This window comes from Epinephelus lanceolatus, chromosome 2 (assembly GCF_041903045.1).
Source record: "Epinephelus lanceolatus isolate andai-2023 chromosome 2, ASM4190304v1, whole genome shotgun sequence".
NCBI classification, from domain to species: Eukaryota; Metazoa; Chordata; class Actinopteri; order Perciformes; family Serranidae; genus Epinephelus; species Epinephelus lanceolatus.
In genome coordinates, this window is record NC_135735.1 from 12,619,188 (window position 1) to 12,907,545 (window position 288,358).

Sequence of the window (288,358 nt, forward strand, 5' to 3'; positions counted from 1 at the left end):
GTACGGTATAGTGCACCATATTTACTCTCCAACATGTTATATAAGTGTCTGAATTCTGAGTGCGTAAAACTCAACAATGGGAAGAAAAGAGCAACCCATTGCATGCACGCTGACTATTGAGTGTCTATTAAATAGGGAGCAATGAGTGAATAAGGGAGTGACAGCCATGGTCTTGTTATTGAACATTTAGATGGAGAGGAAGAGGAGTCTTGTGTTTGTTTCTTTCCCCTGTGGTTTGATCATCTGGTTATAGCCATGCAAACACCAGCGAAGGTCGTCCACCATTAGGGCTTAATGGATGGGAGGCATGCAGACAACAGCATGCATTAAGCTCAGGAGAAATCATTTTTTTGTGAACATGAGATCGGCCAAGAGCCAAGAATTAATCAACAATGAACAGTAAAGTCAATACAGTAATGCCGGATGCATTTTGCTGAGGAGATGATTTTAAAGCTGAGTTGTGAGGCAGATCTGGTTCCTCAACGACTCTGTGTGTTGAATAAGACATAAAAAAAAGGCAAAATCAGAGGAAGCGGAAAAAATGTTGATTCAAAGACTATTAAAAAAGAGCAAATGTCAAAGTCATGACTTTTGTTACTCAATCTTATAGTTAGGCATTTACCCGATTAATAACATAGCTCATACCGCAGTCATGACGCATTTAGGAAACATATCTCTGAATGTAACCTATGTAAAATGACAGATTTATTGTCAGTATGGAGATAATAAGGTATTTTTCTAACAATTTTCTTTTGTTGTCTTTCCGAATTTCAATTTCGTCAAATATCTATATCTGTTTATATTATTACATTGAACCGTCATGAGAATAAAAACGCGTTTTGTAGGCCTGTGGCAAAGCCGGGTTTGTATTTACTGTCTATCATATAGCAATATGCTAATAGTTAATCCAGAGTAATCATGTTATGTATCTGTTACAGTGCCTGCTCCTAAGAAAACAGAAGCCTGGAAGCGACTGTTTTACATATTCAAGAGACTAAAGCCTGACAAATCACAGTGTTCAGAGATTTAGCCCTCATGACAGCAGAAGTCTTGAAGACTGACTATGATCTGAACTGTCTTCTGTGTGGCTTCATGTGTGTTAAAAAGCTCTGAGAAGCTGCGAAGACACCCTGGTGGGGGGGGCTCTTTGTGGACGGGCATAATACCCTGAACACACAGTCTCGATATTTCACTCTGTGTTTCTTTGGTATTCTCTTTGGAAAATTGATGTTGCCATCATTTTAAATATCCCAGACTCTATTTGTGTTGTTACAGGTACCGTTTCATTCAGCAAGGTCAAAAGGTCACGGAATAAATTGATCACTTATCAGTGGATCTTTAGAAATGGCAGCAAGTGAGAGCCATTTGTGATGGGAAATCCATTTTTAATTGGATTTATGCATCTGCTCTCCTTTGGAGGACTCGAGGAATCATTTTCTCGTTGAGCCAGAAGCCTTTTGTAAAGTCAGATTGGCCTTGGTTGCCGTGCAGATTTACTGATATTTGCACAACACAGACTTCCTTTTTTTATCGCAGTCATTTGTGGAAAAAGGTAATTTATAGAACAGATATTAACATTTACTTTTGCCCTCCCCTCAAGGGCAAACAGGTCTGAGCTTCTTATGAAGAGAGAGCACGTACAGACATTCACATCTCAGATATCTCTCTGTGTTTTACTCACTTGCCTTGAGGGATGAAGGCTTTCAAAAGTTCCTGTGCTTCCCCTCCTCAGATGGGGCCCACCTTGTACCTCTGGACTAACCAAAGGCGACGAGCCATGACACTCTGGAGACGGCACAAAGGCATTCTGCTCCACTTAGCTACTCTACAAAGCCCACTTCCTACATAAATGCATCCTATCAGGCAGTCGTAGGCAAGAGCAGGAAATGTGTTTCATGCAACAGACTGTTTGAGCTATTAAAGGAATAATCTCACATTTTAGAAATCTGTTAATTTGCTTTCTTGCTGAGCGTTAGATGTAGTGGTATAAATCTTCTCATTTAATGACCCAGACACACCAAACCAACATCAAGGGACTAGTGGCGACAAAGGCCGACTGTTGCATCGCCTCATGTTGCCTGTGTCTCTGACAAAAAGTTGCACATGAACATGCGCGAAGACTACAACCAACGACCAACTAGCATTATTAATGGTTTCTGCTTAACACCTCAATGGCTAATATAACAAGTTTGTTTTGATCTCACGCCATCTTGACTTTAGATGTTTGTTTACTTTCCTCACTTCTGTTTCTCTTCTCGTGCTCTGAGCTGAACTGTCAGTCAGAGTGATTTCATTCCCCTGAATGATTCTGATTCAACATAATAATAATAACAATAACACATTTTATTTATAGAGCGCTTTCATGGTACTCAAAGACAATTTACATTAGTTTAAAAAATCATGAAATAGACTACAATAAAATACACGCAACATAATTCAAACACAACATTAAAAACTGGTTTGATCAGATGAGTTTTGATGAGTGATTTGAACTGGAAGAGGTCAGTGCAGTCTCGAATGTGGTTGGGGAGAGACATGCTGAATTGGCTGGAAAAAAAATAGCAGACATTGACCGATGATGGCCAACAGGGTGGTACACACCGCAAAAACTAACACTCACCAATGGCCCTTAAGGCCCTTACACACCAGGCCAATGGTCCATTGGTGAGCATCTGTCGCCCTGGCTTTTTTAGTGTGTCTCGCTCTGTTGGCACTAGTTGGCTCTTGTTGCCTTTTTCCTGCCGATTCAGCATGTTGAATTGGCATGGGAGCTCGTCTGTGGTTGTAATCACTGATCGGCAGTTTGACTCAGCACATGAGAAGAGAAACAGGAGTGAGGAAAGTAAACAAATAACTAAAATCAAGGGAATGAAATCGAAACCACCTTGTCATATTACGTAAGCTTATTTTTTTAGCCACTGAGCTCTTTAGCAGAAACAGTTTGTAATTGTTTGTGTTGTTGTTCACAAGCGCACAGTAAATATTCTTTGTTCTTTCAACATTGGGTTGGGTTGTTAATGTGCTAACTGGCTAACTAGCACCTTGAATCCTTCCTGTCTGTGTTTGGTTTCCCTTTTTGAATGACAAATACAGACTACCAGCACCTGCTGGCATGTTGGTCGTTGGTTGTAGTCTTTGCGCATTTTCATGTGCAACTTTTTGTCAGAGACACAGGCGACATGAGGCGATGCAACAGTCGGCCTTTGTCGCCACTAGTTCATTGATGTTGGTTTGGTGTGTCTGGGCCTTAACTAACGGCAAGATAGCAAAAAAGCACAGTTCCTAAAATGTGAAATTATTCCATTAGTAGGTCAGACGGTCTGTTTACAGTCCTGGGAGGTCTATTGGATAAAACACATTTCCTGCCTGATACGATGTTTCCCAAAACGATTCCTTTAATTTACCTACAGTACCACAGAGTACTGATATTACTTCCTGCTGGCTCGGTGAAAATGACCAGGTACTGTATGTGTGAAGTCCTGAGATGTTGTTAAGGTGATGAGGGATTATTGTGATGATTTCAGTGCATCAAATTCTGCTGCCAAATTGTATTCAATGAGCCACTCCTGACAATATCCCTTTCTAAATATTTCCTTTGTACATCCACCCCAGCTCGACAGGCAGCGCTCCATGACACATTATGAGATGGATGAGCCACAAGCTGTTCCCAGGTTGTATTGTTCCCCAGCCTGCCGCCACCTCTTCTAAAGTGCTCCAAAGCCTAATTCCTCTTCCAGGCCTGTGGGGATGGGGGGATGGGACCCTGCGCCCTCAGTCCAATCAGTCTCTCAGCAAGCACACAAAGGTCCTGCTGCTTCTACAACTGGAAACTTGGCTTGATGGTGAGGAGGGCATAGTGCTGGACTGGAGTCAATTGCATTTAATTTCAATCAGGAGATTCAGCTGGGCATCTTTTTCAGCCCAAATGATGAATAAATACATAACCTTTTTATGTCTAATTTAATTTAAAACCTTGGCTAACTGGATGAAAGTTGGACAGGGACAGGGATTTTAGCTGGAGTTCTTACTGGTGCTCAAAATTAGATGATGCCCGGCTTGATACATTCCTTCATCCACTCTGCCATTTCCACCAGCGTCATTAACAGCAGGGTGGATGGTTTGTGATATGGCAGAAGAAGCCTTAGTGATCAAGCACAGAAACACCATTGAAAGCAAGCTGGCATGATTTACAGCAGAAATCCATAGGTTAAAGAAAACTGGACTTTCATCCAGTTTCTTGAAGACGTTTTACCTCTCATCCAAGAGGCTTCCTCAGTTCAACTGAAGAAGTTCAAGAACTGAGGAAGCCTCTTGGATGAGAGGTAAAATGTCTTCAAGAAACTCAAGCAAGTCCAGTTGCCTACGATATAGCACTTAGCAAAAGTCAATATTGTTTCAACATAAGGTTTCGTCACTTATGTGCTGCATCCTACGCAAAACCAAAAGTCAATGTTTTAATTGTAACATTACGCAATTCACATAGTCGTCATACGCTCTCGAGTCGTCACTCGAGACATTTTTACCTCATGTTTTGTTACGTAACAATCTTATTTTAAGCCAACACATGATCTTTTTTAACCTAACCAAGTAGGTCTGTTACCTAAACCTAACCACAACCGTTTCATAACATTACCCATGTGTTAATGTGTATCAGCTGTGCTCACATAAATACACTAAAGGTTGCCCCGTGTGTCGCTACGAGATACCAAGAAATGTGACAGAACATCGGTATTTGATGACCTGGGAATGAAAACAGGTTGAAAAACAACATTTCCAGTTTTCAACATTTCCGGCACTATTTCTTAGCTCTGAGCAATTTCAAGTTAACCAGCAGAGACTCCAGGAAGTTACGGTGCGTGAACAAAGGATAGTCCAGCACACCATCACATGAATTGTAGTTTTTACACTTTTTGTGTGGATAAAATGAATGACATGTAGCACTTTAATCGGTGAGCTTTAGAGGTGCTGCTAGATGGATTTTGTTATCTTTGGACAGACACAGGCAAGCTGTTTCCCCATTTCCAGTCTTTATGCTAAGCAAGTCTAACTGGCTCCTGGCTGTAGTTTCATATTTAAATACACCAAGCAGTGATTGTTGGTGACTGTTCGTAAACAGTATCATCAGCAAAAGTGAAAGCTAATCCAACATTTCCTGTTTGGAACAAGCTTTGTCTTCATGGCATTTTGCCTCATGACAGTTGCCTTTTTTTGGCACTGTCTTCACGATATTCAAAGCTTCCTCTTGGATACGTGCTGCTTACAGTCCACCACCCGGCCTAACTTCAGCTCTGTGGCCAAGAACGTCCCAGATCTTGCAAAAAAACAACAACCCAAAAACCCTTCCCACTGGACAATAAACCCACTAACGCCAGCATCTGGATTTTGGATCCATCCTAGCAGCACTCACACATTGTTCAAAAAAGAAGTCACTGCCATAACATTCTCACTGGCTTCCATGCTTCTTTCTGTTGTTTGCTAACCTGTTTTCTGGCCCATCCCTGAGTTTGAATCAGACGCACCAGAAAAATAACAAACAGGCGTACTCATCTGCGTTTATTAGCAATGGGAAAGCAGTCTGTCACCTATTTCTAAGGATTGTATCCACATTTAAAAACCAGGACACGCTAATTGTGGTAGAAAAAAGAGGAAAATAAGAAACTCCAGGCAGAGGCAGGGTCTCGGTAGATAAATACATCACCACACACTTCTGGGTCATAAACAATCAAGGAGAAGTATTACTTTTATATGAATTGCAGCCCAGACAAGATGACTGTTTCCATATTGAAATGGATCACCTTCAGCATTTTATTCCACACAAGTACATCACATCTTTTGTGCATGAAAAACCAACAGCACATGATCTTGCGGTTTATCTAAAGAGGCTTAGTAAAAACTGCATGTGCTTAATTGTTCAGCATGACGGCACAGAGCCCGTGTTTATGTGAACTTGGGATGTCTGTTCTCATCCGGAGAAATGCCCCTGATGTGGAAGACAGAGGAAGAGGCCACCCACAGGGCAAGTAGCTGTCATCGTTGATTAACTGGGGGCTGAATTTAGTAAATTCTTAAGCAGCCTCTCTGAAGAGAAACCCACCTTCTATGGACAAACTTCACAAAGGAGACCTCTTACATTCTCTGGGTGGGAGATTACTGGGAGGGCTGGTGCAATTATGTGTTCTCATGCTGAATGGAGTGGAGCAGAGAGTTGTAGCTAATCTGCAACTCAAACAAGAGTAAATCTAAGCTAATCAACAGCGAATTACAATGCCAGGCACAGGCAAAAACATAACAGCTCGGGATGGGTGTGTGTGCTGGTGATTCATGCTATGCTTTTCAAACCGTGGTGAAATACGCCCTCGGGCAAGAAACAGCTTAGTCAAAGAGCCACTCAACACATTTGGAAGGAAATAAACACACAGCAACGCAAGACCAGGTAAAATGTTGAAATACAAAATTACATTACAGCGGCTGAATATCAATCAGAGCCTGTCACAACAGCACTGGAGCCACAGGAAAGACTTCATAATAAAGACGTTCAGAGTCTGTGTGTACTTAAATATAAACACACAAGACCTTAAAGAAGTCTAAATAAATGATTTCAGAGGTCGCAGTCTGAGCGTGTTCCTGCAGAGACTGACGTCTTACTCAAGATTTGGTATCTTGGTAGTGAGGATGCTGGCATGACAAACATGCCTGCCATGGATCTGATAACCCTTTTTAAACACAGGCTTGACTCATGTCTTATGAGTAATTCCTAACTACTATTCATGAGTTAATATCTCATTCAATACTTGAGTGTAGTTTTGTTAAAGTCTGATTGTTTGTGTTTTAACAGCACTGAAGAGTGAGCGCTAAAGTGCTTTTATACTGATGATTCAGTAGTGCAAAATATTTGGAGTAATCCTGCAGGATTTCTGATCTTAATACAGTAATTTAAGTTAATACAACACGTGTGATGTACGATCATGTCGAAGCATCTTTGTGATTAATAAGTGGGATTAATAGCGAAGAGGGCAGAAAGTTGCCACTAATAATATTTACAGAGAAATAAAGTTTTGCCCACAACATGGCAACAAGATTTTCATCATATTAAACCCGTTTCAAGGATTTACAATTTCATTATACAAGACTGCGCAATGAAATGACATTGACCCTTTGCTAAGTCCTGCCCCTGGTTGCAGACTGGCCAATCATAACGTAGCATTCGGCTGACAACAACACAGCTGTGCTCCATTGACTCTAATGCAGTCATTTCAGATTTCCTTCATTTTCAGGCTGGTTTTGTGGATTTGGAGCTAAATGTTGTGCCTGGGGCACGTCGTGTATTAATGATACTCGTTACCCGGAGAGGTTGGAAAAAGATATACATTTCTTCCCTGTTCCAAAATCAAACCCTGAAAAGTGTAGGGTTAGCTAGCTAGCTACTGAAGATATAGCCTACTGAATGTATACATATGCTGCTTTTGCTTTTTAATGATTATAATAGTGAAACAAAGACCGACCCTGCTGTACAGGAACCACAGGGCGAAGCCAAACATTGTTTATCTGCACACACTGTGATGCCACACAGCTGGTTCAATATCAGCAAAGTTTCCCTTTATATTCATTGTCTTGTGTGGCGATCAGCAGTGATGTGGTGGTTCACTTTTACACTGTGATCTGTAGCCTATAGTTCGGCTCTAGCTTCTAACTATCTTTGTCTTGTCAGTGGCAGAGTCTGTCAGTCCAGAGCTGGATTCAAATGACATGTACAAGAGATTCAAAGGAAGAAAACCGTTCACATCCAAAGAACCTAAGACTTTCCTCAGTGTGGGCGTGAGGCTGCAGGTACAGGAGGGTAGATGAAACGCCACCCTAGAAGTCCAGGTGGAATAATAACTCCATGAGTCTGAGGGCTCATTAGACGGTGGTTTAAACTCCTTTGAGGCAGGAATTTACTACTCTGAAAAGTTAGCATGCCAGCAATAATTTTCTCCTCCTGCTAAACAAGAGAATTAGCACAATGCTTAACTTTACACACTACAGGGTATGGAATGTGCACATGCATGTATTTGATTAGTCTAAACAGTGTGTTGCCGGGTGACGTTGGATTACACTGATGAGCCAGGATCAACATTTTTGCTTGACAACCCTGCATTGTTTGTGCTGGAGTCCTCTGCGTCATCCCCCCCCTGCTGCAGCAATGAAATGGTCTCATTGAAATGAATGAGAGGGCTTTGTTTTTTAACGTGGCACTATTGTTGTTTTAAATGTGGCTTGAGGTGTGAAAAGGGTGACGACAGGCCTGCCTCTGGTGAGAAGGAGAGAGGGACAGCGTTTCTCTGGAGCTGAAATATTTTTGTCTCATGAGCAAATTAAAACAAAATTAAGCAAAATCTAGTTTATCTCATGTGCTCCGTGAAACCAGCACGACAGCAGAACATTTTCTAATAGACGCCATGCGTATTTAATAACATACAAGGCTTTTTTCATTTTGACAGATCAAATTTTAATTGGAAAAACGAGAAGCACAAAATGAAACTTAATGATCTGTTTTTTATTTCCTCAAACAATCAAATAGAAACAAAGCTGAATGTAGAAATTTGTCAAAATGTTAATTATATGTGCATGTACTGCATACATTTAATCAGTGTTCCTGATGTGAAATGCAAATGCAACTGATTATAAACAAGGACAGAGCTGATACTGGTAATATGCCAGCGTCGATAACTCCTGATAAAATGTCAGGACAACCCAGTGGAGAGCGAAGCTGTTTTTTGGAAAACATTGTGTGCCATGTTGCCGTGAGATTAGCCTGTTTTTCCTCCTCAGTGTCTCCTCCTAACGTCACTCTGCAGCTGACGGGACCAGCCCCTTCTTGGCACCCTGGTGGTAGTGACTCTCCAGCTTCCCTGTGACAGAAAGGGGGGTGAACGGGAAGGGTGGGAGGGGAGAAAAGAGGAAGGGATGAATCAAAACACCATCAAAGGGACAGTGACCTTTCTAAGAGCTCAAGGCCTGCTGATTAGAGGCAGCCTCGGATAGACAACGGTAGAGAGAGAGAGAGAGAGAGAGAGAGAGAGACAGGAGAGATGAGGTAAAAGGCCAATGAGATCCTTTATTCCACTGCAAAGAGCGATTAGACCACAGCTTTTGTTGGCAGCACAATAAGATGTCTTAAATCTGTTATGTAGATGTACATTCAGTATAACCCAATGCTGACCAAGACCACACATACAAATGATGACATTATATACTGTTAATTAAATACAAGCTCAAATTCGCAGTAGCTGTGACCACATACATGCCGTTGCCATGCCGTTGCCATTTTTGCCAGTTGGCATGAACAGTTAATCGGCTGTCCTTTGGCTCGTGACCAATCTTTCCACAAAATCTTGTGCAAATCCATGAATCCATCTGGAAGTTATGCGCCTTTTTGTGATAAGCCATTCCCATTACTACACCCCATTTTAGCCAACTGGCATGAACACATACACACACACCCACTTGACCTCCATGCCAAATTTCGGCCTCATATGGTTAAAACTGTGGCTGCGGGCGGGAAGAGTTGTGGACTGGCCGACGAAACAACACAGCGAATGATATGTCTGATGGTCGTGGCTGAAAAAACAGAATTACACTGAGCTACAAGTAAATGCACCCTGTAATGTATTTAAGTGTTATATAAACTGTGTACATACGACAACACAACAACACAATTTAGTAGGGCTGCCCCCCAATAGTCCACCAAACGTTACTTGACCAGAAAGGTCATTAGTCAGCAAGATTTCATTGGTCGCTTAGTCGCAGAAAAAACAAACAAATGTGAAACTCTATCAGGAGCTGCACCTTGTTGAAATAAATCAAAACCTATATGACTGGACCATGTGGGAATTAATCTCAAAGGACAGACACAGGAAGTGGCCATGCTCAGCAGTCAGACAGGAGTCAGGTTACAAACCAATCACAGCCGACAGATATCTTTCCCTTCTTCTGTAAATATTCAGTCTGATAAATACGGAAAAGTTGATCATGTTAGTGCAGGGCTACCCAGAGCTTTACATCTGTCCCACAGACGATAGGCCTACACACTTACTAACAGCATCTGGAAGAAGACCAGCTCTGCACTCAGGATATCAGATAAATAGGCTGTATGATGCTTGTTAAGGTTGCCTAGCAACCTCAGACGCAACCTGCCACATGTCTTTTACGACATACAAGATGGTATCATCGGCATAGAAATGGACACTGCAATGTTCAGCTGAAAAATAAATGTTATGAATGTATACAGTAAATATTAGGGGGCCTATAATTGATCCTTGTGGGATACCTTTATCAACCAACTTTTGAAAGCTTCTGCAACAACAGCCTGAACTCCAGTACAAATATGAATTGTACCAGGTGTAAACAGAATGATCAAAACCAAAGGAAAGTGCTATCAGTAGTAACTAATAAACATAATTTCTCAGTGGACTCCCCTGATGCATCCAAGGAATGTTAATGTCTGTGCATGTTTCTTGTTCTGCCAAGAATGTTAACAGTCAAGGATTCTTTCATTAATCTCTTTGTTTTGATTTTGTAGCTGAGCCAGCGAGCAGCACCTGCACAGACTTGCTGATTAGCAGACTGTCATTTCCAAGCGATAAAACAGTAGCCTCCATTGTTGTTAGAATCTCCATGGTTATAATTTATAGCTCACGGATTCTTGCAAAGCTCCAATGAGAATGTTTACAAAGATAAAAACAGCTGAGAATCTTAAAGAGGGATTTTATTAAGTTGCTATTTATATAAATGCTTGTAGCTATGGTGTGTAAACAAAACCCCTGCAGACACTGACCGGACCTGACCTCCTGATATACTGTAACTGACACTTTTCCCACTCAATACAGCGTTTACAATATCAATTGCATCTCAAATTCTTCCATTACAGCTCCTTCTCAGGAACTATGGTCTGCTGCTTTGTCCTTTTCTGTGCAGAACAACCTCAGCTGGGTTTTGATAACCTGCGCTGACCCCATCCTTAACTGCAAGGCAAATAATAACCCTGTGTCTCTCTGCCAAACACAAGCCTCCTGCTTGTCAAACCGCGGCATTAGCTGGCTGTTTTTCCCCATGGCTGAGGCAGGGGGAAAAAATGATACAAGTGTGACAGGCAGGGGTGGTGGTTGTCACTTGCGCTTTCTTTTCATGTTGTCACGTTATGGCTGAACTCTGTGGGTAGTAGCAGCATAAACAAGGTGTTTAGGAGAAGTGCTGTTTGCTCACCATTTCCAAGCCTGTCTGAATGGCTGTCAGTGTTTGTCTGTTCTGCCAGGAGCGAGTGCTGCTTAGGCATGGAAACACCTCTGGAATTTTTTGGGTGATTGCTGCCAAATGGTTATCCAAGATTGCCTTAATGATAAATAAACAGATATGCATCATTCCTGATTCTTTTTGGGTGCTGTGCGAGTGAGAGCTTGAGTGGAAAATTGGCTGAGGCAGTTTTTCTTGTCATGACATTTCTGTTAAATGTGTATGTGGATACATGAATACAAGCTGATGAAACAGGTCAAAGCAAGTACTCATGGAAAACATTTAGCAGTTGCAATGTGTTAGTTACTCATTTAGCCATGTGCAGAACGGCATAATGAAAGATTCTTTAACTTCAACAACACCTTGAGAGACTGAAATAAAAAAGCACCTTGCAAAAAGTAAATTTTCGCTCAACATATATTTTGAAATGAGTTAGCATTTTAGCGCTCCTGGTTCTCCTATGAACAACTCAGAAACTGTAAGGGTGCTTTCAGACCTAGAGTTGTCTTGCTTTGGTCGGAATCAGGGACTAATTTTGTCAATTTTGAAAACGAGGCGCGGCTCCAACTAGAAAACAATGTTTTGATGCATTGGATGTGCTGAATGTGCATATTAAGGCAGCACAGGAGGAGGTGCACATTAATAATCCTCCAGGACTGTAACATGCTCATGTTTAACCCAAACAATGTGTCATGTGACTGCAGTTGGTTCAGATCCAGGTCGGAACACGTTCTCACCATAAACGAACTGCACCAGAGTTCGTTTGTAACCGGACCGAGACCACCTCTTCAAGAAGGTCTCAGTCCGGTTGTTTTGCTGCACACCTGAGTGTGATTGCTGTGTTCACACCTGCACAAACGAACCGCACTTAGGGGGCAAACAAACTTGAGTTCGACTGAACAGAAGCAAACAGGGCAGGTGTGAAAGCACCCTGTATATCTCTAAAGATTACAGTTACGACTGAAAATGGTAACAGAAATAAACAAGTTTCTGTCTAAACGAGTCTCTGCAATTCAAATCAATTGGCAGTTGACTACCCAGAAGTGTCAGCACTATGCAGCAGTGATTCGGTCTATACTAAATAAAATGTTTCAAACATTCATGACAAAAGACAAACTCTTTAATGTATCTACAATGCTTGATTTGACTTTACAACCTCACTCATGCCACTGGCTGGCTGAAGAGGTGCAATAAAATGCACTGATGTCAGTAGCAATGAGTAACTCATACCACCAATTAAATAAAGAAAATGCATGTTTCCTTATTTGACACTTTAATTGCAGATATTATCTGAAGTGCTCTGCTATGGAAACATCCATTTATTCATTTTTGGCCCATCTGGGAGCAGCCCATCAAACTGACAATACAACACTGACATATTATCACTTGATGAAGTTGTTTAACAGTTGCCTATTTACACATCCAGCACATGTGGAGCAACATTAGCATGTATTCAAAGTCATCACCACCTGACAGATGTAAGTCTAGTATTCACTCTTGTTTTTGTTTTCAACTCCTGAGGGAAATATCTGGCTGCTAAACACTCCACTATGTTCACCAGCTAGTCACTAACTGTATCTGTTTGCTATTAAGAGCTGGGCAGGTGGCTTACAGTCGGTTTTTAGAGTCTTTTCACTGAAAACAGCTGACTGCTGTGGCTGAAACTGGGCTACGAGAGCAGGGAAAGAGAACCAAAACAGTTAAGGCCCAAAAAACAAAAACAAATGAAAAACTTTACAAAGCTCCGTGGAGCTGAGGAAAACTGCAGTCAAGTGATTACTGTGTGATAATACTCTATAAACAACTCCTTTGACATGCAACGTAAGATAAGATAAAACTTTATCCTGAGGAAATTTGCAGTGCAGTTACAATATAAAGTGGGAAAAGTGCAAATATAACAAGTCTAAGATAACAATACGGTGCATATTTCTATTTATTTAGAGTACAGATCAGTTTAGATGGGGTTGCATGTACACATGTATGTGCAGTATCAAATCTGAGGTATGGATAGTGTAAAAGTAAAGGAGCGCTCACACCAAGAGTAAAAACTGTAACAATAATTATTAATATATTTTAAAAAAAAAATTGTTTCAACTGAAGTGGGTGGTGGAGTCCACACCAAAACTATAACAACAACAACAACAGTAGAAAACATTAGTGTTGGGATCACTTTTAGGTTGATTTGATAAACGATACAAACATTCACTGCCAATCAGAAGAGATTCGAACCATCAGTCGGAGATCCCTACATACTGTAAGGCGCCTCATCTACTCAGTGAAGATGTCCGTAACGGGTGCAGCCAGCTGCGGACCCAGACCCAGGGTAATTCTGAGAGAGACGGAGGCAGCTGCCTAGCGGAAGAGAGGTTACCGTTATCGTTATTGTTGCAGCTTTTGTTCTTGGTGTAAACGGCCTAATAACCAAGTGCGTCATTAAAACAGAAAAGTAGTCAATATAAAATATAAAAATATATAATAATTCAATTGTTTTGGTTTTTTATGTAGTCCAGCTTTGTTGTCTGTTGTTACCACAGACTGTAAAAATAATAGATGTAGCTACCGTGATGTCACCCATTGGTTTGTGGACTCCTGTTTGAAGCCTCTAGTGCTGCATTTTGACCGTCGCCATCTTGTTTTTGTGGAGCGATAAGTGACAATGTTTGGGCGAGAGGCTGGCACTGTGGAGGAGTGAAGAGTGGATCTGACTGGGAAGCCCAGAACACTATCGTCAGACAGCCGGTCACTTAAAGTGGCCCCCCTTTCAATTTTGCATAACTTTAAGCCTTAATAACATGTAAACTGGTGAGTTATAAAAAAATCACCCTGTAGAGTTGTCATGAATGCAGAAATTAGCTGTAGAGACCAAAACTGTTTTTGTACCAGGCTGTAAACATGTTTACTTCTGCTGTTAAGTTGGGCATTTTAACATGGGAGTCTATGGGGATTGACTCTCTTCTGGAGCCAGCCTCAAGTGGTCATTCAAAGAACTGCAGATTTTGGCACTTCTGTGTTGGCTTCATTTTTAGCTCTGCCGCCTGGTTCTTACCCTTCTGTGTACGTACATTGAGAGCAACAAAAGAACTGGAGTCAAATTTATTGTATCTATAAACATACTTGGCCAAAAAGCTGACTCTGATATCCATCTTTAGAAAGGGTTAGGGTTAATCACTGTAGTTAGTCTGCTTCCTCTGTGTTGGTGTGTGTCTGTATAAAGCCAAAGTAACAGTTAATTGTCTTGTCAGCTCTGTCACCATAGCAACTTAAGAGTATTTAGTGCCAGTTAGAGGACTGAATGTTGGAAATCACTTAGTGTTTTTTTCCAATGCGGGGAAACAGTTTGAAAAGTGTCCTTTAGGCAAATTTCCTGAATTCATTAAAACATATCTTTAAGTGAAACATGGAGAAATAATGAGGTTTTGTGCAGCTGGCCACGAACAACCAAGGACAACAACAACACGATGTATAGAGTACGTGGGCCTCGTTGTCATGTCTGTCAGAGGGATAATTCTGTGGTTGTATGAACGAGTCAGACTCATTATATTCGCCAGGAAAGTCAATCCAGCAATGGTACATATTCCTTGGGTGAAGGCGACTTTTGTTAATGGCTCTGGAGCTGCTGAGCTGTCGCATTTCAGAGTAGGTGCTGCGGAGCCGAGAGAGCTGGAGGGAACGCAAGAATAAGTAGGGGGAGGTGGAGGAGAGTGAAGGAGTGGGTGGAAAAAACAGAGAGACAGCAAAAATGAGACAGAAAGGATGAGGAGAGGGAGAGCGGGAGGGGCGGCGGGAGAAAGGGATACAGATAGGACAGCAGGAGAGGTAGAGAGAGGGAGAAATAGAAAGGCTGGCCCATCGATTGGCTGAGATAATTTCCCATTGATTGCTGCACTGTTTGGAGATTGCTGGAGAAAGGTTTATTGCCCACATGCTGCAGCTGGGGAGGAGGCCATAAAATAAGCACAGGTTGTCTGCAGAGGGCTGGCTCTCCATCATCGCGGCCGTAAAACACACTCCTGAACACACACTCCGCCACACAGACGCTCATACATACAGTCCACTTGGATACTCAGCTTACATACTCACAAATATGACTGCATGCATACTATTCCCATTACACATAATGGGAGAATACAGCTCATCACTGATGGAAAGCGCACTCACATAATCCCTTGAAAAGCCAGGGGCAGTAGTGCAAAGAGTATTTATTAGGCTGAAATAGAGGTCCATTGACATCCTCCCTGACATCAATAACATGCAGGCCCATCAGCTTCCTTGTAGTAATAATCACAAGAATAATTGGGTGGTTGCTGTTTCTCTTTCTACGAGAGTAACTGCCTACGCACTGAAGAATAAAAAGACTGAATTTTGTATTCTGTCTTTTTATTACACGGCGGTCCCACTGCACCTGGATAATAAACCTAGAACAGCTATGCATATACACTTAAACCACATGTTGATGCAGCCTCTGATGACACACTTTGACACGAGGAAATTACTTCATGCCTACAAATGATGACACAGAAAAGAGGGGAAAGTTAAAAGTGGAGCAGCAGCAGCAGCTCTGGGATTGAATGTAACACCTTCTACAGTATCTGCTACATTGATTCCCACTGGGCTCCCACAATAACCAATTCAGAGTCTATCACAAGTATACTGCCTGCAGAGTAAAAAAAGAAGTTGAGAGTGAAAAAGCTTTAACAATCTGAAACTAAATGGCAGGATTTAATGGTTTGAATTCAAAGATGGTGTCGAGGAACAGATGGGGAGGCACTGACTGTATTTCACCAGTGCCTTTTACACATCTGCAGTTTATAGGGAAGCTCATATAAACTGATGAATCTTTAGTTCACAACAAATCCCACAAATCAACCTGAACTAATGATGTGTTTGCCCGTCTTTCTCCACTCTCCATGACCCAGAGTCCACTCCCTCATAACAAACACATCTTTAAAAACTGCTCATAACTGTATAGCTTCGCTTTTAATGATTATTTTTTTGGGTGGTTTATGCCTTTATTGATAGGATAGGTGAAGAGGGCAAGAAACGACTCTTTTCTCATTGCCAGTAGACCAAAGCTGTGTACACACCTCTGCAGATGAGTATGGCCTTCTGTGTGTGTCACATTCATCATCCCAGACAGGCCAGAAAACACGTTAGTAAACAGCAGAAACCAGCATGTAGTAGTTACTTCTTTTTATATATCTCTTACTTATCCAGTCTCTCTTTCAAACTCGATTCAGGCTAATCTAGAGTGATGTTTGAGCGCTGCTTGGGTAGAGATGGGTGGTATTTTTTAGTGGCGTATACTTGCATCTTGCTGCTTAAGGGGCTAAAATTAACACATTCACCTGGGTGTTTCCATCACTGCCAATCGGAGCCAGAGCTGACAAATACCTGTGACTACTGCACAGTCATTTGACCCAGGTGTGAATGCCGATTGAACCATCTCCCATTCCATTTAAAAGCTAGATGTTAGCAGGTGTTAGCATTTTTTTGTGCAGTGGAAAGGGGGCTTAAGTTTAGCTTGTTAGCATGCTCACAATTGATGATTAGAACTAAACACAAAGTTCAGCAGAGGCTGATGTCATTAGTTATGCAGGCGCCAATGTGGTAAAAGTCAGTAGGATTCATCATCTGGGAACCATGAATGACTGTAAGAAATTTTGTACCAATTATTTTAGTGGAGGTCAGCTTATTTCAGTGGTTATGAGAAACTTTGACCTGTTGGTAGTGCTAAAAGCAAAGGTAAGGCAATCACTTAAGTTACTAGGATTTATCTTCCAGACACCACAAATGTTTGTTTGTCTATAGCTCCTTTAACACATACATTGCAAACCTTAAATTATCTCGACATTACCCATATGAGGTGCATGTGAGAACTCAAATGTCTGAATCAGTTGGATCAAACATTAAACAGACTTCACCCCTGCTTGCTGCCTGGTACAAAGTCTGTGTAATGCCCGACTGAGCCTGTGTGAATAGACAGGTATTTGTGTGGAGAAATAACAGCACAGTGGACGTGTTGGTGATGTTGCTATCACGCGAAACTAGAACAAAACAGATATACAAGGGTGAAGAAGAAGAGTCAATTAGATCAGTGGTTCCCAACTGGTCCAGCAATGGGGTCAAGATTTGTCCTTCATCATTAGTTCAAGGTCCAGTGTTTAAAACATTTAGTGTCATACTTGTGTTTGGCCATGTCATTGTCATTGTTTTTTTAAAAACTTGACACATTCGCGAGTCATGTACAGTCCATTCAGAATGGACGCATGACCCACCAGTTAGGAACCCATGATTTAGATGATGACGCCAAGGAAAACGTCAAACTGGAAACTTCTGTCGGTTTGTCCCCAAAGTCAAAATCACCAGCAGACAAATGCAATGAAACGGCAAGAAACTGTTGTTGATGACCCAATTACGAATCGGCTACATGACCGGTGTGTAATCAGTGTCATGTCCTGTCGCCTGCATGCTCTACCCAAGCACTACCCCATGCCGAAACTAGAGTAGTTCCCGTGGGTGAAAACACTTGTGACAGTCTCCTGTTGTGTGCTACATGTGTGAAAGGGAAACTCCGAGCATTGTTTGGAGTTCATATGAGAAAACAGCTCATGTCTAAATTTCATGGCAATCCAAGAAATAGTTGTAAACATATCTCAGTCTGCTGGGTACTGCAGTTATTGGCAGGGTTGCTCAAACAGGAGAAATTAGTGCATACCTTGAGGACTATTTCCACTGTGCATTAATGTACACTAGGCGCACTACAGACTATTTATGGCACTATGTTTGTGAATCTACAGTGTCTATGTTCATTGTAATGAATACAATGTGTGGCTCTGATGTGTTTTTAATAGTTTTGGACAACAATGGAGCTCTGTAGCACAGAGGACTAATCTGTGTGAGGGTTTGGCTACACAGGCTGTACTGGCTGTTAGTGGGATCAACTTATTGTTCAATTTGGCCTTTTCATGGGATTAGTTTGCAATAACAAAAATATCGTCAGTCCGATCCTTTAGAATTTAGTGTACATATGTTAACAAAGCTTGCAGCAGTCAATACAGCTGAAATGTTTCTGAGAAATCACATGTGGCAGTTGTATTTCCCATATTTCAGTCAGCGTGACTGGTCCGATGGTTTTGAAGATGAAGTGAAAGGGCTCTCTGTTCATGATAAATCTAATGGGTTTCTTTTTAAAGGCTTCAGTCTGACTTCAGCTGAGCAACACTGCCCTTCTATCTTCTTTTTCTTATCTGGCCTGAGCTTAGTACACCTCCAGCTGAAGTCATTCTGTACGTGAAACCAAGCCGACAGCCTCGAGCACTGCAGGAAAGTGGATGTGTACAAAACTCTCAGTAGCCAGGGGAGAACAGCGAGAGAGGAGGGGAAAAACTGCCTGAATTCCCATCTTGCTGTTAGTCACACCTAATTTACATTCCCTTCCTGTGCTGCCGAGCTGGTGAATTTACAAGTGGATAGAGAAGGTGCTGTTTGAGACTTGCGTTGGCATGCTGTTTGCAAGGGGTTAGGAAGAAGCATGAACCATGCTTCCCACTGCAGAGAAAACAGTCTCTCTCCATCTCTTGGTCCAAACCTCCCCGCCTGAAGCTGTTTTCACAGACACTGAGGGGCTGTAATGGCTGAGTGATTTCTCCAACCAACAGCACAGCATTGAGCCGGTTTAGTCACGCACATGACAGTTCGTCACAACTCGCTAGAGAACCAGTGTCTGACAAGTCGGGGACAGCAAAGGTGGCGCTGGTTGGTGGGTGGATGTGGAGCAGCGAGGACATGGTGATAGCTGGTTTTTATCAGTGCTCCCAAAGTGCTCCCGTGCAAACTGAAACATAGATTATATCTGCTAACACGTCTTTAGTTTCTCTTGTTTGATAGCTTTTTGTGGTTTGTTCTGCTTTAAATGGTCTCGTATGTGGTCTTAGATTAATATGATTTCTCATATTAATGGTAATGGTAAGAAAAAAGTGCTGGTTACAATATGTGAAATGCACTTTATCTGCTGCATAATAATCCGCCCACACCTCACCACGAGGGTTAACTGATTTAACAGATTTTGTTCCACTTAAAGAACTACGATTAACTGTTGAGTTTGTTGGCAACATTTTAAGAACACTACTCAGCATTCATAAGCTGTGTAAACATTATAATGTCGCTGTTTATTCATGTATTTGTCAACAGCTATAACTCCTACTGTGCAAACCTGTCAGTGTAGGCTGGTGTATAAACAGACAGATGAATACACTTATAAAAATCTAAACATATCTTCACGGGAGAATTTATAACTGATGACAAATGTAAATGAATAAACACTTAAAAATATAATTACATTTGCTCACATCTTTATTGCAGTGTGTCATAAACTATTTAATAAATGTCTGTATGGGGCTTATAAATGCTAAATAGAGGGACTTAAAGTGTTACCAGTTCATTGTTAATGCCTTTACAACAATCTTAAACCCCTTTTACACTGCCTGTTCAAGGTGGGAATGTTGCACTGTTATTCCACCTTGCTGTTCTGTATAGTCACATTTCCACCGCGCAGTACGGTTCGGTTTGGTACGTTGTTTTTCTGTTTCCACTGTGAAAAGTTGTGGATGGTACCAATGGAACCATTACGTACTGTCCCCATTTTCGGTCCCCCCTCTGTTGGGGTACCTAGCACACAGATCTGGTACTAAAAGGTGGAGCTGTGAACACTGCAGTCTGTTGATTGGTCAGTAGAGGACGGTCACTCTGCTCAGGGCTGAGTTGTGTCTGGTTTTGAGGCTCATGTAACCACTGTTCATACTGTGGAGAGTTTTATTAGTAAACTGTAACTATAAAATGAAAGCATGTTTTTGCTGCTGAGTTAAAAAATAACTTAATTCACTGGGCCGACTGCCGGCGACTTTTAAGGTGAAACGTTAACTTGTAATGTTACTCAATGCATGAGATGACGACGTGAATCCATCAACACACCTTAAATTTTACTATGACAACTTTGACAATTACTTTAGTTATAATAAGACTTTTAGTAATGAGTGGATCTTCAAGCGTTAATATATATTAATTTTGACTGGGTTTTGTGATCGGCATTTACTCTAATCCTCACTCGGAGAAAAAAAACGCATTATGGAGTGACATTCCTGAAGACTCCGGCAACACTAAACCCTGAAGGGACAACAGCAACATTTAACAAAGGTAATGTTACAAAATTTGGCTCCATTACAACTCACAAGGTTCACTGACAACTGTCTTATACGAAACACGTTTTCAAAACAAATATAACATGCTAACGCTTTTAGCACAAGCCTATGACATTTTACATTGTATGAATTAGCCTTGCCACGAGCTGAGATTTCCTTCACTCATATGAAGCCAGGATAAATCACACACAGGACCATCGCAGCATGTGGTTACATTTCTAGGGAGGTGCATGTCAGGCTACAGCGTAGGCTCTGGTGTAGGCTACGTGTCTAGGCAGAGTCAATGCTGGAGGTACGGCATTGATTGGATACAGAGGTATAAATCCTGCTTAACTCAAAAAGAACAGTAATCCAAAATGTAATGTAATTGCAAACTGGAGAGACAATGAGGTCTGGGAGCTTCTTAGAACCCAAGCAGAGAATAAGATCAACTGACAGCGACAGCCACAATGTGTGGTTATTGCCATGTTATGCCGTTGTTATTGTTAAGAAAGCTCTGCACAACACGTATGTTATATGTCACACTAGAGGCTGACGCTGTTGTGATACATGTCACATGCCTCCTTTGTCTCCAGGACAGTCAGTACATTTACATGCACGCAGTAGCCGAGCTAAGCTCATAGCTCGGCTGATCAGTCAAGTCGGACTTCTCGTCCTGTGTGAGTATACATGCAGAAGAGAAAATCGAATTTCTGACCAAGTTCGTCTGACTCCGCCTCGCTAAGTGGCGCTGTGTCCTTTTTAATATAGTGCGTATTGAACTAGTTCTGGTTGACCCGAAGAGGAAGCTAACGATGAATGAAGATGGCGGAGCATGAATGTAGTTTTCCCGTACATCCAGAAATACGTCTTCTGCTTCTCGGTCGCCATGGTGTTTGTTTTTTTTTTTTTTTCCCGGGAATTACTGCACTGCTGCTACGTCATCTCCTTCTTCTTCCCGGTGAAAGCCAATGAAAGAAAAAGTGGTGCATGCGCAAAATGTCGAGTCCGACTCGGACTAAGTGGATACATGCAGCAATAGTTCCATTTTCAATTGAATTATCTAGGTGTGTTAGTCAAGCCATGGATAGTCCAATTTCAGTCGGACTAAGCTGTTTACATGCATTCAAAAGTCCAGTTTCAGTTGGAATTAGCCAATAATTCGATTTTCTGAAGCTGCATGTAAACGTAGTGACTGACATGCTATCTAGTGATCCCACACTTGGGCAGTTATTATACCTGCCTTTTTTGGTTCTGTTAAAAAAAAGCAAAGCTTGTGTAATGAAAGGTCTTCGTTGCAGATCAGATTGGCATATTCAGGAATTTGCTCCTTTAAAACAACAAGAAAGTTGAACTTTGAGATATTTCATGTCAGGAAACTGAAGTTGTACATAATTTTCATGAGCCACTGGATTCATAGTTGGGGTGAGGAACTGGTTGACATGGTAAGGAGAGTTGTTAGTGCAGGACTTCAATAACCAGGATACAGAAAAGAAAATGTCTTGTATGTGCAGGTAGTGCCAAGGTTTCTGTATTCCCTGGTGTGTGTTTAGTACCAGCTGTACAACTCTGATTCAAAAACGTGGGGCAGAGGTGAAGGGCAGAGAAAGGTAGAAGTGCTGCTTATCTTTCTCGGCTTTTGTTTGGAGTTTTGATTCTAATTTCAGTCTCTCCTCGCCTGCCTCTTCTCTGAAGGCACAATGGCTCCATCATCACCAGCACAGAGGCACGAGCAGCAATGTGAGGAATTTGGAGGGAAAAAAATAAATGTGCAAAGTGTTTGGCGCTCTGCCCGTTTCCTTCTCCAACACGCACTTGGCTCGCTGCTGCAGAAAGTGAGCGTGACTGTCAGATTGTCAGTTTCTGAAAGTTTCAAAATTGAGTGACGAAGACCACCTCCAGCTGACCAGAGCAGTGTTTCACTGCCTTCAGACTGTGGGAACAGAACTGTTTGACGTATATATGTATTGCCCTTAGAGGTGAGTGAATAAAGCTTATATCTGGAGGGTTAGCAGTTCAAACACCATGACAAAATCTGGGTCAATCCTTAACAAGTTTAGTGTTTAAGGGCTTCTAGTTGGAGGTATAAACTTTAACTGCTCATCGACAGTTAACATAAGACTTTGTGTTCCAGTGAACTCCCAAATGCCTCAGCAAATATGAGCCAAACCAAAATGCAAATTGAGGCAGAGAGAGAAGTGGAGCCTGGACAGAATATTCAGTGTATACATGTTTTGTATATAATGGATGAGTTACTCCACAACAGAGCTGAACAATACACAGATTGTGATTATTTCGTGGGAAAGAGGCCTGTTGGCGGTAATCAATGCAATTGTGTGAGCTTGAACGGAGAGTTAGACAATGGTGTCACACACTATACATATTGATTACATGCTGGGGGCTATGCTGGGCGTAAAAATAAATACATCAGCCCACATTAAACGGGACTGTTGTTCCAAAACGTTTGAGGACTTGGTCGATGATCATTACTTAGCATTGTGTTGACTTATAGCTTAAACATTTTTGTCATACTACGGTCACGTTATGTTTCACAGGCCAATGCTGAATGTTATTCTTCTCTCAGATCTGATGTCACAGCTCCAAGCTGTAGTCACTTGGCTCTAGCACTTGTCTTTCCTTCTGCTCTTATCCGACATTCACACCACAAACATACATGATAAACAACTTCCCAAAAGTCACTTCATTTCCTGTGCAGCTGAACAAGGGAAGCTCAGCTGATGTGTGAACAGTTTCAAGTCTGTCAGCCAAATAACGTTGGACACGACTAAAAAGACTGTCAGCAGCCAATCAGATCCTGGCAACCGCAAACTGCAAGTTCATGTGTCTATTCAGTCCTCTGGAAATAAATATTCCAAAAACAGCTCGGAGCTCAGTTCTGTCAGTTTTAAAAATTAATGCCCATCAAAGTTTTGGTTTTTATGTTCATGGGCTCTTAATAAGATTTCACTGCCTGTTCTGCCCTAAGCTTCCCCGAAACATGACACTAAAGCAATAAAAATACATTATATCTAAAGCATGTAGACAAAATGAAGCTTCGTCTAATGACCACAGTTGCTCACATACTGGATGTGGGTTGTTGGTAAGAATATATAACTATTGTAAAATGAAATGGCACTTTTATTCTTTTGCTAATGAAAAGTTGAGCTCATGAGCAATAAAATGCATCCTTCACTTCAGCTCAGGGGTTTGTCACTAACTGACTTGACCGGGCAGGACCTGTAACTCTGAGTGGCTATTGGCTCATGTTAGTAAACTAACATTAAAGTATTCCTGTGAGTTTGCTCGCTTTATGCCCTTGTTACATTTATTTTAGGAGAGTCGAATCGTCAGTCAGAGATTGCTGAATTTCATGCTACTCTAAACATTATCTTCTCTCTTCTGCTCAGAAGTAGTGACACAGACTCTGGCTTTTGATGGATATCTAGTGTCGGCAAAAAAATGTTGTTGCACATCTCCAATCCACCGTTAGTGGCATTAGCTTGTTTACTATGGGTGCGTTCAGGAATACTTACTCCGAGTGGCAGAGCGTACTCTGGGCACTCTGTCTGGGAGTGTCGAGTGAATGTGTGATTGACTTAACTCTTTGTTAATCAATGTAGAAATAGTACTCTCTGTTTCTTTGAACAGTGTAGAACATCAGATTAGATTTACAAACGCACCCTACATTAGATGAATGCCACTGTCATACTGAACGTCCTGCTGAGCATTGTTCAAACTTAAACTTTTTATGTGAGGGAAAAAACAAAAAGCAAAAAACAAAAAAACGAATCGTCGAATAATCATATTAAACGCCTGAATCTGATTTGACTGACATCATTCAAAGTTGGGTACAGCCCTAGTAAAAATACTTCTACTAATATTTTGTTAAATGTGGTTTTCTGACACAAGGGTAAAGAAAAAGTGTAACAAGGGGCTGGAAGCAGATCAACTCTTTCACCCTTGTTGAGAAATTCTAGATCAGGTCTTGCTCCCCACCCAGCACCACTGCTTGTGGTAGATTTTGCTTTTTCGCTTTTCCAGAGCTTGCTTGTGCATCTAATTAGCGTTAGAAGAGACATTGGAGAGATTCACCCATGCATATCTGAGGTTTCAGGTTTCTTTGCTGGTCCCATGTCAAGTTTGTTCCCCTGTTAATATGCGTTTCCTGTATTAGACAGCAACTGGCTTTCGTATTAGTGATGAACTGAATCTAGCTTGCCCCGCATGAATCTCAGATTTTAGGGAAGTGCACAGACATTGCCCTCTTCAGTAGAGGAATGTGAAAACACCTCTCTAGTAATAAACTTTGCACAGATACCAGTCAGTATAGTCAAGATCAGCCATTTTAGTTGACATTAACTTAAGGAGAACATATATTAGCATATAGGGGGACTTGGTTAGCACTGTTGGCTCACAGCAAGAGGGTTCCTAGTTCAAACCCAGGGTGGGGGAGCCCTTCTGTGCGGAGTTTGCATGTTCTCCTTGTGTCAGCGTGGGGTTTCTCCGGGTACTCCAGCTTCCTCCCACAATCCAAAGACATGCAAGTTATGGTGACTCTAAATTGTCCGTAGAACATGAGTGTGAATGGTTGTCTGTCTCAGTAGCCCCTTTTACATTGCCAGATTTTCCATGAATGTTGGGCCATTTTGCCAGCAAGCTGCGAGCGTTTAGACACACAGAGCCGGACTGGCGAGTTGATCCAAGGTGCCCAATTTTCCGCCTGGTAGGGTAGTCATATTAGCGGAACCCTTTTAGTTTAAACAGACCGAGGTGGCCTTCCGCACCGGGAGGGGCTGTTGATGACTTGTGGGAGGAGCTGTTGATGACGCTGCATGTACGACCCACTGGCGGTGGATAAACAGGAAACAGCTGATAGCAGGAATTAGCGAGCAGCTAGTAGCAAGAGGGAAACACAAACCTGACAGACACTATAAAGATGAGCAACTGGGGAGACAAGGAATTGCACGCCCTCCTTGCCCTTGCAAATGAAGAGGCCATTAACCGTCAGATGACGGGGACGGTGAAGGACGGGCTGACTTACGAGAGAATCGCAGAAGGACTGACCAGCTGCGGCTTCCCTCCCACGTCACTGTTTACATCACACGCTGAGCTACACGATACAAAAAGGCGCATTCTGTATAAACAAAAGTAGGTAGGTGGCATTTTGCCGAACTGCCCGATTTTGGTTTTATACTGCCAATGCTGAAAAAAGACTGATTGGATTTTCCTGCAAATTTGCACAACTCCTAACTAAAAAGGGCTTATGTGTTAGCCCTTCAATAGTCCGGTAACCTGTCCAGGGTGTACCCCGCCTATTGCCCAGTGTTTGCTGGAATAGGCTCCAGCCCCCCTGTGAACCCTAACAGGACAAGCGGTTATGGAAAATGAATGAATGAATTAGGGGGACTTAAAGCATTTACTATTACTCCATAATTGCTGCTTGTGGCCACAGTGGACTCTGTATGTGTTTATATTTTAACCTGTAAGAGTACACAGATGCTCCTTTGGGTAATGTTGCATCAACTTTAAGTTGATTTCAGATTTAAGAGCTGGTAAACCCTCACTTTTCTTCATTTACTGGTACCGGTAACATTTCAACATTTGTTATCACAGCTGATTCCTGAAGATCATGTTATTTGTTTTTCATTAAAGCCACTTTTGGCGGAAAGTAAGGGACACACCAAACAAATTGTCATGAACAAATAATGCAGCAGAAGAGGAGATTTTGAGATTTTTTGCTCACATATCCGTTCCTGTTGAATACAAATAACTGAGCAGATGGATCTTCCTTCTGGAAGCCATGTGTTACATGTCCTACTCTGTCATAGCACCATTGATGCCTGACCCTTTCTTTGAAGAGTGAGGTTAGTTAAACATCACCAGTTTAAAAGAAACACCAGCTCTGGCTTTTCAAGCACAATCACTGGGAATCCTGTAATGACTGAGCCTGAAGGTCCATCAGTTACTGAGAGGTTGCCTGTGTTGATGCTCTCTAACAGAGGGAGCAGGTTTCCCCTGCAGACATGAGTGATTCTAGTAAACAGGACCAGGGACTCAAAGCTTATCAATCACTTCTCTTAGATGCTCTTACAATAACCTGGTGGGTGCTGCAGAACAGTGTGTTACTGAGGGGACTGGAGCTCAGCAGTGCTGATAAAGCATCACAGGAAATACTTCACATATCGTAACACATTTCTCTATTTATCGACATATTCTGCAAATAAAGCTCTGGATTTAACAATAGATTTCAGAGCGATTCCTATTTTTCATCACTTCATGTTGCCCTTGGAGTGAGTTGTATCGAGGTTGTATGTGGTGTGAAACAAAGCACATGTTCTTGTTATTTGTTCCTTTTGAGTAGATTGTATTGTCATGGCCACCGGGTTCTAATTTTCATTCATAACCTCACGGCGAAATAACAGAGAAGTCAGCTGGAGACAACATGAGCGCTGCAGATGAAAATCAAATCAATTCTGTGCACTGTGTCACTTCTTGTTTAAAGTATGAATATATTGTAAGATCATGAGCAGGAGTGCTCTGTGTTTCATGGATCTATTTAGCATTTCCCCGCAGAACTGTGTCTGAGCATTAATGTTTTCCTTCGTCCTCACTGAGATCCCACAGAACATGAGGACTCTGGGATGTTGCTTAAACAAATTCAATTTCTAATTCACTTACTGGATTCAACACAATCCACTATTCTGGCTTTACGCTCTACTAGAGATAGACACAGTTGGGTTAGTGTCATTGTAATACAGACAAAGCTCACGGCACTTCAGATTTAAATGCCTTCAGATACACAGACTTAGGACAGACATTTCTGAAGCTGTATCAAGGCTATATTTTTGTTTTAAATGTGCATTTCTCCATGTATCTGTGGTAAATTTGTGTATGTAAGACCTGAGTATGGTTAAACATTTAATTGTGAGTTTAAACAAGAATGCACCATTGGCTAAGAGTAATCTTTGTAAGTGGCCATGTGTAATAACAAACTCAGAGATGCACTCATCTGAGTGAAGATGAATTTCCATTTCCCTTATATCATTGTACTCCGTCATGCATTATCCATGAGGGCTCAAACTTCATCAGACCACACAGAAGAATTCAGAAGCCGTATTGGACTGTTAAAAAGAGAGTTTTAACCAGCTTGAACATATTAAGAAATCTGACTGAAATCTGTCAAACACACTTTTTCCAGGAAAGTTGCTCTGACGTTAAGAACTCCAGTGGGATAGTTTTACCTTAAATTAAGACCGTACGATCATCAGAACACTTCAAAATCTAACATTTTGCAATCGAAGACAGAACGAATGCAGGTATATGGTTATAAGAGCAGCACGTAAAATGCAAACATACATTTCATATTTAACTTAAAGATTGCCAAAACATGCCAAACTCACATTCATGAGATCACACTACAACTTTGGATTTCACATGACGTCAGAGCATCAAAATATTATCAAATACTGTACAATTTCTTATATGTTTCTGTTCAGTAGACAACGCCTTGTAGCGGCCAAAAGAATTATGACTCTACATCTGTTGGGAGGGAAGGAGGAGTTGGTGTGATGTTGCTGTATGTCGAACTTTGACATGAGAAACTGCTTCTCCTGTTCTACAGACTGTTGACTCTGGTCAATGATTGTTGTCAATTACAGTTAACAAATGTTCCCTTAGTGGTTCCCAAGTGGTCCATCCACGAGCTCCAGATTTTTCCTTGGTCATTAATACATGGTCCACACAGTTTAACACATTCAGCATCATACTAGCATTTGGCCATGTCAGTGAACTCATTGGCCGTCTGTCAAGTAGCTGTCTGTTAGTAACTCACTCTATACACTCTTGACAAGTTCACAAGTCACTTGCGGTCAATTCAGAATGGACCTACGACCCATCAGTTGGGAACCACTGATCTAGACTGTTTTGGTGAGAGTTGCTGAGTGTTGGAGATATCGGCCGTAGAGATGTCTGCCTTCTCTTTAATATAATGGAACTAGATGGTACTTGGCTTGTGGTGCTCAAAGCTCACAAAACACTGGAAAACACCATGTCTATTTCTAGAAATCACGACCCAGTTACTCAGATAATCCACAGACCTTGTTGTGAGCAGTTTCATGTAGGAACTATTTTCTTTCTACCAAATTATACCCACCAATCACTGGGCAGAAGGAAAGGTGCATCTACTGCTAGCTCACTTAGCATCACTGAGCTAGCTAATGTTACAGCTCAGCCAAGGAGGATGCCATTAAAATCTAAACTTTCATGAGCACAAGCCTCTTGTCCATGAGTAGATGCACATTTCCTTCTGAGCAGTGATACAGTTGGCGGGTGTAGTTCAGCAGAGAGAAAATAGTTCCCACGTACAACTGCTCACAACAAGGTCTGTGGATCTTGAGTAAGAGGGTCATGATTTCTGGAAAGAGACATTGCTGCCGAGTTATTTTTTTGAGCACCACACCGAATTCCACTTGAACTATATTGGAAAGAAAGGCAGACATCTCTACAGCTGATATTTCCAACACTTGGAAACTCACACCAAAACAATCTAGATCGATAAATGGCACTACAGGTAAGAGGAAATATATGTATTTTTGATTTGGATGTGAACTGTCCCTTTAATATGGAGGACTGGTTGGAAAATGTGGTTTGTGTTTTTTTAGACCTTAAAGCACAGAGGTACAAACAACTTAAATATCCAGTAAAGATGTTTGCTGATAGCTGCACACTTTGTGAGAAAAAACTCCAATCTTCTCTCTTCTGTATTCTACTCAGCCAGTAAAATCAACTATTGTCAGTCTGCAGTGAAAACGCTGGTGATGAGATAATCTAGTATCCCAATCAGACTTCTCGCCACCCTCGAGGAAGCATTCAAAAGAGTGAAAATGAGGGCAGTCACCCAGAAGATGTTTTATTCCTTCCACATCAGCTTCTGTAATATCTTCTTGTTAGAACAACGTGTTGTCACCAAAGTCACAGATACTCCAAACACTGCGAGAGCTTAGTGACTGTGTGTTGTTTAAACAGCTGTCAAATCTCAGCGTATTAGAAAACAAGGGTTTTCACAAAACAGAATTATAGAAAGAGCTGCTAATTACACCCAGATAACAATGTTAATCCAACAGAGTGAAACCAGGACCAAATACCCGCTCAAAGGCAACTTGATTCAGAGGGAGATGTTTCTGAAATTGGTTTTTGAAATGTGAGCTAGATTTTTCTTTTCATAAAAAGTGCATTACAACTGAAGGGGAAACAATTAGCTGAATAACTGATTGGTGGCGCGACAGAAAATGTATCTCTTCTGATCACTAATTAATTATTAGTCAGGTTTTAGGCTTTTTTCAGCATTTAAAATAAGAATACTTGCAGGATTTGTTACTTTTTTAGTATCAATAACTGAATATATTTAGATTTTGGACTGTTTGTCAGACAAATCAGGCATCCAAACATGTTTACTTAGCTTTGGAAAACCTTACTAGATGTGGTCCATCAAGATCAAATATTTTTTGTAACTATATTTTGACATTTCTCGGGCTGCCCCCAAATAGTCGACCAAAGGTTAGTCGACCAGAGAGGTCATTTGTTGGCAAGAGTTCATTGGTTGCTTAGTTGCAGAAAAACAAACAAACTAAAAAACATGAAACTCTTTTCGGAGCTGCACCTTGTCAAAATAAATCAAAACCTATATGACTGGACCATGTGGGAATTAATCTCAAAGGACAGACACAGGAAGTGGCCACACTCAGCAGTCAGACAGGAGTCAGGTTACAAACCAATCACAGCCGACAGATATCTTTCCCTTCTTCTGTAAATATTCAGTCTGATAAATATGGAAAAGTTGATCATGTTAGTGCAGGGCTACCCAGAGCTTTACATCTGTCCCACGGATGATAGGCCTACACACTTATGAACAGCTTCTGGAAGAACGTAACCTGCCACCACGCTCTTGAAAGTTGGCACAAAAAAGGAACAAGGGTAGCACCCAGCGCCCGACCTGACGTTTTCCAGGTGGTTAAAGACACGGCATTCCAGGGCTGGTACCTGCGGTTATTCCACAGGCTAGTCAATAACATGTCGGGCAGGAAATCCAAAGTGTGGGATCATTTTGAGAAGGTGAAGGACGAACCCAAGGTGATATGTAAACTCATCTTCATTGGTCGACTACAAACGTGATGTATCATCTGAAACATGGAAGTAGCTACATGCCCATTAGCCCACAGCGTCATTAACAGGCGGCTCGCTCAGTGTGTGACGTGCACTTGTAGATAAAATATAGGCCTATATTAATGAAGGTTCATTAGTACGGTTTTGTATTTCTCTGTAATGTAGCACAGTGTTAACAATGTTACTGATACTATTCTTTCTCACACCTTCAACTCAAACCATTGTGTTGCCCTGCCCAAAATATAAAATTTAGTAATTAAATAAATATCGTAAACATGCGGGCGACTAGTCGACTAATGGCCATAAATGACAACTAATGGTGGACTAGGAAAATTCTTGGTCGGGGCAGCCCTATCCTAATTAATTATTAGTCAGGTTTTAGGCTTTTTCAGCATTTTAAACAACAATACTTTTATAGTATCAATAACTGAATATATTTAGATTCTGGATTGTAAATAAGTCATTCAAATACGTTAACTTGGCTTTGGCAAACTTTACTTGATGTGATCCATCAAGATCAAATCTTTTTTAACTATATTTTGACATTTCATATCAAAAATTGTGAATGCAGAAAGCAATCAGCAGATTAGGGATTAATTAAAGTAAAATAAAGTTGCAGCTCTCATTGAAAATAAAACCAACATAATATTATTAGTATTATCATACTAAAGTACCACAGTTTTAACATTAAATACCAGAAAAATTAAGAGCTTCAAACAAATGTTAAAAACAATCCCACTAAGACTACAATTACATGTCCTTTATGCTTAATTATGGACAAACTGGGTGTGATGTGTACAGCGTTAGCGTATCATCCCTGACACTACATTTCCATTTCTCACAATTCCATTTACAATTCACCCTCGAGAGACAAGAAAACCTCTTGTCAGGCTACACACACTCGGGCGCCGAGGGCTTTAAAAAGCTACTTAAATCCTCAGTAGCCACAATGTCAAAGGGACAAAATATAAAGTGTAGCTCACTTTTTTTACAGCCGCGATGGGACTCTGAAAAGGTGAATGCAGCCGTGTTATTAAAAAGGGTCCTTATAAAGCGGCCTTGGCCACTTCTAATTAGAATGTAAATGTAGTGTGGGCTGTGGATGGATCACAGAGGATAGACATTGGCATTTAGATTATGCTGAGACTAGATTACTGATGACACTGTGTGTTGGTGAGATAGCCTTTTTGAGAGCAGCTTGGCAACTGACTAATTGTGTTTCACCACTAGCAATGTAGGCCGTCGCTGTTCTATCGCTGGTAATTAACGCGAGGGAAGGGAGAGGTACATTGTTGCGTGTGCACAATACAAACAATCCTCGATAACGCCAGGGATAAAACACACACACACACGCATGCACATAGGAGTACATGTGCTCAAATGCACACACACTCAGGCAATCTTGCACCTCTTGTACCTTGTACTAGATTGAAAGAATGAAGCGCTTCTTTGCACTAAGCCTAGACTCAGTAGAAATCCTCTCACCTCCATACAATTCCTCATTGGGGGCATATGCCATGAACAGAGCAGCTGAGACCAAACAGAAAAACCAAAGACAGAATGGAGACAGCGGAGAGGGAAGGAGAGGGGGAGAGAAACAGAGAAGAACAGAGAGGGAGGGTGAGTGCAGAAAGAGGGAGAGAGCAGAATGGAATAAATTGAAGCTGATCTGGTGCTCTGCATTCTGAGGAGGCTGGATTTGCATATCTGTGCAGCGGTGCAGAGGGAGAAATGTGTCGGTGCTGACAGCAAGCTGAATATCTTAAACCTCCGCTGACACCCCTGCAGGCACTCTCTCCTCACATACACCGATACATGGTGGAAGGAACACACTCACAAACACACACGCGTGCACACACACACACACACACACATTAGACTTAAGGTCAGGAGATGGGAAGCTTTGTGCATTGCTTTGTTCCTGCATAGTGATGTACAGTAGTGCTTGTTGTTTAACAGTCAGCTCAAGTACAAGACTCACCTCTGAGGAATGGACCCCAGGAGGCCATTCTCTGCTGTCACTCAGAGACAGAACTATTCAGATGGGTATACAATATTTGTATATAAAAATATAGAGCTGTAGATATAGATATAGATGTTTATAATTTTTACCTCGGTGCATGCAGTAGCTCGCTTCATAAATACTGTATAACATTGCTTTTGGACTCAACAGCTACACTCACATTTGCACTTCAAACACTGGGCAATAAGCCATGTGAAAATCAGACTCTGTTCTATTGGTGGGAGGTAAACCTACTAAAACAAATTTAGTTTAGCAAGGCCCACAACTTTTTCTTGTTTTCAGAGAAATAAGTGGAAATAAATGAAACAAAACAACAAGCTTCTGAGGAAAACCACAAAGCTGGTGTAACTCTGAATACTCTGTGTGAATGTGATACCTTAGGAGTGCCTGTGCACCAACATGCACTGGGGATTTTTCCAAATTTAACACTAAAAACAAGCAAACAAACAAGAGACATGATTATTCAAACGTTAAAGTAAACTCTGTTGAAACAGTTTACAATAATGAAGTCACCAGAGTCTTGATGTTCAGAGAATTTCTCGGCTAAAACGAGTGTTTGACATTTTGGGAAATGCGTTTATTTACTCTAGATGGTAGATGAGGTAATCAACACCATTCTCGTGTGTGCCGTGAAGATATCTCTTCAGCCAGCAGCCAGTTAGCTTAGCTTAGAATAAAAACTGTAAATTGGGGGAAACAGCTAGCCTGGCTCTGTCGAAAGGTAACAAAATCTGCCTGTACGCACCTCTTGAGCTCGTTAATTAACATGTTCTATCTTGTTTCTTCTGTACATCAAATGAGAATGATTTTAAAATTGTTTTACTGGAAGTTATGTGCTATTTTGTGATTTTTTGTGACTGTTTCTTCCTTGGCCAGAAGAAGTAATTTTCTAGAGTCTCTGAAGGTTGCCCTGACAACCTTACAACAACGAAACTACAGGAAATTCCTGAGCATAAAGAGAAATAGTTCCAGCAGGCAGCTTCCTGTCAAACTACAAATGATTATTTTCATATCTTAAGGTCTTACAGATATAACGTGTAAGTTAGTGAGTCTAAAGCCAAGGTCAGACCAATGATTTGTGACGAGATGAAGCCGTTCTCGAATGTTGCAGAAAGGTTGCAGCGGTGTGAATCGGCCGGTCTGAGCTCGACTCAAGCCGGCTGATAGTATCAGCTACAACTCAGCTGGTCAAATTGCCAGCGGCTGGTTTTAGAACGTAAAGCACATCACCTGTTTCTATAGCCAATCAGCTTGTAGTGAAGTTCGCTGGTCAAGTAAAAATGACCGCGGACGGCATGTTTGCATGCTGCAGACGGTGCTCGGTCCCCCGCCAAGGCCTCAGTTTCCATCTTCATGGTGTGCTAATGTCGGACGGTGGGTGGCTGCTGCTGCTTGCTGTATGTGCTTATGCCCCGCCCACACACATTCTCACTGACTGATTATTTGGTGCTGTTTTTTTTATATTATTGTGGCGTATTTATTATGAATACAGTCCAACTAATGCATATTTCATTTCTGTTTTCTTGCTGTTTCATCACTACTAAAAATGCAGCTGTAGCCAGTATCTCACTATCATTATCCTCATTCATATTTTAAGAAGCTACAAATTATATTCAGCCACAAAATAAGACTGAAAAGCTGGAAATCAGAACAGAAGTACAGAGAGTTGTTGCATAGACATGATACACCGTCTCATCTAGTTGCATAGGTGTGAACTGGCAGGTTTAGAACATCACAGAATGGCACATTGCAAGTCGCTTGTTTCAACTCGTGTCGTTGCAAATCTTTGGTCCGAACTGGACGCCTATTAGCTGCATATACCAATGTGTATCACGTGATACTATGTTGTTGTAGATGTTTCAGCAGTCACACATGCCAGGAACATATTTCCACTACAATAGACATGTTTTGGGATTATTATGAACATGTATTAAACACTAGCCAAAACAATGTATATTCAAAGCTTTTCCAAAACCATCTGTTAATTCCAAATGATTTCCAGGCTTGGAAAGCTGTTTTTCTAACTTAATAACTTTTCCAGGAATTTCATGACTGTGGAGACCCTGTTTATACTTCATGTAAACATGAGAGTGGTTATTGATCTTCTCATCTAACTCTCTGCAAAAAAGCAAATATACATCTAAATGTCTAAATATTCCTTAAAAAAAAGCAACATTTGGCATTCTGCAATCTGTGGCAACAACATAAGTCATCAGTGGAAATGTTGGCATTCAGAGAGTTTCTCTGTTAGCAGTGTTGAAACACTATGAATCCAACAAAGCCTCATTTATGAATTTCCGATTTCTTTTTTGACTGATTGTGATTTATCGGAGGAACTGCACCATCAAAGAACAACAGCAACAAACAGAGAGAAAACAACACAAGTAGACTCTCATTATTGATTGTGCAGCACTCTCAGAGAAATAACAGATATGATAATGCACCTTGATACATAATTTAGTAAACACTGATACCGGAATAGTCTTATAATATGCGCAAATGTACAGTGCCTGTGTGGTTCAATATGACTGTTGGTTTCTGTGGGTTCCTTTCATCTTATATATGAAATATATATTGTATGTGGATTACATGGCATCTACACAAAGCTAGCATGATGTCTTTGCAGTATGCTTCACGTCTTTCAAATATTTAAGATCCTCAGTGGGGGGTAGAACAAAACCTGTGCCTCACATGTCTTAAACAAGCACGTGACGGGGATGAATTTTTCTTTTTGACAGTCAAATCCAAAGACGTTAGACTTTGCCAGACTATCTTCACGCTGTTTATCATAGAAGCCCAGAGGGGGGTTTAATTTGGCAAGTTGTGTTCTTGCACTGACATCAACAAGCATCGGGGGAACACATTTTATTTGCCTGACATTGTCTAATAGCCACCATCGTTTCTGATTAATCTTACACTGCTCGAGGATTTATCTATCTGTGTGCTCCATGTGGTGCCGTACAGCTCAACGGGGAGAGAGGAGCACAAACACTGCCAGGGTTACTGCTTCCACCCCCACTGCACATAATTCTTACTACTTTGGATAAAAGCCTGCGCCAAATGGTGTGTGTGCATGTGTGTGTAAGTGTGTGTGGGTGAGAGAAGCAGTTCTGACAAAAATAATAACAGCTGTGGCTTTAAAATTGACCAATCTTGTTTGTCGTATTTATTCTAGCAAACGCTCGATCGCCAAGTTTGAACTCATTTTCAGGTTCTTGCTAAGGTTCTTAAGCACCCGTGGTGAACGTTATGACCAGCAAATATCAGAGGAACCTCATGGGTCTGGTTAAGTAGCTCATTTAGCTCAAGGTTAAGTTACCTCAAGGTTATCTTTGGGTCTCTGCAGGCCAGCTGTCTGAAGAGTGAGAGGAGGAAAAATGCTGATGGGCCTGTCAAATGTCACAACAACTCCTGTCTACTGATGGGTGAGAAATACTCAGGGAAGAATGTGAATCTGTGAGAACTAGTGCAAGTATGACAAAGGCTAAGTGTATGTACCTATGTGTGTGCTAGTATGTTGGGGAGGGGGTAGTAAAGGAAGCAGTAATGCAGTGGACAAGCTCCTTGGCATGCCAGAGGCACAATGACATTGATCCAGCAGACCTCCCTCCATCAGTCTCCCTGACAGAGGTAACTGGATTGTTCATAAAAATGGAAATTGAGCCATGTTATTCTCATGCGCGCAGGCAGACAATTGGCACACAGATGAATCCATCCAAAAATAAATGCACCCGGTACATGGGTGTGCACAAATACGGTGCGCAAGCCTGACAAAGACGCTCCTGACTATATATACGATTCATTAAAATTGCGGCAACTTCCAACAATTCGGGGATACCTATAGTGGTTGTTTGAACATAAACGTGCATACACAAACACTTCCTCCACCAGAGCAACCCTCTGTCGTTCAGGCAAAGAAACACTTTAAACAGACGCAGAGCAAATAAACAGAGGCAGCTGGGGGAAGGGGGACACAGGGTGAAGGAAGTAAAGCCCTTTCCTGATTAACAGTTTGCTGTCACGTGCGTTATGATAATACTTAAAGAGGCTAACATTTCAACAGAGCATGGGTGGCTGTGGAGGTGGGTGCGGTTGATAATTACTGCAAATATGCCACAACATGCAATTACCTCTGTTATATGCATTGTTTGTTAGCTTTCCAGCGTTGTGTGTCACACGTTAATTACCCACAACTACTGCAGGCATGTGACAAACGCTCGCTGCACACAGACCGAGTGAGCTGAAGCCCTTTCATCATTATTTCAAATGCTGTGGCAGGCATGGGTTACATGTTCATGTTTATTTTATCACAAAGTTACAGCAGATGATTTCTTTGTTTCTTTGTATAAATCATTAGGACATGAGTGGATTCAATGCTCTGCTTCTATTTTACTGTTTCATCAATGTGGACCAAACTTAGAAATCATCATCTCTAAAAATAGCTTGATACTTAATCAATTTAGCTCACCCACTGTTTGTCTCCATCAGCACTGGAGCAGGCTTAGCTGTGCGGCAGCAGATGCTATTGATTTTTCTTTTTTTGAAGAGTGGGGGTGGGGAGGCACAGAGGAGGTACAGCTAATGATGGAAATTTTCAGAATGACTCCATGCTTTTACAGGGAGCTGCGTTAATGGCGGTTTCAGTGTGACGAGTTGGAAACGGTGTAACCTTCAGAAAGGAAGAGACATTGAGACGGGACTCCAGGCAACATCCGCAGTGATGAGTTGGATATACAAGCAGGTTTATAATTGGAGCTACGTATTCCAATCTTGTCTGTGTCAAACCTGAGCATGACGGGGGCACTGATATTTACTTCGCAGTGCTAATGGGATGCACTGTTTTCTCTGTTTGCTTTAATGTGTAAATATTGATGTAGTTTGTGACAAGAGATGGGAATACAAGAGATTAGCCCAAATTCAGGAGGGCTGCATGTGGTTTGACAAAACACTGTGTTTTCTTGATATATTGTTTTATTCAGTGGAATACTAAGTTTGATACATGTGAAAGAACAGAAGAGAAATTAAAAATGTTTTAACAGCTGCTGATGACACAGACAAAACAAAGACAAAGTGATGTAATTTGATACTTCAGCGCAGCCTCAACAGACGTCAATGCAGCCACAAATGTGTTTTGTATCAGAGGTGTGGCTGCGATCATAAAAATGTCATATGTGTGATTTGGTTAATTTGAATGCCTGCGTAATTAAAATTCAAGTTCATGTCTGCACTGCACTGAAAATTATTAATTAATTTGATAACATGAAAGATTTTTAACCACAGCAGCGATGTGGCTCCAACATTTGTATGACTGACAAGTATTGGACATCTATTGGATGAAGTGGGATGAAATTTGACGCAGACATTCTCGCTGCTATCATGATTGATGCTAATGACATTAGTAAGCCCCTGAGTTCACTTAGCTCCACCATCTGGTCAAAGTTTCCACATATTGCAAAACATTTTTTCATCACAGGACACCTCTAAAACAAGGGGTTACCTCCAGGTCTGTAAAATGAAGTCGATACACAAGTGCCTTAAACCTGCAATCTTGCTAATGGACAGCAGGGGGCGACTCCACTGGTTGCAACATGATGTCAGCTTGTACAAACATCTCACTTGATTTGTTACCTCAGTAAACATTTTCCTCATGAGTTTATGGTCTTAATCGCTAGTTTAAAGTCTTCGTCAACACAGCATGTTCATTTTGTAAATGATGGTTGCATTTAGAGTAAAATAGACAATAAAGCAGGGTATGCTTTAGGCTGTGGCGACTTGTGATTGACAAGTCGCTACCACAGCGGTGTACTTGGGTTCTCAATTAGATCCACACGTCGCTCCTCCATGTGACATGTTCCATTTGCACTAGGATGTCGGAATTTCTGAGTTCCTAGTCGAAAATTTCAACTTGGAAAGTCGGAGGAACATCACCAATCCTGACCTCAAAATCCAAGATGGTTGTTTTGCGCATCAATAGTAGTGAAAGCTGTAGTAATATACTGTTTATTAGCACTTCCGTCTTATCAAAACAGTTGTATACACACTACAGTCCAACTTCTTTCTGTGGATATATTGCTAAAAATGCGTAAAAACACAGTGTAATGCATTGTAATAAGCTAGTATTGCCAACAATAGCTAACCTGGCTGAAACTGGTATTGCTACCATCTTGGTTTTTTGACTTGTTGTACTGGAACACCATCAACTTGGGTGTGACATCATTCCCAATTCCCACTTCAAACTTCGAAGGTGAAGGGAGCGTAGAAATAGCTTTACCCTCTCTGGTCACTTCTGATTCCAAAAACCCAAAATGGTGACAGACTTAATGGCAAACTCTTGGTCTCTGAGCAGTAGTCCAAGAACCAATGGGTGACAGTGGCTACATCCAGGATTGACCAAGTTCTTGTTTTCCCGAGTTGTATTTTGACAGCGTTATCATATGCTAACCAGTAATCTATTTATTAATGCTATTATGGATGGTTACCGCTGAGACTGACAGTACAGCATAAATCCCAGTAAAACCAACAAGTTAAGACTGTAATTACTTTGTGTTTCTTTGCATATACTAGTCTCACTCACCAGACCTTTCTCAAGAAAAGAAAGGTCTGGCTGGGCCAACTCTCACTGTGAGATTGGAGAAAAAAACGCCCCGGCTGCTTGTATTGCTTTCAACCAATCACAATCGTTCTGGGCGGTGCCACAGCAACGGTGCGCTTGCAAAAATATTGCTGGGGGTAAACAGGTTTTGGTGTAACACGGCCACAAAAATATCGCCTACAGGACGCGAACCATGGCAGAAAAATGGCTACATCCCCGCAAGATCAAACACCGCAGAAGTTAGTAAAGGACGTGTTAAAAACGGTTGAAAACTGCTACACAACCGGAGGTGGTAGGGCGGGACTTCAGCGGGTGGCTCGTTCCACCCAATGAGAGGCTGATCTATGCAGCAAACTTCCGCCCACTCAGACTATGCATATACAGACAATACTAGACCCAAGCTACAATACGTCTAGTTTGCACTCAACAATATTTACTGAATTGTGAATCTGCACTATGACTGCAAACCATACCACATGGATTTTGCACACTAATTTGTATTTAACCAGATAAGTGCTGTGTAAAATGGCATCAGCCGTAACAATAGCGTCCCTGTGTGTTTGGCAAACAGCCGACATTTGCTGTAGTTACAGTACACTGGGACCCCCCTTTCTGTCAGTCACTACACAGGCGAGTGAAATAGCATTTTGCATATTTTACACAAAGAAATATTTAAGAACGCAGGACATCATGCTGAAATGATTGCCAACCCAGATCATCTATGAAGGGATCATTTACAAAACATTAAACTCCTCATTACTGTTTTTCTACATTAGTGGATCTGCTTTCTGTTGCAAATAATAAGGCAGCATCACTGTGTTAAAACATTTTCAACAGTCACTGCTGCTTTCCTGTGATTGTGTCTCTCCTACAGGTTAAATGTCACTAATATACAGTTAATACATACAGTGTTGTGAGGCTCACTGAAAAGAGAGAAAGGAGCCATCAGCAGGGTTCTGGCCTACAGATCTGCATGTAAAGTGGGTCAACTATGCTCCTGGAGAGCTTAACAAGCTGCTGGAGGAATAAGGCAGAACACTTGATAATTAGCAAGAGGAGGAAGGCATGTTTGAGGGAGAGGGGGGCTGCAGGAAGTGGTGGAGTACAGATGAGAGAACGTGTGGGTGTGAGGCAGCCGGACTAACAAGATTTAACCAGAGGTGTTTTAAAATCTGACAATTTCAGTTGTGCTCTCTGCACAATATGTTTTCTCCTTTCTCATATTGGTTTATAGGTATTTTTCAAACTGTATTAGTGTGCGAATATTCTATTTCATACTTCCCTGTTAGACTGTATTCATTTTGTTCCTTGCACAAACCCAATGTCCCCTAAGGCATCAATAAAATTTTATGTTCTTGTTCTGTGACGATTCAGTTCCTGCCTCAGTGTCATCTATCCAGAGTTTTAAAACATTCGTCACATTTCTCCGTGGACTCCTCTCCCTCCACTGTAGTCGTGCTTTGTGGTGAATGTGGTATTGTTTCACATTTGTTGTGAAATAATTAGGCCACGAGATGAAGGTGGAAGATTTCTCAGAAGCAAAGGGATTCTAGCTGATTTTGACCTGTTCTAGACAGCACAGCTGTTTGATGTGAGAGCAGTCTGAGCAGCAGAGAAGGAAAAGGGTCTGAGAGGCAATCTTTTTCATGTTTGTGACAGTAATTCTTCTTTTATTCTCTAAACTGAGGTCTCTTCCTTCATCTAAATTGGCTGGTTTCCCTCTCAATTTTTTGGCTCACAGTCAGCAGCAGAGGACATACTTTTGATGTAAAAACAAGATCCAAGATTAAGATGAATGATTATAATTAGAGGTTATTTCAGGTTTGGCTAAGATGCTAGCGGCAAAATTAAACCACAATAAAGTGAAAGCAAACACTAATATTAAAACTGCTGTCATGGGAGTTTTAGTGATAACATGTCCAACCCTACAGCAAAACATCTGTGCAAATACAATGCTTTCTCTTTCTCATTTATAACCCCTTAAAGAAAGAAAATGATACATAAAAATCTAGTTTACAAACATTAACAAACTGTTTTTTTCCCCTGTTGAAAAATCTCATGGTGTTGGGGTGTCTCAGTTCCCAGCCATCAGTAATCTGGCTATTTCCACAGCTGAGGGAGAAAGATGCTGTCCTAACACCACTGTAAGCAGGGGGGCTCAGCTGGAGTTGATATGTGTGTCTCTTGTGTCTTTGTGTGTGTGTGTGTGTGTGTGTGTGTGTGTGTGTGTGTGTGTGTGTACAGTATGTGAGTCCTTTCCTGAAAGCTCAGGTGCTCTCAGGCGAAGTGTGAAGAGGGTTATGTGAGGCAGAAAGAGAGAGAAAGACTGAGATAAAGACTTAAGAGCTCATACAGTGCATAGCTGCAGAGCCAGCTGAAACGAGAGGAAGAACTCACTGTTACTTCCATCTTCACTCATATAAGCTTAAGAGACCACACTGGCTGTGTTTCTGCAGTTCAAGTGTCCCATAATAAGGGCTGAACTGTTAATCAAATACAAACTGACATTGAGATGTCACAAAAAGCAATTTTCAAATTGCAAAAGCTACCTAACCAACCAGAGTTGGAAGCAACTGGCCCCTCTGGGTTCACATGCACACAAGCTGCCCTGAGCTCTATGTGGCATATGTGAATGAGTGTGAATGAAGAAAACAAGTTGTAAAATGCCACGTGTGAGCTTTGATGCACGCAGTACTACTGTGTGAAAATGGCCAGGGTGGGGTTTTATTCATAGACTTTATGGAGATAATAGATGGAGCCATTGTGACATCACCCACTGGTTTGTGGTCTCCTGTCACAAAGCCTCGAGTTCCGCATTGTGGCCATCTTGGATTTTTGGAGCCAGAAGTGACCACATTTGGATGAGAGGGTGGAGTTGGCCCAAATGCCTACATAAGCGAGGTTAGCATGGTGCATTTACAGCAGGCCCCCAGGAGAGCTGTTCAGCTTTGCAGCCAAATTGTCCCAGTGGCCACTCACGGTATTGTAGTAATTCCTTGCGACCCAAAAAACATTTTCCCCGAAAGACCACCATTATAAAAGATGAACGTTTTATATTTGTAAAACTTTCCTCAAGCTGAGAAAAGTCATTTAACAATCTGTGATGTCATCCCAATGTAAAGTCTAAGAACTGAGCAGGAACCTGTCGGCAGGGCCAGCGGGAGAAACACTACTGTGCATATTCAGTGGGCTGCATACTACGGAAGTAAATCCAGAAGCTAGAATATTTTTGGCATGTAAGGCAAGCAACTCCACGTGAATGAATAGGCGCCATCCTGGCATGTGATTTCTACTTACTATGAAAATCTATGCTATAGTTAACTGTGCTAACGCTAATGCTAATTTTCACTAGTGAAAAACAGGCTTAAAACTGTTAAACCAAAGTCTGCTTATTGGAAAAATTTGACTCCTGAGAGGGTTTTTTTTTTCAACCAAACACTGAACAAGATTGTTTTAGTTGATGACAGCATTACAATTAACTTTTGTATCTTGAAAACACTGAAATTGGGTTTACAATATTTTAATCTTACCTAACCAACGCTGTTGCCGTGGTATAATCTTAGCAATGGACAGCACCCACCTCTCACTCAAAACAGTCAAACAGCTGTCATGAAGGGAGAAATTAGTTAGAGACCAAAACCGTTTTATGTACCAGGCCGTAAACATGTTTATTTCTGCTGTTAAGTTGCACATTTTAACATGGGAGTCTATGAGGACTGACTCGCTTGTGGAGCCAGCCTCAAGTGGCCATTTAGGGAACTGCAGTTTTGCATTGGCTTCATTTCTTTTTCATCCCCTGGTTTGAGTGCAATCCACACATTTACATATTACTATAATGTGTGCACTGCGAGTGTGTGGTTGAGTAAGTGAGTGGTGGATTCACTCAGAGCATACAGGTGTTGGAGCAAAGAACAAATTAGCCGTTAAGTTGCCTTGTATTAGTAAATGTACAGTTTGTCCATGAAAGAATGTTGCAGCTCCTCAAGACCCGAGGAAAGTTCCCGTGTCTTGCTTCCCAACTTCTGGGTAAAGTTAACATGTACATTTCTAACAAGGCTTTGAGTTATCTAGTTTGGGTGATTTGTGTTGTTTACAAGGCTTATAATTACACGTTATAAAATTCTACTGTCTTAGAAGGTTTTTACAATTCAATAGCTAAATAAAATTATATTACTCACATCAATTCATGCATCAGTTTATGTAATTTCATCATAATACACAGGCCTGGCCAACATGAAAGAGCAGTGTACATGTTGACTGTATCCAATATTGTGTTAGTTATAATATGGAATAAGTTATTGCTCGTGCGTAGTGGATAATACAGTTGAGAAAGAAGAAAAGAGAAGACAAGGAACTTAAAAAATAATCACATACTAAATTGTATTCACAATACTGGTCTAAAAACAACCCTGATTATTTTCCCATATCGTTCAGCCCTGCACACACTCCATCTTTCCTGTTTCCTGAGAGGCTTCTTTGCCTCCATTATACTCAAGCAATATATGGATTATTGGTTTGCTACTGATACTTGGCTGCAGAATCCAAGAAACCATCCAGCATGTGTGTGTGTTTGTGTGTGTGTATAATGGAGCTGATTGGTTAATGAATCAATCAGTTAATCAACAGAAAATTTGTTGGCAACTATTCTAATAATGGGTTTGTCGCTTGAATAAAATGTCCAAATAATTAATAGGTCCAGGCTTTCCAATTTTACTTTGTGATAGTTTTGTGTTTTGGACTGCTGGTTGGACAAAACAAGACACTGGATGAAGTCCCCTTGGGGCTCTGGGATGTTGTGATGGGTTTATCTTTTCAGTGTTTATTTTTCTAATGTTTTATATACCAGACAATTAATCAAGAAAACAGCCTGCAGATTAATCGATAACAGAAGAGGCTAATTGTTAGTTGGAGCCCCGGTGTGAAAGATTAATTAGAGACCAACAGTTAATGAAAGTTCAAGCACAAATTTTATTGTTTAGTTTGATATATGTGGGGGCAACTGCATGGTCTGTCATCATATTGGAAACATCGATCTAAAGACTGGAACAGACGGCATTCTAGCTTTTAATTTTCTCATTTCTGTGTCTGTTAGCTGAGTGCCCAGCCCCATGGGAAGCTGGCAATCTCACGTGAAAAGCCTTTTTAAGTGGCATGCTACTCAAACATGCCGATTTCACAATTAAATCTGTACTGGGGGAAAAAAAGGACTTAGATTAAAGTGATCCATGGCTGCTATTAAGAGCTCCATGAATGCAGTATAAATGACACAGTCTTTATTATGCTTGAGTTATCACTTGGGGTGTTGTATGTTTTTCTCTTGTTGCTTGGCGTTTTAAAAATTAAGAATATGTTTGACAGCTGGCTAACTCTGTAAGCCTGCTTAATGAACCTGACCTGAGGGTCAGACAGATTTTCTGAGTCTGACCAGCTGTTTTGGACTGGTTATGGTTCGAATCACACCGAGCCAAACTGCCTTTGACCTTTGCACCACTTGTCTAATGTGCTTTTGGCAGTGTTATGGATATCAGTGTGCTGGCATGCTACTGGAGAACACAACAGGCTGAGGAAATATGAATACCACAACAATTAATGGAATCTTTTTAACCTGCTCTTTTGTACACATTCTAAACAAGTCTTGAACATGTAAGATAACATCCAAAAATTAGAATGAAAGCCACATTAGAAATATAAAATGATAAACTGACTAATTTTTTGCACTTAACATTTGCAGGGATGTGCAGAGGAGGAGGCCCCTGATGCCCAAGGTCCAAGGCCAAGACATTGTACAATCCAATTATAGTGAAATTTGAAGTTATTTTACTGTAGTGTTTTTTTTTATTATTAAACAAACAGAAGTTTAAAGTTAAAATATCATCAGTTATCATGTTTGACCTGTCATAAAAACCTCTTCCACATAAGTTGGCTGAAATATAAAAGGAGATACCCCTCATATTACATTCTATCACATTCATAATTTCCCCATATTAGCAATTTTATTTAAAAAATTTGAAGGGAATGTCAGCTCAAACAAAATTATAACATTCATAATTTGCTTAGTCCCCCTCCGATTTCTCAGTTGGAGGAGTGACAAGTATGATATGGTTTGTTGTACGATTACATGTTGCATTCTGTTTTAAAATGGATTGGTATAATTCAACAAGTTATGCTTTAAATTGCGTTGGTGTATGGTGTTTCAAAGTATTGCTCCATGTGCCCAATTTGAACTTGGAGCACCAGCCCCTCTAAAGGTCTCTGCATTTTTGTAACTGGAGGCAAGACACAACTCTCCACCACAGGGCTGTAGGCTACATAGGAGTCTTAAAATGTTGTTTTGTTGTGTTATTGGGAGCCAGAATAGAAGGAGTCATGACTCAAAACTTAAATCTATCACATACCAGCTGCCACTGCCCGTCAACAACAACTAAGACAAGTAGGGTTAAATGTGATAAGACGAAAGGACTGGACGGAGGCGATCATCGCACACTTCATATCAGGTTAGAGAAAAAGTATTTCCTGTTGTAGGGATGAATAACGTTATGTGTATTAAGGGTTATCATGTCCACCTCATCAGAAACTGGGGAGGGATTAAGAAGAATATTGGATTTCTCTGTAACACTAACATTTTAGTGCATTAGCTAACGTTAGCTTGGATAGCAAAACAAACTGGAGGAAACAGTTAAAGTGTGGTCCTCCTTTGTAAGATTGGCATAGTGACCAACCACAAAGCTTCCTGTGACATCATCCATCCACTGAGTGACAGCATGCGGGTCGGCCGGTCTGGTCCCGTTGGTCAATGTTTCCTTTTTTAAGTAACACTCGCGGCCCCAGAGAGTGAGTGACCTGACATGGTGCGGTCGTAAATTCAGTCTGATGCTCTACACTAAAATGAGAGCCCTGTTGGTCGAAGAAACCGGGTGTTATATTGCTATATAAATTAACTCGTAGTTAAGTTAATCACAAAATTCACTCCGCTCAGAGCTCTGCTGCTCCATCTCCTACTCAAAGAGAGTGATGCCCTGGATAACTGAACAGTATATTCCGACAGCACTCCAAATTTACGAACGGTCCAGTTTGTGTCAGAGTGTGCTCACTCCTTCCTGGCAGTCAGAATGAGTATTTCTGAATGCACCACTTGTATCATCTTCCTCCATTGTCTACAACAAGCCAAAAGAACTCGCTAGCTAATGTCTATGGAGAACTGTTGTGCCTCCAGCTAAGTCTTGTGTTACTAACAGTAAAAGGGTCTATAAAGTGTCAGACAACAAATTACAATATCCCAGAGCCCAATGCAAGTCTAAAACCCAAAACACTGGATGGACTATAATATAAGACCAAGAAAACTCACTGATTATCACTTTTGAGAATTTGGACCATCCCTCATTAACTCATCAACTAATTGTTGCCACTGTACATGCAACTGTTTAAGGAAACAGGAAGCATACCTCATGGGGAATCCAGCATTAATTTTCTTGTAATTCTACAAGGTAAATCATGTGAAAAAGGTTGCAACAAATGAAGGAAGTTCTAATAATGTCAAAGCAACAAGCACTAAATTAAGGGCACATACGCTACATCATACACACAACCAACTGAAAAATACTAATATAATTTTCGAAGTAAATAAATGAATCCCCCGCACTGACCTGTTGCGATCCAATTCAGAACAGTTATTAAAATTCATGGATGTGAAACAAGTCGGGTTCATAGGAAAGAAAATTATTTTCTTTGGAGCCTCCTCGAGTCCCTTCACAATTTGCTGCCTTCTACAATTCTTAGAGCTGTTTTTCATCCCTCGCAATAATCTTGAGCATCATCCAAGAGGAATTATGTCTTGGACCATGAAAAAGAAATATTCTCTGCACACGGCGCTGTGCATTCTTTGTCATTTATCTGGCAAACACACATAGTAAAGCATACTCTCGTAATCTACATTTCACATCTGACAGGTTTGTGTGTTGTTTATTCAGACAGTGTGTACGGCACACAAGGGTAACCCCAGCACTTTCATGAACACACCACACCTGGTGCACAAAGCCACAGCCACCATCTCTTCTGAAGGACTCATATTACATCATATTGATCTTTAATGTATTTGTGCACCTTCACATCACTTAAACATATCATTTCATACCATTATTTTAACATGTTTGAAAAAAATATGTCTGACAGCTGAAGATAAACTAACAGAGAGCCTGCCTCACCCCATAAAAGGGAAGTTGAGGATATGCTTCGGACACACCACAGGGAACCTGGAGTCTTCAGTGGTGCACATTGGAGCAAATCTGATGTAGATCAAGCTGAGCGATTCCCAAAAGAGGCTTGAAGGCAAGTATAACCACATGCCAGTTTAAGCAATATGTTTGTTATCTTGTTATTCTTTAACAAAAGGATAAGCACAATCCTTCTCATACACACAATTCACGTACGTACACCCACAATCCACTGGCTACTGCTAAAACAAACATGTAAACTTGTACCCTTTTTCCTTCTGTCTCCCTCCTCCCGTCCATAGATGTTCCAACACAAACAACCCATTCACTCCATCCACTTCACTCCATCTTTCCCTTTAAGCCCTGGACTACAAACAAAGGAAAATAACTAAGTGGGATGAGACAAACTGTTTGGACAGATCAACAAAAAGAAGACTTTTTCTAGCCTGCCAAGAGGGAGCCCCTCTAGGGTGTAGGCCTGCTTCTCCATTATTTGATGAAAATCAATTGTTAAAATCAAAACAGACATTAGAAAGCAACAAAAACAAAACTAGACATTGCTCTGAATGAATTAAAAAATAATAAAACACCAGGGATAGTTTAGCAGCTGAGTGCAATAAGGTCTTCAGAGATGATCTGATACCAGCACTTTTCAATTCCTTTAATTGGACACTTGAGAAATCATCTCTTCCGTTTTAATGGAGAGAAGTGATAATTACCATTTTAACAAAAAGGGGGAAACATTACATGATGTGTAATAAATGAATCAGGACAAATGGTATGCATGCATCAGTTCTATCTTAAGACTTGATTCCTTTATTCTAGGTTACTTGAATAGAGACCTACTTCATAGTGAACACTGTAGAAGGATGCCAAATACAATTTCCTGTTCTTTTCATATTAAGGAATACTAAATTAAATGCTCAATTTTCCAAATGTGAAACTTAGAAAGCTTTTGTGTGTATTATGAACATCTGATTTTGTTAGTAAAATGATCTAGATTTCCTGAAAACTCAATTAAAAAATCACAGCAATAGCTTCTACTGCCAGGATTAAACTAATGTAAAACTAATATTTTGGAAAGGAACCACCAGTCAGAGGTGCTCTTTGTCCCAAATGCTTTTTACTTTTCATATACCGTAGGACTTTTGGCAAAATAGGAAGAAGTGCAGGGATTTATAATCAATAACACACATCAAAAGGTGTGCAGTATGCTGATGATGTAATGTTATATATCTGCAACCAAATATCTGCAAAAGGTAGCACTCAAAGTCAAATTTAACTCTTACTTTACTGTGCCTACCTAGTTTGGATGTATGGATCACAGTGTTGTGTCAATAATTTTATGTGATTATAGCAGGGTCCGACAAAAGTGACAGCCCGGAGCCAGTAAAAGTTTATGTCGGACAAATTGATTAGCCAGTCACTGGCCTGTCCAGCCCATCAATCAGAATCTAGAACATAAACCCATTTTGGAAGATGTCATTATTTTTTAAGACATATAACCAATAAAATGCATCGTGATTTGCTGAAATACACATGGAGAAGATGAAATGCATTATGGGATGTGCTCTGAGCCAGCTGGCCTCTTATTGGGGTACATGAAAAAAATGTTGTGTTTTGTGTATCAACTTACATATAAATAACTAATGAAAACAACCACATCTGAAGGAAACTTTACTGCTGTACATATTATGTATGATAAATGACCATAATTTTGGAAAAAAGAATTTTGGCTGCCAGGCCAATGCAAATATACAAGGGGCTTGTAAAGCTCTGATCTACTGTCCCAGGGGGCCAGTGAGGTAAAAATGTTTCATTGGACACGGAAAGCATTTTTCAAATATTTTGATAATCAAAGTTTGTGTTTGTATGTATTTTTTAGACACTTCCAATGAACACTGAGGTAGCCTTTGTGTTGCTTTAAACCAATTTATCTCAGTTTTAAAAGGTCAGATCTGTGTGGGGTTGTGAAGTCATTTCACATCAGTATTTGAAGGACTGATGGAGTTAAGATAACCAAAAATGTTTGGGAAATAAAGCATGTCACATTGGAAAGAGTTGTGAGACGACATTCTACACCAGTCACAGCTATGGCATTTGTGAACTAAACTCAAGCAGCTTGGCAAAAGCCTCTTTTAAAATGTTATTTTAATACATTCAGAAGGCACGAATGAATATTTTACAATCCAAGAGTTAGTGTGGTGCTTCAGTGATTCATTAAGTGTACTTTTTTCCCCAGTGGTTTGGCTGTAACTAGCAATTTGTAAACTGGTAGTAGGGGCAATACGAGAGGGACTGAAATATTCTACTAAGCTGGCAACATTTTATTGGCACATCATGATTTTAAGTAGGAACAATGGTTCACAGAGAACAGTTAAGCCCATATGTATGCATGTGTTTACCTTTCAAAGAGCTGAAGCGGGCATCAAACCAACTGTAAACAGACTGGTTTGAAATCCTTCCCAGTAAAAGAATATATTTGTAAAACAGTAAAAGAAATACCCCTTGTACTCATCTGAGAGCTGGAATGTGCAGTATATTGCTATTGTTAGATTTTTCTGTGTCTGGCCAGCGAGCATACACACAGCCAGCTCTGTAGAGCGAGCCGCTTACAGTTGCTCAATAATCCATTTACTTGCCTTTGCTATTGGCGTGACTGTAATTTCAATCACATGGGCAGTGGGGAGATAAGTGGGGAGCTGCGTAATGAAAGCTGCCTGATTGTGACACGGGTTGAAATCGAGTAATGGTTCCTAACTTGTTGCATTAAACAAGATTCATTTGGTTATCAATAGTGATGGGAAGAGGTGAGGGCAAGATTGAAGGTGCAGCTCACACTTAACATTTCTTCCTAGAAATGTCAAATGGAAATACAAAGGTCATAAACTCGATTATGAACTGATCAACCCTTGTGCTGTATGACTGTAGTTTTTCTCTCCAATAACTTTGACCAGAGACAAGGTGACAGTGCAGGTTTCTTTTTTATTGGAAATAGGCATATCCGTCTTCTTGAATAAATGATCAGCCAGTTTGATTCTAATTGAGAAATCATGACCAATGTCTATATCTTTGATCTATATTGAACGGTGCATGCACAACAAAGCCCCTTTCCCATTGGACAAAAAAGCCACTAACATCTGGCTTTTGTATTTAATGAAAAATATTATACTTGGCATTAACTCCTGGGTCAAATCACTCTGTAGTAGTCATGAGTACTTACCGACTTCAGCTCCAATTGGCTTTGATTATCAATCGGAGTACAACATCCGAGGACACGCGCTAATTTTCACCCCTTTGCTGGCACGATGCAATGACAGGACGCCAAAAAATACTGTCCATTTCAATCCAAGCAGCACTCAGACATTGTTTAAAATTTAGTTGGCAGAGAGTCTGAAAGAGTGACTCAATGAGATATTAAAAGAAATAACCACCACAACATTTTCCTGGTCTCCATGTTGCTTTTAACTGTTTACTATCCTCTTTTCTGGCCTGTCTTTTGCATCAAACATGACACATCAGAAAACGGTTTTCCCGTGTTTTAAAAAACCTGCATACATGTGCTAATTTTGGTGGAAAAAGGGTGTAACTTTTTAAAATTTCTGGACCACTGGATCCAAACTGTAGAGGAAATTCTGTTGACAGAAAAGGACGATAACTTCTTGTGTTGCAAATGTGACACCTTCAGTTTTAGGTTTTGTATGAATGAACTCATCTCATTTCAAAACTGTGACTACTTTAAAGACAATCCACATTGTTCTAGTTTAGTGATTTCTCTTTTACCCATGAGATCTAGTAACATTTACACAATGACAACAACGTCGACACTCTCAGAGAGAATTGTCCGTATGCCACAGTGAGCTGTATTACCATATCACCATCTTTCCAGGCAGCTTCTTTCCCCTACAAACCATTACTTGCTGCCTCGCCTCATTAGCATTGCAAATAAGACCTAAAGCAAGAACAGTGATGGCAGCAACAGCAGAGGAAATAGGACAGAATTAACAAATTATGTAAGAAGCGTGGAAAGAACGGAAGGAACAGAGTGTAGCAACAAGGAGGTGGGTGATGAGGAGGAGGTGTCAAGTGCATATTACAAATCTGATTATACCTTAAACTTGACATTCTTAGATGACATCCATTTCTATTAATGCCATACATTAACTTCAGGAGATTTCTGCACAGGGTGTTCTCTCTCTGACAGCAAAGCTCCTTTGCTCTCTTTCCCATTGTGAAGGTATATTGTGGGGAGTTTAATCTAGTTGGACCCTAAGACTGACACACAGTTTCTACTTTTTCAACATAATTCCACAGTGTGGAGAAATGGACTCCGGGGGTTTTTCGGACCTAATTGTATTGCTGAGTTTTGCACAGCGGTGACCGGCTCTTTCCTCTCAAACCACAAAAAATGTGATGGCACAACAGTCTCCTTCAGTACATTATTCTATGCTTTCTTTTGATTTTCACATTGGCTAGTCATCCTGTTTAATTTGTCTTCTGATTAAATCAGAACCGCTGAAACAAGTTGTAGGAAGCCTCTGCAAGTAATTGGTTGCTGGCAGACACTCTGTGCTGCAATAAAATGGTTAATCAGCAGTGCTGTGCACTGTAGAGCCGATGTGCTGCTGGTTCTGCCGGCCTGAGTAGAATATAATGTCTATAGCCTACTGTTGTGTGTACAGCCTTTATAGACTGAGCTGAGTAGTGATGAGCGGGTCGACCCGTAACCAGCGGGACCTGCAAATGGACCTGCGGGTCGGGCAGCAGTGATCGTCTGTTAAATCGGTCTGTAAATGATATTTTGACATTACTGGCTATTACTGTCATGGCATCCGAAAGTACTGATGCATTGAGCTGGTGACAGTCCGCGGTCGTTTTCAAAACACACCTGTATCACGCACTCCAAAAGAAACTTGTTGAAACTTTAAACAATAATTTATTGTACAAAACAGGGGAAACAAATGTTGACAAAAACGGTTCCATAATTCATAGTAAATTCAAAAGATAACGAAAAAACAGTTACAAGTTAGCGGGAATAGTGATAAAGTGGTAAAACTTGGCATTGATCCACAGCCTCAGACAGATGCGCTCAAGCGTGCTGTGCGCACAAGCTCCGTTGGTAGGCGATACTATATTTTCACATTTTTAACAATGCAATTTAAAAGTTTTGATTTTTATTGATAACCTACATTTACCAATAACAAAAAGACTACATTTAGCACCAAAAAAATATGTAACAAAAAAAACAATAATAAAAAAGTTAATTAAAAAACGAATATCGAATACCAAATTTTCATAACGAATACCTGCCCTAATGCAAATGTGTCCTCTTTAGCTAACTTATTAGCTAATTGGCTGGTCAACGTTAGCTTGAAAGCTAACATTTGACCAGTTAATCATAATTTCATATGACTTGACTTGTGACTTGCTTGACTTATGGCGGGGACTCTCCTTGACTTGCATGATTCTAACCAAAGCAAACTGGAACTTGCTTGAGACTTGAAGGTTAAGACTTGAGACTTGTTTGTGACTCGCACATGTGTGACTCACTCCCACCTCTGCCTCAGTACACTAGGTAATAGAACAGTAGGTTCTCCTTAAGGCTAATGCCATTAATAGGCTAGTTTCCACTGCAGGAACTTCGGGGTAATTTTACGGGGCCAGGGCCGTTGGTGCGTGTCTCCACCGCAGGAACCACCCCCGAAGGACAGAGTTCTGGAACTTTCACAGGGGCTAAACAAGTCCCTGCCTCGGAGTAGGTACTCAGAATGGCCCCGAAAAACTCCTGGCTGGGGCTTGGGGTTTAGTGCTGATTGGATATACTCAAGGCGGGATGTGACGTCAACAGAAAGCAAGAAAATAGCCGGCATTTTTAAAACTCAGCAGACTCTTATTCATAGCTTCCACCGCCATGTAAACACAGAGACACGCCAGAAACCCAGCAACCACCTCAGCTCCTTCCATGTTGATAATCGTCTTTCTTATGTCTGCTTTCTTCTTCTTACTTCTGCTTCGTACTTATGCTTCTTCTTCTTTGTTGTTGTTGTTGTTGTTCTTTGTTTGTTTCTTTGCTGCGTTGCCCTGGTCAAAATGGTCGTGCAACAATTACATCACATCCAGAGCCCGGTAAATTTACAGGAACCTTCCTCCTACTCCGCTCTCTCAGTGGAGACATTGCGGTTAAGAGGGCCGAGCGAGAGGACGTTCCTGTAAAGTTCCTGCCCCCCAAATAGTACCAGGAACTTCTTCAGTGGAAACGGGCCTAATGATGAAGAAAAAAATCCAACATGGTAGCAAAAACATGAAATACTTCTATATTTTTTCCAATAACGTGACAAATTCCTATATGATGCATCATTTAGGAAATTATAGCTGTCAAAGTTCTGCCGTGAGCAACAAACAGACTATAAATCATCAGGCTAATTACCAGTACTCATATCAAGCTGGATTTTTTTGACAAGTTTAATGTGTTTTGAAAACTTTTCACTGAAAAACAGTCATTATGTGGCGTTGCTGCCTCACTTAATGTTTCTAATCTAAAGCTTCCGGTGCAGTCATGTCGTTCCTTTCCTACGGTCCATCTTAAAAATCTCCAAAGTGTTGTTCAGCTTCATTACTTTAAGCAGAATTTTGTTTAATAGCTTATGACATTTAATGACTGTAAACTTCTCTCTTCAGACTTTCAGCTGCTTTTAAGACTCCTTCGGGTAAATGCCATCCAAGTACATGACATTCTAAAATGTTTTTGGAGAGGACAGAAATGGGTTTTTATCAAAGATATAACACTTAGATAGTCAATTGCAATATAATTTCCAGACAGGGCAATCTCTGTAGACTTGGTGACACAGATTGCTTTGCGAAGGGGTGAGGAGGGCAAACATGAGCAAAAAGACAGCTTTTGTTTGACAGTGAAAATTAAGGTGGACTTCTTGCCCAAACTGTCAGAGGTGTAGTGGAGGGTATACACAGGTATATATGGGGTATACTCAGCTCTTTTTCTGTCCATTTACAGTATACCCACCTGAAAGCCAAAAGCCACTAAAATAAAGAAGAAAGTATACCCACTTCTTCTCCAGTAACAAATTCATTAACCTGGTTATACACCCTCCTCATGAACTACCACTACGTCACTGGTTATGGTGAAACAAACAAATACATTTCAAATGTGTTTAGTTTTACTTCTAAAAAGTTGTTAACTTTGATATTATGGAAAATTTAGATGAGAAGATCGATATCACCCTTATGTCTGTGCATTAACTACGGAGCTCGAGCTGGGAGCCAATTAGCTTAGCTTAGCATAAAGACTGAAAGCAGAGGGAAACAGCTAGCCTTGATGTTTTTACATTTTGTGTCACCCACAGACTCAATAAACAAGATACAACATGTTAATCAACAAGCTTTAGAAGTGATTTTAAAGAGACCCCGGCTGTTTCACCCTGCTTACAGTCTTTAAGCTGAACTAAGCTAATTGACACCTGGTGCTGGCTTCTAAGTTAGCATATTAGGCTCTTCTCATGCATTGTTCGTACATTTTCCTATGAAAAATAATCCACCAAAATTTGTACATATCCCACACAATGATGAGCCAGTAATTTGTGTATAACCCAAATACTTTGGACGGCTGTGATCATGTGACCAATGCGCTGTTGGTAGTTAAGAAGGAAGTGGTCATGAATGGTCCATTTAAGAGGCAGGTTGGGGGAGTGGATGGGTCATTAAACACAGGACAGGACTTTCCCCTGGAGTCTGGTGTTCGGAATTGTGTGAACTATGAGTCATTTTAAGGTACGTCCTCACCATGTTTTCCTTACTAAACATAACCACAGTAACTTTACATTAATTACGTAACTTTACAAAAAAGATGTAGTGTCATTCTTGGGGTGCTAATTTGCTAATTTAAACAAACTTACTGTATGTGCGTTTTAATAGGATATCATACAAACCATTGTATGAGGATAGGTTGAGCATACAGACGTGACAGTGGCAGCAATCTCTTCATTTAACTCTCTGAAAGAAGGCAAATAAATTCCCAAAATGTTGCACTATTCCTTTAAGAATGTGAATCTGCTGATTTGTTAACAACTTGTCTTTATCATCTCACTTTTGTTGCTTACTTAGTGGGCTACTGCACTGCCACATCCATAGATCTGAGTCATAAAATTGGCACCTAAACCATTACTGAAACTGACAACAGTGATGGCCAAAACCTTGCATGTAAATAAAAACAAACAATCTAAAAAAAAAACTAATTTCCATTCTGTCACAGCCATCGTTGTGCCCCTGTCTCTCCCTTGTGTTTTAGTGTTCCCCACTCCTCTTGTCTCCAATGTCCCCAATTTCTGTGTGTGTGTCCTGCTCACCTGGACCAAACCTACCAACAAACCTGGCAACAATCAGCTCATCACAGCTTATTTACTCCGGCCTTCTGGTCATTCAATGACAGATTGTTATTTTAGTCTCAGTGGTACCAGCGCTCAGGCCAAGATCTTGTATCTTTGAGAATAGTTTTCCTCATGTTGTTGTGACCCGTATTAATGCTTGTTTGTTTCCTGAGCTCCAGGATTCATGCTTGCCTGCCTGCCATCCTCTCCACCTGTACCCTCTGCTGTCCCCATCATCCCTACTCTTCCAACTGTCTGCATATACAGTACTCTGACAATAAACCTGCTAAAACCTCACGTGCATCTTTGTCTCTGTTTTGCACTCGGGTCTACTCACAAACCAACCTGACACATCCAGTCTATTCTATGTTTTTAAATAGGAAGCTACTCCAATCAAAGCACCATGAGCTGCAATCCTGAATGAGCTAAGCTACAGGGGAGCAATGTTGGCAGAGCTGAAATGAGTGCATGTATTGGCGGGTAATGGACTCTGAGAAATGCTGTAATGAAACAGTACAGAGAAAGAGGCCAGAAGGAAGAAAAGGGCAAGCCGTGATGTAAGTGCCACTACTCATCATCTGGTAAAGTCAAGGTCAGGACCTTGTGTGGTCTCATGGTATTTCTGTTCCGCTTTTAAAGGAATGGCCAGAGAGTCAGACTGATGTTGCACCGAGCTAGGCTAGGCAAGACTCAAACTGATTGCCTTTTATTCCGCCGACCTTCTTGGGAAAGCTCTGAGTTAACAAAGAGCTAAAATGTTTAAAAACTGCTGCCATGCATGTGTACATAAATGAAAACCATCCCTGTCCTTTTTTTGCTCAGTAACTGGAAATTGTTTCATAACAGAGTCCTTTAAACAGCTTCATCAGAGATCCAAAAGCCAAAAAAAAAAAACAAACAAAAAATCTAACAATGGCTTTAAATGCCAGCAAAAATTGCTCCATTTTTTGTGGCGGGACTTAATTGCTTGTGACATGCAATGAGACAGGGGTCCTCTCTGAATCACTCTGGCAATTATGTGGTGTGTAAGCTGCTCTGGGTTGTGTGCTGTGGCTGCTTCAATGTGGACAACTCCCCCCCTCACAGTGGGGGCAGGCTCGACTTGGATGCTTCGGCACTGCTGCTGCAACACTCAGTGGGGGTAACACAAGGAGCCCTATAGTGCGGTAATGCAATATTCATGGTGGGGTGTGAGCAAGAGCAGTTAAACACAGCAGAGTTGTTGAGAAGACCTTCCAACCCTCTATCAGGGAGCAGCTGCTGCTTGGGCTTGCTCCCCTCTCCACAGCCTATCCTCTTGCTCGAGCATTGTCTCTTTCTTTCCCTGCCCTCCCCTGTTCCCTCTCTGCTGCCTCTCACTCAACCATTAATTTTTAATCACAACTTAAATGGCTGCCTTGGCTGCGGCTGTGGGGGCAGCAAGTCAAGGGCTCTTGCCTCTGGTTACAAAGTAGGAAATAAATTTGAAGAGATCAAGCTAAACATACAAGGGAGGGGAGAGGGCTGACTGGGGAGAAATGTACAGGGAGGAAAAATATCAACTTGCTGCTGCCATTACAGCTTAATTAGAATTTCAACTCTTTCATCTTGGACTTTCCATTGCGACTGCTACAGGAAATTGAGATCAAATTAAGATAACGAATTGGGTTTTTCGAGGGCTTTTTTTCCTCACGGCCATGAGAACGTAAGAAAGGGGAGAATGAGTGGATTTAGATTACGTAAGGTAGATACTCAGATTTGTCAAATGGCAGACAGACTGACGGAAGAGCTTAAAACAATCAACTGGAAACAATTTTGAAAAGTGATTTTTTTTTCTTGTGAAAATGCCAAAAAAATTCAACTTGTTCCAGTTTATAAATTGTGAGGATTTGCTACTTTTCTTTGTCACATGTGAAAATAAACTATGTCTTTTGGGGTTTTGTACTGTTATGCCAGCCTTATACTAGAGCTCAAACAATGAATCGATTCATTGCCAACGAATTTGATAACAGATTAATTGGTTTAACTCATTAAAAAAAGTCAAATTTCTTTGATTCCAGCTTCTAACGTGAATATTTCCTGGTTTCTTTCCTCCTGAGAGAGTAAACTGAATATCTTTGGGTTGTGGACGAAAACAGACATCAAGCCCTCATTTTGGGCTTTGGGAAACACTGATTGACATTTTGCACCATTTTCTGTAATTTTATGAACCAAATGACAAATCGATTAATCAAGACAAATAAATGACTGATCAAATGACAATGAAAATAATCGTAAGTTGCAGCCCTACCTTCCACCAAAAGACTTTTAAAGCAATTTCAATGTCACAGAAAAATTTCCAATGTCATAATAAAATAATTAGAGATTTAAATCAGTTGGTGCACAATGTGATCTTGATCATTTGGTGTAAGGTAGTCATAAAACTCAGTTCAAACTGTCTTAAGCCCTTTTTAAACAGGAGTTGTGCAAATTTGCAGAAAAGCCCAATCAGTCTTTTTTCAGCATTGGCAGTATAAAAACAAAATCGGGGAGTGCAGCAAAATGTTGCCTACCTACTTTTGTTCATACAGAATGCGCCTTTTTTGGGGCAATGGGGGGTGTGAACAAGTAACAAAACGTGTAGCTCAGCGTGTGACGTAAACAGTGACATGGGAGGGAAGCTGCGGCTGGTCAGTACTTCGGCGATTCTCTCGTAAGTCGGCCCATTCTTTACTGTCCCCGTCACTTGACGGTTAATGGCCTCTTCGTTTGCGAGGACAAGGAGGGCGCGCAATTCCTTGCCTCCCCAGTTGCTCATCTTTACAGTGTCTGTCAGGTTTGTGTTTCCCTCTTGCTACTAGCTGCTCGCTAATTCCTGCTATCAGCTGTTTCCTGTTTATCCACCGCCAGTGGGTCACACGTGCGGCGTCATCAACAGCTCCTCCCACAAGTCATCAACAGCCCCTCCAGTGGTGGAAGGGCACCTCGGTCTGTTTAAACTAAAAGGGTTCTGCCAATATGTCTACCCTACCAGGCGGAAAATTGGGCACCTCGGATCAACCCGCCAATCCGGCTCTGTGTGTCTAAATGCTTGCAGCTTGCCGGCAAAACGGCCCAACATTCGCCGAAAATCTAGCGGTGTAAAAGGGGGTTTAAGTTTGTCTTTTTTTTGTCTGGATGTTCAAAATTAAACATGTTTATTATCATCTAAGTATTTAGTCTTGGCTCGTGCAAATACTGAAGTTCAATGGTGTGAATATTGTTAACGACCAGAAGCTGCATTCTCTCCAGCACCACACAAGTAGCAGCAAACTGTGCAAAAAGTAAACACAGAGGAGACTTTGGGGAAGCTCAAGACCTTGAACAAGTCTTGGTTCTCTTGTACTGTGGAAAAGGAGGAGAAACTGGAGGAGCTGTGAAGTGAACACGAGCCTGTGTTTAAATCGGCATGTATGTGATCCATGAAAGGGCACTTATTTTAGTGGGAAATCTTAATTTTTGAAACAGTTTGCCTCTCTTTCCCACTGTCTCCTCACACTAATATAGCCCATATAACCAATGGAGGCTGGCAACTAGATAGATAGATAGATAGATAGATAGATAGATAGATATACTTTATTTAATCGCCAGGGGGGAAATTTAAAATGTCCTCAGCAGCAGGGGCAATAATGACAAAAAAAGACAAGATCACAAGAACACAGTACACATACTGACACAAGAAAAATCCTAAAAGTACATAAGATCACAAGGTGTGAATAAAGGGTATAAAAAACTAGCTGAGTCCAAAATGTAGTTTGAACACTAATACAATTTATCTTTACGGATTATATTCATGCCAAATTAACAAGAATACTGTCGACCAATGACACCTTTAATGTTGTGTTTCTAGAGTTTTGTATTTTTGCAAACACAAGAGGAATTTTTAATGTCACATTTCTTAAAGGAAGTCTGGCGTTACCTTTTCCACTAAAAGCAGGATGGGAAATAATTTCAAAAGGAATCTAGTCATAGTCTTGCAAATAATGACCCTGCAACATCCCCAGTATTTGCAAAAAAAACCTCAAGTGTCTTCAGATTTGAGAGGCTGTGAGACTTTAGCCTTTTAAAAGTATTTTCAGTCTTTGAGTGTGTGGCAGGTATTAGTCTGACAAAACAAGCAATTTCAAAATGTCCACTAGGGCTTTAGGAAATTGTATTTTTCAACATTTTATGACATTTTACAGACCAACTAATTAATCAATTAACTTAGAAAATAAACAGCAAATCAATCACCTATTAAAATAATTGTTGGCTGCAGCCCCAGCTGACACATCACATTATTCAAAATCACCAAAATGCTCCGAGGATAAAACTACAGCTCCGAGCGTGAGTACATAAAATGCTGAACCACTTATTCATGAAGGACAAGGCTGTGTGGATGTTGTCAGTGAGGTGGCAGCACTCAGGTTTTCCCCTGCATTATTTATTTTCCGTATTGGGGTGGTCTGACCCACTCTTGTAATGAGAACTAGAGTCACGGTCTGTTTGGAGTCCCGGGGCAACGCCGTGCGACCGTGTCCCTGGATCACTGCTCAACCACACAGGCCTCTACACAGCCACTGTTTGCTCAGACTTCACTTGGACTGTAAAAGTCAAGCCTTGTTGACACATCTGTGCTGTCTCTCCCCGAGGCTAATGGCTATTACATCTGTCTGCTTCTTTTCAGAGGGAGAGGAAAACTACAAGAATCAAATGCTCTTTTGAAAACAGGCAGAGTGAAAACACTGACAGCTGATGGAAAGCTGACAGCCTCCTCTGAGGGGAATTACCACTGTTGATGTTTCTCACAAATGCAGCACCGTGGTTAAGATGTCTTTTTGAAGAAATGTTGATGGCCTTGTGGTAGCAGCGTGTCAATGTTTATACTTTACACAGGTCACACTTTACATTATGAGCTAATGTCAGATTTTTCTAAAGTGTGCCAAATGTAAACACCATTTTCAACAAAATAGTTTTTCATGGCTACAAAATGCCGCAGAGCACATTTGACATAAAACACGTTTTATTGTAACTGTATTTAACAACATATACAGTTAAACTGGTAACTGAGCGTTCATACCAATTTTATTATTTTTCTATTTGTTGTTGTAAAAAGCTCTTGGCTGATATTAGCTTACTGCAGAAAAATCGTATCAGGAATGCAAATAACTATTATTGTCTCAATTAACTGATTAACTTTTTACTCTATCAAATGTTAGAAAATAGTGAAAATGGTAACATTTTCTTCGGTTCGAGGTGACGTCTGCCCAAAACCAAGCGATATATAAAATATATTAATACATTAGACAAAGAAAGGCTGCAAATTGTCACATTTAAGAAGCTGCAGCAAAATAATCTTTAATACTTTTGCAGAAAAAAATAATGAAAACTATGACCTGATTACAAGAATAGTTGCCGATAGGTTGTATTTTGATTGAATAATCTGGCTAAAACTAAATTGCTGTACAGAAATGCAAAAATGTCAAACTGACATGCACTAATGTCATTATATAGTTTGAAAACTCCACTGCATTTCAAATCAAACGCTTCCTAAACTAACAGCAGCATCCACTTTTGAAGTGCTGCACCACTTTTTTCTTTACCGTTCTGTTGCTGTTAATTCCAGTCCTTGTCCAGCGTTATGAACTCAGACATTCATAATGGCAGTGCTGCAGCGCGTCACGGTGCAGTGACCAATGTGACAGATATATGCGTGGAGAACCTTATTTTAAGTTTTATTATGATTCATGTATATTAGCAGGAACGTAGCACAACATGGGAGTGAAAGCAGCGTTCTGTTTATGTAAATGAAAAAGTGCAGTAAAAATATTGTCTCTAAAATCAATGAATAATCGTGAAAAATAATCCTGATCTCAGTTTTGATCAAAATAATCGTGATTATCATTTTGGCCATAATTGTGAAGCCCTATTTCAGACTTTGATGTACAGCTGGGTGATATGACGGTAGCTCTATATACCGTGTGATGGTAGAAATCCATCGATCAGTAGAGATTTGCAAATACTGTTTGAATACCATTTGTACTGCGGAGCTATTTTGGGTAAGAATATGCTAATCCTAGGCTAGCAATGGCATGGCCAACTTAAGGTTTTACCCTAACCACTCCCACTCCTCTTGCCTAAACCTAACCCAACCAACCAACAAAGGCAATGAGTACTAGCCAATCATAGGGAGATTAGGGCGGGTCATTCCTTCACTAGGCTAGGCGTCACAAATTTGCATTCGGGGCATGTTTTGTAGCAAATCAGGACTGGATTCTTGCTTGATCTCATGATTCTTGCGTGAAGTCAACTGTTTCACAAGGTAACATGATTTGAGGAGACATGGAGCTTCCACTTTTTTTTTGTTTTACCGTTTTGAGTCTTTTGTTTTTTTAACTCAAGTGTTGTCTCACGTGAGGCAGTTTGGTTTTGTTCAAACAAAAGAAGAAAATAATCATGAATAATTACAGTTTGGATACTTTAAACCATGTCCTAATTTAATTTACAAAATAATTACTGTTTGTGATATATACAGTTTCAGATAGCGTAGTGACTACTATCAATGAAAAAAGCCGCTAAGAGAGTAGGCTCTTAACTATGCCTCGTTCAAAGAAATCCATACTTAAGTCCAACGATGCGTTTATGGTGGTTTATTAAGCAAACTGAGATAACTAAAGCAAAATGAGATGAAATGAAATATCATGTCTTGTGATATTACGTGATGCGATTACATGATTGTGGTCAACAGAAAATATCGGAGCCAAAATTCACCCTCTTTGTCTAAAAAGCCACCACGCCAGTGAATGATCAGGTAAAATAATGTGAAAACACACCCACACCTGTGCCAATTACTACCGGAAGTGAAAGCAACCAAAAGAACGTGTGCAGCCTAAACTAATAATAAACAACAAGGGTTAAATACACATTCAAAACTTTATTAATCCCATGACAGGTACACTCACACGTTACAGAAGCTCAAGAGTCAGAAGCAAGAGGGAAAAGGTTGAAAAGGTGACTGAGTGATAAATAAAGATAAAAATATGACAAAGATCCTGGTTGGATGACATTAAAATAAAATATTATAAAATCTATATACACTATGTACACCTCTCACTTACACAGATACTGTATGTCCATGATTGATAGCTGCAGAGTATCCGTGATATAAAATTACCTGGACCGTGACAGACAATTTTGGCCGTATCGCCCACCCTTACTCTGGTGTAAAATTCACTTTGCAGTTGGGTGGAAAAACATCCACTGACACTTTTTAACCACATTAAGTGACTCATTGGCCGTGTCTAGTTTAACATTCTCACCTCCGTCAGCTTCTTGAACTGTGCCAATAATCCAGCCATTGATCCTCGATTTCTAACCTGACGAATGAACAAAATCAAGGAAGCAGGCTAACTGCATGCATGCTAGCTATAGCACACCTCTCACAATCAGTCCACCAAACTCGCACACACACAGACGGCAGTAATCTCTCACTAATCAAGGACATCGATCACATTGCAAAGCACATCTGTCTGCATCCCCCTTCTCAGTGCCGACCCAGATTGATTGCTCTGACGGGCTCAGGGCTGAGACAAAGACGGAGGGAGAGAAAGGACAGACAAAACAGAAAACAAAAGGAGATGAAAACAGAAAACTGAGGGCACCTAACACAAGGGTCAAGTCACAAAAGAGATGGGTGCAGATGTGTTGCAATCTGTTTCTGTATTTGCACATTCTCTACATAATGTGTTGGTATTTATACTGCACAAAACACTGACATTGTAGTTGCAAAGCACCCTAATAAAATGCAGTTTATGTACCATATGTGTCTTTATTCATGAACACTGACCCCTATAAATACAGAATGTAAGACCACAGAAGAAAATATGATTTGCGTTTGCTGCTCTGAGATGAGACGAGCAGCTCAGGATCAGGGTCGACTGAGAATGAATGATTAGCTGTGTACTTCATAAGCCTGAGGTGAGCATAAAAACAACTACTTATGATGGGTCCAAGCCTGTGTGTGAAAAAGTATTTTTTCCTCCTCCTGCAAAGATCCCTTGCACCGTGGAAATAATTTGGTTCCAAAGCTGATGTTTTTTAAATCCACTGTGCTGAGTGCATGAAACAGGCATTACTCTCCTTGCTACACTTCCATCCATGCTATATTCCTGAAGACTAAATCAATTTGAACCCCAGGAGTATAACCCTCTCAGGCATCATCAGAAAAACTGGCTTGCGCAACAATACAGAAACATCTATATCTATAACAAAGGACACAGTAAGCTTCTTACACATCCATAGAATATGAGTGCATTCATCACACAGAGATAGATTTAACCCGGGGTCAAATGTACACATGACCACATGAAGCCCTGTGACATGTGATAATTGCATTACATTCAAAAACAGCTAAACAGAATCTGCAGAAAGAGCGCCATTCATGCAGGAAATGTAACACTAAACAAAGCAGCGGCACGTCAAAGGCTGACTGATATCAGTCTGATATGATATGGATTTTGTAATGGTGACTGATAAAGGCAACAATGCTTCATTGAGATAAGGAGAGACACATCTATTGCCACAACAAAGAGCAATTTCTTTACACAGGCTTTTCACCCTTTACTGAGAAGGAAAACCATTTCATTTGCAAGGGCGGCTGATAAAACCTCCGGGCTCAAGTGCAATCAAACACTACACAAAGCTCTCAGGTAAAGCATGTCTCTGTTAATGCTACACTATACTACATAATTACTATTTCAATAATGTATAGGATGTTTTTGAATCTAAATAAAGTAAGTGCAGTAATATTAAGATATAGCAAGAAATATTCAACCTAGTATATCTTCAAATGTTAAGACAGCCTTGAACAAATTCTTACATACACTCTTGGGGCCTCATTACAGAAACTCCCCAAGTCAGTAATCCTATCTTATCTGAGTTTAGGATGACATTCAGTTTTGGTATCATAGAAACAAGTTTCCTAACTGCATACGGGAAAAAAAATACCATCTTATTTAAGGATAGTAATGTAGCTATTACAGAGCAGTGCTAACTTAGGAGTACTCAAAGTTAAGATGGAACAGACTCTGTCCTGAATTCAAAATAGCTGCCAAAAATGGCAGCTGCACTGTTGTAAGGTCTGTATGGCAATGACAGTGAAAATGGGGAACGACATGAGTCTACTCAAACTGTATGATTATACTTTAAATTTCAATGGTGGGGTTTTCTTTCCTCTACAGACATGATTAGTTTCTCCGACTCCTCGTGGCTGAAACAGAATGCCTGTCTCTTTTAACACACTTTACTGTAATACATCATCTTAATTTATTGATGGATTGTGATCAAGGGATTCCTTTGTTGTCTTGTTGTTCTGTTCTGTGTTTTAATTGTGTTTATGTTTATTGTTTACTGTACTGTACCACAAAGTGCCCCCTTGGGGACAATAAAGTTTTCTGAGTCTTGTCAAGTCTTGTCCATGATAGCAAGCTAGCCAGTGACAAATGAGAGCCGTTAATATTATGGCCTGTCCATCTCAAGTATCCTATGGGTCTTTTTCCAAGACACAGGCATGATCCAAGATACAGGCATGACAGGACGAGTGCAGACTGAAGTGGTGAATTTAGAGCCAAAGTAAGGATGTCTTTAGTTAAGATGGGAGATGTGAGATAGGACACAGCAATGAGTTTAGGAAATGCTTCTGCAATAGGAAGATATGACTTTTCCTATCTTTGTAACTTCAGTTAAGGTAGGATAAGTGGTTAGGATATTTTTCTGTAATGAGGCACCTGGACCCTTATCTGAAGCGAAAACTAATCACTTGGTTTTTCACCACCTTGAGATATCCTGGTAACACCATAACCTCCATGGCAAAGGTACCAGTTAATTTCCTTATAATCACCTTTTTTTGTGTTATTTCTGTATCTAAAGGAAATGTAACCAAGTGTACGTTTTCTACCAGAGCTGGAGTTGAGGTGAAAATGGAGGACTGTAGTTTTGACTCGTAGAGGACCGGATTTAGTCCAAAATGGAAGAGGGCATTTTTTTTAAAACTAGTACTTTCTAAAGATTCATGTGAACATCTGTGAACGTACACAGAGAGAGTTTTACGGGTAACTGCAGGACAAAGAGGCTCACAGAGAAGCAAACATGTTGGCGTCCAAATCTCAACAATGCCCTGCGGCTCAAGAAAGCTCTTTGTATGTATATGTCAGAGATTTCAGTTTCAGTTAATTTGTTTTCTATTGCCCAACAACCATTAATTGGTAACTACCCAGTTTTATGTAATTAAAATGCAAAATTATGTGAAATACATGAGGCCCATACTCTTTGGTCCTGCGCTCCATTGGCTCAGTGAGCTTTAGCGCCACATTTCAAAGAACTGTTCACTTGAAGGTGGTGAAGTTTTAAAGTTTTGTGAATGTATTTCCTTTCATGTTATTTTCTGATGGCTTTGCTGACAGCTTGCTAGGTGTGTTAACATGCTGAAACACAGTGTCCACTGCCAAAACACTAACTCCACTGGTAAGCTAACATTAGCTGGAAGCTAGCTAGCAGCGCTGCTCATTTGCGATTACAGCTGGTGACAACTTCCCAGTAGTGGGATGACATTGTGACAGAAACATGGTGGCCACACCCTGGTCTCTCCATAGGTCGCCCCTTTGAGTAAGCAGCTTCATTTTAAGCAGCAAAATCCCTTCAGCATTAGCTATATTAGCACCACTATTTGTGCTGACGCTGCTAACAGTGCTAGCAGTTGCTGCATTCAAATGGGGTTATGTTTACCACGTTCATAAAAAGAGACCATAATGAACACCTCCTCTTGTGGTATTCACTACCTCGCAAGTGGTTTTGAGCGCTCCAAGTTCAAGACTTCATGTACACGATACCCCATGTCATAAATATGAGTTAAAGAATTCCATTTGAACGCAGCTAGTAATAACATAGTTAACAATGCTAAAGGAAGTCTGCTCACCAGGGCAACTTCGGGGGCGGGGCATAATGTTTCCACCACAATGCTGTTGGGTTAGGATAACGTTACTAGCAGTAATTGCCAAATGACTGGTGCCGCTAGGTAGTTCCCTCCTGGCGTGGCTGGTGCACAGTACAGAGTGGCTGAGGCTGACGTTAGCTAACCAGTGGAGATCAGAGAGTGGGCAGTGGGCATTACTTTAAAGCATGTTAACGTGGCTAACGGGCCGTCTTTCTCCCATGAGATCCAGGTGATGCTCAGTGCAGTTAATTGAAGAGTAGCAAAATTTTCCTATAAACTGACATGTAACTGGTCAAAAATATTTTCAGCGGTTAACAAATAGACACTAAACTATTGACATTCCGAGCAAGTAATAAGGAAAAGGCCAAGAAACCATGTCTGAACCCCTCCTGTGCCAGATAGACAGATATACTCACACATTATTCTGTGTTCAGTCCACACAGTCATAAATTTTGGGCTATGCAGACCCTGGCGGACATGATGACGAAATGCACGCAGCCACATGGATGCAGAATGTATCATTTGGGGCTTAAGAAAGTTCAGTATGTCAAAAATAGGTTACAGTAATGTTTGTTCATTGAAAAATACAAATTTCATAACAATAAAGCAAAGTACTCTGTCACAGATTAATTTAGTTTCCTGTGAATGCAATTCAGCATGCAGAGGTGTTGTCAGTGAATCTGTAAGGACAAGCACATCTACTATGGCAAAGTTTATTGCTTGGGGCTCCCTCTTGCTCCCATGCCTGTGTGCTCTGGTCTCTGCTCAGCAGCTCAGCTCTCTCCTCTCTCTTCTCTTCTCCTCTCCCCATTAACCGGCTGACAGATCAGTAATAAACACAGCCTGTCACCTTCAAGGCCTGCCTCTCATTTACTAGAGAACACATGAAACCCCGCTCTCTTGTTCCCTCTCTCCCTCTCCCTCTCTCTCTTCCCTTCATCCGCCGGGCTCATTGGAGCTGAAACCTGATTTTTGGCCCTGTCCGCCTCCGAGGCAGCAAATTCTCCTCTGCACCCAGATAGTCCTGAAAAAGGCATGAATATTAAATGGAAAATCCATGAATAAATAATCAAAAAAGGACTTCCGTCGCTCTAACCTCTTTCTGTCTCCCAGCAGTGGATGACGGAGGAGAGCGCAGGGGAGAAATAGAGGAGAGACGAAAAAAAATCATGACCACCTCAGGAGAAAAGGTGGACATTTGTTAGGTAATTGGCTTTCTCTATTTGCAATCCCATGGTGCTGCGATTTCACACATAAAACAAAGAGGTAATCACAAGGTAACAGTGCAGCCGATGCTTAGTGGAACAAAAATTCACCCACAATATTTTCACTCCGAATATATTGTGTTATTTCCATATGCAGTGCAACCTGAGGGATAAAAGCCATACATATTGTAACAGCTCGATAATGTATGTGAAGAAAATGCAAATGATATTGAAAGGAGAGCTGGAAGTGCAATGTGTACAAGGGATATGATGTTGAATGCATAACAAACAAATAAAGAGAATCATTTATATGTCATATATACTGACTAGTCCCTCTGCACATGGCTGCTATACAGAAACAAGTGAATATAGATTATTTTGCTTCAAGCAATTCCCATAAGAGTGCTTAACATGTATTGTACTGGATTTCAGTGGGCTGCATTCTTTGACAGAGCACATGGAAACAGTGTGAGACAAGCAGCAACTAGTCAATGAGTACCTATGTTGTATTTACTATGTGTGGCTGCTGTATAATATGTGATTGTGTGGGTTAATGTTACATATACTGTACATTGCAGCCCTAGTGTCATCTACTAATCATCAGCTTGATGAATCAATTACACACACTAAAACTGAGCAGTAGAATAGTAGTTAAAAGTACAATTTTAACCAACCTTTTTAATGCAATTTATGGCAAAAGGGTTATAATCTCGAGACATCTCACAATTTGATTCAGCTCAGACTCAGAGGTCTACAATACAATTATCAAGGCATCAAAATTTTTAATTTCTGACAGCCAGGCGATATGGCCTATAAATAATGTTGGGATTTTTTTTTTTTTTTTTGGCTATATTGTGCTGCATGATATACAGTGGTGGAAAAAAGTTTTCGGACACCCCATGCATTTGTGAAATATTGCATTAAGAATCACTCTTAGGTCTTCAAGTGCAATTTCTTTTAGTACAGTCACAGCCAAAATACTAAATAAATCCTAAAAAAAAAACATTAAAAACTTAAAATTGATTGGTTCCATAAAAATACATAAGAAATTTTGAGTACTGGGTCATTTTGGTACCAGTGATGAAGGTCGTTCTTTTTATTAAAAGACACAATTTTTGTTGCCAAGCTTCGTGTCTACATAAAGCCAGCACATTTGAAAGTTCTTCAGACACAAAAATGGCTAAAACAAGGAACCTAACGCAGGAAACACGCCTGAAGATAAAGATTCTCAGCCAGGAAGGGTACAGCTGCCGCCAGATAGCCAGGAAGTGCAGATGCAGTCCTTCAGCAGCTGGATACACTCTGCAGAAATACAGACGAACCAACAGCTTGGAAGACAAACCAAGATCTGGGCGTCCAAGGGTTTCTTCAGCAAGAAATGACCGCATCCTGATCCGCATGTGCAGGCAAAACCGCTGAATGACATCACAGGAGCTTCAGCAGCAGTGGTCAAACCAAACTGGTGTCCAGTGTTCCACCCGCACTGTACGTGGCCGACTTTTAGATCATGGCTTAAGGTCCTACAAGGCTATCAAGAAGCCCCTGATCAATGAGAGACAGAGGTTAGCCCGGCGTCATTGGGCCCAGGCACACAAGAACTGGACAGCCAGGAATTGGAAGAAGATTTTGTGGTCAGATGAGTCCAGTTTCCAGCTTTATCTTCCTCCTACTAATGTGAGGGTACGCAGAAGGCCTGGCGAAGCATTATCTCCAGCATGTACAGTACCTACTGTCAAGCATGGTGGAGGCAGTATCATGGTTTGGGGATGCATGAGTGCTGCTGGTGTTGGTCATCTCACTGTCTGTGATGGCACGTTGAACTCTACCAAGTATTGTACCATTCTCGAAACCCACATGCTCCCTTCTGCGCCTGCACTGTTCCGTCGAGGTAAAAACTGGATGTTTCAACAAGATAATGCCCCTTGCCACACATCCAAGGCCAGTAGAACTTGGCTGCAGGAGCACAGTATCCAGGTCTTAGAGTGGCCAGCTCAATCCCCGGACATGAGCCCCATTGAAAATCTGTGGTGGATTATCAAAAGGTCTGTTTCAAAGCATAAACCAAAGAATTTAGAAGAATTAAAAGCAGTAATTCAAGAAGAATGGGACAAGATTACCCCTCAACAGTGTCAAAGGCTCGTGGGGAACATGCCAGCCAGGATTAGAGCTCTACTGCGTGCCAATGGCAGGACTACTAAATATTAATTTCATGATGTGATGGTTTATTTATTTTTTGTTCAGTTTTGAACACATTCTCTGGTATTTGTTGACTTTGATACTGACAATGTTGAGAACTGACATATTGAAACTGTCAAGAATTTAGTTTTGTTAGTTTTTCTTGTAAACAATAAACAAAAAAATATAATTTGTATTTGTTTGTATCTGTCTAATGCAGCCACACCTTTTGAAACACAAAAAAGATTTTTCCACAAATATTTCATGATAATATTTGTGTAAAATTTTAAGGGTGTCCGAAAACTTTTTTCCACCACTGTATATCTTGAAATTTCCTCCACTGTAGAGTACTAATATATTAAACAGCTAAACTATTGTTACAGTGAAGTTACATGAAGTACTGTTAAAATAAAGTTAAATCAAGTATTGTTAAACCAAAATTAAATTCATGTTCTACGATTAAATAAAGTACTGTTATAATAATGTTAAATAAAGTATTGTGATAATAAAGTTAAATAAAGTACTGTTATAATAACATTAAAGTACAGTTACAATACAGTAAGATAAAGTACTGTTACAATAAAGTTATATAAAGTACTGTTAAAATAAAGTTAAATCAAGTGGTATCATAATTAAATTAATCCAAACATAACCACCTGGCTCGTCTCAGGCTGGAGGTGTTGGTGTTTTTTCTGTGAACTTGAGGTCTCCGGTCAGCAGTATGTAATAAAGTTAAAGTCCTGTTATAATAAAGCTAAATCAAGTATTGTGATAATAAAGTTAAATAAATTACTGATATAATAACAATAAAGAACAGTTGTGATTAAGTTAAAGTCCTGTTACAATAAAGTTAAATAAAGTAGTAAAATAATCTTAAAGTACTGTTATAATAAAGTTAAATAAAGTACTGTTACAATAATATTAATTAAAGTACTATTATAATAAAGTTAAAGTACTACTATAAAAAATTTAAATCAAGTAGCATTATAATGAAATTAATCCAAACATAACCAGCTGGCTCGTCTCAGGCTGGAGGTGTTGGTGTTTTTGCTGAGAACTTGGAGCCTCCAGTCAGCAGTTAGATGTGAGCAGTGAGGGGAAAGTTAAACTGTCACAGCAGTGCTGTTAAAAACGAGGATTTATTCACTGTGAGCAGGAAACAAACTTACAGCTCTCTGGTTAATATATAAAAAATATTTACAGGTCGCACTGGTGCTCCATGGTCGCAAATGTGACTTCATGGTCGTGGTCTGAAGTCCTGCAGATACAAAAACACACACACCTCACCTGATCACACACAAGTGACTCTTGGCTGTTGTATTTCTGATTAACTATCTGCTCAAGGGTTATTTACTCCATTGAACTGCACTTGTTACCAACAGTAGTACTCAAGTCTTTAGAATGATAACTTAATGTCCATTTAAAGATGGTGAGAACATTTAACATGCACGTACAACGGCACATGTGAAAGTCAGACCGGATTGCACTCTGGCTGAGCTCACAAGACATGAGAAATTAAGGCTTAATTTTGTCGTGGTTTTCTACTCCTGAGAGATAACACAGGAGAGACAAGAAATAAACACCGTCCTCTAGTTTGACTGTGGTAAATTGGTGCAATTGGTCAGTAATTACCCAGACAATTGTTTTCTCTTAGCTTTACAATATACTACTAACAGTGGGTACGTTTAAGCAATTCGTTTTTGCTGGTGACAGCCCAACTAGCAGAAATAAATGAAGAAATAAAAATCCCTTTTGTCTGGAGAACCTCTTTATTTGAAAAACAACAACTAATTTAACACTGGTGATTGATGCAAATGGCAAAGAAAACTCAATCTATCCAACAACTTACAAATACACATGGTATTACAGTTTTCAAAAACGTAATACTGGAAAAACAAAGCACATTGTTTGGATCATTACATCATTATATACACTGCAAATAAAGAAGAAGTATTACTATACTGATAAAATACTGATAGCTGTTTCAATGGCTGTTAAAATATATCTGAATTCTGCTGAACATCAGAATAGATCATCTAAAGAAATGGAAGAAAATGGAAGAAAATGATGTTGGCGCCTCGAGCCTGAGACAGGAGAACTACTTTGTTGACCTTGAGGTCCTTTGAAATGACTCCAGTCTCCAGTGATTTTGAGATTATATATGTCAATGACTTGTGCTAGTAGAGATAAAAAGATCTCATCATGACCTACAGCTTGAGCTGAATTTCTCATTTTAGCAATTATATCCATGACTTCCTTCCCCGTAGTTGGATCAAACCTCAGCTGGAGAGAGCTCTTTTGTATCTGCTGGAGAGGCATCAGAGTGACTAATCTCTATAGAGGAAGATAAGCCAGTACTCACAAAGCACTCACTGGATTCATACGTTATATCACAAGTTATATGTTCCGCACTGAGGAGCTGGGAATGACCTTTTCTGCTTTTAAAAGGACGTTCTGTTTTGTTTCTATAATGGATGAATCTTTATAGAACAAATGCACACTGCAGAGCTGGATTTTTTTGATCATGATAACATTTGCAGCCATATCTACGAGCATTACTTTAAAGCCTGCCAAATTATCCCAAGATGGAACAAAGGCATTACGATGCCCTGAGCTTATGAACCACATTTGAATACTTGAACTGTTGCTCTCCTTTCACTAATTCAGTGCTTTAGTCAGTTGAATATGGGAGTGCTTGTACAAGAGATTTGCATGTTTTTTTTTCTTGCTGGTTGAGCACTCTTTAAACAAGGCTTAAAGCCATTTGATTCACTCATGGAACATTACTCTGGGTATCCACCCTTCATGCTTGGAAGCAATAGGATTTTAATTCTTCGGAGGCATCATAATAGGAAGGTCAAACATAATTCTCAGGTTACCTAATGCTTTGTTCTGCAGAACAGCAAGTAGCAGCCTCGGGCTTGTTCTGCAGCAACAGTCCCAGCATGACATCTAACAATTTACGTTGAGATGGACGGTGATTCAGAGTTCAACAAATACTTAGCGAAATTGAAAGTTAAGCCTCAATAAATTCAGTTTAAGATGACAACGGGGATGAAACAGGAAGGGCTTATCTTAGAAACAAACTACCTACCTGGCTGGGAAATGAGTCGCCATCACGCATTGAATTAATCACAGTAGTCTGAGCTCAGATCTCCACCAGACCACAGGATCCCGTTCAGATTCTAGTCATTAAATTAAACATGTGGCTAATTGTGATGCCTCCAACAGCTTTAAAGTTCAGTATGGGGTCAAGGATTTTGAGTCTTGAATCTCTGCATGCTACAAGATAATTAACTGTCCATTGTAACTAAGGAAAACCAACCTCACCATATTGTTGAAAATCTGTTGTCATGGCTTGATGAGGGTTAAAATTAGCTCTGCTAAGAAGGTTATGTTTTTCGGTTTGGTTTGTTTGTCTGTTGGTTTGTTTATTTGTTGGTCTGCCTGTTTGTCAGCAGAATTAGAGAAGAGCTAATGGCCGATTTTCATGAAATTTAGTGGAAGATGTTAGCCTGGGAAGCAGATGAATCAGCGAGCATTTGTTTTATTTGCTGCTTTGTCTGCTCCCCCTCTTGTTCAGACAGATTTCCAATAGAACAGAACAGAACAGAATATACCTCTACTGTCCACCATGGGTGTCATTACAACGTTACTCTTGTTATCACGTCACTACTGACTTGAAATACAACAGTCACATCAGCTGACTCATTTTCGTAATCATAAACTAGCAAGCTAGTTGGAAACGCTTACCTTAGCGGCTGGAAATATTCCCATTACTTTGGTTTTGTTGGGAGGAAAGATGACAAGAACACTGTTGCTGCAGGTAGTCGGACTAAAACTTTTTCCACTGCGAAAAACACATCCTCAAACCTCCGGTCTGAAACACCTCAGCGACTACGACCGACAACACAACAAGTGAAGCTCTAGGAAATACACCACACCAAAGGTGAGCCCTCCTCGGCTGAAGAGATCGGCTGCAGCTCTACACTGGCTAAACAACCAAAACTGGATTTTAATCGTGGACAGCTACAAAGATGTGATGAAGCCTGTGGCTGGATATGTGGCGGATGTTATGTTGTTCCATAAGTGACTCTCTGTCTTTCGGGCAGAGCCTTGGGAAATACTGGTCAGGCAACAGAAAACCCCTGGGTAAATAGAAGCTAGCTAGCTTTAGCTACACTTAGCGGTGATTGCCATGATATTCACACCGAAGCACACATTTCAATTTTGGGCGATACGCAAACACTAATTTTATAGGGTGTAACGGAAAAGTAATATAACGAGTAGCGTAACAAATTACTGTTGGCAGGGAGTAATAAGTAAAGTAGTACTATTACTTTGAAAAGAGTAACAAGTAATGAGCCCAACACTGGTTAAGAATACTGCTGGCACTTGGGATGGAGGACTTCTTACATACATTTTTGGTCGCCAGAGGGACTCCCAGAGCTCAAGAGCTCAAACTGGCTGAAGAGAGGGTGGGAGATATCTGCCAAGATACTCCTTACTTTCTCCATCGTCCTTTCTATAAAGAGCTGGGTCAAGGGCTTTTGTGGCCTGTGGCTAGGACTGTCACAATCCTAGAAAGATTATTCATAGATGTACAGTTAAGGTGAATCGGAAGGTGGAAAGGAAGGTGAAACGTTAAAACACTCTCAACCACAGTTTGGTAATCTGCCCTCTTGCACCAAGACCACTGTATTTCCTAAGAAGATCAAGTCGCTGTGAGCGTTTGTTGAAAATATACTCAGTATTTCCACAGGAGCTCACATGGGAGTCCTAAACCGTACCAAGGTACTTAAAATTTTCCACAGTTTCAACACATTGGCCATCAAATGAAACTGGTCGCAACCATTTATCTAACATGGGGCAGGATTGATACGATGACTGACAACTTGCATTTTGTGCTTAATGTAAAATATGTGATGATGTCAAATTTTGCGCATACTTGTCTTAGTAAAGACCACCGAGCACCATCGAGGCATTTTTGAGAAAACAACCAAGATGGCTGCAGCTGTTGTGGAACTTTCTGTTGACGCACTATTTTCAAAGTCTGTTGGCAAAAATGGCAACACTTGTTCACAGACATATTCGTGTTACACCATCACAGCTCACCTCTGCATTCTGTAGTCTGTTTACATTTGTCCGTCGCTAAGGGCTATGCCAAATGTTTCTTTGCTCTGATTGGTTGTAGGTCTACCTAACTGTGTCCAGAGACATTTTGGTCTATGGCTGTTCATAACGCCAGACAAGAGATTCCTGACTAATTCGCATTTGCAAATTGGTCTGGCAATACCAGGCTTGACGGGTGTAGCATGGGCAAAGGAACAACCCATTAAATTTTAGAGCAGATCTGAATCATGTGGTGTATACAGAAATAGTTTTTTAATTTCCTTAGCATTACAAGATAGGACATTTTGCCTTGACGGCAATCTGCGCTTTCTACCTGCTCCTGTAGATATTTTTATATCACTTAATGTGTTTGAATCTTTTGGATCAGATGATGTTATTTAACTGTTTTATTTCGCTATTTAACTCTTTCACTGCCAAAGACTAGTTATCTCATCTTAGGGAAGCCAGGCTGCCAAAGACGAGATATCTCGTCCTAGGCTTTTTTTAATTGCAACGTTATACTGAACGTCTTGTCCAACTCCTCTGTGAAGATCAGACTTGTATCTTCAAAGTAAGCGCAGAAAAATGCATTTGGATAGAGAGAGATACAAAAGTATAACGTAACTATTCCACATTTACCTCACATTTCAACAGAGACAACAGCGATTACTGTTTACAGTGTGTTACAGACTAGGATTACGGAAAAGGATTTGGCTTTTTGGACTAAGGATATCGGCATTTTGTTTTTACCGTCTTTGGCTTTACGGACTTTGGATAAGGATTTTGGATCAGGGTTTGAACGGTACAATGCCGCAGCGTCATTCGAGGTCTGGGGTTGCCCTCAAGCAACTTACTCTTGTCGAGATGTTAACACCACGAAACGCCAGTGCTACTGGGCCGGGCCAGGCTGAGCCGAGCCGGGCTCCACCGGAGGCCAGTGCGCCCGAGGCTGAAGAGGCACAGCTCACATCTGCGGCCTCGTCCTTTGATCAGCAGCGACAGGGTGTTGCTGCCAGCCCAGACCCAGGATCTGATGATCATGGGGGAAACCGTGTACATAAAAATATTGTACTGGTACACCTGAAAATGACTGCTGACACAAAAACGTCTTTTTCTCAAGATTTTGGTGCCAAAGTGGCTTTTTGGGCTAAACTAACCTATAGTCAACAGCCAATTACTCAAGACTGAAACAAGTTAAAAACACAGTTTTTTTGCTGGAAAGTAGAGACTCTCTTCTTTCATTTGGTGGGCTGCATGTGTATATACTAATAGTACATAATATATGGTGGGTCTACAAAAATCAGTCAAAAAGCTGGAAAATGCCTGGCAAGCTGGTGGATTTTTTTTGAAAATGCCTGGCAGTGAAAGAGTTAACTGTTGATGTTATTTAACTTATTTAACTGTGTCAAGGTCCAGTCACTTTGGCACTTTTCATTAAACCAGAGCTTAAAGGGTAAAACTTCAAAATAAAAGGAATATTGCTGTTGGGTAAAGAGCAGATTTGGTTTGGCATTTTGTATCAGAGCTACTAAACACTACATGAAGAAAATGTTTTAAGTATAGTGTTATATGATATGTGTTTCACTTTTACTATGTGGTTATGTACATACTAGCTGTATGTACATAGTCACATCATATGGAGGATGTCAGGCTATTAAAAACATGCAGCAAGTGAAGGATATCTATAAGCAAGAGAAAAAGGAAATGCTGGTTCATGTCAGGGAGCCAAATAGCTTTCAACACCCAGACTGACCTTCAGCTTACACAGAAGCACACACACACACACACACACACACACAGATATAAATGTTCACAGGATGTGACCATAAACCATAATGCACATCCCTTATTACAGCGAGTGAGCCTTGGCCGTATGCCATTTTAAATGTCACAGACTCCTCCACAGGGTAATGACTGATCAACCAGCATCGAGCATAGCCGTAGCATATTATCTACAAAGCCAACTGTAAAACTGTCTGGAGAGAGATGCAGCATCGCATTATTTGATTTGATAATTGCCAAATGCATCCAATAATGTTCATCCATATGCGGGTGTGCTCGCTTTTCCGTCCTTTTAAGCTTCCATACTGTAATAAGCAATATTACTACAGTGCCAGTAAAGCAAAGTGTCTGCTAGTGCTGCCGAGCCTACGAGAACTACTCACTATAGACTTCAGCATCGTGCAGCTCTCACCTCATCTGTTTGGCTCGCCAGTCATATAAATCAAAACAATTCACATTTATTGAAAACACATAAACAGCTGCAAAATATCACACACAAAATGCAAAGGGGCTAAATAAAAAAGTGGCAGGTGAAGAAAAACAAACCTCTAGCAAAGCAATTAGACTAAAATAGTTTTCATCACCAGTTAGAAAACAAACACATTAATGTTAACGTCAGTGTTTTACATATTTCTTGTTTGGTTTTGATGTCTTTTTGTTGTGTTTCGTGTAAAAGATGGGGATTATAGCAATTATGTGTAAGTACTGTCTTGAACTGTATGTATATCTTGAAATAGACCCCTGGGAGAGTAACTGTTGCCAAGGTAACAGCTAATGGGGATGTAAATATATAATATATAAAAAAACAGGACTTATTTCACATCTAATGTTTAATCGAGGCTCCCACTTTACACAACATGATGCAGAATTTGCTCAATAAAAGAATCAATCTAAAAGAATCAAGCCACACAATGTTTACATGCAACCATTAATGATTAACACACTAATGAAAAAACAGTTGTGCATGTTATGTAATAAAACACTGAGCCTGCTGTGTGCAATGGAAAAAGCAGTAAACTGAAGCCTTTTCTTGCTCATTCTGATGAGGCATGAGATGGCTGGCAATAGCGGTGACAAGCGGATCTTGTCGATGTAAGCTGCTGGGGGAGCAAAAAATACTTGTGCTAAGCCCCCCTGAGTAAGATGAGCGGCAATGCCGTGACCCGTGAGATGCAGTGGGAATTGAGGTGGAAGAGGGGCCGAGAGAGCAAGAGAGTGAGATAGTGAAAAGCTAGCCGGTGACAGAAGAATAAGACAGGCTGGACTGTGTAGGTCCGGTGGGTCAGGATAACCGATCCAGATACAAGGCTAATGTGGGCAGCGGGGAGCATGTTGTGATCAATGCATGTGACATGACAGAGGCATGCCATACATGCAAAGCTGTACACAGAATGGAGACATGATGCAATAGGACATGCATGCTCGACATATTGTGGGTATGATGTGTACTATTCTGAAGTTTGATTGATGAGACAGGACTGCACTGCAGTGTCAAAACATGTGACAGATTATTTTATTACATACTGCCCTGTACTCAGTGTAGTCAGTACAAAATTATCAACTGTGGCATTACTTAAACAGTCATGTGATGGTGTGCATGTTTGGCTAAGAATAAGTCTATCAAGTTACAAACATGAAAGCCAGAACAAAGCTGGAAGACTGTACTGTACAAATATATCTCTTAGGTGGTTCCCAACTGGTGGGTCACGGTCCAAAAGTGGGCCGTGGGACCATTCTGAATGGACCGCAAGTGACTCGCAAATGTGTCAAGTTTGTAAAAAAATAATTTTATTTTTTAAGTACAGTGAATTTACGGCACAGAGCTTTATGTTGAAGTGTTGTTTCCTGCTGTAGGTTAAGTGACTAATGGACAACTATTTGACAGAGACAGCAAACTGGCTCAATGATATGGCCAAACACTAGTATGATGCTGAATATATTAAACTGTGTGGACCCTGTGGCTGGTAGACAATGACATGCAGAATGCCACTGGTTCAGAAAAAAAGTATTTTTTTTTTATATGGATAGTGAGGTCATCAAAACAAGCGCTTAAAAGCCTTACTTATCAAGGTATTATGGTCTACCAGGGTATTTTGAAATCTCAAAGGTTCGATTCTTAGTACCTTCAAAAATACAGACACTCTTTACACACGCACTTTTTATTAAACTGATACGGAGATGCTGTATTGAGCCGATATATTGTAGTACACAGTACACGCCACCAGAGGTCAGTCTCCACTGGTCAAACAGGCAGCTGAGCTGAGATAGACAGTGACTGTGAGTGGTGGGGATAACATTATAGGACAAGTAAAAAAGGAGAAATTACTCTGCTCCTGTTTGGGAGTGTTGTAGGGGTGGGGAAAATAAAATCGATACAGCCCAGTATCATGATATTTTTGCGTGGCAATATCGTATTGTCACAAAGTGCCAAGTATCGATTTTTTTATTATAAAAATTATTCATATTACAAATACAAATTAAACTTCAGGTAGCCCACTAGAATAACATAATCAATTGCTTTTTCTGTCGACTAGATACATTTTACTGCTAAGTGGCTGAAGTGAGACAGAACAGACTGAAACTTTATCTTATTAGATAAAACAGAAGTTGACAAAGTTGTCCTTTGGGGACATAATTTACAGTTGAAAAAAAGTAATAAATCATTATATATTTTATCACGATACTTAGCATGTCAAAACACATTTAAAATCGCAATAATATCATATCGTGATAATATCATATTGTGGATCCTTCCCACAGTTATTATAACTACAAAAGCAGTTTATTAGCCACGATATTTTATTCAACACATCACCTGGGTTCAGCCCACTGATGCCTCGGTATCCACCATGGCAACAAGTGTCATCAGGTCCTCCAGCAAGATTATTATTATTATAATCTTATTCTACAGCCAGACATATTTTAGCCTAGCAAGACTTTGGGGGTTGGGGAAAAAAATCAATACAGCCTAGTATTGCAGTATTTTTGTGTGGCAATATTGTATCAATGCATGGACGCCAAGTATCAATCTTTTTATTAGAAATTATTTATGTTACAAATACAAATTCAACTTTTGGTAGCCTTGGTAACTTTTTCAGTCCAGTAGATACAATTTCTGGCAATAAAAATAACTGAAGTCAGAGGAAAAAACTGAAAACTTTATCTTATTAGATAAAACAGATGACAAGGTTTTCCTTTGGGGGCATAATTACAGTTGAAAAAAGGTAATGAATCACAATATATTGCAATAAACATTATTGCAATACTCATCATATTGCAACAGTTTTTAAAATCGCAATAATATTGTATTATCATATACTATATACCATAGTGAAATGTCAAGGAAGGTATGTTGGTATGAATAATTAGATATCGCCCAAGCCTTTCTGGTATTTGATCTTTTTTGTTTTAGAAACAAATCTGCAAAGTCCAGTATTTGTCCCTTTGGAGAAAATCTGAGTCATCGTAACTGAACTGCAAAAAAAGAAATAAAGGTAAAAACATGCTGCAGGTACTGAAAAATGAATAAGAATGTCGAATAATGCTGAACAATTTACAACGGGCAAGTTCAACACAGCCATATTTATCCATGCACGGATAGAAAGCAAGCTGCTGATTCATAAAACCACAAGCAATTGTAGGTTTAAATAATGTAGGTAGGTAGAGATTTCCCTGCAGCGATCTGTGCCCACAACAGCAAGCTTGTAAAAATGTGTCTGCATGTTTCATCAAGTTCAGCCTTTTATTCACAACCATGTTAATGCCAGTTAGAATTAAACGTATAAACAATTCAAGACTTTAAAATAAAAGAACAGGCATACAGAGTAGCCTGATTTTTCACTCCACATCTCGTGTGGCAGGAATAAACAACAAACTGTCGACCTCTGTAACAGAGAGACAAAGACTTACACAGTATTTACAGACTTCTGAAACCTTCTGTATTGTAATCAAATTCAACACATTTCTCCAGACCTGCTGAAATCCTATACAACAAGCACTTCATTTCATAGTTCACTGCTCAGGTTGGTGCTAAACCTCTGAAACCTTTTCAAATGTTCTTCATTTTCACAAAAATGGAGACAAGGTCGTCATATCCATTTTAGTAAGACACAGCTACTGCTACGTTTTTACCTTGAGCCTCTCAAAAAGCCTTCTCCATCGACCTGGAAAGATCTGAAAGAGGCACAGCTGCATAAACAATCCTCTCAAGTCTTTAGAGGGTTCTGAAATATTAACAAAAGAGCTTGCAGGTACATCATTTTGCAGCAGCAGCTATGGCAGCAGAGGGAAAATGTGTTTGAGTCCTATTATAAATCACAAAATACAGCAACAACATTGCACATCCAGGCCTGGCTTGTCCCCCAGGCAACCTGACAGCAAAATCCTGTCTTTACAGATGGCTCTCAGAGAGGATCTGTACATGTGTATGTGGGAGAGCACTTTGTGTGTTTGTGTGTGTGTTATTCTGTTTTATTAATGAACATATAGTCATCAGACCCTGTGCCTTGCATTATCACTCTTTTGCAGGTCCATTTATGCATGCGTGTGTGCATACAAATGCAGAGGAGAGAGCTGATAAAAAAATAAAGAAATAAAAAGAAATCCTGAGTCGGCTCAGGCTAATTTCATCCACTCCACTTCCCCTTACATGAAAGAAGCACGACTTACAGATCTTGTGTTTCCCTTTCATGGGGAATTTCACCAGCAGCTCCTGGGGGTTGGTACAGATGAAGACGAATGGGGAAGCAGACTCCTCACAGGTATCAGGGAACTGCAGGGGCGGGGAGGGCGAGAGGGAAGAAAAGAACAGTTTAGCATCATCTTACACAGAACTAGCACGGCCATATTGTGCACTGAATATGTTAAGTTTCATGATGCCCGGTATCACCGTCATGAATGATTCAGCGAGCATCTCTGTTTATACACCTACATCAGGCAAAATGTCCTCCGTGCCTGATGTAAGACTGCATGCCCCGACAGCAACTAATAGTTATGAGTCTCTCTGGGTTTTATGTGCTATAATTGCACAACTAATGATGCAGTTGGTAATGAAAGCAGTTTCACCAAACAGCAAAGACAAGACAAAAATATATTACAAGCACCACCAAAATCCAAGAAATCCTAAGTCTTGGCGCTGCACATGAATACCATCATATACCCTATACCCTGGTGAAATTTCAGGAACATATTAAGGTGTGAGAAATTGACTATTGCCCTAATCTACACAATGTCAAATGGGGCTGCAACTACTAGAGGCAATTTAATGCATGTTAACCAGTGTTGTGCTAGTTACTGATAAAAAAGGTAACTAGTTACCATTACTAGTTACTTCATTAAGTAAAACCAAAAAGTAATGCGTTAATGAGAAAAGTAACTTTTTAGTTACACGCGCACTAGTGTCATCTATACTCTTGTATGTCCTGGCTGTAGATGACTGAGTGGGGACGCTAGAGGGTGCTAGGTGCTTTTCTTTTTTGCAGTGTAGTTTTTCTAAGCCACAAAGAAGACAACGTTTATTGATGTTTTGGGAAACTGAAACTCAGCGCTGCAGCCCAAAACATCTCCTAACTGTATTGGCTCGTAGCTACATCGCCTAAGTGACAGCGGATGGAGTTTAACCAAGGGACTGTTAGACTACAACTTGACAAAACAACTGAACAGTATAGGAAACATGCAACTGTCTTCTACAGTGGAGTCACTCGCTGTCAGGCAGCTAAACGTTTTACAACTACGGTACTTAGATACAAATATGGAAAATGAGCTAAAGAGAACATTTGAAGAGCTACATGATGATGTCGAGTCTGTCGCCCACTGCAGACATTGTCTGTCCACAACAAAAGCTTCCTCGGGATAACAATGGATATCACGTCACTGGATATGACGTTACTGGGACTAAAAATCTACAGAAGCGCTACCGCTTAATGTAACGTTACAGCACTGTGGTGAGGCCAGCAGGTCGACAGTGACTTCAGAGATGGTGAGAGACGTGTTTCATTAAGATGCTCTGGTAAGAACTGTTCATATACCTCTGTCTGGCTTGACTATCTTTTATTGTTTAGGGCTAAAATATTTAAGTGAAAGGGAACCTCAGTTTGTGAAGGAATACTGCATGCTGCACGCCATTTTAAAACCTGGCCAAAAATAACGGAGTAACACACCGTTTGGTAACGGTAACTGAGTTACTGAATTTAAAAACTAACGCATTAGAGTATTAGTTACTGCCAAAACCAGCAGCGTTACTGTAACGCGTTACTAATATGCCAGCCTTCCTAATATGTGACACTTTAGTTATTGAAAAGACACTAACAGGTTGAAAATATCTTTGTAAACATAAGGTATATTCTCTCACAGTCTCTTAGTTCACAATCTATCCTTTCTTTACTTTGTTATCATCTATTGTTCGTGGCATAATAAATACACCATTAAATGGTTGAGGAAATTAAGAATTGTATTTTTTTTGCTAGCCCTATAGAGAAAAGTCATACTAAAAGATTACTAATTTTAAAACAATCCAAGTTACATGACTGAAATGCGTTTTCTTATTTTGCATTTAGTTTATGTAAAGCACTTTGTAATCAATAACAGCTACTTAACATTTTTTGTTATTATAGTACAAGAACATCAGCAGCGTACTTTAATTACTTCAATACACTGCTGACTGTACAATTTAAAGGAAGCTGAAAAAAAAAAAAGAACGTTAAAAGGGTAGGTGTAATAAGCTAAGGTTTCAGTTGACACCTTTGTGGTCCTGTTTTGTTTACTTTTCTTTTTTGTTTACCTTTTGTTTGTTTTTTTTGTTTTTTTAATACTAAAAAAAGGATTAACCTCATGGTTATGTATTGTCTATTGACCAGTATATTTGAGTTTTATGAGTTGGAAAATGAACTAAACTAAACTAAACTGAACTGAACTGAACTGGACTGGACTGGACTGAAATAAACTTAACTAAACTACACAGAATGGAGTAAATGTATCTTGTTATTTACTTTCAACAGGACGCCATTCATCTCGAGCCCCAGCTAGCCAGCGACAAGTACCACTTGCTGTTTTTGCGGTTATTAAACCAAAACGTTTAAATGAATCAGGATGTTTGTGGAACTGCAACATTGCATTGTGAAGCTCGCAGTATGAGGATTTTTTAAGTTTATTTAACCTTTATTTAGATAGGTTATCTCATTGACATATGCTGGCTTATTCTCTGGAGAGACCTGATAAAACGTACTGGCCGATGTGGGCCACCTACAGGTGGTATTTGGTGGCCACAACATTTTGCTCTAACCGGCCATCAGGCCATGGTTAATGTTGAACCCTACAATTCTGTTGATTAATTTCTCCATTATTTGTTTGGTCTATAAAATATCAGAAAATGGTGAAAAATATCAATCAGTGTTTTCGAAAGCTCAAGATGACGTCCTCAAATATCTTGTTTTATCCACAGCCCGGATATTCAGTTTACCGTCATAGAGGATTAAAGAAACCAGAAAATATTTATATTTAAGAAGCTGGAATCAGAAATATTTGACTTTTTTTTCATAAAAAATTACTCAAACCAGTTCATCGACTATCCAGTTAGTTGGTGACTAATTTAACAGTTGACAACTAATCAATTAATTGATTAATCATTGCAGCTCCGCAACCAAACAGACAAGAATCACATTATTGTTAAGACCATGTGTTCAATATTTATGTGTTGCCTTGTAATTGCGCCCACAATCATTAACTTGTAACATGTCATAATTTATTAAAAGCATACCTCTGAATCTACAGAAACACGTCACATTTAACCACATCCATGACATATTTATGCCGACTGTATAACATGCCATACTCCATCCCTATGATGGAGAGGATGTTTTACAGCACATAATTGACAGCAGCCCACAGCACACAGAGGCCTGGAGACAAGAGAAAACCTCTCTCCCCCTGTGTTATTGATTGGTCTCTCAGGTGAGAGCAGGGAATTGACTGACACAGTGACAAAGGAGTCATCTTTCCCATAACTGGCAGCCAACGGCTCTCAGCTCATCCAATTTCCTCCGGCGCTATCAGATAGTGCCCATGATTGCATCTAGCCAGCCAGGAAGCAGCTCTTTTCATGACAGCATGCTTTTTCCTCTCCCTCCTCTTATTCACAGTCTCTCTATCTCCCTCAAAGGAGCACTGAAGGTTGTGACAAATTTGGGGCTTTTAAGGGAAATCAACAGAGTCTGCAACCCATCTGTATGGTCCCTGACAAACTGGGGAGAGATGATAGAGATGTTTATTTCAGATTACAGTCCATGTCGACTTGAGTGTAATACACCGGTGAGTGATAAAATATGTAAACACTCAAAGTTGTTAGACATTGACGGGGACCTGAAAAGAGCCCCTTGATTCCTCCTTCCAAGCGACACAGTGATTCCAATTAAATTACGTCTCCCAGTCAAGTCTGTCGGATCCAAGATAGAAAATTCCCCCTGCAGCCCTCCAACAAAACTATGTGTGATTTAGTGCGGGTCAAACAAGATGACGGCTGTGAGTCCAGAAATGTTGTGTTGGGACAGAATAAGGCTGACAATGCTCTACATTTCTCTTACTGTCCACAAATACAATGGAAAGATTAAAGGTGCCATGTGGAGTTTTCTTATAAACAAAGTGTCTGTTTACATTCAGTGTTAAACCATTGTGTGAAGTGTGAAACCATTGGCAGGAATGTGCATCGCGTCCTCCACATGCTCATGAGCATGCATGCACGTCCACGGGGACCCACTCAGGGAAAAAAGGAAAATTTAAAAAGCTCCACAGTGTACCTTTAAAACCAACAATGAATTCATCTATAAGCCTGACATAGCTTTAGGGTGGAAACAGTTGACTAATCAATTAGTCAGTCAATACAAAAGTAATCATCAACTATTTTAATTATTTTAGAATCAATTAATAGTCTGAGCCACTTATGTTACATCAGACCTTCACTGTTTCCAAAAACAATTAACAGCACATAAATGAGCACTACACTTTATTTGAGTCAATCTGCTGCCAACAATATTCAGTAATGCACCAACATTTATCCACCGCTGAAAATAGTCCCCAAGAAATGCACCATTTACTCCTGATTTGATAAAGAATCTCTCTCTATCTGTGTGTGAGAGCCATTTTTACACATTTATTCCTTAAGTGGGTTTCATGGGTTTTGCTGACAGTAAGAAAAACATTGAATAAACCTTAGAGATTCAGCGTCTGTCAACACAACACATGCAGCCATTTGCAGTTCACAGCAACTGAAGAACAAGCATCCCAGTGTAACAATTAACACCAATAAGATTAGAAAAAGAAATACCATCTTTTATCAACTAGCCAGAGGAGACATGCGCTACCAGCTACATTGTAAAAAAAATCAATCCTGTGAACTGTTAAGACCATGCAGAGCTTCTCAAACAGCTTAGTAAGGTGAGCGGCCTAATTGCATCTTCCTTTCAATGTCCATGTTCGGCACTTAGAGTGACTCTTTAATCCAGAGTGATTTAGAAGTGTGCACAGTGAGTACTTTTAAAGAGCTATTAGTTAATGTTGTTCATTGGTAGATTTATACAAATTTGGTTATAGTTCTGTGGTTTAACAGTAATTTGACTGAACTACAGTTACAGATCCGGATCTTATGTGAATGGAAATAACAAGACAAGACTCTGGTGTAAATGGGTTGCCTGGCTCCAGAGCTTGGAATCTGCCCACTCCATCCGAGCTGACTGATTTGTCTGGCATTGTGACATGAAACAGTGGTTTCTCGGCTGAAATAAAATAGCAGGAGACTAAAAATGAGCCAATCAGCGCCACAGGCGAGACTAATTCGGTTGTCAAGCTTTATCAAGTGGTGCCCTGGAACCAATGAGGAGTAAACACAACAATGGCGACCACTCTAGACAAGATAAAAGCTGTTACTGAGGCAGTTCTTAATGGACTTTCTTTCTCAATACTGCCTGACATTTTTTTGTTTTGCTTTGCTCCGCTTAACTCTTAAAACCTCAGCAAAACAAATATGTTGGCATGGCTACTCATCAGTGTGGACTAAGGGTGTGCCATATCATTTCGTTCACGATAATACAGGTATAAATTTTAATATCATGAAAAATTCACATTGTGATACTCGTGATATTATAACTTGTGGACACTGACATCATACTGTTACCCATGGCAACAAGTAATGTCTGAGAACGAAATTGTTAAGGACTCCACGGTGGTTCCAAAAACGAGGAGCAGCTTTGGTAGTGTCGAAACTGTGGCGTTGTGAATGTTTTATGAACAGCCCCAGACTTCTCAGACTCTTTTAGCAACTTACCGCTCAGAGGGAACTCAGTCAGTGTCTCCTCTGGCAGCAGCACAGCATCACTTCCTCTCCTCTCTCGCCGTGCGCACACGGGAGTCAGTGTTGTTGAGTGATTTTGTCATAAACCTTTGGTAATGTAAACCTACGTGACGCTCGCGGCTCAACAAAAAACTACATATACGTGACTGTGCGACAGTTGTGGTGTCATAGCAGCCTGTCACAGGTTACAGCGTGATGATTAGAGGAGAAATGGCAGAACATAAAGATCTAGGTGGAAAAAAAAAAACAACTGGTGGTGGTGTAGTAGATTTTATTTTGTTGAACTATCAATATTGTATACAGAACCTGAATCTCACTCTGAGTTACTGTTGTTGTTCACAAACTAAAGAAATGAGAGATCATTTTTTTAAATTTTTACTGAATATTTGAAGGCAAAGTGTTGACATGTAAATCAATCTTGCTGCGATTCTATTTAATTAAATTAATAATAATGTCATATTGTCAACAATATCGTTATCGCAAAAATACCCAGAAATATCACGATCATGATTATTTTAGGGCCATACCACCCACCCGTAGTGTGGACTTAAAATGGCGTTAGATTCAGGTAGATACCTGGGTCTCCATACCCTGGAAATCCAGAGTTCTCGCGAGAGCACAATTTGAGTTTGCTCAGCGAGTCACTCTGGCAATCAGTAATGGTGCTCATTACCCATGCCGTTGGAGCCGAGCTGCACCAATCACATCGATGTATCTGATATAGGCGGGCCAGAGGCGAGCTAAACAGATGACGAGAGCGCTGCGACGATGAAGTCCGGAATCAGTCAGTAAACATTGCAAGATGGCTACGGATGAACACCAGTTGTTTGAAACGGCTTTGGCCGCTACAATGAACGAGTTAGACTTGGATTTTTCTCTAAAAGAGGAACAGAAGACGGCGCTCGAGTCTTTCCTTTGCAAGAAGGACGTTTTTGCTGTTTTGCCGACCGGATACAGCAAGAGTATAATCTACCAGTTAGCTCTGCTGGTAGCTAAGCAGCTAAGTAGCTAAGTATTATTCTGATTGGTCGCAGTGTTATCCAATTGCGTGCAGTGATATTTTCAAATGCATGCTTGGTGCCGCCACTCGAGTTGGGCCATTTTCATTACTCATAGCCAGACCCTAAGTCTTTCTAGATTTGGCTCTGGATTTCCAGGCTAGGGTCTCCCTTGATTAGAGTTAGACTGGATGCACTCACTTCTCAGATCTGTCTGCAAAAACAGTTTTTTCTTGACTGGAGCAAAGAGGTTCGAGAAAAACCCTCTGAAAACCACTGTAACAATCAGACAACATTCATGCCAAATGTTGAATAAATGAATATCCAGCTGGATGCTTTATGCAGCATGTGAGCATATCAAAATTTAAACAAAAGTCAACAAAAGTCCTGTCATTCAATATTTGTGTACGTCATACTCCATAAAACAGGGAGCAGAATTTGCTGTCTGAGTGAAAAAGTAATACTCGTGTATGGATTCACTGCTAGAAGAGGGTGTGAGCGTTCATCACACTTAGGGTGGCCATTGATTAAGACTCTGAGGAGAGTTTTTACAATCCTTGAGTGGTGCAGCATGTGAAAGGACAAGAGTTTTCCCTCTTGCTATCATGACATTTTAAACTCACCACTCTCTCTTTCTGTGTCTCTATCTCTTATGTACACCAGGTGTCAAATATCACACCCTCAATATAAAAAACGCCAATGTCTGAATGTCAAAAAGGCATCACTTTAACAGCTTGATGGAGCCAGGGACGCTATGTATTCCATGTCTGAAAAGGGCTTGTGTTTGTGTGTAAGTGGTGTTCCCGCAGCTCTGGAAAAAAGCACCAAAAGCACGACAGAAAAAATTACACTGAACTTCAAATACCACGAGAACATTTCTGTGATCTAAGAGCAATCATATAAAAATTGCTGGGAAAAGAAAATGTATCATAACTCAGAGGAGAGGACAGAAGTAGTGATTAAAAGTGTGAATACGAGATGATTCAAAAGGAGGAAAGTAACACTTCTTGAAAAGACGAGTTGAGCCTCATTTGAGATCATTACAAAAAATCTCACGTTGCACAAGATGGCTGTATTGTCTGAGGCACTCAAGGAAACAAAATGGTGGTGGTCTTGCTAAATTCAGATGAAACGAGTGTCGCTGCAGCCAGAGTTCGAGTGTGTTCATGTGAAACCCCGCCAGTTGCCTGCCTCTTTCATCCTCCATTAGCTAATTAGCATTTAAAGCTGTTGAATGTGCTGCTTTGCCTCACTACCTCCCCCCACCTAATTGTTTCCATTCCATGTTAATCAAAGGGGCATGAAACATTGTGGTTGTGTGACAAGCAGGTTTGCTGAAGCCCTCCATATTCATCAGGAAGGATCTAATGTAGTCAGAGTGGACCTGCTTACAGATGCAATTAAAGTTGAGCTTGTTGAGAAACACAGGTGGGGAATTAAGAAATTGTTGAGAGGAATTACTACGAGTGGAAATGACCGTCACACTGGATTCAGCTAAAGGTGATTGGAGTTGTTAGTGTGCTGGTTTCTCAGCATGAAAGGTCTGGGTTACAGCCCAAGGGCATTCTGGGCAGAGGGAGCAATGTGTTTGACATGAGAGAGATCTGAGGGTGTATGTATACTGTGACAGGTGCATTAAAATACCTCAGTGAGAAATGAGTATCACTGGTTGCTTGCTTCAGGCCGATTTACTTGGAGTTAGAAGTCAGACAATTGTGAGACAAGGACTCTGCAGCTTCTACTTGCTCATAAACATCACTGACAATTGGCTCGTGTTCAGCACAGAAGTGCATCTACTGCATGGCTGCCTTCCAAACTGTTTTCAGGAAATAGATACAAATAAACTTCAACCTTGCCAGTGCACCAACTCATGATGAATCTAGTCATCAGTAATGTGTTCTAAGAAAAGTGCATTTCTGCTTTAGGTTTAACTGCTGATTAGTTTGTGTGTGCATAATTCAGTAATGATTAGTTTCTGTAAAACAACAGTTTGACATTTTGGGAAATGTGCTGACTTGTTTTATTGCTAAGTTAGATGGGGAGACTGATACGCCAATACGTTCTCCTCCAAAGTCATCAAATACTGACACTTTCTCCCACACTCGCACATGGTACTGACACCTAAGGCACCCTTTAGCATCTCTATTAGAAGCACTCTTTAACATCTGTATTTGATGCACAGCTGATTCCTTGGTGAAACTCATTGTAACACTTGTTTAAAGTAGTGGTTCCCAACCGGTGGGTCGCAGTCCAAAAGTGGGTCGCGGGTCCATTCTGAATGATCAGAAAAATCAGAGCTTTTATTTTGAAGTGCCATTACCTGCGGACAGCTACTTAAAAGGGACAGCAAACTAGCTCGATGACATGACCAAACACAAGTATGACGCCGCTCAATATATTATACCATGTGGACCTTGAAAAATGACTATGCAGAAATCTGGACCCCGTGGCTGGACCAGTTGAGAACCACTGGTTTACAGTTGTCAAATGGTCGCTGTTAGGTTTGGGCAACAAAACTACTTAGTTAGATTTAGAAAAAAACTTAATGTTTTGGGTTAAAATAAGTACAGAACGTGTCGTAAATACATCACAGACGTAAGTTATGCAACGTTACTTTAAAAGAGCACTGACGTTTGGTTTCACACACGACATGAACCTCCTGGCTGAAAGTCTGTTTGTTTGACCCAACCACCATCCCTGACGCCCGTCCTACATGGATGTTCTCGCTCTTTATGATAAGTCAGATGCTCTAAGCGTCAAATATTGCCACAGATGGGTTTACACTGGAATTAGTTTAATGCCTGGTGCATCTTACAGAGACACAAAAGGATGCGTTCGGTGACGGTATAACATGGCAAAGGGCATGATATAGTGTTGGCTTTTGACGACCTGGGAGTGAGAGTGGACTTGATACCCTGTTTGTTTTATTGAGAGTTACATGCTGGGCAGTCACTCTCTGGATACTTATTGTTCTAAACTTTGGACAGAGCAAGGCTAACCTTGCCTGGTTCCAGATCTTTGAATCTGCCTGCTCCACTGAGTTTGAGTCCCACGTTCGTTTTATGGAGAGCTAGGTGCTGGGCAGTCACTTACTGGAGACTTAGTGTGCTTTACTGAGGACAGATGAAGACTAACCTTGCCTGATTACAGACGTTTGAATCCACGTACTCCACCACATTCTTGCTCTATATATGAAGTCAGTTGCTGTAAGTGTCAAATATTGCTGCAGATGGGTTTATATTGGAATTACTTGAAAGCCTGGTGCGTCTTATAGCGACACCAAAGGATGCCTTTGGCGAAGGTACCACATGCCAAGGGGCGTGATATTAAGTTGGCTTTTGACAACCTGAGAATGAGAGTGGACTGGATACCCCGGTCGTTTTATAGAGAGTGATGTGCTGGAAAGTCACTTTCTGAAGACCTATTGTCCTTAACTTTGGACAGAGCAAAACTAACCTTGCCTGGTTCAAGAACTTTAAATCTGGCTACTCTACCGAGTTCAAGTTGTGACACAAAACAGCAGATTCTCAGTTAAAATAAATAATGGTCCAATGAGCGCCATGGGAGGACTAACAATTAGCCAACTAGCATTGTCAAGCTGTTGTCAAGTGGCATGCCGGAACTAATGCAGAGTAATAACAACACTGGAGAGTGCTATAGACAAGATAAAAGCTGTTACCAAGGCTGTTCTAAATTGACATATCGCCCCATATGGTCTCAGTATCGCCCAACATTGTAGTTTGATTTACTTCGCTCCGCTCCACTCTTTAAACCTCAGTAAAACAAGTATGTTAGCATGGCTACACATCAGTGTGGACTTAAACTGATGTTAGTTTCAGGTGGAAAAGTTGGTTTCTAGTGATTGGTTAGGATTAGAGTGGCTGCAATGTCAGACTGAAGATGGACACAGAGTGTAAAAAGTTGCCAATTCTGTCTAAGTAAAGCTCCCAAAATGTGAAACTATTCTTTAAAATGTTGTACCTACATGAAGCATAATTATTTTTTCTTTTACAGTAAAAGTATTTTGTGTTTAGTCCTTTCTGCTGGCCAGAGAATGGAAAACCAGTATATGAACAAATTTAACTGGAACATCCTTTTATTTGCAGGCTAGACATATTGTATTGCAACACTTTAATAACACGTGCTGAAGTGGGTTGAGTAAGCGTTAAGGAGGCAACATGCTGTAAATAAAGACTCAAACTATTATAATAACAGCCCGGCTGAATGAAAACCTACATACAAAATACTAAACAGTAAAAGGAAGGAGGTGAAAAATTCATACAGCTACACAGCTCCTTCGGAGACCGTCAATTCAATAAACTGCACACTATTTAATTTGCTGGGATCAAGCCAGAGGGGATTCAACATAAAACCAACTGTAATAACATGAAATTAACAAGTTCATTGGAAAAAGTAAAAAGGGATGGCTGGGCAGAGGCTGCTGGAAGGAAGCCTTTGGCTATGAAAAATAACAGTGGCTCTGAGGGCTGGGAGAGGGCACACTGGCCCTATTGCTCTTACCACATATCCTTATAATGAAGTAACACGCACTGAGGGTCAGACTTCATCAGCCTTCCTTCCTCAACACATCATCTGCATTCTATATACTGTACTATTCATCCTTAGCATAGTCCAAAATACCATGAGTTCCTACCAAAATTTGATGAAAACAACATCCATCTTAATAAAACCAACTAATACAGAGCCAGGGTTTGACAGCAGAAACACAAACCTTTGAGTCCAAGCTTGTCAAGTAACAGCTCAACAAGCCAACACTGTTCCCTCTCCTCTCCCTACAACGTCTCTCTCTCTGGCTCTTTTCAGCTGCTGTCGGCAATTAAGGGCAGCAGAGACAAGTAATCTCCTTCTGGGCGACAGGGCCAGACCAGAACAGGCATGTGGAGTGGGCTGTGCAGTCGAGGGGGTGGGGAGGTGTGGGGAGGGGACTGCGAGGCTGGCCTCAGCCTCAGCTCTAGCCAGGCCCTGCTTGGCTGCACTCAATCTCAGCCCAATAAAAAGCCCTTCATTGGCAGGGTGCAACTGAGCCAGACGGGCTGGGAGCATGTGGCTTTTAAAAATGAGGAGGGTGGAATAAGGGGGGAGGGAAGCAGGGAATGAGAGGGGGGGAGAACTACAGAGTAAAAATGGGGAATATGATTCGGTAAGACGGATAATAAGAGTGTAAGGTGAGGGAGAAAACACAGAGGCAGAGATTTTGATAGATAGGGAACCACACAAAGCCAACTGTGTCTTCCCAGAAAGGACACTTTTGAAATACTGCTTAGCCACTTCTGTCAGGGCTGGTTTCACCCTGGGAATGGAGAAACAGATGGGTTGTCTCTGAGCTATGGGTTACATGTGGGAGGTGAAAGGGTGTTGTTGGGGACTGTATGCAACAGCAATCGTTCGCCAATCGTTCTTTAATCTATCGTGTTCACCAAACAACACAAGCCTGTTTCTGGCATTCATTAACCCTCAAACAAATGCAGCTGCCCTCAGGAAACTGTACTGTAACTGCCTTTCAGCTCTTTGCACGCACTAAGTGTATTATTTGTTTTTCCATGGCTGCACAGCAAAGGACGAGAGCGCACACAGACAACCAGACATGCAAACACATATACTGTTCATGAATGTGTCATGTATCACAACTCAAAGTGCTGTCTCCAAAATTAACTGCAGATGATACATTCAAAAGTGACGTTTGTCTCATTTATTCGGCCAAATTTCCTGGTTTAAAATCATAATTTTGTAGATTTTAAGTGTTAAATGCAAATCTCTCATAGGGTTGTTAATGTGTCTGTACCATTACATATTCATGTTGCAGCTTATGTGACTCAACTCAGCTAATGTAGTCAGCTATAATCTATGTTTTTTGACTCCAAATAACCAATTTGTGAATGTTACAAGCCTCTATATGGGTCAGCAAGCATCAGTGTTACACCGTAAATTGGAAAATAATGGCTGAACAGAGAAGCAGACTTTCATTTCAGACAGGCCATTATGACAGACGGGCTTTTATTTCTAATTCCCCGTTTTATATATGCGTTTGATGGTATTTCAGTAAGAATCCTCCCTGTTTTCTGATTTCCTCCCATCTGCTGTTTGCTGTTAATGCAAACCAATTCCTCCATCTGTTTCACATTAAAAGCCTTCTAGCGGTTCAGGAGAAATAATCTTTTCACGTCACATTTACTGTGAAACATCTGCAGGAAGTGTTGAGTTTCATTAAGAGCAGCTTAACATCATGAAAGGCGGCAAAATAGAGAGTTGATCAGAACGAATGAAACAGTGAGTGAGAACAGCATTTTCTGGTTAAAAGGGAAAAAGAGCAACAGCAGTTCAGGGCATATCGCTTGACCGAGTTGTACTGATGTATGCATTGGATGTGCTGAATGTGCATATTAAGGCAGTACAGGAGGAGGTGCACATTAATAATCCTCCAGGACTGTAACATGCTCATGTTTAACCAACTGCAGTTGGTTCAGATCCAGGTCGGAACACCTTCTCACCATAAACGAACTGCACCAGAGTTCATTTGTAACCAGACCGAGACCACCTCTTCAAGAAGGTCTCGGCCCGGTTGTTTTGGTGCATACCTGAGTGTGATTGCTGTGTTCACACCTGACCGAACAAACCACAAACTTGAATTCGACTGAACCGAACCAAACAGGACAGGTGTGAAAGCACCCTTAGATCTTTTCAACCTCAGAATTGCACAGGTTTATTGGTACAATATTAAGTAACACCATTGTGCTCATCATTGTTTTTCCATTTATTATACCCTTTTCCACCAAAATTACCATGGAGATGCAGGATTTTTTTTAACCCAGGAAAAATAGACAATAGACTCCTTTCCTACCTTCAGTAGTATGCATTTCTGTTTCTTTAAGGGATTTGTCACGTTAGGTGTAACGAATGTGCAGGAAAACAGCTTAGTAAACAGTAGGAATCAGCATGGGGGCCAGTAAAAATGTTATGGTGGGTCCTCCTTTTTTTTATCTGTTACGTGTTTGTCTGTCTTTCAAACTTGGTGCTGACTAATTTTGAATGATATTCGAGCACTGCTTGGATGAAGATGAACAGTATTTTGTGGCAGTGCGTCTTAACATTGCACAAGAAAAGAGGCATCCAACAGGAGTCGTATATCCATCATTCTGACTGTTTGGGACGCTGCTTTGTCACTTTCTGACTCATCTGCTGGCACTCGTGATGTTTATATACTGGTGAATTTAAAAATGAAACAAATGGTAGTCAGCCCAGCAGATGTCAGTAACACTGGCAAATCTTCATGATGGCGGCGACAAACTTGGTTGCTAAAAAAGGTACCACTTCGCCCATGTGGCAGCCTACAGATCATCTGTTAGATAAATCAGAATTGTTAGTTTTTAAGGATGCAATTAATGCCATTAGTGCCACGACAGACACACTTTTTAAATCATAATAGAGGCTTCAGTGGTCAATGACTGACTGCCATCGGCGACAAATGATGGCATGGCAGAGTCATTTGTCCCGGAATTAATGCCAATTGTAACCTTTCCTATTACATATATAAGCCAGATGTTAGTGTATGTTAGAGGGTTTTTTGCCCGGTGGGAAAGGGGCTTTAGAGATGTAATGCTATTACTCAGTCAAAAATGGCTGTAGTAACTGGTGTCTGCATCTAAATATTTAAAGAAAAACAGCTCAGGTGGACAGGAATGTATTGTTAGCTAGTTTATTCATGGTATCAAAGAGGCTCAACTGCATGGTATCAACGGATCATGTAAACAGCTCAACGCAAACGGGATCTCTACTGGAGCATGGCAAACAGCCAAATTACACCATGTGTGTAAATGTAGCCAGAAGCATAATTGATTTAATTTGCCTTTTAGACTTCAGTTGAACATTGTGTTTTGTTTTTCAGTCATATTTACCCTTTCCTGGAGAACAAGGACAAATCATGTGAGTGTTTATATTTATCCTTGTTCTGATCTCTGATTTAATTATTTTTTTTATAAACTGGATTTTTTTTTTTTTTTTTTTTGCTTTTATAGAAATCCTGTAGTTTTTGTAACACGGGACATTTGTAGTCCAAACCAAGTGATTAGTATGTTAACAATAATAATAACTGCTCTGCTTATTACAAGCAAAATACACCATAGCAAATTCTGTAAATCTGCTATCAGACCAAGTTTACAAGACTGGCTTGCCAGACTGTCACAATTTACTGCCTGAGAAACAAACTTTTATAATTAAGGATAAATATTCTACCTTTGATAAGATATGGGAACGACACTTCTAGAGGAGGGGAAAGCTACAGAAGTCTACTTGCCTTCATTTTTTGATGATTTCTTCATTTCTTTTGTTTTGGTTCTTTCTTTTGAACCATCAATACTTGTATAGATAGCATTTTCTGATTATTTATTTTGGACCTTGAAAAAGTACTCAATGTGTTGGCCTGTTTCAGCAGATACTAAGATATTAAGATGATACCTTACTTTGAATGTTCTGTATTGTACCTTACTTGTTTTCTGTTGTTGTTTTTGTTGTAATACCTTAAGTATATAAAAAATCCAATAAACACACTTGTTAAAAAACTGCTTTGCTCATTTTTAAGATAACTGTTGTATGGAGAATACAATCTGAACCCATCTGACGAATTAATTACTCCAGTGGTTCCTAACCAGGGCTCTGGGACCCCCATGGGTCCTTAAGGGAGTTTTAATGGGTGCCCAGGAAAAAGAGGGAAAAGTTTATTTTCACTATTCAATTCAATATAAAAGTGAGCCCAATGTGAGTGAAGCCTAATTTCCATCAAGCAGTCAGGTTCAATTCAGTTCGGCACACATTTGAACGGTTATTTTCCGTTTCCACTGTGAAAAGTTGTGGATGGTAACAACAGAACTGTTCCGTATAGTCCCCATTTTTCGTCCACCCTCTGTTAAGGTACCCAACATACTGATACTAAAAGGTGGAGCTAGACACACTGCAGTCTGTTGATTGGTCAATAGAAAACCATCACTCTTACTCGAGGCTGAGTTGTGGCTGCTCTTGAAGCTAATGTAACCACTGTTCATACCATGGTTTTTCATACTTAAGTCAACGGTATGTATAAAATTAACGTGTTTTGCTGCCTTTTTAATGTTTTCTAGTTAACAGCTACCAACTCCAGACTGAAAAAAATTATTTAATTAACTGTGCCCTTCTACGGTGAAATGTTTTCTTGCATGTTACTCAATGCAGGCAGTCAACACACCTTAAATGTCAACATGTTAACTTGGACCACTCCGTTTGTTCTTACTGTCTCATATGACAAATGCTTTAGTTGTGATTGGATCTTCAAGCGTTTAAACAATGTATATGATTTTTAAACTGGATGAACAGCACTACAAATATTCTGTTTTCTCACTTTTCTCTGCATCACCTGTAAAGAAGAAATACAGCCAGAGCTGGACGGAGCAGTGAGTAACAACAACCCTGCCTTCATTTAAGAGTCTGCGCCAGAAAAGCTGAACAGATCCAGGGTATAGATAGATGTCTGCACAGGTTATGTACAGTTCCAAATGTACTACATCAAATGTTTTTGGTGGGAACGTGGCTTAATAGTCAAAAGACACTTTTTTGATTGTAGCTTCCACTTCGTCCACGGTTATCTCTTTAACTGTAGTTGACAACTATAGAATTCTGGTTTTAATCATCTCTTACAACCAAAATCTTTTCAGATGGAGGTCCCTGCAGTGAAATGTTATCAAATGACGATCTGTAACCTAATGTGTATCAGTTCAAGGGTCCCTGACATGAAAAAAGTTGAGAGGCACTGTATTTTCTACTCCTAAACATAGCCAAAACAATTGGTCAATTAATGGTTTAGTCAATATTTAAACCACTTAAATGCAACTATTTTGGTAACTCATTGATTCTTATGGGTCTTTTTTTTTTTAAGTAAAAATGCCATCATGTCCACTCATTCCCTAGTTTCAGCTTCTTAGTTGTGAGGATTTGCTGCTTTTCTTTGTTTTACAAAATAGCAATTTAAATATTTAGTTTTGGTTGGAAAATACATGGCATTTTAAAAAGTTACTTTGGGCTTTTGTAAAGTGCAATGGGAAAAAAAAAATTTTCTGACATTTAAAGACTAATAATTAGTTGAATAACTGGCAGTATAATTGTAGGGGAGTTGAACACAGCCTTTTCTTTTATACTAATGATGCTACAAGTAACCCAACTGTGATTAATGTCTGTAAACATAAAAAAAAGTTTTTATCTTAAGCTACAGGGACGATCACATGCCCAACACATTCTCAGACACCTTTTTACAACCCCTTTAAAACTGGAAGCAAAAGGTGCAACATATGTACCTTCTGCCAAAACGGACACAGGCTCTAGATCACACCGGTGCCGTGTGACATTAACCCAAAGCAATGCTAACCTTATCCCTCTAAACAGACGGCTGGTGCAGCTCATTTTATCCCTTTCATTGGAGCTCAGGCATCCCTGTTGCACGGTGATGATTAAAAATTTAACACACTCCTTCACCTACAGAATCAACTGGTGTCAAGTTGGAGAGTGAACATTAATTATCTAGGAGTGTCCAACACCGGCTCCTGAATTATTACATTATTAATATCCTCAACACAACGAGAGACATGTCTCATTATTAGCAGCTCAGCACCAGGGCCACAGTTTTCCAATTACTGCCACTGAGTCAGTCTGTTCAGCTGCAAAAAACACATTTGCTTCGCCTTAAAAATGCTCCCCGTTTCAGTGCAACTAAAAGGTCAATTCACACAGTTTGCACTGGAAAAAGTAAAACCCCAACATATGCAAATTTGTTATTAATCTCAAAAGGTACAAACGTATAAATGTCTTTTGTATCTCAAAGTACAAATAACCAGTGTTGTACTATAATGCCTTACAGTAATATTATTACTTGCTAGCACCAATTACTAATACTATAACTGGATCTAAAATGTATTCATAAACTGATTCAAATAGTATACTGTTGCATTTCTTTCATTTATTACTGCCTTAAATTGTAATAAAACATATTTTTCACTTTGACTTTAACTTCTCTGTTGATTATATCTGTGGGGTTGCAAACATGCAAACAGAATGGAAACAGCTCATCCCTACAACTGGATCTGGGTGAAAATGTGCGTGTAAGATTAATGTTTTGGGATAGCAGCCATACTGCTAATACCCAAATTAGAAATTAGAAATAACATATAATACGACTTTAAAATAAATCATAACTTTGAGTAGTCCATGTGTTTCTAATGCTTGAAAATCTGAAATAGACACAAAGTTTGAAAAAAGAGTTGAGAAAAAAATTAACTATTTTAGGTGGGTGGAAAAATGCAGATTTGAGGTAGTGATGGATCCAATTATAAAAATAAGCATTCTAGTGTGTTTCTTCTGATCAAAAACCACAAAATAGACACCGAGCTTGCATGTGTAGCTAATCTGGTTCAAAAGTCACAGCCGAAATGGATTTTGGGTGGCGGCCATATTGGATTTTGCCGCCATGGTCATCAGAATGACAATCTGTAATCTGCGCACATGCACGTCACCAAGCAGCAAGCTCGCTTAGAGAATGGAAAACGATTAAATTTAGCGGCTGAAAATATTCCCATTACTTTGATTTTTATCACAAACATCGACCAAACGCCTGAACTATTGCTTCAGATCGTGAGTCGGCCTTGGCACTTGGCACCACGCCACATTCAATGTGAGCAGCACATTCACTTGACATGGGCACCAAAAGGAAGCATGCAGCACTTCACGGAAAATCGGCGTGCTTCCTGGCACTTCCACATCCAGTGTGAACCCGTCTTAAGACTCTCTCCACTGTGAAAAACACAACCTCACACCTCCTTAGACACCTTCTAGAACCAACAGCACAATGATGTGAAGCTTGTGGAAATACACCCCACAAAAGGTGAGCCCTCCTCGGCCGTGGAGGACGGCTGTTGCCATTAACTGGCTTAACTCATAAAGCTTGTGGCTGGATATGTGGTCAATGAAATGTTGCCTGTCTCCATGATTGACTCTCCATCTTTCAAACAGATCCTTGGGAAAATACCGGTCACAGGCAACGTAAGACCCCAGGTAAAAAATCATTTGCAAGCAATTCAGCCTTAGCTGTGCTTACTGGGGTATACCCTGACATTCACACAGAGGTGCACATGCAAAGTCTAAATTTTGAGGAGGTGTAACGGTAAAGTAATATAATAAGTAATATAACAAATTACTGGTAATAGAGCCAAACACTGCACATGACATATCCAAGTTTGTACTTTGAGATAAATCACTGTAAATACCTTTGTCTTTTTTAATCAAATCATCACTGCAATGTGACTATTACATCAAATCACAGAGTGAGGAATCTTGGCAGGATCTGCTAATTTACCTTGGTGTATTTGTGCTGTGATGTTTAGTTCAAGAGCCAACTCTGTGTGTCAGCAATTGAGGCTTTATTATTGTCTTGATGTAAATGACTTCAAGCTGTCACCAGCCCACCATCCCACTTAAAATTCCCTGGAAGACTGAGGAGCAAGACGTATTAAATTTATTTTCTATTCCCCACAGCCTCATAAGCATAACAATTCAGCACTACAAAAAAAAAAAGTTTGTGAAGAGCAAGCCTCACATTAGCCTTTTAGCTAGCTGCAGTGCTGACAGGTGTAGTGAAGTCATGTGTTTTTGCAGGGAGATTCACACAGACTTCCTCACTTAGCTCAGTTCCACTTTCCCAGCCATGTTTATGACTTCACCTCCTGCAGTGGCCCTCGGGCAAGAAGAAAACAAGACTGCCTCACAACAGTCACATTTTTTTAGACTCAACAAGCCAACTGCTGGAACTTTCCAAGGAAAATGCTCCTCTCTTGTACTCACAGTTGAGCTTCTGTTTGACGAGAGCAGCAGCACTCTGACAGAAACGGAAAAAATAAACACATTTCTAATGGCATGTCAAGTCAGGTTTTTTTTATATATAATGCCAAATCATAACAAAAATGATCTCAAGACACTTTTCATATGTCAAGACCATACTCTTTAATTTACAGAGAGCCAACAGTTCCCCCATGAGCAACACTTGGTGACGGCAGTGAGGAAAAACCTCCTTGTAATGCACGGCAGAAAACAGCATTTAAAAAAAAACTGACAAATCTGAGATACAGGGAGAATATTCTGCAGGGTTTAATAATGTGGTTCAGAAGTTACAAATCCCAAACATGAAAAAATAAATAGATGTTGTTATTATACTTGAGTTGAAGTATCAGACAACTGCACCGCATTTACAAAAACATCACACAGTCAGACCCTTCTACTTAGTAGTTTCCTTTACAGCACACACACACACTATCTCAAACACACAGCAAGAACCCCTGGAGACAATTACCATGTCTGCTTTCAAACTTCGACTTCAAAGAAAAATTCCAGGGAATCTGAGGCATTAAAACTTCTTATTTTCCACCACAATCTCCTTTTATCGGTGCCACAAATCCAGCTCCCCTTAACACAGGTGCTGTCAGCAAAAAGGGGCTCGTATTTTAAGCAAGGTAACAAACCACTTCACAGTGGGCATTTGATTTCATAATGTGGAAATTGAGAAGGACCGCGGAGTTTATGAACATGTCTGTCTCTTAAGGTGAATATTTGCTTTGATATTCTGACACTGGTGTACAGCCCCCCCATCTGTGTTCACTCAGCCTCTGTGGGAAATAACTGTCTCTTCCCTCCTTCTCTCGAGGCTAGCAATGAGCGCGGTTTGAGGAAGGAGCACAGAAGGAAGGCTGTCCCTTGATTCTTATCAAAGGCGAGTTTAAGTTTCTCTGAGCCCATGGGTTAGTGCTGCAGCTTACAATAGATAAGATGATCATACTGATATGTTCAGAGGGAGAATACAGTGAACTGTTAAACAGAGGGTGTCGAATAAAACTGCTTTACAAGTTCTTTTCAACTGATACTTTTACAGTTTGCGTGAGTGTGCTAAAATATTTTAAGTGAGACACAATGTGGAGATTATATGGATAGTTGAATTTTCCTTGCACTAATACAGCCCTGAATTATCTTAGGCCATGAAACTGAGGCTTTTATTGAAATAAAATAAGACGACTACTTGATAGTTACTGCTGCTTTACGCATCGGTTTCCATCCTCACGTGACACATGTGGACTCTACAATGAAACAGTGGCAGATTTACTACTAGACATTCCAAGTAATTTTTTCAGTAATGGGTCCTTAATTAAAGAAAAAGGCAAAAGAAAAGAGGGGTCTCATTTCTAGCACGCGACCGTCAAATTTCAAATTTTTTTCAGCTGTAGTTGGTTGAAAATGCTTCACCTTTTAACAGATCCAGCTTGTTTCCAGTCAATTAATGGCTATATGCATGCTAAAAATATTTTGCGACTAAGGCTAAACTTTCATCTCTTAGGCAAAAGTCCCTCCTAACTAATGATCCATGTAGAAGACGTGGAAATAACGAAATAGCATTGCTGTCGATGTCTATGGTCGGGCAGTTGGTGAGCGTCTGTCGCCTTAGTTTTTGCAGTGTGTCCTGTACTGTTGGCCCTCGTCCTCCCTTGTCTGTGTATTTTGGCCAACTTGGCATGTTGAATCAGTGTTGGAGACGCTAAGGCCCTTCGCTGAGTCAAATCACTTTGATTGACAGTTCAGCTCTTTGCACAAGAACAGAAATGTAGGTGAGGAAAGCAAACAAAGGACTAAAGTCCAGAGGGCGTGTGGTCGAAACAATGTTTTTATATTAAGTAAGATTATGTTTTTAGCCATTAAGCTCTTGAGCAGAGACGGTATGTAATTGCTCCTGTCCATGGTAAATATCCTTTGTTCTTTAGACACTGGGGTGTGTTTTGCTAACTGGCTAACTAGCATCTTGAATCTCTCCTGTTTGCTACCCGATTTCCCCTTTTTTTTAAGACGAACACAGACTACTGCCACCAGCTGGTATGGAGTTATTTCCTCTCATGCAGACACAGAACATCCATGCTAGTTGGCCGTTGGCTGTAGTCTTTGCGGTGTGTTTGGTGCAACTTTTTGGCTGAGACACAGGCTTCATGAGAAGTCACAACAGTTGGCCTTCGTTGCCACTAATTCTTTTACGTCGGTTTGGTGCCTTTATATGTATGTTGAGGAAAGCTGTAAGATCAGACTGTTTTGTTTCAACCTTCTTTGGCAGTTAGCTTACGTACTTGTGACATTAAAAGTAAAAACATAATGTTGTAAAAGGCTTTTAGGGTGAGGATTAACTAATGTATTTGCTTAATATAATACTATCTCACTTAATGACTGAGGTTGCTGAGTAAACTTCCCTGAATCTAACCATAAAGAGAACAGCAGAGCTGCTAACAATATCCAGAACTCTGCAACCTATCCAAACCTGGCTCCCACACAGTGGAGAAACACTAGACAGTTAATGACGTTCTGCTCTGCCTTGCAAGTAACGCTTGCTTTACAAGAAAAGCAGGTAAGTAAGCTAGTTAGCCCGCAGCTTACGTTAAAGCGGATAAACACATTAAACACACTATCCCCTTACATTGTAATACCTGCACTGTCAACAGCAAATTTGTACTACCATCATAAGCTGATCTACTGTAGTGACCACTCTCTGTGGTAATCCTGGGAGAAGACGATCATTTCACTGCTGTGTGTTTTCATTCTTCTTATCTATTTTTTCTATCCATATGTGTATCTGTGTGTTTGTATGCATTGTGTTGTGTAAAAAGCTACAGGGTGCCTTCATTTCCCTCTGGATTATTAAAGTATCTATCTATATATCTGAGACATTCCTTACACTTCTGTGTTTTTCAGAGGCAAAAAAGAAAATGACTGTGTGGAGAAATCAAAGCATGACAGGCCTGCCGATATGACTGCTGACATATGAGTAAGAGATGGGCACTAATACTTGTTTTACTTTATACATAAAATATCAAGAAGCATCCTTGCTTGTGGGAGACTACTAAAAATCCTTGTATAAATACTTAATGCAAATGCTTGGGTTGTGGTTGTGTTGCACTAGGAGTTTTCTAAGATCATTTAAATCTTACATTACATAATACTTTTCTGCATTTCAGGAAAAAATCTACAAGAGCTGATAGAGAGTGTGCTTAAATGTTATTCTTTTGTGTTACCCATCTGTCTGTTAAACACTAAATAGCTTCTCACATGGTCTATTTGAACTTAAGGCCAGAGGAGAGGATGACTCAGTTGCTTTTGGGCACTTCCAATATTATTACAGTGATGCCTAGACACAAAGGAACTGACGAAACAGCTCAGGCTCTTAATTTAAATGGAAAAAAGATGTGTTCCTCCACAGCACGACCGGGGATACAGTTAATCTGCGATAACATGCCTATGTTTTTTAAACACCCGGCGCAGGCGATGTACAGTTCAAAGATATGTGAAGTGCCAGCATTATTCAAGTAATTATGCTGAATCTTATTCTCGCTACACTGACCACCAGAAATTTGAGAGGGAAAGAAAATGATGTTGCATGTAAATCAATACTTGACTTCACACACTGAGCCTGCCAAAGCATTTGATGGCAAACTGCCCAGTGGACCGTAGCAAAAGAGCTTGTGCACTATGTGCATCAAGAAATTTCACTAAATATGGCAAAGCAGAGGAATAGTGGAGGCTGGCAGTGAGGGGAGTAAGACTGCAATTTCCTTATTGATTTTCAATAGCTGTTTTAATGATGCCAATATTTTTAATGACTCAATAGCACAGTGTGTTAAAATTGCACATATGCTTTTGTGTGTGTGAAGACAAAGATAAAAATGTCAACCTATTATAAATGGAGCCATGTGGAACAATGCTACATCATCTTCACATAAGTGCATCAAAGCAATCCTTGATTTGGAGATTTGTGACATTCAAAGAAGCTGCATGTGCATTTTGTTTCGACCAGTGCCTGTTCAAAACATGGCTGTTGGAAACATGCCCATTGCCTGGCCTCAGATATTGCTGCGTGCAGCTTTCTCGAGAACCGCTGATCCAAACTACTTCACACTCAACACTGTGCCTCCTTGGGTCATGAGGAATACACCTGCCATGACATAGGGTGTGTTTACATGGACATGAATGTACCATTTATGATCAGGTTTTTGAGGCATCCTGTTTATGTCTTTGAGCATGTAATCAATCAATCAATCAATCAATTTTATTTATAAAGCCCAATATCACAAATCACAATTTGCCTCACAGGGCTTTACAGCATACGACATCCCTCTGTCCTTAAGACCCTCACTGCGGATAAGGAAAAACTCCCCCAAAAAAAACCCCTTTAACAGGGAAAAAAACGGTAGAAACCTCAGGAAGAGCAACTGAGGAGGGATCCCTCTTCCAGGACGGACAGACGTGCAATAGATGTCGTACAGAACAGATCAGCATAATAAATTAACAGTAATCCATGTGACACAATGAGACAGAGACAGAGAGAGAGAGAGAGAGAGAGAGAGAGAGAGAGAGAGAGAGATGCAGGTAATGACAGTAGCTTACAACAACATTAATGAAAGTAATAATATTATAGTTATAGTTCTGGCTACTGTGGTACAATATGTTGAAAGTATGTATTAATATCTGACAGTATACTTGTGTGACAATAGTCATATGTGTATAATAACAGTAGAAGTATGACTAATGACTAATGATGGCAGCAGCAGCAGGAGGCATCTGGCAGGACCACGGCAGCAGCACAACCACACACGTCACGCTGTCCAGGCACCGCTGCGATATGAGTTAATCTGAGAGACAGTGGAGCACAAAGGCTCCGGAGAAGAAGCCGAGTTAGTGACATCCAGAATGGCCGAGTTAGCAAGATGCAGTAATAGGATGAGAGTGAGAGAGAGAGAGAGAGAGAGAGAGAGGGAGAGAGAGGGAGCCCGGTGTATTATAGGGGGGTCCTCCGGCAGACTAGGCCTAAGTCAGCCTAACTAGGGGCTGGTACAGGGCAAGCCTGAGCCAGCCCTAACTATAAGCTTTATCAAAGAGGAAAGTCTTAAGTCTAGTCTTAAATGTGGAGACGGTGTCTGCCTCCCGGACCGTAACAGGAAGATGATTCCACAGGAGAGGAGCCTGATAGCTGAAGGCTCTGGCTCCTGATCTGCTTTTGGAGACTTTAGGGACCACGAGTAACCCTGCGTTCTCAGAGCGCAGTGTTCTGGTGGGATAATATGGCACTATGAGCTCTTTAAGATATGACGGAGCTTGACCATTTAGAGCTTTATAAGTTAACAGTAGGATTTTAAATTCAATTCTGGATTTTACAGGGAGCCAGTGCAGAGAAGCTAAAACAGGAGAAATATGATCTCGTTTCTTAGTTCCTGTTAGTACACGTGCTGCTGCATTCTGAATTAGCTGGAGAGTTTTTAAGGACTTACTAGAGCTACCTGATAATAGAGAGTTACAGTAATCCAGCCTTGAGGTAACAAAAGCGTGGACCAATTTTTCTGCATCTTTTCGGGTCAGGATAGGCCTAATTTTCGCAATATTACGCAGATGAAAAAATGCAGTCCGTGAGGTTTGCTTTAAATGAGAATTAAAAGACAAATCTTGATCAAATATTACTCCGAGGTTTCTTACGGTAGTGGTAGAGGCCAGAGCAATGCCATCTAGAGAAACTATGTCATCAGATAAAGAGTCTCTGAGTTGTTTGGGGCCAAGAACAATAACTTCAGTTTTGTCTGAATTTAACATCAGGAAATTGGTGCTCATCCAATTTTTTATGTCTTTAAGGCAGTTATGGAGTTTAGTTAATTGATAACTTTCTTCTGGCTTCATCGATAAATACAACTGTGTATCATCCGCATAACAATGGAAATTTATAGAGTGATTTCTAATGATGTTACCTAAAGGAAGCATATATAGAGTAAATAGGATTGGTCCGAGCACAGAACCTTGCGGAACTCCAAAACAAACTTTGGTACGTAAGGATGATTCATTACGAACGTCAACAAATTGAAAACGATCAGATAAATAAGATTTAAACCAGCTTAGTGCTGAACCTTTTAGGCCAGTTAAGTGATCCAGTCTCTGCAGTAGAATTTGATGGTCAGTTGTGTCAAACGCCGCACTAAGATCTAATAAAACAAGAACAGAGAACAAGTCCTTTGTCTGAAGCAATCAGAAGGTCATTTGTAATTTTAACTAGAGCTGTCTCAGTGCTATGATACACTCTAAATCCTGACTGAAATTCCTCAAATAAATTATTATCCTGGAGAAAATCACACAGCTGGTCTGCGACTACTTTCTCAAGGATCTTTGACATAAAGGGAAGATTAGATATTGGTCTATAGTTGGCTAACACCTCTGGATCCAGGGTGGGCTTTTTTAGGAGAGGTTTAATTACAGCTACCTTAAAAGACTGTGGTACATAGCCTGTTAATAAGGATATATTGATCATATCTAATATATGAGTGTTAACTAAAGGAAAGACCTCCTTAAGTAGCCTAGTTGGGATGGGGTCTAAGAGACACGTTGATGATTTAGATGAAAAAATCACTGCGGTCAATTCTTGAAGAGAAATTGGGGAGAAGCAATCTAAATATATATTAGGTCTTACAGCTGTGTTTGAGGTTAGATAGGTAGGTCTACCATCTGAGGGCAGGAGGTCATGAATTTTGCCTCTAATAGTTAGAATTTTGTCATTAAAAAAGCTCATAAAATCATTACTGCTAAGGGCTAAAGGAATACAAGGCTCAATAGAGCTTTGATTCTCAGTCAGCCTGGCTACAGTGCTGAAAAGAAACCTGGGGTTGTTCTTGTTTTCTTCTATTAATGCTGAGTAATAGTTTGCTCTGGCATTGCGGAGGCCCCTCTTATAAGTTTTGAGACTGTCTGTCCAGATTAAACGAGATTCTTCCAGTTTGGTTAATCGCCAATTCCTTTCAAATTTTCGCGATATTTGTTTTAACCTACGGGTTTGAGAGTTATACCAAGGAGCAAACTTTCTTTGCTTTGTTAACTTCTTTTTAAGAGGAGCTACAGAGTCGAGCGTTGTTCGCAGCGAGCCTACGGCGCTATCAACAAAATGATCAATTTGGGAGAGGTTAAAGTCGGCACGGGAAACCTCTGTTACTGAAGGTATTGGTATTGAATTTAACGACGAAGTAATCTTTTCCTTAAATTTTGCGACAGCACTATCTGATAAACATCTAGTATAGTAACTGTTGCTGAGTGGCGTGTAATCGAGTAAAAAGAAATCAAAAGTAATCAGATAATGATCTGTTAGCAAGGGATTCTGTGGAAAGACTTTTAGGTTATCAATTTCAATTCCATACGTCAGAACTAGATCGAGGGTATGGTTAAAACAGTGAGTGGGTTCATGTACACCCTGACTGAAGCCAATGGAGTCTATTAATGAGATAAACGCGGTAGCCAGGGAGTCATTATCAACGTCGACATGAATGTTAAAATCGCCTACAATAATAACTTTATCTGATTTAAGAACTAAACTGGATAAAAACTCTGAGAATTCAGATACAAATTCAGAATATGGGCCAGGAGCACGGTACACTATAACAAATAAAAGTGGCTGCGAGGTTTTCCAGGTCGGATGTAAAAGACTAAGAACGAGGCTTTCAAATGAATTATAATCTAGTTTAGGTTTAGGGCTGATTAACAGACTAGAGTTAAAAATGGCTGCAACTCCCCCTCCTCGGCCACTGCCTCGAGGAATGTGGGTATTATTATGACTGGGAGGAGTGGACTCATTAAGACTAACATATTCATCTGGACACAGCCAGGTTTCAGTGAGACTGAGTAAATCAATATGATTATCTGATATTAATTCGTTTACTAACACTGCTTTAGACGATAGAGACCTGATATTTAACAGTCCGCATTTAATTCTCCTGTTTTGTCTTTCTGTCACAGAAGAGGTTTTAATTTTTATGAGGTTGTTATGCACAACTCCTCTTTGTTTAATTTTAGATTTAAATAATTTAGGTGGTCGGGGGACAGACACCGTTTGTATAAAACTATGAAAACTATGGCTGGGTAACTGAACTAGAAGCTCAGAGAGGCGTTTAGGACTGCAACTCTCTGTCCTGGTCTCAACTCTGGGTTGTCAGGGATTTAAATTACTAATAAAATTTGCCAGGTTCCTAGAAATGAGAGCAGCTCCATCCAAAGTGGGGTGAATGCCGTCTCTCCTAATAAGACCAGGTTTTCCCCAGAAAGTTTGCCAATTATTAACAAAACCCACATCGTTTGCTGGACACCACCTGGACAGCCAGCGGTTAAATGATGACATGCGGCTAAACATGTCAACATGTAAACACCGTATCCTGCTTTCAGAAACCTGGATAAGCTCTTATCCCACTTAAAGCAACTCTTACCTTTCTTGTATTTCACACAGCACTTAGAAAAAATTTGAACATCCACAACTCCAGCCTCTCTCCAAAGTCCCATCACCCTCCTCCTGCAACCCCACCTCCCTCCAAAGGCCTACTCCCTCCTCCATTACGTCCTCATTACGTCTATGATAGACATAGGCGTTGGCAAGGTAACGTTAGATACACGGAAGAGGAGAGCGAGTGTAACGTTACAACCAAGACAGTCAAACACAACCAAGGAGTTCTAAAACTCAACCGGAGTCAGTAATGACTGATGAGTTTTAGAATAAGGTTACAGTGCTAAAGTTAGATAGTAGCGTTAACGGGGCGTCAGTAGCATAGTGGATAGTGCCGGCGCCCCATGTACAGAGGTGGTGCCTCGCTGCAGCGGTCACAGGTTCGACTGCATGTCACTCCCCGTTCTCTCTCACCCCATTTCACTCCGTCCTGTACATTAAGGGCAAAAAGCCCGAAAAATAATCTTTTACAAAAAAAGATAGTAGTGTTAACGTTACTAGTAAAGGGAAACGCACAAGGAAGATAGCGTTAATGTTTCAGAGGCTACTCTACAGTAGGCTAACGTTAGCCATTAGCAACTGGATGCTGTGTTGTCATATATAACGTTAAAGCCTATGTTACATTAGAGGCAAACTAAAAATACCTGTCCAGCAGAAACTCTGCTACCATCTCGTCCCTTTTTAGCTCAGGATGAAGCTGCATCAGTCTTCGCCATCGCTCGAAAGCAGAGCCGATGTTGACCCCAGTTTTGGGTTTGCAGCATCAAGTTCTCTCTCAGTGTTAGCTTTACCTGCTATATTCTTTCTTTAGCCAACTGATTTCCCTGTTGGAGCGGCTGAAGGTGGAACGCGAGCAGTTACATCAGTCGGAGGCCTCCACATGGGGAAGACAGACAGGACGCTCGGCCAATCACTGAATTCGATCCGAATGCAGTGATTGGTCGGAGTTTTCTTAGAACCATATGAGAATGGTATAATTATGAGTTTCTATTTCTGGTGGAATTCATTTATATTTTAGTGTACCATCAGCTTATTAACAGCATTTTAACCTAAACAAAGAAAAGTGTAAAATTTCCATAAAGCTAAGTGTGGCTTTAATAGAAACCCAAATATGCTACCTGGTGTACTCAAAAAGAAACCGTAATTCTGTTGCATGTATACACCTTATCCCAGTTCCTGAGCCAAGTGAGGTAACAGAAACACAAACAATGGCAGCAGCGTCTCACTTCTCCTTTCACTTGGTTATCAATCCAGTGCTAGTCCCCTTTTCATTTACAGTGTGTTCTGGTGGTTGTAACACACTACCAATAAGTAGTAGTCATACAGTAAGAGCTCACACTCGACACTGCACTTCCTTGGGTCCTCAGCATTACAACCACCATGTGTGAAATCAATCAGATGAACAGTCGTTGAGAAAATCAAAGGACAGACATGCATACAGAGACTCCTTCTGTTTTAGTTAGATTATACTCTTACCAAAGTGAGACACTTTTTGAATAACCCTTTCCAAGGTAGGCGTCTGTGGATACTCAGACAGTTTCTGTAGTTTCACCTTGACAACCTTCAGCTCTAAAGTTGAAAGCCGGCCCAAAAGAGTTGAGCATGAAGGCAAAGATATTTCAGCGAGACACCACTACACAAAGGGAAAGCACATCATATTTGATGTTAATTCTGCTTGATCACAAGCAGGTTCCTAGTGTATATGGGGCAGACTGTGAATTCCCTGCTTCCCTCAGCACACATCACCAGAGCCTCATTGAAAATAATGATCACATTCCTCCTGCCATTTTCTACGACAGTAGCTCATATGAAGACACAGTCCCCTGTGTTGTGGAATTAAGACATTTACAGTGTGAGACTAATAGAGCTCATGCACTAAAGACAAACAACATTCAGCTGAACATTGTGCATGACTCTGTGTCACAGTTTAAACAGACAAAGATCCTGAACCCAAGATACAGCATATGTACACATCTGTCACAGGCGTTGAGCCAAGAGCAATGCGATTTTCTAATGAATACAACAGGTCAGATCGTGCTATATAAAACACACATTTGGTATGAATTACAAAATAAAACATTCGAGGGAAAACTTTCTTTTGGTTATAAAATATGATTAAATTGGTACTCTGCCCGTGTTTGTTACTGATTTCCAAGTCAGACATTTATTAAGGCAAACTGCACTTGATGCCCACGACAACAGCTTGTGAACACAACCTCTTAAAAGAATTCATTAACGTGTTCTCAAAACAGGTGAATGGAGAAACTTATTGCTAGTCTAATGAAATTCTACCTCTTTTCCTTTTATACTGCTGCTCTAGCATATTCGAAGCAGCTGCTCTATGTGAATATGAGGCATTCTGAGGAACTTATTATCTATTATCTAACTCTTAAAGCTGCTCTATGATCCAAAATTTTAAAGGTTAGACAAATGTAGTTGCTGGACTTAACAGTACATACTAAGTTGTAATCAATTTCCTTTGACATGAGTCTGAGTTCAACCTTGAAAATAACCTGTGTAACAGACACGTGGCAAAGTTTACAGGATCTGTTATGTGGGGCAATTCTGTCGAAGTCAGTGATGGATCTTCCCATAGGCAACAAAGGCAGCCGCCTAGGGTGCATTAAAAACTGCCCCCAACCCCCACTTTGTTTTTGGACAGTGAAAAATGGAACATAAGGGAAATTGCAGCGTGGAGAGAATGTGGTGAACGCAAGGGTGAGACAAAAAGAAACCCGGCCTCATCAAATATTGATGTCATTATTTTTCAAATACTGATGCTTCGTCAGATACTGATGCACATAGGCTCCCTTTAGCGGTGGTAAAAGACACATCAGGCAGAAGCATTTTCTTGACTGAGGAGAAACTGCTGTAGCATAAACAGTTAAAAAATATTCATTGGGTGGGAAGGATAGTAGGTGGATTGGTCAAACAAACTCTGGACTTTCACCCAGGAGACCGCTGCTCGTTTCCTGTGTGAAACCAAAAAGGCAATTGAATTATTTTAACAAGAATGTAGTGTGCTGGTATGTATATCATGCTACACTATTACACATACCATATTCTTTTATTGTTTGTTATGTGTTAAAAGATCAACCAACTGGAATGGTAGTCAGTGATTAGTATCAGCTCTAATAAGCCTGATTAGACCATCACTCTTAAACAGAATTAATATCAGAATGGAATATGCACTAAAATTATACAGACTAAACAGTAAATAAACTTAAGATTAAAGACAATCATTGAAAAAAATACATTCACAGCTTGTATTTTGTTATTCATGTCAAATTTTCCTGCAATTCTCTCTTTCTCTTCCAGTGAGTATATCCAGAGAATAAGTCAGACTCATTGGTTTGATGGGCAAGTGGAAGCAAATTTTTCTTTTAGTTTGCTGCACACAAAGAGGGAAAGATTAATGGCACTGGAAGCACGGATGGCCTTCCTCGCCTCCCCCCTCCTTCTTCATACTTTCCTCCCCTCTGATGTCGCTAGCAGGAAGTTGCTGAGCAGACATGTCATCCAGCAGAGTACAATTGAGTTTGTAATCTCTGACCCTGCAGTGGCAGAGAGTCTCCCGCTCTCTGTCTCTCCGGTTCTCCCTCTCTCGGAGAGATAGTTGTGGTTATACTGCTGCTGGGTCGGGGCTTGGCCGGATAAAGATCTCTTCTCAAATGAACACACACAGGCATGTGTGACATAAAGCAATTGCTTAGGCATGCCTGGGGAATGCTGGCAAAAACACTCAAAATCAGCTAGATGTAATGAGTGAAGTAATGCCTGTCCTCACATTTGGATGGGAGCAGGCGTAGAGAATAATGATTAAACTGAGAGCTCTTCCAATTCCCAATAACGCCATAGCAGGGAAACACAGTCGCCCACTGACTTTGTGCAAAGTACTCAGTGAATGCGCCATACAACCTTCATTCATTTCCTCATTCCAAAACAGAAAACTGGCACAGACACTAGCCTCATGAGGAGCCATTTTGGGGCATCAACAACAAACACCAGATGTGGAGATGGGAGATAAATGTCAAACATATTGATTCTATGCTCCATTAAAGCTTATTGTGGGGGGTTGGAGTTTGCCTGCGGCAAGGCACTAAATACATCACAACGTTAAAATCTACAGAGGTCTCGTTTTTCCTGTTTTATGCAAACATTGTTTAACACAGCCGGGGCCGTTATTTCAAAGGGAACACAAACTGAGAACCAGACGACTGTTACATAAACTAGAAACAAAAAGGCAGTTCCAATTACATTTGCTGGGACATAAAAGAATTGCTAACATACCTATTCAAAAACGGCAACAGCTAAACATACTTTAACCACAAAATCATAGGCTTTTAAAGTTTGGGCTGTAATGGTTCCAGTCCAACGACTTGATTTAATCCCTTTGATTCTCTTTACCACCCTCCCTCAGTATGTTTACCAGTATTTGGAGGGTAACATTTATTTCTTCCACATATGCTATATCCACCACTGCATAAAATGTGTTAGCGGGGACGCTAGCTAGGAATGTGTGAATGAGGTCCAAGAAGAGCTCTTTTTATAATAAACAGCAACAACAGAAACAGGTTAACAAACATCAGAGGAATAATTGTGGTGGAGGAACATTTCTGTCTCTTCTGAATCACTTCTGAATCTTTTATGTGTGGTACATATTGTGGTTGAATTAAGAAAACAATCCATATTCTTGTCAGTTAATCCATCTATATACTGAGCACTGCAAAACATGTTATTACCACGAACAATTCTACTGCAATTTCATCCACATACCAGATAATATTTGGTGACTGCTACCCTGAATCCTGAATATATTATAATAAAGAATATAGAAGTTGCCTTCAAGGTCCAGTGTGTAGGAATTGTGGAGCTCTATAAGCAGAAATGGAATGTAATATGATAAATATATAATCTGGCGGCACTTTGGTGCTGCAAGAAGGTTCCCGGTTCGAACCCAGGGTGGGGGAGCCCTTCTGTGTGGAGTTTGCATGTTTTCCCTGTCAGCTGGGTTTTCTCCAGCTTCCTCCCACAGTCCAAAGACATGCAGGTTAATTGGTGACTCTAAATTGTCCGTAGGTGTGAATGTGAGTGTGAATGGTTGTCTGTCTCTATGTGTCAGCCCTGTGATAGTCTGGTGACCTGTCCAGGGTGTACCCTGTCTCTCGCACAATGTCAACTGGGATAGGCTACCCTTAACAGGATAAGCGTTTATGGAAAATTAATGAATTAAAGTATATAATATGGAGTGCATAATTGCCTGAAAATCTCATAAGAATCAGCGTATTTTTGTTACCTTAGAATGAGCTGCTTAAATCTACATAGCGATCCAGTCATCATCCACGGAGTCCACCATGTTTCTACAGTAGCCATGAATGGACACACCTAACACTGGCATTAGATAGGACTATCCGTGTTTTTGCATTGGCCACCATAGACAGCAGCCCCTCAGCAACAAGCAGCATCAGAAAACCCTTTTTTTATGTGATACTGCTCCATTCAGTGTTTATACTGGTTTAAATCACCTGGTCCACTTGTTTTGTAAAGATAGAGATCTCTACGCATAATTTGGCTCCTGGTAAAAACCTCCTGAACATCTGGATCTTAAGTTAAAAGAGAAAAAAGGTGAGCGCACATTAGCAGGTGCTGGGCTAGCAGAGCATCTGCCACAAGCTATAAAGTGTCGGAAAAACACTGATTTGTAACGTGATACTGTTTTTCTCTGTGTTTTCACTGTTTCAAATCACCAGAGGTGAGGAGTGTGGAGGATCCATACTAAAGGTGTACATGCCGAAAAAGGCGTGTACTGAAAAATATTCTGATTTATAACCGTGCATAAGCCTACGAGGACACAATTTCCTTTTATAAATCCCAAATCAACTTGGAATTATCTGCATTTGGATCAGCCTCATATCCTGCTCTCTACAAATGCTCTCCAAATTCAACCAACATGGTCAATGCAGAGCACCTCATGAATGCTGATGCATGGAAATCAGCCTGCTGATCGATGCAGCAAAGGGCCACAGGCTGGAGTCGAACACGGGCCGCCATTCACCAAGCCACCGACGCCCCATGACGACATAAAGTTTAATAACTGTCCTAGAGCTGGTACTTTTTAATTTCCAGACTTTACCAATTTACACAGTCCATATGTGCAGGTGGTGTCATAAGGTGAGCGGAGAAGGCAAGGCTCTGTGTGTGCACACTCATGTTCACTGCAGCGATTTTACTTTACATAAGTTTGTCTTATTTTCAATGGACCTAAAACAAACAAGAACTGGTTAACTAAAAGGGTTGCATATCTTGTTCCTATTCTGCTACAGTCAATAATATTAGACAACTCTACTCCACTGGAGCAATGACTAAATAATGACCTTGACTTTTGCAACATTTACATTTCAAAAAAGCAAAAAAAAACCAAAACAATTGTTTCTCAACATAAAAAATTAATGATGTGTTAAAGAGGTCTGCTTTAAAAGAGCAATAACAATCACATAATTCTAAAAGAATAACCAAAGAAGAATTTGAACCTGTTTAGCATTCAGTCTAATGCTTCATACAGCTTGGTATCCTGTTACCTCTCTTTGATTCTAACATATTTTCATCAACACTGCTGTCTTTCAGACCATCAAAGGAAGCTGTCTGAAATCACTCTTGTTGCCTTTATCTTTGTTCCACGTTCCTGTGATCAGCATACAGCAGGAGGAACAAGTCCTATTAAATGTGCAGAACAAAATGGTGGAGAGATAATAAAGGGGGGGGGGGGGGGGGGGGGGGGCTTCACTGACAGTTCCCCCAACAGCAGGAATTGTATGACATTCAATGAAGTGGTCTAAGGACAGCAGTGAAATTCTAAACAGTGTAGCAGGCCATTTCAAGTCTGGCAGATGGTTCTATGTATTTTTCATGCTGTTGAAAACCTGTGACTGAGGTTTGGTTGGTTGTCATCCAGAGCCCGGGGACTCTGGGCTGAATGCATTCTACACACCACTGCAGAATCACATGATGTCTGACCTCTCTGTCATGGCAAACTGCCCAGCAAGGAAAAGGGAGGAAGGGGAGGAATGTGAGTGTGTGGGACTGAGGGTTGTGCAGAAAGAGATAGTAAGGGAGAGCGATGCATAGCTGCATGTAAGCGTGCACGTCTGTTCACTGAGCATAATTTGACTTCTCTGCGAACACATACAATTTCACAGCCTTGACCTGTAAAACATACTGTTAGAGGGAAAGTGGGGGAAAATATGAAGATGGAATGATGGAGGGGGAGGGGAGCAGGAAGAAAGGGGAGCAGCCACTGCTATGGATTCATACAATGTTACAGAGAAAGAGGGGGAAGAAAAAATAGCATTGCCTGACTTACCTTCCTTTGGAATGCATCCAATATACCCTGAGTATATGTGTGTGTGAGTGTGTGTGGCATGCTGGCAGGAAGGCTTTCAGCATATAAATATCACATTACCACACAAGGAAACGCAGGCATCAGTCCGAGCTTCCAGCCGGCCTAACAAGCACGGGAGCTGCTCCACTCTGGAGGTCAGAGGGAGAGCTCGCACAAATGGAATTCCACAGAAACCAGCACTTCTTTTAACAGATAAGTGGCTAAGCTTGCAGCTATGTGATGTGCCATACGCCTATGGTTTTAGTTATCTGACATGTGTTGGTGTGCACACATACTGAGCTGCAGCCTATATACTGTACATAATACATATTAAGCTATAATGGGCTTAAATAGGGACTCATAAAGGAGCTGAAAGCTACAACACAGGACAAAATAAAAGAATGTTTGACCAGCTGGATGTTAAACAGATGAAAATACAAAGTAGGCCTCTGAGCACTGATGCAATGACACAAAGACTGAGATAATAGAAATGGCAGATACAGAGCAACAATGACCTAAAATAAAAATGACTTTCCAGTCAGTGCAGTTTGGATTGTGAGAAGAAACATTTAACTGACTCAGCAACTTTATTTTAAACAACATCCAATCCAGACTAGATATAAATGCATTATCAGGGGAGTATGAAGCTTCTGAGATGACTGTGTAATTTTTTTAACCATCATTGTGATCTGTATGTGTGTTTGTAATTATAGATGATTAATTAGTCCATTAGTATTTTTAGTCAAAGCCCTAAAGAATTGTGCAATCACAGATCTTAACCTTTGTATGGAATTAACATATTCGCGTTTGGCCATGTCACTGAGGTAGTTGCGGTCTCTGTCAAGCAGTTGTCCGTTAGTCACTAACTCTACAGCATGAAACTGGACTTCAAAATAAAAGGTCTGTGCTGAAAAGTTTGCTGTACTATTTGTATTTTTTTTTTTTTTTTAACAAACTTGATATGTCTGCAAGTCACATTCAGAATGGGCCCCCTCTACCTCTGGTATAATGTACATTTTGTTTGCTGTTTTATATGTGAAGTACTGTCTTTAAAATTGCAAACTATTTTGCATTTAATGTTTGGCATTGTACTGTATTGTCTGTCAAAAATTTCCTGCCCCGAGTCCGCAGATGTAAATTGACTCAACATGTGTGTTGTACAGGGCCCTTGTTAGATTAATAAACTAAACTACACTAATTGCTACAATATTTTACTAAAACATAAATGACAGATTACATTTGTCTTCTGCTGTTCTATCAGTGTTCCTTCTGGGCCCACTCCTAATGTATTATATACAGTATATGTGAACTACTCTAATGCAGGCACTACAATGTATGCAGATGATACTGCTACATACATTAACCAATCAATCGAACCAATCAATTTATTTCTCACATGAAATGATACAAGGTACAACTCCCTTGAAATGAGATCCTCTCAGTTCCTTCAACATGCGCATTACAATTTAGTCCCTTTTTCCCTCTTCTTACGTTGTCAGCTGCTGCTTTATAATTGCCCATGTTTACACTGGCTGTTGTGCTTGTGTTTATGTCATCCAGGTTGGTTCTGGTAATGCATGGTTTCTGGTTTTGAGATGATTTAACTGTAGTTTTGGATGCAGTTGCTTCTGTTGTTTTACAAATTAAATCTACCGACATCAGTGACATTGTCAATGAACGTGACACCGAACATCCTGGAATATGCTCCAAACTGCATCGTGTAGCGCAGATTGTAGGGCGGCCTCTGACTGCTCTGACTATATCCTGACCTTTCGCGCCATTGAGGGCATGCGTCATAACTTTTTATACATTCTGACCTTAACAAGATGGTTGCCTGCCAAACATGGGCAACAATTCTGCTCTGGCACCACCTCTAAAGAGCATACAGCAGTGGTCCAGAGCGTCCATTTGCCTTTTGGCAGAGGGTGAGCAGGAACGGAACAGCTCACAACACTTCCACTGCTACACCAGTCCACATTTAACAAAAAGCACACGCCTCCTCCTTTTTTCTTGTCAGAGTCTATTGTTCTGTCGGATCAGTATATGGAAATTACAGTTCCTGATATCCGCTGGACACTGATGTGGCCATGGGGGTCTTCCAGATCATCCAATGCTTGTACAATGGCTAGTAGGATACTTGGCAAAGACAATCCACATGGCCATGATCCCTACCCCTCTCTTGCCATGGTGCCTCTCCAATGTAGAGGTGGATGGAGAAATTGCAGCGCTTGACATTAAGCCTTCTTATCAACTTGTACAGTAAGAAAAAGCACAACCAAGTTTGTAAAATAGATGTCACAGCATAAATCTGCAGAATTTTGGCAGTGTTTCCCATACATTGGCTTATTTGTGGCAGCCCGCCACAATATCAAAACTGGCCATGACATACTTATTTTCTATTTTTCCTTTTTTTTTTTTTTTTAACTGTTTTAATCACCATAGCCGCTAAAATTTGTTACTTGAAAAATGCATTAATTTGGCTCCGATGCTGTCGCCTCTCTCTGTCAGCAGTCATGACTCTCGGTGTCACTCAATGTCCCATCTACAGCACAGATTGGTTACATATCATGAATAATGGCCTATCAACACTGAAGGCTGCTGTGCCTCTGATGGGCAAAGATGAGAGCGGGGGGCGGAGCTGCTTCGGTGAGCGAGTGGTGGTGTGTCTCGAACGTAAGGCAGCAGATATTACTGCAGTTGTGATAAACATCACAATCCAATATGCTGAAGCTGAATCTGCCCACAATTTAATTGGGACTAAACACTGCAGTGTGTGCGTGTGTGTTTGAGAGAGAGAAAGAGAGGGTGGAAGGTGGAGTATTGCACACAATGTTTCTGTAAGTTAGGCTTTTACTAGCTTACTCTGAACAGTGCCTTGTCACTTTTTGATGCATCACTACTACTTTCTTTGCAAATGTAATGCCTTTAGTACCCGCAGGTAGAACGCACATAAATGGGGTTGGTAAATCATTCCTTATAAAATTACGTGAACTCAGCTTTTTCTGGGGTTGACTGAATATAGTAGAAAAAATGCTACATATGCTAAATACCAGAATGCATTTTTTTCTTCCATACATTTTCTGTATTGATCAATATTCTGCAAGATAGATGGGAAGCTTCGGCAGGGCTTATGTGGACTGATGGTTTCCAGTTGACAATCACTGTTAGGGAACAGCATACCTATAGCTATGTAGATGATACAGTTACATACATATACTATATTCAGATACATTTGCATACCTACACTGTATGTAGATAATACTCTATGCAGATGATACTGTTGCATATATAAATATACTGTATGCAGATGGTACTTTGTAAAGATGATCATTTTAGTCCAGCACTGGTCACATATAATGTCTTGTTCTTGATTCCTGGTAATGGCCCTTAAGGCTAATTCATAGACTAATTATGAGACTGACTGATTAAAGACAATGTACTTGAATGTACATTGGAATGGATGTTTGACAACATTTGAAGGACCACTTTCTTAATGTAACACTATTAATGGTGCACATGTGATGAACACAGCATAAGACAAATGTGATGTTGTATGCAGAATGTATATGATAAATAATGAATATGATGTACTGGACTTAAGACACCAGGAAGACTAGCTGGTGCAATGGCGTCAGCTAATGGGGAGCCTTTTGAATAAATAAATAAATAAATAAATATATACATAAATAATTAAAAACTGTATGCGGATGATACTGTAAGAGAAATCTGTTACATAACAATGCAGGGGAAGGCACACAACCTAACATTAGGATGCAAGTGTTTTACTGCACTGCTGTTATGAGTCTTATAGACTCTTTATGTTGCTAAAACATATTCTTGTTGTTAAACATATATTCTTCTATTGATGTTGTAGAAGGGTAAAAATATCCCTAATGTGAATATGTGGCTTGATGATGTTGTCTGTACTCTCGAGGTGGAGAGGATCAGATACATTAGAAATGAGTGGGTGGATTTATTTGACACCATCTGGCAACCTTTTATCAATATCGATACCCTTCGATTTTGTTTTGGATGTTGAGGTTGGGCGAGTTGGGTGCTTTGTCTTTTTGTTTTCTTAGTCCCTTTTTTAATTGTCTTTTTTAATTTTTATATATTCCAAGAGAGAACGGTGTCTGTATCAGTTTTGTAAACACACTAATTATCTTCATATTGCATTTGTATATTAACCACCTAATTTCTTTATTTGTATTTATTTACTTATGATCTGTGCCATCTGACACCTCTCTCAATAAAATGATTTAACTAGAAAATATTCTTCAATTAGTTATTACTACACTAGTGCTACTAATTATTGATTAGTGTTGTTATTAATGTCATTGGTTTTTCAGCCATATTGTGACTTTTTCATAGCAGCAATTTTAACTTGTCACAACAGGGGGATAGTTTAGCTGTTACTAACAACAATAACTCCTTTACTCAAGTGTACAAGTGAGTCACGACAGCAAGAGATTGAGCCAGCATGCACAACACCAGGACCCTGAAGCTATACAGCCAAATGTAATCCAGACATCATTCATTTTATTATTAAGACCAGTGCTTCTCCTACTGTGAGATACCATAATGTCTTCAGTAAAAAGAACTGTGTGCACAATTCTTCATTTCCTTTTAATTTATGAAATACAACTATGTTAACATAGCCTGTGACTGGATTGTGACCTACTGATCAATAAAATGTGAAACCTGAGTCTAGACCATTTGGGGACCACTGCTATTAACCATACAATACAAGCCACGCCTCAAATATGTGTCTATCTGATACATAAGTGCCAGGGGACCCGCTCCATGTTAGCCTTCAACAGACCTGAGGTTAATAAAACACGGTTATGCGTGAAACATTAGGCTGCACCACTGTTCAATAACCTCTGAATGTTGCAACTTCCAGACTGCATTACTATGTCAACATTTCATCATCAGGAAGTTCACAGGGTCCTTTGATTAGATAATATATGTACGGATCAAACACGTACACACAAAGCCTTTGGTTTCTTGCCCTCATTGTCATTTCACATGAATCAATACAGCTCTGAACAGTCACTAGATGTTCTCTCGGCATTCCTGTGCAAAAAACCAGACCTCTCTGACGTGTATTCACAAAAACGTTCAGCTCTGCAGCTGGTGTTATGGTCTCTGCGACAGAGAAATAAATCAGACCCTTATTAAGAGTACGGATTGATCCAATCAATTTTTTCACCACAGGAGTGTAAGTTGATGGTGCGATTCGAGCCCTGTATGGGGTGTGATGTGCCTTTGCCTGTGCTGTGAACCCTGTTGAAAACTGAGAATGTGCACGCATAGATAAATGTTGTGCTCAAAATATAGTAATGCTTCATTTTCCGCACACTTTTAAAATATTGGACGGTGGAGTGTCATTTGCATGTGTGAAGTAAACCATCTGCAGCATTCCCACCACCCATAAACCCGCTTAGCTTGGCTGGGGCTCTCTGCTCATCCTTTTTAATTATGTCACTCTGCCTCTTCCAGCAAAACATTCTAGTTTTCAATCTGTAACATACCTATCTCATCCCCCCCGACACCCCCAACCTCGGCCTTCTGCAGGCGGCAGGTCAGGCGATCTCCACCTACTGCTGAGTGAGCACTGAGGGGGGGAAGGGGTGGAGAGACAGAGCACAGATCATAATGGCTGGCCAATTATCAGTAGTACGGGGGGCTGGGGAGCTGGGAGGAGTGAGAGATTATGGGGAGAATGGATCAATACACCAGTCAGTTTCTAATGAGGGAAAGAATTGGTCCAAGTCAAGCAGATGGAGATCCTGCTCAGCCCGGGGTGGTCTTTCTACACTGTCTGTCAGCAGGGTATCAGGTTTGTGGTGCAGCTTTGTACAACAGCGCCCCAACAGGGGAACGACTGCCATCGCACGGGATCAGTGATATTCAAATATTTACAACATTTACTGCAGTTATGGTGTTTCTCTCATGCTCTCCTGATCCACCCACATTCCACTTTCTCTAAATATTTCATACATCACGAGGGGCAGATTTGAAAGAGCCTCAAGAATAATGGCTGTCTGTCCTTCACCGCCACCCCCCATCCCCCACCCCCCCTTTTAACCACCCACAACTGCCAGCACAGGACAGTAAATCCTACACCTCACCCACTCGCCCAGCCCAGCTCAGCTGTGTGCTACTATGCACTCACACAACATGCACTCTTGCCTACATGAAAGGAGGCGAGCTTAAACCGCTAAACAGCGAATAGTCTCGGCTTTTTTTTCCCCCCAAAATGGTGACTGGAATAAGCACCAACCAACTGTTCAGCGCCATCATTAGGCCTCTGGTACTGTTGTTCCTCTCTGGTTGCTTCACTATTTTCTACATCTGCCTTCCTTTCTTTTTTTTTCTGAGGGGCCTTGTGTTGGGTGGGGGTGTTATTTATGGCTGCTCTGTGCAAGTGGATGGACACACACACACACACACACACACACACACACACACACACACCCTTTCACAGGATGAAAGGGCAGTCACACTGCCTGCAAACATGATTTTACAGCCCTGGGTGGAATGAGTGGTGGAGGAGAGAATGAGGACAGAGTACAAAAGGGGAAAGCCCTTAGATTTACAGGTCCCAGCAGTCAGAATGCAAACCATGTAGCAGCACACATTTTTTAACTCGATTTTTTTTCCTCTCTACCCAAACACAGAGAAATAAGACAACTGGCCTAATGCAGTCAGACACATATGTTAAAATGCGTGTGTGCAGAGACGCACAGAAACACAAGTACATCCTGAAAGGGCATCATTGCTTTTTCCGTGGCTCTGTTTTTTTAATTACAACAATTTTCCAAATGTGATCTGCTCTAGTATCTCATCAACGACTGCACAGGAGCGTGTGTGTACATGTGTATGAGGGCTTGTAGCTGTGCAGGGTTTGGGCATGTTTGTGCAATGTGGAGCGTTTTATACATTTCCCTGCTTACAGGATTTTACTGCAGACTAGAGTATGTTGAATGAGACATGTTTATGTTTACACACAACATAAAAATAAAAAGATGTAAGCAACACCTCATCAGATAAGGGTGTGTATTTGTATCAAGATTTTACTCTGACTGATGTGGGAAAAGCTCACTTGATACTCTTAATAATCACTAAGGCATCTGAGGTACATCTCAATCCTTTCTTTCAAAAATATAAATGCTACAATAAATGAACATGTTTATAGTTGAGCTGCTATTCAAAGCCTGGCATTACTTGTATTGTAATTATGGCAGCAACTATAACAATTATTCCTATTGTTGAATAAGCTGCTGATCTCAAGTGTAAAATGTCAGAGCCGAAAGAGACATTGTCAGATTTGTTGTTTCAGTACAAAACTGAATTTACTACCAAGGACAACTTTAAAAAAAACTAATATTCACATTTAAGAGGCTCGTTTGTTTAGCATTTTTTATTTAAAAAATACTTAGAGGAAGGCAGCACGATGGTGCAGTGGTTGGCATTGTCGCCTCACAGCTTTTGCATGTTCTCCCCTTGTCAGTGTGGGTTTTCTCCAGGTACTCCAGCTTCCTCCCACAGTCCAAAGACATGCAGGTTAACTGGTGACTCTAAATTGTCTGTGGGTGTGAATGTGAGTGTGAATGGTTGTCTGTCTCTGTGTGTCAGCCCTGTGATAGTCTGGTGACCTGTCCAGGGTGTACTCTGCCTCTCACCCAATGTCAGCTGCAATAGGCTCCAGCTGCCCCTGCGACCTCTAACAAGATAAGCGGTTACAGAAAATGATTGGAATACTTAAAGGGCTCATGTGTAGGTCTTAGTGACATCTAGCAGTATGAGCTGCAAATTGCAACCAACTAAAACTTCTTGCGTGTGCCAATCGTGTAGGACATGGGTAGTAAACTTGTGGCTCCGGAGCCATATGCACCTCTTTCGGCCTTCTCCAGTGGCTCACTGTGGCTATTTTTTAACATTTTCATTTTCATTTTCCATTGTCATAAGCCTTGTGTGATTCTTCCATTCTCAATTATAAAAGTGTGTAGCTTATACACTGAAGAAAAAAAAGTTGTTACATTTCATCAACTAAATGTGCATCATACGATCTATCGCCTTTTCCTTTAAATTTTGCTGTACATCAATTAGCAGTGGCTAGTCTAAGGTCTCCTTAGCTAAGCTAGCTAAGGATTAAAATAAAGTATTTAACAGTGCACAGACATATTTGTTTCCTTTTACTGCCAACTCTTCAAAGTTCAAGTGCCAAACAATCATAAACAGCCCACTGCAGAGAAGCCACCTTGTGGTAAAACAGAATAATAAATGCTTTTTTAGACTTATTAGTAATGCTGATGCATAAATTCAGACTTCTTTATAAGGTTCAAATGTGTTTTGGGGCTCCAGGCAGATTATTTGAGAGCTTTTTTGGCCAAAAATGGCTCTTTTAATAGAAAAGGTAGCCAGCCCCTGTGTCGGAGAACTACAGTGGCTGATGCAAAAACGTGAATGGCCCTATCTTAAACAAGTGTTTCTTCATCCTGGGTTACTGTAGAACAACATGGCCGACTTTGTGGTTGAGGATTTGCTCCGTACGTAGACATAAACATCTCATTCTAAGGTAACAAAAACACAACGATTCTTAGTTTCAGGTGATTTTAAACTAATTAAAATAAAGCTATGAATATTTTATTCCACTCCTGCCAAGACACCCCACTAAATCCTACACGCTGGACCTTTAAACGATGAATGATGATCATATTAGTGGCAATTTATTTTGTAATCTGCTCATTGTTTCAGCTCTAATCATAACAAACATATAATATACTCTAAAAGGATGAGACCAGTCAACCTCAGACAGAACAGTCTCTCCCAAAGCCGGAGGCAAAACAGCCGAGACGAGGATGGCAATGTAATTAAGTTTTAACATGTTCCATTGACAGCGAATGGGAGAGCGACTCTATGTTGACTTAATGGAGAGTGGGGTGTATTTTCCACTTTATATTTGGTAAAACTGCAATTAATTAAATCAATTTGAGTGTAAAAGCTAAAAAAAAAAAACCTTTATGAGTCCAAATAGGGGCAGCACTGACCATACTGCCAATGCAGCACCACCTTGCTTTGCCACATCACATGTTCAGAGTCAAACCAGAGTCCTTGTAACACTTTGGCTAAGGATGGATTTAAGTGTAATGGGGGACATAAAATGAAAAGCACAAAAAGCAGCAGTAGTCTGTTGTTTTATTCCTAATTCTATTTATGTCTCCTGTAGCTGTGAGACAACACACACCCTTCTTTGAATGCATGCTGCATAAACACAATAAAACTAATAGGCTGATGCCAGTGTGGTGTGTGTATATATAAACCATCTTGGTTGGATGGAACTGGTATAATGAGGGCTTGGAGTCAGTGGTTAGTCCTGTGGGGTACACTGCCTCTAGTGGGGAATGCTGTAAGCTGGCAGGGAGATGCTGGTGAAAAGGTGCAGTCTGACCTCTGCTGGTAAGAGATGATATTGCAGTCACAAAATGCATGATCAACTCAGTCAAATACAAAATCTCTCTGTCAAATTTCCAAGACATACAAAGGAAAGGGTGTAGGAAGAGTTATAGTCATCCTCCTAGCATATAAAACTGTGTTTGACTGTGTGCGTTTTTGTCCTGCACTGCGTGGTCTTGGATGAAATAAGCCTCTGGATGTCTATAAAATCACAATGCGCTATCCAAGAGGTCTGTGTGTTTACCTGTGTGTCAAAATTTCCATGATGATGCTCATTAAATTCTTGCAGTTCCAATACAATTTCATGAAGAGACAAAATGTGGGGCTGAGGGACTGGACAAGCCAAAATGAGGAGGAGGAGGAGGATAAGAAATAAAAGAGTTCCAGCAGTCAACCCAAACAACAACAAAAACAGCAACGACAGCAAACACTCCGCCAAGTCAGCAAAAAGCCAATCACACTTTTACTGTTGCAACAAGCTGCACTCAGATCACAAAGCATCCAAACACTTAGATTCAGCTACAGAAAATAAATCCACCAAGTCACATGTAAACAGAAGTAACTTCACAAAGCATCACAGTGGTTTTGTGTGGCATCATTTCAGACTTTTATTCCAGTCTATTTAGGGTTATAATGGCTGATTTAAATAAAACATTGTAGTTTTATTTCCCAGATAGTTTTTCTATGGTGCCTTGTCCTGGTTTCTGACCTGTATTACCACCCACATCTCTGATTTGTTTGGCAATTTAACCCTTTGAAACCTGAAGCAACATCACTTTTCTTGTGCTGCTTTCAGATGCCTTTCGCAAGTATTTACACCTTTGAACCCTGAGCATATTGGCGCGATTTCTTTCAAAAACATGGGGGGAAAAGGCAAAGAGCAAATTGGTGAGAAATGTTCCACAAGTTGCAAAAAATTAATAGATTTAGAAAATTATTTTTAAAAAGCTAGGGGAAAACTGTATTAACAATTATCATTATTATATATTCAAAAATATATTACAGCATTATTATTATTATTATTATTATTTGTTTGTTTCTTTGTTTGTTTGTTTGTTTTTAACTTTTTTCTTCTTTCCCTTTTTTAAAACTTGTTTTCTTGTTTCTAATTTTCTGTTTTTACTAATTTCTTGCTAATTTTTTAGGTCATTTCTTCTTTTATTGCTCATTGCCTTCTTCCCACGTTTTTAAAAGAAACCAAGCCAATTTGCTCAGGTTTCAAAGGATTAATGACATTTTAGTTATAGTTTGTACTAAGGCTGACCCTGAATAGTCAACTATTTGATGATTCAATCTAAGGAGCGTGATTCAACTGCAAATCTCACAATCAAATCATTGCATCGTTTCAGGAAAATGTGGTTATGAAAAGGAGTTTTTTTTCATTTAGGCTGTGTGGGGCTGCTGAATGTCTGATTTAACACAGAATTGCTTGGTTTCTCCCCATAAATCAAGATATATAACCTATTTTGGTGTAAATATATTAATCAGACAACTCACATAAGAATGTAGAGCCTGCAAAGTGCTAAACATTTTTTGAATTTCTGAACAATTCTTTGTCAAAACCAGTGGGGGGAGATCTGTAGAAACAGCTGTGTGTGGCTTCCTGCCTGCACCTCTCTCTGTCTCTCTAAGAAAAAGTCAAAAGTTCTGTTTACAACCACAAAAAGCACAGAGCAGCCAAACTAACTGTCTTTTTCTTTCTGTCTGTGTATTGATTTCTTTTGCTTCCTTTCCATATTGTAGATAGCGCCACTGCTGCACATACATATACGCACACCTACACACACATCCCCAACACACAACAAACGCTAAGTAAAAGTCTTCTTGTTAAATAAGCTCCCATGACAAGCTTTTTTTGTCTGGTGTGTAGAAACTTGACACTAATGTCACAAATAAGAATATGGATCAATGAGAAAAAAAACAGTCACCCCTGTCTCTGCTGTACTAATAACTCTGGTATAGTGTAATTCTTCACTGACCTGTTCTCTGAACTGCTCCTGAGACAGGCAGTCGGTCATGTTGACGCAGCCCAACAAGCAGCCAGTGGGATAGTCTTTGGGAAACCTGGGCTCTGCACAGGAAACAGAAGCAATTAGAGACCCAACAACACGTGACACTACAGACATCATGTCAGACTTTGTGGCAGATGAGTGCACTTCAATTACAAGTGTTGTTAGCTGTGCAGTCACAGTCTAATTTACTGATTTGCTGTGTACAGTTTGTGTACCTCTCCTGTAGATGTGGCGGTACATGGCCTCCACCTCAGCTATCTCCTGAGGAGTGGGCTTCTTGGCTGCAGCAGCAATCCAAAGACGACCCCGGTGGGATGTGTACCAAGTTCGCCCCTCAACCCTACACACACACACACACACACATAATGCAGCATTACCTCTGCTTTCATTGGCCTGGCAGAAAACAACCCCTGGATCTTTAAGGTTAACACTGCAATTGTGTTTGTTTGTCTCCAAAGCTCATTTTGGATTTTGTTTATTCCTTACCTCTTGATGCCTTTGACGAGCAGTGTGGCCCACGGTTGGTGCATGCTGAGGCACCAGCCCCCGTCAGACATCTCCTGCAGCTCTTTGTCTTGGAGCCGCAGCTTGTGACGTTCCTCTCCTCCCTTGTCCTCTGCCGAGCTCTTTTCCTGCTTTGTGTTTCTCTTGTAGCTTTCGCCGCCTCCAACATCCACCCACTGAAAAGTGCATTCACTGTCATCATTTTCATTAGTAGAATCTGTGAGAATACCATCTGCACAATTTGCATGATGGAAAAAAAGAACTATGCAAACTGAGGCAACATGTGGGAGAAGCAGCTGTGAGCTGTTAGTGTCAACCAATTTTACTGATTCTCCAATTAAGTTTTATGATGGCACAAATGATTTAAGAAGAAATGCTTTATGTGCAGTGTTGATAATATACCACAGAGTGACACCACTGTTACTCCCAGTGTGAATGATCTACCTCTGGTGCAGACTGCATGATGTTGGGGTTGACCAGCTCTCTGAGGGTCTGCCTTCCACCTTGTTTCCCAGAAAACATGGGTGATCTTGACGTGGAGTCGCTGTTCATGGCCTTGATGGTCTCATCCAACCTGATTTTCAAACATGTCAAAATGAGATGGTGTTTTTAGCGTGACTACACAACTCTAATCTGCCCTTGCAGCCTTGATTCAAGCTGTGTCTGGTCATCTTACTTGTTGTAGTACTCGTTGAGGTTGTTTCCCTCATCAATCACTTGTCTGCCGGCAAAGTCCAACGTGATCTTCCTGTCCTTGCGCGAGGCATGGCGAAGCTCTCTCAGCTCCTCTTCCTTTTTCCTCAGCTTCTCTCGCTCACCAGGCGACAACCACTGATTGGAATCAGTGGCAAAGTAGTCCGACTCATCATCCAGGACCTGCGTTCTCCTCACACTGGAGTTTAAGGGGACAGTAAATACATAGGTAAGTGTCTTCTGCAGTAACTGAAATGCGCAATTAAAGTGTGGACATTGAACACTAAGCAGTAAATCTATCCATTCTTGTGAAGCTCTTTTCATGAGTGTGTTTTATGATACCTGTTCCTGTCATATTCCAGCAGTTTGTCTTTGTGCTGCACAGCCTTCTCCAAGCCAGCCTTCATCTTGGCCTCTTGGTGTGGGAGATAGTCTCTTTCTCCTCCGTCTGTCACCAAAATAAAAACAAATTCATAGCATTGATCCACATCATTATTCAGATATTTTAGCAGTTAATAATTCTGACTAGTTTTGGCTCTCACCTCCCATAAGCTTCTTTCTTAGCTTCTGGCTTTTGTTGGAGTCTCGTTGCAGAATCTCCTGCTCCTCTCTTGTGCAGACCTGAATCAGTAAAGAACACTGTGTAAAGAATACTGAGAGTGCACTGAAAAAAGAAATCTAAGGACTTAACACACTGACGTACCAGACTTCCACAGAAGAGGCAAGGTCCTGAGCCCTCCTGCTCACACACGATGCGACCACAGCTGATGCAGTTGTTGATCAGTTTGTGTTTTTGGGCGAGGCAGTCACAGGCATGTCGACCTGGGAGTAAGATAGACAGCTTGTCTTGGCCCTCTTTAGCATAGAGATTGACAAACTTACTTTTCTTCTTTGTTGAAGAAGTGTTGCTGCTTTCTTGGGCCTGAGAAAGTAGTGAATGAGGAGAGGAAACAAGACAGGAGGAGAGAAATGGACGAGGTAGATAAATTAGTACATCCAAAAATTAAATGGATCAACTGCAAATTAACTCAATGTATTGTGTCGTTGTACTCAAACTATTATTTTATTTTATTTTATTTAAGAGAGTGATGTTGAGGACTTGTGAGTACTCACCCTCATCAGATCGATGGGGGTTTTGACTGCCTCTGGCTCAAGCTCAGTCTGACTCACAGTCGGCAGCTCCTGTTTGTTACGGCCCTTGCGTTTCGACTTCTTCTGGGTATCTTTGGTCATATCTTGTGAATCTAGGAAATGACAGCAAATGACCTTAAACAAACACCATGTTTAGTGCATTTGAGAGAAATTCTGATCTCACAGTGAATTATTCATAAGACCTTAATAACTAAAATACATATATTTACAATGTTTAGTCATGCCCAATGTATCTTGTGATGTGGTTTTATAGGAGGTTGTTAAAGGCCGGGAGGAATTTCATGTACAATCTAAATCAAAACATACTGAATGCCAGACATGAGATATTTAACAGCCTACCTGCTGATGAAAAAGATTCCTTAAGAAGGAAAGGACTTGAGGTATCTGCAGCCTGTATTCGAGTCTTCTTCCATCTGCTGAGGAAGTCTTTTATGAACTCCCCTTTTCTCCCATCGGTGCCCTGCAGGAGGTCTCCAACATACTCTTCAATCTCTTCAGCATTTTCGATAGTAAGAATGTATCTGGACAGCAGAATGATACAATTACCATCAAGTTTAATAACATTAATTGTCAAAGTGAATGTTGAAATATTAAAGATCTGAAAAAGGCATGCCTACATACACACTGCTTCTTTATATTTATGTGGCTTACAGCATTGTTAAAAGGTCTGCCTATTTATTACTTAAATAATATTCAAGAATTTGTTTGCTTTATGGATTTTATTTATAACTATTTAGGATACTTCACGAGGCCTGATACATACTGTTTTTTGCTCTTTTTCTTTTTCATAAAACGATTACTTGTGGGACTTATTTACGCTTGTATATCATACAAACTAAGTTGATTGCCCTCTGTATCTTATTTATGTAATTAGGAGATGACTGTGAGACAATAATGTCTAATTAGAATAAAAAATAAGAACTAGGAATGAACAATCAGCATGTGTGCCTATATTATTTGTCTGTATACGTTTTGTCTTGCGCCTGCATGATTTAATGTTCGAAAAACAAATTTTTTTCATACTGTCTGCCTGAACATACCTGTATTCACCCTCTTCCTGAAACACTAAGTTTTAGCACCCGTCTCTTTTAAGCTCCACTTCTGAGAAAGCCCAGTCTGTACTGACTGGTCAGTGTTGGTCTTTCACATCTGCGCTCTCGCATCTCTGCACCGTCATTGCAGCTGGGAATGACTGTAATGGGACTGTAGCTGCAGGTTCTTCATACTTCATATGGTATAGTTGTGACATCACAACTTCACTGAAGTCCTGACAGCTCATTTATAGGCACAATTTCTGAATACTGACTGTGCATTTCTCTATGGATTGAGCATTTTGACATAGCACCTATACCTGCTTTCTATTTAAAAAAGACATGGGAATCTGACTTTTTTCGAATATGGGACTAGGGTTGAGCCATATCATATCGTTCACAATAATACCAGTATAATTTTGAATATGATATGAAAAATTCATCATGTGATAGTCGCAATATTTTGTCTTGTTGACTTATTGTCGTCATACTTGTTACGCACAGCAACAGCAAGCAAGGCTGAAAGCAAAAAAAATGTTAGCGACTCTAAGGTGGTTCCAAAAAAGAAGCAGCTTCAGTAGTGTGGAATAAACTGTGGCATCCTGAATGTTTTATGAACAGCCCCGGACTTCTCAGACTCTTTTAGTGAGTTACTGCTCAGAGGGAACTCATTCAGCGGCTCCTCTGGCAGCAGCACAGCGTCTCTCCCTCTCCTCTCTCACCGTGCACACACAGGAGTCAGTGTCATCAATTGATTTTGTCATAAACCTTTGGTAATGTAAACCTATGTGATGCTCGCCGCTCAACAAAAAACTACATATATGTGAATGTGTGATAGTTGTGGTATCATAACAGCCTGTCACAGGTTACAGCGTGATGATTAGAGGAGAAATGGCAGAGCATAAAGGTCCAGGTGGAAAAAAACAACTCAACCATTTAGGATTTTACTAAAAGAAGGAAATCACCTGTTGGTTTTACTGAATATTTGAAGGCAAACTGTCAGGTTGACATGTAAAACCATATCAGCCACTCCTATGTGGGACCTTTAAATAATCTTTCTTGTGCCTCTGTAGAGATTACATGACGCTGAAAACATGCCACAGTGTTTCCAGGCTGATTATTTAACAATTCATTAGTTTCCTGGCCTCAAATTACAAAAGTCAGTTACAAAACTGTAATCATTCACGTGGTATATAACGGCACAGATACAAAATTTCATCATCAAGGATGTGTCACGCCGAAAATGGGATTTACTAGATTTAATAAAGGCTGACAAGTTTGGGATTGAGAGCAATAGTGACCCGTTAGCTCGGACACAGCTAACACACCGGTCACACTGTCTACCTGCTACTGTGACAGCTCTAATGCCAAACTTATAACGCTGTATATTTAACACACAAACTTAAAGTTAATTGGCAGTAATTTGATTTAATCCAACCACACTGGGAAACTTAAACCAAGCTAACAACCTACCAAACTAGCTTGTCATCTCCTACACAGATGTTAGCTTGTTGGCAGAGCTGTCAGCACTTTAACAGTCATATTTATGCTAACTGACGTTAACGTTAACGTTACTCACTGCACGATGTCTTCACAGGCCTCCAGCCCAAACTTGTGGTGTAACTGGTCCACACACCACTGCAACAAAGCCTCCGACATTTTTTTTATAGACAAAAGAGACTTTAAACTCAAAGCTCAAACCAAATGTAGCTGCGTCTCTTCAAGCCAAAACTGAATGAGAGCCTGTGTTTCCAGCCGGCGACATAACAACGGCGCACACACGAACGTGGTAGCAGAGAATCCCAACCGGAAACAACCCGAGCTGTGAATTAAGGTTCCCACCAACTGATTTGACTTCCAGTAAGAAAAACAAAACAAAACAATGAGCCGTTATTTAGTCAAGGGTCTAAAATAAACATAACGTATATCTTAACTTAGATTGAACTGCTCATTAAACTATAAACCACTTTAGAAAAAAAAAAAAAATCAAAATGGTGTAAATGGATGTGCCTGTTAAACTCAATCACTAGATGGCAGTTTTGTAATGCAGTGAAATTATTACTGAACTGTATTTTGAGAGAAATACATATGCCTTCAGCTGCAACCTGACATCTGACGCTTCACCAGCATAAAGTAATGACTCCCTCCATAATGAGGTGGTATTTTCTACATTGGAAGTCTAAATCAATACTATTATACCTTTATTTTATCTTTATTGGCAGCAGAAATCAACAAAGAAATCATTAATACAGACAAAACAACAGAGCCAAGAGGAATCGTTTAAATGAAACCATTAAAGGAACACAAATAAATGGTTTTTGCAGTTTCCTGTTTTAAAATACTATAAATAAATATTTTAAATGATTAAATTTGGATGTAGGAACATGATACTTTGCTAAAATAATAATTGAATTGATTCTACATAATTCTTGAGGTTTTTTTTGTTTGTTTGTTTTTACTATTGTTGCTGTAGATACCAAACAGTACATTTTCCTATCAGCAATAAATTGGGACACATCTTTCTTAAATTTTTGAGTATAGACACATTGTCAGAAGAGGTGCAGCATTTTTTTTCTGCATCTCAAATTTACGAGAATAATGACTTGCTAGATAATAATTATATATGAATTTGAATTGAAAACTTCCCTTATTTTATTGGGATGTAGATATTTGTATGGAAGATTACAAATATTTTTCCAATTCAAGTTATCAATGTAGATATTTATTTTTCCATGATGGGTCATTGTGCATAATGAACACTTTTACCTTAAAGACTTTTGTGTTTTTACTCAAGTAAAATTTCGAATGCAGACATACATGACTTCCTTTACTGCCGGGTAAGTACACGTAGGCTTCTCACATACTGAAGGTTGCCAAATACTTGTCGTTTTTACTACACTATATTTATTTGACAGCTTGTTACTTGTTACTTTACAGATTAAAATAAGCACAAAATATGACAATCTTATAAAATGTGATGTACTCGACAAGACACTACTCAACAGTATATAAAAAAGTTGAGATTACACATTAATGCATCTGTAATAATCCAATAACAGGGCTGTTTTTCTGCAATATATAAAACTTTGAATAAACTGTATTAATTCTTTGGTAATCTGGCGATCAATAAAAGTAAATGTTCTTCCTAGGTGTCTTGTGTCAAATATAAGATTGCCTCTACATGTTTTAGTTGTCGGTGAGTTTTCTTTTTCAAATCATTTGTTTTTTACATTTATGGAAAGAGGGAAGTGATGTGCGCTCTAATTCCCTTAAAAATTGTTTTCCTGTCTCAAGGCTATATTTTCTGTAACAGCTTTTTTGTTGAGTTCATTCAGTCTTGCAGAATTAGATATAGGCTGATGACTCATCATCCTCCACAAAATGCTACAGGAGTACTTTTTTGTTTTATCTCTCCAGAGTAGTTTTTGGCTTTTGCTGGCTGGATGTCAAAAAGCCTGCTCTACCAGTCTGTCTCAGTTGTTTCAATCTGACAGTGCAAAGGTCAGGGTTATCATCTGTAGTCCAGATAAGAAAATGTAGATGGAGCAGGAGTATACTTACATTGGTACACAACACACAGTTCTGTACAGCAAAAAACATTTTTGATATTCAGTCCTCGTTTTCAAATAGAAAAAATGTTTATTTGTGAAATGTCACAGTACAACAAAAACATACATTTGTATTAACTGACATGAAAATCTGTTCAACTATTTTGACCTTACGGTAATTCTTTAATTATCATAAATGTAAAATAAAAAATAATCAAGAAGTAAAACCAAGGAGTAACATGATTATGCTTATAACTGGCAATAATTTTCATTTATAGAAAGGCAACTTACAACATCACATGACTGCTTTGGATATACGACCAGTCATGTGATACGACAAATACATTTCAATACAAGATAGTTGTTAGTTTTGTATATACGGGGTAAATTTTAGTGAGAGTATATGCATTGTACTGAACAATAATACACATCACATAACAAACCACAGCTGCATTCTTTGTAGTTTTGCAAATTACACCACTTAAACAATGCTTTGTATTTTTCAGTCATTTTAAAAAAGGACTAGAGGATCAAATTTAGCTGTTTTCCTTTAATATAGCATCAGACTGGGTTATATAAAAGGCAAAAACTGGCCATTTTCACCACCATCATGTAAGGCATACATTAAAGGTCCAGTGTGTATGATTAAGGGGGATATACAGAAGAAATGGAATATAATAAGAATGTTTCTGCAGTGCATAATCACCCGAAAATAAGAATAAGAATGTTTTCATTACCTTAGAATGAGCCCTTTATATCTACATAGGGAGCAGGTCCTTGTCTTTGGAGGTCGCCATGTTGCACTGCCATGTTTCTACAGTAGCCCAGAGTGGACAAACCAAAAATGGCTCTAGATAAGGCCATTTGCATTTTTGCGTTGGCCACCCAAGTAAGCAGCCCCTCCACATGAGTCAGATGGCATCGGACAAACAGTTTGTTTTCACGTGAAACTGCTTCATTCAGTGTTTTTACTGGTTTAAATCACCTGGTTTGTTTGTTTTAGAGAGGAAGAGACCTTGGCAGATAATTTGTCTCCTGGTAAAAACCTCCTGAACAATGAACACTAAAAGAACTCTAACCAGGAGAAGTTTCAGTTGGCTGCAATGTGCAATCCTCACCACTAGATGCCACTAAATCCTCCTAAATCATACACGCTGTTCCTTTAAATGTCCAGTGTGTAGGATTTAGTGGCATCCGGCGATGATGTTGGAGAACTTAAACTTCTCCTGTGAGTCAAGTGTGTGGGAGGACTATGGTGGCTAATGTAAAAACGCGAATGGCCCTATCTAGAGTCAGTGTTTTTTATCCGTTCTCGGCTACTGTAGAAATAACATGGCTGACTCCAAAGAGGAGGACTCGCTCCATATGTAGATACAAATGTCTGATTTTACTGTCAGGAAAATATAAAGATTCTTAGTTTCAGGTGATTATACACTAGTGAAAACACAGCAATGAATATTATACACCATTTCTCCCAATAGATGTCCTTAAATCCTACACACTGGACCTTTAAATTATTTATGCATTACATAAACTTTGCCTGGATTACTGTGCATGTCCTCAGTTTGACTTTGTGTAATGTGTGGTTGAATATTTGGTGATATACGATTCCCATATAGCAGACTTAGCTGTATACAAATGACCACCCCATGAGCTTACAAATGGTTACTCTGTGATAAGAGAGATTGGTATAGGCTTTATTTTATGTTTCCTGATAAAGTCCTTAGGTGAAAAAGTCTTTGGAAATGGCCTCTACAAAGTTAGGAGCTGACATGAGGATCCCAATGGTGCAGAGGATAGTGAAGAGGGAGAAAGCCATGAGACAAAGCCTGTCGATAACAGACGCAGCAAATTTCCACTCGTTGCACACTGACTCGTCCTCGTCTTGGTCACGGAAGCGTTTGGCTATGTAACGCACCTCATCCAGGATCTTGATCAGCTCTGGTTCCACGCTGGCAACTGAGGCGCTCTGACCTGTGGGAAGGAGCATCTCCTCCTCACCTGCTCGTCCAACCAGCCGTCCACAGAGGACCCCAGAGTCGGGAGAGGTGGCAGCTGTGGAGTAGTGAATACTCTCCAGGCCACGGACGCCAACGTAGAGCATGTTGCCGTTGGTGGATTGGGAGGCAGAGGCACTGGCGTTGAGGTCCATGCTGGTCAGGCTGTTCCGAGGAGCCTTGTTGTGACAGGCTGAACGCACCCGCTCCTCACCTGGGCGCTTCATGCGCAGGAACCAGGCGCACCAGTTCAGTAGGATCACACGGGTCTATGGGATCAAAAGGTAATGAAAAAGAAATCAATTTAACAAGGGTCTTATTAACTTTCAATAAATGTAGGACACATCCATCAAAGAATTACTACCTGTCTTTCATCCTCTATCCTTTATCCTTTTTTGTCTAATTTTCTTAGGTTACCAGAAGAATTTTCACAAAAGCCAAATCAGCTCAGCATTTCAGAGAGGTGCTCCACTTGTGAAGGTCAGTTTTCTGAAACTGGCCAATTATAATGAAAAGCTGATTATACCAGCCCCAGAACATAACAGTTTCTGACTGTGTAATGCAGCACCTTCAAATTTTGGTCAACAGTTTAAGTACAAAAGGTAAAATCATTTCACTGCAGCAGGCGTTTTAAACTGCAGGTAACCACTCCACTTTGTATTGTAGCATTTTTTGACTCTAAATCTTTTCATTACATCATTACATCAGATCACATCTTAATTTCATGTCATTCATTATGTCAGGTGATCCCATTGTGCAAGAAAGAAAGACATTTATAGAAACACAATGGCCAGACTCTGAATTCTGTACGTGACCAAAAACCTCTCAGCACATTTCTGCCTATTAAAGGAGCAGTGTGTATAATTTAGTGCCATCTAGTGGTGAGGATGCAGACTGCAACCAGCTGAAACTTCTCCCATGTGCCAAACATGAATTTCCACTTATGATTCCTTTAGTGTTCATTGTTCAGGAGGTTTTTACCATGAGCTGAATTATCCACAGAGAATTATTCCTCTCTAAAATAAATGGACCAGATGATTTAAACCAGTAAAAATACTGAATAAAGCAGTTTCACGTTACAAATCTGTGTGTTTTTTTTATAGTGTTTGCCTCATCAGGGAGGGGCTAGAAACATGGCGGACTCTGTGGACGAGGACCCGCTCCCTATATATGTGTATATATATATATATATATATATATATGTATAGAGATAAATGGCTCATTCTAAAAGAACAAAAACACAATGATTCTTATTTTCAGGTGATTGTACACTAAAGAAAACAAACTTATTATATTATATCGTATGTCCGCCAATATATCCTCCTACATCCTACACACTGGACCTTTAAAAGACGGACACACACAGTTTTACACAAGCAAAAGCATATTAATCTTAATAAACCACTTTAAGTGAAGCAAAATTGACTATAACCTAATTAAAAACCAAAAGAAATCCAGATAAGGGTGTAACATGAAACGACACTCACCCACTTCGGCATCTTGCCTCCATCTGGGTCGTGGTGGTGATATTGTAAGACCAGAACTGTAGCAATTACTGAGAGACCAACGATGACCATGGTGGTGGCAAAGTACTCAGCTGGGTGAAGGAGAAATAGAGAAGAATGGATACAGAGAGTGTTGTCATGCAGGTTAACATTTCAAGGAGAAAACATGAGGATAAAATGAAGGTTTCAGTGTAAGGAAAAGAGCTCAGAGCCAAAGAGACGAAAGCTCCCTTCTTGCCTCGAGCGCTCTGCTCATTTTAAGTGTCTCCGAGAAATGCCAAACCTACTTTTTCATTCCACTGTTTCAAACATGGTGACTGATCTCTAAATAAGAAAATCCAAACATTGGATGTCTGCTTAAACTTAGTTACACTGTGATATGAGAGAGCCCCTGATGAGAAATGACTACACAAATTTCCACCCGTGTCTTCCCACTGATAGCAGCTGACACCCATATAGAGACTGCTTTTAACTTCAGTCTGGCTTACCTATTAAAGGCACCGAGTCCGATGTGGCGGGCATAATCTCTGCAACCAGCAGCATAAAGACAGTCAGGGAGAGGAGGACTGTAATGCCTGGGAAGGAGACCCAATCTCAGTAAGCACTTCACAACAAAACTATTAAATGCAATGAAAAGTATTTAAATCACAGAGTTATGACGGGGCCCCATGAGGCTTTGATGTTGAAATCTGCCACAAGTCTGCGTAAATTGGATATTATATGATAGTCAAGCACACTTTCAGTCCTTAAGAATGATTTTGGAACAATATGCAAAAGATGAAGTCCACTCCAGTGCCAGATTTTCAGCATCGCATGACTGAATCCTCATTGTTTCAGCCCATTCTGTCTCCACTTGTGCTGTACTCTCTTCTTTGCTTTTCATATTTTGTGTCTGTTTTGCGTAAAGTCCTCCAATACATTTCATGCATTTGTGATGCCTTATATTCTTATGCTAATTTAGCCGTGTTTCAAATTTTACGCTTCTCTTCCACAATGTGACAACACTGCGCCGCAGCCAAACGTGAAGGAGAACTCCCCAAAATTAGAATTGTGGAGCTGTTGAGGCTTATAATGTGTCACAGTCACTGACTACATCACCTGAGAAAGTACAAGCACAGAGAGGCAAACAGGTATCTTTAAAAAACCTGAGAGCAGAGTTTTCACTAATGAGCTGACATTGCTAAGCCACCGGCTCATCGACTGTCTCACTAAAAGACTCAACTTCTCAGCAGGATTAAGAGTCATGTCTTAATTAACTGCAGGCATGCTGATGTGCGATTGACATGTCTGAAAAACACTTAAAGGGGAACACCCCCTGAATTAAGCGCTCCAGTATGTCATTTCCATAGCCAGGGAAGGTTTAATTAGTATTTGTGAACATGAGCTGCTCTCAGAGCCAGAAACCAGAGAAGTAAATCTCAAACTTGTGATGTCATAGGGTTTAAAGTCTGGAGCTGCTGCATAGACGATGAAGGAGGCTGAATTTGGGGATGCACAGAATGTTTGTTTTCTTTGTTTTTTTTATTCCTTAAGGAGCTTTATTCTATTGTATTGTTCTCCGTTCTGAAAAAGAAAATGTACACATATACTCAGAACGTTCCCCTGGGTGCTCTCAGTGCCATCTGTAACATCTTTCCCAATTTGTTGTCTGTGGAGCAGCTCTAGACTTTATACCCTATAACATCACAAATTTGACTTTAAACACTCTAGCTTTTGGATTTGGGATTTATTTTTGGACTGTTTTAGTCCAGGGAGGCAGTGGTTAGCAATGTTGCCTCACAGAAAGAGGGTTTCTGGGTCAAACACAGGGTGAAGGGTTCAAATCCCCAGGCGGGGGATGCCCTCTGTGGGTTTTCTCCAGGTACTCCGGCTTCCTCCCACGGTCCAAAGACATGCAGGTTGATTGGTGACTCTAAATTCTCTGTAAATGGTTGTCTGTCTCTATGTGTCAGCCCTGTGATAGTCTGGTGACCTGTCGAGGGTGTACCCCGCCACTTGCCCACTGTCAGTTGTGATAGGCTCCAGCCCCGCCCGCGATAAGTGGTTACTGAAAATGAATAAACGAATGTCTGAGACCACTGATTGGCCACTGAATGGTGCATGCATGAGCTCAAATATCACATCGTATACTGTATTTTACAGAGAATAATATCAAAACGTTGCTGATTCTTTCATTCATTTTCAGTAACAGCTCAACCTGTTGGGGGTTGCGGGCGGGGCTGGAGCCTATCCCAGCTGACTGGGTGAGAGGCAGGGTACAACCTGGACAGACACATAGAGACAGACAACTATTCACAGTCACATTCAAACCTACGGACAATTTAGAGTCACCAGAACCAAGAATCTAGCCTGCATGTGTTTGTACTGTGGGAGGAAGCCGGAGTACCCAGAGAAAACCCATGCTGACATAGGGAACTTTTTTTTTTTTTTCCAAAAAGTTAACTGTCAGCTGTTTCAAGAAAATATTGCTGGCCACTTTTTGTAAATGTTATCTTTAAATGCTTTGAGTCACACAAACGTAAAAGGTACAGTGCAGGATTTTCCTGAAAAACAACATATAGACTTCTACAAAAGTAATGTCTCCCGCTTGATGACCCCAATGAAACTTTCACCTTCCCTGAACCCCCAACCCCTTCCCCAGCATGGCTCCAACTACCACTCACAGTGCACCAACAATCAACCAGTTAAATTCCACCTTGATTAACGTTAGGTAAGTTTTTCTCCTGTTAGTTTCTTCTCACTTCTCCCATCAAAATGAGGGAGTAGGGGGAGGTAGAGTGTACGGCCCACTACGGCAGTGGACAGTTCAGTCTGCACAGACGTCTCTCTATCCTACTTTTCTGTCCATCTAACCTTAGCTCTTTGGCTCCCACTCTGAAGCCCTTAGACGGCACTATCACTCCCACTCATAGTCTCAAGTATGTACGTGAAGGGATTGTAACATCTAGTCCTAAACTGAACTCTCTTAATGATCACTTATGACCCAATTGAAGTGTGTGGTGTTGTATTTTTCAGCAGAGACTCCGCCCTCTGTCTGTATTTTCTTATTTTCTGCTTATTTTGCTGTGAGCGGGATGTTTACAGGCTAAGCCCTCAGGTGAGGTCCGGACTTCATAAAAAGGTAATGACCAGGTGCCAGATCATAAGCAGCATGCATCAAAGAGGGAGCTATGAAAATGGTGGCGCAATGCCAAGTGCACAAAGCTGAGTGTTTCTGGTGTTGGCTCTCACTGTCACTCAACAGTAACCAACAGTGTACCTTTAATTCCATTAACCTCTGCTGTACAGTGATGCAAGCAGATGCTTCAGAGATGCAAATGTCAGAGCCTCTACACATGAAACCTTAACTGTGTGCATAGCTAGATACCACACGGGAAATGTTTCGCTTTTTTTTTTTAGACGTACCGACTCGTTAAACGTGTGAATAAGATTCTGTGAAATATGATTTATAACATTGATATAAAAATGCAAATGCAAAATGCAGAGACTATGAGGGTTAAGATTCATAAAAAATAATATTCCCGTTGAATCATTTGTGCGTTTTACAAACATAACTCTCACAGCAGCCCAATTTTACTGAAATTAAATCTGGGAATAAACGCTGCCATGACAACAAATTTCTCAACGAGTGTTCACCATTCCCAGATAATCAACGCGTCGCTGGGCTGATATACTGACTTCATATACAGTGGATCTGTGAACACACACACACACACACACACACACACACACACACACTTATTAAAACCTTTTCAAACACATTGAAGGGGCATTAAAATCTACATAAAAGAACATTATACTTCACATGAGCAATTCTTATTTCCCCTTTCTGTTTATGAGCTATTAAAACATCAGAAGGAATACATATGCACCCACCCACCCACCCACCCACACACACACACACACACACACACACACACACACACACACACACACACCCACACACACACACACACACACCCATATCTGGCTTTAAACCAGTGTTTGGTTAATGAAGGGATCCAGCTGTGATGCAGGACTCTAATGATTTGAAGGAGGCACAAACTGCATAAATCAACACACCCATTCCTGCATACAGTACACATACACACACACACACACACACACACTGCCACCCCTACTGCCACCACCACCCACCCGCAGACACTGTCTCCACCAAGCCTGTGTAATTTATGCATGAAATGGGCTCAAACGTTCAAGTCAACTGTGACAATTGAGATAAGATTAAACCGTTTTCTCGGTCCACTGGCAGTTAAGTCACTCACTCAGTGCTGATTATCAGATGACTTCACGAGGCCACAGAGGAAGTGGATTAATGAAAAACCATTGTTTTTCACAGAATGACTCATTACCCAGGAGACAAATGGGCTAAGATATAAAGTTATTGGGGATGGAGAAAAATTGGGAGGATAATAGAAAGGTTGGCTCCGTGTCGAAACCACTTGGGCTGTAAAAGATTTGATTTGATGATGATCTCATTAGTTTTCAGCTGTATTCATCGACCTGTGTTAAAACAGTAAAGTCAACATGGCAGAAAGCCTCTAAACATTTTAATATGAAATTATAAAATACACTCACAGGCCACTTTATTAGGTACACCTTGCTAGTACCAGGTTGGACCCCTTTTGCCGTCAGAACTGCTTTAATTCTTGGTGTCATAGATTCAACAAAGTGCTGGAAACATTCCTCAGAGATTCTGGTCCATATTGACATGATGACATCACACAGTTGCTGCAGATTTGTCGGCTGCACATCCATGATGAGATTCTCCCGTTCCACCACATCCCAAAGGTGCTCTATTGGACTGAGATCTGGTGACTGTGGAGGCCATTGGAGTACAGTGAACTCATTGTCATGTTCAAGAAACCAGTTTGAGATGATTTGAGCTTTGTGACATGGTGCGTTATCCTGCTGGAAGTAGCCATCAGAAGATGGGTACACTGTGGTCATAAAGGGATGGACACGGTCAGCAACAATACTCAGGTAGGCTGTGGTGTTTAAACCATGCTCAGTTGGTACTAAGGGGCCCAAAGTGTGCCAAGAAAATATCCCCCACACCATTACACCACCACCAGCAGCCTGAACCCTTGATACAAGGCAGGATGGATCCATGCTTTCATGTTGTTCACACCAAAGTCTGACCCTACCATCTGAATGTGGCAGCAGAAATCCAGACTCATCAGACCAGGCAACGTTTTTCCAATCTTCTATTGTCCAGTTTTGGTGAGTCTGTGTGAACTGTAGCCTCAGTTTCCTGTTGTTAGCTGACAGGAGTGGCACCTGGTGTGGTCTTCTGCTGCTGTAGCCCATCTGCTTCAAGGTTGGACGTGTTGTTGGTTCAGAGATGGTCTTCTGCAGACCTTGGTTGTAACCGGTGGTTATTTGAGTTACTGTTGCCTTTCTATCATCTTGAACCAGTCTGGCCATTCTCCTCTGACCTCTGGCACCAACAATCATCCTCTGTAAACCCAAGAGATGGTTGTGTGTGAAAATCCCAGTAGATCAGCAGTTTCTGAAATACTCAGACCAGCCCGTCTGGCACCAACAACCACACCACATTTAAAGTCACTTAAATCACCTTTGTTTCCCATTCTGATGCTCGGTTTGAACTTCAGCAGGTCATCTTGAGTTGCTGCCACGAGATTGGCAACAGTTGATCAGGTGTCCCTAATAAAGTGGCCGGTGAGCGTATAGCAGGATAAAGGCTTTCGAAGGTCATGTCATTTTTGCAGTAATGGCGTCATAAACATTTGAGAAAAAACAGTAAGAAGTAAATGTATTTGTAGAAAACCTGTCACCTCATCAACAGTAAGTGTTAAAATCCAGAAATTATTTGATGATTCACTTATGTGCATAAATTATGTCAGCAACTCTGTGTTTAGAGCCGACGCCAACACACTATCATATTGTATAATGTGTGTGCGTGTGTTTAATTTTGTATTGATGAAATGTTGAGTGAGAGGTGTCCTGCAGGTCACTGAGGTGCAGATAAGCTGTCAGTCAATCTCAATTTACAATTTAAATCCTCTTATAAGGCCAGTAAAAAAATGTATGGAGGGATGTTTCGGATTCATATCGACTACAAATTTGAAACAGCAGCCAAGGGACACAGAGGTGAGCCAACAGCAGCCTTAGAAAATACTGCACATACAAATCTGAATGTGTACGGATGGATGCATGCAAACTAGTCCTCTCTGTGGTTTGTTCCAGTGTGCAAGATTTAAGGGAGCTACTGGCAGAAATGGAATATAATATTCATAACTACGTTTTCATTAGTGTTAAATCACCAGAGACTAAGAATTGTGGAAGCTTAGAATGAGCTTTATATCTGCATAGGACGCAGGGCCTCTTCCGCAGAGTTCGCTATGTTGCATCGCAATTAGGGTTGGGATCCGGATCCGGTTCTTTTTTGGAACCGGGTCCAAAGTTCCGGTTCCGGAACTGGTTCCATCATATTTGGCGTAACGGTTCTTGCAAAATAAAAGTCAACATAAAATAAAAAAAATAAAAAAACGTCACGTGCATTTCCATTAGAATGCGGCATGGGCCGCATATTTCTGTTTGAACCCGACCAAGCCCGACATTATCTAATCACTAAAGCACTGAGTTTGTGTCACACAGTTGTCATGGTTACAGGCTATTTAACAGGCCGGGCATGCGCCGTGGGTGCTCAGCGGAGAGGGAGACCTCTGTGTTTGAGACAGGAGCGGGCAGCGGGAGGTCTGACGCTTCCAGCGAGGGGAGAGGGAGAAATATAACAAAATAAGATAAAATAGGAGACACCTGCCTCCCTCTTTTATTTAATTTTCAGCGTTTAATCAAGGCGGAGGCGGGCGGCGGGAGGTCCGAGACTTCCAGCGAGGGGAGAACAGAAACAAACAGCCAGTGTGTCTGTGTGTGTTCTGTTCAGGTGTTGTCACGTAAATAACAATCCCCAAGCATGAATGCATATAAGTATTTATTACATTGTTGTGGTTAATTTGAGGTAATAGTGTTACTGTAGAAATCAGAGAATCACTTTTTGTTGTTATATATTCTCAGGGAGATGATACAAGCTCTAAATCTGAAATACACACCACACACAAATGTGTATTTTCATCTAATTGTACTGTGCAACAGTTAGAATAAAGTTTTTGTATTTGTATGATTGCATTTGTGTTTATTATATACTTGTTTAAGTATAGCAAGTATAATGAATATAATGTAGGAATTGGTAAGAGGAATCGTTAAGGAATCGGACCGTTAAGAAGGAATCGGTAAGGAATCGGAATCGTTAAAATCCTAACGAGTCCCAACCCTAATCGCGATGTTTCTGCAGTAGAAGGGACAAACCAAACACTGGCTCTACAGAGGGCCCTCTGCGTTTTTACATCACCTGAAGGTCACTGCAGGCCCTCAAAAGCTAGGGAGCTGTGGAGGGGCATTTGGTTGGTTGCAATCGGCAACCTCACCACCATATGCCTCTGATAAAGACAAGATACTTTGGAGCCCTTCTGCTATTTCCTCATTAACTTGTGTATGCACTTGAATGTCAAAATTTTGCATATGTATTCAGTGATGTTTATCAAATGGTGTGCTTGGCAGCCGATCCAGATCCACTTGCAGATCAAATTGAATACAAAAAAATGTAGTGAAGCCTTGGTGGAAGTATGTGCCGTATATCCTCCAAATTCCTTTACCTAAACTATGATGGAGCTATTTTTCTATCTCCTTCTCATACAGAGGAAAGTATGAGAGGAACTTTCATTTCATTTCAACAACATCACAAACTGCAGTCAAATTTACCACCAAGTTGAATCAACCCCTCTGTCAGAAAGTGTCAATAACTATAAAAGAAAGATTAAAGTTTCACAAAGGCAGCATTGTTGTGCTGTTGGACAGCTGCACTGGATTGCACTGCAGTGTCTATATTTTGCTGTTTTTTTTGGTCATTCGATGTGTATGACAACAACTACTTTAAAGTTTAAAAAGCACAATGAAATAATTCAGCTGAAGATCGTGCACTGCATGTTCAGTTTTTAACAATGTTCCCAAAAATGAAAGAACATTGCGTTGCACCGCCTGCAATGCTGCTTTAAGAAAACACTTCACCCCCCAAATGATCATTTGTTTATCATTTAAGCACCCGGTGTTATGTTGAATTTGTCAAGAAAACTTTGTTTTCACAACATATAGTCCTCATGGGAGGAGGAACTGGGAGAGGAAATAACTGGAGAGCAATGGGACGAGGCGCTCAAATGGGTACACGTTTCCTGTATCTGTGCTCGGCACGGACTTCTGCCATGTAAACTTATTCATAGGCCACACTGGACCAAAGGAAGAGTATCCAAAATCTATCAGGATGTGGATGCCAATTGTGCAAGATGTAATCACGTCCACATGTTTTTGTGCTGCCCATCCCTTGTTAACTTTTCGACAGATATTTTCAACACATTTTCAGAAATCACTGGCACACAGATCGAACCATATTCTCTTACCTCACAGTCTGGGGTCACTCCATTTACATTGCAACTGACTTAAACAAAAACAGAGGTAATTGCCTCTGTCACTCTCCTGGCGAGATGTTTAATTTTGCTCCGGTGGAAGTCTCCTGTGCTCTCTTTGGATTCAAGCAGTTTTAAACTGCATAAAACTGGAAAAAAGTCAGACACTCTCAAAGGATCTATAAACAAATTCTCTGTAACATGGATTCCCTTCTTCTCTGATGTAAAGCGACTCCTTTTCCCTGCAGTTCCAGATGAACACATCTTCGAATATCTATGCATGAGACTTGCCCTGTGTACATTTGGCTGCCAAGCGGGCTAAGGACTGTTTTTGATCTTGTTGATCTGTAAACTCTTGTTTTAAAATTTGGGGATTTTATTTGTGTTTTGTTTGCCTGTTTGCTTGTTTTCGGTTTTGTTTTTTTGGTTTGTTTTTTGTGCTGTCACGCCTGTTTTGTCAGTTTTTCTTCATCTTGCATGTACATATGGTTTATATACATACATGTTGTACTGTTGCTGTTAATATTGTTATGTAATGTAATGTTAATGTTACTGCTGTCTTTTTACAATGATCCTTTAAATGTTGTTTCACTTAAAAATCCAATAAACAAAGTGGGTTTTTCTCACATGCCTCCTCCGTGAATGAAGACTGAGAAATCTCTTGATGAATTAAAGTCATAGGGGGCTGCGTTTAACAACAGCAAAACTATATCAAAACATTTGTTTACAATCTCTCACACAATTCATACAGTACAATCCAAGTGTCATTTTTCTAGTTGTACGCTCAGTACTTCTCAAACAGACACCCCTTTCTGACAGGGTACTAAACTAAAAGTGAAACATATCTGTGCTCTCTTCAAAGCCAGACTTCAACAGGTAATTTTACATCACTGAACATGTGAGCTGCTGATCTACCGCTGCCCCGACTGGTAGTTTGCCTGTGTTTTTGTGTGACTTTGCTGAATCCGAGCTAACCCTTTAAAACACCAATGTCACAAAATAACACAAACAGTCTAACTGGTTGAAGAAGACAAGCAGCTCCCATGTTAAGCAAGGTAAAGTTACTGTTTTTGTCAATGGTGCTTCAAAGAGAGCACAGATAATTTTTGCTTTACGTTCAGTTCCCTAGTGGAAAGGCCTGTCTGTTTGGGAAGTACTGAGTATGTGACCGGACAAATGAGACTTGGATTGTATTGCACGAATTGTGTGAGAGTCTGTAAACAAATGTTTGCTGTTGTTAAAAGTGGATGACTTCAATTCATCAAGACTTTGCTCAGTTTTTGGATTTTTCGTTCGGTGCGGAGGCATACGAGAAAACAATTTCTTTTCACGAAGTCCGTTCCACATAAGCCCCGTCTCCATCAAACCCTTTCAGTGTGGTATCTTTGGAACCAAAAGTAACCCTTCAGACATGGTACCTAGACCCTAGTGTTTCCACTGCAAGCAGTACTCTTAAATGTGGGCAGGGTTGTTGTCACTCACTGCTCCATCCAGCACTCACTACCTATCACTATTTCCTTGTTACCGGTGACACAGATGGAAGTCTGCACCTTGTTTATCGTCTACAGAATGAGGCTGCACACCGACATTTTCAGAACAAAATAAAACAGGCTGCAGTGAGAGTCTCTCTCCATGGGATATTTAAAAATAGTGGGTTTGTACATTTAGTCCTTCTCAGGCAAGCTCAGGGGTTTAGTGTTGCCGGAGTCTTCCGAAAAGATGATCCCTGATGCTTTTTCTTTATCCAAGTGAGGACTTCGTCGAATTTAATATATATAAACGCTTGAAGATCCACACATTACTAAAAGCGTATGTCGTATAAAAACTAAAGTAATGGTCAAAGTTGTTAAAGTGAAATTTAAGGTGTGCCTCTTCAACTAATACATTGAGTAACATTACAAGCTAACGTTCCACCTTAAATGTTGCCGGCAGTCGGCCCAGTGGATTAAGTTATTTTTTTAAACTACAGCTTCTGTGAGAGGCAGCAAAACATCCTTTCATTTTATAGTTACAGTTTACTAATAAAACTCTGCACAGTATGAACAGTGGTTACATGAGCCTCAAAACCAGCCACAACTCAGCCCTGAGCAGAGTGACTGTCCACTATTGACCAATCAACAGACTGCAGTGTTCACAGCTCCACCTTTTAGTACCAGATCTGTGTGCTAGGTACCCCAACAGAGGGGGGACCGAAAATGGGGACGGTACGGAACGGTTCCATTGGTACCATCCACAACTTTTCACAGTGGAAACGGAAAAAAAGTGTAATGAACTGAACTGTACCGTTTACCGTACTGCTCAGTGGAAATGGGACTGTAAATGTTTATATGGGGGGGAATCTTCCTTTAATGTCCCAGTGTCTGTGTGTGCATGTGCATTTCTAACCCAGTGAGATCTTCTCCCCAGAGTCAGCAGGCAGAAGGAAGACAAGCAGGGCCAAAGTGGAGATCAGGACACATGGGATGAGCAGATTGAGGCCATAGTAGAGGGTCCGTCTCCGCATCACCACGGTGAAGGTGACGTCAGGGTACGGCTCCTCGCAGCACTCATAGAAACGATCGTTCTTACGCCCTGGAACCTCTGAGAGAGACAAAAAAAAACACAGTTTAATCTGGCAGAAATTATGTTAAATGTTATAGAGAAATCCTCATTTTGAGTTTTACTACCGACAAGATCCCACTCTCCGTTGGCGATGTAGCTGGTGATATCCGTCTCCAACATCTTCAGGTCCAGAGACCAGCCCCCATATGTCCAGGAGCCGAACTTCAGGTCGCATCTCTGAACATCAAAAGGGAACCAGCGCACGTCGATGTGGCAGGTGCTCTTGAAGATCCCTGTTGTGGTGAGAGAAGACAAATTAAAGAAGGACTTACTTTAAAGGGAAATTTCGTTTTATTTCAACCTGTCACCTATCGTCCTAAATTTGTTTCAAGTGACTAGTGACATAAAAATAATAGTTAGCATGTTAGCCGTTAGCCTAGATACAGCCAGGGCACATAGTAGCGCCAGACCTGTTAAAATGTAAGTGAACGGTAGTTAGTCCACTAAACAAGCTTTTTTTCCACAAAGACCGCCTCATATCGTTGGGATACATGTCAGAGAACATATAGAAAACGACATGTAAACGTGTTGTCTTACCTTACCGGTGTGCTGCCATGTTTGTTTACCATTTAGCTCTGCTTTCCAAAGTGTGGCTGAAATATATCTCACGAGCTCTAGATAAAGCCCAGCTGGATACTACTCCAGGTGGAGGTGTCTCGTCCTCGGTCACATCCAGACCGAAATATCACGAGAACAAGCAGCGATCTCATACTGTGTCTGAAATCGCGCGATAACAAGCAGGAACAGCTGGAAGGCAGAACTGGACAGTAACCTGAAAAGTTAATTCATTTATTTTATTAAAGATTTATAGAATAATGGCTGACTTTTTGCCAGACTTGGACTTTGTGGAGGAGGAATTTGATTTTGCAGAGTTTAATGGCCGCCCTTATTTATTTGAGCCAGAATATACTGGCGAAGAGCTCTGTGAAATTGAAGAACGGAGGAGGAGAGAGAGAGAGGCACAACAGGTAGAGGACGAGAGAGGAGGAATGGCTGCTGCAAGGCTGCGTAGCTCTGGAGATTGGTGGTGTACCTATGAATGCTGTGCCCCAATGCCCACAGAAGAGGAATGCCTCTGTTGCAAGGAATGGGAGCGGTTGCAGCCTTATTTTCAAGGTCTGGATGTGACCGAGGACGAGACACCTCCACCTGGAGTAGTATCCAGCTGGGCTTTATCTAGAGCTCGTGAGATATATTTCAGCCGCACTTTGGAAAGCAGAGCTAAATGGTAAACAAACATGGCAGCACACCGGTAAGGTAGGACAACACGTTTACATGTCGTTTTCTATATGTTCTCTGACATTTAACCTAACGATATGAGGTGGTCTTTGTGGAAAAAAAGCTTCTTTAGTGGACTAACTTTGCACTTGAAGGTTGCCCGTTCACTTACGTTTTAGCAGGTCTGACGCTACTATGCGCCCCGTTATCTAGGCTAACGGCTAACATGCTAACTATTATTTTTATGTCACTAGTCACTTGAAACAAATTTAGGACGATAGGAGACATGTTGAAATAAACCGACATTTCCCTTTAACACTTCACCTGTCGACAGCTACTGAAGAGACTGACTGATGGAGTGATATTCAGCGCTCTGGCAGAGAGCGTATTCAACTACTCTGGAATAAAAGAAGCACAGGGAGATTGGAAAAGAAATGATAGCACCCAACAGCTCAAAGGCAGCAAGAGGTTTTACTCCGAAGAGATATGGAGTCCAAGAGCCATCCATCTTAACAAGAGTAAAAAATCCAATATGACAATGAGATGAAAGTGGCCGGTAATCCTTCAGGAGAGGCAGGCACCAAACTAATTTCCATCCATATTTAAGAAAGATATGAGATGTCGGCAGTAAACAAGGTCTCTCTTCTCTCTCGGTGCCATCAGCAGGGAATGAATTGAGATGGGAAGCAGAAAAAAACAGAATGACTGCTATTTACTGCAGTGAAACTCAGTGACAAAGACACGTTACCAGGAAATGATTCGGCGGCCGAGGTCACATCTGCATACAGTTTTATTCATTTAATGCAGTCGTGTTGAGCTCCAGCGGCGACTGGCTATTTTGCGCCAGTACGGCATTCAACGAGGGTTCATTTGGAACAAAGTTGAGAGGCAATTTGCTTGTGACAGAGGCAATCAATCCAGAAGAAATTCAATGATGGAGCCATTTACGCCCGTATTGATTAAGATGCTGAGGCGAGGCAGGCCAGTGCTTTTGCGTGGTAAGAGAAAAAAAGGGGGGAAGAGGAGCGTGCCAGGGAGAGCAGTAAACACCAGCTGTGACAGGAAGGCCTTCTGTTTCAGAGTGTTCCCTGTCCATGCATGTGTGTGTATGGGTGGGTTAATGGTTTTATAGAAAGTGTCTGTTCGGATGCACAGTCTGGCAGTAGTAGGACAGTAGGGGCTTGTTCGGGAAAATTGCATCACTGCTCAAAGTGTCACTGACAGAGTGTGGTGGTGACGGGCCCATGTGTGTGGAGTTTAATTACTGTTAATGGGATAAGACCATTTTAAAACTCAAAGTGATTACAGCAACACTTCTACAATTTGGGGAAATACATTTATTGGCTGTCTTCCCGAGATTTAGATGAACACCAATCTGATATCTGTCCATTAAATATGAAGCTACAGCCAACAGCAATCTTTTGAAAATGTGCACATTCATTACACTGCATAAAATTCAGATAATGAAAAATAGAAATGTGTCAGGAGAGGTCAAGAAGCCACAGGATGGACCTCCACTGCACTTAAAGATTCAGTGTGTAGAATTTAGGGGAATTCAGAGGCAGAAATTAAATATAACAGGCACAATTTCTTCGCTGTATAATCACCTTAAAATAGGAATCTTTGTGTTTTCATTAGAATGAATGAGCTGACCCTTGAACCCCCTATTCTACGTCCAGGTCCCTCAGGTCAGCTGACCCGGGGCTCCTGGCTGTCCCACACTCCAGACTTAAGCTCAGCGGTGACTTTGCTGTGTCTGTCCCCAAACTGTGGAACAGCATCCCCCTCCCAATCAGATCTGCCCTCACCACTGACTCCTTTAAGTCCAGGCTCAAAACCTACTTTTATTCATTAGCGTCTCAGTCCCCCTGATGTGGCTTTCTCTGATGCGTGACTGTGTGTGTTGTGTCTCTAAATGTGTGAGCTGTGCACCTGACAGTTATGATGCCTGTTATGTTTGTGTTTGTAGCATCTTATTCCTTTTGTACAGCAATTTGGTCAGCGTGAGTTGTTTTTAAATGTGCTTTATGAATAAATTTGAGTTGTACTCGTCGTCTTCCGCTTATCCGGGTCCGGGTCCGGGTCGCGGGGGCAGCAGCCACGGCAAAGAAGCCCAGACAGTCCTCTCCCCAGCCACTTCTGTCAGCTCTTCCACGGGAACCCCGAGGCGTTCCCAGGCCAGCCGGGTGATGTAGTCCCTCCAGCGTGTTCTGGGGCGGCCCCGAGGTCTCCTACCGGTTGGACACGCCCGAAACACCTCCCAAGGGAGGCGTCCGGAAGGCATCCTTACCAGATGCCCGAACCACCTCAACTGGCTCCTCTCGATGTGGAGGAGCAGCGGCTCTACTCCAAGTCCCTCCCGGATGTCTGAGCTCCTCACCCTATCTCTAAGGCTGCGCCCAGCCACCCTGCGGAGGAAACTCATTTCGGCCGCTTGTACTCACGATCTCATTCTTTCGGTCACTACTCAGAGCTTGTGACCATAGGTGAGGGTTGGAACGTAGATTGACCGGTAAATCGAGAGCTTCGCTTTCTGGCTAAGCTCCCTCTTCACCACAACGGACCGGTTAAGCGCCTGCATCACTGCTGACGCCGCCCCAATCCGCCTGTCAGTCTCCCGCTCCATCCTACCTTCACTTGTGAACAAGATCCCGAGATACTTAAACTCCTCCACCTGAGGAAGGACCTCGCCCCTGACACTCGGCTGCGAACCGTCCCAGCGAGAGCTGGAGGTCACTGTTCGATGGAGCTAGGAGCTGTGCTCCGCTTGGCCCGCCAGTACCCAACAGCTGCTTCCGGAGACCCACAGACCAACCATGCCCTGTAGGCCTCCTTCTTCAGCCTGACGGCTCCCCTCACCTCTGGTGTCCACCAGCGGGTTCGGGGATTACCGCCGCGACTGGCCCCAGCGGCCTCGCGGCCACAGCTCGCAACCGCCGCCTCAACAATGGCAGAGCGGAACAAGGCCCATTCGGGACGCGGTCGAAGATCTCCCGGAGGTCGGAGTTGAAGATCATCTTGACAGGTTCTTCCGCCAGGCGTTCCCAGCAGACCCTCACTGCTCGTTTGGGCCTGCCAGGTCTGCGCGGCGTCTTCCCCCATCATCTGATCCAACTCATCACCAGGTGGTGATCAGTTGACAGCTCTGCTCCTCTCTTCACCTGAGTGTCCAGAACATATGGCCGCAGGTCAAATGATACGACTACAAAGTCGATCATTGACCTGCGACCTAGGCTGTCCTGGTGCCACGTGCACCGATGGACATCCTTATGTTTGAACATGGTGTTAGTTATGGCCAAACTGCGACCTGCACAGAAGTCCAATAACTGAACACCACTCGGGTTCAGATTGGGCAGGCCGTTCCTCCCAATCACGCCCCTCCAGGTCCCGCTGTCATTGCCCACGTGAGCGTTGAAGTCCCCCAGCAGAACAATGGAGTTAAATTTGAGTTGAGTAGAGTATATCTACATAAGGAGTGCACACTCGTCACCGTGTTGCACCGCCATGTTTCTTTTTTTTGTATTATTTTTTGGACGTTTTGCCTTTCATGAAAGGACAGTTTCAAGTGTGAAATAGGGAGAGACAGGACCCCCCAAAATCCACAACATGCAGTGAAGGGCCATGGGCTGGAATCCCATTGCTGCTGCGGCAAGGACATTACCTTTGTACAAGTGGCGCCTGCTTTCCCAACTGATCTACTGGCCACCCCTTGCTGCCATGTTTCTACAGTAGCCCAGAATGGACATTAAACACTGGCCCCAGATTGGGCCATCTGTGTTAGTGTGTTGGCCACCATAGTTAGCAGCCCCTTTATGAGGACCAAACCAGCATCAGATTGATAACACATACTATGGTGTTTCACATCTGTACACCAAGCTAGTTTAGCTTAGCTTAGCATAGAGACTGAGAACAAGGGGAGAAAACAGCTAGCCTAGCTCTTTCCAAAGGTAACTAAAATTCACCTCGCAGCACCTCCAAAGCTCATTAATAACATGTCATATCTTACGTCTTTAATCTGTACAAAAACTAGAGTGTAAAAGATACTAGTCAGTGCTCCCAGCCAAGAAACAGTCGGCCATGTAACCGCCAGTGAGACCATAACTTACAATTTGATTTAATCTTTGAGAGAGAAACAAGATATAATGTGTAAATCAGTTCGCTTTAAAGGTGCAAACAGTCAGACATTTCTACCTTTGGGCAGAAATGTGTTGTTTCACCTGCTTTCAGTTTTAAAGCTTAGCTGAACTAAGCTAAGACATGAGAGTGGTGTCAAGCTTTTCATCTAAGCAAACACATGTAGTTCCTAGAATTTGAAATTATTTCATTAGCAGTAAACAACCCAAATTAAAGTGTTATTAGAGCAACTTATTCACATAATCAATCAGTATTTTGGATTTCCGCCAATGCAAATATGCTGATAGCTTCAGGGAGCTTATTCAAAGCTCTCATTCATAAAAACTCAGCAGCAGCTGCTGTTTTCTCATTAACAGAGGAAATCCCCAAAGTAAATACAGCATAATGTTTGTACAGTTTATCAAGTTTATACAGCACAATATTAGCAGTCTGCTGAGGATACATTTTATAGAATCAGGAGAACGACTGTGTCTGTTTGATGAACGCGTTTATGACAGGAAGTAAAATCCATTTTTGTGCAAATTAATTCAATTCAATCATTTATGATGAAATAATAATTCCTCATCATAGTTACTGCTCCCAGAAATCTAGTGGCTTTTTATTTATGACGACAAAAGTTTTGATACAAAATATATCATGAGTTCAACAGCCCAGTCCCCAGAAGAAAATGTTGGCGGGGCACCCAGTAGCTCGTGTACAAAGGCAATGTCCTTGCTGCAGCAGCTGTGGGTTCGATTCCAGCTCTTTCATGCCTTACCTGTCTTGTCAATAAAAGGCAAAAGCCAAAAATAACCTTAAAAAAGAAAATGTGCACTTTATATGTTTCTGCAAACCCCAAATGCTTTACATTTGCATGTCACATACGTATAATATCAACATTTCTAAAGTGATGAGTATGAGCTGACTCTGTCATCAGGAGGTAAAGGGGATGCTGGATGGCATGACACCTTGGGGGGACGCCTGAAAAGCTGTACGCCACTGTTTGAGACCAACAAAAACAAAACCGGTTGAGTTTTAGGGAGTCATCACTGCATTTCCAGTGGCTTTTTAGCCACCAATCATGGGTGTTTTTTAGCATCACATCACTGTGCGTCCACTAGGAATGGTGCCACAAAAAATGTATTTTCTTACCATGACATTGATGCATTGTCTGCAGGGATAGTGAGATTGTGCCCCCATAGTTAAAGCCTAAGCATGATCTTTTCCTAACTTCCTAAGTGTTTTTTGTGCATATACCTACCCATCCACTAAGCACAGTACAAATGTAACACAGTGCAGTTTGCAGAACTTACAATGTATTTTTTCTGGTGATTGGGTTCAGTTTAAGTATGTCGGAGTTTTGTTCTTGAGTGAGGGTAAAATGGAGTGTGAGATGGACATGCTCATTGGTGTGGCTCAGCAGTGATGCAGGCGTTGCACTGGACCATTGTATTGAAGAGGGAGCTGACCTGGAAGGCAAAGCTCTCAATTTACCAGTGCATCTGTGTTCCTACCCTCACCTATGGTCCAGGGCTTTGGGTAGTGACAGACAAAGATGAGATTATGGTTACAAGTGGCTGAAATGAGTTTTCTTTGTAGGGTGGCTGGGCTCAGCCTTAGAGAAAGGGTGAGGAGGTCAGACATCCAGAGAGAGTTTGGAGCAGAGCTGCTGCTACTTCGCATTAAAAGGTAAGGTAAGGTAAACTTCAATGTCCCCGAGGGGCAATCTGAAATACAGACAGTAGTCATGGGTATAACAAAACAGACAGTATCCAGTATCTCACACTGTCAGGGGTAAATCATGGACATTAGTGGTCACTGCTGGTTAAGAAAAATAGCAGACAACGGACAGTCCGTAATGCTTCGTGCTGCATATAGGGAGGCAAAACCTCCGCCCTAATGGACGCATCAGAAACTCAACATGGAGGGGATGTTAAGAGTCTGAGACAATAGACCGAGCTTTAGAGGTGACCCTCTCTTTATACAGATGCTGTAGGTTATTTAAAGTAACACCAGTCATCTTACAGCACAACTTGACCAAGGGGCCAGTTGAGGTAGTTCGGGCTTCTGATCAGGATGCCTCCAGGGTGCCTCCCGTTACAGGTTCTCTGGCACATCAAACTGGTAGGAGGCCCTGGGGTTGACTCCAAATATGCTGAAGGAATTATTTATCTAAGATGACCTAGGAACGCCTCAGGAATCCCAAGAGGAGCTGGAAAATGTTGCTGGAGAGAGGGACGTCTGGAATACCTTACTGAACCTGCTGCCTCCAAAACCTAGCCTCGGATATATGAATGAAAATGGATGGACGAATGGACGGTCCAAATATTTTTGACATGCCATTGCAATCATAGCTTAGGTTCTCAGTGCAAATAGCTGTCTAATGTGTTTTTTTTTTAAGTCGTAATATGAATGCCTTCAAGATTGACTTCATTTTGTATTTCTTACCACATTTTTAAAAGCTCTAACTTAAATCGGCTGTCCATTTACATCTAAAGGAGAAGGGACATTCCTTCAAGGGCAGAAATGTTCACATCTTGGCCAGAGTAGAAAGACGGTTTGAAAGAGGTGTGAAAGAAGCCATCTACGTCAAACTGGAACGGCCATCGTTAGAGAGGAGGTGGACTACGACACTACTTATCACCCACCTACAATGCAGTCTTGGGATCCCTTTCCAGATGACTCAACTCACCCCAAACGACAAAGACAGCCGGGTGGGTCATCAGCTCACATGTGACCTCAACGACTCTGTAAGGGTTTACACCCACGAAGAGTTTAAAGCCTGTAGCCCTTTTTAAACAGGAATTGTGCAAATTTGCAGGAAAGCCCAATCAGTCTTCTTTCAGCATTGGCAGTATAAAAACAAAATCGGGGAGTGCAGCAAAATGCCACCTACCTACTTTTGTTTATACAGAATGCGCCTTTTTTGGAGCAATGGGGGGTGTGAGCAAGTAACAAAACGTGTAGCTCAGCGTGTGACGTAAACAGTGACGTGGGAGGGAAGCCGCAGCTGGTCAGTCCTTCAGCAATTCTCTCGTAAGTCGACCCATCCTTCACCGTCCCCGTCATCTGACGGTTAATGGCCTCTTCATTTGCGAGGGCAAGGAGGGCGCGCAATTCCTTGTCTCCTCAGTTGCTCATCTTTACAGTGTCTGTCAGGTTTGTGTTTCCCTCTTGCTACTAGCAGCTCGCTAATTCCTGCTATCAGCTGTTTCCTGTTTATCCACCACCAGTGGCTCGCATGTGCGCCACCATCAACAGCTCCTCCCACAAGTCTTCAACAGCCCCTCCCGTTGCAGAAGGCCGCCTCGGTCTGTTTAAACTAAAAGGGTTCCGCTAATATGACTACCCTACCAGGCGGAAAATTGGGCACCTCGGATCAACTCGCCAATCCGGCTCTGTGTGTCTAAACGCTCACAGCTTGCCTGCAAATCGGCCCAACATTTGCAGAAAATCTGGCAGTGTAAAAGGGGCTTGCGACTCCGCAGTCCGTTAGAACTGATAAAGCCTCTTGGATGAGCGACAAAACATTTTCAAGAAAGTCAAGCAGGTCCAGTTGCCTACGATATAGCACTTATGATTACCATGACCTGGATGACTGAGAATCTTCGACAACTATAACTGTGTGATCACAACGCTACTTTACATCACATAATAAATAACCTCCACAAATCTATTTCCTGTGTGCATTCTCTCTTAGTCTTAGAAGTAGAATATAAAGTTTAGCTCTGTGGTTTGTTTGAGAAATGGCACGTCTTTCATTTGATATCAAGGACAGTCTTTACATTGCTGCTTATGTAAGTTAGCAGGTGTTTTCCAAAATAAGTAGAATGTATCAAAAGGTTTAAATATTTTCATGTGTGGAACAATAGCAGCATAATTTACCATCTAACATTTCCAATGAGCAGACTTCTGTTCGTGTGATACTGAGGTGTGAGGGCTGGCTGAGATTACGACTCTTACCTGGAGGTAAGTAGCTACAGGTGCCCGAGTGGTTGACCACAATGTTGGTGTGGAAAGTAGCATCAAATCTTTCATCAGCGCTGTGGACAAACATGCAGCTACATCAGTATTTACCGCAGCGTTATCTGTAATCAAAGTACAGCTTCAGAGGAAAAAACATTTGAATAAATTCACACACTGATATAACCTTTGCAAGAACTGCTATTAATTACGAGGATGCAACATCAAATTTGGATAAGCCACAAAAACAGCGAGCCGAACAGATGTGGTGGGAAAATACAAATATTTCTCTAGCTCATTAATTCAGCAGGTACACAGCACACGAGGAGTCACAACTGATGCAACAATTCCCCAGAGATGGTTATTCAGTGGTTACCCTCATTCTCCCCTGCTACCCACAATTCACTCCCTCTAAATGAACTCCCCAGAGGTTGAGTTATGGTTGAGCTGAAGTTGAAAGAGAGGAACATTTTTTTAACTTGCAGCAGCGTCTAATTCAAAGAGTCTCAAATCAAGGCTTTACTCAGAGGGACAATGACAAATGAAGTACAGTGCGTTTTCCCTCATTAGTGGATGGGAGAGGAGAGTGCCTCTAATGTGATTTGTTCAGATCTTTCTTTTAAAGATTGATTAATGGTGATCTTGATAGCATTTTCCATTAGGGACATGAAATAAAATGCTCTTTCTTCCATCTTTTGTATACAAATTTATTCATTTGTCTAAATGATTTATTGCTCCAAAGCTCTCGTCTAGACTGTACTGAATACATTTAAACTGAAGAGGACCACTAACCCTGAAGTGTAATGTTCTTCTCTGAAAGCAGCTTATCTAACAGGACATAGCCTGTATGTGCAAGATTGTTACATTTATAAAAACATTTTTGATGAACCCTTTAGTGTTGTTTAAAATCTAACAAAGAAATATGCTTCATATCGATCTCCAAAGCTTGTTTTTAATGTAAATGCTTAGTTTGGAAAATAGATATCCACATTTCTTATTCCAAAAGGGAAGGAGGTTTCACATTGTTTATAGTGGGCTGCATCTATCTTTCATTTCCTGCTTGTGGGTCTCTCTGCAGGATATTCTGAATAAGTCCTGTGACCACATGAGGTCTGGTGCTTTGCAGACCTCATGAAATAAGAGCAGAAGCTTGAATATTTCAGCATGTTCTGACATGTAGCCACCTGAATATATATATAAATATTTTGTTCAGGTAGCTTTTATGTTCTGGTGAGCTCAAGGCGATTTTCCACTCTGGTGTGAAATAAAGTTGTATTCTGCTCTGTTTTATTTAGAGTTTATTCTGAAGGGAATAAATCGGTCGCATGCTGTCATATGCCCTTTCTCTGCGAAATTCAGAGTGTATGAATTGTCTGCACAGGTTGCTGTGCCAGCGGCCACCAGCTAATGGTGCCAACTCCAGAATCAGGTGATAAACAACAGCAACCATGCTGACAGGGCTAACGGTGTTAAACAGGAGGTTGGGTGCTGGGTTTTCATAACACCACAGTCACGATATCAGCGGCAACTACTGTTGCGCAGTGCAAAGCAGAGACAGAGGGAATGTGACTAAATCCTCTGCTCAGACCAACAATACTCCACCAAATCTTTACACAGTAAATAGTGGTTTGCTGCTGTATTAATGCTGTGAATGTCGTACACTAGGGATGGACGAGTACACTATTCCCTGTATCTGTGTCTGTATCTGTTCAACCACCTTAAATATCTATATCTGTACTCGAAGTGGGCGGGGTTTATGTCAGAAGTGGGCTGGGCCTAATCAGAAGTTGTATGGATAATCAGAAGCTGCAATATTTATTACCTATGAGAAAAGTATACAGAACAGCCTCAGAATTGAGCTTCAGATCATTTTTTATCGCAAGGGTAATAGATTGTTAGAATTATTAATTTTTTTTATGTACACCTACATATTATAAAAATATGTGCCTTGTATTCATGTGTGCCCAGAAAATAATATATGTATGCCATTTACCAAGCTTTCAAAACAATAAAAACTTGAATTAAAATAAATAAATAATAATAATTATTATTATAAATATAGTTTTCCCCAGCTTTTTTCTTTTTTCACTATTTAAAAAAACCCCCCAAAAAATCTAAATTTTTATTTTATTTTTTGCGTAATACGTGGGACATTTTTTACCAAGTTGTTCACTGCCTTTGTTTCCCATGTTTTTGAAGAAAATGGCACCAATTTGCGCAGGATTCAAAGTTTTAAATGTTAGAAAAAGGTGTCTGAAAGCAGCACAAGAAAAGTGATGTCACTCCAAATATCAAAGGGTTAAACACCGCTACCCAAATGAGGATTTTCCTTAATCATCAGTACAGATTATGACACAATTTACTCATATCGTAAAAAGTACATTATCTGTACCGGACACTTGTTTCATCCGAGTATTCCGCTCAACCCAATCGTTAACAGAACCTTTAAAACTAGTACACATTGCCTGAATACGGTTTTGTCAAATTAAGTCTATTCATAAGACATACATGAATGATAAATAAATAAATACATTTGCTAATAATTGTAATTTATAAGAATAGTTAGATGTTTGCTGCAACTTGTGTGTTGGTTGGAACAAAAAAAAATAATAAGCACATTTACTCCAAAGATTTCGCAATGGGTCTGATGCAACAAAATTTTTATTTTCTCTTGAAGTATCTTATGAAGTTTGACCTATCAGCAAACCTCTTAACCACACACACTCGTCATTAATTCCTCGTTCCAACTTGATGAATGCCAACTGATCATGAGAGGATGCACGTTCATTTGATCATGAGCAAAACACAACATCCCTAAATCGCTATCTGAGGCTTCCTGTTCTGCTCCATTTGTTGGAAAGTTTTATTCATGGAAATGTCCCCCAAGCGCACAAAACACATCCAACACATCCAACTTCATTCACAAGGTATTTAAATATTAAAGCAAACCGCTTTTACTACAGGAATCTGTGCATCTGGTCTGGACAGTCTCGGCCAATGTGCTTGTTAATTACATATTTTGAATACAAGATCAGAGCCAAAACCAATTGTTGCTTTATGTTTGAGAAAAATAATTTCAGCTGTAATATATCACAGCTGGTGTCATTGTAACAGTATTTTTTTTTAATACTGGCACACAAAAATCCAAAAAATTACCATCCCTCCCGAGATCCTCCCATTATATTGTGCGGAGGACAATGCATGCATGCTGAGCCTGACACCATGCATATCCAATTACAGTGCAGCACCCCGTGGATCTGTCCTTACAATACCTACCTGTTATACAGCAGAATGTCTGGTTTCCAAATGAGATGGTCAGGAAATCTCACATTGGTCACACCTGGATAGTCTGATGTATTCCACCGGAGGTAATAATCATCCCAGTACTGTGGGATGCAGAAACATAATGTACTTTTCATATGTCACATACATATTTTCAACACATTCTTTAAACCTGTATGAGACTCTGTGTTTGATGTTCGAAAGCCCAACCTGGGATTTACTCTAACACAAGTGCGTGTGTTTTTTTTTAGTGGTAGTGACAGCTGCCATAATGGGTAAAATAAATGTATGTGACACCAGCTGTGGGAAACATTATGCAGTGACATGCTACAAGAATTGAGTTCAATCTCTATGCCAGGTTTCAGTGACATCTGGGGAGGAATACAATTTTTAGATTTTCAAGGAACACTGCAGGGTTCTTCTGCAAGTCAAACAGTGTGAGACACATAACTCTGAATATTATAATTCGAGAGTCATGTCTCATCTTTATCAGTGCAGTCAAGAGGCATTTATAGGACTCAAATCTCAAACCAAATGATAAAGTCACTGTAATGATGTATTTATCAAAAGGCTTTACATTCAGTGTGTCATCAAAAAAGAAGACTCAACAGCCACATCTTAGTTTAAAGAGACCTACTACACTCATTTTCAGGTTCATACTTGTATTTTGGGTTTTATTAGAAACCCAAAATACAAGTATGAACCTGAAAATAAATCCTTAAGTCCTCAAAAAAAGACTTTATTTTCCTCAGTCTGTGCTGGAACACCTGTATTCACCATCTGTATTCACCGTCAAGAGATCACCAAAGCTGATAGAATACACTGTCCCACTGTCAAACTTTTGTGCCAATCCATACAGCAGGTATCAAACTATCCCACCAAATATGTGAAAACGTTGACCTTCTGGTGGCGCTACAGGGAAATGCTATTCGAAATTCCCTCCCCTCGTAGCAACCATCAACGTTTGTATGTTGATGGTTGATGTTGAGATACTTCAGTCTTGACAATGAACTCTTTAAAAACACAGGCTGTGACCGACATGTTTTACTGATTATACTTATTATCTAAAGTGAAACTACACAATTTGTGTAACTCGAAAGTAGTGAAAATGAGTAGAATCTTTTATCGTATTTGACTCTTTAAACCGCTGACAGCAGATGTGCGCACATGACGACTGGCTGATTTCCAGCTCAGCATAGCAAACTGGTACAGCTGGCTGATCTGGCATGTCCCGATTTTTTACATCTTGATGAAATGGCTTTTCTGAGGATTTTTTCTAATCAGATCTATAATTCATTTTTTTAAAGATTTTTTCTGGGTATTTTTAGCCTTTATTTGACAGGACAGACAAGTGTGAAAGGGGGAGAGAGAGAGGGAGTGACACGCAGCAAAGGGCCACAGGCCGGAGCCGAACCTGGGCCGCCGCGGCAACAGCCCTGCACATGGGGCGCCCGCTCCACCACCAAGCCACCGACGTCCCCTATAATTCATTTTTAATTAATTCAAGCCAATGTGGTATTTAAACAATGGCTGTGATCGGTATGAAGAAATATAAAGGTCAGCTGCTAATAAAGGCTGAGTGAAACACACTGTGGGAGGGTGGAATCACTTGTACAGCTCAATAAAGTGAATTTCCATGAGTCACATCACCTTTACCAACTTGCTGCTCTGTCTAACAGAATCATGTTCAGGTATATTTTGACATCTGGGAAATACGCTTCTTTGCTCACTTGTGGTTAGCTTAGCTTAACATGAAGACTGGAAATAGGGGGAAATAGCTCGTCTGGCTCGATTTTCCGGTTAAACCAACACATTCTCACTCCGACCTTGTCACATATTGACGTTCTGGTCATGGACTTACCATGTCCACACACGAGGTGCAAGGTACGATGGTTGTTGACGTTCTTATATGATTGTCTTCTTTCAAGATACACTCCTGTTTTCACAGGAAATTTACCGTTTATATACAGTCTCTTTCAAAATAAATGCACTATGTCGGTACAACACTGCAAATTGACTTTTTTTTCCTTCAGCAACAAACACATGGTTGGGTTTAGGCAACAAAAACACGTGGTTAAGTTTAGGAAAAAAACAACAGGGTTTGGCTTTAGAATCTTGCCGGATGTGAATACCGCTCTCTTGGGTGAAAGTCGATGTCTGCTGGACCCATCCACCACCACTCCTGCCCGCCCCAGTCGAACTTTCGCTGCCTTAGGTTTCGTCCTTGTCCCGCTGTGCCGCCGGGTGCCGTTAAACTATAACAGGAACCGGCCGTGTATCATGCCGACGTCAAAGGATGCCTTTTTTTGTTGGTTTCTGACACTGCAAGTCACTGCCCAAGCGCTGTATTTTGATGACTTAAACAATGAAATATAAAGTGTCAGATAATGAGCTCCAAGGCCTTGATACACCAAGCCAATGGTCGGACTGTTGGTAAGTGTCAGTTATCCTAGTTTTTGCCGTGTGTCAAACACCGTTGGCATAAGTCAACCCATGTCCGGCCTTGTCAGCTTTTTTTTTTTGGGCCAATTCAGCATGTTGAATCTGCGTCAGAGACAGCTGAGCCTGTTAGATCCCATCAGTAAGCAACATCACTCTAATTGGCAGTTCAGGTCAATGCACAAGAAGGGAAACAAAAGTGAGGAAAGCTAATAAACAGCTAAAGTCAAGAGGGTGTGAGATCAAAACAAATGTCTTACATATAAGGTAAGATCAGACAGTGATGGTAGTGTTGGCAGCTGAAATCAGGTCAGCTGATTTGGCCCGATTCTGGGGCATCATTCATAACAAGTCTTAACCGATTTGGGCGACCAAATGCGGCCTGGGTAATTTCATACGGCATGCCAAGTTTGAGCCGATTCTGGGCCAGGTCATTTCTGAAATCAGACCAGTGATTGCAGTGTCAGCAGCCAGATTTGGGCCAGCTGATTTGGCCCAATTCTGGGATGTCATTCATCCCGAGTCTCGACCGAGTCAGGGGACCAGATGCGCCCCGGGTAATTTCATCAAGTTTGAGCTGATTCTGGGCCAGGTCATTTCTGATGTTGGACCAGTGATGGCAGTGTCAGCAGCCGGAGTCAGGCCAGTTGATTTGGCACAATTCTGGGGTGTCACTCATACCAAGTCTCAGCCAAGTCGGGCAACCAGACATGGCCCAGCTATTTTCATCCAGTATGCTGAGTTTAGGCCAATTCTGGGCCAGGTCATTTTGCCTACCTGGGTATGTTTTTAGCTAGGGAGCACTTTAGCAGAAACATTTAGTAATTTTTTGTTATTGTTCACTAACGCATGATAAATATTCTTTGTTCTTTCAACAGCAGGTTGTGTTGTTAATGTGCTAACTAGTGTCTTGAATCCATCCTGTGATTCTTCCTGTTTCTCTTCTTAAATGACCAACACAGACTACTGCCATCTGCTGGTGTGGAGAGTTATTTCCTCTCACACAGGCACACAACACACGTCCTAGTTGGCCATTGTCTGTAGTCTTTGTGATGTGTTCAACTTTTTGGCTGAGACAAACTGTAACATGAGGTGACACAACAGTCGGCCTTTGTCGCCACTAGTTCTTTGATGTCAGTTTGGTGTGCCTGGGCCTTTAGAGGTGCCAGTAGGTGGATTTACCTTCAGACAGAACCAGGCTAGCAGTTTCTCCCTGTTTCCAATCTTTGTGCTGAGCTAAGTGGCTTCATATTTACCAGACAAATATGAGAGTGGTATAATCTTCTTGTCTAACTCTCAACAAAAACACATATTTCCCAAATATTGAACTATTCCATTAAGCCACTTTTATGAAACTCACTGACGGGTCCATAGGATTCCATGGTAATACTGACAAAAATACTAAACAATAGTTTGTACTGTCCTCAACAAAGCACTAATATGATGTCTAAAACCAAAACTGAAGCCTCCCAATTATGTCATTATGCTCTAAGTGCTACAATTGTCAGTACATTTGTAATTGTTCACTCTAACACTATCCTGAAGCACTGAAAAATCGTGTAATTACTACTCTCTGGCAAAGCATGGCTGAGTGTGTAATCTTGCAGAAATATCTTCAATGTCTCAAAGTGACTTTCAGAGACAAACACATCTTCAGGACATTTAAACTTTCTTTCCTGGAGTCCACACAAGTAGAATGAGGAGACATATGCTTGGATTGGCGCTAACAAATGGTAGATACTGTGGATGCTGTCTGCGCTATCTTGAGTTTGAGAGGCGAAGTCGATTGTGCAGGGTGTGGAGTGGAGAAAGATTGAGTGGGACTGCTGCTGTGATTCCACGGGGTGATTTAAAACAGACCAAACAGCCTTGATACAGCGTGCTGACAGTGCAGCAGCAGGGAACTGGTGTCACACAATGGATAGGCTGCGATAAAACATCTGTGTTCATACACTTCATCTCACTGCATGGAGAAGAAAGAGGCGCACTGCCCCTGCGGAAGGTGAAAGGGAAAAGACTGCTGTGATGAACAAGATTGTATAAGACGACAACCGCACCTTTATTGTGATTAGATGAAGAAACCAAATATCAGGTTTAAGGCTAAAGTTTAGGGTGCAGTTTGACAATAAGGGGAAAATACTTCATATTCTTGCAGAGAGTTAGACAAAAAGATCAATGCCACTCTCATGTTTATACGGCAAATATGAAGCTAAGCTTAGCTAAGCATAAAGACTTAAACCAGGGGGAAGCAGCTAGCCTAGCTCAGTGCAAAGGTAACAAAATCCATCTACCAGCACTGTCTTGTTTGTTTAATCATATTTAAATGAACGTGTGGAGAATTCTCTCTGTCTCCTCTGACTGTGGCAGTCTCACAGCAGGTTCCCGTTCATAACCTGCCTGGATTTGCATGGCGCACTGAATACAGCCAGGTACAAGGAGGAAGCGTCAGAGGGCCGCAATTTGTGTAATTCTATCTTGTCTAATCCTACAAACATATTGACCGACCCATGATTGCCCATGTGTGTCCACTTTCATTGTCTTGTTTGGGAACGAGGAGGCTGATTATTTGTGCCTCACTTTTTGGAGTCTTTTTGTCACTATGAGGACTTCAAGGAGTCACAGCCAAGAAATAGTCTGGCAAATAACCCCCCAAAAAACCACCAGTCTTTCTCCGATTGAGAGAGACTCCAGCATTGTGACCACGCACAGACATGAATGGATTATTGAACATGCCTATTGGTCTCTGGCCCAGGGGCTCAAATTGTCAGGGGTCTCCCTGGCCTCCACCTTCAAAATGTAACTCAAATTAACACATATCGACCAGGAAGGGACTCAAAATGACCACAAAGAGATGCAAAGTGATAAAGAGAAATTGTCTGAGCTGATGACGACCAGTGGAGACCTTAATGGATCTCACACAGTGTTTAATAAAGGATCAATCAAGAAAAATCACAGTTAACACACACAGTGTAACACAGTACATGCTGTCCAGAGAGTCTGAGGGCGTCTTTGTCTAAACCTTGAGCATAACCCTAACCTAAGTGCTCCCAAATAAGGATATTGTGTACAAATCTATGAGACTGTGAAGATTCTACTGGTCATTGACTGTACACACACAAGTATGCTCACCTTGCTTGCTCTAAATCACCTCGCCTGAGTCACTCATGACTCATATCTAGAAAGAAACAGGAGGTCTATTGGGTCTGGGGCACAGGGCAATCTTTCTTTCTCTAACCTTGTTTGCGATAAAAACAGAGCCAGCCAGAGCTCCCTTTTCTGGGGAGTTGTGCTCCTTCGGTCAGAGTTAGGAGACCATAGATAATCGAGGTCGAGCAGCCTGACCTCGAGGCCTCTTTCAGGCCTGCTACTGCTCTGACCATGACTGTAGGCCTAATTGTCTCCCAAGACTATTACTGACCAAGACTGAGGGTTTCAGTGTGACCAAAATTCCTTCACACAAAGGAACTGCCAAGAGACAAAAATAACTACAAAAATGGGAAAAACAACCACAAGGAGACACAAAACCCCAAAAAGATGCATATTGATTTAAAAGAGACACAAAACAATAAATAAAAAAGAGGCAAAACCACCACAAAGTCTGTGTGTCTTGCTCCTACGTGGGAGAGGTGGTGGGGTTTTCTGCATATCTGTTCCCAGGGGCTTACTGTCTCACATTCCACCCGAATAGAATAAGTAGATACAGAAAATGGATGAATTAATTATTAAAGATGTCTGTGACTTTACACACATGGTACAGGGAAATGTCTTACCAGCTGAAGCCAAATGTTGGTGGTCAAAACCTGGTTTTTCTCATCCTGTAAGAAAACGATGACGTTATCAACATTAATATTCAGGTATTTTGGTGTATTTATTTCTTTATTGTCTTCTCAGGTTCAACTTTAACAAAGCAGGTGTCATGCTACTCAACAAAAAAAATGTAATGTCTGCAGCAGCTTCACTTCTAATGGCTTTGATGATAGAGAAACAACTGACTGTTAACTTGCAATTACACTTTGAATTTATGACTCAAAGACATCCAAACATAGAGGTAAATGATCCAAAATGTATTTGTGCATGAATATAACAAGAAGTCTTCATCAATCAAAAACATAACTGCTGGTTTCGACATAACCTCTAGCAGAAAATTTAATAATTTTACATGAGAATTTTGGCTGTGAAGTGAGAAGACGATCTTTATATTGATTGATGATAACCGAGTATCACTAGGAGTGACACCGCTTTGTGTATGCATGCTTAGTAATGTGTGCAAAGCCAGTATTTACATACCACATCCATGATCTGCATCAGGGTTAAGCCAAATTGAACGGTAAGAGTCTGGGAGTCATTGTAAACAGGCCTCTCCAGTGGGTTGTAGTTGGCCATCAGGTCCGAGTACAGTCTGCGCTGATTTGGCCCCTGAAGAGAAACTACAAAATACAGAGAAACCTGGACAGTAAATATACTTTCATAATCACTTCTGAAAAAATGAGCAAGACTGACACAGTCACATATACTCCCAGCTCCTTTTCAATTTCATTGCCAACCTCCCATTTACACGGCCATCCTACAGCACAAACAGCATTTTTGTCTTTCACTATAAACTGAATTTAATGACTGTCTGAGACTGCTCTCAGCTCAGTGTCTGTCTTACATAACTGATTTTTTTTTTCTAGCCAAAGCAAAAGCAGTTTGTTCGGTACAAAGAGCAAAAGAGCTGAATTTCACTGATAGGAATTCCAAAGACGAGGATGTCACCGCATAGAAATTTTTGTGGTTGTCTTTTTATTCATCACAAATGGTAAATCAACTACATTTATAGCACTTCTCTCATCTTAGCGACCACTCAAAGCACTTAACAACACAAGGACCATTCACCCATTCACACACATTCATACACTGGTGACCAGCTAGAGGGGGCCTCCTGCTCATCAGATACACTTTCCCACGCCCTTACACACTGATGGCACAGCCAACGGGAGCACTCTGGCATTCAGTATCTTGCCCAAGGACACTTTGACATGATGACTGCAAGGGCCAGGAATTAAAGCACCTTCTGATTGGCAGATGACCGCTCTACCTCCTGAGCCACAGTGCCACAGTGTGTATCTAGAGTATTTATAAGACAACACTGAACTTGTTTGATCAATAAAAGTCATCTCTCCAAGGCTGTTCTTAGGCACAGAGGTTGTCTGAGCTAAATGCATGCTTACCACAGCACATCGGGGGTAAATTCACAAAAGGACTGCTCGGCTTCTGCGTCCGCTATACCAACACAAATAAGACAAAAGGAAACCATAAAATTCTCAAAGGACCTGCAGTGAGATGCACCCCAAACTGCACAGCCAAGCAAATGGCATCAGTCCTCCTGTGCTATTTGCTCATATTTGAATCAAGTAATATACATTTGGCACAACATTGGGTCCTTTCTGTGTAAATGAGCCTCAGTGCAAAAACTGTCCAATTCACAAAGATCAGCTCCAACAACCACAGGCAGCAACAGTAAAATTATCAGCAACTTCAGAGAGTTTGAAAAGCAAATATTGTCATCTTCTTTAAACGTCTGAAAATGTGCATTTGAAAAGAATGCATATCTTCAGACGTTTAAAGAAGATGACAATATTTAAATGTCTGAAGATGTGCATTTGAAAAGACAGACTGGGATTTTAAATCCCAAATACAGTCTCTCTCTGTCACATCTTAATTCCTTGCCTGAAGTCTTGAGGAGCGCCTCTGCATGTCGTTGGTCAGGACCCTGAACTCGCAGTTAGAAAACCTCAGTTTTCTTTTTTACTCGCTTCTGCCTATTGCAACATTTGCTTTACCACATGGATAACTGCAATCAGATGAACAAAAAGGGCAAATTGCACTCAGACGCAAAACGCAAAACATGTTTATGTTTGCCCTCTGGGTACCATCAACATCTGTATAAAATTGCAGGGCAGTTTATCCAATAGTCATTGAGATGTTCCAGTCAAGTGACTGACTGATGTTGTCCTTAACAGAGCCATGATTCTACATTGGCTTCAAATGATCGTAAAAATTACAACTTTGTTTGGAACTGGAAATTTACTTAAAGTCTGGGTGAAGCAAAAAATAAATGTGTCCAGATTCTGTCACATCACAGAAAACTGTTATTAACCACCTAACCAAATTTGATGATTGAAAAAAAAAGATCAAAAAATTGCAAAGTATATAAAATGAGGTCCCAAAACTGTGAAAAAAAAAGAGCAGTATTGTCTATAGATACAGTCGGCAATGACGGGAACGCCCACAAACGTCACATCCGGTTAGTGCTGAGGGGGAAAACAAACCGGTCTCTACCATTAGCCACAATGCCGAAGAGTTGCTGTGTGCCCTTTGGCACTGCAAATAAACAAAAAAAATCACCAATTAAAGTTTTACATTTTTACCAAATAATAAAATGGAACCATAAAGGAGGACAAAATGGCTTCAAGCTATCAGAAGAGAGGATGAGTTTGGCAGATTATGGGACCCAACAACAAAACATGTATGTCTGCAGTCAGTAATGTTAACCATTTCCAAACAATCGTAGACTATGTCAGGGATATCAGGAATATTAGTTTAATTGTTTAAACGCTAGTGAACTTTGTACTACATTTGTAATTTGTGTAGATTTCCTCGCATCACATACAAAAGTACACATTCAGTACCTAAGTAGAAGTACAGATACTTGTGTACAAAAGTCTGGTAAAAGTAGAAGTACTGATCAAAGTTCTTTACTGAGTACGGTATATGTAAAAACAAAGTGCTGGCTCTGAAATGTACTCCAAGCATAAAATGAAATATAACGTTAACCCTCTGAAGGACATTTCTATTGCCTGTTTCTGTGCAAAGCTAAAAGTTCTTTTCTGATAGCTTGGAGCCATTTTGTCCTTTGTGGTGCTCCTAATGGCAGAGACTGGTTTGTTTTCCCCCCTCGGCTCTAACCGGATGTGATGTTTGTGAGCGTTCCCGTCATTGCCGACTGTATCTATAGACACTAGGGGTGTGTCCAATGAGTGAACCACTGTGCAGCGACAGAGTCTCATTAGCAGCTAACCCAGTAGCACACTAACAGACACAACCCCTGAGCCAAAAACACGTGAGCATCTGCGTAGCGACACTCGTTAGGAGTTAACCCATTAGTACAGTCACCTACACATCTCCTGAGCCAATAACGAGTGAGCCGCTGTGCAGTAATAGACCTTCGTTAGCAGCTAACTCAGTAGCACAGAAGCAAACACACCCCTGAAACACAGAACGAGTGAGCCACTGCGCAGCGACACACTCTTGTTAGCAGCTAACTCAGTGGCACAGTAATGTACACACCTCTATCTGAGCCAAAACCGAGTGAGCCACTGTGCAGCGACAGACTCTTGTTAGCAGCTAACCCAATAGCACAGTAACAAACACGTTCCCTGAGCAAAGAACAAGTGAGCCACTGCGCAGCTACAGACTCTCGTTAGCAGCTAACCAAGTAGCACAGTAACGAACACTGAGCCAAAAATGAGTGAGCCACTGTGCAGCTACAGACTCTAGTTAGCAGCTAACCAAGTAGCACGGTAACGAACACTGAGCCAAAAATGAGTGAGCCACTGCGCAGCTACAGACTGTAGTTAGCAGCTAACCCAATAGCAGAGCAATGTACACAGCCCCTGAGCCAAAGAACGAGTTAGCAACTGTGCAGCGACCTACTCTTGTTAGCAGCTAACCCAGCACAGTAATGACCACATCCCCTGAGCCAAAAATGAATGAGCCACTGCGCAGCTACAGACTCTTGTTAGCAGCTAACCACGTAGCACGGTAACAAACACTGAGCCAAAAATTAGTTAGCCACTGCGCAGCTACAGACTCTCGTTAGCAGCTAACCTAGTAGCAATGTACATACCCGAGTCAAAAACAACTGCACCACTGCACAACAACAGACTTTCGTTGGCAGCTAACTCAATAACAGAGCAACGTACACAGCCCCTGAGCCAAAGAACGAGTTAGAAACTGTGCAGTGACATACTCTTGTTAGCAGGTAACCTAACAGCAGCAAAGTAACGTATAAGCCCCCAGAGCCAAAGAACGAGTGAGTGAGCATATAGCAACTAACTCTCGTTCAGCAGCTAACAGCAGCTATTGTTAGCACATAGCACGTGGTGAACTCAGTGCTCAACGCAGTGGGTGAATGTAGCGACACTAATGCTACTACTAACATTACTTATGATAGGCAAAAGTAGGGGAGGGGTTATGTTAAGGGTAGCTCCAGTGCTTCCAGACACGATCTCAGGCCTGCCAAAAGATCCTGGACATGAAAATGGTGAAACTCCACAATGCAGCACTACATAGTTCCCAGTATTTAACATGTTTTCAACAAGTAGTTTCTAGCATGTATAATCTCTTTAGGAAGAAATCTTTAATTTCAAGAATAAGACTGAGCCAAGGCTACATTCACCCCATCCACACATCATCCCATCCCCGCCTGAGGTTCTGGCTCATTATCACACCTCTTCCCATTTATAATCTTGAATAGAATATTGTAACAAAGTGAAGGGTGGTGAAACACATGAAACCTGAACAAGGCAATCATCCAAATACAATACCTGCACTGGATTCATCTCACTGTGCAGTCTCAAGTTGGACCTGACCCTCATTTTAACACACTCTCACATCCCCTCTTGAGTTATGGAGCGTTTTTGGCAGCATGTATTCACTTCACTAATGGCCACAGCCCAATTATCTTAAACCACCTATGAGAAGCACATTATCCCGATGATTTGGCAGAGCTGTTGACTGTAGGCATCTCCCCATTCCCCTGCTCTCTGATGCATCCGGTTCTTTCATAAAAAAAGACTGAAAGCTTGTCTTTGTCCACGGCTCAATCCCCTATGGATCTGCTCCCCTCCAAACCTCACCATAATCAAATTTCATCATGCAGATCAGCACGGGGAAATCAATGTATTATTATGCTAAGATTTCTCTCTAATACATCCCAGCATGTCACTTGCTGTCAGAATACACAAGGAACATTGCTTATATGTTTCTGAAAGTGAGCTGGGAGCCATAAAACGGAGAAGCAAAGCCTTTTTACGTCTTCATCAATTGAAGAGCTTTAATAATGTCAAAGAGACGGACAAGGGCTTTAAGTAGCCCAGACACATGCTCAGACATCAAGATGTGCATGTATGTGTGCACAGCAGCACAACTTCTCTCCATCTGCCTCCTTAGACTTCACTCCGGGGGAAGCCTCAATTAAGTAGTGCCTGCAAAGTGCAGACTAAAGAGCCTAAGTCAGTCATTACCATTAAATTAACTGCCTCAGTCAAAATATTCAAAATTCAGAGCAGATCGGAGCAAAACTGATGAGACACAGCATGTCTTGAAGGTTTTGTGAACTAATTGCCATTTAAAGAACAGGGGTCCTTAGATTTTTGTAGATTTGCATGAGCTGACCTGTGATGTGTGTCCTTTGCCATGGAGCACAGGCACCAGCAGTGTAAGCAGCAGTTCATACAGAGGGGAAATATGTGTTGCAACATAGCGTGAAGGCCACAACAAGAGCAGTGTTACTCTGGTTTTAATACAGAAACCTTTGTTCGGCTCTCCATTACAATGAGGGTCTTTGAATAATGAACTTAGTGTGACATTTCCGGTGTTTTGCAGTTCTTTCGCTCACCCTCACATGCACTCACACACACACTTGTGATCTTTTGCCCCAGTGTTAGAAATCAATACAAAAACATATCCATCAACAGAAACTCCCTGCCAGTCTCCACTTTGAAGCTAATTATGAAAGACCTCACACAACATCAATAAAAGCTGCAACAGTCACACACCACAGTGCATACAGCACAGCACTGAGTCCACATGACACAACGTGACACCTGTGATGTAGTGTGTATTGCAATCATTGCATACTGCAAATTGGATGTTGGTTTTCATGCAGTTATTACATTTATGCATACTGTGCATTTGGAAGCAGCTTTAAAGTTAGAGAAAACATTGTCTCTAATTACAATCACACACGTGCACAAAACCAGTGGCTGCACCATTACAATAAAAGGAAATGTATGTCTTGTCATTTTATTTTACACAGTAAGTCCATATGCATGCTTCTTCATGATCAAAAACGTTGGCTTTTATTCAGACTGATTTTGATTTAACTCACAATAGACTACGTGTTAATGGTGCATCAAGTGCTGAGGAAAGAATGAAAAATAAACATTTACCCCCAATAATACTATTAGTTTCAGTTTACATAAACTAGTATGGTCATTAAATATGTGTGATTAAAATTGCATTAAATAACATTAACGTCACCTAAACTCGGTGTTTGGCACAACAGGTATGTAAATGCACTCAGGAGGTAAATGAATCCATCGTGGAGCAGGTTAATTACGCACATGAAACGCAAAAACCACATAAAAAGGGCGACCCCCAGCCTCTTCCCGGTAAAAATACCCCAGGTTTGGTGAGTTAATTAGCAATTATAGCGCACGGTGACAGCCTACCTTTCAGTGTGAAGGCGCTGACTGCGAGGAAGAGCAGAAAATTCAGTGAGTCCATGTTGAACCGAGAGAAGAGTGAGAGCGCAGAGACTCCTCAGTTCATCTGTGGACCTGACGGGATGCGGAGATGATGGGAGTGTGTGTGTGTGTGTGTGTGTCTGCGGGGTGTATTAAATAACTCCTCCTCCTAATGAATAGCTGCTGTTTGGCAGGACAGCCATGAGATTTGTTGTTGCATCAAGACTCTGCCCTCAGTCTCACTAATTGACCGTGCACCTGCTGATGGAGGAGAACACCACAAAGGAAAGAAGAACAAAACAAATGGTCAAAAATATCATTATCATTTCCACACTGCTGCTCCAAACGCATGTTGTGTCTATTAGTCACAGCCTAATAGCCCCCATATGTGCTTTTACCCTGCATCATTTCATTACTTCTCAAAATGAGTTGAAGGAGTATGAAAGGTGATGCTCAGGGATGCTGAAAAAAGTTGTACAGGCTCTCACTGAGCTGCTATAAATCAACTTTTGCAAAACAAAGAGACACCTGCTGGTCACTGAGCAGAATTACAACTATTACAACTATTTTAAAATTTAGTTGATGGATTCTTGTTTTTCTAATGTTTGTCAGTGTAACTTTCCAGGAACTGTGCATATATTTTGATGTGTGTAGATACCCTGCTACTTCCTATCCACCCCAAAATATACTGAATGAAAATTTAAATGCAACAGTTTTGTTTTTGCTCCCATTTTCCCGCTGGTTTAAGTTCAAGACCTATACTTTTTTGTTGCACTCTATAGATAGATTTCTCTCAAAATATGGTCGCAAAGTTTTAAAAATTCATGTCAGTCAGCACTTCACTTGAAGATAATCAATCCACATGACAGGTGTGGCATATGAAGATGCTGATTCAACCGCATCATTAATACACAGGTGTGTCTTGGGCTCGTCAGAATTAATGGCCACTCTAAAATGTGCAGTTTGATCACACAACACAATGCCACAGCTGCAGTGAGTTTTCAGGGAGCGTGCCATTGGCATGCTGACTGCAGGAATGTCCACCAGAGCTTTTGCCTATGAATTGATTCATTTCACTACCATAAGATGTCTCCAGTATCGTTCCAGGTAATTTGGCAGTACATCCAAACAGCCCCACAACCACAGACCACGTGTAGCTACACCAGCTCATGGCCTCCACATCCAGCATCTTCACCTCTTCTCTTCTCAAGATTGTCTGAGTCTTTGTTCCAGGGCATTGAAAAAGTTACTCGCCGAAGAGAGGTACTAACATTGAAGACATGCGGAAGAGAAGTATACTGGATATTTAACACAAACATTATCTCCGAAAGGATTAAATGATGAGAAACCATTTTATGCCATGCTATAAAATATGAAATAATGGTGTTGAACACTCTTGACAAAGGTCCACAACAACCAAAACATTAGGGTTACTAATAAGCTGAGCAAGAGTAGTGTGCGGGATTTTCTGTTCAAAGACTCAAGTGAATTTTCTAACGTGCCTGCATCTGAGACAGTTGGATGTGTGAATATCATTCTTCAAACTAAGATCGTCTGAGACCAGCCACCAGAAAAGACACAATAATTGGTTTGCACAACTGAAAAATTCCACACTAACTGTCAGAAACCATCTAAGGGAAGCTCATCTGCATGCTCATTGTCCTTACTAGGGTCTTGACCTGTCAGCAGTTTGTTATCATAACTAACTTGTGTGGTTGTTAGGCTGGTTGGATGTACTGCCAAAATCTTTGCAAACAACACTGGAGCCATCTTATGTTGTGTGAAATGAACATTAAGTTCACAAGCAACAGCTCTGGTGTACACTCCTGCAGACAGCATGCCAATGGCACACTCCCTCAAAACTCACTGCAGCTGTGGCATTGTGTTGTGGGCTCATACTGCATATTTTAGAGGGGTCTTAAATTGTGACGAGCCCAAGACACACCTGGGTAATAATGCTATTTAATCAGCATCTTGATATGCCACACCTGTCAGGTGGATGCATTAGCTTGAAAAAGGAGTTCACTAACATGGATTTAAACAAATTTGTGAACACAATTTGAGAAAAGACTTGAGTAAAGTCTTATATCTTTAACTTAAACCTGCGAAAAATGGGAGCAAAAACAAAACTGTTGCATTTCATTTTTTGTTTAGTGCATGTTTGTCAAAGTCAAGAAGGCTTTGGATTTAATTTTTGACTTCAATTCTTTAAAAAAAAAAAAAAGAATTCTACAACATGACGCAGGAACAGTTCCCCTTTGGTGTTTAGGTGGAGCATGGGTGGAAAATCATTGCATCATCTACCCCTCTTGTACCTATATCACCATATGGCCAGATTAGAGACTAAGACACAACCAATCCCAGAATAGGAAGAGTATAATAAATGTAAATAACATGTCAAAACAGGAACAATATGTCTGTTTTTTGTTTGTTTTAAAATGTGATATTTACTAAAACTTCTGGTGATATTTCACAGTATTCCAAGGTAATACTGTGAAATATCTGTCATATGACACAATAAAGAATCAAAATAACCTAAAAATATCACAAGGGGAAAAAAACAGATGGGGACACCATATTGTCAGGGCAGGTTTCCCTCAAAAACCTGCCCTGACAGATGGGGACACCATATTGTCAGGGCAGGTTTTTGAGGGAAACATTAAAATAATCAGATTAAGGCTTAGGCAACTAAAAGACTGAAAGCACATCAGTTTGATGTATCTCATGATAAAGAGTTTGTCCTGGTACAGGTGGTGAACTGAGCCTAGATATTTACCCTCCACTGCACGTACGAACTGATATCTGCATAAACACGCTGGACCTGGAGGTAAACACCAACATAAATGTTATTTGCTCTCTAATGTGTTTGCTTACGGAAGCGGCGGCTAATTTAATGGAGCTATACATTCTGCTCCAGACAGGTTGAATAGAGTTGATTAAGAGGTATGTACGTGTGTGCTCTGCATGTCAAATGATATGCCTTATCAGCCGTGACCAAGATGCACTGTGGTAACGAGATATTACAGCACTGAACACATTTTCATGCCTTCATCAGTCATACACTGGTCTAATTAAATGTACACACAAGTTAAAATTCTATTAGACTTTGAACAAACTGTGTCCATTATTCCTCTGTGAGCTACATACGTGATCAGTGTTACCAGGGTGGAAGTACATGCCTCACCTCACCTCACTTACGTATCTGAATGTGATTGGAGCTACTGAGTGGTCTTGTCGGACAGATGAAGCTTTACTGTCAATATTTACAGACTCCTCCATATTTCTGTTGTTTTATGGATATAAATGGTTTTGAATTTTCATCTCTAACATCCAGTGGCAGCTCCAAGGGGGGGTTGAAGGGGACATGGCCACCCTGAACAATTTCTGCCCCCTACCCCCAGGTGAAAAAAAAACTTGGAAGCCTACATTAATATCTTTAATAGACTCTTACTCTTTTACTTGTTTCATTTGGCACCCTTTTTCACCACGTTACGGCAGTGATGCTGCAAGGGTAAAAGGAGGGTTGTGTGTTGGCTGTACATGGTAAGTGTAGACGCCAGGTGGCAGCAGCATGTTTGAATCCTGTTGACAGGATTTTAGGATAATAAACCCTCTGATCACAATGTGGAATGCAATGGCAGAGTGGTGCTGTCAGTATTTTCCATAGACTGTATACATAACCGAAGTAGCCACAGTGACAACACCCATTTGTGGACTGTCATTTTGAAGCCTTGAATTGGCATTTTGGCCCGCATTTTGGAGCCATAAGTAATGATATTTGGACAAGAGATTGGAGCCGTGGAAAAGCAAGGGATGGATCTGAAAAAATATGCAAAGAGTTGGGCCTTAGAAAAAATATAAATGTGAGAGTCTTAAAAAAATTCCCCACCTGTACAGATATCATGAATGTTGAAATTAGCTATAGGGACCAACACTGTGTTTTCGCACCAGGCTGTAAACACGTTTATTTCTGTTTAACATTTTAACATGGGAGTCTGTTGGGATTGACTCTGTTTTGGAGCCAGCCTCAAGTGGTCATTCAAGGAACTGCAGTTTTGGTACCTCCACATCAACCTGGTCTTATTCCGAAGTTGCTGAAATCTGGCGCTTGGGCAGTGACTTGTGGCATTAGACACTGACAAAAAAAGCGGTCCTTAATGTCGGAATGATACGTGGCCAGTCACTGTTATAGTTTTAAGGGCGCACAGTGGCGTCAGGAGGAAATGCAGTGGGACAAGAATGAAAGTTAAGGTGGCAAAAGCCCAAGTAGGGCAAGCGGAAGGGGTGACTTTCAGCTGGGAGAGCAGTGTTTGCATCCTGAAAGTTTCTAAAGCCAAACCCTGTTCTTTTTTCCTAAACCTAACCACGTGCGTTAGTTATTGGAGGACAGATGTCAATTCCCATTGTTGTACTGATGTCGTGTGTTTATTTTGAAAGCGACTGTATGTAAACAGTACATTTCCTGTGAAGTGTATTTTGAAAGAAGACAATGCATGTAACAGGCAGAACTTGACACGGCATCCCAGAACATCAACAACCAACGCACCCAGGGTGCCTTGCATGTCGTATCTGGATGTGGAAGGTCCATGACCAAATGCCAATATGTGCCAAGGTCGGATTGAGAATGTGCTGTCCACATTGGCATCATTTCTCAGCCTCAGAGACTGACACTTGGTATTTCAGCTCACTGACTCCACTGAAAGCGAAGCAACTGCAGAAGCAACATAACTTACAGGAACTATTGAAAACTTATCTAAAATATGATATAAATTCATGTCTCATTACGTTTGTAGTGAAAGACATTTGCAAGACCTTTCTTTGTTCTGTAGCGCATAGGTAGAGGTTGTCATGAAACTAGACAACTTAAGGCATATATATGTGCCATGACCAACCATGTCATGCTAAGGGAACTAAAATAAAACCAAAGTATATCAGAGTACAATTCCTCGACTCTCATACTGACATAGTTTCCAACTAGTCAATATATTTCAATAGCATAATCGAATCCCTTAAATTCAGTTACAGCTTTCAGTTTTGTCGTGCCAACCCAAGATTTCCAGTGGCCCCATGTGGACATCACTGCCACTGCTAACATCTGCAAAAAAATTGTTTATACCAATACAACATGAGCCATATAATTTCAGGCTTCCACTGTAAATAACTGACTTGGAAAAGCTTAGAGCAGTCCACTATATTTATCATCTGATGAGGTCGGAAAGGTAAAATGATTGTCAGGTAATAACTCATTAGACACTGATCTTCAGCTGGCCCCTCACTCGGTCTGACCCTACATTATGCCATCACTGTAAATCAAATAAGGCAATGTTGCTCGTGGTAAAAGGTTTGTAACAGAAACAAAATAAGGCATTACATACATTTTATTACATTGAGAATATTACTTTCTTTCTGTCTGCTTGTTGGTATGTCCATGTCTTTTTTAATACACGTTCGAAATTAATATCAGTATATCCTCCTGAGACCCTGTGTCCTCATATAAGGACATCACATTTTGGGTTTACTCGACCTTATACTTCATGACCTGTTGTCCTCGTTCATCAACACTTTTTGTGCCATCTAGTGGTAGTAAGAGCACAATACACTACTCCATGTAAAAACAAGACGGCAGCAATCTCTGCCAAGACGCATCCTAACACAAAAGTGAACAAGGTCAAAAACCTGATCACATTTTATGGTTGAAACTTTGTAGTTCAATATACAAACAAATATGACCAACCTTAGCAACAGCAACCAGCTATGACACTGTTAATTAGGAAGTACTCGTTTAAGGACATTGGGACTTAATTATTGTTGACAAGGTTTAGGTTTTTTTTTTACACTTCTTGGGTCCCTCTGATCCCAAATAGTGAGGAGAAATTAGAAATGCATACCAAAAATGTGTTCATTAAATTCTGAGTGAAGTGGGTAAGACCCTTACGACCTGATTTTGTGGAGGTTTCATACAAAAGACCCTATGATGTTTAGTCAAGCAAACCTCATTGACTGCTATTCTGTTTGTTTATTTATTTATTTATTTTGTTTAATTTGTTTGTTGCTTTATCCCTCCTCAAGTCTCTCTGACACATGGTGCTTATGTGTACACTTAATCTCTCCCAAAATGTTCTACAGAGTTCTTGAATTGCGAAAAAAATTGAACAGCAGGAGAAATTACTTTATCATATTGTTTGTTTTGCTTTGTAAACTGCTGTCGAAAAAAATACATAAATAATAATGTATACAAACAAAAGCCCAAGTGTCAGGAGGATATATATTGTGCATGATGAGTTGAAACAAAACACAAATGTAAATCAATTTCAAAAACTACACAAAAAAGATATATTTAACAGATATATAGATGAGGAAAGGTTGTGTTTATTTTGTAACATTGGGTGGTACCTGGACTGTAAATAAACTGTTCATATATATATATATACATATATATATGTTTTTTTTAATTGGGTGGTAAATAGACACAGTTATCATTGTCTTGTTTGTTTTTTTATTATGTGTTTTTTGCTTCGAAATAGTCATTCATTCATTCATTTACCAATTTTTTTACATATTTAGTGCATGTGTCCATAGTTCCCCCTGTCATTATATGTTCACACACGTTTCAGACTGTCTGATTTAGGAACTATAGGAGACTGAACATCTACTAAAGTCTATCCTCACTGGCCACAGAGGCAATTAGCAATGTGAAGTTGTTACCTCAAAGGTAGAAATTCAATCTCCAGTCTCTATGTGGAATAATTAACAGATGTATACTGCGTACGCGTTGAGATCAGTACAAAGCTGTTAATGCATATGTGAGCTGAAACTGAGAGTTTAAAACAAAGACCAGCTTTTAGTGTTTTAGTGGCTCCACAGAGAACACAGATCTTTTCATATGGTTGTGTTTGACTGAGCTGCATACAACAGATGGTTGAGTCATTATTGATAGCATTCCCCACAACAGGAGGCACAGTCTCGCTGGAATAATCACAATTACAAGATTGCAAATCAAAAAAGCATTTCTTCTGTTTGCATTTGCCCAAGTGAACAATTTTAATGAGACAAAATCTTGAAACTGAAGTGAGGTGTGTGGATTATCCAGGGGAGCTCCCTTTTTCTTGTGACTGTAAGATAAGCACAGGTGTAAATAATAAAACTAATTGGCTACCCAAACCTCAGCCGGTTGCTGTGAGGAGCTGTCAGCCAATAGAATAATAGATTTTCAATGCTGAATTAAAAACAATTGTGAATTTAAACTGTTTAAAAATCAAATAGAAATTAATCAATTTAGAAACAGCAACATAGGTCATTACTACTGGTGCATGAACTTGGGTCACCTCCTGTAACTCCCAGCATGACACTGCCCAGTGTCGACCTGAGGACAGGACTTTTTCAGTCATTACACAATTATAATTCTCACCTATATCTTTATTATTAATACAAAAGTATCCCGCCTTAAGGCCAACTGCAGACGCCTCAGTAAAATGAATCAATCATCCTTCATGTTCAATAATAGTTCACCAGCTATTGAGCCTTTTTAACCTCCTTGGTTGTGATTAAGCATCGTAGAGAAAACTGGTTGGGGTCAGGGATACATTTGGGCTCAGGTTAGAATAAGGAAAACTCAAACTGATGTTAGATGATCACGTCATAAAGAGTAAAATCGAAAAACACTTTTAAAGGTCTAGTGTGTAGAATTTAGGGGCATTTATTGGCAGAGGTGGAATGTAATAGTCATAGGTCTATTTTCATTAGTTGGTGACCTTAGAATGAGCAATGTGGTGTCTCTACATATGTAGAAGGTACGCTTCAATGGAGCCCGCCATGTTGTTCTCCAGTAGCCCTGGCAGAATTGACAAATCAAACACTAGACAGGGTCAGTGGTGTATGGTAGTTAGGACAGGCCCCAGCGCATGTTACTATGATGGGCCCCAGTGCAAGATTTTGACATTGGACAACATAAACATACATATTAGCAACGCCTCTTGCATTTTTGAAAAGGACACGCCCTCCCGGAAATGTGCGCCTTTTCTCGTCTGCAAGGACACAAACACACAGAGAGCTTGAAAATGGATGCCGAGAGATTTAACTCCATTTTATCAAACGTGTGCTCAGTCCTCAAGATTGTGGAAATGAAGGACTTACAGCGACTTGAGCCATTTTGTACCGCTACACGTGTTTCTGGTCGGACTATGTTTACGAGCACAAGAGTTCAGCGAGCCACCGAAGGACCGCCCTGCAGATTTACTATTGGTTCTGCAACGAAGGGAGTTTTTTTAAACTCTGAAATTGTATCTGCCCATCTAAACACAAAATCAGGGAGAAAGACATCAGTCTTTAGTTAAGCAAAACGTCTAAAGACTGACTTGTGAGCCTACAGGAGCCTGTTCTCTGGCCAACACACTGTTGGAGGGCCTGCGCTGTCTATGGGCCCCTTCGTCCCATGGGCCCCTGTGCAACCGCACTGCCTGCACTGTCTATTTTACACCCCTGGATTGGGCTATTGGAGTTTTCATGTTGGCTACTGAAGATACATGCTTGGCACATGGGAGACATTTCAGGTTTGCAACCTGACTGCCATTAAATCCTGCACACTGGACCTTTAAATTTATGAAATATTAATTCAGAATGAGGAAACAGAATTATTCATTTATTATCCCAAACTGCTCATCCTGTTAGGGGTTGCGGGGGGCTGGAGAGTCAGGGTGCACTCTGGACAGGTCACCAGACTATCACAGGGCTGACTTATATTATATTGATAACCTAAAAGTCTTTCCACAGAATCCCTTGCTATCAGATCATTATCTGATTACTTTTGATTTCTTTTTACTCGATTACACGCCACTCAGCAACAGTTACTATACTAGATGTTTATCAGATAGTGCTGTCACAAAATTTAAGGAAAAGATTACTTCGTCGTTAAATTCAATACCAATACCTTCAGTAACAGAGGTTTCCCGTGCCGACTTTAACCTCTCCCAAATTGATCATTTTGTTGATAGCGCCGTAGGCTCGCTGCGAACAACGCTCGACTCTGTAGCTCCTCTTAAAAAGAAGTTAACAAAGCAAAGAAAGTTTGCTCCTTGGTATAACTCTCAAACCCGTAGGTTAAAACAAATATCGCGAAAATTTGAAAGGAATTGGCGATTAACCAAACTGGAAGAATCTCGTTTAATCTGGACAGACAGTCTCAAAACTTATAAGAGGGGCCTCCGCAATGCCAGAGCAAACTATTACTCAGCATTAATAGAAGAAAACAAGAACAACCCCAGGTTTCTTTTCAGCACTGTAGCCAGGCTGACTGAGAGTCAAAGCTCTATTGAGCCTTGTATTCCTTTAGCCCTTAGCAGTAATGATTTTATGAGCTTTTTTAATGACAAAATTCTAACTATTAGAGGCAAAATTCATGACCTCCTGCCCTCAGATGGTAGACCTACCTATCTAACCTCAAACACAGCTGTAGAATCTAATATATATTTAGATTGCTTCTCCCCAATTTCTCTTCAAGAATTGACCGCAGTGATTTCTTCATCTAAATCATCAACGTGTCTCTTAGACCCCATCCCAACTAGGCTACTTAAGGAGGTCTTTCCTTTAGTTAACACTCATATATTAGATATGATCAATATATCCTTATTAACAGGCTATGTACCACAGTCTTTTAAGGTAGCTGTAATTAAACCTCTCCTAAAAAAGCCCACCCTGGATCCAGAGGTGTTAGCCAACTATAGACCAATATCTAATCTTCCCTTTATGTCAAAGATCCTTGAGAAAGTAGTCGCAGACCAGCTGTGTGATTTTCTCCAGGATAATAATTTATTTGAGGAATTTCAGTCAGGATTTAGAGTGCATCATAGCACTGAGACAGCTCTAGTTAAAATTACAAATGACCTTCTGATTGCTTCAGACAAAGGACTCGTCTCTGTTCTTGTTTTATTAGATCTTAGTGCGGCGTTTGACACAATTGACCATCAAATTCTACTGCAGAGACTGGATCACTTAATTGGCCTAAAAGGTTCAGCACTAAGCTGGTTTAAATCTTATTTATCTGATCGTTTTCAATTTGTTGACGTTCGTAATGAATCATCCTTACGTACCAAAGTTTGTTTTGGAGTTCCGCAAGGTTCTGTGCTCGGACCAATCCTATTTACTCTATATATGCTTCCTTTAGGTAACATCATTAGAAATCACTCTATAAATTTCCATTGTTATGCGGATGATACACAGTTGTATTTATCGATGAAGCCAGAAGAAAGTAATCAATTAACTAAACTCCATAACTGCCTTAAAGACATAAAAAATTGGATGAGCACCAATTTCCTGATGTTAAATTCAGACAAAACTGAAGTTATTGTTCTTGGCCCCAAACAACTCAGAGACTCTTTATCTGATGACATAGTTTCTCCAGATGGCATTGCTCTGGCCTCTAGCACTACCGTAAGAAACCTCGGAGTAATATTTGATCAAGATTTGTCTTTTAATTCTCATTTAAAGCAAACCTCACGGACTGCATTTTTTCATCTGCGTAATATTGCGAAAATTAGGCCTATCCTGACCCGAAAAGATGCAGAAAAATTGGTCCACGCTTTTGTTACCTCAAGGCTGGATTACTGTAACTCTCTATTATCAGGTAGCTCTAGTAAGTCCTTAAAAACTCTCCAGCTAATTCAGAATGCAGCAGCTCGTGTACTAACAGGAACTAAGAAACGAGATCATATTTCTCCTGTTTTAGCTTCTCTGCACTGGCTCCCTGTAAAATCCAGAATTGAATTTAAAATCCTACTGTTAACTTATAAAGCTCTAAATGGTCAAGCTCCGTCATATCTTAGAGAGCTCATAGTGCCATATTATCCCACCAGAACACTGCGCTCTGAGAACGCAGGGTTACTCGTGGTCCCTAAAGTCTCCAAAAGCAGATCAGGAGCCAGAGCCTTCAGCTATCAGGCTCCTCTCCTGTGGAATCATCTTCCTGTTACGGTCCGGGAGGCAGACACCGTCTCCACATTTAAGACTAGACTTAAGACTTTCCTCTTTGATAAAGCTTATAGTTAAGGCTGGCTCAGGCTTGCCCTGTACCAGCCCCTAGTTAGGCTGACTTAGGCCTAGTCTGCCGGAGGACCCCCTATAATACACCGGGCTCCCTCTCTCTCTCTCTCTCTCTCTCTCTCTCTCTCTCTCTCTCTCTCTCTCTCTCTCACTCTCATCCTATTACTGCATCTTGCTAACTCGGCCATTCTGGATGTCACTAACTCGGCTTCTTCTCCGGAGCCTTTGTGCTCCACTGTCTCTCAGAATAACTCATACCGCAGCGGTGCCTGGACAGTGTGACGTGTGTGGTTGTGCCGCTGCCGTGGTCCTGCCAGATGCCTCCTGCTGCTGCTGCCATCATTAGTCATTAGTCATACTTCTACTGTTATTATACACATATGACTATTGTCACACAAGTATACTGTCAGATATTAATACATACTTTCAACATATTGTACCACAGTAGCCAGAACTATAACTATAATATTATTACTTTCATTAATGTTGTTGTAAGCTACTGTCATTACCTGCATCTCTCTCTCTCTCTCTCTCTCTCTCTCTCTCTCTCTCTCTGTCTCATTGTGTCATATGGATTACTGTTAATTTATTATGCTGATCTGTTCTGTACGACATCTATTGCACGTCTGTCCGTCCTGGAAGAGGGATCCCTCCTCAGTTGCTCTTCCTGAGGTTTCTACCGTTTTTTTTTCCCCGTTAAAGGGGTTTTTTTTTTTTTGGGGGAGTTTTTCCTTATCCGCTGTGAGGGTCTTAAGGACAGAGGGATGTCGTATGCTGTAAAGCCCTGTGAGGCAAATTGTGATTTGTGATATTGGGCTTTATAAATAAAATTGAATTGAAAATTGAATTGAACTTATGGGGACAGACAAGCATTCATGCTTACATTCATACCTACGGACACTTTGGAGTCACCAATTAACCTGCATGTCTTTGGAATGCGGGAGGAAGCCAGAGTACTCGGAGAAAACCCACACTGACATGGGGAGAACATGCAAACTCTCCACTGTGTGGAAAGAGATTTACTGATTGTCAATTCAATGCTTTTTTCAGTTTCTAATGCAAAGTGAACAATTGAAATGAATTAAAGTCAGTACATTAAAGTGAAATTGATAAATGATTTAAAGATGCCTTTTAAAAGTATCAGATCAATGTATTAATTTATTATAATTAACCACTGAAAAAAAACTATTATAATTCCAGTTCGCTCCAAAAAATACAAAATGTTTTTAATTCATGTGCTTTTTTAAGTTTTTTTGTAGTTAAAGTTGTTGACTTTGCCTACAAATCAGAACTCAGGGTTAACTGTGCCCTTGTCGCCTCTAACTCCTCTGCTGCAGTCTGATTGGTGGATGAGGCGGAGGGGCGGGAACAAGGCGGCAACAAGGAAGTGCAAAGGAGTTGTGACAGAAAGATGTTTACTGCAGTTTAATACCGTTAACTTTCCATCATTTGGACCACGGGACGGTCAGGGAGCACTGCTAGTTTCACAAACGATAGCAAACACGGAACTGAAAATGCAGACTGTACGAAAACGTCGAGGAAACGATTCACAAACAACACAAACTAGGTTTGTACACACATTAGGCGACGGTCGGTGTCAATGAAGGAGAGCAGAATGGGTTCAGAAACATGGAGATATTAAGAAATTAACGTCTTTATAAGCTCTTGTTGCGAGTTACAGTTCAGTATCTGCTCTCCTGCTTGTTCGGCCGCATCATGTGTCCAGAAACGAAAACTAAAGGCGGCGCGACTGCGTCAAAGTCAACGGTTGGACGCGCGATTGAGAGTGAGCACGCGCTGATTAGCTGTTGGTGATGTAAATTAAAGTGTAAATTCGCTCAATTTTAAAACGTCTCAACTTTCAGGCTCATTTAAATGCGTCTGTTGTGAAGTCTCATAGCTGAGAACAAACAGAGTAACTGTATAAACAACCTTCATCATGTGACAGATATATACATCTACAGATATACAGATGCAATACCGCTGGATGTTAACCTTCCTCTTGTCTGCTGGTCCCACTGTCCCACGACTGAACCAGCAGGAATGATGCTGGTTGACTGTTGGCTCATCACCAGTACAGCTGATATTGAAAGGCACCTCACTGTTTTCATAATTTACCCTGCAAAAGTTAACCTGGTGCCTGTTTCTGGGTGAGCTGTGGGTCAGTGGAAGCTGTAAATAGCTTTGTTCCCTTCCTGGGTTGGATTGAGTGATCTTACCATAAAACTTCAAATAATAGCCCGGGCTATTATTTGCTAAAACCACTGAACTCAACAGGCTATATTTGGGACAAGTGTCTATATATAACAGGCCTTACATTCCTTTCACACAAAGGATTGCTCAGCAAAGATGGGAAATGCAATCAAATTGCTTATTTAAACCAGTACGAGTCTTAGTGTACGTTCAAACCAGAAGCTTCCAAAGAGACAAAGTCTCTCGCGGACGCCCAAGAAACACGACTGTCAAAAATATTTGTGGCAGCTTGGGTCGCTTTAGTCAAAAAAGCACAAATCTGTGTTGATAAAATGCTTTGCTTTGCAGTATGTCATCCCATCCCATTCAAACCAAGCAAGGAAGACTTGCATGCTGTATTGCAACATTAGCCTGCAATTCTCTCCTGTATTACTAACATTGCACACTTTAAAACTCACCAGACCAATCAACTACCCCTGCGACGAGGTCCCAAGCCTCTTTCTTTTTATTTTGGTCTCTGTAACCGAACAGCGACACATTATGAAGGACTGAGTGGGCGCGAACGCAAGTAATCAACTTCTCGATATCCATTGTCGGAACAAGTGTGCTGTAGGAACCAAAGTTACATGGCTTGTTCTCTGGGACCCGTTTCATCGAAGCACATCAGCATTCCGATTGGTTGTCGCCAAACTGCGTCAGAGCTCATTACCATAAAGTTAAACAAGTTTTAACTTCTCTCCAAACCCGCTCCAGTAGCTTTAGTCGCCCAAGACCAGTCGGCTGACAATCAGATTGCCCAAGTTGCCCAAGTCGCTGGGCTCTCATTGAAAATGAATGACTTCCGGAAGCTCTTTTGGAAGCTCTGGTCACTGTTGGTTTGAACATACAGTTACTTGTATAAAATTAGGCTTCAGATAGCATATTAATAATGAATTCTTCATTTGATCTAGCTCCGACAGACTTTTAATCTAAGTTTTACGGTATTTGGCCTCACTATGCTTGTGGGTGCACAGATATACAGCAAACTACATGCACTTGCGGTAAGTGTTAAGGACAGCAGTCGGCCTTAAATTAACTGAAAGCATTGTGGAAACAGTAATGGACAAAAAGTGAAATGATGTTGGTCATGTGTAAAAAAAATGATCCACCACAAAGAAAAATAATTATACAATACTGCAGAGATTAGTCAGAAGGCCCCTAGTAACAAGGACTCTTTATCCACAGAAGTTACATTCAGTAGTGAAGTACCCATTCAGTTGCACTCATCTTTTTTTTTCTTCCAGTACATTAAGTACTTTGCTGAGCCATACTGGCTGCATTCAGCGAGCGGCAGGAAATTGCACAGCAGCACACAATGCACGATGAGTACAATACACAGAAATACACAGATGCTGGTGCACACATCATTTGAGTTTGATTTCATGAAGTGCAGGAAGAAAAAAAAGAACACTTATATTCGCAAACGTACAGTAATTTCACCTTTAACGTAAAAGCCTATTATGGTATTTATGCACTACATTGTGCAATTTTCCCTTTCCCTTTCCTTCTTTTACATATTTACCACAGTGTGCTAAATATATAAACTCTTCAGTGCAAATGCTTGAGAAAGGTTTTTTTTAAATTTCCATTACATATGTGTACCATCCTGCTTTGCAGTAGTTAAAAGCTAAAGTGCTTTGTTAACTTTTTTATGAAGGATGTTGCCTAATAAAAAAGGAGTGATAACGTAGATAAGTAAAATCAGCAAGGGCGGCCATGGGTTTTAATCCGAAGTTACTGCAGCAATAAACACCATTGTAAACCCTACTTTATTACAGTATTCCCAACATGTCTATTAAATGCTTAACCTCTGTTCTGCCCTTTGCTTTTGTAACGTTGTTTCATTACAATGACTTATGGTCACTGTAAATGTGTGTTGACAGCACTCCTGGCGGTGTGAAGGAAATCGTGGCACAGCAGAAAAGGCAGCACTTCCACTCCGACCTGTGGTTCTGCCTGACTCTGCAGAACTGGATACTGGACTTTGGAAGGCCTATTGTAATGGTAAGGAGGAGCGAAGTATGCAACACTTACCTCATACAGTTTTAAAGAGTGTAAAAAATGATGAAATCACTGGTTACAGACTCTAATAGTTTCTTGGTATCATTTGTATTAGATTATCCTTCCTCTGGAGTGGTTTCCCCTCAACAAGCCCAGTGCTGGAGACTATTTCCACATGGCATACAATGTCATCACACCATTCCTAATGCTCAAGGTAAGTGTTAACACAACAAAGGATTTTGGTGGTTGTGAAAGAGGCTAATTCAAAGAACATTCAGTATGAGACAATGAATCTACTCAGAGTTTATACTATAAAATATCAATATGTAATCATGCAATTTAAAGGGACAGCGCACCCCAAAATCAAAAATCCGTATTTTTCCTCCAACCTGTAGTGCTGTATCCCTCCCTTAAAAAGACACTACCTGACTTTTATCAATATGTAACCTGTCCAACCAGACGGGATAAAACTATTGATCTTTGTTATGGGTCTGTTAAGGAGGCATATAAATCTCTCCCATTACCCCCCCTGGGCTCGGGGGATCACAACTGTGTGCATCTCCTGCCTACATACAGAACTGTGTTAAAGAGGGAAAAGGTCCATACAAGAGACATTAAGGACTGGACTGAGGAGGCTGTGCTTTGCTTGCAGGAGTGCTACGACTGCACTGATTGGGACTTGTTTAAAGAAGCCTGTGGTGATAATCTTGATGAACTTGCTGATGTCACTTGTTCATATGCCACCTTTTGCAGGGACATGATCATTCCCTGCAGGTGTGTAAAAGTGTTTCCCAACAATAAGCCATGGGTCACTAGGTCAGTTAAGGCTTGTATACAGGCCAAGAGACTTGCTTTTAAACATGGAGCAGTCTCCGAGCTGCACACAGCCACTAAGGAGGTGAGAATTGGGATTTTAAAAGCAAAGCAGGACTACAAATGGAAGCTGGAGAACAAGATGGCTATGAATAATCTTGGATCTGCTTGGTCTAGCATGAAAGCCATTGCAGGCCTCCAACACTCTAAAACCAGCAGTATCATCTCTTTTGATGGCTTTGAGTCAGACATTGAATTTGCAAATGCACTTAACTGTTTTTATACATGTTTTGATGCTTTTGATTTTAGTCAGCAAATACAGGAGGTGAGTCATAAAGTGAGTGACAATCAGCACTTTTTTATTTCCCAGAAGGACGTTGAAAAATCCTTCTGTTCCCTTAAACCAAATAAAAGGTATGGTCCTGGTAACAATTGTGGCCGCTTGCTGAAATCTTGTGTGAAGGAGCTGAGCTCTATTTTTCAGCACATTTTCAATCAGTCTCTAAAGATGCAGCATGTGCCAAGAGTCTGGAAGGATGCTGTTGTTATCCCTGCCCCAAAAATCAGTTCTCCCAAAACCCTCAATGATTTCAGACCAATCGCACTGACATCGATTGTAATGAAATGTTTTCTTCAAAATTTCAGATCTAACAATTTTCTCAAAACTGAGCATGACCTTGATCCCATGCAATTTGCTTATAGACCCAATAGAGGGGTAGAAGATGCTACAGTTACTTTATTAAATTTGCTTTTTAAACATCTGGAGGGGAAAGGAACACATGCGAGACTTTTATTTATTGATTTTTCATCTGCTTTTAATACAATCCAACCCCATGTTTTAGCCTTAAGGCTTTTAGAGCATTTTAACATAAGCAACAATCTTGCGGGTTGGATTTTGAATTTCTTAACTGACCGGACACAGAAAGTGAGAGTGAATGGAGCTGTCTCGGATCAGGTTACATCCTCCACTGGCTCCCCACAAGGATGTGTGCTGTCTCCTCTCTTGTTCATCCTCTATACAAACATGTGCCGCAGCAGCAGAGAGGATAGAACCATTTTAAAGTACGCAGACAACACAGTTATTGTCAGCCTGCTGAAAAACAATGACACGAGCCATGGCCCAGTGGTTAATGATTTTCTTGACTGGTGCAGTAAATCTTTCCTTGAGATGAACATTTCCAAAACAAAAGACATGATCATTGACTTTCGTAAAAACAGGGCTTCAAATCAAGAGGCCACAGTTTCAAAAGGTCAGATAGTGAAGTGTGTCAACACGTACAAATATCTTGGAACTGTCATCGACAACAAACTGAACTTTGAGGCAAACTGCGAAGCACAAAAAGGGACGCCAGCGCCTGTTTTTCTGAGAAAGCTGTTCACTTTTAACATTGACAGGACCATGCTGACCTTGTTTTATCGTGCTTTTACTGAATCAGTCTTATCTCTCTGTCATGTTTCATGGTTTGGAAACATGTCCTTTAGAAACAAAAACTGTTTAAACCAAATCATGAAATGGTCTAGGAAGCTGATTGGAGAGTCTCAGCTTCACCCAGAATCCCTGTATGCTAAACAGCTACAGAGGATAGCTAACTCTGTTGTAAGAGATGACTCCCACCCTCTTAATGGTGAGTTTCAGCTGCTCCCATCAGGTCGGAGGTTCACGGTACCTGCTTGTAAATCCAGACGCTACAAAAACAGCTTTGTACCAGCAGCCATCAGTGCTATTAACAAGTGAGAGAAACTGTAATATAACTTATGTATTTATTTCTTGTACTGTTTCTTTTATCTTGTTTTTATGAATGGCACATCTTTATCATTTGGCTTGGTTTGACGCATTCTTAGGCCTTTTTATCTAACTTATTTCGCTTTTTATCTTGGGGCCGTCCTTTTTGTTCTTTTAGCCTAAGCACTGCCGTCACTTTGTCTTGTCTTGTGGTGTTCTGTGTGTTCACAATACGAGATGACTCACTCACTGTAAACCGAATTTAACCAAGGGTACAATAAATATTCTGAAGTCTGAAGTATTTCAATCTAGATTGTTTGGTGTGGGTTAATGGAACTTGATGGCACTAGGCTTGTGGTGCTCAGCTGCTCCTTCGTGTCAGAAAGGGGTCAGTTGAGGTGGTTTGGGCATCTGATCAGGGTGCCTCCAGTTAGAGGTGTTCCAGGCACGTCCCACTGGTAGGAGGCCCCAGGGCAGACCCAGAACACGGCGGAGGAATTATATATCTCATCTTGCCTGGGAACGCCTTGGGGTCTGGAAAGTATTGGTGGGCAGAGGGATGTCTGGGGTGCTTTGCTTGGCCTGCTGCCCCCGCGACCCGACCCTGGATATGTCGATGAAGATGGATGGATGGGCTTGTGGTGCTCGAAGTACCAAAGAAAATACATTTAAAAACTCAACAACAATGTCTCTTTCCAGAAATCCTGACCTGGTTACTCAAGATAATCCACAGACCTTGTTGTGAGTGGTTTCATGTAGGAACTATTTCCTTTCTATCAAACTACACCCGCCAACCGTATCATCATACAGAGGAATCCCTGCATCTACTGCTAGCTCAACTAGCACCACTGAGCGTTACACGTTATAGCTCAGCCGAAAAGGATGCAAGTAATGTTTAGGAGAAGATGCACGCTTCCTTCTGCACAGTGTTACAGTTGGCAGGTGTAGTTTAATAGAAAGAAAATAGTTCCAACATGAAACTGCTCACAGAGTTTTTTTAAATCATTTATTTTTTTGTACGTTTGAGCACCACAAACTGAGTATCATCTACTTCCATTATATTGGAGAGAAGGCAGACATCTCTATGGTCAATATCTCCAACACTTGGCAACTCACACCAAAACAAGATTGATAAAGAACACTATAGCTAAGAGGAAGATATGTAGTTTTGATTTTGGGGTGGACTGTCCCTTTAATTAGTTTCCTTTTATTCTCTATACAAGACTGATGAAGCCCAAATGTGACTTAACACACACTTTCCTAATGACGTAACTTTTACAGACAAGCAGGCCCATCATTGTTGCCAACAAACTGCCTACTATCCATCAGACAGGTAGAACTGACTCCAGCAACAGCACAGAAACATTTCTCATATCAGTGGAATCACTTTGCTCGCATAAAAAATATTTGCAGCCCAACCAGTTGCTGTAGGCACGGCTGCAAACATACAGCAGAAAGCTAATTAACCCGTGGTGCCAATTATGAATGACCTTTACTGTTGCAAATAATTACGCTGAAAGTCTTAAATTCCCAATAGGCTTCCTGACAGTGATTGGTTCACCATGGGTTGCCTCTGCACTCTTATTTCATCACTGCAGGGAAACCTGGCACACGTTTGTGAATAAGAAACATTTTACATACACTTTGTACTGTGTGTAGCCTGATGAAGCCTTTGTATTAGAGTTATTTACACTTAAAAACGTGTAACACCTTTGGTCACACAGACTTTACTGAGTATTAAACACTCTTCTGTTCAAGCCTTTTTATTTACACAGTTACATCAGGGCAATCTGTTGCATCGTTCTGTTGCTTCACTGACAAAACATGTAGTTCTTTAGGGCTTTTAGCCTTCAATTGATGGGATAGTGCTGGGGATGGGGGGGATGACATGCAGCAAAGGGTTGTGGCTCAGAATCGAGCCCCTGGCCGCTGCAGCAAGGACAAAACCATTGCAGGTGGAGCACCTGCTCTACCAGGTGAGCTCCTGCGCGCCCCAAAAACGTGCTCTTTTAACTATTAGTTGTTCTAATGTTTGTATAGCTTATTATCCATTCCTTGTATTCCTTATAATAGTTTGTTCAGCTTGAGACACCAGAGAAACAAGTGCATTTCCTTATCAGTCCTGTTCTGGGACACTCAGGGTGTCTGCAGGTCCTTTAAAAGTCTTATGATGTCCTAAAGTCATTAAATAGTATTAATTTGACTTTGCAAGGTCATCTGTGAACTTCTTTTTGTCAAAATGAGTCGAGCTTTCCTGCATGACAGTCCACATCACTGACATTAAATCTTTAAACCTAAGACTGCATCTTAAATTGTCTTTTTACTTTATCCTTGCACTTACCTGTTGGCAAAATGTAGATTAACCTAACTCACTCTAATAACCATATTCCTACATAAAACCTACCTCTACCAGGACTACGCAGTATATACTACTTACCTTTATTACCTTTGTTACCTGCAATGCTTGAATAAAAAAAAACTAGTCTTAATTTTGGAAAAAAAAACTATCCTGAAAAGCTCTTAAAACGCACTAAATTTAAGTGTCTGATACCTGCACTTCACATGTTGTAAACTCTGATGATAATTAGGATTAAAGATTGTTATTGATTTCCACACCTTTCTCTACATATCCCTACCTGTTGTGTTTATGTTGTAAACATTCATGTTTTATTTTGCTGAATATTACCCCTTGATTCTGCAGTCAACTAATTTCCCCTCGAGGCTCAACAGTTCTGTCAGTGTTGTATGTGATTGCCTTGTTATTACAAACCCTGTTTCTTTCATGTGAATATAATGATAATGTTGCCTGATCGGCAAACCCAGGGTTAAGTGATTATCAGCTTTATGAGACGCTTGTTCAGCGTGTTGTTAGGCTTTGTGAACTGAGTGGTACTGTAACTCTGAGCTGCTTGTCTTTTATTTTGCTTCAGTTGTCATTAAGGATCAAAAAAGCCTCAGTAAAGATTTTGTGACTTGTTTTAACTGTTGATGTTTCTACAAGCTAAACTGACACGTGACCCAAAATTATAAGGTAACCTAAAGTGACATGCCTGCTTTTCAAAGCACATTGGTGAGATTCCTGCACACAAAGACCTGGGGGTTGATTCCTGAATGTCTGCAGTCTGCCACATCACAGCGCTGACAAGACCTGAAGAGCAGAAAGAAATAGGCACAAAACAGGGTAAAATATCTGAAATACAGCAAGTATAAAGGGACAGTTCACCCCAAAATCAAAAATACATATTTTTCCTCTTACCTGTAGAACTGTTAATCAATCTAGATTGTTTTGGTGTGAGCTGAGTCTTGGAGATGTTGCCCGTAAAGATGTCTTGCTTTTATCTAATAGATATATATGCCCAGCTTGTGGTGCTCAAAGCGCCAAAATAATACAACAGCAATGTCTCTTTCCAGAAATCATGACCCAATTACTCAAGATAATCCACAAACCTTGTTGTGAGCAGTTTCATGCAGGAACTGTTTTCTTTCTATTGAAGTACACCTGCCAACCTTATCACCACGCAGAAGGAAGCGTGCATCAACTCATGGACGAGAGGCTTGTGCTCGTCACAGCGCAAGATGTAAACAATAACGGCGTCCTCCTCGGCTAAGCTGTAACATAGTTAGCTCAGTGGTGCTAGGTGAGCTAGCAGTAGATGCAGGTCTTCTGCGTGGTGATACAGTTGGCAGGATTAGTTGTTAGAAAGAAAATAGTTCCTACATGAAACCACTCACAACAAGGTCTGTGGATTATCTTGAGTAACCAGGTCAGGATTTCTGGAAAGAGACATTGTTGTTGAGTTTTTAAATGTATTTTCTTTGGTACTTCGAGCACCACAAGCCCATCCATCCATCTTCATCGACATATCCAGGGCCGGGTCGCGGGGGCAGCAGGCCAAGCAAAGCACCCCAGACGTCCCTCTGCCCAGCAATACTTTCCAGACCCCAAGGCGTTCCCAGGCCAGATGAGATATATAATTATTATTCTGGCACTTTGAGCACCACAAGCCATCTACTTCCTTTATATTGATGAGAAGGCAGACATCTCTAAGGCCTATATCTGTAACACTTTGCAACTTACACCAAAACAATCTCGACTGATAAAGAAAGGTCATGTCTGCAATTGTGTTATTAGATGAAAAACCCTACTTGCTTTGGATTATGCACATTTAAAATTAAGATGAATTTCTACAGATGTAACCAAAACAATGAATTAGTAGTAATAGATGACTCACCTTAAGATACAGTTGGTGTCATTATGCAGAATGTGTGTGTTGCTGTTTCTTTCAGCTGATCGAGCGCAGTCCACGAGCATTGCCTCGCTCAGCGGTCTACCTCTGCATTATCACTTTTGTCATGGGAGCCAGCATCCACCTGGTGGGAGACTCCATCAACCACCGGCTCATCCTGAGTGGCTACCAGCTCCACCTGTCAGTCAGAGAGAACCCCATCATCAAAGACCTCAAACCTGCCTCTCTGGTGAGTTGTTCTTTTTAAAGCAGAGCAGGGCACAGCAGGGTGAAACTGTCAACATGTTGTCTTGTATGTGATAACTTACTGGTCCCTATACGAATTTTACATAGTCTATTAATATATTCTGTCACCTGTCATAATGTCATACAACATGAATCTGTTTGTGTTGCTTGCCGTGACTCTCCAGGGACAGTTCAGTGACATATTCTTCTCTTCCGCCTGTGACACAAACTGACAACACACCACCGAAAACACATCTGTGTCGTCACACTTGTTTGATCCTGCAGAGCTTATCCTGCTGTGTAGGAGTGCAGCTTGTTCTTCTCTTTCTTTTGTCATCGCTATCACATCTTTTTGTGTCATCCTGAATCCCGTACTTAGCGTGGAGCATCGTAACTCTGACAATGATGTGACTGTCAACAAGATATTTATTATAGGTTGGTGTATGGCATATCTGGGGCAGGACAGAAGGAGGCAGGACTATTACAGTGTATAGGTTAAATAATTTAAGTGAAGTTTTTAAGTACTGGCTTGATTTGACCCTAATCTCGGAGGGTTTTGACAAAGGTGTTTGACTTTTTCACACTCTGCATTGAACATAAAAGGAACACAAAAAGACACATTTAAACAAAACACATAAAGGCACTTTGAATATAGTGGAAGTAAGATATGTTTTGTTACGGTACAAAAATGACATCTTGAGGGTTTCCCACACATTAATTAATTTGTTGAAGCCCACCACAATATCAACATCTGGGGGGGGGGGGGGGGGGGGACATGAACATGAACGCGCATGCTATACTCCAGATGAAATTACACTTCTAGTTCTTCACATAGTGATTTTTTAATTCCTTCAATCTAGAAATGATGAATTTCGCTTATTACTCCTTTAAACAAACTTCAGACGATCCAAAATGTAGCAGCGCGTCTACTCACCAAGACTAAACATCGTGAACACATTACTCCAGTTTTTAAAGGCTCGGGTTTTTTTTTTGGTTTCAGTTTTTAAATCTCTTAATGGACTGGCTCGTGGCTATTTATGTTGGTCAAATACATTCCCCCTAGATCCCTAAGATCCTTTACCTCTGGTCTATTAAATGTCTCCCAGAGTAGAACTAAAAAGTACAGTGTCATTGGCCCTCGTCTCTGGAACAGCCTCCCAGAGGACGTCAGACTCTAGCTTTTATCTAATTAATTGGTATCAAGCCTAAAGGGACTCACACAAAAATACTTCCTGTGAAAACTGACTTATTTGGACTCGTTTTAGTCTCAGGTCAGGTTTTAGTCAGTGCTTGTGTTTTTGATACGAGGATGCGCAGCCACAAGAAATAATCTTTTCATCCCTGCACTGTATCTTTGTTACGCAACTGCACACGTGTAATGGAAGCACATGCAAACCCACTGACACCATCACAATCAGTCAGGGAATAATAAGCATCCTATTGTGCCCCTTTTGTATGTGTAATACATTTATTATTGTGTGTATTTCAGTGGTACACTTACGATCCAAGCTCTGTTTAACATATATAAAAACAAACTGAAGTATAATTTTAAGACACTGTAAATTATGTTTTACTATCAAACAACACAGCTGCCATCTGTGAGTATTTCTAGATCAAATAAAAACATGAAGAAGTGATGACATGGGACTTTTAGTGCTGATGTTTCTGTTTATGTAGGTTGTGTGAATTCAAACCAACTGTTAAATGTTTGAATATCTGCTTTTTTTTTAAAAGCATTTGTTTATGGAGCTGTAGAGCTTCAAACAGTCTGCATGTCTGCAGCGTGCACACTAATAATACTTTCAGATTTCACATGCACTAATGCACATGAAAAGCACTGATTATTTGCAATGCATTGTTTTTCAGTTAATTATAAGCAAGTCAAGTACCTCCCAACTGCGACAGAAGTTCTGTAAACAGATTAATGCTACACTATAAAGCTGCGTTAAGAGATCCTTAGGGTGATTGATTTAAATGTAGAGCATTGGAATTAACTGATAAGCGCATTCAGCTCTTAATGAGGATTTACTTCAGAGAAAAAATGTAAGTGTTGTTATTCTGTTATCACAAAAGCTTTTCACACTGAAAGAACACGTAGATGTAGAAAAATGTCAACGATTTTTTTTTAAGTTACTGCTTTTTGAAATACACAGAACAGCAAAATATGCACTAATATGAAGTCAAGAGGGTTTAGTGAGTGATTAAATGTCATTTAAATGCCAAAGTAAAGCAAAAGCAGATGAGATGAACCAGGAGTGGATCAATGCATTCTGCCAGGTTCAACCGGTCTGGTGTTAAATCATGGGTGGGCAACAAGTTAAAAGAAAAAAACAAAGCATAAGACATTTCCTCATCTCCTGTTTGGATGATGGTGGTGGAGAATGCTGTCTAGTAAGTTGGTCAATGCGATGTTTAACCGGGTTGAGGCAGCAGTAGCTCAGTCCGTGGGAACTTAGGAACCAGAGGGTCCTTGATTCAAGTCCCCATGTGGACCAAGTGTGGACAGGCAGCTCGAGAGATGCCCGCTTGCCTCCTGAGCACTGTCAAGGTACCAGTGAGCAAGACACTGAACCCTCAAACTGCTCCAGGGCGCCTTAGTATGTCTGACCCTGCGCAACCCCCCTCATTTAATTCATATATGTGGTGTGTCTAAAAAGAGGGATAAGTGCAGAGGTACATTTCATCTGCCAATTGCATGATAGTGCGTAGGGATGCACGATATTGGTAAGTCAGGTATCGGCTAATATTGGCTTTAAAATTAAATATTAGAATCAGCCAACATGCTTTTTCTTAATTTGCACAATGAATGAATATAACATACCTTCAAAAGTATTGTATTTCATGTCTCCATCTGCTGGTGGACCATCATGATAAGAGTATATGTGCATAATATGATGTTAATCCACTACAGAAGAGACTTGATGATCGCTAAAAGTAGGTAGGGAAAAAGTGGATATATTGATATTGGTATCGGTTAACAATCAAATGAGTTGTTACATATCGGCATATCAGATATTGGCAAAAAAAAAAATCCAATATCATGCATCCTTAATTGTGTGAATTGACAAAATTAAAATGAAAAAGATGTTCAGTTGGGTTGAGATCTTGTGACTTAATGCCATATCAGATGATTCACATTAATTTCATATTTAAACCATGCAGGTCCTCATCATCTCCTGTTTGGAAGCATCTACATTTATGTTCCTCCACTTTTTTTTATTCCTAATTTGCCACCTACAGACTGTAGATGTGATTTCTTCTCAGAGGCTGTAATGGAGTGTAATTGGCACTTGAGCAGTGGGGGGCACTGTTGCACAACACATAGTGGAGGACCACGGTGCTTCTTCACCAGTGCTCTCAGTCACACAGTATATTGTTCCATTAAAACATACTTGTTACTGTTGTAATTAGTGTCTAGTTATATTTGATTTCTTTTTGTCCTTCCTTCACAGATCGACTCCTTCGAGCTGCTCTATTATTATGACGAACAGCTGGGACACTTAATGTGGTATGTACTGATAATTATTACTGCTGTGCACATACAGTGCTGAGAAATGTCTGGAATGTAGCAGAATACAGGATCAAATGCTTTGCTATGAACTAAAGTTTGTTAACCTCTTTGTTTAAATGTGAATGTTAAATCTGATTTTAATGAATGTTGTGTCTTTTGGATGCAACAAACCAATGAAAGTGTAGATGTAGAGAATTGTAACCCAGTGGAGCCCATAAGACCTGCAGCTAGTTATTAGTGTGCTGGAATCTGTGGCTTTATTCCATCTGTAAATACAAAACAGATTTTAGGATGAGAAAACTGAGCAGGTCTGTAGTGAGAATATGCACCAGCTGTGTGAAGCTGAGAGTGCTGACTGGAAACTGAAACCAACAACTGGGGCTGTAAGCGAGTCAGTTATGTCAGTGGAATTGGATTTGGCTGTTTAATACGTATATTCAGCTAATGGTTCTTTTTTTTGTTTTTCCATATGAGGTTTGAGAGTTTGAATGGAGTTTGGCTGAACATTCAGGGTGACAGCAACGTTAAAGTAATGTTGAAAACGAGTCAAGTTAGCCTTCCGAGCTAATGCATGCTAACTATGCAAAGGAGGGATCTGAAATGTGCAACATTATTTGTTAGCATGTACTTGTATTAAGTTGCTTTGAGGTGTTTATTCACCACTTCTGAGCAGGAATCAGAAGATAACGTGATCTCGGAGCCTGCCTGGGTGGAGCCTCTCTTCCTCCAGGCAGCTGCCTTCGTCTCATTCAGATTCACCCTGGGTCTGGGTTGGCAGATGCCTGTACCAGAGAGTAGATTGGCAGCAAGAGTGCTCACTCTTGACTGTCACTCGACTGTTCCATTTTAAAGAATCTTAGTCGCCTGAGGGGTCTCTGACTACTGATTCAAATTTTCAACTTTTGGGGGCAGACCTACAGACAACATGCAGGAAAAGAAGGGCAGATTCGGAGAAATCTGTCTGGATTTACTTTGAATAATTTAAAAATTTGGTGAATTGGGGCTTCATTATGAGCAGTAAGATGAAGAGGTGCTGTGTATCTCTCCCTCTTTCTCCTTTGGCCTTTAGTTTTATGGCTGATAACGACCCGCTATTACGTATTCACTGTGGCGTTGACAGAGTTTCAGTTTGCGTACTGCTCTGTTTAAGTGTATGGTGATCCTCATGTGGGTGTGGGCAAACAAACTGCCATAAATTCCAGCAACAAGATAGATCAGTGATTCTCTTTTCACCCTCTCACACATTGGTGCTCTCAGAAATCTAAGATGGTACAGGGCGTTGAGGTACTTCTACATATTAAATTCTGAAATCAATAAAAGTATATAAGGATGGCGTGTTTAAGACACACACCATATGACCACATTGTTCCTGGTTTCCTGGGGCCGTTGTTGATGTCATATCCCTTTGTCTCCCCTCGTTTACTGTCACAACTGTCAACTATTCATATAGGCACAAATGCTCTCCAAATTATCTTTTTTAAAACACTTAATTACACATTTTACAAAGGCATTTTATTCCTTCATTAGTTGGCAATAGTGGAGTGATGACAGGGAATGAGGGGAGTGAGACATGAGGAATGACATGCAATAAAAATGAAGCGGGGATGATGTGGTTTATGGTTGGCGCCTCAACTCTTGAACACCACTGCACCAATGATATTCTTTTGTTTTTTTATATGAACACACAAATTGATTTAAATGTGTTTTTCTTTACTTAATTGCAACCAAGATAGGTGCTGTTATTTTACAGTCATCAGACTCGTTCTAAAGCAGTGGTTCCCAACTGGTGGGTCAAGGTCCAAAAGTGGTCATGGCTCCATTTTGAATGGACCACAAGTGACGTGAAAATGTGTCATGTTTGTAAAAACGGCACAGAGCTTTTATTTTGAAGTGTGGTTTCCTGCTGTGGAGTGAGTGATTAACAGACAGCTACTTGACAGAGACAGCAAACTAGCTTGTCGACATGGCCACACGCAAGTATGACACCGACTGTATTAAACTCTGTGGACCTTGAACTAATGATTAAGGAGAAATCTGGACCCCATGGGTGGACCAGTTTGAAACCAGTGGTCTATAGGATACTGGTATAAAAGCAGCAGCTGTGTGCATCAGGCCTCGGTGGCCCTACAAAGCAAGTTTGAGTCTCTGAGTCGATTGGTTTACTGACAAATTGTTTGGCAAATTGAAATGAATAACACAGTTAATGAAACAAGTAATTGCAAATGAACTCATCTCATCATGTCACAGTGTTTTCAGCACCACAGTGTAAGAGGAGGGAGGGAGCCTCGTTATCTCTGATGAGTGCATTATTTATTATCAGTGTTATTGTTCTTATACCAAGTTCACTTATTAAATTTAATAATAATAGACAGGCTGTGTTTAATTTGTTATTTTAATTTAAAGTTGTTTTTTTTAATCTGTGGTTGGGTTTAGGGCTGCAGCTAGCTAGTTTTTTTCCCCACGAGCAACTAATCTGATGATTTTTTTTTTTTTAATTGAGCAACTAATTTATCATTTAGTCTATCAAGCTTAAAAGTAAAAATAAAATAATAAAAATATTCCAGTTTATTCTGTGCATTGAATTCCATTGTATTTGTTTGCAATGACAATTAAAAAAAAAAAAAAGATAAAAAGGAATTACATTGAATTGAGAGGATCGGGTCAGTAAATGTTTATTTTAATTTGAAACAGTAATTTCATTATCAAAATAAACAGTTAATTTTTTAGTTGTTTGTTTGATTAATTGACTTATTATTTCAGCCCTTGTGGGGTTATTTTGTTTTACAGCTGGTATCAAAGAGTTTGGTATAATCACTGTTGGTGTGGTTACCTTCAGTTCCACACACTGATTTTAAACAGTGGTTTGACATGAAAACCTGCCAGCTGGTTTCCTACGGCTATGATACAATATTTGTTAATTATTTTCCTAGATGTTCGATTTGAGAAACAAACATCAACACAACCTTTTCTGAACAAAACCTTGAGTTCATAAACTTTAGAGTGAAAATAAATTGTTCTTCAGTCAGAGGTTTTGTGAAATGTTTTTGGCTCAAATGTTGCCCTGCCAAATTGTTTTTTTTGTTTGTTTTTTACATCATCCCTGTACAAAGAAATACTTGAGTCTATCTGGGGTCAGGTTACTGTACAGTTTCTGCCTCTGGTTTTATTCCAGGTACATTCCTTTCTTCATCGTCCTGTTCATCTTTTTCACTGGCTGCTTCACCAAGGCCAAAGAACAGAAGAAGATTCCCGTCTCTGGTTGGCTGTTGCTGGGACCCAGCGCCCTCTACTATTGGTCAGTCGCATTTTCACATCTTTAACAAAACTATGTATTCATGGACAACATGTACAGAAGGGTTTCAAAGGCTAGCGTTGCAGTACTGTGAATGATATAACTTGAACAGAGAGATCCACATTTCACAGATACCTTTTCGTCCTTTAAGAAGTGATTTGTACTCTGTGATTATTTCAGTTTAGTTTTGTAATTCAAAAATAGCGAAGGGAAGCCGATGTGCAAAGGAACAGTAACAACACTCAGTGAGATGAAGAAAAGAGTGAATAAAAGGTATATCATATATATATATATATATATATATATATATAAAATATACTTAGATACCGCAGCAGCATTTTTAGACAAAGCATCTTCTTTTGTCGAATGATTGACAATAAACAGAGTATATTGTTCGCTAAAACAAAAGAAAGAAACAAAGAAAGAAAGATGGATAAAACCTATTTAAGTTGCCGTATTTACTGACTGGAACTTTTGGAAATTGTATTTTCTGTTTGCACCACTTGGCTTTGATGAAAACAAGCTCTCTTATTTCAGTCGTCACTTTGTGCAGAAATTTAAATCAGTGCTGCTCTCGTCAAAAAACATTGCTTTTTGGAAAAGGATTAGTTTTTATTTGAAATTTAAGTGCTGATGTAATGAATTGAACATCTTCACTGTCGCGTTGTCTGCAGTATTGATACATTGGGACCAGCTGCACTTTCTTGTTCTCTCTTATTGTAACTGATAACTACAGTCATTCTGCTTTTGTAACATGTTAAAATATTTATCTTTAAAAAAAGTATTTTAAATTTTATGCCCTCAATGTCAGTTTTCCCCGTTGTGTCAGATGGTATCGAATATCGATATTTTCAGGGTATTGTATAGAAGTTTGAAACTCACACCTCTTCATTGTACAGTTAGTAAGTTTTGACATCTCTTGCCTTTTCTTTAATATCTTCCAGGTACTTGGTCACTGAGGGACAAATCACTGAGCTTTTCCTCCTCACCTTCCTTGCCATGGTTGTCATGGTGTTACACCAACAGCGCAAAGGCCTCAGCCCAGACAGCAACGGCCTGTTCCTGTTCTGTAGTTTCAGTGTGACTGTGCTCCTGGTGGCACTGTGGGTGGCCTATCTGTGGAACGACCCGGTGCTACGCAACAAGTACCCCGGACTCATTTATGTGCCCGAACCTTGGTCCTACTATACCTTACACATCAAGAGCAACCACTGATATATATCTGTTCAGGTCTGTATGCTTGTGTTTGAAGAAGGTGCTGTGACATCAGAAGACATTTACGTAAGTGTGAACTGACTGATGCATATGTTTCTTTCTTCAGCAGTTTTTGTGTAACAGGTCATGGCTACACTCGGACAGTGACTATGTTTATGTGCTCACTAATATTCCACTTTTATTACAAAAGTATTACGGGTCATGTAAACATATTCTTTTTGGGTATTTTTAATTCATCCTTATCCAGAATAAAGAAATTTCAGATTAGGACGTGGGATTAGGGTTGGGACTCGTTAGGGTTTTTTTTTTTTTTTTTTTTTTTTTTTTTTTTTCCCTTCTTGTCTGCATTGGTCTTCATAGCTTAGCGCCACTAAAGGGTGTAAGCTTCTTGTGAAGATTTATGCACTGTTAATCTTGCAGTCAAGTATTTTATACCCATAATGCGTGGTTGTGACCGTCACCCACCCTCCCTGGAGACTAGCCTAACAGCCTTTATTGGAAAAACTTCCTAATGTGAGTCAGAGAGGGCCGTGATACACCAAAGTGCGTCAAGGGGAAAGTAAGGAAACAAGCAAGGGGGAGGGGGCAGGTGCTTAAGTCCTGAGTTATATAGTGACAGTGCATGCGGAGAAGAAGGAGGAAAAACAAATAAACAAACAAACAAAAAAAAAAAACGTGAGAAACAGGCAGTGTCTCGTTAGGATTTTAACGATTCCGATTCCTTACCGATTCCTTCTTAACGGTCCGTTTCCTCTTACCGATTCCTACATTATATTCATTATACTTGCTACACTTAAACAAGTATATAATAAACACAAATGCAATCATACAAATACAAAAACTTAATTCTAAAATACACATTTGTGTGTGGTGCGTATTTCAGATTTAGAGCTTGTATCACCTCCCTGAGAATATATAACAACTGATTTCTACAGCAATGTAATAAAAAATACTTATATGCATTCATGCTTGGGCACTGTTATTTACGTGACAACCCCTCGCTGGAAGCATCGGACCTCCTGCCACCCGCCTCCGCCTTGATTAAACACTAAAAATTAAATAAAAGAGGGAAACAGGTTTTTCCTGTTTTATCTTATTTTGTTATATTTCTCCCTCTCCCCTCGCTGGAAGCCTCGGACCTCCTGCCGCCCACTCCCGTCTCAAACATGGAGGTCTGCCTCTCCACTGAGCACCCACAGTTCAGGCCTGGCCTGTTAAATAGCCTGTAACCATGACAACTGTGTGACACAAACTCAGTGCTTTAGTAATTAAATAATGTCGGGCTCGGTCGGGTTCAGACAGAAATATGTGGCCCGTGCCGCACTCTAATGGAAATGCATGTGACGTTTTTTTTTTACAATCTAGGAACCGTTTGCAGGAACCGTTACTCCAAATGTGATGGAACCGTTTCAAAAAAGAACCGGATCCCAACTCTACGTGGGATATACTATTATTATTCAGATTTTAATAGCTTTCTTTGGGCATGTATACAGCACGTCCAGAATTTGTGTCTCAGCTGGGGTTTTACTGCAGTTTGTGACAGCTGTCGGCAAGCTCTCAAGCTGTCATCCGTTTGCGACTCAGTCGATGTGACGAATCTTCCGATGCGCAGAGGATTGTGAGTCAGAGTATCAAGATAATCACGCTGGCTTGTGTACTGCAAAATGCTATCTATTGGGACTTACTAAATCTTTCTCTGGCATACTATACAGTATGGTAGTGTGGGTACTGGAACTCACAGCAGCTCACCAATATTTTACAAGGCTGGTTTAGAGATGCATGCCCAAAAGAAAAGCTCACATTTCTGATCAGAAGAAGACACCCCTTCTTTCAAACATGCTGAAAGTCTTAGATATCAACAGGTTTTTGGATGTGTGTAAATATGGTGATACCAACTTTTTCAAAAAGGTGGTTGAAGGAATGAAAAAAGGTCAAACAAATCTGCCACTGGTGGAAAACTTTGAAAAAAATCCTGTTTTGATTCAAAGAAGCAAAATGACAAGAGACAGCCGCTCTGCTTTTCCATATTTTAACGTGATACACAACATGTTTGGCGCACGTTAATCAGAGTATGCACAGCAGCATGTAAACACAAATATCAGTGAATATTCATATTCATTGGTCACATAAACAGATAAGCAGGAATGTTGTCTTTTTCGGAATAAGGGCAAAAAACAGAATATTTTGTGCGTGTAAACATAGTCAGTGACAGTGATCAATGAAGGCTGGTGATGTGCACCAACCTCACTGTTAAACACAAGGTTCTGCTGGCACAGCAAGATATTCAGACGGGGATTTGTCTCCTCTGTTTATTTCTATATTGACACACGAAGACTTTAACAGGTTGGAACTGAGCTGGTTGGTCTGAATTTGCACATGCAATCAGACCTGTAACACTGCTTGGATCTTGTGACATGAGACACTTTTGCTGTAATGAGTTGGAAAATCAGAAATTGAAATTTAATATTAAGACTCATTAAGTTTTATTTTATTTATTTCTTTTTTTTAATTTGCTCTAATAGGAATGTGTCTGTTTTGTTTCATTGAAGGTGTTACACTGAAACCAGAACAATACAAACATGCCGCAGGTTTGTTGTACATCAGTATGTCTGCAATAATTTAATTAAACACAGATTTGTTTAAGGATAGGCATATTGTGAGTGAAATGTCAAGAAAATTACAAAGCCCTTGTTTACGGCAGGTGAACATGCAGAAGCTGCTCTGGAGCCCTTTAACATTTAGTTTTAAATTGGGCTTCGCTGGAGCATAATGTGAGACAATTTGTAATTAATTAAATTACCACAAACTAATCTTCACTCAGAAAACGTAAGGCCTTCAGGCCCCCTTTGGCAGTTCTGCTCCTTTTGTAACTTTGGTAAACTTGTGAACACAGAGCAAGGTCAACTGTTGGCACCCTTTGGTAGTAAAAAAAAGTTTACGAACTGCCCTTTAAACCAGACAAGTCAATGACAACACTGACCTGCTATGAACAAAGTAAAGGTGAATACATGTATGGTACATTCGTTGAAATAATTAGAGAAAAATCTTACCTTGTTTAAGCTCATTGAAGATCAGTTGAGGAGTGAATGCCGTGAGACTGATCTTTAACAATTGTCTGTTTGTTAAATATATGACCACCAGTTACAGCTACTATACACAGTACAAGTTGTGATGTCTTGAGAGGTCGGGAGCTTTTCTCATGGAGCTTTGGAGGCGAGGGTGCAGGGAATGAAGACAGTTTGAATTCAGTATCATCCTATAACAGGTCACCTTAATTCTTGCAGACAAACAGTAAACAAACAAACAAACAAACAAACAAACAGATATTTAAATTAAAAGTCTAATTCCGTTACACATCAGGCATTGTCTGTCCCGTCACTGTTTATCTTTTAGCTCCTTCACCAGAACAATCAGCTTATCTGTTTCACCTGGGCAGCAGCCATTGATCTGACTGCCCTGCATGCTTACCATGGGTTTTGCAGTCTTTTCCTGGATGTCTTGATCATTTGTAGTCATTACTGCATCCATCAGGAGGGAATGTATAGAGAAAAAAATAAGAAGAATAAATTCTCTCAGGTATTGGTTTCACATTTTGACAGATTTTGGTGATGTATGTCGCCATTCTCTTAGAAATGAGAGCTGTTAACTGTGTTTCCATATGTGGTCAAAGTACTGTTATAATCCAGCCCTGTCACCAACATGCACTGCCTGACATCATCCTGTTTTTATTGTATTATTTTTTATATGATGTGTTTAAGTAATGAACCATAGAAGTGTTCACAATGAAAAGAAGCTATTGTAAGAAGGACAAGGAAGCATGAGTGGATTACTTTTGTGATCCAAATGAAGTTATTTTTATGAAAACAGAATTTAACTGATGAATTGTTGCTGATTTGTTTTTGACATGTTGACTTGCTCTTGTAAAATTGTAATTGTAATTACTGTTGCTGTTCCTTTGCTTAAGATCACTTTGTTGCTGGTAAAATACTGTTCAGTTACTGGTTCCTCACTGCCTAGATTTTACGTACATTTGTCTTAAATAAAATGTTGAAAATTACCTTCTACTTGATGGTTCTTATTAGGTCCACCAGGCCATCAGGCATTTGGTTGTGTGTGAGTGTGTGTATCTGTTTGTCCAAAGCTAGTCTCTATATACAGACTCTACATTCAGTGAATGTAGGGTCTGTAGGCAAACCCCGGAGATCTTGCCTCCGGAAGAAGAGCGGAAGAGCCCTGGTTTCCGGTTGTAGGCTGTTTGTAGTCCACGTGATATTGACCAATCACGTTTGAGCCAGCTGCAGTTGTTGCCAGGTTAAACAGTCTGTGTGGTGAACTAACGAGGCGGAACATAATTGGCGTCACTGCAAACTCTGAATCCATTGCAGTGGTTCAGCATATTTACTTATATATCAATGGAAGTTGGAAACGGAAATCCGCCTCCTCCGCCCAAATCAAACCAGAATGCCAAAAAATCTGGGGTCTGCCCCCAGAGGCTGTATTGCGGTCTGCCGGAAGTCAGACGCCGAATACAGCCGATGGTTTCCGAGAATGGTCCAAAGCTAATCTCACACACTACTGGACCAATCAGCCTAATACTTTGTGTGCACATTGATAATTGTGTGCTCAAGGACATCTTGTGGTTACGGTGATTCAGGCTGTTTAACACCGTCAATGACTGCTGACTTCTCATTTCTTTTAACTGGCCAGTAAGGGCTGCAAGTCATCAACACAATCACACAGTAAAAGCATAAAGAAAAAAGGCATGTTCAGTAATGGTCTCAGCTCAAGATAAGCCTCACCGAGGCTGTTACATGACACATTTTGGCTTGTCGTGGCTCCAAACTGACATTCATTCATTCATTCATTTTCTAACTGCTTCATCCTCTTGAGGGTCGCGGGGGGGCTGGAGCCTATCCCAGCTGACATCGGGTGAGGCAGAGTACACCCTGGACAGGTCGCCAGACTATCGCAGGGCTGACACATAGAGACAGACAACCATTCACACTCTCATTCACACCTATGGACAATTTAGAGTCACCAATTAACCTAGTCCCCAATCTGCATGTCTTTGGACTGTGGGAAGAAGCCAGAGTGCCCGGAGAGAACCCACGCTGACACGGGGAGAACATGCAAACTCTGCACAGAAGGGCTCCCACACCCGGGATCAAACTGGCAACCCTCTTGCTGTGAGGCGACAGTGCTAACCACTGTGCCGCCCCTCCAAACTGACATGTAAGGGATAATGTATAGTGAGCCAGTGACAGTTGAAAAATAACTCCCGACAGGGGAATGGAACCCCGACGCGCATTATCCCGCTTAGAACATGGCTTACTACTAAAACATTCAGTGATGTGACACAAAATAATGATTAAAGCACGTTTTATTGATTCAAAATTCACAAAAAGAAATGCCACTCCGATCCTATTTGGCCTGTGTGGACTAAAGTTAACTGATTTTGATGCTCCTTAGTCTAAGGCCGTTGCTATGGCGTCCCTAGCAACGGAGCAGCAGAGCAGCGGTGATACCTCAAGAAATAAACACTGCAGAATTTTGTTGATTAATCAATCAGAATCAAGTATTTAAGAGTGCCATGTTCTAAATATATATATCAGACTGGTCTCATTTTAAACAAGAGAATCTCTAAATTAATTCCATACCCAATATGTCATGATTCACTTAATATTTCCCATTTTGTCATCTTCGCCGCCATCTTGACTATAAGGGAACCAGAAGGCACAATTCCACTGGGTGCAGCTCCGCTGCATGCATGATTTAGAGAGGCCACAATCACTCTCGGCCAGCACAACACCATGACCCCCCAACTACTTTCAATTTTTTCCAGTAGCCACTTGCAGTATTGCAGCGAAATAATCCCCTGCTGTCCAAAACACATGTTCCCCATAGACCACCATTATGAAAGGGACGTCTGTACAACAGTTGACAGGACATCTCGAGCCGCAGTCAAGGTCTTATGACTCTTCCTGTTATGAATTTTGATCTATGAAGGTTTTATATTTGTAAAACTGTTGTCAAGTCAAGAAAAACAATTCCAAAATCTGATGTCATCACAGTGTAAAGTCTATGAGCTGAGTGGGAACTAGCGGGCGGTGCCAACGGGGGAAACGCTACTGTGCATATTCAGTGGGCCGCGTACCATGGAAGCTAGAAACCTTTGTTTGGCTTGGGGGCTTGGGGTCCCATGTTGAGTTATTATTATACATCTATGCTCAAAATTGGCTGCCTGGTGGAGATCTGCTCTCTGCTGCGTGCACTTTTCTAGTTCCTCAAATTTTTTTCTTAACTAACCTTATTTGATCCTGAATGTGCTTTAAATCACCGAATCATCTACAAAGAGCCTTTATGTGTTTTATTCATGACAACAAATGTATATGCTTTTTATGTGATTACAAAGTACTTCAATATATGATAAGACACTGTAGTATGATATGGTGTCTGGTGATAATTGGTCCCTTCCTTGTATCAGAGTGGTGAGGTGGAAAGGGAAAGGACAAAGCAGCACTGTGGATCTGGTATCAGCGTTACCACAGCAACACATATTAAATTACGTCAAGGCTTACAGGTGGTGGACTTTAAACGGAGGTGGAAGGACAGGTGACGCACACCACAGGAAACTGTCTTCTTCCTGGAGAGAAACAAAGTGACTGCAACAATGGTGAGAGCGAGAAATCCAATAAAACTTTTCATGTATTTTTCTTTTGTAACAGAAATATTTGTATCTTACCTGACGAGTGATGTTGTTCTGTTTTCACCCTGCAGGCTAAATTCTTCACACCAGTTCAAATCAATGGTAAGAGTTTTACACTACACTTTTCTATTACTATTATCTAATATATTTGACTTGTACTATCTGTTTATTTCCATTAAGTTCTCAACATTTATCTTTTAATAACTAATACGTGTTGAAAAACACATGAGGAATCACATATGGATCAAAGTCTGTCCTTGTTCAGTCTTAGTAGCACTTGTGAAGTAATGCTGGTGTTTCTCTAAGTAAACCTGCTGTACTGAAAATGTCCCTTATTAAATAATGCAGTGAAATGAACTATGCTGATGTAATCCATTACTTTTTCCATTTCCTTGGCAGAATACAAGGAGTGCTTCTCTCTGTATGACAAGAAGCAAAAGGGCAAGATTGCTGCCAACGATCTGATCACAGTAATGCGCTGCCTGGGAACAAGCCCCACGTTTGGGGAAATTGAGAGACATCTACAAGTTCACAAAATCGGTTGAGTACATACAGTGAATCTAATTAGTTTGAGGGGCCAGTCAAGATTGCAAAAATTTGTTCAAGGTGACACAGGTCTTAAGCTAAAACTTTGAAGTGTAATTTGCTTTTAACTGTTTAACTGTTTGAGTGTGGTTATTATGGGTGGTGCTCACAGAAATCCTTTATCGTTATTGTTTTATATATACAGTTATTTCTTTCTTTATATGCATTATTGTTAGTTTGTTATTGCAAATCTTGAGTTCAAGGCTTTTATAAAACAATAATAAAAATTAAAAAAATAAAATAAAAGTAATTATCAAGTGGCCAACACATTCTCACTTCAACCGTGTCACATATCGACGTTTGGTCATGGACTTTCCACGTCCACATACGACATTAAAGGTACCCTGGGTGTGTTGGTTGCTGACGTTCTGGGACACTGTGTCAAGTTCTGCCTGTTACATGCATTGTCTTCTTTCAAAATACATCTCAGTTTTCACAGGAAATTTACAGTTTATATACAGTCTCTTTCAAAATAAACACACTCATCAGTACAACACTGTGAATTGAGATCCTTTTTCTTTCAACAATAAACATGTGGGTAGGTTTAGGTAATAAGAACAGGGTTTGGCTTCATAATCTTATGGGAGGTGAACACCGCTCTCTGGGGTGACGGTCGGTGTTTGTTGGATCCATCCCTCCTACTGGCACCAGTTGGACTTTTGCCAGCTTAACTTTCGTCCTTGTACCACTACGTTTCCCGGGCACTGTTAAACTATAACAGCAACCGGCCGCGTATCATGCCAACGTTAAAGGACACCTTTTTCGTTGGTTTCTGACACTGCAAGTCAATGCCCAAGTGCCGGATTTCGATGACTACGACTTCGATGAGACCGAGCTCAAGTGGCATATTAACACTGATGAAGCCTACTGCTTTGCTTTTAAAATTACAAAATATCAACAGTGTACAACATACAGTATGATACCCCCTATCGTTAGACCCTTGACTCCAAATCTTAAATGGAAAAAAAGAGAAAAGCCTTAGGAAGAAAAAGAAGGAATTATATTGACAATCCCAATATTTCTGTCCCCTGCTGGCCCTTACAGTCAGTTTTGATGCATTATGTAACTATGCTTTATGATTTTTTGACACAGACATAATGTTTTTTGTTACATTCACATTTAGAAAAGACAGGCGAGCTGGACTTCTCCACATTTCTGACGATGATGCACAGACAGATGCAACAGGAAGACCCCAAGGCAGAAATCCTGGAGGCACTGAGGATGACAGACAAACAGAAGAAAGGCTACATCCAGGCGTCTGAGCTGCGGGCCAAGCTCACCAAGTTGGGGGAGAAACTCACAGACAAAGAAGGTAAGTAAATTCTAATCAGTGAGAAACCTCAAGATGAAAAGACTAGAGGAAGCTACTAAGGTGCTGCGTTGATACTGAGGCTACTTTCACTACAATCCACAGTGAGCACATGGATGTATGGGGCAAAGTTATAGTGTAGTCCAGTCCGTATGTTTGGACAGTTTATTTGGCTCTGTAATAGAGTGTGCCAGGGCTGATGTCAAAACCCGGAAGTTTAGCATCGTGCTGGTTCCTGGAAGAGAAAGTGAATGTGATTTTTGCATTGCGTTTTGGATTATGTCAAAAAATAAGCTCTGTGGCTAACACAAGTTTATGGTACTTACAGGTTTTGTTCAGCGAGATAATCTTCACATATGAACACCTTTCATACCACATTTGAAGCTTAAATGCGATCGCCAGAAGTAAAAAGCTAACGTTAGGCTTTAACGGACTACATGACTACTCCACAGTTGCATGACTCCTGACGTCACCGCCACTAAGCTTTCAACTGATTTCGGCCGCTTTATTTTAAAAACATTGTATAATGGGGAAATCGGACTGTTTAAGCTAAATAAGAAGCTGTAATGGTGGACTGCCAGCACTCTCGCCTGTTCGGGAGTGATGACGTTTAATGTCCCCGACAGGGTTTGTAGTCGTATTGAGCAACTTGTTAGCAACCGCCTTTTTTACGACACAGAAAAGCTTCAAAATTCACAAGTAGGGTATTTACTGACGTGTTTTATGTCGTAGAACAAAACCTGAAACTCGCTTAAGCTTTTGTTAACCACAGACCTTATTTGAGGCATTTTACCAAAATCCCATTCAAAAACGTATTGACTTTTAGACGAGAGAACCGGAAGTGCTAAAAGCGCTAATGGAGTTCCGGGTTTACTGACACACTCTATACACACACTGGAATTGAAATCAACTATGAGGCTGTGTTAAATATGTAGTACCTTTTCTTAGTAAAAAGTGCCAAGAGTTCCTGGCTGTTCATCCAATATGAACACCCCCAGTACCCTTAAACTTAAAAGGTAACTAATGCATTTTTCAACCTGGACCCCCTTTTAAAATGTTTTTGTGTCTGAAGCCCCGTTTCCACTGAGCTACTATGTTTTGGTTCAGTTCGTTGTTTTTCCCGTTTCCACTGTGAAAAGTTGTGGATGGTACCAATGGAACAGTTCCGTACCGTCCCCATTTTTGGTCCCCTCTCTGTTGGGGTACCTAGCACACAGATCTGGTACTAAAAGGTGGAGCTGTGAACACTGCAGTCTGTTGATTGGTCAATAGAGGACAGTCACTCTGCTCAGGGCTGAGTTGTGTCTGGTTTTGAGGCTCATGTAACCACTGTTCATACTGTGGAGAGTTTTATTAGTAAACTGTAACTATAAAATGAAAGCATGTTTTGCTGCCTCTCACAGCAGCTGGAGTCTGAGGAAAAATAACTTAATTCATTGGGCCGACTGCCGGTGACTTTTAAAGTCGAACGTTAACCTGTAATGTTACTCCAGTGCATGAGTTGACAGTTTTAGTAATGAGTGGATCTTCAAGCGTTTATATATATATTTATTAATTTCGACCGGACTGTGTGAACTGCATATATTATAATCATCACTCGGAGTAAAAAAAGTGTCCCGGAGCGTTGTTCCTGTGGGCTCCAGCAACACTAAACCTCCGAGCTTGCCTGAGAAGGACTAAATGCACAAACCTGCTGTTTTGAAATATCCCATGGAGAGAGACTCTCACTGCAGCCTGTTTTATTTTGCTCTGAAAATGCTGGCGTGCAGCCTTGTTCTGTGGACGATAAACAAGGTGTAGACTGATAAAGGAGGAGATACAGTGAGTGCTGGATGGAGCAGTGAGTGACAACAACCCCGCCCACATTTAAGGGTACTGTTTGCAGTGGAAATGCTAGGGTCTAGGTACCATATCTGAAGGTTAGTTTTGGTTCCAAAGGTACCACACCAAAGGTGTTTGGTGGAAATGAGGCTTTAGATACACAAACATGGGGAAAAGGGACCAGGCTGAAAAAATACAAATGTTTCCCTTTAAAGTCAGAGTCACTGAGATTCAAAATTTAGTGTGTTGAAGGAGAGCCAAAACATGAATAAGACAATCTCTGTCCTAACACTTAATGACTGCAGTGAATGTCAGACTTTTAGGGGTAAGAACTGGGAATTGTAAAGAGGAGTTAGGGATTTGGGGGGATATGGAATTTATATAAGAAGACTGTAGCCATGAAATGACAAATCAATAAATATTTCTGTCAGAAGAATGGCTTCTCTCCTGGCCTGCCTCTGCTGCTCTCCCCCTCCTGTTCACAAAGAGAATTTTCCTTTCATGTGTCACATTTACTACACCCTCCTGTGGCGCTGTAAGCTCCACAAAGACAAGAATCCACTGTAACTCTGACTGCAGCGAGGCTGGCTTCAGCTCAGTATCTCCCCTGGGAACTGCAAGCTGCTTCCATAAATCCACTCCAGTCTTGCCCCATTCGTAGCTGTCCTATAACCTGTGTGTGCAACGCAGCTTTCGTCCTGATGTTTACTCACATTTCTGACAAACTTACCCTCACTGTTATTTTCTGCTGCGTGCCTGGTTGTTTTTTCAGGGGTATCCTCCTGAATACAGATATAGAAAACTGCAGGTTGTGGAAAGTTGTATGCTAACATGAAAATATGCTCTGCATTTGTTACTCTGCAGTCAAACTTTGTTTCGTGTTTTAGCTCACTCTCACAGTTTGTCCCAGTTTGGGATTTTTACAGCAACTTAAAACTATTAACATTCATGTTTCACTTCATATGCAAAGTCAAGCCAAAGTTTTAAACTGGATTGTCCAACACTTTTGAAGCAAAGACTCAGAGACGCTGATATCCCGTTAAATGTCTGAGCTTAATTTTTATCTCATTTGTTTTTCAAAGCCTGAGCCCCCTCATTATTTCAGTTAGTAGCTTCAAAGCAACATAAAGATTTAATTCAAAGACTGTCAATGTGCTGCCTCTGGATGGGTGCTGCTGTGCACATAAAGCAGTTTATATTCAAATAAGGCTCAGCTGCTTCTTAGTGGGGAGACATCTATCAAGTTGTTGGACTGCCGGACTATTAAGGCAGATAAAGATCTCACTATACTGTTTAGTTCCTAACTGTAGTGACTGTGAGCGACTGTGGTCACTGTTGCTGCTGCAACACACCAGTTTGAGTATTCAGGAGATTTTTGGTGCCTGATTTAGATGCCAGAGCATTTATAGGATATAATATGTGTCGTCTAACTTACAATGACTGTCTCAGAAAATATCATGATATCATCGTATACAATATCACACAAATATTATTATTTTTATCGGCTTCAATGATCGTTAGAGGAATGAAAACGTACATTTTTGATTGAACAAATGCTTTGTAACAGTTGAAATCTTAAAACCCTTTTGTCCTTGGCGAACATCTGACAGACATTCCAGGTATAAAGGAAAAGCATGCGCACACACAAGATGATAACCGTCAGTTTTTATACCACGGTATTAGTGCTGCAACTAACGATTATTTTCATTGTCGACTAATCTGTCGATTATTTCTTCGATTAGTCGACTGATCATTTTATCGAAAAATGTGTGAAAATGTTGAAAAATGGCGGTCTGTGTCTCCAAAACCCCAAAATGATGTCATCTAATGTCTTGATTCATACTCACACCAAAGGGTTTTAGTTCACCATCATGGGAGAGTGTGTAAAGTTTTGTGTTGTGGTGAAGTTTTGTGATGTGAAGTTTAGCACAGTGTATTTGACAGAGTTGCTTGTACAATTATTTCATAGATATTTTAAAACTTTTAACACTTTAACACTGCTAAATGTATTCATGTAAAATCATCTGGATCAGGAGGATCAGTGGTGGAATTCTTCAATTCACACTATGTATGTACATTAAGTAAAAATAAAGGTATGAAATACTCTGTTGGAATTACTTTAACGCTGGTATTGGTACTGATATCATAATAATTTGAATGTTACACAGCCCTATGATAGCTGTTTACTGTTGTTTCACTTAAGTGGCAATTTAACATCCTGCATTAAAGGTTTAAAATCAGAGGCAACAAAAAGCACACTACCAATAACAAAATGTACTCAAGGTATCAAAAGTAAAAATACTTCTAAAGCAAAATAATGTGTTCCTCTGGAGTAACCAGTAACAACAGCTGGCAAACAGTTGTAGTGGAAGTGCAGGAGAAGTATAAAGTAGCATAAAATGCAAACACCACTACTATTGGCATTCATTCATGTTCTGTAACTGCTTATCCTGTTGGGGGTCGCGGGGGGGCTGGAGCCTATCCCAGCTGACATTGGGCGAGAGGTGGGGTACACCCAGACTATCACAGGGGCTGACACATAGAGATAGACAACCAATGAATCTAACCTGCACGTCTTTGAACTGTGGGAGGAGGCTGGAGTACTCTCGACGGCTCTCACTGACGGGGAGACTCCACACAGAAGGTTTTGAAGTCCCACCCCAGGTTTGAACTCTCTGTGTAGTTCCACTACTGTTAAACATCTTAAAATAACAACAGTAATAATACTAATACTTTGTATAAGATAAACTTTTGGTTCTCTGGTGGTTTTTGAAAAAAGTTGTTCCTGTTAAATAACTGAATCACAGTATTAGAAACATTTGTGAGTTTTAAATTGAGTAGAAATCCTCGATGATGGGGTGAAACATATCAGTTTTCTTGATAGGAATAGCAAACACACTCAGATTATGGCTGCTGGCAGCTCTACTCTGTGAAGGAGTTGTCATCCAGTCAAAATCTCCCTCAGGCAAAGAGCAGCAGAGACTCTCAAGCTCTGATAATCGTGGGAGACAAATGAGTTTTCAGGCAGCGCTCTCTTTGGTCAGTTCCACTCACAAAGCTGTTTTCTCTGTCTTCTTCTTTGTCTAGTGGATGAACTCTTCAAAGAGGCAAACGTCAAGTCAAACGGGACCATCAACTATGAGGAGTTCACCCAGATGGTGACGCTGCCGCCTGTCGATTACTGATTTCTCAGCCTCAACAGGGAATTGACTTTACATACACTGAACTGGATGGTTGGAGTCTGCAGAAGCGACGTACTGGTTATTCTGTACTGGCAGACTATTAAGACTAATTGTTCTTCTTAGTCATTAGAGAATAATCATGGGGGGAAATGAATTATTAATTGGAAGCTTTCCTCTATGACTGAACACATTGTGAAGGTGAGGCACTGCTGTTATTCTGTATTGTAGATATGATTTGGCATGTTATTCTTTATTGGGAACAAATTTTGAAACCATTGCATTCTCTGTACACCCCTTGACAACCCTGACCCTCCATCCAAACAAGTTTTAGCATCCAGTTGTATGTACTTCTGTATGATTGTGAGTGATGTATTAAACCTTTAGTTTCACGAAATCAGCTTTCTACAAATCAATGTTAAGTTTAATTTCCCTCCTAAACTTGTCAGCTTAAAGCTGCAGAGTTTGAAAAGCATACTGTCTTTTCTGTTGGAAATGTTTATTTTAAAGGTCCAGTGTGAAACATATAGAGGGATTTAGTGACATCTTGTGGTGAAGAGTGCAAATAAAGAGGAACACCAAACTGCCGATCCATCTCACACTCCATTCTACCCTCAGTCGTGACCCAGGCATTCACGAGGTTTTTACCAGGAGCCAATGAGGTCTCTTCCTCCCAAAAATAAATGTGCCCATTGATTTAAGATGGGAAAAAACACTGAATAAACTGGCTTCATGTTGAAAAACTGTTTTTCCAACTATGGTAGCCAATCCAAAAATGCGAATGGCCCTATCTAGAGCCAGTGTTTGGTTTGTCCCTTCTGAGCTACTGTAGAGACATCACACAGCAATGCAACATGGTAATCTTAGTCAGTGAGGACCCCACTCCCTATGTAGATATGAATGGTTCATTCTAAGGTAACGAAAACAGGATTTTAGCTAAAGAAAATTCCATTTCTCCCAATATATATATATATATATATATATATATATATATATATATATATATATATATATATATATAACCACATCTATCTTTCTTTCTTTCTTTCTTCTTTCTTTCCTGCATGCATCATTTGACATTTGTGAAAAACGCATTTACATGAGCATAAGTACATAATTACATAAGCACTTGCAATTTTTTCCCACAGGTTTTATTTTGTAGTGTAAAGCACAGTATATAAATATCCATATGTCAAAACACATCACTGATTAATACAAGAGTAACATTTTCTCCAAAACATTTAACTGTCGTACAGCGTATTAACAGCTCATTGAAATGAAGCTTACAGTGGGATTTTGTTAAGAGATTGTGGTTAGCCAACTGGTTGCTTTTTTCTGGTGTTTTTAGTAGCTTTATTAGCCACTTGGCTACAGTCTTGGTTTTGTGCTTGGAAACCAACATAATCTTTAAAATCAGAGAAAGTAAAGAAGAGAAAGTTAAAGGCTTGTATCCCTGCAGTCAAACATCAACTGTGTTTCAGTGTGGGAGGATGTTTAGTGGAGTGTGAATGCATCAGCCCATTACAAATAAGATTAACCCTTTGTTACCACTCTCCCCTGATTGTCCAGTCAGTTTAGCAACTGTAACTGGGCGTGGCCGGTGTGTCAAGCATTGACGTCTTCTCAATTATCTCTAAATAATGAAATCGAACAGGTGTGCATGTAGAACTTGCAGTTCATTGCTTTGCACCTAGTTACGGTAACCAAGGAGGGAAAGGCACATCGTGTGATTGACTGAATCCTGAGAATTTTAAATGAATGTAAGGCAGCATAGGTACATTACTTAAAGTTGATGTTCTGAGCACCTTCCTGTAAACCTTGAAGATAATTTAAAGGGATAGTGCACCCAAAAATGAAAATTCAGCCATTATCTACTCACCCTCATGCCGAGGGAGGCTCAGGTGAAGTTTTACAGTCCTCACAACACTTGCGGAGATCCAAGGGGAGAGGGGGTAGCAACACAATGGAGGCTGATGGTGCCCCAGATTCAAACATCCAAAAACACATAATTGAAACCACAAAATATCTCCAGAGAGGCAGTTAGAGCTACAGGCTACAATGAGGCTAAAAACAGAGTTCAAATGATGTTTTTCCAAACAATTTTTATGTCAGGCTTCAGGACACTTGGATCACTACAGACGAGCAGTATGGAGATATTTTATGGTTTCAATTATGTGTTTTTGGACATTTGAATCTGGGGCGCCATCAGCCTCCATTAGGTGGAGTTGTGTTGCTACCTACTCTCCCCTTGGATCTCCGCAAGTGTTGTGAGGACTCTAAAGCTTCACCTGAGCCTCCCTTGGCATGAAGGTGAGTAGATAATGGCTGAATTTTCATTTTTGGGTGCACTATCCCTTATCCCACTACATGTATACATAACATTTGTAGACAAGGCAGGTATATTTTACTTTTAATAGTCATTAAAAGTAAAATATACCTGCATGATCCCAGCGATGTGAGATGTAACTACACTCCAACTGCATCTGGGCTCCTGTGTTGCATCAATTGAAAGGTTTTGCAACATGTGAAATTAAATATATACACAAAACCACAACTGCAGAGCTTAACGTTTCGCACCTCCAGCAAAGAAATGTTTCTTTAACGCTGCAGTGCTGCTTCTGCAACTCTATTCATGGGATGATCTATGGCACCTTGTCTCAGTGTTCAGTATTTCACAAAAGGAAAACATCGATTTCCCCCGCTATTTTCTCCTTAACGAATTGATTTTTTGCTCAATATAGCAAAAAGCTTTTCTATTGATAATGTTACTTTTAGGTTAGAAAGTGTAAAGAAATACAAGAGGACATGATGAACTGCTTTTCAATTCCTGCTGAAAAGACTCTAAACTGCAGCCTGTAATTAAACATGTCAGTGCTAACAATGATTGTGAACGCAAGAACGAGCAGACAGAGAGAACAAAAGAGTGTCAGTAACAGACTCAGTTTCCTAGACGACAAACCACAGTTGCAAAGGTACAAAATACTATATATACAGTAAAGCTACTTCTTTACTACACAGTATATTAAACCTAATGTGATATGACACTGACTTCGACAGTCCCTCCATTTTTGAATAATTTCACATTCACTTCAAAAAACATGTAGCCTCTTCTAAAAATGCTGAATTTGACTCATATTTAAATCAAGTGGTTAATAAAACTAAGAGTATCAGATGATCCAATATTCAAGTAGATAAGGCACTGGGCCTGCCAATACCTGACCCAAAATGTTTGGAGCCTGTGTGGCCTCTAGCACCAAGTATTTCCTGCAGCTCCACATTTTTTTTGTTTACATTTTACTTTGTGACTTCTAAAAATAAAAAAAAAGAAGTGTGGTAAAGCCAAAGTGTGACATTACACAACTGCTACTGACACAACTAGGTGACATCAAAAAAGGCTTTTTACAAGCTGCTGTGGACATTAAACATAACAGCTGAGTGTTTGCTAAACCCCTCCTCTGAACAGTGATAGTCTAATCATATCATCAGCTGTAACTGGACACTGCCCTATCATGTAAGTAGTGCAGTGGTGCTGTAGTGAGAGTGATTCTCGGTATGTAAAATGTTGCATGTAAAAAAAAACAGCTTGTCTGGCTATGACTATACGCATCTTGGGGGGGCGGCAGTAGCTGGATCCATTGGGACTTGGCTTGGGAACTGGGGGGATGCTGGCTCAAGTCCCTGTACACAGGGCCATCGCAACCAGACAGGCAAACTAGGCAATTGCCTAGGGCCCCGAGCTGACATTGGTCCATATCAATGACAATATGATGGAACCCCTATAGACACTACAACAATGACAACACGTTGGAATCCCCCCTAATGGGGCCCCTACTAGCTGCTGCTTGCGAGTGGCTAAGTAGGGTGACCAGACGTCCCACACTGTGTGGGACTGCACAGCATTTCTGTCTCTTTTCACGTGTCACGCAAATTGAGACCATGTCCCGCATGATTGGTTGCCACCCGCGCTAGCATTATTGGAGTACCGTAGTACTACGGTACCTCACGGTACAGACACTCACCCTCTTGCGCAAGCAAAACAAATCATTCAGCACGCTATGCAAGTACAGCTTTCAACCAGCAGCAGAAACAAAAGGTGAATCCTACCAGTTGTGGGTTGAACAGGGGTCACAGACGCCGTATTCCTGTCAAATACGCTGCAAGATAACGGCTTACCGGCGACGGGGAAGTCCGGCTCCAGGTCCAATAATTTCCTCTTTGTTGGTGTCATGACTGCCCAGAGATACCTGGACAGCTGAGCCGTGGCGGCACACAGGTGTGATGTGTCAGAGGAGAAACGAGCCGTTCACATTTCTCTCATTGTGGCAGGTAACGGTCCACAAACCTCACCCCACTTTAGGGACTGTTCTTTACTTATGAAGGGACTGTTCTTTACTTGTCAGGGGAGGAGGGTGGCTGGTTGATTTTTATTTTATTTATTTATTATGTTTTGATCCCCCCTGTTAATCACTTATTGATGCTGTTTTTGAAGTATGAATAAGTCTATAAGTAATTTATTCCATTGAAATATCATTGATGTATTATAGAAAAGTGATTTATCTTTTCATAAATGACAAAAGGCACATCTGCCTCATTTTTGCTGTGGTATCGTGATACTACTCAGAACCTTGATACTTTCACTGGTATTGTACTTTCACTGGTATCTGGGGGGGGGGGGGGGGGGTTTGGCTCCAAGGTGCCTCTTGCCTAGGGCTCCCAGAGTGTCTTGAAACAGCCCTGCCTGTACAGACCAACCACCCCATCATGTCCTTACACTAACCTTCCTGCATAATCAATCTACATTTTTTCCCTCAGTAATTAGTAGCTGGCTCCTAAAATGTTGAGGCAGAAAGTACTTGTTGTAGCTCTGGTTGAGGGTGAGAAGCTGTCAGCAAATAGTTTGTTAGGCGCAGATAAACAGAGATCAACATCACGTACGTAGTCAAGTCCTATCAAAACATAAAAAATTTGAAGAGCTTGAGGAGATAACCTTTGCATAGTTAGCTAGCTACAGCTGATAATGTTTTAATATTTGTTGGCTAAAACAACAGTCACAGACTAAATATGAGAAGGCTGCTCTTGTCTGAAATCAACCATACACTGTTTCAGAAATTACCAAGAATTTTAAATGGTAGCTACAGTAATTAAGGGGGGGGGGCTTAGCTAACAGTTATCTATAATGTCACACGAAGCCTTATTTTTTTACTTGGTAACACTTGTACCACATTATATACGTAAAAAACACATAGTGAGTTGTTTCCCTGTCTGTTAGATCTGTTCAGTTTCTGCTGCTGTCATCAAAATGAGAGCATTGTACCAACCGTAGAGGTTAATGAGTGGTTTATCTACATGTGTAATAACGCAGTATAAAGCTGGCTACATCAACAGAAGAACCCTTACACAGCACCACATATGTTACAAAGAAATCTCGATTCTGCATGATATAAAAAGTGCAAAAAAAAATTTACATTCTCATTGTTTTGCTAAGAGAGGCTTCGTTACATCTCCAATCAGTGTCAGCCCTGTATGATGACGTCACCAGCACAAACATGCTGAGTTTTGGGGCGGGACTGATTCACACGTAGTCTGCAGTGGCAAAGAACTCAGGAAAGGCTCAGATTGGTGAACTTAAATGATGGTTTATATTTCTTCAGTGTTCCTGTTGATGAGTGGTTACTTTGTGTCAGCTCAGGGGCGAGACATGCTGATGGAGCGGGAACGCTGGCTGCAGGTTTTGCAGCACTGGGCTCTCACGTTGGGCAAGTGGCACCGGCCGAGCCAACGGAGAGTCTGACAGAAGCGAAATGTGAGGCGATCTCGAAGGCAAGCTGCTCCTGTGTGGGTGACAGAGAGACAGCAAGGTTAGATACAGATTCAATTGGTTACATCATTACAGAGTCAATCACAAGCACAATGTGAGCGCTGTGAGCCTCTTACATCATAAGACCTGCCTTTTAAGTTGAACAGTGACAGGTGTGTGTAAGCTCATACACTCTGCTCATGCCCTTTTGTCCTCAGTTCAACACAGATCACGCTTACAGAAACACCTGCTGAAGATTTCTCTCTGACCAGAGTTTGAAGATACTTTAATAAATGTGCCTGGTAGAGGAAATGTCTGTTCTTTTATTCTTTCAGTGCATTCATTTACTGCAAAGTGGATAAAAATAAAACCAGACATCTTAAAACACGACACTGATCAGAGGAAAAATCAGCCAGATTGCTGACTTGTATTCAAAAATGATTTACTGGATTCGTGTTTTTCAATTTGTTTATTTGTTTTTTGTGCTGCAAAAAAAAAAGTCTGACCTTGACTCAGAGTCGATTAATCAAAACATTCAATCCCTCACTCATTTTTGAAAATATTAACTGGCTTTCTGAGAAAGACATGTCTGCAGCTACCATTTCATGTGACCTCACAACTGTTAATCCTTTTATAGGTAGAAGAGACAGTACTGGCGGCTGGAAAAACAGGTAACTGAAATGTATATATTTCATATATAATGTTGTATAACATGTGTCATGTGACATACATCAAGGGACATTAACTTACTTAAGTTACATAACAAATGTACTTATTTTCACACAAACCCTTTTTTTTTAAACCTAACCAAGTACTTTTGGTGACTGCTGTGGCACTGAGTGTTCTTCAGAGACATTAAAAGTGTTTTGGAGACAGAGACATGAAAAAGGAATAAAATGCCTTGCCCCCCATTTAAAATTAAAACTCATTAGAAACAGCTAAGGACTTTAGCATATGTTAAAATGACTGTTTTGATGTCGTCTATGTGATTTTTATTATTTTCTAGCAGGACTGGTTGTGTCTTAAATGTGTGGAACACCTGGTCAGCAGAGGGCGCTGTGTATGTAACGTATCAATGACTGACGCCTGTCACTAGTAGAGTGAGAAACAGATCGCTGTTGTAGTGTTGGGCACGGCAGTTCTTTAGATGTTACTGAATCACTAGAATCAGTTCACTAAAAAGATTCGTTCACCAAATCATTCAATGCTTGGCGGGAGGAGCCTGTGACTGATACTGAACTGATACACGGCTGAACGATTCATGTTTTGGTTCCGGGAGTGGAGACGGCCGGGTGCGCTGTGTTGCTTTGACAAACATGTTTGTAAAAATAAACTCGATTATAAATCATGATGTTTTAAGTGTCCTGTCCTATATATAGTAGGCTATCGTAAATGAACACTGTTTAGAATGAGGGTTTTTTAACTGGTCTACTCGGCAAATTGGGCTGAAGGCTCACGTGCACTGCACTCACTATGCAGTACGTTCAGTCGCACTGTGACTGAACGAACGTGGCGTGCTACAGTGCCAGTACTTTCAGTGAGTGATCCGTTCACTGAACGTACTGCGGATCACTGAGCCACTTAACATGTACACTTTTGCACAGTTACCTTGTAATGAGAGGATCTGACAGTCTCAGCCACGCGTTTTCTCAAATTGTGGGTTTTATTCACTACTTGTTACATGCTGTGTTATACTGTACGTGAGTTGTTACTTGCTGTGGCAATTTAGCAAAGTTAAAAAAAGTTATTTCTCTCCAGGATCAATAAAGTGCCTATTACACTTGAACACACCACACCCCCAGTCTTCGTCGCTGCAGCTGCTGCTCTGCACTGACTGGTGAGTCTCACTCTTCTCATTACTGCTGCCAGCCTAATGTTTTAACTTTGTTTATCTGGAAACTAAATCTTATAAGTGTAACACTGCCACATTATTAGGTACAACTGTTTAGTTACTTGTTAACGCAAATAGCTAATTAGCCAATCACGTGGCAGCAGCTCAATGCCTTTAGGCATGTAGACATGGTCAAGACGACCTGCTGAAGTTCAAACCGAGCATCAGAATGGGGAAGAAAGGTGATTTAAGTGCCTTTGAACGTGGCATAGTTGTTGGTGCCAGACGGGCTGGTCTGAGTATTTCAGAAACTGCTGATCTACTGGGATGTTTTTTCACTGGGACTTGGATTATAAATGCATGAGTTATGAGAGCATTTGTAAACAGATGCTTTGATATAGTTTTGCTGTTGTTAAACGTGGACCCCTATGACTTAAATTCATGAAGAATTTTCGTAGTTTTTGGATTCTTCGATCTCTAGACGCATGCATGCGAGTTTTGGTTAAGTTGGTTAATTGATATTAGGGTTCCCACATATTTTTATGGAGTTAATTTCAGAACTTTTCCATGACTTTTTAAGGACCCGCAATACATATTTCTTTTCTTGCTCTACTTGTGCAGCATTTTTCAAACATATCAGACTCGAACTCTATTCAAACACAATCTCAGCTTGCTGGCATACATGAAGGGAGAGACGGACTGTGGGGAGAAAATGAAGAAACTTCTGTGATGGTGAACAAGATGTTGTCACATATTTACATGTTAGTGCAATGTTGTGCATTACTTGGAAGGTTATCCATGTAAGAGTACTGTAACAATTTCATTAAACACAACAAAGTTCAATGACTTTTCCAAAATTTTCGATGATTTTGACTTTTCCTGGCCGGGAGAATATGCATGACTTTTCCAGATTTTCCATGACCATGGGGACCCTGATCAGACGGCTTACAGTGTAATCTAATATATTTAGAAATGTAGTTGCTGGGCTTTCCGCCTCTTTACCATTGAAGAATTTAACCACTTTGATAACAACAAAAAGGCATTTATGCGTTTGTGTGCACAGGTTTGTATCCGGGAAGCATTAGAGCAATTTATCTACTGTCTGGTATCTGAAATCACAGCAGGAGCATGAAATTGGAAAACCAGTCCAGACAGAGATTACAGCGTGGGCTGTTACTGAATCGTCACACTTCATCAGACGCTCAGTGTCTCAGAGCCTGATGTTGTTCTTGTGTTTAGCTCCTTGTCTTCTCATTTAAAAACAGCTAAGTGGGCAGAAATCAGAGGTCCTCCAGGAATCAAGTTTGTTTTACCACCTGTCCTTTAAGTTCCCACGAGCGCTGAGTAACTGACAAAGTAAAAAGAAAAAGAAAAAACCCACACTTTCCTGCTGGAACTGGAGTTCAGGTGAGTTCGGAGGCGACGGCTGATGGCTTTAACAGATGGCTTAGTATTATAGGTCAGCTCTAAACTTCCTGAAAATTGCAATGTTATGTGCTTTTCCATAACAGTGACAGCTACGCAGCTAAAAGAGAGACATTTTCTTTTCTCAAAGTTCTCGGACACCTGGAAAAACCTCAGTTCAAAGTCCTTTAAATCAAGATCTTTACTCTCTTTACCCTGTGAAGACCGTATATCTTTAATCAGTCGTAGCAGTGTGCTGACTGCAGGTAGCGCACATGCATCCATCAATTTAGAATGACTCTGATTCACCAACAGAGGTAGGGAACAAAATCAGCCAGCACACGTGCCATGAATCCAACAGTGAGACTGCGTGCGCACTTATTTTATTTGCAGAATAAGAATGCTTCTATGCACACATTAGTGAATGAGGCCCTATGTTTTGGACAACCAAAGTGTTGGCCACATGGAAAAGTGTAGTGTGTGTGAATGTCCATTCCAATTTAAAGACAATGCATCCAATAATTTCAATCCAATTATGTTTTATCTTGGATCACAGTGTTGGACTGAGGGTCTGAATTAAACAAAAAGAGACTTCCTGTAATGGACAAGTCAGTCATGTTTTTCTCCTCTCCACTAGACTTCAATCCTGTTATAGCCCTGATTTGTGACTTGACACATCATCTCTGCAAGACTCCGATGTCATCTGCACCAGGAAAAATGAGCAGACATCGTGCAAAAAACCTGCAACCAAGGATGTCAGACTACAACTCGGCTAAGATTAGCTGTGTAGCTGCAGTAGCACTAAAGCTAACAACATGCTGGGTGAGGCTGCTTCAAGCATCGAAGCAGAAATAATGAACAAGGCCATGCCATCAAAGATTTAAAAGCAGACTTCTCAAACAAATTTGACGGAATCCTGGTCGTGATTGATGATGTGCAAGTGGAAATAAGAGAGTGTACAGATTGCATTGTGAATGTTGACACTGAATACTGAACCAATACCAATACTGAAGATTGTGTGGTTAGCCTCCAGGATTAAGTTCAGTCACTAGAGGATAAGAAAAAGGAGCTTGAAGACAAAGCTGCAGACCTTGAAGCATGGTCCAAGCAATCAAACTTGAGGCTGGTTAATCTACCTGCTCGTTTCTCAATATAGAAATGGATACCGGAGGCAGTGGGGCTCAAAGCACCGGACTGGAGAAAGCTCACCGTGTTGGCCAGAGACGAGAGCCCGGCGCTCCCCCCGCGAACAATGATAATAGCGTTTCTGAGTGACAGGGACAAGGTGGCTGTTTCAAGAGCAGCCAGAGCCATAAAAGAAATTCTTCACAAGGATCAATCAGTGCGCTTCTACCTGCATCAAAAGTAGAAAGAATTCGACTGTCTGACAAAAGCTCCATAGCATGGAGATAAGACACAGCATGCTTGTTCCCGCCAGACTGTTGGTGACTTATAAGGACAGAATGCAAACTTTTGGGAAACCAACTGAGGCGGAGGACTTCACCAGGCAAGTCCAGGAGGAAATGGTGATGGGTGAGAATGGAGCTATGAAAATTATGCAGTGTTAACTCTATTGAATCGTGTTACTATAACACTAAAGTTTGCCTCTGGTTACTTGTTGACTTGTTATATGTGTGCATTTTAGTACAATGAATTAAACCAAAAATGGTTGGACCTGTGTGAGCACTGGGGTTTTTGGGGGGTTTAAGGAAGCAGTCTGAACTGCCAGGCTCAGCAACAAGCTCAGTCTGTGCTCCACCATGGCTGCATCCTTCCACATGGCCTATACACATACAGCATATACTGAACCCGTTGCTCTTGTATAAGACAATTCTCAAAACTCCAGAGTGCGGAATTTCCAGTCACCCAGATCAGAGAGACTCCATGACATCAATGGGGTACAAAGGCCACAGCTGCAACTTAATACACAGCATTTCCTGTTTTCTATACACCCCCATCTGCTACTGTATCTTTGACCCACTCACCAACATGCCTTATATAGAGCAGTAAATAACAAAAGGGGCAGTGGGACGTGGGATTTCCGCAGTAATATGCTTTTTTTTGTTGCATTATTTGAGAATACAGAACCTCAGTTTGGGAGACAAGGAAAACCTGTTCATGAGTGTCTTATATGTATTGCAACACACTGTGATGAGACTGAGAAGACAATGTCAAAACCAAAGAGATACTATACAGGGGTTCACTGTGAAGAGTCATTTTTGGATCGGCATATTCTCCTGGTTTATTCAAGCTACTTCAGACTACAGGCGGTGGGTTCAAATCACCTGGTAAACCACGATACAAGACGTAACCTATCTTAACCGTGGACCTGAGATGTACAGGTTAGATCAACGCTGAGACAACAGCCCAACTGCCTCACGTACACGGGCACATAGCACCTGAATGAACTCATTTGAACGCATTAATTTCTTCAGGAGTCAGAGCTCAGGATCGGCAGTTCAGAGCCCCTGCTGCAGTCGTATGTATGCGGATGTAGGCGGACGCATGACAGAGTGACGCATGACAGAGTGAGCACTGAAAGAGTGTAATTAACCCATGTGAATGCAGAAAATACTAACAATGGCTGAATGTGCCTGCCATTTTCTTTATAAGAGTGTCCCATGGTCCAGAAGCACGTGTACAGTCCCTGTGAAGGATGGACTGGCGTCAACTTCATATTATCCTCTTAATACTGAGAAAACCAACCTCGGCTTCCTGGTGGGATATTAATGACCTGCAGCCCAGATGGGATTACCAGGCACACAAAAGTGGTCATCTGTCTTGGGCTCACACGGCTGCACACGTGGTCTTACGCACGTCACGTGTTACTTTCACACTAAACTGATGAAAGTCACAGCTTCTGTGTGCAGCTTTCCGGCCATGTTTGATTGGAGGCCACTTGAGGCAGCTTTCGCCTTACAGGCCTGGAGACAGGCGTGAATATCCGACAAAGAGCAATGTTATTCCTGGCCATCATTTCAGCTGAAATATTGTGTTGATCAGTCCATCACAGTGGGGGCACAGTGTATTAATACTTGGGTAGACTTTTATTCATGTTGGACCAAATGTTGCCCAAGTCAGATGTGATAAGCCTCGCTTTCTGATCATCGTCCACATAGAGATGCCTTTAAAATGATGTAGTACTGACATTTATGATTAGCTATTAAGAAGAGAAAGTACGGCCTATAGGCAATGTTTAAATTGACCTCCAACACTTTATATTTCCAAGAGATGTTTCTGATATGCGTCTAGTTACAGTCGTGATCGCTCTTGGTTAACTAGAGCATGAGAATGGTGCTGAATTAATATCTGCCCATAAGCTGCGATGTGGAGTGATACTTAATTTGAATGCATGCCGAACATATGTATTCGTTCGGCAGGTCAAAGAAGATGGACCCAAGTGCCACAAGGCTTTGCTGGTGCATTAAGCAACATATTTATGCTTTCTGAGAAAAAGCTGGAGACAAAGTGTTTCAATAAATCAGCATAAACCATTAACATGTATCATTTATAGCCCTCTTCTTTATTTCTTCACTGAGCACTTGCTCTGTCTGAACGTGTGGGAGTTCGGACTGTGACCTCGGTGGGCCATGGTACGTGATGTTCTGCTATAAAAGCATGATGTTCTAACTATGTTACAGATGTACCAACAATTATGTGCCATTTTAGGATTGACCCATGATTGTATGTAAGTAGTAGAGAACCAATCCTGTAAAACTCCTGTGTGATGCTTCACCATAGGCTGTATAAAAATGAGTCACACATTCGTTTATGTACTGCCGTTTGGAAGGTTTGAGATCTGTGTTTTTTGGCTGTTGCCATCTCGGATATTTGGAGCCAAAAGTGACCAAATTTGGACGAGAAGATGGAGCTGTAAGGAAAGAGGGGTGGATCTGTCCTTCAATAACAAACAAAATCATACATGCTCCTTTATCCTCCTTCCTTGATTACTGTAATGCCTTGTTCACCCGCATAAACAATCGAGCTATGCATCAGCTCCATATTGTTCAAAATCCAGCAGCTAGATTTTTGACCAAAACAAAACGATCCTCACACATCACACCTATTTTGGCTTCCAGTCTCCAGTTTTAGAATCCATTTTAAAGTGCTTTTAATCACATACATGGCTCTCAATGATCTGGCACCTGAGAGTGTAAATGTAACAGGCCTCTCAGGTCTGCTAGTCCGGGTCTTCTACCTGTTCCAGAGTCCATGTTAGAAACAAAGGGTGACTGAGCCTTTTCAGTTCCTACTCCTCGGTTTTGGAACAGCCTCCCACTGAACATCAGATTAGCTGACTGTGTTCACGTCTTAAAATCTTGTCTGAAAACTTACTCTTACAGACTGGCCTTTCCTGACAGTTGATAGATTTATTGTGTGTGTGTGGTTGTGTCTGTATTTGCAGCCACATTTATATGTATGCACACTTACAGGTATGTGTTCATGTGTAGGTCTATGTATATGCTTATTATTATTATTATTATTATTATTATGTAACCCATAAGCCCTGTTTTCACCAAACCCTTTCAGTATGGTACCTTTGGAGCCAACAGTAACCCTTCAGACATGGTACCTAGACCCTAGCATTTCCACCGCAAACAGTACTTTTAAATATGGACGGGGTTGTTGTCACTCACTGCTCCGTCCAGCACTCACTGTATTTCCTCATCACTGGTGACACTGAGGAACATCAAACTGAAGTGTGCTGCACTGCATGGTGGAAACTGGGCTATAGACTGTCACTTAATGCGGCCCCGCCCTTAGATACGCATTACTTAAGTGTTAATAAAATTTAAACGAGTGGGTTAAATAAAAATTCATCTCTCATATAGTCGTCTTGAATGTTAAAATTAGCTATACAGACCAAAACCATTTTTGTATCAGGCTGTGAACATGTTTGTTTCTGCTGTGCAGTTGGGCATTTCGACATGGGCGTCTACGAGGCTTCATTCGCTTTTGGAGCCAGCCTCAAATGGCCATTTGAAGAACTGCAATTTTGGCACTTCTTTGTTGGCTTCATTTCTCAGCCCCAGAGGTTGCTGCTTGTTATTTACCCAAAGAAAACCACTGACTGACTTTTCAGTGAGATACGGGAACAATTTCTGCCTCAGGTATACTGTCCATAATACACTCTATACAGTGTATTATTCTTCAAACCCATCAAATGCTTTGTATACGTGTGTTTATTTCCTGAGCGCTGAGTGTTTGCAGGCAATTTCCACCACAGGAGCGAGAGAAATGGTACACAAGGTGAGGAAATGCTCTCTGAAGAGGAACATAATGCAAGGTCGGATCTAGCTGTGGTATAATCCTTGTCTTGAGGCACTACTAAAGCATCCTAAATAAAGACATGTCACGCTGTAGCAAAATTAATAATTTAAATTTTACAAAAACACAAGTATATGTTTTATTCTTGTACATTGGATCGTCTGAATACGCTGGGGGACATCACGTTTCGATACCACTGATCTGCACCCAAAACCCTGATGAGACATTAGTTAATCTTGCATTCTCTGAAATTCATTTCATTTTCACTATAATTCCGGGCAGATGTAATTATGTCATTCTGATGCAAGGCAGTATTCAAGTAAAATTAGCCTTTTGGATTCAGTCTGCCAGTTTCTTCTTAACAAACCCTTTTCAAATATGCACACGTGATGTTATCACATGTACACGCATGTAATTTCAGACACTTCACATGTGTGTGAAAACATAAATGCCCAGGATTTCCTTGACAACAGGAAGGGAAAAAAATATCTGAAGCCATCTGACTGCCTTGTTGGAGTAAAACACAGAAACAAATTATTAACCGAGACGAAGGGTCTCACACAGCGCAAATATGGGCAGCTGTTTGTTGTCACCTTATCATACACCACAAATATTTACCATAAAATGTCAGCAAAGCTGGTGCTCAGGCTCCAGCAGGGTGACACTTGAGGGACACTGTGATTTCATATTAGATATGAAACAGAAATGACACTGAACTGTTGTGGCCTACATTAAAATATTCAATGAAAAAGTGCAAATTATGTTTAATTATACACGGAGCTGCAAAAGTGATGGATATCTTTGGAGATTATTGTCATTTATCATTTATGTATTTTAATGAGGATGATGAGGTTCAATGAGCTCCGTGCTCCAATCTGCAAGAGTTTCACGTGGAACAGTAAGCTTTGACGACTATTAACGTAAAAAGCAGATAAAAGCCACTCTTTTTCTGAAGATCTACTGGAGCAAAAATACATCTTTCCTGAAAAAAAATAAAAGCCTTCTCTCGCCATCGTCTTTCATAGTAACATGCACATTAAAGCCAGATAAAAGCTCTGATCTAGTATAGGTAAGAGGCTTTTGGATACAGCGTGACAGAAAAGAAGAAGAAAAAAATGTCAAGCCATGAATGATGCATTTGAAGCAGGAGAAGACTTGCAGCCTCTAATTTTCTTGTTGTGAATTGTTGCTTTGATGGAAAATGGCTTCTTCTACTTCAAGCTGGAGCTTTTTCTTTTTTACACTGCCATGTGAACAAAGCAGACTTTTGAGGTGACTGTAGTCAGCATTTCCACTGGTCTGGCGATGTGACATCATTAGAGGAAGAGCTGGTGGATTCCCAGTGATAAAAATAACGCTGCTGTTGATTTATGGCAAAGTGCACTGCTTCATATGGTCAAAAAAAGCTGCTGCAGTGAGTCGGTTTAATACTGAAACCCCACTGAAATAACCACATATATACCGGTAGTTCTATTGTAGATTGTGATGTGCTCAGATGGGAGGCTGCACAGTCAATGAACTGTGAGAGTTTTATGAAGTTGCAATGAGTTGACCTCCAGCTGAGAACGAGAGGTTGGTTGGAGCTCCGCCACAGAAGCTGGCAAGAGTCACGCCTGGTGTCTGATTGTTCCCAGGAGATTGGTTTTGTAGACTCATTTGACTTTGTTGTGCTACTGCTCGGAGTAGCTGAACAAATTGTTTTCATGTCATTGCAAGGGGATGCAACAGTACTGAGTGAGTTCCTCTATCCATTGCTCATCACAGTTTTCCAGAGTATGGCATGATGGATTGACCCGACGGAGCAAACTTCTAATGTCTTACCAAAGGCATCTTCTTGATGTATTTTCTCAAAGCTAAAAAGCTCAATTCAAGACATTTTCTCTTTTTTATTAACACTAGGTTTACAAGGGGAAATCAGTCCGAAATTGAGGCTGTAATGTGGATTCACCTCTGTGTATTGTCTACATTCTGTGTGTCCATTTTGTTGAAATTTATCAAGAATAACAGCCATAATTCAAGTTCACTCTAGTTTGACATTTCACTCAGCATCCCTATTGACATGCACACACTGTCCAAGCAACACTGACGTGATGGGGCCTGGAACATGGCCAGGATCAGCGGAAATTGAATCAGACCTTTTCTCTTGGATAACATGCATTTTCAGATGCCCTATGATCAAAGTCCTTCAGCAATGACTTGACAGGCTGGTCCATCCTCTTTTCTTGTATGTGTTATGACGTTTCACATCATAACTCACATCATTCGATTTGATGGATCGGACAGGAGGAAGTGAAAAAAATCCAAACACAGATCTCTGGTTCCTGTCTATTCAGTCTATTATAAGTCTATTCAATTCAATGTACAGACGTGTTGAGCAGAGTCCCTCTTCAACATATAGAAAACAAACCATAGAGGCGACCCCTATTTCGAACACATCCATATACAGGTTTGGCGTTACATCATCATCAATGTTCGTAAGCATGGGTCAAGGTTTCTCCCATCAAGGTCTGTTTTTATAGATTACATTTTTGCGTGTGAAGTGGCGTACGCTTCTTTCAGGCCCCGTTTTGTGCGTACACAATGGGTATAAACGAGATCCCAGGAATCATTGGATCTCAATGGGACCTTCTTGGTTAAATAAAGGACAAACAAAAAAAGCAATTATCCCCATCATTGTCATTATCATCATCATTTCAATGACACAACTAGCCCAGTATATAATGGATGCCTGCAGAGGGAAGTCAAAGTGTACCATCACAAGTCCCAAATATGACAGAGGGCTCTATATTACACCCAGGGCAAAGTGGCGCACAGTGCAGCTCAACTGTCATTGCCAGTTTCAGAGCGACACAGTTGTCCCTTTCATGGCCAGTGTTCTTGTTTGTAAGTAGCGAAGTACTCTTGCGCCCATCTGTTCATCCAGTAGTGTGTAGGTGTGGTCAGGCACATTGCTGGTGTATTGCTATTTTGAGGCAGCAGAAAGCAACTGAGCTGTTGACCAACAGAAATCTGGTCTGAAGTCGATGGTGGAGTATTTTCCTGCTATTCAAAGGGTGTGTCATTCAGATAGTAAGATGCCTACATAGGTGGGTTCCCAACGCACCTTGTTACACACACAGGGACTCATGGATCGGCTGCAGGTGGGTGAAGTAATACAGCATTAGAGGCGAAAATATTAATTACATTCTCTAAAATGTGAACGTAGCAGAGAGCAGGGAAGAGCTGCAGAGCTGCTGTCTCACTCCCTATTCAGAGAGATACTGTAGACATCTACACACAAGAGGAGCAGCGTAACTTCATTGATTATCTCAGAAGCTAAAAGTTTACCTTTCTTTCCTCTATAAAGCTTATAACTAAAGGTTTTAGTTTTGCTGCTTAAATATAACAGGACATTTGCTGCAGTGACATTACTGCTCTGAATGCATTGCTCAGCTCTTAAATGTGCTGAATCCGCCCTAAAAATAGCTCCAAGAACACACCTATGTTTAATTAAGGGACTAAAAACAAGCCCTTGCACATTATTTTAAACACAGATTGTGTACTATTTATCTAGCAAGTAGAACTGGACACACTCTAAATGCACTTACGCCACGCACTTTATACCGTGTCCTATCAGACTGCTTAAACATGGTTCTGAGAATCAATAGCCATGCTGGCTTTGAGCAAAATGTTAATGCCAGCATGCTAAGCAGGTATAATGATTGTCATGTTGATTGACTCACCAGAGGAGACACTCTCACACTCCAGCAGGTTACACTTCTGGGTGTTCTCAGGCTGCAGCTCATGGTCACATTGACCCTGATCCACTTCTTCTTCTGTCTCGGCCTTCGTATTCACACATTTGATGAGTCGACGCTGCACTCCGCCACCGCAAGAAGCCGAACACTGAAGAGAAAGTGGAGAAAAAGGATTTGCAGACAACACAATTTTATGGATTGGTACTTCTTACTGGAAAGAGGTGTTTTTTATGTCATGATTACACATAGAATCTCCATAGTGTCAGATTGTTCAAACACCCAGACATTTATCTTGCAGTTTTGACTGAATGCTTTATTTTTCATCTTGCACTTGTACTCAGTCACTGAACATAACAGAAAAGGACCGGGCCGCCACGTTCCTTCATTGAAATTAAAAATTGGGATACTTTTTTGACAATTGGCCGGATTAGAGACTCTGACTGGACTACTTGGTGACAGTCTAATCCGGCAACAATGGATATCACTCTCATTACTTCGACAAGTTTTGATAGATTGCGAGCAGTAGGAAGGCATTTTGCTGTGCTTGTGTTTGCATGATGATGCTGTGGACATGTTTTGTGATTGACTGTGCAGTTTTTTAGACTCTAAAGGGGTTCTTCTGTCACTGCTAATATGGTTCAAGGATTAAAGAGACCTGGGGCTGTATCCACAAACATTCTGAGGACACTTTCAGAGAGCTCCTAACTTGACCCTGTTGCCTGGTACAATGCATTCTTTTAGCAGATGTAATTGGTTGTCATAGACTCGCCTTTTGTGCGCTTTTTCCTGACCGAACCCGACCCGAGTCCAAGACAGTTATAACTGAGTCTGGCCCAACCCTGACAGACTTTCTGATTTTTTAGTCTGAACCCGACCCGAGTCTGATGCAGTTTTTTTTAGCATGCTCCATTTTCATTAGTTCAGTCTGAATATTTATTGCCTCCTGCCTGAAATGTAACTATTGGCCTGTGTTGCGTTGGTGTTGTCACGTAAATAACAAATTCCAGCACCTGAATAGGCCATAGCACAACACAGCAGCATGCCAAGTGGGCCGAATCTGAAGCAAACCTGGGCGAAAATTTCTTATTTGTTATCCGAACCCGGCCCGACCCACCTGGTTCCAACGGGTCCCGTCAGGCTCAAGTCGGGTATCCACACTCAAGTGTGGACACCCAGTGGAAATGAAATGAACTGCTGACTGTGAAGGTGTTGTCAATGTTGAGACAGACCAAAGTCATCACTGCTGCACTGTTGGAATTTTCCAGTTTTCCAAATATCTTAGTGTTGTGATCATTTTATTTCTGGCGTTAAAACGTTGGGTGGGAAATGTGTGCGTACCCCTAATGAGATCAACCACACATATTTTCCCTGCATGATCTAATCTGTAGCATTTCATTTACTCACTGTCATCCAGCACTTGGAGAATATTTCTCTGACCTCTTTGTGTTTCCACCATTTTCTCCTCTGCTTCATAAACTCTTTACCATCTTAAAAGGCCTCCTCCCTGCTCCTAACAGTTTTGACCTTAGGAGCTCTTTTAAGGGCTAAGATGCTCTGTGAATGACTTTTATCTTTACAAGTGCCTAGACTTAACTTTAAGGGGAAATTCTGTGAAAACATAATTCAAAGAACTTATTCAGAATTTTGTGACTAGGAGCGACTCTTTGTACAAGGAAGCTTTATGAATATGGCCCCAGTCACTTGTAAAAGAAAGAGGGAGGAACAGAAATTCAGTTGATGGTCATAATTCCCAGCGTGGGTCAGGATTTTATGAGATGACTGCCTGCAGCAAACCACAAGGATCATAAGTGATGACGTGGATTTTGAGAGTTGAAGAAATGTTGCCCAGGGTTAAGAAAGATACTTCCATCTGTGCATGGTTAGAACAGCATCGCCACTAACTCAATGTGACACAGGTAGGAATACTACAGAATGTGTAGGATTTCAATATGAGCCCTAGGCACAAAAGGCGAATAATGAATGTTAATTAATGTGACTCAACTTGAAAGGCTACATCACCATGGCACTCCTTACTGACGCACCTATTTCCTTGGAGTCTATCCATTCATTGCCTGTTGCTTAATTGAGTCCAGCTTTATCCAATTATTATATCCCACATTCTTTCTGTGGCTATTTCAGACCCTTCAAATATGTTCCCTTTATTTCTCCAGTCACTCTTGAGACCTTTGACCAGTGTTTGTACATCTCTGTCCTCTTCAGCAGCGTCACTGTCAAATGTAAAATATATATAACCTACAGTACTGAGCTCATCATGATGCTCTATCGTCTTTCAGTGTGTGTTAGTGTGCAGTGATACTCCTCCTGATTCTTTTCTCCTCTTCCATCTTTCGTCTTTTCTACCTCAGAGGTCACACTCTATATTTTAGGCCATTATGTCACCTCCATAACCACACCTACCCCTTCATTCAGCATTAAATGATCTCTGATTGTTGATCCAGTATTGGGTTTTATATATATTCAAATAAAATAAAATAAAATAATATTTATTCATCAGTTTTATTTTGTTGGTTGCTTCCCTGTGACCATGAACATGACGAGATGTTTGGATATGTTTTCCTTCTGGTAATAATACCACACCAAGTTAAATTGGTCTGTGACTCATACATCATGCAGGGTAACTGTATTTTGTTTTATGAGTGTGTGTGTGTGTGTGTGTGTGTGTGTACCTGTCCCCATGATCCAGTAAGCCACTGGGCACAAGGCTGGCTATTACACGACTGGATGCTGCTGGGCTGAAGGTCCACATCGCATCGATCCTCCTCTGGACAGGTGACCATACGCTGCTGCTCACCTCCCCCACACACCTCAGAGCACTGACATTTTAAGACAATGCACACACACACGTACAATCTATAAATCTATGCGTTTAGGTGCATACATGTACAGCCTTGACTGAGTCGACTACTGAGCTTCAACAGTGGAGGAAACAGTATGCATCAAGACGTTTCTTTGAGTGTTATTTACGGTAGACGGTGCACAGTCAGGGTCATAGCAGTATTTTTGCATGACTCACCACTGCGCTGCAAATTGTGCATTCTTTTCATCACCTCCATTGACAACAGTTTGTTGACATTCTGAATGCATTTTCTGAACTTCCCGAAGAGCCATTTGTTTTTGTCACTTTCAGAAAAATCAAGGAGCAGAGACTTGGTGATAATCCATTGACTGTGACCATTTATAGCCCTTTGTTGTTATATGATTGTTGCATGGTTGAAAGCGCAGATTGTTCTGAAATGTCCCACTTGTTGCTGAGTTCAAATACATGTGAGAAGCTATGAAATCTAAGGCAACAGCAACCGCTGCCATACACTGCAATATGCCACCAAATTCATATTACACTCATCAACAACAGTATGTCAAATAATTGACTGTGTTCTGACAATACAGCTTGTGAATGTAATGCTGCTCAGTTGCTCAAGCTTAAATCTCAGAATCTCCCATGTACTTGAAGGCATCAACAACCCAGAAGACCCCCCACACACCATTACAACTCTACAATAACATGATTTAAATAAAAGATAAATGTTGATAGTGACTAATTACCTCAAAAAACTTTCAAGTCTAATAAAAGGCAAATAGCTACAAGGAAGACATGTATTAAAAATAATTAAAATACACTGTACGGTACAGCATGCTTTAAAAATATGTGTTCAGTAATATAACAGGGAGTCTTAAGACCTTTTTAACACCACTTTAAATGAAATTTAGGACCAAACTTGCAGTGACATCAGCGGTCAAATTCTAGATTGCAGGGCTCACTCGCTCACCCCTCCCGTCGGGTAAATGACGGTGGCCTCGTAGGGACAAAAAGCCTTGCGCACGACTTTTTCAGGAGTAGGTTATCTAGCGACAAGGTGAATGTTTATTTAGAAATCTAAACCATGTTGCGATATTGTAATGAATCCCTCACGAGCAGGAGACCAGAGGAGCGTTTATTTGAGCACTCCAGAAACTCCGGTAACACTCCACTCCGTCCCAAACTCTGACTCTTCTGGCGTAACAGACACACTTCATAACTTTACACACATACTCGTTTACCATACTAAGTGGGGACCCCCCTCCCCTCTCTGCTCCGCCAATCTCCAGCCCGCACACTGACTGACAGCGTAGCCTGTAAACAGAGCTCAGCTGTTTATTTAGCCTAGCAATATCTCCGGACTATAGTAGCTGCAATGGACGACTTTGAACGTGATTTTGAAGAGTTTCTTGTAGCGGACACAGACCCAGAGCCATACCTGTTTGAGCCGGAGCATACAGATGAGGAACTCCATGTGTTTGATGCTGAGTGGGCGAGAAGAGAAGCTGAACGCACAGAATGGGATTCGGTGCTACCATCGTTGGGGAGATATATCATCAGGAGGAAAACACACAAGGAGTGAAGTTGCGTCTTCTTTTCCTCGCAGATGACGGTTCGGGTTCATTCTCTCCTGTTGCGTGCTAAGTGTGGTCCATTCGCAAACTTTATAACTAAAAAAACTTTTCACTACTCTCTATTGACGAGCTACTAACACTCTCTGCTGTTTCCTCCTCCTTCTTCCTTCCTTCCGCTGTCTTCGTTGGTTCATTTATACACGCAAATCGCGTTCTCTGGCTGGCTGGATTGTCCACTCGGTCTGCCGTACATACATGGTGGCGCAAGATGGCGATCTCTCTAAAGCAAGGCCCTTGATATATATATATATATATATATATATATATATATAAAAGCATAATTATAAGGCTACGAAAACCAAACGAATTTTATTTTATAGCGATTATACACTTGTATAAACATATTAATGGGTAGAATATTCAGATTCAGATTCAGATTGACAAAAACCATGCCAAATATTACACACTGGCCCTTTAATGTCAGTTTAAAATGGTCGGTAAAAGTTACCCTGACGATATTTTTCTGTGCTTACAGCTTCTTCTGCATGTGTGATTCCACTGCCCAGATCCCCATTTTACCACGTTTGATATGTAAACATTTCCAGGCACTGGCCTCTAATTTCTATGAGTAATTACTGTTATTCTTTTAAGCTATTTGTCCTCACACTTGCATTTTCCCATTTTTCATAGCTTGCAAGGTCTGAGTTTACCGATGCAGACTCAATGCGTGATCTAAGTGCATTGATGGGGGCAAAAATAGGGTACATATATAGGTGCAGGTATTGTGTCAAAGTCTGGTACCCTGTCAAATAGTGTTTCCCTCCTGTTGTTGGTATGTTTCCTACAGCACCAACAACAAAATTACATCAGTGATTTGACTAAGAAACATTTAAGACCCATTCAATCTGATTTTAAGACTTTTTAAGGACCCATGGTGACCCTGTATAAAGAGAACAAAATCCATCTCGTTTCATTTGGCTTTTTGATGTGGTGTTAAAATGTTCTGACAGATATCACCATTTTATTTGAAAATACTTTCCTGTCTACCAGAAAACCAGAAAATACATCACTGCATCATTCACTTTATATGACTCACCTGACCCCAGGAGGACGTGTACCAGTCCAGACATGGCTGAAGGTTACAGGTCATCCGGGTGTGCGGCCTGGAGGACATGGCCCGGCAGTGGAAAGGTCGCAGGGGCCTTTGATCCCGCAAGTCGAAACACTGGACCTCTCGTGATTTAACGCCGCCTTCACAATTCTTGGAGCACTGGGAGAAGATGTGGCATGATTGTTATTCAGACAGCACGAGCTGTAGTAGTGAGTCACAGGCAGCTTGGTTTGCTGTGTGGTTTTAATGGGTTTAATTACTCATTTACAAACTTCACTGATATGAACTGAAGTGATGGATGGATGTTTAAAAGACCAAGCAGCAGTTCCAACATCCCCTGACCGACTACAGAAGATAACATCTGACCTGAATGGCTAATAGATATTAATATTTATAACAAGAAAATCCCTTTAGAGCTATTTTTATACTAAAAGTACTTCTGTTTGTCTGACCACATCATTTGTCTGGGATAGTTTATCTTATCTTATCTTTTATACAAACAATCTCATCAGAGTTTGTTTTGAAATAAAATCTACAGCCATGCTAGCGCCTCTGTGAGGCTGCACATACTGTAGGCACAGTGGTGCTTTGAGCTAAATTAATATCAAATGATTATGCTAACATGCTGATGTTTACCAGTTATGCTTTGTTTTAGGTTTCATTACACAGTGTACATAAACAGTACTCCATACTCCCTGCTCTCTGTTAAGATTCCCTCCATTCAGAACACACCACGTCATCAAAGCAGACATCACTTTATTTGTTCGTTACCCCCTGTAACATAAACACTACTGAAATAAAATATTGTATATCTATTGAAACAAAAACTGATACCATTACAAAATGTACTCTTATTGAAATGTATGTAAATTGTGAATAAATGTGATTTGATTAATTTACAAAATATATGGTGTCGCAGTTGACTATGGTTTCACCTTGGTTATTATTAGGTTTTTATTATCAATATCATTAGTAGTTATTATTTACGACAAAGTCCATCTATCCATCCATTTTCATCTGCTTATCCAGGCTGGCTCACTGGGGCAGCAGGCCAAGCAAAGCACCCCAGATGTCCCTCTCTACAGCAACACTTTCCAGCTCCTTCTAGAGGACCCCAAGACGTTCCCAGGCCAGATGAGATATGTAATCCCTCCAGCGTTTTCTGGGTCTGCCCTGGGGCCTCTGACCAACTGGATGTGCACCCCAAGGGCATCCTGACCATATCCTTGAACCACCTCAACTGACCAAGCTCCCTCAGGATGTCCTAACTCCTTACCCTATCTCTAAGGCTGAGCCCAGCCACCCCACGGAGGAAAGTCATTTCAACCGCTTGTATCCAAAATCTCATTCTTTCGGTCATTACCCAGAGCTCATGACCATAGGTGAGGGTTGGGACGTAGATGGACCAGTAAATCGAAAGCTTCGCCTTCTAGCTCCACGATGATCCAGCACAGCACCAACATCAATGCAGATGCTGCATAAAACTGGCGTTTCATCTCACGCTCCATTCTACCCTCACTCCTGAACAAGACCCCGAGGTACCTGAACTCCCTCGCTTGAGGTACTAACACTCCTCCAACCCAGAGGGGGCAACCATGGGTCTTTTTCAGGTGGGTAAAAACCAAATGGGGTAGCATTTGCTCATCTCCATTTGATTTTATGTATGTGAAGTGAGGATTTTCTATGAAGAAGTCACTGCAATAAACATTATGTTTCAGTCTATACCCTGTGCAGCCTACTTCACTACTAGGTGATGGGAACACATCCTTAGTTTAGCCTGCTAGCATGCTGAAATTTGGTCATTACCACCAAACACTACAGTAAGTACAGCTGAAGCTGAATGCCATTTTGACTAAGTGAAACTTTGAGCTGAAGGTGGCGCTGGATGAAAAGCTAAAGCATCAAAGTTATTACAATTCATCTTGAGGGAGACATGGGTGTCTGTTACAAAATTAATGACTCTACATTCACTATATATCTGGACAATTAACTCAAAGCTATAAATGTCAACTTCATGGTGGCACAAGATAAACTCAGGAGATCACCAAAGTCGTTATTATCTTCTGCGGACCATGAATGTCTGTGACAAATTTCATGGCAATCCATATGATTTTGGACCAATGTAGTGGACTGACGGACATTGCTTTCACTACAGCCACTGTGCTAGTAGATAAATCCAAAAATCCAAGACATGATAGGGCTTTTGACCAAATCCAAATATTTTCTAGGGTAAATATTTGTAAAAAAAAAATCGGACCTAAGAATGACCATTTAAAGCATTGATTTTGGTTGTCTTTGTTTGTATTTAAGTTTTCTCACCTTACTCCACTCTTCGACTTTCCATATGGCGCAGGGGCGCAGGTAACACCTCTGGGCTGGCACAGGCCTCTTAGCTGGATCACAGTCAGAGTCTGAGCCAGTGCTGCAAGACAGCGTCCTCCAGATGGCACCCAGACCACAGCTGGTGGAGCACTGCCCACAAATGAAGTAACACATCAGAACACCACTTCCACTTTGTGATTTCAGGGTTAGGTGTTAAAACTATTCCAGCATTCACAACAAACCTCACAGATAACAATGCAAATCAGACCAGGCTTTGAGCACTTACATGATATGCAAATCAATGCAAATTCCTTAAATATTATGGACAGCACAGCGGGGGTTTGAGCAGAAGCAACTGTTTGTCTAATGTGCCATAAAAATTCTTCACATAATCGGACATTAGAAAATAGAAATGGAATCTGAAATCTGAGCTGTACAACAAACAGCTGCTAAAGAAAGCAGAATCCATTATTTCTGACAGCTCCCACCCCCTGCACTTATAATTTAAGTGTCTTTCCTTCTGCTTCCTGCGTCAGACAACCTTCAGTCAAAACTAATAGATATACATTTTCTTGCATAATCTCTGCCATTTCACTGCTGCACTCTGTAAAGTACAGGAAGCATCAGCCCATCTCCATCACGCCTGTTTCTTCCTTGTTTTTCGTCACTATTATTCTAGCTTTTGTGCTCATGTTCACCTTTATGCTCACCTTTTTACTGTATACACATGTTCTTTATTATCTGTGCATATATACAGTATGTGTGGTTTTTATGGTGTGTGTCCACCCCTATGTTATATTCTTTATTGCTACTGCAGCAAAACCAAATGCCCCTCGGAGACAGATAAAGGTCTTGAGCCTTGATTATCTGCGTTAGCTTGAGGTCAAATGGTGTCTCCACAGAATTAAAATGTGTGCAGGGGCCAAACTTAGACGCTGTGTCTGCATAATAAAAGCAGACAGAGACACAAATAATGAGACGCAGCTGTGCTTTGTCCCACAGTATGAGTATAACAGCAGAATGCGTGGACTGATGCAGACTCACAGTGCTCCAGTTGCCGGTGACCCAGTAGGCGGCAGCAGTCACTTGCGTGGAAGCTGAAGTTGAGGCAGATGTCAGCACTGGAAGCGGCCACAGAAGAGGCGGATGTGTTGGCAAGGTCGGCACAGCAGGTGTTGGAAATTCAATGAGATGTTCTGGCGTTGTGCTGTGTTGAGGAGGGGTTGCTGCGTTTGTTGGAAGCCGGTACGAAGGACCAGAATTGGTGTTGCCGCTTCTCCTCAGCATCGGGGGAACGACTATTTCATTGTAATCAAAATCAGCGAAATCAGATGGTGAAGCGCGGGATGTGGCATCTGTTCCAGTTCTTTCAGTGAAGGCGGGTTCGGTCGGCATCTGTTTCTTTGTAGCTGGCAGGAAATCAGCTGGGGGAGGCAGAGTGGCTCCCTCCAGGTTTGGAGGAGGTATGATTTCTGTTCCAGTTAACGATGTGGAGTCTTCGGAGGCCTCCTGGTTACCTGAGATTAGCAGAGGAGGAGTGGACGTCTCAGAGGCAGGAAGTGAGGTTGTGCTGAGGTCTGTATCCCATGAATCACCCTCGCTAGTGTCATATACTGTATCAAAATTAGTCTGAGCCAAATCCAGATCCTCCGATGTGAAGGCGGTTGTAAATGTTGTTGACTGACTGATTGTTAGAGGTATTTCTGAAGCACCTTCGTCCAGTTGAACTTCAGTCTGAACGTGAACTACAGTTTCTGGTGTGGGAGAGCCTAAAGGTTCAGGACTCTCTACATCTGGACCTGAAGTACTTTTTTTGTTGTAGCTGTACTCATAATCATCATGTTCATCCGTTGCCTGAGTACTCACTGTTTCAGCGACAATAGTACTGATTGTGGTTTGATGTCCGGGTGTGGGAGCAGCGTCTTTTGGAGTCACATCCTCAGTGAAAATGTCATAGTTATTTTCAGCCTCCTCTCCATATTGCTCCCATTTCACATCTTGTGTAGGCTCCTCTGTAGCCGGACCAGGCATTGTGCTGATGTTTTCAGACCGCCACACATCCTCGTCATGCGTCTCTGTATGTGTTTGTGAACGCTGAGTCGTAGACAATGGCGGTGAGCGAGTGGTAGACACCGGCAGAAGATAATCCTCAAACAGGAAGTCATCCAAATCTTCAGAACTTGTTTGCATAGGCTCCTTTGTTGCTCCGTTGTCCTTCTTATTGTCCAGATCTGTGCTCTGTGGCTCCTCAGTGTTCAAAGTGTAGGAAGTGGCCTTTGAACCAGCATCAATGGTTAAAGGAGCCTTTGTTGTTTCCATGTCAGTGTTTTCTTCCACACTGACTGTTGGCTTGGTCTCCTGGGGAGCGCTGGATTCTGGATCTTGTCCATCAAAGTCCTCCGACAAGTCTTCATGGAAGTTGATAAAATTATAGTCATAATAAAAATCGTCAACTTGAACGCTGTTTTCCGCAGAGGGGTCAATATTTTCAATGTTATTGTGATAGTGAAAATCTCCCTCCACATTGTTGTTGAGGTCATTATTATTATTATTGTTTCTTGGCTGGGCTCTGGTGGTGCTGTATTTGGGAGGAGGTTTGACTTCAGGTATGGAGTTGATTTCATTGAGCACTTCTTTGCTCGACCAGCCGCTTCCAGACCAGTCCATACCTCCGAAGTTATCAGCCACTGGTGGACAGTCCTGGGTGTTGCAGGTAGTCACAGCGTGGGGCTTCTTCTGAGGGTCACAGTCAATCCCTGTGTTTCTAGAGCAGGTCACGTTACGGCGACGTACTCCGCCTCCACAAGTCAGTGAACACTGCGTGGAAGAAAAGACACATCAGATCACGATTAGACCAAACTTATACCTGGTTCACACAACACAACATTTCTGCCTGTTCTGAAAGTCACTATGTCACATTAGGCGATTGTGTAGTCATAAAATCGTGTCGTGACTTGGCCGACAGACATGACACGCTACATGATGGTCCACACCAATCATCCCCAGTCGCCTTTCACAACTAAGTTATGTCACTGGGTTATTCTTGTCCTATTTTTATTACTTACTATTATTTCAGTCACTGTTCATGTGCCAGCCGAAATGTTGTTGCAGTACGTAAAAAGCACCACCAGATGGCAGGAGCTACATTTGAAACACCGTCTACAAACATACAAGTCACTGAATCATCCACAACAACTTCCTGCAAATGTTTCACAATAACAGCCCTTTTAGAAAATGGAGGGATTCTCTCAGCCGACGTTATAAGGTGCTTTTAATTTGAAACAGATACAGGAAGTGTTGAGTTTGAAATGATGGCGCGATGCATTAACTTTATCAAGGCAAACGGGAGAGTATAAAAAGTAAAAATATAAAAATACAGAGGGATTAATAAATAACGGCCTGTTTATAATGTCGTCTGTTTCAAATGAAGCTGGTAGCCTCTGCAGTTGTGGTGATTTTTAATTTCATTACTTTTTGTCCGTCTCCATTATGAAGAAATAAAATTCTTTGCTAGCTCGATACTAATGGCAGCACTCAGCGGATTGAAAAAGTGCCTCTGCTGTTTCACACCATCATTTTTCCCTTTTTACTCTGTTGTGGTAATGTCCCTAGAGGAAATATCAGAAAGGCTGGGCTTGTTGGTGTACAGTTGTCTACGGCAGCAGATCGCTCTGTGTTTCTCTTGATCAAAGTGACGGCTGTGACGGGAGCAGTCGTGATGGACAAAAAGAAAATCAAACATACTCGAATTTTTGTTGTAACATGGTGTTGGTTGTCGTCTACGATGACACACTACACGAGATGAAATGATGGATTATCGCGCACGACACTCACTGTCTTTCATGATACATGCCAACACTGTATGTTGCTGCGTCGGTCTATAATCAGGCTGATATCGTGTAGCGTGAACCAGGTATTAAAATTCAGTGATAGCTGTTTTATCAAATGCATTGAGTAAATTTAATTGTGATTCTGGCAGCCTAAGCTCTTTGTGCATATCAACCTAAATCCTAAAAGCCTTGAAGGAAGAAACCGGATCATCTTTAGTTACGTTGAGCCAATGGACTCCTCAGGGTCACAATCAGAGCCAAATAACCAGGATTCAAACAGATATAAAGGAGTCTACAGCCACACTGTTTACCATGTTCATCATGTTCACATTTGCTAATTAGCATCAAAACCAAAATGTTAATACGCCTGTAAATTAAGTTTTAGTTTGAGGAACCAAGTTGTGTCTACGTGTAGAAAAAGGAGACGAGTATGACAAAACATACAAACATCAGAAGCTCTGTGTAGTTTAAGCTCTGGGGGCTCATTTATAACCACTGCGTACACACAAAACGAGGCCACTTCCACCCCCAGAGTGCAGAGCAGAGGCCTGGATAGTGCGCTACTTGTGAGAGTTGTGGTCAGCTGTGGAGCGCACCGCAGTTGTTGAAATGCACACATATGAATGTAATTTAGTAATTACAGACCAGGGCATCAATAGTTTTCAATAATATCTTCTAAAGCTGTGAATGAATCACCAAGTACGGCTTTAGTTTCCAGATAGTTTTTGTATGTAAAATCGCTGTCACAGAGTGCTCAGAGTGCACTGAAGACACTGCCGTCGCTGCTACACACACTCTGCCTTCTCCAGTCTCCTCACACGCATCCTCACCCCTCCTGCACACAGTGTATGGATTGTGTAAATTACCAAAGTCTTGAAATAAAGCCTTTATCAGCTCTCACACAATCATCACGCTCTATGTCCTCATTAGGAGCCCTGATCATAACGCAGGTCAGGCTTGCCACAACAAAACTGAAATAAATTAAAATAAATTGAATAAATCAACTCTCAAATTTCCATTTTCAAGTGATATTCCAGGGTGGGGGATGCCACTGATTGTTGCGATCATTTCGGCAAGGTGTGGAGCAATGAGTGCTGTACACATACTGTATACATATATGTAAATACTGCCTTCACACTCAGTTGTTGAATCATTGATCAGCAGGATCATTTGGGATTTACAAAAGGAAACTGCACACTGGCAGGTGTACACATGGTTGTATAAATCACATTAAAAAAATATATATATATTTTCAATTTTTGGCCACACTTAACTCAGTACAGTTCCTGTGCAATGTTTTATAAATGAGACCCCTGGTCACACAACTGAAGATCTGAGGTAATGCACAATGCTGGCTCTAAAGAATCAGCAATGTGGTTCTGTCTCTGTGACAGTCAAATCTTCAGCTCTTGTATTTTGTAAAAGCTTGAGATGTGGAAACATCTTGTGCCATAAGCTGCCAAAATGCAGAAATGCACTACATGCATTTCATAATTGTTGTTGTTACTCTTTGTTATTGCTTATTGTTAACCTTAATTATGTACTGACTGTCTTATCTGGTTTTGTAAAGTGTCCTTGAGTGTCTTGAAAGATGCTTTAACATAATCTTTCAGAAAGAAACCTTGTTTAGAAAATGTTAAAGTGGTTTTAACAATTTCTGACAAGATGCAGAACAACTTGCATTTGCTGACAAACTAGAGCTTAATATTCCGACTCAGACTCACCTTTGACCAGTTGCCCCTGGTCCAGTCTGCTGGGCAGGGGATGTGTGTGTTGCAGGAGGACAGTGACTCAGGTTTGGGGATGTGTTCACATTCACTGGGCTGCAGTGCTTTCTGCTCCTCTGTACTCACTGCCTGGATGCAGAGCACTGTCCTTTTCGTCTGGCCCGAGCTCCCACAGCTCGCTGAGCACTTCTGCCACTCCCCGACCCACCATCTGCACACAGAGACACACACAAGTGCACGTATTTCCAATTTGATGAACACTTGAGAGAAAATGACAATACTTGTACATCTCTGCAGACGCTGCTGACTCACATACAGATTTAGATGGTTGTGTTTTAAAGGTTCGGTGAGTTTGATTTCAGGGTGGCAGTGGGGGGGCTGGTTCATAGCTCTGGAGGCTCATTTCCACCTTGTGCAAAATACCACCCTCGCAAAAATAATGAGTATCTCAACGTAAGGACTTACTGTTGCAAACTTAGTTTCTCAAAATGATGACTTGACTTTAACCAAGATGACATTACCAGAAGATGTCTTTATGTTAATGTCAAGTTGTCATTATAAGGACATCTCAAACAAATTTAATGTCAACTTGTCATGACAAAGACAACTTCTGGTGATGTCACTTTGATTAATGTCAAGTTGTCATAATCAAGACAACCCAAACAATGTCAACTTGTCATTACAAAAACCGAATGACACTTAATGACAGCAGTCATGAATGTTTATGACATGTACATAATCTTTATGACAAGTTCATGACAGTGTCATGTCACCCTTATGTATATACCTCTAAGTAAAGTGTTACCCTAACTTGTTATCTTAAAATAATGACTCAGCACTGCAAACCTAGTATCTCAAAAAGATGACTTAGCAACCTAAAATAATGACTCATTATCTTAAAACAGTGACTTAGGATTGCAAATTGAGTATCTGGAAACCAGTGTTAATTTTGTTAGTTTAGTTTAGCTAAGTTTATTTAAGAAGGGACCGTGCAAATTAAAAAAAAACACTGCCAGAATAAGCCAAAAGGCTATTTTTCATCAGTTGTCCATTGGCCAAGATGTTACACAAGGTTGACAAAAACTATCATGAAAGTTTTTTGTGAAAGACTTTTTTCCCATGACAAAACGACAATTTAAAAATAGATATTGATAACAAAATAAGACAGAATCTAAACCCGGCATTCCAAACTTAGTACCTCAAAAAGATGCCTTAGTGACCTACTTTCAAAATAATAGCTCAGAAAAATAACAATCAGAATATTGACCATTGCTTCTGCAAGGATTGAAAAATGTGTCTTCATCTCCGAGTGTGTGTCTGTGAATGCTGCTGGGCTCATTTTGTAAACGATGTCTGGAGGGTGAACTCACATGGCTGGACATGGATCCTTGTCACAGCTGGTTTGGTTATCATCAGGTCGGGTTAAAGGGTCACAGAGGTGCTCCTCCACTATCCCAGTTGTCTTCTCCACACAGTGAACAATCTGCCTCTGAACACCTGGAATACCAGAGAGAGGAGAGAGGAGCTTTTGTGACTAAGACAAACACATGGATGTTGTAATAACAATAAAGGCGCCTGGTACTGACATCACCAGCGGTTGATTAAGGGGAAAGTTTGGCTGCTCTGAATCGCTCTGACAGCAAACTAAAGTGGTGATTGTACGCTTAGAGAGAGCCTTTTCTAGGTGGCTAAAATGGAAATACATTTCAGTACTGACCACACTGGAAAGTGTCACATCCAGGTTTCACACAGCATTACATAAAAGGACATGTCTCCTAAAGCTGTGACAGGCTTATCTCCTCTGTGACATCTCTCTCTGTCATCACTCTCACCCTCTTGAGTTGATTTCCACCCCATCAGAGCAGGAGAGACCTCTCACCTCTAAGTGCCCCCTGCCCAGAACCTAATTTACACCTACAGAGACATAAGATTCAAAGCCAGCTGGAGACAGAAAGAAAAAAGAAATATGGGCAGGAAAACGCTCTACGTGCTGCTGATATGGATTTCCTGCCTATATTCAACAGCCACTTGAACTAATAATGCAATTTGGGCCAATGCATTTGGAATGTGGGTACAACCCTGTTGCTGGTGCATGGAGACAGTATTAGTATTGTCTGCTGATGTGCTGAATCAAAATTAAGTCGGAGAGTGGAGTAAGTTTTTGAAGAATACATTTACATATATACTTTACTTACTTGTAAAGCAGCTTGCCACGACCAGGAATGAGAAGTGCAAATTTAAACGTCACATACGGTAGAAAGAAGTCCAACTATTTCCTCTACAGCAGTGCCTCTAAAAGTTTTTGAAATATTTTCTCAGCCAAATATGTTCAGAATCCATCACTTAATTAATGGCAAACCAATTTTTTGTCATTCAATGACACTAATACAGCACTTGTTGACGAGTTGCACTTACAATTTAGTGATATAATTAAAATCTCACATACCCCCTGTAATACTCGAAAGTACCCCTAGGGGTACACATACCCTCGTGAGAAACATCACTCTACAGCAGCAGTAAAGATGAATATTAAAGCCAGTGTTGTTACAGGTGAGGTTCAAAATTTATATTCTGCTTGAGTTGCACTTCTACACTAATACAATATACTGTGCTCACAGCAATAGAGCCAAAAAGGCAGGTCCATTTTAGGGTTTTTCAAGATCTATTTAAACAGGTATCTCTCATTCTGCCAGTGCTGCTGCTGCACTGCCCCCGTTTCCACAAACAACTCCCCAACACTGCTGTGAAAACAAACCTGCATCCAGCTCTCGGGGCTCCAAAAACACCCTGAACAGACCTTAACTTAATTACATTCATTTTTTAAAAACCTACAAGACAAGACAGCCCAATCATAAAAACAATTTCCCCCTACGTGCACAGATGTTTTTCACCATGGCAGGCAGAAAGAATCTGAACAACTGAGTAAATACAGAAGACGAAACATCAAGGTCTATACTGCTTCTGCACAGAGAGGTAGAGAAAGAGAGTAAAAATGCAAAATAAGGTAAAAGTGGGGGATGGAGAGGCGATGGCAACAAGGAGCTAGAGGTGAACTTCAGACAAGCTAGGTCTCTGAAACCTGATGAACTGGGTTAAAGTAATAATTAAAAAATATTATTAAAAATAATTAAACTGCCTTCTTCCTCTTCTTCTGGCTGTCGCCACAGCGAATCATCTGCCTCCATCTAACCCTATACTCTGCATCCTCTTCTCTCACACCAACTGACTTCACGTCCTCTTTCACTACATCCATAAATCTCCTCTTTGGTCTTCCTCTAGGCCTCTTGCCCAACCTCAGCATCCTCCTACCGATATATTCACAATCCCTCCTCTGAACATGTCCAAACCATCTCAGTCTGGCCTCTCTGACTTTCTCTCCAAAGCATCTAACATGAGCTGTCCCTCTGATGTACTCATTCTTGATCCTATCCATCCTCGTCACTCCCAAAGAGAACCTCAACACCTTCATCTCTGCTACCTCCAGCTCTGCCTCCTGTCTTTTCCTCAGTGCCACTGTCTCTAAACCAAGTCTTGTACACCTTTCCTTTTAATCTTGCTGGTACTCTTCTAGCACACATCACACCTGACACTTCTTCACCCGTTCCAACCTGCATGCAGGCACTTAAAATCCTCCATCTTCTTTATTTCTACTTCCTGTAACCTCACTGTTCCACTTGGGTCCTCCTCATTCACACACACGTATTCTGTCTTGCTACGACTAACTAATTAACTTCATTCCTCTCCTTTCCAGGGCATACCTCCACCTCTCTAGATTTTCCTCCACCTGCTCCCTGCTCTCACTACAGATCACAATGTCATCTACAAACATCATAGTCCATGGAGATTCCCGTCTAACCTCATCCGTCAACCAAGCAAACAAGAAGGGGCTCAGAGCTGATCCTTGATGCACTCCCACTTCCACCTTAAACTCCTCTGTCACACCTACAGCCCACCTCACCACTGTCCTGCAGCTCTCATACATGTCCTGCACCACTCTAACATACTTCTCTGCCATGCGAATCACAAAAATACGTAAACTGCCTACAACCTCTTAAAACGCTTTCGCTTGTTGATGATTATTTCATCTTTGAATTGATTTGTTCTTGTACTTTGTAAAGCGTCTTTGACTATCCAGAAAAGTCTGCACTAAATTTGTGTTTGCTTAATGTTATTTTTAATTAGATAAATAAATTAGTATAAATTAATACCCGTAACGTTAGCTTTTGTGATTCCATCTGTACACATTAAACATGTTTAAGCTAATTCAAACGCAGCGACTGAAAAGAAAACACCAATAACAGGGGAAAAAAGAAATTAAGTAAAGCCAAATAGTGTGATCTCTTGATTACAGTTATTTTAGGGAATCCCAATTTTACCTATGCAGCAGTTATAATGAGGTTAAATCCCCTCATCCACACACAGTGACTGCATATCTATTTAAAATAAATTCAGAAAATCTTTTCTTTCTTAAAAGACATCACAGATTACATGCTAGAAGATTATATGTACTGTAGTATCTATTCACTATGTCACTTTTCAAATAATAGCACATCAGTCTTGACAGATTATATTTCGAAAGTAAAGAGTGGGTACAAAATATGTCACTTAGATGGTTAGTTTCAAAGTGATGTCTGCATTAGTTTCAGGTCAGCAAAGTGAACATTAAAGTCTCCAGTCCGACGTGTGACTTGATACTTTTACACGTGTTGACATGATTCAAATTCAACGCTTGTTTCAACCCTGAAGTGTCTTTGAAAATGTCTCTGAAAGCTCAATGCTAAATTCTTTGTTTAAGCAACGCTAGTCTCAAAGAATGCAGAAAGAATAGTGTTCACTAGTGGATCTACTTTAATCTTTAATCGCTGACACGTCATTTCTTTCGTCATGAGCAGGTGCATTAAAAAGGTACAAACCTGTGTGAATAAAAACCTCTATCTCAAGCACTCAGACCCAACCTTGATATGAGAACTCATGATGACAAAAAACCCACAACAGACTTGCTCAACTTTGCCAACCATGGTTGGACCTACTGCTTAAAGATATACTATGCGGGATTCTCCTAAAAATAAAATATGTATAAACCTAAACAAAAGTAATCCCTCCCACTTACGACCTTCTAAAAGTGTGTGGCGGTGTGTTTCTTCTGCAGAGACTCTGCCCACTGCCTGTACTGTCTTCTTATTCTCTGTGTTCAGGATGTTCTGTGGTGTGTACACCCACAGCATTCAGGTAAGTTCAGGGCTTTATAAAAAGGTAGCAACCAGTTACCGGAGCGTAAGCAGCATCCAAGAAACAAAGACCTGAAAAAAACACAAATATAGGGCGAGGCACATTTTGCACGGCGGTAAAACGCCAAAGGAGAGTAAATCTTGGGTTGACAGCACACGGCACAAGAATGCCAAATAAACTTCAAGGCCAGGAAAATATAGTACCGATACATCACATTACTGCCTGTGTTTGTGTCAGCTGCCATAAAAAAGGCTCCCATGTGTTTAAATAAAGCTTAGCAATCAAAGTATCAACTCAGGACACAGCTGGAATACAGTCCAAGTCTGTTTCTGAGGACTTGAGGACGTGCATTCAAAACTAAGAGGGAAAGATTTTCCAGTCTCTTTCTCTCAGTCTACCTACCAACTTCTCAATGTCAAAACTAGGGACGTAAACACAGACAGTGCAGACAGTGCGCCTGAGAGTGGGGCCTCCAACAATGTTATGAGTGGAGAATGGGCCCTTATGAGTGACTGTCACCTTGAAAAATATGCCTGTGTTCAAAGAAGAATTCATATTCCATTATGAACATTTACTCTATCCTACTGTGCCTGAACTTTTTATGGTATGCATTTTTAACTTTTAGCTATTTGGAATCAATAAGACCCGATAAGTATAAAAAAAACAAACATTGTCAACGATAGTTAAGTCCCAATGTCTTCAAACGAGTACTTCCTAATTAATCTTATCTTGTTACTGTTGCTAAAATGGGTCAAATTTGTTGCCATATCAAACTACAAACATTATTAATCATAAATAAACAAGTTTCAACCATAAAATGTGATCAGGTTTTGGACCTTGTCCACTTTTGCGTCGGGATCGGCTGCAGACTGACTTGGCAGAGATGGCTGCCATCTTGTTTTTACATGGAGTAGTGTATTGTGCTTTTGCTACCACTAGATGGCACAAAAAGTGTCCACGGATGAGGACAACAGGTCTATGTTAAGTAGAATGAAGTAAAAGTTCAATGTTTATTTTTTCTTTTTTGGTAAAACAGTCAATAGCATCGATGAAAAAATTACATGTTTATTCTATCACTATAAATCAACTATTAAAATTGTTAAGTTAATACTTTCTTATTTTCTTTAGTATTTTTTGTTATATACATATATGCAGTGATGGTCTCTTGGTAATATGTATGGTGATGTTATTCACTGTCAAGTCTCTGATCACGTGACGAGACGGTATGTGCATGATAGCGTGCACTGGGGCCCATTGTAACTACCTTACACCACTGGTCAAAACCATCATTATTTCCTACCTGTTCCACAGGTAACACTGCATTCAGTCCATGAACCATATTTCCAGAAGAAAACTGACGCAGGGATGTCGTTATCCTCCCTGGTGTCTCGACTGATTGTGTACTCGTACCGCACTCCTGGATTTGTCTCCTGAAAAAGAAGCTGTAACACACAAGACAATGGCTAACACATTCTGGACCACATGTGGAAAACTTATTGAAAAATATTCCTAGGAACTAAATCACAAAATAAAACTCTTTTTTACATATGTCTTCTTTGTGTTTCCGCCACATCTGACAAACCACAAAGAAAGGATTAAAAAGGGATGGCTTCATTTCAGACAGCTTATTTTTCACACATTGGCAATGTTCAGCACTGAAAGCCACACTCTGCCAGCTCCAAGGACATCAAATCAATTCAATTTTATTTAGAAAGCCTAATATCACAAATCAAAGTTTGCCTCAGAGGACTTTACAGCAAACGACATCCCGCTGTCCTTGGATGCTCACAGCAGATAAGGAAACGCTCCCCAAAAAAAACCCTTTAACTTGTTGGAGGGAGGAAACCACCAACCGGGAACCATAATAAGATCTATGTCTGATGTGACTGAATGCAAGTGAACATCGTAAAGCAGATCCTGCATTCCCAGAAAGGTTCACGCACATCGGCACTCACACTTTTTTCATTATGAATATATATGATTTCCTCCATTTGAGCAACACAGTTTATATCTTTAAAGGAATGGTTCACCTATAAACAACATAAATTGCATATAGTGCTAACTTCTGTAGCTTCTCTATGGTCCGATCTATTGAATAGCATTAAGGAGAGTAGAGTTCCTGTAAAGAGTGAAAGCATATCATTAATAGAACCAAATTCAAATCCTGCGAGGATAATCCAAAAATACCTTGTTTAGCAGCAGTTAAGCGTAAATAGTTGTGATTGGATTTCCATGAGTCCGTGACTGGATACAAGACACTTGGGTAATACTAAACAGGAAACCAAACACAACAACAAACAATGTCGACCAAACATTAGTCGACCAGAAAGGTCATTATTCAGCAAGATTTTATTGTTCACTTAGTCGCAGAAAAAATGTGAAACTCTATTAGGAGCTGCGTCTTGTCAAAATAAATCAAAACCTATATGACTGGACCATGTGGGTATTTAATTTGAAAGGACAGACACAGGAAGTGGCCACACTCAGCAATCAGACAGGAGTCACGCTACAAACCAATCACAGACGACAGATATCTTTCCCTTCTTCTTTTGGGTGAACTATTCCTTTAAGCTGTTGATCCTACCTGAATCCACAGTGGCTCCATGGTGGGTCCAGGAGACGTGAGGTTCTCCAGCTGTCCTGTCCTCTCGTAGGTGAATACTGTCCCGGCTGCCTTGTACTCTCCGTTCCACTGGATCGTCCAGCCACCATTCAGAAAATATTTGTTGGGGTTGTCACTTCGTAACGCCAAGAAATTCCCAGCTTCAGCCACCTCCTCAATGCGGATGTCCCAGGCTCCTTCTGGGATCAATCCGATGTCTACGTAGCCTGAAGGACATCACATGTTCAGTAAGTGAAAGAGAAAGACAAGGTATCCTGATACACAGTTAACACATCGTTGAGAAAATGGAGGAGCTACAGTGGAGAACTTTGTGCTATACCAAAGGGAAAAGGGAGCGAGGTTTTGTTTCAAATTGTCATCCATGTCAAAATATCTGCCGTGAAGAGGCCTAAGGCTAAACCACAGTTATTAAGAAACATACCAAGTCCTTCAGTCTCCTCAAATGTTCTCCTCACAGTTGTGCAGGTGGAGCCGTTACCATGACACACCCCACAGCGATCCTCTGTGGCACTGGAGTCAATCACATAGTCACAGCCGATACTCTGCAACACAGATGATGCAACAGAAATGCATTATCTGGAATGAACCTGACAGTGGTTACACAACAGAGGCACATTAGATAGACATTGGAGAAAGACAAAGAGAATCTCTTTAGATCAAGAACAAATTTTCCGGTTTTTCAAACATGTGAAGGGCCCCAAATAAACGATCTACAGTGTGTGGTCTAAAGTGCATGAGGCAAGTCCAACTCCACTTTTGCCAATTTAGTTTAACGACACATAATCTGGGTGCAAATGAAGGCACTAGGGCAACAGGGTTGTATTCAGTCCCATAATTACTGCTATTTACATGGCAGATTAAGCAAACTGGAGAAGCAAGTGGTTTTTGGTATTATGATGCAATAAGAGCAGTGAATGTCACCGCAGCAAATATCGTGAAACTTTTAAGCAGCAAAACTAAAACCTGCGGTTATAAACCTATGAAACTAAACTTCTGGCTCCTGAAATAATCAATGAAGCCATTAAAATTATAGTTGCTTCTGCTTGAAAGAAGCGATTACAGTTGCGCTTGTTTAGATGAGGCAGGTGATGGAAGTGAAAATCCCAGTAATCCTTGAAATTGTTCTGTGCTGCTTTAGCATTATTGTCACACCCCATACTGTGCTGCTGCTCCCATGTGGTTAAAGGTGCAATATGTAATCCAAATACACAAAAGGTTAGTCCCATAAGACCATAATTCAGAATATAGGATGGGAACACTCTGAAAATGATTGTCAGGACTAAGACGAGACAAAAATTACACTATCATTTGTCATTTTCATTTCATTTTTCCATAACTGCTTATCCTGTTAGGGGTCATGGGGGGCTGGAGCCTATTCCAGCTAAAACTGGGCGAGAGGCGGGGTACACCCTGGACAGGTCACCAGACTATCGCAGGGTTGATACATAGAAACAGACAACCATTCACACTCACATTCACACCTACGGACAATTTAGAGTCACCAATTAACCTGCATGTCTTTGGACTGTGGGAGGAAGCTGGAGTACCTGGAGAAAATCCACGCTGACACAGGGAGAACATGCAAACTCTGCATGCAAGGGTTAAACCCCCCACCCTGGATTCGAACCAGGAACCCTCTTACTATGAGGTGACAACACTAATCACTGCACCACCGTGCCTATTCTTATTTTCTCAAATATTTATCTATATTTTTATGGATTATCAACCGAGAAATGATGAAATACTGATCTGGCCTTTAACATTACAGCAACCCTTCAAACACAATACTGTTTCGAGGTAAGTCTGACAACATGTGGCTTCCGGACAAAAATGTCACCAAATGTCATGACATCAGAGACCCGGCGTCTGTGATTGCTGTCCACTTGGTATCCAAACAACTTCTGTATCAGTGACTGGCATTTTGGCCCGGGGTGATAGGCAACAGCAGAGAGATAACACACCCTGATGTTTTTCTATCAGCGAGCTCATTTTCATGCAGAATGTCAAATGTACAACACTCGTCTGCAGAGAAAACAAAGCGAGGGTCAACTAAATGTACTGCATGACTAACAGAGCAGCAATGCCTGGAATTTAATTTACAGAACAGAATAGTCAATGAATGTTGTTTTGAAATCAAGAGACAAAACAGATCAAACACTCAAGAAAAGACAAGGATGCATATTAATTAGTAGGTACAGTGTTGATACCTTACAGATGCCATTGATGCACAAATCTCTGCTTTTGTTGCCTTGGTAGCACGGCGTCCCATCAGTGACGGCGTCACGCATCTTATCAGAAAAATGTTCATTCAGTGGACGGCAGTGCAGCTCACAAGGGTTCACTGAAAAGAGAGATCCAACAGAAAATATACACAAAGTTGTGATAAAGATGAACACACACAACAACAACCCAAAGGTGCTCTTCTTTAAAGTTTGCCTAAATAACTGTGATCAGGTTTATTCTGCTCACTTCTGTTGATGACTGCCTCCCACTTGTAGAACTTGCCCTTGTACGGCAAGCTGTTGAAGTGACTACACTGGATGTCTCTGAAGGAGGGCAGGTCATCAGGACATGGTGCAGTGTTGCAAATCTTGTACCGCCGCCTCTCTCCCAGACAATACTTCCCTCTGTACTTTGGACTGTTGGATAGTCGAAGATGTTATTTCACTGCTGCTCCTTAACTTTTATGTTTACAATTATGTGATATTGTGTGAAATGGTGGAGGAAAGAGGAGATGCGTTAAGACCCAGACACACCAAACTGATATCTAAGCATCGACGAAGGCTGACTGTTGCGTCGCCTCACGTTGCTTGTGTCTTAGCCAAAAAGTTGCACCTGAACACACTGCAAAGACTACAGCCCACAGCCAGTGAGCACGTATATGCTGCGCCTGCGTGAGAGGAAATAGCTCTTCATACCAGCAGGCGGTGGTACTCTGTATTCGTCATGCAAAAAGGGAAACAGGAAGACCAACAGGACAGACTCAAGACACTCTTTAGCCAGTTAGCATCCCGACAACACAACCAATGTTGAATGAGCAAAACATTTTTTATCAATTTATTTATTCTCTTACCAGTGGGCTCCATTGATTTCACATGCTGAATTGGCCTTAAAAAGCCAACAACAGCCGACGAATGCCACTAGTGAGGGACACACCACAAAAACTAGGGCGACTGACGCCCAACGACGGCAACAATGACCAACAGACAACCGTCAACTTGGTGTGTCAGGGCCTTTATATGTATTTAATTTCTAATTTACAAACAACCCAAAACATATTTTGCAAACATATCCACTAATTCTGTGAACTCTATCTGTGATTTCTTTTTGTTTATAAGACTTGATGCAACCTCAAAAACTTTTCAGAAATTAAAATCCAATTGGAGCCAATCGGGGACTGCATTGTAGTTGATGACGTAAAATGCAGGCTGCACCTTGTAGAACAATAATGGCAGTTCCCATAGCAACACGGGTTAGCTTTAACATTAGTAGAGTAAACACAGCAATAAGTGAAGTTACTGCAGAAATAGAGTCAATAACAAAATATTACACAATTGCCTGTATGGCACAGGGAATATAGGACTTCTTATATATGTTCCGACTGGTTCAAGGGACCCTAAATTGACGCCTAGACGGGAGCAGCTCAAAATCTGATTGTGACGGATGTGAGGCATCTCCAGTTACATGTTTAGCCTTCCTGCGTACAGCATTGTCAAATATATTGCTGAGATGACTCATATGACTTGCCAATCACTTTCCCGACAATGCTGCCAATCTTGGAGAGCTTATTTTTGCACCTTGCACTCAGGTTGCCGTACCATGCTGTAATGTTTAATGATGAAATGCTTTCAACCAGTGATGAAGATGTTCCCTGGTGTTCTGTTACACTAATTGGCTGAAGGAGTTTGTCTTTCAAGGCGAGTACTCCCACCCACTGAAAGCGTTTGGAGCGGCAGCAGGGCCAGACTGATAGAGAGTGAAACAGAATGTTGAGCTCACGTCATCAGGATGGTCTCACCAGGCAATTAACCTTATAGTTTGGGCTTCTAGTGTCTCTCACTGGCAGACTTGAGGTAGAGGAAAGATATGAATTAAGTTACAGCCCGTTGCTGCCTGCTCCATGTTCACACAAAGAGACTACATCACAATCTACCGACTGAAAATGTGTCTTCTACCTAAAGTTAACCAGCCTTTCATCTACAGCTCTACAACTGAGATGTAGCGTTCTGTTAATTTGGATTGGTTTTTTAACTCTTTATTGTGCTTTATTCTTCCCAGATTACAATATGAATTAAATTGCAAAACAATAGCTAAAAACAAAAAACATTTTGCATTATTTTTGGCTGAAAAGTCAAACTTACACCGGGTTATCACAGTCTCTCTGCGCGCTCTGGACTCCAGCCCCACACGTCCTCGAACAGGCTGACCACTCGCTCCACGAAGCCCAGCCACCATTTACACCCTCTGGCTGATATCCAACTGCTACACACTCCCCACTGAAACACCACTGATAAAAACCAGCATAAATCACATCATTAAATAAATGAACACATGCTGTTTGTTGTTCTTACTTGGCAGTATATTAATGCAGAATGAAATAAAGACATTAATGCATCAATAATTACAACCCAATGATTTAAAACTTTGTAAGTATTATTAGACTGTGGTACTGCTCCTTGAACTACAACAAAAGTTCTGAGTAGTTCTTCCGCCACCGCCTTTGCCTTTAGAAATCAAACACTGACTGTATTCTCATCACAGTCTCCATGTCTTGTTCATTTCATGTTTGTGAAATGGAAGTCTCACCTTGTCCTCCCCACAGTTCGTCCCATCCACAGCCCCGTCCAGCTTTGAGTGGCAGGTTGTTCCCACAGTGCACCACAGAGTGCTGCACACATTCTAGAAAAGCAAAGAGGGTGTACATGCTGTTGTTTGCTATTCATTTATTCATGCAATGTTTTCTGAGAAACAAGCAGAGATTTTGGGTGAAAACAATCCTGTTTTCCAACTCGAATATATAGTAAAAACGTTCTCAGTGTGCTTCTGTAATAAGCAGCATCAGCTCATAGAGGATGTAAAAGGATGGGTGGTGTGGGTGGGGGGGGGGGGGGGTTAACAATAAAATGAAAACAGCCAAACTGAGGATCCTCGTAAAAACATTTCGTGCTCTCCTATATAGTATTTGTCTGACTAAATTGCCTGCTGTTCCACTGGAGTTCAAGTACAAACAGATGTCATCAATATCGATGGGTGATGTTCTCTCTCTGTGTGACAACACACGTCACCTCCTCAGATACAGCAGATCAGATCGAAACAAACAGGGCAGGTGTGAAAGCACCCTTAGATGAGAAGATCAATTCCACCACCTCCTTCTACAGTGATAATGGTCCTCTCATCTCTTGGCAAGTGAATAAGGGCATTTCCCTTTTTCTTTTTTAATAATTCCTTTAAAGATATGGTCTTTCAAATCTGTCACTTTCCCAATTGTTTCTGATTAAACTGTGCAATTATCTCAGGATACAGCTAATGCACAAACAACTTTTTAAAACCTGCGTGCACATTCAAACAGCACAAAGTGACTACAGCCATGACAGCTCAGCGCGCTGCAACTAGGGGTGGGCAATATATATCACAATATTTCAGGGTCTTTTTGCAAAAAATTTGTATTATTAATTTAAGAGCATAGAATTGCAACAAAATAAGTGAGTTTTACATGTCAACAACACCTACAAATATTCAGTAAAACCTAAAGTGATCTCTCATTTCTTTAGTGTGTGAACAACAACAGTAACTCAGAGTGAGATTCAGGTTCTGTATACAATATTAATAGTTCAACAAAATAAAATCTACCAGAAATGACACATTTAAACAGCTCCCAAATACAAACATGTACCCTGGGATCTATATATATAAATCAACAGGTGATTTCCTTCTTTTAGTAAAATCCTAAATGATTGAGTTGTTCTTTTTTTTTCCACCTGGACCTTTATGCTCTGCCATTTCTCCTCTAATCATCACGCTGTAACCTGTGACAGGCTGCTATGACACCACAACTATCACACATTCACATATACAGAGTTTTTTGCCGAGCTGTGAGCGTCACATAGGTTTACATTACCAAAGGTTTATGACAAACTCACCTAACAACACAGAATCTTATGTGCGCACGGTGAGAGAGGAGAGGGAGAGACGCTGTGCTGCTGCCAGAGGAGCCGCTGAATGAGTTCCCTCAGAGCAGTAAGTCACTAAAAGAGTCTGAGAAGTCCAGGGCTGTTCATAAAACATTCAGGACGCCACAGTTTATTCCACACTACTGAAGCTGCTCCTCTTTTTTGATACCACCGCCAAGGCTGAAATGATTTTGCTTTCAGCCACTGTCAACTCGAAATATTGTGTTCTTTACCCAGTTTTATCACGCTGCATGTGTTGTGAAATTGGTGATGTTTTGTCTATTTGTAGGTGTTTCCCTGGGATGCAATAACTTGAGATCTCAGTGTGCCACTGTAAAAAGCATTAGCTCGTAGAGGATGTAAGAGGGACTTTTATAGATAACAGCCTAGGGAAGAGTGGGGTAAGGTAAGGTAAAATTACGGTTTGTCAAAGAAATCTGAAGGCTTTGAGGAGAGCATAGTCGGCTTCAGTTCATCATCTGAAAGAGCTGTCTGACAGAGAAGTAAAACGATGACAAATGAAGCTCAGCGGAAGTTCAATCAGGGAGACTTTCTTTAATGCTACATCCATTCACAATTATCTCTCCATCCCACTTCCACCACTCAGCTGAGTTCAAATGTACCCTACTTTGCCACAATCTCCTTCAGCCAATCACGTTGCTGCTGCCAAACTTTAAATCTGTTCTCCTCTCTGCTCCTGTCAGCCGTCATTTCAGGTGGAATCGTCGCATTCACCTCCAGTCACCTTATCCAGAGCCAAAGCTCATCAGAAGCCCACTCCTCTTCACATCCAGATCCTCAGCTCCCTCTTCATCTCATCTCATCACCATCACCAGTGTCTAGACTCCATAGGGTGTGTTCCCTCTCTGCTATGTCTTTACCACCCTCCTGGAATATATGACATCTCCATGGGGTCTCATCGCCAAAGACTTTTCACATTTCTCATGCTTATGTGCACATGTAAATAAATATTATTTTCTCTCAGAACGAGTCTCTCCTGATTGAAATATCTTAAACTGATATTGATAATGTTTACTTCAGCACTTCAGCTGTCTTGAACAAGCACTGCCCCCCTCCCCCCACGTGAGTGTGGCCTGTATTTGTAACAACAATGAATCAAAAGTACAATAAGAAACTGTTTGTTTCCTACAGTGGTGAAATCTGCGTGTGGGAAGACGGATAACAACAAAAGGTCAAATAAAGGAGCTCCGTCCATGATTGCTGTAATTGTCTGAGCCCAGTCTCGCTGCTATTGCTTGACATTTGTGATGAATGAGTTTGCATTTGGCCAAAATCGTCACACTGCAGATTAGGATGATTTCTGAGATGAAAACAATTTCACCATTTGAACTTTCAGGGTGCAATAATTAACAGTGATCTGTGAGCAAAATTTAGCTTCTTTACCAAGAAATAATCTCCAACATAAAGATAAAGGCTGGCGAAGGCATGCAGTATTGATTCTCAATGTAGAGATTAAACTTCCAAAAGAAATGGAAAGGTCACAGTGGCTTGCAATCACATCAGGAGCTCTGACAACCTGGATATGATTCTCCCTGGCCTTTCACAGGGCCAGCTGAGACATCCGTCAGGAGATTCATCAGGACCTGCCCTGAGATCCAGCTCTGGCTGTGCCTCGCGCAAAAATGAGCAAATCAATAGAGAAACCCTTCCAAATCCCCAAACCAAATGAGTATCGAGCAACTTCAACAATCCCTTCAACCAACAATCAGAAGTTCCGCCACCTCATGCGTTCATCCAGGCGGCTGTGCAAAGCTATTGACAATATGTCCTTGTGTTCAAAGCTCCATGTGAAGTTTGGCACAAAGGCAGCACTCGAAAGAAGGTCGAAAGGCACAACTTATCTCTGACATTGAACAATAAACACGTGTGCTGCTTGGAGAGAGAGAGAGACACGTGTCGTTCTTTGCCGTTTCTGTTTGGTATCCACAAAGGGAATTGTTGAAAAGTTTTTGCATCAAAAGGATAGGTGGAATACAATTAAACAGACAAATAAAAGATGCTTAAAGACACAGGTGTTTTTCTTACATGTCTTAAAATACTACCGTATAACTGCAGCGGATGCAAACCTATATAACCCCAGAAAATCTCAGTAAATACGACAGTACACCTGATTTATGTGTCAAATGTGGAGAGAAAAAAGCTACACTCTTTCAGTTTTTGGCAGTGTGCTCAAATAAAAAAAAATCTGGGAAAGAGTGAGAGAGTATCCAGGATATATTATCCGTACAAATATCTCCAGACCCAGAGCTTTTTATATTTGCCAGCCAATCACAACATTACAAGGAGAAAACCTTTTTTATTTTAGAAATGGACCTGTTACTGGCAAAAGAGTTATTGCTCCTTCATGGAAGGAAGTCGGAGTCAGAGTATGGGTAGATGGATTTCTGAACTATCTAACTCTGCCCTTGGGAAAAATTACACACGCTATCAGAGGTGATCAATCACTCTTTCACAACATCTGGGGTCCCTTCATGTGTTATCTAGAGAGGACAGATTTAACCTACATGTTGGAAGTACCTGGGGTTATACAATAAGTGACTCTCTGCAACGTCCAAATCTGTCAACATTTTTTTTTCTTGTTAATTACTGTCAAAGTTTGTACATTAATATAACGTGTAATTAAACGGAAGTGTATTGTATCGCACTCAACCCGTAATTTTTTGACGTTCTTATTTTTATTTAACCCTTTGAAACCTGGAGCAACATCACTTTCCTTGTGCTGCATTCAGATGCCTTTCACAAGTATTCAAACCTTTGAATCTTGAGCAAATTGGTGCAATTTCTTTCAAAAACATGGGAAAAAAGGCACTAAACAACTTAAAAAGAAATGTCCCACGAATTGCAAAGGAAAAAAAAAGATTTAGAAAAAATATATCTATAATTGTTACATTTTAAAATTATGTTACAGAATCATTATAATAAGCACTGTTTCCAGGTCATTTTTGTTTATTTCTAAACTTCCTTTCTTTTTTTAAAAAAAAAATAAAAATAAAAATAAAAATTCTATTTCTACTAATTTCTTGCTAATTTTTTGGGGTAATTTTTTGTTTCATTGTTCATTGCCTTCTTCCCAATTTTTTAAGAAATCAAGCCAATTTTCTCAGGTTTCAAAGGGTTAATTATTTATTTTCCTCTCTCATTTATTCATTTACTATTTTTTATTTTATTTTATTTTATTTTATTCTATTTATCTTTAAATTCATACTTCTGGGGTGGGCGGGGGATTAAATGAGTGTTAAATACTCTGCAGTTGTGGAAAATCAAATTTTAAAAAAACTCTGCAGTTGAACTGAGACTTTGTTCTGGCGTTCTTTTCTATTGCGTGTTCGTGGTTGTATATGTACACATACTAGATGTGTGTGCGTGTAGGTCTTTGTTTAAATCAATGAAGATACTGTTGGGAAAAATAAAAAGGGGTTTCTTTTGCATTACTGTGCGTTTCCACTTTTGCTCTGTTAATATAAAGTATTTTGGGGCCTCCTGAGTTTCCTGCACACTTTTATGATGAAACACTGAGATATCAAACAACATCAAACCAGTCACATCCTTTTCATCAGGCTGGAAGCAGAGGCACTGAACAGAGTGAGCTGTAAGCTTACTAATATGAACATCATCATCATCTTAATGAGCACTTTCATTCCTGAAGTTTGGTTTGTGCCTTGTGTAGTTGTGCTAATAGATGCTCTGTTTTCTGTAATAAACTCAATTAAGATTTAAACTGGTAAAACAAAAGGTACATGGACTGCATTTATACAGAGCTTTTCTTGTCTTGGCGACCACTCGAAGAGCTTTAAAACACACACATACATTCACACACTGGTGGCCGTGTCGACCAAACAAGGTGCCAACTGCTCTTTTTTTTTAATCTATTTATCTATCTATCTATTTATTTATTTTATTAGAGCAGTTGGCACCTTGTAAAAAAATGAATAAATTTTAAAAAAAGAATTAAAAAGATCATTTAAAAAAAAATAAATAAATGAAAAACAAATCAAATATATCGGTATAATAATAATATTTATAAAATAGGCAAAATAATTGAAAAAAAAAAAAAAGATATGGCTGGCATGACTGGGAAAAGAGGGGGAGATCCAGTGGAGTATACAGGACATAGAACTAATATAAGGTGTATAGGGGGGTCTTACGTGACGTATATGTAATATACTGATGTTTTCATATTATCCTAACACCTGCCTAAGTTAGTAAATGATATGCTATCTTACTATCTTATATACATATATATACCAAAGTACTGTATACATGTTTGAATGATATTGTAGGTAAAATCTCAAGATAACTACCAAAATAAAAGTGACAACTGCTCATCAGAAAAACAGTCACTCGACCTGGGGTTCAGCATTTTGTCCAAAGAAACGTCACCATGTGGACTGCAGGGGCCAGAGATCAAACCACCAAACGTGCTGAAGGGAAACGTTCAGTTGGGCCTCGAGGATACACTCCTTCATTTCGGTGAGACAAACTGAATGTTAACACAACTATGTTTGTTTACAATTTAATTCCACAGGTTCCCTTTACATGTCAAGGTTGGCAGCCATGCTACCAGGGTCTCACTCAACATTTTTAACTCAATAAACTATGTCTCCGGGAATTTGTGAGTGAATTTGTGGATTCTAAAAACAGTGGGCTGACGGTGTTGTGAATCTGTAAGCATCCCACTGCTGATTTCCTACCCTGAGGTGGCTTGTAAAACCTGCACATGTTGAAACAAACTGTTGTTACTTTGAGGAATAACATTCCTGGTGTAAAAACGCACGTGTGGTCTCCAGTGGTCCAGTCTCTGCCACTCTTGCTGCTCTGGTCTGATGTACTGCATATAAATTATTTAGACCTACCTCCTGACATAACACACAGCAGTCTAGCAAACATTCAAGGCGCACAGCTCTGAGAGCAGAGTTGATTTAATCACATTCACACTCACAACACAGGAGAAACTTCCCTGAAGGAGTCAATCTGCGCATGCATTTATTTATTACTTCACACATGCCAAGTCTATGAGATTCTTTGGCAGTGATCTAAATACTTCAATCCTTGTTAATCATTGGCTTGATAATCTTCCAAAAAATCTCAAACCAGTTGCTATAATGGCCTCGTGCCATGAGTGAAACCCATGTTACTACGACCAGCTACACAGTAAGACGAGTGTTTTGCTTATGCAGTGAGTTTAAATCCAGCTCATGTCATATTTCTAGAGAGTGGTGAATGCAGGGGAGGGGGGGGGGGCTGCTGTGCTAAAAAGGGATGGCAGTTGTGTTTGGCTGTGCCGAGGTGCTTACAGATACCGTTCATGAAATGAAAGCAGAGGGCTGTTAGAAAAACACATGAAGCCTGTAAGGCTCCAGTGTGCTCCATTAGCTTAAAGGGATACTGCACTGGTTTTCAACTACTTCTGTATCACAACCATGTGGGCAGTACGTATAAATTAACTGTTGTTAACTTTCCTCCATGTAAGCAGTGCCTAGACCTCCCTGTTCCCCTTCAGCAAAACTCTGCCAGATGATGCAAAACGTGCCATCAGGAGTTTCAACAGCTGTACTTCTGCATGCTCGTATACCCACCACCCTTGCCCCCACCACGGACATAAAGATTATAGATCAGGGGTGTCAAACATACAGCAACCGGCCCGCCAAAGGGTTCAATCCGGCCCATGAGATGACTAGAATAAGAGGTGCCAGGTTTCAGGAGCAAGTTAAACAATGCATTGCCTACCTCATATAAAATTCTGCCTAAGAGACAAGGATACAGTTCTCGGATGTAACAATGAATGCTTACTGTGACCATGTTTATAGATATCGAACATTGTGCAAAATATTGTCAATCAGCACCTTCAGTGCAAAGAATCTGTATCAGGAAATGTGTGGATGGAAGAACACCGACTGAACGTGGAAAAACTGAGACAAAGGGCTCTAGTTTCCCGGCGCAGCGCAGGGTGGCGAACCCCGCGCAGAGCTAGTTTCGAGCAGCGCAACCCGAGGCGCGCTCAGTTTGGTAGTTTGGCAGACCGAGGTGCGCTGAGATGGGTGTGGCGGCGCAACAGGGGGAGGTGTCGACAGATCCAGCTTGGCGCAGTAACAGTTCGTGCCAAAAGGCTTCGCCGAAGGTGCGCTAAAAGCTCGCCAGCTGAAACCAGGTCTACTGTCAGTGCAGGGGGAGCGCAGCCGGTATAAGTGGAAGTTTGGCTGACCGGCGGACAGTGCACACACGTCACCAAAACCTCACAGGCAGGTTTCCAGAATATCAGGCACATTAACAATGCAATAAATACCCCAAAAAAACACTATTCAATGCAACCATCTGCAATCAGCACATAAATGTATCTCTATATCGACTGTCCCGTCACATCTGATGTCAGATCAAAGTGGCCCCCGCCTCGCCCGGTCTGCGAAACTAGAGCCCATACTGTTAAAATTGCACTTATTTAAAATCCCCAGGACCCGATGGGTTCCCGAGCGAATTCTTTAAAAAATTTGCAGACCAGCTGTCTCCCATCCTGCTCTCTGTATTCGAGGAGTCACACGCCACTGGTTCTCTCCCTCTAACTATGCGACAAGCGATCATCTCCCTTATTCCTAAAAAAGACAAAAACCTTCTAGATTGTGGCTCATACCGTCCCATTTCACTCTTAAATGTAGACAGTAAAATCCTTTCCAAAATGCTGGCCTGCCGCTTAGAGGCGGTTTTGCCCTCAATTGTAGCCGATGATCAAACTGGCTTTATTAAAGGTCGTCACTCCTTTTTTAACATTAGACGTCTATTTAATATTCTTTATGGTCCCACTCCACCCGACATTCCAGAAATATTATTATCACTTGATGCTGAGAAGGCGTTTGATCGGGTGGAGTGGGATTATCTCTTCTATACTCTCAAACAATTTGGCTTTGGTGAAAAATTCATCTCCTGGATTAAAGTTCTGTATTCTTCTCCACTTGCAGCTGTTCGAACAAACAATAACCTCTCCTCTTACTTCCCTCTCCATCGTGGTACCCGACAGGGTTGTCCTCTGTCGCCACTCCTGTTTGCTATTGCGATTGAGCTACTGGCTTTAGTGTTACGTGGTGAAATCAATATAAAGGGAATACGGAGATATGACTCGGATAATAAGGTGTCCTTATATGCTGATGATATGCTTTTATATCTGTCCCATCCTTTAACTAGTCTACCAAATACTCTCAACCTGCTTGAAGAATTCGGCAAAATATCAGGATACAAAATTAACCTACAGAAATGTGAAATTATGCCAGTGAATGTAGCAGCTTAGCAAATTGATTTTGGTTTATTCCCGTTTAAAGTCAGTCCACAAAAATTCAAATACTTAGGAATCTGGATAACACATGCCTTTAAAGACATATTCAAAGCTAATTTTTCACCATTATTGACTCGCCTTAAGCAAGATATGGAATGTTGGAGTTTACTCCCCCTGTCATTAGGAGGCAGAATTAACATAATTAAAATGAATGTTTTGCCCAAATTCTTGTACATATTTCAGTGCATTCCCCTACACCTATCTAAATCCTTTTTCATGTCAGTGGACAATTTGGTGTCGGGATTTATATGGAACAAGAAAAACCCCTGAATACGGAAAAGGATCTTACAACAGCATCGTAAACATGGAGGATTATCCCTCCCTAACTTCCAGTTTTACTATTGGGCTGCCAACATTAGGTCTATGCTGTTCTGGAAAGATTCTCCATCTGGTGACACTACCCCTGAGTGGTTACGAATGGAAAACTCCTCTTGTGTTCATACTTCTTTACACTCACTTCTATGCTCAAAACTTCCTCTTTTGAATTCCATATGTAAATTCACCTCAAATCCAATTGTGAAACACTCTTTTAGAATTTTGACACAGTTCAGACGAAGTTTTTCTCTCAGGGATCTACCCACGTGTGCTCCTATAACAAGAAACCACCAGTTCATGCCATCAATCATAGACAGTGCTTTTCAGGAATGGGCTGATAGAGGAGTTGCCACAATAGAGAATCTATTTATTGATAATACTTTCGCATCTTTTGATCAACTAAAGCTTAAATTTAACATCCAAAACTCTCATCTTTTTAGATTTTTGCAGCTCCGTAGTTTCATATCCACATCATTTACTCACTTCCCATCCCAACCACCCAACACCCTCCTAAATTCCATTCTGAAGCTTAATTCAGGTTCCAAAGGGAATATTGGGAACATATACTCCTTACTAAATACATATAATTTGGAACCTTTGACATCATTAAAGACTCAATGGGGGGGCGATTTGGGGTGTGAACTTCCTGAGGAGACTTGGGAAAGAGCTTTAGATAGAATACATTCCTCTTCAATCTGTTTACGACACACAGTTATCCAGTTCAAGGTCATGCATCGCCTTCATTGGTCTAAAGTGAGACTAGCAAAGTTCGCACCTAGCACTGATCCCATTTGTGATCATTGCAGGCAAGCACCAGCCACCCTCTCGCATATGTTCTGGTTTTGTTCAAAACTAGACAATTTCTGGCAGTCAATATTTAAAACTTTTTCAGATGTTTTACAAGTACCTATTGAACTTTCTGCCATTACTGCCATATTTGGAATAACTCCACAAGACACTCACCTTAGCCGCCAGGCAAAGAATATGATAGCTTTTGCATCTCTTATAGCTAGGCGATTAATACTTTTTAAGTGGAAGGAGAAACTTCCCCCAACCTTTAAGATGTGGGTCAATGACCTTCTACACCATTTGGTACTAGAGAAGATTCGTTACTCTACAAGAGGATGTATTCAAAAATTTCATGCTACATGGAAACCTTTTTTGAGTTATATAGAGAAATAAGATGTCACTAATATTGGTGTTCTACATGACTGATCCTGTATTATGCATAATTTGAAACCCATAAGGACCACTCTCAATCACTTGCTGATTTTCTTTTGTTTACTTGTTTATCATGCTGTTTTGTTTTAATTAAATATTATTATTTTTCTTATTATTATTCTAACTGTATCACTTTTATTTATTCATATAAAATATGTACGATATGTACGTGATGCATGTAATACAAGTGGTTGCATACAAATTCAATCAATACTAGGTTGGGTGGGGGGGTGTTGTTGTTTATGTTTATATTTGTATTATTTCTAATCATCAACGCCTTTGAATTTATGTACTTTGTACACTATTTCTCTTTGTACAAATATAAATAAAAAGACTTGGAGCAAAAAAAAAAAAATTGCACTTATTTTTCTTGAGACATCTGAGGATGTTCATCTGTTTTGTAAAAAGATGATCGTCTACAGAATGTACTTGTAATTCTTTAGACAATGTAAAAATATTGGAGTCGATGGCACTTATGGTTATTGTGCGATGGTTTTATGAGATCAAATTGGGCTGTATGTGGCCCATTAACTAAATTAGATTGACACCCCTGGTATAAAAGCAGATCATGAGATATATCCCCCCCAACTAGGCATTGCTGACTAAATATAAATCATGATTATGTTACATGGGTCCAAAAATGTCTGGAACCTCTATCAGATTAAACAAATTACATCCTCATTAAGACAACAAAAATCTGTCTACACTGAATGATGGAATCCTGTCATGGCTTTATTAATACAGTGAGGTTTATCATGCAGTAGGGCTCTAATATTCCCCCCACACACGTATCACATACATAACATTATATCTCATCGTCTGTGGAGCAAGTTTTGCACCTGGACTTTATCTGTGTGAATATAATACTGAGTAGACAATTATTAAAAATATTTTTCATTCCCTTGTTTCTTTTCTTGTTATTTTTACTTTTATTCAAATATTTTTTCTAATCACTGGGTTTGACTATATTGACACTGAAGTGGATGTCTATGGCCGTTTCTTCCTTTATGTATGTGATTTTTTAATATAATGTGTACAAATGTTTTATACAGCTGGGAAAAAAGGAAATGTTTACACTGTATTGTTCTTGATGAAAGCGAAATGAACATTACCTTAAAAAAAGTTAAGAAATTAAGTTACAAAAGTTGTAAAAAATTAAAAGAATTATGTTTTTAATTAAAAGTTAAAATATTAAATAAATAGGTAATTCAAAAATAATTTTAAAAAAAATAAAAAAAATATAATAAATTATGTTACTCCGCTCAAATGTTTTCAGAAAGATGTTTTCGCTTATTGTTTCACTGTAATACAAGATTGTTTGTTGCTAGTCGGCCGTCGTCGTGACAAGTTCACAGAGCATGCTCTTAGTTGACGGTCTTCTACCTCTTGAGTAAAAGCAATTGCCAGAGTCCTTTTTCTCTGTTTGGTCACGCAGCACCAATATTAAAAGTACTTGCATCTTTCTACTGCATAGACAGTCCAGTTTTATGAAAAGCCCATCTTTCCAGCAGTGAAATACTTCTTCAAGGAGCAGTGGGGCAAGTGCTTTGAGGACATTTCTCCTCCTCTGAGGTTACATACATGCTGCTCTACTTTGTTGGTGAAGGTTACTGGGGCTATGTGCAGCCTTAGGAGAGAACCTGCAGACACGAGTTCAGGCTGATCAGGTTAGCGCCAATGTTAACTCTCCTGAAACCATGTTAAAAGCATGACGGCTCTTTGTTGTACAGCTTTCAATAGAACATTCTCTCTGTCAGAAAGTAAAGCTGTAAGTTTGCACTAATTATGAACAGAACGCCGTGCCGAGGACATAACGAGATCAGGGAACAACGAAGGAGGTTGGAGGCATAAAAAGAAACATGCCGTAATGAGAGCTTTAAACATAGAAGGTCAAGTATAATCAAAAACGATAGACATTGGAAGAATACGTGGGAGAAAGACGGCAAATCGGGAAACAAGGACACAACAGAAAAGACCAAATAAGGAGAGTGCGTAGTACACACACACAAAAAAGAAAAGGAAGCCAGCAAGCTTTCTATACAAATGTAGATGGCTTTGTATGGATTTCTTTTAATGTATTTGAGTCTTACGTCCATGTCATCGCAGAGCAGGGACCCCGATCCATACTGCAGCCGACACTGATGGGCAGCGCCGTACAGAACCCCAGGAAGCACCGAGTTCAGAGACAGCTTATCCTTCAGCGGGGCATCATCAAGGCACCAGCCCCAACCGCGACTGTGAGGGGGTGGATGGCACAAACAAGAAACAGAGTTTGGTGAGCAAAGTTTATAAATGGTATTTTCGTTATATACACACACACAATACCATTCTGCAACAGCAAAATAGAAACATGTTTCTACTCCCATTCCACTGCGGACTGTGTCAACAATGAAAGCTTCTACAAAGACTGAAGTATATTCTGGAAATACATTTTTTGGTGAACACAGAATGTAATCAGAAACTCTGTTTACAAGAACACTCTGAGGGACCTTTAAGACAACTAAACAATGAAACAGCTCAGTAAGGCCAGCCGACAACATTCCACTGGCTCTCTATATAGCAGATCTACTATATAAAAACAGTCAATTTCAGCTCAAACATGACAGGAGTTGTGTATTTTGGCACAGTGTGCTGGCATAAAAAACTGACTGGCTTGATGGAAACGCTCAAATTAACGGTTAAATTTAAGACTTTAGGAGGCCGATACACAAAGAGGGGATGAGCAGATCAATATGCTGCGCACAGCTCTGCAAGGAAATTAAATTTTACCCATTTTAAATAGTCAAATTTGCGGTAAAGTTGCGGTGACTAGACAAAATTGCAAGGTTGGACTGAATTATGAAGCAGATGCATGGGTGTAGACACTATTATATCTATGTCTGATAGCCACAGAGGCAGTTTGTGTTATGATGTAAATACCTGAGTCTGAATCAGTATTTTACGATTATCTGTATCTGAAATCATTAAATCATAGACTAAAAATGATGGATGTAGCTACCCTGATTATGGAAAACAAGTGTCACACGCTCTGGCTCCATATGCATTTATTTTGTTTTCATGATGTTTCAGACTTTGGGCACTCTTCAACATCAACAAGCATATTGTGACACAGCTACACTGATCTGTTATATGGACCACACCTCTGTCACACACCTGATAATGATTCAGTGATCATGCTACACGATTACGTTGAGCAGTCACACACAGAGTCACACAGCTGACAGTGGTTTGATAATCATGCTACAGCATTAGGTTGAGCAAAGAAACAATTTTGAGGCCCTCAACAAAACCAAAATGTTGTCAATCACGTCATTGAAACTAATGATAACAGCCACTGCATATTAAACCACATTTCAATACAATTTGAATTTTTCTCACCATATTAAACAATGTTAAAATACCTAACGTTGAAACAAATTACTTATAGATTCATAGCAAAAGCTGAGGCATCAGCTCTAAAGGAACATCATGAACAACTTTCATTATATATCCAGCCATCACCATCTTGGTTTTTTGGAACCTGAAGTGTCTGTATTAGGGGTAAGAGGCCAGTGCTGTGGAGGAGCAAGGGGTGGATCTCATCTGCAGACAGCCTGTCACTCAAAGTGGCCACACCCTTAATTATGCACAACTTTAAGCCTCAATAAAATGTAAACAGGTGAATTATGTAAAAATGTACCTCCTGTACAGTTGCCATACATGTTGAAATTATCTATAGAGACCAAAACTGTTTTTCATACCAGGCTGTAAACGTGTTTATTACTGCGGTACAGTTGAGCTGGGTCTATGTGGATTGACTGGCTCTGGAGCCTCACGTGGCTGCTCAAAGCTTTTAGCACTCACTTGTTGGCTTCACTCTTCAGCCCTGGACGTTGCCGCTTGCATCAAATGCAGGCGTACATTGTATATGATTGTCAATACCCTCTCTCCTCTCACAAGTTGATGACCAACGCACACAGAAAAGATGGAAACTCATTGAGACTAGTCCAGGAAAACCAATATGTGACATTGGCCACATATGTCTATCAAATGTCAACCTTCAAGGTCGTGATCCTTTCACAACATTATATACTCACTGGAACATCTTAAGTGATGACACACACAACAAATGGAGTGGAAATATGTACAATTGTGCTGCAATAAAAAGCCTCTTCTAAGTACTTTGCTGTCAGTTACTGAGGATCAGTCATTCTCAGCATGCTGTGGAAAAGTCTAACATGTAAATAAAAAACAGAATACAATGATTTGCACATCTTTTTTCACCTATTGAATTGAATCAAGTACAGAGACAGGATATATAATGTTCAAACTGATAAACTTGTTTTTGTAAAGCTATTCAGTCCCATTTTTGACCTCCTTGCAGCTACTCAAGCTGTCCAGCAGTGCAGTTATTCTTCTACTGAATCATCTGCCAGCTCATTTATATCTTTGGCTCTTTAGCGATGCAGCCATTAGTGCTGTAGCATGGCTGAATTTAAAATAGTTTGAACACAGTGTGAAGTGGTTGTGACATTAACTTTGGGGGAAAAACAGTGTTATCATTTTTGATTGACCTCCAGAGGATGAAACACGGCAAAGGGCAGCATTAAAATTATTGAATAAGTGTCTCATTGTAGCCTCCTATTACCAGAGCCAATGACAATTAAATCTGTCAGTCACGATAATTCAAAAATTCAATAATGTCTCACCTCAGGGACACAGACGAACTCAGTGAAATGAACTCAGTAGCTATCTATAAACTGCATAGTTCAGGTCTTTACAACACTAGGGCCGACACAATATCAGATTTTCACTATATGATTATCGAGTCACAAAAATTCATCCTAACGTTACTATGGCACAAAATTAGCAAATGCCCAAGTATTCATATGAGAGCTCTAATGGGACTGTCATGATCCTGTGGTTAGGGGTTGGGAATCGAGAACCAGTTCGAATTAGGAACCTGTTACGAGTTTTAATTAATGCCGCCATGTTTTTCTGACATCTAACTCTTGCGTCAATGCTGCTGTAAACTTGCAACAAGAAGAAGAAATGGCTGAGAAGAGGAAGCAGTCCAAAGCGTGTCTTCATTTCACAAAGAAAGACGACAACAGTGCTGCTCGTAATGTCTGTAAAATGATCATTTCAAGGGTGGAAACTAGGGGTGGAGGAAAAAATCCATACAGCATAGTATTGTAATATGTGTGGATCCTCTGGGGATTCCCACCACTTCTTTCTAGGGCTTAAATTAGAAGAACTCCATGTGTTTGACACTGAAGGCCACTGCTTCCCAACTGAGCAGCATGTCCATTGCCAAGGGGTACGCAGGTTTAGCAGGTTTTTTCTTTGACTAAGAAAACCTAAATGAAAACAAATTTCTATCATTTCATCCATTTTAGATGATGACATACAGACTGCCTCCACACTGTGACAATACAGACATAATAAAACAGCTGCACTGACAATGGAGAGCTGTGAAGGCCCACTTTTTTCACACAGAAAATTAGTTGGGAATCAATAAGGGAATCCATAAAGAATTGGACCAGTGATAGCACTGGTATCAATAGAGTCATATTGATTCCCAACACTACTGTAGCTGTGGTGGTTACATAAATGTGAGCTTTATGATACCATCCATCCATCCATCCATCCATCCACTTATCCGAAGCCAGGTTGTGACAGCAGCAGGCCGAGCAAAGCATCCCAGATGTCCCTCTGCCCAGCAACACTTTCCAGCTCCTCCTGGGGGACCCCAAGGCTTTCCCAGGCCAGATGAGATATATAATCCCTCCAGCGTGTTCTGGGTCTGCCCCGGGGCCTCCTACCAGTGGGATGTGCCCAGAACACCTCCAACGGGAGGCGCCCAGGAGGCATCCTGATCAGATGCCTGAACCACCTCAACTGACCCCTATCATGGTATTGATTTCTATTAAATTCATGACCTTATATGGCCAAGCTGACATAAAGCTGCACTACCAAATCTGCCAAGTGAAGATGACTGTGTCAGAGATGTTTATTTGCTTTGGTCAATCCACGCAGTCACCCTGTACTGACCTGTGATAAAGTAAGATGATGAATCATGGAGAGTGCTTAATGACAATTAAGTCACATTCACAGACAACACGACCATGTTACTGAGTTTTCATTAAGAAGGAAAAGGGGGAGAAATTCTGACTTGTTCCAGAAGAGTCAACTTGAGTTTTGGCTTTCTGTACTGCACACCTGTGAGGAAAAACAAGCACCAGTGAAGCATAGCAGGGACAAACTTCAGTGTGCAGATGTTCTTAGTCCTTTGGCATTTGCTGGAAATGAACATTAAGAGATCACCAATGAATTTAAGGTCTGGCCTGAGTAATGGTGTAACTCTTTAATAATTCTGCTACATACTACATACTGTGTGAGAAGCTGCAGTCAAATCACTGAGCTGTGCTGCCACTAACAAGACACAAATAACTTGCACAGGATGTTTTCCTTCATTATGCACGTACAGCGGCTGTTGTGAACGTACTGTACTCATATTTTTCCTTTACCATCAAAGTGGAAAGAAATGCCTTCCATATGTGACATGTAGATAAAGAACATCATATTGTGATTACTGTGATTTTGTGCATTTTAACTACGCCATCCAGACAACAGCAAACATTCAATAACTATTTAAACCTGCAGTAACTGTTTTCTGGCCTTTCCTAGGCAGCACAACAAATGGTTTATCTCGGCATCAGGACGACACATTAGCACTGAACTGAAGTTGTGTGTGTGGACACTGAAGAATGTAAGTCTGATATTTACTCCTCTTTAAAAAAATACTTCACCTGCAAAGTGACCACTTGTACATCATTAACTCACCACATGCTACGTTACATTCATAAGGAAAGCTGTGTTTTTCTGCAGTCATTGGGGACCATGGTTAACAACTTAAAACTATATCAAAACACTCGTTTACAAACTCTCACACAACTCTTGCAGTATAACCCACGTCTCATTTATCCAGCTGTATGCTCAGTACTTCCCAAACACATGCATTTTTGCTAAAGCGTTACAATATACAACACTTCTGCCTATGAGTAGCGTGCCCTGAATATGCGCGAGCATGTGTGTGCGTATGAGCCCCGTTTGAGCACAGTTCTAATGCGCTGTGCATACGACTATTTGTACTGACATACACTGTAATAGTGCATGTGTTTGTGCAAGTGCAGGTACTGCGCACACAAGTGGATAAATGAGACCTGGACTATACTGCACGAGTTGTGTGAGAGTTTGTTAATTAATGTTTTGATGCAGTCCCAGTTTACTTCAACTCATGAGAAATGTTTGCCTTTTTTTTGGATTCTAGTTTTGCTCATGCATTCAAGACAACATGCAGTGAGTAACTGATATACAAATAGTCATTTTACAGGTGAAGTGTTTCTTTAAGCCCAGTTTTAATTACTATCTCCTAAGGGAAATATCTGGCCATTTAGCTGGGAAAAGATCCACTATGTTCACCAGCTATTTGCGAACTGTGTCTATTTGTAGAACTGAGGATAGCTGCATAGTCAGTTGACAATTTAACCCTTTCAGGCTACAAAAAGTAACTGCATCCACTTCTAATATAAAAACAGGATTACAGCAGTTTTAAATGACAAGCACTGCAAAAATAATACATGTTCTGGAAAGTCTTTCCAGCAAGAAAATTTGCCCAAACAGCACAGATGCCATGACAGTTTTCACATCTTAATTACACACTTAAACACACATTTTTAACGCCTTCCGTAACAAGTCCACAGAAATGTTTTACCCTCATGAGTTAAGCTAAAGATTAAAAAGATAAATATGTCAGATTAAGGATAAGGAGGCTGATTGTTCAGCATTTAACAACAAAATCATTAATTTGAGATGACCTCACACTGACTATTGAACAGCAGCAATTAAAATGTTCTCCATGAGTGCCTCCAGACTGAAAGGCAGTTCAGAGGGCGAATTAGGTTCTACTGCGGCCTCTGTCAAAGCCAGCTTTCCTGGAAATGTTTGTGACAATTGATCAACTGTTTCTTGAATTTATTCACCTCAAAATGACTTTCCAATTAATATATAAGCTGTGATTAGATATGCTGTGTAATGTATGAGTATTCTTCAGGATATTTCTGTCTGTGTTTCCGCACGGCAGCAATTAACTGAACTTGAAATGAGTTTCTATTTTGCAGTTTGGCCTCTATGACCTTTCAGGAATTCTCCTCTGAACATTAAAGGGTGGCGTGTTTATGAGTAGCCCATCTATGTGATAATATCTAAACCACTCAGCTCAGTGTGACCCTCCACATTCCACATAAAATAACACCTACGGACCAAACCTCTGAAGCAGCGCGAGCAGTCGAGGCCTGCGGGACAACTAAAGCCATATACAATGGAGGCCTTGTCCTGCAGTCCGTGTAAGAGATAAAACAGAGAAAATGGGGGGAAATGCTGGCATTTACAGCAATGAGATGAGATGGGGAGACAAATATCAGAGGTCATGCGAAGAAAATGATCAATGCAGATTTAGCGGTCAAAAGACAGGGACATGCCAGTGAGGAGAGGGGAGGGGGTGTCTGGGTGTTGTCTCAGTCTGCCATGTTCTGTCAGCAACAAACAGATTTTAATTGTCACTTCCATTCAGTCAAGAGTTCTATTCAGTGTGTGACTCCAGCAGACTTATTAGCACTCATAAACTGAATGAGAGTCTGCAGCTACTCTAGAAACCCTGTGAGGATGTGCTCTACCATGTTGACAATGATAATGCCATCACGCTGATGTTTAGCAGGCATGACGTCACACAGTTTAGCATATTAGCAACATCTGCCAATAAGCACTTAACACACAGTACAGTGTCTGTGCTGTACCGTGAGGCTGGGCGATATAACGACTATATACCATATATAGATATATTTTCAAGGGAGATATACATTTAGACAACAGGTTTATATCGATATAGAGTCAAGTTGCATTACATAACACATACCAGTGAGCAGCTCTCTTCTGTCACACTCTCCGCACAGCTCCGCCCCACTCACTTACTCACTCACAAGTTCTCCAGCAACACTCAGAGAGACACAGAGCTGCTCCACTGTTTAATCTGTCTGTTCATTAGTCTACAGTGCGTCATCGGTCTGTATGTTGCACGTGCTACGTTAAATCAGTCTGTGAGATGAATGAAATTACCACAGCACACATGCAATCTTGCACTGTGCTGCTAGCTTGTGTGTGAGGTGGATAGCACGTCACAGTTCCTCTTGGTAGTTGAAGTCTATTTTGTGACATAGAGACCAGTGCCTGGATGCAGGCAACAGATCTGTTTAGGAAAAGGCAGTGAGAACACAGACGTTTCATATACAAAACTCTGTGATTTGTTGAATAGCCTAAATAAACAAAAAGATTTAAATCATTTTCCAGCACTAGATTCATTTGAAAGATCATGGAAAATGACTTATTAACTCCCCCGACAAAGATTTTTAATTGTTTCAAACCTACTTAATACTTTTATAGTCATGTTATAGTTTTGTGTCCTGTGCTGCAAACCTTTAAACCTGTGTAGCATTAAAAATGTTAATGTACAGCCCTGCTATTTATTTGATATCATTTTCCATTTACATGTTGTGCAGGTGCATATCTTCAAATAGGGGAAAAAATCTCTATCTTTGCATTTTATTTTGAGTCTGTTTTTATTCAAGCGCTTGTGACATCTCAAATGTGGCTCTGACTTGCAACTGAAAACATAGAGCCCATTTCATAGAAAATACCAAGATATATATCGTGCATCGCCAGTCAGAAAGAAAATACACGCTATGAATTTTTGTCCATATTGCCCAGCCTTAGCATTTGGCCATAAATCAAAGTAAATTAAAATAAACTAGTCCATACCCATTGATAGCTTTGTCGCCTTCTACCTATGCCAGTCCTCAATGCCTATGTGCAGTTTCACATAGATTGACCACGTCTGTGAGTAGAAAAACATGGGACAGACAGAATGACTGACTGACAGAATGACACACTGACAGTTTCCGTGATTATGTACAGCATACCATACCATGACTTAGTCATACCAAAAATTAGAAAAAAAACAACAACATTGGGCCACAGGGGGAGCCACAGCGATCGGTCACATTTTAGACATTTTTAAGCATTTTTCTGTTGTTATAGCGCCACCCAGTTGCCAATTAGAGTTAAATTTCTCCAGTCACCTTGAGGCGTCCTGTTCTACATATCTACCAAGTTTAGTAAAAATCCATATGGCGGTTAGGCCTAGATAAGAAATTAGCTCTCTAGCGCCCCCATTTTGTTTGATGGGGTCAATAATGGAGGGGTCCCCTCAGATTATGTGTGGTCATATGCCTACAAAGTTGCGTGGTGATCGGTGAAACCCTTGAGATGTTATACACCTTTATGTGATGAGCCACGCCCTCCGCAATATTCATTGCCTTATAGAAGCTCAGTTTTAGTAAGTTTTCCAACTTTTGCCGAGAGGGAACTTTAGATGTTGGTCCCTAGATTATGTTCACTGAGTTTCATGCAGATCGGTCAAACTTCCTAGGAAGAGATCGATTTTAAGTGTTTTTCAAAAAATTCAAAATGGCGGAAAATCTATATAACCGGAAGTTATGGGTTCTTGAGGCAGATTTGTTCCTCATGAGGAGAGGCATCTCTGTGCAAAGTTTCACGTCTCTACGACATACAGGGCATGAGATATGCCCATTCAAAGTTTGTAATTTCAATCGGTTGCTATAGCGCCCCCCTTTGGCCAATTGATGTAATATTGCTTCATTGGCATCCTCCCATGACCCTCTACCACTGTGCCAAATTTCACATGGATTGACCAAGTCAGTGAGGAGAAAAACATGGAACAGACACACAGACAGAGTTTTCGTCATTATATAGTAAGATAAATCAATAAAAAAATACTATGACGTGATGATGGTGCTAGATGCAATGCCAGGAGGATCACCTGTGGGGAACACAAGCTACTGCATCAAATTCAGTGGCAACCAATTCAATAGTTGCAAATATGTTACTTAAAACCGCAAATGTTAACCCCCAAAAGAACTGGAGGAGAAGTCAAGCAAATCAACAGACATTATGATTCATAGTCCTTCATAATAATAATAATTCCTTTTGATATAAACATCTAGACCAAAAACATGTGGGAAATGGTGCTTGTTAGCGCCGAGACAACTCTCTGTTGTCTCCTTTTTAATTACCATCTCCCAGACATGCAGGCACGCACACACAAACACACAAACCAGTGGCCTTTGTGTAGCGACCTCCCACAAGTGTAAATATCGCCCTGCAGCCTTTTTTTCCCTGGTAGAGTCAAGAAGCTACAATGCTGTCAAGTAGCTGAACACCCACTAAATGAATTCCAGATGGTTGGAGCTGAGAAACTGGGGCAACTATGGTGAAATATCTCAGACATTTAACACATGTCCCATTGATGCCAGAATCACAGTGCGAGTCTTTGACAGTCGCAGCTGACTGTGTCGTTCACACACACACGCACACACACACACATACGCACTGTGCTGTAAAGAGATACAGACAAGCACACAGATATGCATGCAGTTTAATCTAACTGTATTTTGGTAGTTGGAGGGTTTGTTCATTTTACACGAGCACAGGCAGTCTGAATGCCATCTTTCTCAACTACTCACAAACAGGTCACAAAGGTGGCATTCAGACTGCCTGTTCTCTTGTAAAAGGAACAAACCTTCCAACTACCAAAATTAGGAATTTCCTTAACTCTTAGCTCTTTGTTGTCATGCTACTATTACACCATCAAACACTTAAAGAGTTGAAACATATGAAGCTGCTGCTCTATGAAGTCTGGATGATCACCAAATGCAGCACTTAAACTCCATGGCCAGTCGTTCAAAACACGACATGGATAATTAGCTTTCATTACAGGTTTAACAAAGCTCAATACACGCAAATGGCTTTGGAAATGATGATTTTGTCTTAATTTTATTTCCAGGTTCAGTTTTGGGTATAAAACAGAACATGCGGGACATATCGCGCAATGATAAATACATCCCAGAGACCGTTGCTTCAACCCAGCAGCACAGAAAATCTATACAATCAGCACAGTTTCAAGGTGGACAACCAAGATTAGTGTCATCAATTCAGTATATGACCAAATGTCTCTCCTTTAGTTCCTCAGTCTGGAGTTCCAGCAGAATATTATGATGTCACAGTGAAGTTGACCTTTGACCTTTTGGGTATAAAATGTCATCACTTTGTCATTTTATCCTACTGGACATTTGTGTGAGATTTTGTCATAATTAGTGTTTGAAATTTTTAGTTACAGTCAAAATCATGTTTTGTGAGGTCACAGTGACCTTGACTATTGACCTTCAGCCACCAAATTCTAATCAGTTCATTCTGGAGTCCAAAGAGACGTTTGTGCCAAATGTGAGGAAATTCCTTCAAAGCACTTTTTGAGATATCCCATTCATGAAATGAGACAGATGCAAGATTACAGTGACCTTTACCATTGACCACCAAATTCTACTTAATTTATCCTTGACTCCCAGTAGATGTTTGTGCCAAATTTGAGGAAATTCCCAAAAGGCCTTATTGAGATATTGCGTTCAAGACAACGAGATGGAAGCAAAGTCATAGTGACTGTAACCTCTGACCACCAAAATCAAATCAGTTCATCGTTGAGTCCAAGTGAACGTTTGTGCCAAATTTGAAGAAAAAAAAAAAAAAAAAAATATCACTCAAGGCTTTCTTGTGATATTACTTTCACAAGAATGAGACAGAGGAGGTCACAGTTACCTTGACAATGGAATTATGACCACCAAAGACTTATCATCATCATCTTCATCGTTAAGTCCAACTGGACATTTGTGCCAATTTGAAGAAATTCCCTCAAGGCGTCCCAGAGATACTGCGTTCACGAGAATGGGACGGACAACCCAAAAACATAATGCCTACAAGCCATGGCTATCACCAGCGCAGAGGTATAATTACAATAATAGTAATTTAATACAATGTTTTGAACTTTTAATCCCCTGACTACTTGTCAAGTTTGTCTTGTGTGCTACTTAGAATATAAGACCCACTTTAATCAGGTGCAAACTAACAGGCACGTTAACTATAGAGATGTGCTCCTCAATATTATGAGCGCGAGCAAAAAATAGGACTTGTGATTTCAGGTTGGACTGCAGATCTTGTGTCACCGGGTTGGGATGGGTTGCAGACCTAATTTGCGGACGGCGGGTGGGTGCAGTTATGCCATCACGAACTGCCCCTGTTTGTGAGTAGGTACTCTGCCCTCGTGAATGTGCAGGTCAAGTCATTATATGAACAAGGTCAGCTATGTGCATCCCTGTTTGAAAGCTGTCATCCTTTTCTTCAAGATTCAATGTGGCATGAATCCGGAGGTCATCACATCTCAGGTACAACAGAAACTCTCATTTTATTTTGTCTGCCATACATATAGTGAATGGACTGCACTTGCACAGCGCTTTTCTAGTCTTCTGACCACTCAAAGTGCTTTTACACCATGAGTCACATTCACACATACATTCACACACTGGTGGCCAAGGCTACCATGCAGGGTGCCACCTGCTGCTCAGTTACCATTCACACACACTCACACACCATAGTAACAGCCATTGAGAGCAATTTGGGGTGCAGTATCATGCCCAAGGATACATCAACATGTGGACTGGAGGAGCCACAGATCAAAGTGCTGGTCTTCCAATTATTGGATGACCTCCTCTACCTCTGAGCCACAGCTGCGCCACACAAATAGTGTGTATACATATGTATTGTGTGTATACACTATACACTATCAAAATGTTCATGGATATCAATTGTGCTGAGGACCCGTACATGAATGCCTCTAAAAGGTTGAGGGCACAGGCAAAAACACCCACTCAGTCACACATCAGACAGCAGTGTAGTCATACAGCATGTGTGGCACTCACTCTAGGAAGCGGGTGATATACTGGCGACTGCAGCGTGACCACCTGGGCTGGGAGGTGCCGTACAGGAGCTGTGGAGACATGACGAAAGGTCGTTTCCCAATGGGTTCACAGTCATTACCGTTGCCATCATGCTGAATCCCAAAGCTGCGACATAAAAGCACATCCCACAGAGAGGGGAATTACAATGAGTAGGTGCAACATGGAAAGCAAACTTCAAAGTAAAGCCAATGTTAATGCTTAAATTACAACATTTAATATTAATCTGTTTTGCTGTGGGTGCAACAGAGGTGAGATAAAAAGGCATTACAACAACAAAAAAACGTGTGCACAGCAGTGATATGAGAAAGCTAATGTAAACAAACTGTTCACTTCTTACAGTATGTTTAACATATGCTTCCTCAAAGGCTGTGGTGGCTTTATGTATGCTTCGTGCTCTTTCAAGCTACAAAACAGCAGCAAGAATGACAACCGCAGAGAGAACTGAGCAGCTAATTTGGTGCCTTCAAAAATGTCTGCACTAATGGCAGCTAGATGCTGATTGAAGTAACCCGTAAAATAAAATTTAAATGTCCCATACTGTGCTCATCTTCAG

The 288,358-nt window shown here is 40.8% G+C and overlaps 5 protein-coding genes across 5 annotated transcripts in view; 2 read left to right on the forward strand and 3 right to left on the reverse strand.

The window, feature by feature from the left end:
• Positions 1 to 8,463: 8,463 nt before the first annotated feature.
• Positions 8,464 to 133,740, reverse strand: trip4 (thyroid hormone receptor interactor 4). The gene is made up of 13 exons (XM_033632823.2): positions 133,552 to 133,740; positions 131,281 to 131,462; positions 130,903 to 131,033; positions 130,493 to 130,711; positions 130,332 to 130,410; positions 130,132 to 130,237; positions 129,773 to 129,988; positions 129,541 to 129,670; positions 129,079 to 129,272; positions 128,808 to 128,932; positions 128,560 to 128,651; positions 81,723 to 81,825; positions 8,464 to 8,891 (listed from the first exon to the last, which is right to left on the reverse strand). Exons 1-13 carry the CDS (start codon positions 133,629 to 133,631, stop codon positions 8,827 to 8,829), a joined length of 1,722 nt encoding a protein of 573 aa, XP_033488714.1. The 5' UTR covers positions 133,632 to 133,740; the 3' UTR covers positions 8,464 to 8,826.
• A 1,848-nt stretch (positions 133,741 to 135,588) lies between these two features.
• On the reverse strand, positions 135,589 to 175,748 carry chrna7a (cholinergic receptor, nicotinic, alpha 7a (neuronal)). Its single transcript, XM_033641867.2, has 10 exons — positions 175,618 to 175,748; positions 169,409 to 169,548; positions 168,892 to 168,936; positions 162,677 to 162,786; positions 159,401 to 159,480; positions 150,172 to 150,339; positions 149,891 to 150,085; positions 139,511 to 139,597; positions 139,005 to 139,114; positions 135,589 to 137,786 (listed from the first exon to the last, which is right to left on the reverse strand). Exons 1-10 carry the CDS (start codon positions 175,670 to 175,672, stop codon positions 137,244 to 137,246), a joined length of 1,533 nt encoding a protein of 510 aa, XP_033497758.1. The 5' UTR covers positions 175,673 to 175,748; the 3' UTR covers positions 135,589 to 137,243.
• Positions 175,749 to 188,035: 12,287 nt separating this feature from the next.
• Positions 188,036 to 209,990, forward strand: LOC117250307 (ceroid-lipofuscinosis neuronal protein 6). The gene is made up of 7 exons (XM_033616400.2): positions 188,036 to 188,233; positions 190,782 to 190,902; positions 191,015 to 191,113; positions 197,723 to 197,911; positions 201,360 to 201,415; positions 204,591 to 204,713; positions 205,655 to 209,990. The coding sequence occupies exons 1-7, from the start codon at positions 188,181 to 188,183 to the stop codon at positions 205,923 to 205,925; spliced, it is 912 nt and encodes a 303-aa protein (XP_033472291.1). The 5' UTR covers positions 188,036 to 188,180; the 3' UTR covers positions 205,926 to 209,990.
• Positions 209,991 to 212,478: 2,488 nt separating this feature from the next.
• Positions 212,479 to 219,922, forward strand: LOC117251861 (calmodulin-like protein 4). Its single transcript, XM_033618412.2, has 5 exons — positions 212,479 to 212,598; positions 212,703 to 212,733; positions 213,031 to 213,171; positions 214,340 to 214,528; positions 219,434 to 219,922. The coding sequence occupies exons 1-5, from the start codon at positions 212,596 to 212,598 to the stop codon at positions 219,529 to 219,531; spliced, it is 462 nt and encodes a 153-aa protein (XP_033474303.2). The 5' UTR covers positions 212,479 to 212,595; the 3' UTR covers positions 219,532 to 219,922.
• Positions 219,923 to 221,194: 1,272 nt separating this feature from the next.
• The window catches only part of adamts7 (a disintegrin-like and metallopeptidase (reprolysin type) with thrombospondin type 1 motif, 7), a 104,582-nt gene continuing 37,418 nt past the window's right edge, over positions 221,195 to 288,358 (reverse strand). Inside the window, exons 8-24 of the mRNA XM_033630868.2 lie at positions 287,767 to 287,910; positions 275,935 to 276,079; positions 263,603 to 263,695; positions 263,158 to 263,303; positions 261,266 to 261,435; positions 261,004 to 261,137; positions 259,218 to 259,338; positions 258,758 to 259,002; positions 257,474 to 257,615; positions 252,315 to 252,441; positions 250,942 to 251,155; positions 246,432 to 248,204; positions 245,385 to 245,537; positions 243,051 to 243,224; positions 240,250 to 240,396; positions 237,548 to 237,710; positions 221,195 to 225,356 (exon numbers count right to left, since the gene is read on the reverse strand). Of these exons, the coding sequence (XP_033486759.2) occupies positions 225,211 to 225,356; positions 237,548 to 237,710; positions 240,250 to 240,396; positions 243,051 to 243,224; positions 245,385 to 245,537; positions 246,432 to 248,204; positions 250,942 to 251,155; positions 252,315 to 252,441; positions 257,474 to 257,615; positions 258,758 to 259,002; positions 259,218 to 259,338; positions 261,004 to 261,137; positions 261,266 to 261,435; positions 263,158 to 263,303; positions 263,603 to 263,695; positions 275,935 to 276,079; positions 287,767 to 287,910 (4,237 nt within the window). The 3' untranslated portion in view covers positions 221,195 to 225,210. The remainder of the gene's footprint in view (positions 225,357 to 237,547; positions 237,711 to 240,249; positions 240,397 to 243,050; positions 243,225 to 245,384; positions 245,538 to 246,431; positions 248,205 to 250,941; positions 251,156 to 252,314; positions 252,442 to 257,473; positions 257,616 to 258,757; positions 259,003 to 259,217; positions 259,339 to 261,003; positions 261,138 to 261,265; positions 261,436 to 263,157; positions 263,304 to 263,602; positions 263,696 to 275,934; positions 276,080 to 287,766; positions 287,911 to 288,358) is intronic.

Coding starts and splice junctions, on each gene's coding strand:
- trip4 (XM_033632823.2), bottom strand. CDS start 133,631: ATGTCGGAGGCTTTGTTGCAGTGGTGTGTGGACCAGTTACACCACAAG. Junction 130,411..130,492: donor GCCTCTTCTGTGGAAGTCTG/GTACGTCAGTGT, acceptor TTACTGATTCAG/GTCTGCACAAGAGAGGAGCA. Junction 130,238..130,331: donor AAGAAAGAAGCTTATGGGAG/GTGAGAGCCAAA, acceptor TTTTGGTGACAG/ACGGAGGAGAAAGAGACTAT.
- chrna7a (XM_033641867.2), bottom strand. CDS start 175,672: ATGGACTCACTGAATTTTCTGCTCTTCCTCGCAGTCAGCGCCTTCACA. Junction 162,787..168,891: donor CCAACATTTGGCTTCAGCTG/GTAAGACATTTC, acceptor TGCATCCCACAG/TACTGGGATGATTATTACCT. Junction 150,340..159,400: donor CTGTAGCTACTTACCTCCAG/GTAAGAGTCGTA, acceptor TCACCACAACAG/GGATCTTCAAGAGCACCTGC.
- LOC117250307 (XM_033616400.2), top strand. CDS start 188,181: ATGCAGACTGTACGAAAACGTCGAGGAAACGATTCACAAACAACACAA. Junction 188,234..190,781: donor TCACAAACAACACAAACTAG/GTTTGTACACAC, acceptor GTGTGTTGACAG/CACTCCTGGCGGTGTGAAGG. Junction 191,114..197,722: donor CACCATTCCTAATGCTCAAG/GTAAGTGTTAAC, acceptor TGTTTCTTTCAG/CTGATCGAGCGCAGTCCACG.
- LOC117251861 (XM_033618412.2), top strand. Junction 213,172..214,339: donor TCTACAAGTTCACAAAATCG/GTTGAGTACATA, acceptor ATTCACATTTAG/AAAAGACAGGCGAGCTGGAC. Junction 214,529..219,433: donor GAAACTCACAGACAAAGAAG/GTAAGTAAATTC, acceptor TTCTTTGTCTAG/TGGATGAACTCTTCAAAGAG.